Source organism: Myxocyprinus asiaticus, chromosome 23 (genome assembly GCF_019703515.2).
Source record: "Myxocyprinus asiaticus isolate MX2 ecotype Aquarium Trade chromosome 23, UBuf_Myxa_2, whole genome shotgun sequence".
In the NCBI taxonomy this organism is placed as follows: domain Eukaryota; kingdom Metazoa; phylum Chordata; class Actinopteri; order Cypriniformes; family Catostomidae; genus Myxocyprinus; species Myxocyprinus asiaticus.
In genome coordinates this window covers 14,059,421-14,318,274 of record NC_059366.1, presented here as the reverse complement: position 1 = coordinate 14,318,274, position 258,854 = coordinate 14,059,421, and the positions used below count along the sequence as shown (strand labels likewise).

Here is a 258,854-nt window from a genome sequence, read left to right as displayed (position 1 = left end):
CATCGGATCCGGCATACCGATTAAACGAACAATGCATCAGTGCCACTGACTTTTATGTAAGCAGCATTCATATTCATAACATAAGCCTCCATAAAATAGCCATCACATCTACTAAGGCTAAGGCTTTCAAATACAAAACGGCATGTTTTTAGTAAGACATTTCACATGCATTCACAATTTCTCAGGCAAGATGCATTATCATAAGTGCTTTAACGTTACCATTCATTCATGTTTTTAGACGGCCTTCTTTCAGTGGGCTTTTGACACATTTCACTGTCCTATAAAAAAGACCTCATAGAATATTAATAGGTTGTCTGAACTTTTTTACCCTCAAGCTGGAAATGTCCATGGAGACATCAGACAACAAACTTTGTTGCACTGGCAAAAAAATGGAACGAACTTTGTGTCACCCTTGGAAGCAAAACTACCTTTTCACAGGTACTGCTCAATCATGCATGCGCTCAAAGTGAACCATTACCACACTGTCACTCACTGCATGTGGAGCCCTTGTCCTTCTCCTTAAGGAGTGGCGTTCAACATCAATAAAATAATTTCTGGTTTCAGAAAAACACTCTCATTCTAAGACTTTTTGCAAAGCTATGAAAATAACCTTAACCCTGCCTTCTCAAAAATCTAAATCATGTCTGCATGCTACTGGATCTGAGCATCACTGGACTGGATCAATTCTTAATGGGTATGGAAATGTAATGTCAGAAGGGGAGCTCCTCTCCTTTGCATGGAGGAGGGTCATCATGAGTGTCAACAGCTGTTGTGAAATGTAATGTTGTGGACATCAAGGCCTGCCTCTTTGTTAATGTTGAATTAATGATTTTCCCCTCTCACCCCATCAAAAGAAGATGATGGAAATGGCTTCGACCAACCCTGAATAATCAATTATATTAATGCAAGCCTTTGGATATGAAGAGCATTTCTTTAAAAGGATGTAATAATCTGGCCTTGAGCACCACAATCCTTTTGTGTGTATGTTTGTTTGTGTGTATTGCATGAGTTTTCCAATTTCACTCTGTTCCACTCACAAGTTTGGACAGATACCATTAGGGGCTGTTCGCACCAAATGCATTTTTTGCCTCTGTCTGCTCAGTTTTTCAATTGATTTCCTACGTAAACATGTAATAGATGGAGGTTTTTGACCGCTGCGCCATGTCTTGCTGTTTTTTCAGTGCCTTACACAGGAGCACCGTGTTTTTCAGATGCTGTGTCAAGTTAAAGGAATGTTCTCAGTTAACAGCATTTGTGGCTTTATGTTGATTTACAAATAATAATAATAATAATAATTAAAACTCCTCCTTTATTTATTTAAAAAAAAAAAAAAAAAAAAAAAAAAGGAGCAAAAATTACATTTAAAGTAAGGCACTTACAATAGAAGTGAATGGGGCCAGCCCAAAAAAAGTTAAAATGCAAACTATTTCAAAAGTATAGCCACAAGATGTAAACATTATAGATGTTAACATGATTTTTGTGTGATATGATCGCTTATTAACCTTATCCGTGTAAAGTTATACCCATATAACAACTTTGTTGCCACTACAGCGTAACCCTGTTATCTCAGTATTGGATTACTTTACACAGATATGGTTATTTTCACATTTTATCACACCAAAATCATGTCAACACTAATAATGTTTACATCTTGTAGTTATATTTTGAAAAGGTATATTTTAGCCTTCATGGACTAGCCCAAATCACTTCCATTGTAAGTCACTTACTGTGACCACTTTTATTCAAAGGTGCACTTTAAAAACGTTTTACTCCTAAAGAAATTAATTTTGAAACATATGTATAAAATCATGAGCACTCACATGAGATGAAGATTCTAGTCATGTCAGCAACCTTATAAAAGCTGTTTTATTCTACATAGAGAGGATCCCCTCACAGGTCTGCCATGTTAGAATCACATAAGCAGCCAAATACTACTCACTTAATCTCAGTTACCGTCCTGTTATTTGACACTTTCACACATGGATTAAATTAATCATGGCTGACAGTTGACATTTCTACATTTCTACAATAGCATTGATTAACCGAAACCTATTGATTTTGAATGATAGGTGTGGGTGAGAAACAGATCAATATTTAAGTCCTTTTTTTCCAAAAAGGAAAATCTTCACTTTCACTTTCACTTCCACATTCTGGTGTGAAAGTGGCTTTCACTTTCATATTCAGCTCCTTACTCGTTGGGGCTGGTCAAAAGTGGAGTTTCAGAGTAAAAAAGGGACTTAAATATTGATCTGTTTCTCACCTACACCTATAATATCGCTTTAGAAGACATGGATTTAACCACTGGAGTCATATGGATTACATTTATGCTGCCTTAATGAGCATTTTGGACCTTCTGAGTTCTGGTCACCATTCACTTGCACTGTAAGGACCTACAGAGGTCAAAAATTCTTCTAAAAATCTTCAGTTGTGGTCATACACATCTGGGACAGAATGAGAGTGAGTAAATGATGAGAGAATTTTCATTTTTGGGTGAACTTTTCCTTTACTAAAAAAAGGAATGAATTGAAATTATTTCTGTGGCAATCAACATTATGCCACAAAAGCTGTCGATTGAGATGAACTTGAATTTTACCCGTAACATTCCTTTAAAAAGAGCTTCATCTGTTAAACACAAGTCTCAAGACACTTAGCGTTGTTATTATATTCGTGGTCTGAACGGGCCCTTTCAGTGCAACAGTAAACAGTTGCGACCAGTGAAAACTGGCAAATCGTGGAAAAAAAAAAAAGATTAATCCTCAAGTGCGTCAATCAGTTGTGTGTTCGCAAATTCAAATTTCTCTTTGTCCTGTCTTTGCGCAAGGCAAAAACACTGTTCAGAAAAACAGGCACGCTCAGTGTGCATCTCACAAAAGATCTCAAAACGGATAGACTCTATCAAAACTTTGCGGACAAAAATGATTAATCGTATCCTGAACTGTGTGAGTCAAGTGAGCGAATGTGCCATCTGCTGGTCGGAAAGGTGACGCACTATTTTCGTCAAACTCCTCAGTAGGCTGTGACGTAAGGCTACCGATTTCTTTTAAAGAGTCCACACTTTCTCTAAGCCACTCCTTTCTTTTTGGAAGAGACTTTAACAGCCGTCCTCGTTATAGTGACACCATCTCAACATAACACAAAACGTGCAGCGCTGCAAGGATACACAATTATGAATACTATAGGGAGCAATGGGAGCGTGCAACAGTATTTCCTGCGTGCAGTTATGAGGTTTTCTTCAGTGTGCAGAGACTGATGAACGCTATCGAGACGCGATCTTACACAACTATCTTTACAATACACAGTCAGATCAACGGACATCGCTCACACATGCAGGTATTGCAGAGCCTCTGAATGTCTCTAAATGACATCATAAAGTTAAAGTTAGACGTATGGAAACAGTCGGTACAATGTGCTGCATGAACGCTACGCTTAAACCGGACAAAATTGAACAGAACTGAGATTTTTTTGCACGAAGAGCGTGGTATTATACGGATAAAAGACCGATTGCTAATTGCGGTCTACTTAAAGTCCATTTTCTTCAGCTCGCATAATGAACTTATGTAGGTAGGCTAATATAAACATTAGTTTACATTCCAGAAACTGATTTTGATAGTAAAGCTTATGTGCTCGAAACACTGTGTCGCGACATTATCTACGCTTCTGCTTTCTGATTCCCAGTCGGGCATCGCCACATCTGAACCCCAAATAATCGGGCCAGTTCTCAAAGTGATGTGACAGCTGAGATGTCACACTTTCTATCGTTTAACGTGAGTCTGTGTGGCAGAAGATGGATGTGGGTGATGCTGTGAAGAGCACCTGTGCATTGCATTCAACATCAACAGGCTCTACAGCCCGCGGGGAATAGAGTTGAGATGAATGCACCGCTTGTAATGCAGCGATGTGAGTTTCGATGAACAATTAGATATATCTAATTCATCAGTAATTGAGTGTTTTGACATTTCTTCATCGGTTGCCGATTAACTTCCCAGTACACCTTGTTTTATGTCATTCCCCGCACTCAGCCGTTTCGCATCTATTTCCCGATTAACCTCGTCGTGTGGAATAACAGATTGAATTGAAGTGAATTGATTGCGTTTAGCTGGACTGAGGATAGAGGAGAGAAATGTGCGGGTTATTGAAGTGCTGGTGACTCAAGTTCCCTTGAGGCAATTTACTTTCGTGTCCATCACCCCCGTGAAATCTGATGCGTGGAGGTGCGACTGGAAGATTGCTGTCGCTATGTGTGATTATCAACCTTCACACATCGCCAGCGTGAGAAAGTTATGTGTCTTCAAAAAAAGGGGGAACGATTAAATTAATGTATTTTGGTTATTGCCTGTTTAAGTGGTAAAACGATATTCTGCGATGTTTGTATTTTTTTATATTTAGGATTTTTTTTTATTCACTTCATAGGTGTTGATTTAGATGAAAACTAACATATTTAAACTTTTATTATTATTATTAATATTATTATTATTTTATTAAATAAAGGTCACATTAAAACTGACTTGGAAACTTTTGACCATACCCTCATCATTTATTTTTTGGTATATTTTTTAAATAAATTGTATAGTTTTAGCCTTGTCCCAGACTTTCAATACTGAAATATGAAAATCCATTATAAACATGCAAACTATTTCATGTTTAAAACTATGGTGAAACTTTACAATCAGGTTGTATTTATTAACATTAGTTGACTACATTAGACAACATATAGCCTACTAACAATAAACAATACTTTTACAGCACTTCTTAACCTTGATTTATATTAATGTCATCATATGTCAATTTTACCATTAAAGCTGTACACGTTAATATTAGCTAATGCATTTTGAACTAATGTGAACTAACAGTGAGCAATAGTACATTTAGAAATTAACATATCATGATTAATAAATACAGTAAAATTACAAAACAAGTTTCAGTACTGTTCATTGCTAGTTCATGATACTTAATCTTAACTAATATAATCTTATTGTAAAGTGTTACCAAAACAATGATAATCTAAACAAAGGGTGCAACATACAGTACATAAACTGAATACTGAAATTATGACTTCTATCAATCTTTAAAAAATTACGACTATACCAAAGGCGTCAAACACATCAAAAATGTTTCTCCTAATAAAGGTTTTTAAAAAGTTAGTGTATACTTGTTCAGTGGCATCCCTTACTTGAAAAGTGATGTTTGAAGAAAACAAAGAGGTCAAGATAAATATCAATATTTTTTATAGGGTGTAATTTCCAATCAAGCTGTAATTTTGCCAAGTTATGTAAAAAGTGTAAATATATATATATATATATATATATATATATATATATATATATATATATATATATATATATATATATATATATTATTTAACTGTTTATATTTAGGATGCATAAAATGTTAGCTGTGAAATTAGCCATAGTAAGACAAAAGAGTTGGTCATTATATATATATATATATATATATATATATACTGTATATATATAAAAAAAAAAAAAACAATGTTAAAAATTTAATTTCCATCACTGTCATTTCCACTATGAAATTTTGTTAAACCCAGTACAGAATTTGAGATATGGTGGAGATGACAGTGTGGTGGGAATTTTCATCACTTGCAGAAAAGATGACAAAATTTAATAAATCTCATGTGATGCATGTACATACACAGTTGGACATTCTAATTAGACAAATGAAATAAATTAGTGAGGGTGTGAAAAATACAACTTTACTTTCTAGAAGTGCTAAAAGTGCCTTAAGTTCAAGAAACACTCATATTGTTTGCAGTATATACTGCTTGAGAGATTTGATTTTGGATCAGCTGGTTTGTAGTTACTTCAGCCTACCTCTCTGACTGGCATTATGCTGTCCCTGTCCATGGTGCTGAACTCTGTACTTTGGCTGTTTTTCAGATGTGACGGTTCTGCTGTTGGTGCACTAGACTCTACCTGTAATTTGCAGATTGTAATGTGAGCTCAGGTGAAGTCTCATCGTTTTATGCTGGAGGAGAGGAGAGAGATGCTACACTCTGCTGCCATGACAACAGGACTTATCTTTGTCACCTGGCTCTTGTATACCAGCGCACGGGGCAATCCCATTGTGTCTGTGCCAGAGGCTGGCGAAAAAGAGCGTTTGGAGCGTGTTCTGACCCAGGCCAAAGAAGGTGCACTGAGCCCAAGTGCAAAGCAAAGTGTGGAGGAGCTTAGTTATCTTGAACTGGATGTTATCAAAGGGGGCAACAGATCCAGTACTGGTAGGACTCGACCCAACTTGAGCCCCTTGAGACGTGGATCCAAAATGCAAGGAAAGCCCCTAGAAGCCTGGGGCGAGCAAGAACCCCTCAAACAAACCGAAGAGGCTCCCACAGATGAGGTGAACATCTCCCTGGATGCTATTGATGAGTATGCATACCCTGATTACAGGGGAAAAGGCTGCATGGATGAGACAGGGTTTGTGTTTGCCATCGGGGAGAAATTTACCCCAGGATCGTCCACCTGTCCCTGCTTGTGTACAGATGAAGGCCCTTTGTGCGCCCAGCCTGAGTGTCCAAAACTTCACCCCCGCTGCTTGCGTGTCGACACGAGCCAGTGCTGCCCACAGTGCAAAGAGAAGAAAAACTACTGTGAATTTCGAGGAAAGATCTACTCATCTCTTGAAGAGTTTAAGGTTAGAGCATTATTAAATACTGTATTATGCAGATGGAAGTGTTAACTTAATTTATTTGATTCTTTTTGTCTGTTGAATGCCAGAGTGACCTTTATTTTATGGCAGGTTATTTGAAGAAGGGTAATCACTGCGTTTACTCTTTGAATCTCTGTTCAATATTAAGTGTAATTGAATTTCTTTGGTCCAGTGGAGATTTCTGACAAGTTGAAGGAATCTAATATGTGCACATCATGTCTTGATTATGTATTGATTCCAGCAGCCCAAAAATGAGTTTTCAAAATTGCACTTTTATTTATTTTTTAATCTTCTTGAGCTTTTCACCTGGGAAATGCTTACAACAGCACAGTTTTTTCTGTTCTTCCTTTTATGATCTAAAAGTGTTATGAGTTCAATTATTATGTGGAACTAATGGTGACAAGTCTTGCATGCAGAACTATAAGATAGAACTAGACAGCCCTTTTTATGTAAGGCCCTATTATGATGCTCTCTAATTTCTCCTTTGGTAAAAAATGTGTCATCACTTTCAGACTGAGCAGCAGGTGCACAAATTATTCCTTTTGAACTGCGTATCTTGCCCCACAGTGTAAACAGAATGCTACTGGTTATTATTATCCTGATTCGATTTTCATTGGTTCCTCCTCTTCCTGTTTCATCCGAGTCCTTGTCCAAAACACCTGAGCTCTATGTCAGTGATATTTATTTTAGCATAAGTCTACATCAATGCTTTACGCAACAGTTGCTAATGACCGAGGTCTGGATTTATTGGTTCTACTCAACTGCACCTAATGCATATGCAGACTGCAAAAGTAACAATTAAACCTTCGGCAGAACAAAATAAGTCCAATATCATATCTATTTAGTCCCATCAGGCTGGCCGCTTAGGGAAAACTGCAGAAAGAATTCTGACTTGCCTTAGTAGAACTATCAGTTTTAGAACCCACCCCCCACAACAATTGAAGGTGACACATTGTCCTCAGTTTTATTTGTTGAGGTTCGTCTTGGGAGATACGGTGTGCAGAAAGTTCTTTTCACAGAATTGTTAATGGCTGAGAAGTCCTTTGTGTTTTGTGCTTGGAGGCAGAGAAAAAGCTTGCTCATAAGTTCAGTATGTGATTTCTGGGACATTTCTAGAGCAGTGTCACACGAATGCTTCAGAAATCCACTTTGTGACAGAAAGGCTAGGAATTTATCATATGCATACAGTTCAGTTCATGTTCATATAATGCAGCATGTTATAGAAAGTGATAGTTCCTTCAAAAATGAAAACCCTCAAAACCTGTATGTTGTTCCAAACTTGTGTGACTGTATGACTTAAAAAAACACTGTAGAGTTTAGTTCGATACACAACCTAATACAGTACATCAACACCAAAAGATATGGGAAGCATATACTCCTCAGTTCTCCCTTTTAAAAGTTGGTAGGCTTATCTGGTATATGGTTAGATGCATTTAATATGCTTTCGTCCCTGCTGTAAGCAATCCTATCAGAACAGACCTGCAGTCGCGAGTTGAGAACCACTGATATATACTGTAAAGAATTTGGAGAAATGTAGGCAGATTTTGATATTCGTCTGTTATGAACGAGCTCGAACATAAGGCACGACTCAAGCTCAAAGTTCCCCATGGACAGAAATTTGGATAGTAAGGAAGGGAGATGAGGGATACCAGAGGATTTGTCTGAATAGATGAGGTGAACCTTGTTCCTCCTTATGATGCGATTGCCGTGATAACACAAACATGCTCTTCCTCTTCCTTTCATTAGGAATGTTATTCTAGACACATGAGTATTTCTGTAACTGCTGATCTCCTGGGATTTTCACGCACAACAGTCTCTAGAATTTACTCCGAATGGTGCCAGAAACAAAAAACATCCAGTGAGCAGCAGTTCTGTGGATGGAAATGCCTTGTTGATGAGAGAGGTCAACAGAGAATGGCCAGACTGGTTTGAACTGACAAAGTCTACGGTAACTCAGATAAACGCTCTGTACAATTGTGGTGAGAAGAATGTAATCTCAGAATGTTATTCTGAGATGCGGACTGGCGTTGCTTTGGTGGCACGAGGGGGACCTACACAATATTAGGCAGGTGGTTTTAATGTTGTGGCTGATCGGCGTATATAAAGAGTAGTTCAGATTTGTTCACTTATTCATTTGTAAATAACTTTTATGCCAGAAGGTGGTTTTATGTTTTGAGTCATTAAACCATTGACAAAGCACAGAGACCTTCACGACCGAAACAAGTCTAATTATACTTTATTCAAATCAGCGTGTCTACTAAGAGACTTTATCCGTGTTTAAATATCATACACAGTTTCCCCGAAAATGACAACAAAGGCAAAGCATATCATTTTGTGAACTGCTGTACATGACCAACAAGGTATCCAAAAAAGACGACATAGCCTAAAAGTAATAACAGGTTTATACGTCCTGATGTCATTGTAATGTCATTAGTCACTTTTACTATTAATTAATTCAGCCAATTTCTCTCCTTGTAAAATGAGATTACTGAACTAAATGAGCAACATACCACCTCTCCTTGACTTGGTCAAAAGAAGCTGGTTCTTACTCGTTCATGAATTTAATGAGTAAATGGGGCGTATTCCTTCAGTGGGTTAAATCAGTGCTATGCTCTTTTAAAGCTCACACTACAGTGCTATTGGCTCATGCTTTAGTCAGTCTTTACAGGCAAGAGAAGCCACCAAAGTGCCTCGCTCTTCAAACAAATGCAGCATTGTGGCTGCAGCTGTTTAAAACACTTGCATGCTGATTGCAAAGTCACTGATTTTTAAGGGGGCTGAGATTAATTTCAGGGGGGCTGAATGAGGGTGAGTAAATAAAGATAGAATTTTCATTTCTGGGTGAAATATTGCTTTAAAATGACCTGTATGCTTTTTTCATCTTCTGTGGAACACAAAAGAAGAAATTTATGAAGAATCATTACATAGCATAAAAAAGTTATCCATTCTATATATCCATGCAACTCATGCGCTATATTCCAAGTCTTCTGAAGTGCACAAGTTGTTGCTTTCATGGTGCTTTTGCTATTTTTTTCCTTTTGGAGCTCGACAGACGTGGTCGCCATGGACTGGGACTGTTTGTCAAAAGCTGTGTAAAGATTTGACTTCAGTCTCTTTTTTGTGTTCCACTGCAAAAATAACAGCATACTGATTTGTAAGTGAGGGTGAGTAAATAAGGACAGAATTTTCATTTTTGGAAATTATTCCTTTAAAATGGTACATCATCATATAATCTTGGTATTATGGAAGTATCTACAGTGTTTTGAGTGTTTTGTGATGTGTTTGTGGGTTTGTATCTAGGTGTCTCCGTGTGAGAAGTGCCGTTGTGAGCCCAGTGGAGAGGTTCTGTGTTCTGTGTCAGCTTGCCCACAGACAGAGTGTGTTGATCCGGAATACGAGCCTGACCAGTGCTGCCCTGTGTGTAAAAGTGGTAAGTGGTTTGCTTCTTCACTCTCCCTCTCTTTCTCTGTTTCTCTCTATTGTTTCTATCAAACTGCCTTTCACTGAACTGCTGAATCCCTGCTGTTCCCCCTGAAGTTAGAGAGGTAGCTAACAATCAGTTCTGGAAAATGACCTCAGAGACTTCCGTCCACTGCACCCAATTACACCACCATGAAGAAAATTCACAGAATGCATGCACCGTGCAGCAGAATTAGTCTCTTCTTGTATGCATTGCGTGTGCATCCATCTCAATGTTCCATAATGGCCAGTTTACAATCAGTGAGGTAATGCAAACCAGAGGAGATTATATTTGTGTGCAGGCTTTTGCTTAACCTTGTTGCCGAGATACATTATTCAGACTGCAACAGCACTAATGAACCTGCAAAGTTGCTCTGCTTGTTTCCAGGAGGTGAGGTGATTAGCTCAGGCAGGTGTTGCAGTTGCAGGAGGCTTTTATCAGCCCTAGGGCACAGATGATTAAACTTTTACACACAAATGATGTTTTTCTCCATTTGGCTGAAAATAATGAAAAATAAGGTACATAAATGTTCTATCTCATCAAAGCACCCAGCATGCAAAAGAAAGTATTTTCAAAGTGGCTCTTTGTTACACCGTCTGTTTTTACACATGAAAAGTACACTTTTTTGCTCTGATACAAAACCTAATGTGATGCCTACGGAGGCAGTAGGAGGGTGTCCTCCTCTCACCGCATACAGGACATCTTCATTTCAGCCAAAATATGAGACGTCCTGGCTAATACGGGACAGTTGGCAACACTAAACACAATCCAATTATGCCTTTTGATGAGCTGAGTAAAATAAATCTATTTTACCCAATACTTGTGTGTGCTATCTATTTTTATGCTTTTTAAAATATCACACCGTTTGCTTAGCAACATGCTAATTTCAAACTCTGTTTAACAACATAGTCTCATAGAATGAACATTGCTATTTTTGTAAACTGAGTTTTACGTGCAGTGTTCTGCGTTTGTCTGCAGGTTTCTGGTGAAATGATCACTAGAGGCGCTACAATAACTGTGCATTTTTTAAAATGTATTATTCACACAAATAACGACTAAAACAGCTGTTTATGACTTAATAAACACTTATTTTTTGCACTATTTCTCACACACTGCAATGATATTGAAATAATTTTACTATAACGCATCATTTGAAAAACAACATATTTTCCACCCGGTACATGTACACACTTATTCAAGTGAGATCAACTCCTGTGGTAGCTCATCTAATAGAGTATTGCACTTTGGACTCGAAAGGACTGCGGTTCAAGCTCAGCCAAGCACACAAGCTGACACATGACACAAAAGTATCATGGAAGTGACACAAAATGATGTGGTTTCTGCCAAAAATTTTATTGGTTATGTTTAGGTGTTGGTTTAGAGTAAGGATGTTGGTTTTGTTCACTTCTCATTTATCTTTTAGGACACTATCGGTCAGGTAGTGTAAAGTTTTAGGTTAGGGAAGTACGTTTTACTCATTAAAAACTCCATCTAATATTCACCTTAAAAACCTTGTCTGATTATGACAACATTTTACTCACTTTTTGCACCCCCCGCTGGACATTTCACTGGGAAACTGTAGCCAAATGTGTAATAAGGCACGTAGTTTCACACAAATTTAATGACATCAGGCTGCTATTTAAAAAAGTTACTGTGGAGTGGTATTTGTGTGGTTCTTAGAGTCATTGGCTATGTAGAACATTCCAAATCTGTCATTTATGAGGTTCCATGATGGTTAGGATGCTGCCTATATAGTCAGTGTAGGCAGTGAAGCAGCTCACTATATTTAGGAACAGAGCCTTTATCAGCAGGAGTGTTTTGTGAGGAAGAAGAAAAGGAAAGCTGTGACCTCGGGTTAGTGTGTGAGTGTTCTGTGATTAGAACACATTACAATGTCTTGGGAGAAGTTTTCTGAATCAGTGTGGGTTATATAGAGCTGTTTGAGATGCTTTTAGACAGCACGTCCAAGACAGTTGCTTCTTGTGTTCACTTGGATCCTAACGTAATATGGCAATGGCAGCCACGCTGCCTCCTTCAGCAAAACAGAAATAATGACTTGGTAAATGGATCTCTGACATGGCAGCTAAACTCCCCGCGCGCTGTGGGCAATGGGGGAGGGGGTGATTTGGGCCAATTATTATAAAGAGCACACACGTTTTAAATGAATAATCTTGCCATTTTTCAAGATGCTGCCAAGATCCCCTGTTCAGACCTCTCAGTTGGTGTTTAGGTGTGAGATGAAATCCAAGAAACAATAGCGGGCCAGTTTCATCAAGTGCCCTTGCAGCATTAAGACTGAAGTGCTGAATGTAGCATGGAGATTTCAACAAGCTTTACAAATGTTTGTGCACACTCAAGCAGTCAAGCTGTATGGTTTTAAGATGGATCAGAAACATTTATGCTCAACACACAAGATTACAGAGCAGCCGGCTCTGCTGTGCTCGCCAGGTAGTCTGCAATTCGATTTAAACTTCTAATTGGCTGTTTGCGGTTGCTGTGGTTTTGCGCATGTCTCGTGGGGGCGGATCACAGAGAGATGCCAGTGCGATGGGTGGCACCTCTGAGGTTTTCGCTGCAAGTATCTGAGGTACAAAGACTCGAGCACAGATGCAGTGCAAGAAGCAGCCAGATGCTCTGACCTCCTGAGATTTGCACTCTTCAAAAGTAAGACTTCAAAGCTTCATGCAGTGGCACTGCAGGATGGGTGGCGGGTATGTAAAGCTGTGAAAGCCAGTTCTAATTTAGCCTCTGATGCTGATAATAATCAACTGAGCTCAGACAGTCTAACATACAAACTTAGTGTTTAAAAATGTACCATTGAAACTTTCCAGATCCAACAAACTTTTTGTGCAGTTGTGTTCTCTGATAAAACAGAAGGAGAATGATTATTGAATTGCAGTGTTTGGTAAATCACTCAAAAAGTTATTCTCTACAGATTACTAATTACTTCTCTAAAATTGTAATCAGAATAATCTACTCATTAATTCATGTAAAACATAATCACATTTTGAATTACTTTAAAGTTACTTTCTAAAAGCCCTACTAACACTTTCACAGAAAAGTTTTTCCAATCAACAAATTCAAAATAATGTCTGTATTTTTGCCTTGTCCGTTGTAACTCCCATCAGCTGTCAAAGCAACATGATTTCACGAGCATGCATAAGTATTTGTACATAAAGTGTGGTTCTGTCACACAAATTTCGCACCAAAATGTACAGTATTGACATATTAATATTACCGGAAGCATAAACCCTTTTAAATTAGAACAACTTTAGAGATGTACAAATGTTTAAGAATCTTATGATGTTTTTTTTTTTTTTTTTTTGTGTTTTTTTTTTATCCCCTTTTCTCCCCAGTTTGGAATGCCCAGTTCCCACTACTTAGTAGGTCCTCATGGTGGCACGGTTACTCACCTCAATCCGGGTGGCGGAGGACAAGTCTCAGTTGCCTCCGCTTCTGAGAAGATCAGTCTGCGCATCTTATCACGTGGCTCGCTGTGCATGACACCACGGAGACTCACAGCATGTGGAGGCTCATTCTGCTCTCCGCGATCCACGCACAACTTACCGCGTGCCCCATTGAGAGCGAGAACCCCTAATCGCAACTATGAGGAAGTTATGCCATGTGACTCTACCATCCCTAGCATCCAGGCCAATTTGGTTGCTTAAGAGACCTGGCTGGAGTCACTCAGCACACCCTGGATTCGAACTCACGACTCCAGGGGTGGTAGTCAGCATCAATACTCGCTGAGCTACTCAGGCCCCCTCTTATGATATTTGTGAATTTGAATTTCTGTTCTGACGAGCAGTCAGAAGATTTGTAAAAACGCTGTACATACGTAAAAATGCTTATGTGTTAGTTACTGTGAATATACTGACATTATTCATTTCAATAACAAACCAAACACATTGAAATGTACGTTCAGATGTTATTGTAATGAACTTCACAGCAGAAGGGAAGGAGAATACAGGGAAGTGGTTTTTTCCAGGCTCAGGTAAGACTTTTAATCGGCCACTTCAGTGTTTACAACTTAACAAACTCATCAGCTTCACAGGCATGTAGTCACTTAAACACATCAGCTTCACAGGTCCATAGTCACTTAAACACATCAGCTTCACACACACAACAGATTAAATGCAACAGCTTCAGGAACACCGCGGCCTTCCTTGTGCCAGACTCTCTCTCTTCGCTCTGGTGGTGGTGTGGCTGCTTATATGCCGCTCTCCCCATGCTCATTGGAATTAGAAACAGGTGTTAAACAATATCTAGCTCAGGTGCAAGCGCCCTTACCGCTCTCTCCGGACGGACGCTTGACCACGCCCTGCTGCCACATATCCCCACCTCCCGACTCAGGCCGGGGAGACATCCGGCCTGTCTACCACTCCCCCCCCCCATTTCTGGAAAGGAAGTCGACAACAGCCCTCTGCGCTCCCGGTCTGTGGACCACCTTGAACTTAAATGGCTGAAGAGCCAGATACCAACGGGTGATCCACGCGTTGGTATCTTTCATGCGGTGGAGCCTTTGGAATGGGGCGTGATCCGAGCAGAGGGTGAAGGCCCGCCCCAACAGGTAGTACCGAAGAGTGAGGACTGCCCATTTGATGGCAAGACACTCCTTTTCTATGGTGCTGTACATAGTCTCCCTCAGCGAGAGCTTGCGGCTAATGTACAGCACCGGGCGCTCCTCCCCCTCCACCACCTGCAAGAGCATGGCCCCCAGCCCTCTGTCTGAAGCGTCTGTCTGCAAGACAAAAGGGAGAGAGAAATCGGGTGAATGTAAAAGTGGTCCCCCGCAAAGTGCGGCTTTAACCTGCGTGAACGCCTGTTGACACTGCTCCATCCACTGGACCAGATCTGGAGCTCCCTTTTTAGTGAGATCAGTCAGCGGGCTTGTGACATCCGAATAATTAGGCACGAATCTCCTATAATAGCCAGCCAGCCCCAGGAACTGTCTCACCCCCTTTTTGGTCTTAGGCCTCGGGCAGGTCGCAATCTCCGCAGTCTTGTCAATTTGGGGACCACCTGCCTGTGGCCCAAGTGGAACCCCAGATACCGTACCTCCACCCGCCCAATCGCGCACTTTTTGGGGTTTGCTGTGAGTCCCGCTCGTCGCAGCGATCTCAGAACTGCCCTCAGATGCTGCATGTGCCGCTGCCAATCATTACTGTAAATGATGATGTCATCTAAATAAGCAGCGGCGTACACCGAATGCAGTCTGAGGATTCGGTCCATGAGATGCTGAAATGTAGCTGGGGTCCCAAACAAACCGAACGGAAGTGTCACAAATTGGTGTAATCCAAATGGTGTGGAGAAGGCTGTTTTTTCATGGAAAGTTGGTGTCAAGGGGATCTGCCAATAACCCTTTGTCAAATCCAGTGTCAAATAAAATCGAGCAGTGCCCAACCGATCGAGCAACTCATCAACACGAGGCATTGGGAATGCGTCAAATTTAGACACCGCGTTGACTTTTCTATAATCCACACAGAACCGTACAGACCCGTCACTCTTAGGAACTAGAACAACTGGGCTGGACCAATTGCTGTGGGATTCCTCTGTTACCCCCATATCGAGCATTGCATCCAATTCTTCCCTGACAATTTTCTTTTTGTGCTCGGGCAATCGGTAGGGACGGCTACGTACCACCACCCCCGGCTCGGTCTCGATGTGGTGCTGGATGAGGTATATAATGACCTGGTAGAGGGGAAAACACGTCTGCAAACTCCTGTTGCAACTTGGCAACCTCTGCGAGTTTATACGGTGAGAGGTGGTCTCCACAAGTGACCGGGGTGAAATTATTGTGTTTTGTATTCACCTCCGGCCCGAGCTCCGCCCTCTCCAGAACTACCGGAGCCAACGTCACAGGGACCGCCTCCCTCCACAATTTCAGGAGGTTGAGGTGATATATTTGAGGTGCACCCCCTCTATCGTTTCGCTTTACCTCATAATCGAGATCCCCCACTCGTCGTGTGACCTCAAAGGGTACTTGCCACTTGGTGAGTAATTTGGAGTTCGATGTGGGGAGTAATACGAGTACCTTATCTCCCGGTGCAAATTCCTGCAGCCGAGTTCCCCTGTCATACAGTCAGCTCTGTCCTTCTTGAGCTTGGAGCAAATTCTCCTGTGTTAGTTGCCCCAAAGTGTGGAGTTTTGCTCTAAGATCAAGAACGTATTGAATTTCATTTTTACTGGTTGAAGGTCCCTCCTCCCAAGCTTTGCATATGACATCAAGCATGCTGCGCGGGTGCCGCCCATACAGCAGCTCGAATGGGGAAAACCCGGTGGAGGCTTGCGGGCCCTCTCGTACTGCGAATAACAGGGGATCGAGCCATTTGTCCCAATTTCTAGCATCCTCGTGCACGAACTTACGAATCATATTTTAAGGGTTTTATTAAATCGCTCCACCAGGCCATCTGTTTGTGGATGGTAAATGCTGGTGCGGATTGATGTAATGCCAAATCATTCGTAAAGCTTGTGTAGTGTCCGTGACATAAAGGTTGTGCCCTGATCGGTGAGGATTTCTCGCGGAATCCCCATCCGGGAGATTATTTTGAAGAGTGCCTTCGCAACACTACATGCTGAGATGCTGCGTAGAGGCACTGCTTCCGGATATCGTGTTGCATAATCCACTAGGACCAATACAAAGTGATGTCTGTGTGCTGACCGCTCTAATGGCCCAATGAGGTCCATTCCAATTCTCTCGAAGTTGACCTCGATCAGCAGAAGGGGGCACAATGGTGCTTTTGGTGTGGCCAGTGGATTCACCAGCTGACATTTGCAGCATGCCGTACACCACCTGCGGACATCGCTGCCTATGCCCGGCCAATAAAAACAGGCTATTAGGCGGTTCAGTGTTTTTGTTTCCCTTAGATGACCCACCATGGGAACACCATTTCCCAACGGCTCTGCGGTATTAAGAGCTGGGTTGTATCTTCCTTTGTTTGAGCATCCTGCGTCACTCTACACAACCGCTCGTTTATAATTGTGAAATAAGGATATGAAAATGCGACATTCGGCTGGAGTTGTTAACCATCCATCACTCTCACTTGGTCAAAGGCGTGCTTGAGAGTTTGTCTCGCAACTGCTCCAAAGGGATTTCGGGAAATACCCTGAGGATGGGAGGGGCTGCAGCCTCTCCCCCCCCACGTCATCCTGACGTGGAGCTGACGAAGACGGCCCCGGCTCCGCCTCCCCTGCCAGAGCATCGCACATTTCACATCTCATTGCTTTTGTGCAGCGGATGGGTGAGGCAGGAACTAACCGCGGCCTCCACTCTATGTTTGTTCCCCGGAATTTAATCACAAGGGTCACCACAGGGTAGTTGTGAATATCCCCATGCACACACTTCACCCTCACCGTTTTAGCTGTGCCCAAAGCCTCATGTTGAACCAAGCATTGGTGGATAGTAGTTTGTTTGCAACCTGTGTCCACCCATGCTTGGTGAGTACCCCCCTTGACTCTTACCGGCATCCGGTATGCTCCGGCCCGATCAGGGGCAGCCTGCGGAGTGTCAGGGATCTGGACGACCGTTCCCAGCTCCATCACAGGGCATTGATCCCAGAAGTGTCCTGGATCCCTGCAACTCCAGCAGACCGGCCCAGGCGCCATGCCTGCACCTGTGTTGGTGGACACTTCCACCTGAGGGTGAGAGCGGTGGGGCACTGTCGATGCTGTGGGTGATGCAAAACCCAGCGCACGGGTAACTGGCTTTGGTGGCGGGACTCCTCGCCTCTGCGGGGCAGGAATGGGCTCTGGGGAGAGAGCAGAGTGAGAGAGAAGAGGGGAGGGGGAAGAGAACTGGGAAAACATAGGGGAAGGGGAGAGAGAGTGGGAGGGCTTTTCAGCCCTCAGGCTCCAGATCGCATGCCGGTCCTCTGCTTGAGCCCAAAGGATCTCGAAGAACCACCGATCTTGATCTTGCCGGAGCTCAAACAGGGATTGTTGGTGGGACTGGTATAGGCCAGTGAGGGATTTGAGGATCTCTACCAACTGGGAGGACTCCATGGGGCGTACTTCCTCCAATTTCAATTCCTGGGTTTCGGCACCAGTGTAACGAACTTCACAGCAGAAGGGAAGGAGATCACAGGGAAGTGGGTTTTTCCAGGCTCTTTTAATCGGCCACTTCAGTGTTTACAACTTCACAAACTCATCAGCTTCACAGGCACGTAGTCACTTAAACACATCAGCTTCACACACACAACAGATTAAACGCAACAGCTTCAGGAACACCGTGGCCTTCCTTGTGCCAGACTCTCTCTCTCCGCTCTGCTGGTGGCGTGGCTGCTTATATGCCGCTCTCCCCATGCACACTAGAATTAGAAACAGGTGTTAAACATAATCTAGCTCAGGTGAAAACGCTCTTACTGCTTTCTCTCTCTCCTGACGGATGCTTGACCACGCCCCCGCTGCCACAGTTATGTATACATACAGTATATATACAAATTAGGGATTGCACGACTACAGATTTTTAATAGTCGACTAGTTGAACCCATTAGTCGAGTTAAATTTGACTAGAAGTAACTAGTCGTGATGTCTTTATCAAAGTAGCCTACATTTGAGCCACTTCGTTTTTTTGAGTGTAGATGCACCATTTTATAAATGACGTGGTAAATGACTAGTCGACTTTAGGCTATTTTAGTTGTGGTCGACATGTCTGTGCAACCCCTACGAATACTCATGATATCACCCTGGTCATAGAAACACAAACAGATGTATGTACTTTATGTTTTAAGTGTGTTCTGCATAAATAATATTATTTTAGAAATACGTGTATTGGGGGAGCCACATGACGCCATGCGAAGGGCAGACATGTGAGAGACAGCTCTGTGCACTTTGCTAATTTTTTAAATTATTTTCATGATATAATCCGGTGAAATACACCCAGTTACACATTTAATGTTTGAGGTAAACATGGCAAAGAAGTCAAAATCCTTGGGCTCTGGAGACATTAAAAGACACTTACTGGTTCAAAATGAAAGCCCAGACAGGCCTGTGGACCGGGGACTCGATTTGGATGGCACGGCGGGAGAAGGAATCCAGCGTCAACTGTCAAACATGTCGGTGATGTTGACAAAGGTACTTGCGGGCTTAGAGTATCTCGCTGTAATACGTCGATGGATTGCGGCGATGGAAAAAAAATTCTCTAAGCTAGTCACAAGAGTGACAGATGTTGAAAAATGAATCGATTATTTGGAGGCATCAGAGAGGGAATTATCCGCTAATCCGCCACGACCAAAGTTTATTTGGAACGTGTTCTTGAAAAGCTTGAAGATCTTGAGAATAGAAGCCGCAGGAGTAACGTTCGAATTGTTGGAATTCCTGAGCATGAGGAGGGCAGAGATATGGTGAAATTCCTAGACGAGCTTTTCCCGAGTCTGCTCGACATAACAGGCCACAAGCTAGAAATCGAGCGAGCTCACAGAGTCCCAGCTCACAGATCTGCTGAGGGAGGAAGGATTGATTCTGGCCAAATTTTTTAAATCATCCGATAAAGATCTCGTGTTGCACCAGGCGAGGAGCAAAGGAAAGCTTTCTTGGAAGTATTACAATATTTTCTTGTTCCTGGACTTTGCGAACTCGACAAGAGAGAAACGCGATCGGTTTAAGGAATGCAAGAACCTCTTACATCAGCGGAAGATCGCTTTTGCTCTGATGTTTCCAGCCAGACTAAGAATAAACACCAAGGATGGCAGCAAAGTATTTACATGTCCCAATCAGCCAATGTATTTTATTGAAACAATGGGTGAGTAACCATTGGGTGTTTTTTTGTGAGTGGATTGACTCACTGTACATACTCTGGCTTTCGGAGGAAGCTGGGCATCATTTTTGTTTCTTTTTGCGTTGGCTCCGCCAAGTGGTTGGAGTTTGTTTTATTTTGTGGATTAACACTTTTCCTTAAAGAAACTTTTGCATTGACGGAAGATCAATTTTACAATGAAGTTCCCGGGCAGATTGAGAATAGACAATACGGATGACCGCAAAATATCTACATGCCCACACAAAGGATGTCTTTTATAAAGTTGGCGGACTGTGTAAATCATGGGATATACTTTTATGCGGCCTCTGAGTGAATTGACTCTTGACCATCCGAGGAACCGGGATGCGTGTTTCGTTACCTTTTGTGCTGGTCCCGCCTGGCGGTTGGAGCTTGTTTTGTTAAATAACATTACTTCGGGACAGTTATGGATGAATCTGTCAGTTCCTTGTGCTTATGCCTCCTGTTGGCTGGAGTATGATTTGTGGAGTATTTTTGTGGGACACTGGAAGGATTATGTCATCTGCTGCACTCATCAGCTGGCTCACTGAAGATTCGTTTGTCTGACCGAGGAAACTGAACGGCTTTATATTGGCTGGAATTTGTTTTGTGAAGGAACACACCTTCGAGACAGTTCTGTGAATGAGTCTACACGTTCTTTGTGTTTATTATGCCTATTGGCTGGGGTTTGTTTTACAAAATATTTGATGTTATGTAATTTTGCCTTACAAATTTGTGAGGCAAAATTGAGCAATCTGATGGCAAAGTTGTCGCGGGGGCTCTCGTAGGCGTACATGGACTCTTTGAGTTTAAAGGGATTGATGCCAGATGGCACTGTCGTGCGCGGGGTTAATGCGCATGTTTTTCTTTTTTCTGTTTGTTTTGTTCGGGGGGAAGTTCAGGGTTTTATTGTTGCATTAGTGTTAAAATGTGGTCTCCATAATTTTGTCTTTGGCACACAATTTATTTTTTCTATTATATCAAAATGTCAAATGTTAATATGAGTGTACTATCTCTCTCCACGTGGAATGTGAATGGGTTGGGGCACCGCATAAAAAGAAGAAAGGTTATTTCTTTTCTTAAACGTAAGAAATACGATATAGTGTTTCTTCAAGAAACGCATCTTTCTGGGCGTCATTTCTGAGCGTCATTTCAGCAGGAAGCTGAAAAATTTGGGAAGATATGGGGTGGACATGTTTTCTTTAGTGTTGGCTCAAGTAAGAGCAAGGGAGTCATTATATTGGTAAATAAACATTTACAATTCAAATGTCTCAAACAGATTAAAGATAAATTAGGAAGAGTCATTATTGTTTTAGCAGAAATTCAGGGGCAAAGCCTGATTTTGGCAAATATTTACACACCTAACGCTGATGATCAGGGCTTTTTTATAGATCTTGAAGGGATGTTGCAAGCCGCTGGTACCCCTCATGATATAATTTTGGGAGGAGACTTTAATCGTTTGATGGACTCAGTCCTTGATCATAGTAAAGCAAAAGTGTGTAAGCCACCTAGAGCAACATTGACGCTTTACAGGATGTGTAAAAATCTTGGTCTTACAGATATTTGGAGACTTTTGAACTCATCTGGTAGAGACTATAAATGTTTTTCATCAGTCCATAAGATTTATTCTAGAATAGATTGTTTATATATATACAGGTGCATCTCAATAAATTAGAATGTCATGGAAAAGTTCATTTATTTCAGTAATTCAACTCAAATTGTGAAACTCGTGTATTTAATAAAGTTTAAGTCTTTGGTTCTTTTAATTGTGATGATTTTGGCTCACATTTAACAAAAACCCACCAATTCACTATCTCAAAAAATTAGAATATGGTGACATGCCAATCAGCTAATCAACTCAAAACACCTGCAAAGGTTTCCTGAGCCTTCAAAATGGTCTCTCAGTTTGGTTCACTAGGCTACACAATCATGGGGAAGACTGCTGATCTGACAGATCAATAATTGACACCCTTCACAAGGAGGGTAAACCACAAACATTCATTGCCAAAGAAGCTGGCTGTTCACAGAGTGCTGTATCCAAGCATGTTAACACAGTTGAGTGGAAGGAAAAAGTGTGGAAGAAAAAGATGCACAACCAACCGAGAGAACCGCAGCCTTATGAGGATTGTCAAGCAAAATCGATTCAAGAATTTGGGTGAACTTCACAAGGAATGGACTGAGGCTGGGGTGAAGGCATCAAGAGCCACCACACACAGACGTGTCAAGGAATTTGGCTACAGTTGTCGTATTCCTCTTGTTAAGCCACTCCTGAACCACAGACAACGTCAAAGGCGTCTTACCTGGGCTAAGGAGAAGAAGAACTGGACTGCTGCCCAGTGGTCCAAAGTCCTCTTTCAGATGAGAGCAAGTTTTGTATTTCATTTGGAAACCAAGGTTCTAGAGTCTGGAGGAAGGGTGGAGAAGCTCATAGCCCAAGTTGCTTGAAGTCCAGTGTTAAGTTTCCTGTATAAGTCCGTCATTTCATCTGTTGTTGATTGCTCAATTGGAAACATTTTAGTCTCGGATCACGCCCTGGTGAGTTTAGAGGTGTTGCCAAATATAGAGAAAAAGAAATCATATAGTTGGCGCCTTAATGTATCCCTTTAGCAAAATCCTGATTTCCAACAAATGTTAAAGACTGAAATCAGTGTTTATGTGGAGATCAACTGGTCCTCGGTATCCTCTGTGGGCGTGGCTTGGGAGGCACTTAAGGCGGTTCTTAGGGGTCGGATCATACAGTATGCCTCATTCATCAAAATATCCAAAGCATGAGAACTCGTGGAGTTGGAAGGAAATATTAAAAGTGCAGAGGCAGAGCTGAAGCACTGTATGTCATCTGATGGCCTCAGAGAATTGACCCAATTGAAATATAGATATAATACTATTTTGTCACAGAAAGTGGAGTTTTGGTTATTCAGGGCAAGACAGTCATACTTTGAGTCAGGGGACAAAGCAGGGAAGCTTTTGGCTAGATATATAAAGCAGAGAGAGTCTCTTGCTATAATTTCCTCAGTGAAATCTGCTGGTGGTGAAATTTGTACCTCAGCTATTGATATTAATAATGCCTTTAAAGAGTTCTATCTTGATCTTTATAGTTCCACATCTTCGTCTACTGATGAAGATATTAGAAACTTTGTGGAACCATTAGATCTTCCTAAACTGATGACTGAGCAAAAAAACACTCTTGATTCTGAGATAACCTTGGAGGAGCTTGACGAGGTAATAAAGTCCCTACCTACTGGCAAGGCTCCAGGGTCAGATGGTTTTGCTGCAGAATTTTTTAGATCCTATGCTACAGAACTGGCTCCACTTTTGTTAGAAGTTTATACTGAATCATTAAAGAATGGAAAGATTCCTCCAACCATGACACAAGCCCGGATCAGTCTGATTCTTAAAAAGGACAAAAATCCAAGTGAGTGTAAAAGTTACCATCCAATCTCCCTGATCCAACTAGATGTAAAAATTTTGTCAAACATTTTGGCTAACCGATTAAGTAAAGTTATGACATCTCTTATACATATAGATCAGGTGGGGTTTACTCGGGGCCACAGCTCTTCTGATAACATCAGGCGTCTCATCGATATCATGTGGTCAGTAGTGAATGATCAGTCTCCGGTCGCTGCCATCTCACTTGATGCCGAAAAGGCATTTGATATGGTAGAATGGGATTATCTTTTTAAGATTTTGGAAATGTATGGGTTCGGGAGTACATTTATTGGTTGGTACTTTATAGACACCCTGTAGCAGCGGTACAAACAAATGGATTAATTTCAGATTATTTTACTCTGGATAGGGGCACCCGGCAGGGTTGCCCTCTTTCCCCATTATTGTTCTGTCTTGCCCTGGAACCATTAGCAGCCACGATAAGAAAGGTAGATGATTTTCCAGAGGTGGTTGCAGGAGGTTTGGCGCATAAGCTTCTGCTTTACGTAGATGATATTTTATTATTTGTCTCTGAACCTACTAGATCTATGCCTTGCCTCCACAGAATTATTAATTCCTTTTCCAAGTTCCCAGGATACAAAGTCATTTGGTCTAAATCCGAAGCTTTGGCTCTGACAGCGTACTGCCTAGTAACGGCTTTCCAGCCGGGCGCCTTCCAGTGGCCCAAACAGGGCATTAAGTATTTGGGGATTTTATTCCCAGCAAATTTGTCTGATTTAGTTAGTGTTAATTTTTACCCTTTAATAAAAAGGTTTTCGAGTGATGTGGGCAGGTGGGCTTCATTACATTTATCGATGATTGGGAAAGTTAATGTTATTAAAATTAATTGTAGTCCAAAATTTTACTACCTGCTACAATTTCTCCCTGTAGATGTCCCCCTCTCTTATTTCAAGCAATTTGATAGCATAGCAAAGTCCTTCATTTGGAATGGTAAGCGTCCCAGGTTAAATTTCAATAAGTTACATAGGCCGATTGACAAAGGTGGGCTAGGCCTACCCAAGATTTTGTTTTATTACTATGCGTTAAGTCTCAGACATTTGGCTCATTGGTCACTTCCACCTGAGAGAGCCCCTCCCTGGTTTGTTATTGAAAAGGCAGTTCTTGCCCCTATTTCGCCATTACAAAGCATCTCTATCAAACTAATCGGAAAAGTTAAGTTACACCCCGTTATTTCGCATTTACACTCGGTATGGACTAAAGTGTCCAGATTGTTTAAATTGGACACTTATTTAAATGTTGCCTCGAATATATGGCAGAACCCAAGATTGTGTATTGGCAAGTCCCCTTTCTGCTGGCCAGAGTGGATTGTGAGGGGGGTTGCTACACTCAGTGACCTATATGAAAGTGGAGTGTTGAGATCGTTTGAAAACTTGGTCCAACATTTTGGGATCCCCAGACCTCAGTTTTATAGGTATTTACAACTGCGCCACCTGCTTTGTACTATTTTTGGGAATAGCACACACCCCCCATAAGGAGGCAGATGCTTTGGAAGAGGTGATTGCGGCTTTTGGAAAAGGTCATGAGGCATCAATGTATTACTCCCTGTTAATTCAGAGTCTGGGGGATGGAGCCTTAACTTCTCTCAAGAGAGTTTGGGAGAAAGATTTCAACTTGGCATTGGAGGAAGGAGTGTGGGCTAAGATTCTTAAAATGCAAGGGTGCATCTTATACAATTCAAAAAATTGCATAGATTTTATTGGACCCCCTCTAGACTGTATAGGCTTGGTTTAAAGACACACCCACCTGCTGGAGATGCCAGTCGGAGGATGGAGACATGGCCCATGTTTTTTGGTGGTGTGTCGAGATCCAGAAATTCTGGTCGAAGGTTCAGAATTTTGTGTGCGACGTGGTTGGCACTCGGGTTTCGTTTTGCCCCAGACTTTGTGTTCTGGGCGATGGGGCGGTCATCGATGTGGGGGATGGCCATATAGAGAACTGGGTTCTGACCTGTGTAATGATCGCCAGGCAGGTTATTTTGAGGGGTTGGAGGTCAGCTGGTGCGCCCCCATATCCGGAGTGGTGCACGGAGGTGGGGAGGGTGGTGTCATCGGGAAGACGGGGTGGCTTGGATATGTTTATATGGAAATGGGGCAGGTCTTTGGAGTTTTTGGAGGGCTCTCGGGTGGGGTGTGGAGAGAGTAGTGTAATATAGTTAGTATGATTATTATATGTGTGTGTAAGTATGTATGTATGTATGTATGTTTGTATATGTATGTATATACTGTATGTATGTATATGTATATATTTTTTATATATGTATATATGTGTGTCTGTTTGATTTTTATTTCTATATATTTACTTATGTTTGACCACAGGGTTGTTTTTTGAGGGGGCGGGGTTGGGGAGGGGGAGGGGGGGTTGTGGGATTTAAATGTTGATTTTATATATATGTTTTGCATTTCATTGTTATTGTATGATTTAATAAAAAAATTTAATCACAAAAAGAAATACGTGTATTATAAGATGTAATGTAATTGTAGAGTAATAGAAAGTCAGTAACTGTAACCTGATTACAAGAATTAAAAATGTAATCATTTACACTGGTTTATAGTAACTAATTACTCTATAATCATATTTTACCCAACGCTGATGGTACCAGTTAGAGCCTGATTGACTGGTAGCTTCTAAACTAAAGGAAGGTCTTGACCAAAGAGATTATGCTCGTCGACCAGCTTCACCAGCTAAAGTCTGAAGGTGAACAGCATGAATATGATGCTCCAACAGTTAGACCAGCATCAAACCAGCACTAACCAGCATAAACCAGCCTGGAAATTCATGTTGGTTCTAACTGCTGATAATAATCACCAGAACTCCAACAGTCTATCACTCAAACTTTTAGTGTTTAAAGTTTGAACACAAAGTTTCCAGATTTGACCAACTTTCTGTGCGATTGTGTTCTCCGATAAATCAGGAGGAGAATGATTATTTAATTGGTGCCATTAAGAGCCAATTACCATCTGATTAACTGTGCCTTTCTATGAAAGAAAGCCTTAAGACCGGCCCTTTGAGAAAAATGTGGTGTCTATGGGATGAAATGATAATAACTGCAGAGAAAGAAATGGGGGCTGTCGTCTTCATTTTGGTTGGCAGGCTTGACACTGAATGGGGAAGTAGTGTGGAGAATCGATTTCTAAATGGGTTGCAAGCATTTCTGTCATAATCATAATCTTATGCTTGGTTCATGCCCACCCAGCATGGGCTACAAAAGCTTCCCCCTCCTACTATTTTAGCTCAGGTCACAGAAACCACACAATTGAAAGGAAGTAAATGCTTGTAATTTATTTGGTGTATTAGAACGGTTCATCTTTGCGCTGATTCATGCATTTTGCAAATGCAGTAAATGTGGTTTAAAGGGATAGTTCACTACAAAATGAAAATTCTGTCATTATTTACTCACCCTAATGTCGCTTAACCAGTAAATAGTGACTCCAGTCTGTCAGGTTCGATAAAGGACAAAAAACACCATCAAATCATTGTAATATAGAAAAGCACTTAAATCAAATATGCCGGCTACGCCGATAACATCAAAACTCATTTGTTCTCTTCGGGCCTCATGACCTCCATGACTCACGTTGCACGTTTGTCATGAGACGCGATGAGAACCAATGAGTTTTGATGTTATTGGCGTAGCGAGTATACTTGATTTAAGCACTTCACTTTTGAAATATGATTTGATGAGTAAGTAAGGGCTTAAACATTTCGGGAGACTTGGAATATAATGCATGAGTCATATCTATTAGTTTTACTGTGGTTTTATTTACTGAGTTTTTTTTTTTTTCAAATGTGACAGACCAGAGTCACTATTCAGTTACCTTATGGCAAATAAACGCTGTAAAGACTTTTTAAAAATGAATCTATCGTGTTTCATGGAGAAAAAGATAATCATACGGTTTAGAGTGACACGAGGGTGAGTAAATAAATAACAGAATTTTCAGTTCGGGTGAACTATCCCTTTAAGGCCACCAATGCCACTTTGGATACCACAGAGCACATTTCATCCTATTAGCCACAGTTTTATTAATTTTAAATGGGTATTAATGTGTGAAAAACACAAAGGGTTAATAAAGCAGTCATGAGGGCTGATATCTCTATTTGTTGCTCATGAAGAGTGGAGGTAAGGACCTCTTTCTTAGCTGCTGAATGAAGCATTATGTTCCCGTGCAGTGCTCTGCCTGGGTCTGTTGTTGAAAGAGTATGCTGGGAGACACTTGAGGAAGTGCCATGGGGGGAGATGAAAGTGAGCACTATTGCTAATATCCATCCCAGGCAGTTGTTCATGAATATCAAAGAACATCTGCGAGGAGCAGCGATGTTGGGACTCAAAAGGAACGGGAAAAAAACATTTGGATTCAGTCATTGCACTCCTGCGCTCCTTTCACTCACAGAGGGGCTGTCAGTAAATAAGAAACTTGGCATTGAGTGATTTTTTTGAGTGCTTTTTTCTGCTTAAAGATTCAGGGAGAATGCAGCACCAATGTCACACACTCCCAGAGATGCAAGGCTCGATCTCAGTGAAGGATTGATCTAAAAGTGCTTTTAGAGCATTATTAAAACAGCATAGACTAGTCTCTACAGGATGCAATCTGCTGACCACACACAGAGTTGCCCTGTTGAAATGACCAGCATATGTTGTGTTTTGGATGCTGGTGTGCTGGCATCCCTACCTGCCTTTTTAAAAGGATAGTTCAAGCAAAAATTCTGTCATCTCTTTTTGTGTTCTTCAAAAGAAAGAATGTCAGATGGGTTTGGAATGACATGAGAGTGAGTAAATGAAAACATAAATTTTTATTTTTGAGTGAACTATTTCTTTAATTAACCATTAAAGGAAAAGTTCACCCAAAAATAAAAATTCTCTCATCATTTACTCACCCTCATGCCATCCCAGATGTGTATGACTTTCTTTTATCTGCTGAACTCAAATGAAGATTTTTAGAATAATTAATCAGCTCTTTTGGTCCATAAAATGCAAGTGAATGGGTGCCAAAATTTTGAAGCCACAAAAAACACATTAGTCAGCATAAAATTAATCCATATGACTCCAGTGGTTAAATCAATATCTTCAGGAGTGATATGATCACTTTCACTTTCTTCTTCTTGTGTTTTTGGTGATTCACATTCTTCATGCAAATCGCCCCCTACTGGGCAGGGAGAAGAATTTCAAGCAAACAAGGACTTAAATATTGATCTGTTTCTCACCCACACTTATCATATTGCTTTTGAAGAAATGGATTAAAACACTGGAGTCATATGGATTACTTTTATGATGCTTTTATTTGCTTTTTGGAGCAAATTTTGGCACCCATTCACTTGCATTGTATGGACTTACAGAGCTGAAATATTATTCTAAAAATCTTAATTTGTGTTCTGCAGAAAAAAGAAAGTCATATACATCTGGGATGGCATGAGGGTGAGTAAATGATGAGAGAATTTTCTTTTTTGGGTGAACTATTACTTTAAGGGTGGTGGGATCCCAGAGCTCGAGCACTTAACTGGCCACCCCTCCATCATGGAAGCTGACATTCTTTTTAACTTGACATGGCATCTAATGGTGCATCTTATCTCGCTTCCTAGCTCCCTAAGTCGTGAATCAGTATATCTTGAACACAAATTTGGACACTTGCAAGGGTGTTCATCCATTGACCAGTGGGACACTGATGACTCAACCACAATTATGAGTTCCTGCATTTAAATGCAGCTGGTATTAATCAACAGCATTGCTGTATAAATGACACTCTTATGCACTGTCAACTTGTAGATACAAAAACGTACAGTGCTATTATGAAAGATAAATTACATAAATGAACAAATAAAAATACAAAGCAGTCTTTTTTTTTATATTCTAACAGTATTTAAAAGATTGTTGCACATTATGGATGAAAGATAATTCTGAACAAAATTTCTATTAAAGAGAAAGTAAGGCTTTGACTTCATAAATATACACAATTTATTTAGTTTATCATCAGGGTCACTATAAAGCAAAAGATTGCTCGCATGTATTACAGAAAGAAAAAGATGCTTTATAATTCCATGCTGCACTTTCCTTTTTGTTGACCTCCACTCATGTGGGCCATCACCTTGGCAATGTCCAGAAAAACAAGCCCTTTTCTTGAAGAGCTTAGGCAATAAACAGTTTGGGCATGGCTGAAAGCTCCTAAGATTGCAAAGCAGAGTCCACATTGGGTATGGTCTTTGTTTTCAAAAAACGGAGGACAATTGGGGAGAAATATTCATGGGGGCTTAAGAGAGGCCCCATAAATCACTTTCAGGCCTTTGCTCATCTTGAATAGTTCATCCATTTCTCTTTTCCTTTAGAGAAATATGTTAGCTTGGATTTGTTGCTCTGATGGTTTTATCCGTATGTAATGGGGCTTGATTCTCTGTGATACTAGAGGAGAGATGTAGAGGACAGTGATTTTATATGCACAGCACCTCCAGCTCTGTCGACACTCTCCAGAAACATAATTTTCTCAGTCTTTTATACCCAGGGGTTACAAACGCAAAGTAGGAGAACAGGATTTGAAAATCACACTGCACGGATAAGAGTATGTTTTGAACAGATGTCTCAAATGACTGAGAGCAATACCATGCGTTTATGTTAAAGGGATCTTTCACATATGTACAGGAAAGCTCAACAAATACCCCATAAAAAAGATTCCTAGTCCATGCGGACGGCCCTGTGCCTAACTAGATTTGCATTTCATAAAGGAAATACCAGCAAGACAGCAATGGAATAGTGGTAAAGTTGTAGGTAAGTTTATGTTTTAGGCTTTGATTCTGCTGCATCAGTCATGATATTCAGAGCACTTCTTGTTTTCTGTCGGCTGTGTTTGAGAATCGACACATAACACAACACTATTTTTACTGCTTAAAGCAGTGCTGGTCCTAACCTTTTGTGGGCCCTAAGCAAAACCCCTTCTGGCTTTCTAAACAACTATAACATACAGATTATGAGAGAGTTACACCACTTTTCTGACCACAGAATTCACTGGAAAACATGAAATATATTTTATTTCCCTCAAACAGTAAACATACGAGAGTCCATCAATATTTCTGTAAATGTGCACATTTTGGACTAAAAATTCTAATGATTCATAATTCAGCAGTGCTTGAAATAAATAATTTAAATAATTATTATTTAATTATTTTTAATGAATTATTTAAATATAATTTCACTCTACAGTTGACAGTACTACTTTTATTGTTGTGTTTGCATGACAAACACCAGAACTAATGCTTTGACAGCATGGGTGTCCCCTGCCACTTTGGGAGCCCTATGAAACTTGTGTAGTTTGCATATAGAGAGGACCGGCACTGGTACATAAGCAGTTAGATTTGGTGAAATTGATACAAGAAAGGAAGTCCAATCAAAATTCAGGATGCAAATAGATGGAAGAAAGGATACCAATCAAAATTCACATGCAAATATTTGGTAGAGAAATTGTGTTTCTCTTTAGATTTTAAAGATGTGGTCATACTAGACTTTACACTGCATGTACTTCCAATTATATAACATGGGAGAGCTGAAATACAAGCACATGCAAAGAAATTTTGTATTCCACTGGTACCAAAGTTCAAGTTTGGTGTTCAAGTTCATGCTCAAAGCCTAGTGTGACAGAAGACTTAAAGCTAGTATGTCATTTCTGCACCAAAATAGCTTTATTTTAAATTAGCACCAGTACCTGAAGAGAAATTAAATTTATTTCCCCCATGTACAGTACACACACGGTTGAATGACAATAAAAGCTCACTTGGCTTGACTTGATAATAGACTTCATCACTGTTGGTTACATGTATTCAATTCTGAACCAGTGTTAGTCAATGGGAAATTTTAAAACTTTAATCGTTTTTTTACTCGTGGTAGCGTAGTGACTCGCCTCAATCCTGGTGGTGGAGGACGAATCTCAGTTTCCTCCGCGTCTGAGATCGTCAATGCGTGCATCTTATCACGTGGCTTGTTGAGCGCATTACCGCAGAGACATAGCGCGTGTGGAGGCTTCACGCTGTTCTCCGCGACATCCACGCACAACTCACCACACGCCCCACCGAGAGCAAGAACCACATTATAGTGACCACGAGGAGGTTAATCCAACGTGATTCTGCCCTCCCTAGCAACCGGGCCAATTGGTTTGCTTAGGAAGCCTGACTGGAGTCACTCAGCACGCCCTGGATTCAAACTTGCGACTCCAGGTGTGGTAGTCAGCGTCTTTACTCGCTGAGCTACCCAGGCCCCCCTCAAACTTTAATCTTAATGCTGATGTGTGTAATTTTTTCATTTTTAAAATCATTTCTCATATATCAGCTTGATATGAGTCAAATACAAGTAAGCCATTTATAGGTTGATTTCACCTAAAAGTGTAACACCAATCTAAATATTCCTCTGTTTGACTGAGCGGCCCATCCAGCCTGACATGGCAACATTTGCTCAACCAATAGTGTGAGTTTGGGGCGGGAATATCTGTTTGTGCAACCAATGAAAGATGGGGGGAGTCATTATTTTTGCAGTTCTGTTTGGTGATGATTGTGGCACAGAAATTACACGCTTCAGCTTTAAATTTATTTAAAAGTAGAAGGTTTACATATAACAGAAATAGATAGTTTATCTAAGACTGATATTATTTACAAAACAAGTTTGAATGGAGTGGATTGTAAGTGGTTCAAGCTGAACTGATTGCAGAAACTTTTGAAATTTAGGATTTTTTATATAGGGCTCGCTTTTCAAGCACCATTATAATGATTTGTTGGACTTGTTCATTAATGTTTTAGTAAAGTCTATCCGCCAGCACTTTCAGAATAAAATGCACATACACCTCCATCCATCCATCCCATTCCAGCCATCATTCGCACAAAGCAAGTAAATTTAGTGGCATTTATAATGTATATGTCCTAAAGAACTGCATTAGTGGGCTTTCCTTTCACTGATTCTCGGAGCAGTGTGAGCACTGATCCATCCTTTCAGAGAACATCAGCTCTAATGAGCTTTAAAAGTCATGTCATTTTCAGGATCCAAGCTTTCCTTTCCTCCTCCTTTGCTTTTTATCTCAATTACAGCTGTACCATGGGGAATAAAGTTAATCTCAGAATGGACCAAAGTCTTTAATGGTGCTCACTTTTGAATTTAGCCTCTACAGCAGTGCTTTGATACGCGGCAAAGATAAGGGTCTGCTCAGCGTGATTAAACACTCCCCTCCACTGCCAAATATGCAGCAAGTGTACAGCACAACTGCTCCTCTGCCATTTGATTTGTTCCTGTGTATGCTGGAGCTGTTTATCTTCCTCTTCCCTCAGTGCAAAAACTTTTTTTCTTAATCTGTATTTTTGATGTTTTTCAGTAAAAGTATCTACAAATCCTTAAAACAAGACCAATTTACTTGAGAATTAAAATTGCCTAAGGTATTAAGACGTGTTTTCAGAGACGATATCTTTAATTAAGTTTTGTGTTTTAAAACAGAAAGGGATAGTTTGCCCAAAAATGAATATTCTATCATCATTTACTTACCCTCATTTTGATCCAAACACATGCAACTTTCTTTCTTTTGTGTAACACTAAAGGAGATCCTTAGCAAAATGACAGCCTTAGTCACCATTCACTTTCATTGTATGGACAAAAAGATGTCAAACACTCCACCAGACATTATTAAGTCAAACGGGTTTGGAACAACATGAGATTGAGTAAATGATGACAGAATTTATTTATTTATTTATTTTTATTAACCTCTTTACAACACTTTAAAAAACTATTTGGCTAAAGATAATAAGATAAATAAATACATTTAAAATAAGTGTTAATTTCTTATATGCGATTATGCATATGAAGTAAATTTATCTTGTTTTAAGGATGTTTAAAAAAAAATTCAGGAAAACAAGACAAAAACACTGGAATACAAAAATAAGGAATGCAAAAAGTTCATTCTCTCCAGCTTGCTCTATCCCTCTCTTTGTACCAGTGACAACATATAATGCCATAATGTATAAGCATGTTTTGTTGTGTAACAGTTAAAAATACATGGCCGCTGTATAACGCACATAGAGCCATAGGGTGATCTGAGATATAAATGCTCTTGATGAATCAGCTGTGCCAGTTTACTTTCACATCTTGATATTTGGGAGCAGGAATCTGATGTGTTTGCTCTGAAATATTTATAAATATGCTTGGGATGACGTCTTGACAGCACCAGTCAAATATTCAAGATGATTGATGCGCCCGCATGCTTTTTATGTAGTGTTCCATCCTCTATGATTATGTCTTTGTAGAGGCTGAATACAAAGGCACAATTTATCCTTGTTTGGCAAATCAGAAAAAAGTGAATTGGAAGCTGCACCTAGATAGCATTTGTGTAGAATGGCATAAGTTATTTTTAATTAATTATGTTGGCTTGACTTCCATTGAAAATGTCTGACAGCAATTCCTAAGTATCTATCTATCTATCTATCTATCTGTCTGTCTGTCTGTCTGTAAGCTTTTTAAACTATTGTAAACTTTCAAGCAAAGCTTCAAGCCAACATCATTTCTGTCTTTTCATTAGTCTGCTGACTGTTTTAAATTTGTTTGTTTTGTTTTGTTTTTTTTCTTTTGTGTGTAACTAAAGAGGTTGAATTAGTGATAACCAGTATTGGGTGTAGTTGGATTACAAAGTAATTATTTACTGTAAACTAATCACTTTTAGGCACAAAATGTAGTGTAACACATTACATTTTAAATTCTTGTAATCAGATTAGTTACTGACTTTCAATTAAAGTAATTACTTTTAAGTAAGGTTTACAAATATTTCTAAAAATATACATATTGTTTATGTGTAATACAATCAAAATGTGAATACATTTGTTCATATGTACATCTGTTTGCGTTTCTGTGACAGTTGAAAGGTGTGCCACAATGAGCAAGGAGAAAATAATTTGTTGAGCAGAAAAGTATTTTAGAAAGTAATTTAAAAGTAAAGTAATTAGTAATGTAATTACTTTTCAAATGAAGTAATCAGTAAAATAACCTGATTATAATTTTAGAGAAGTAGTTTGTAATTTGTAGTGTAGTTACTTTTTTAAGTAACTTACCCAACACTGGTGACAACCCATTTAGTATTTGTCTTGAGTCATTTTGGACCTGCATGGTCCAGAGCATGATGAAGTAATTGTCAGACTCTTTGTTTGTTTGTTTATAGGCTTGGTTAAGACCAGAGGGGGTCAGAATAGGACTGGGACATGACACAGACTGGATATGAACCCCATAAACATGACAGCTTTTTATATGTCTTGATCATTTGCACTACCCGCTGTACATGCGTCTCTGAAAAGTTGGATGCTTTTTTATAGTGCCTATATTTAGGTCATGTCTGTTTTTATTCATGTGTTAGATCTGGCTTTAATTTCTCTAGCAGGTACTTGAAAGCAAAGGTTTTTTAAACTCAAGTTATTGCATTTTGGGAAATGGCTTACATAAGAGTATTTAAAAATGTATGCAATGTTAGACTTTATAGATTAGTACACTAAAAGTTGGAGTCTGCGCTTGGGGCTTGATACATGTTTATGGTGCACCATAAACTCAGCAATTAACTCCTCTTTGAACTTATGATATGTTCATGTTTTATGAAATGCCTGTCATGGAACTGTGGTCTCCAAAGGCAAAACTGTAGTGGTATCTTTTCAGTTAAAATATGTAACACCATTTTGATGAAGGCAATTCAGTGGTCCAGAATTGTCCTCATCTGTTGAAGACATAAAATCACTTGATGCTTTCTTTTTAAACATATTTCCTATTGAAACAAAGACGTTGGGTGGGACAAATTTTTAATTTCTCCAACCTGGTCTTATGACAAGCAGTAATAATAGTAATAGTACTAATAAATTTGGTAACACTTAACAATATGTTTCCATTTATTAACATTAGTTAATGCATTAGGTATCATGAACAAACAATTAACAATAGATTTTTTACTGCATTTATTAATCTTTGTTAATGTTAGTTAATACAAATACAATTATTTATTGTTAGTTCATGTTAGTTCATAGTGCATTTACTAATGTTAATAAATACAACATTTGATTTTAAAAATTGTATTAGTATATGTTGAAATTAACATTAACTAAGATTAATACATGCTGTAAAAGTATTGTTCATTGTTATATCATGTTAACTAATGTTGAAAGATGGAACCTTATTGTAAAGTTTTACCATACATTTTTCCAAAGCTTAACCCCTAACCTAAACCCTATACCTTACATAATTTTAATAGGACAATAACTTTTGTGTACCATGTTTTTTTTTTTTTTTTTATCAAGACGATTATGATTTGCCATCTTGTATGAGTTTTTAGGAGTTGTCATTCAGCTATGTTGGTTATTTCAAAGCCATGAACCATGATTTGCTACTTTTTATTGCTAATCGGAGACCGGAGGTATTAGGGGGTGGGGAACAAATCTTTCAGTTTCTCCAACCTGGTCTTACATTCGCATTCTAGTGAGCTTTTGATTGTAACCAATTTTATAGTTCAAGATGTGTCATCAATAATTTTGGTCCATTGTCCTTGGGAAAAAAAGACTGCAAATTTTAAATGTATATTATGAAGTTCATCTTATCAATTTTTAAGAGTACACTAGCATATAGAATGTCTCAACGCTATAAAAACATGGACTGAAACCCCACAAAACTCTCTCTCTCTCTCTCTCTCTCTCTCTCTCTCTCTCTCACACACACACACACACACAAATTTATTTCATGGAGTCTTTAAGCAAAGAGCTGCCAAGATGTAGTGCCTACGGACTGCAAGCAAAATGTCCTGCCTCATAGAGTAAGTTGCATGAGGTGAAAAAGCTGACTTAGGATACTAGTATTGTGTTATGATTGACTGCTAACTTGACAACATCATAAAACCTCTATGAGGTCAGTTGACATAATTTCAACTTGATCCATGACAGATACAGCCACTCTAAAAAGAGCTCATCTTCTCAAAGCCAGGGATTGCAGTTCTCTTGGCAGGTCTCAACAAGCCACCAGTCTTTTCTATTAGTCTGATTCAGCCCCTCCTGTCTGTGCACAGGGCCAAACTGCTATGCAGACACGGCGGTGATCCCTGCTGGCCGAGAGGTTAAAATCAACGAATGCACCATCTGCTACTGCACGTATGAGGAGGGCACCTGGCGTATCGAGCGGCAGGCCACCTGCAGTAAAAACGAGTGCCAGCCAAGCTAAGGTGGCGATGGGGGCGTCGCTCCAAGCGCAGCCTTCACCCAGACAGCTGTGGTCCATATCGGCTCAACACGGCAGCTGCGAGACTCACTCGCAGCCAGGACATCAGCGCTGTGTGGAGTTGCACCAGTCACAACCATTTGTGACAGCTCATGACTATATGAACTCAGAGTGTCCAATAGCATGCAGCGGATGGGCCAATTAACCTGGGAACAGGGTCGTGGGCCAGAGTGCAAAATGCAACATTCCTCACATTGTAGTGGAGCCTCTAAGTTTGACATAGCATCATGACAAGTGAAGAGATTCATTAGAGTTACATACGTATATAGTCTTAGAATCAAGAGGCATGGAGTTAAATTCAACTATATTAGTACTTAAAATTTTTATTGAGATTTATAATCCATATATAGGATATTTATTTATGTATGTGGTGGTTCGATGATTATGATTGAATTCAAATATCTGATTTACAGTAAGAAATTGATATTTTTATAGCCACTGTATTTTGATATGCTGTTACGTTTCATACTGGGTCAGACTTGTGTCCACCTTATTAGAATGTATAATGCACCTACAGCTGTCAATGTGTCTGGTGGTAAGTTTTTTTTTTTTTGTCAAAGCCAAGATGACAAGCTGCAGTCAGGAATCGCACACAGCATCTAACACAGAATAGACAACAAAGCAGAATGGATTTGGTGTCTGTTTAATGAAACCTTAAAAAAGGCTGCTTGCAGATGTTTGCATTGATGTAAAGTCTCTATTGTGCTCTTAAATGAGGTCCGTTTTGCTAAGAAGTGTTCATATGTGTATGTGTTTTCATGTTCCAAATAAATCGCACACTGTGCACAGTCGTTTAAACTAGACACTGATGCAAGGTTACTCGAGGATAGTTACCATTTTTAAACACAGAGCCACATTTGACTTTAAATGTCAAGTGAAAGCATGAAGATTTCATGGGGGGGCTGGGTAGCTCAGCAAGTAAAGATGCTGACTACCACACCTGGAGTCACAAGTTCGAATCCAGGGCATGCTGAGTGACTCCAGCAAGGTCCCCTAAGCAACCAATTGGCCCAGTTGCTAGGGTGGGTAGAGTTACATTGGGTTAACCTCCTCGTGGTCGCCATAATGTGGTTCTCATTCTCGGTGGGGCGCATGGTGAGATGCCGCGGAGAATAGCGTGAAGCCTCCACACGTGCTAGTTCTCCACGGTAACACGCTCAACAAGCCATGGGATTGACGGTCTCAGACGTGGAGGCAACTGAGATTCATCCTCCGCCACCCGGATTGAGGTGAGTCACTATGCCACCACAAGGATCTAGAGCGCATTGGGAATTGGGCATTCCAAATTGGGGAGGAAAGGGGAGAGAAAAAAAAAGAAGATTTCATAGAGGAATATTGAACCAGAAGAGGTCTCCAAGTCAAGTGGTAATTCCAATAACTTGTTGGCTTAAATTTAGCTTTGTCAATAAAAACATATTGTACCAATTTGCTTTCAAGCCACGTAAACCCAGGTTTTCTGTTTCTGCAATTAGTGCACTAAATTGCAGTGTAATTTATTTTAAATTAAGATAGCATATGCATTTGACAAAAAGAAGAATGTTAGGTTTAAATAATAAAACAGGACATGCAGTGTCCAAAATGAAGAAAAACCACATAGTTTGTGCTGAACTTCACCAGTGGTTACTCCACTAGGACACCATGTGAACTTGAGGGCAACTGACTTCATCCATCCACTAAAAATCACCTTGACAATCACCTTGTCACCAGTTTGTTAAATGCAATTGCAAAAATGACTCCAAAAAAGTCTAGTATCATTTGTTTAAAGATGCAACTTGGTTTGAATTTTTGCTGTTTAATGCCAGGAAATGTAAACATTTACATTCATAAACATAAGTGTGGCTTAAGTGTCCAAATATATGTTATATACTACAGTATATACAACAACAACCCTACCATTATAGAAACAAAATCAGTGTAGATTATTTATGTATATAAATTGGTACTGATTACAAATTACACAACCAAAATTGTAATCAGTAACTTCATCTTTTAGATGACTGTTTTTAGGTAATCTAATCTTATTACTTTTGGATTACTTTTGGCTAACTATTTGCATGTTTTGATGCAAATCTCATTTTAAGTGTATTAATTTATGTAGTCCATTATTACCCAACAATTAACATGACTGCTGTGATTGTATTTATACAAATTGAAAACACAAATTAATTTGACATGAGAGGTGCAAAGTAAAGTAATGTCAAGCTCAGTAAGCTTACAATTTCACACGACAGGATAATATGGCCTAACACCAAGTGCGACATCAAAGAACCAAGAGCTGAATTTTTCATCAAAGTAACTAGATTCTTCTTGCCATATGTCACTTATGTCACACTCTTAAATACTGTTTGGTTGATGTCAAGAGATCTTCTGGTAAATGAAAGTTACAAAGAGCATAACATAGGTTGGGTAGATTACACAGTACTAGATAGCATTCTGTTGCCACTTCAGTGTGCTGAAGCTCTCAACAAACAGCCAGTCTATCTTCAGGTTTTCCTTTAATAGGCTCATTTGGGCATGGAAACAGCAATTACTGTTTGGGTTTAAAGATGTGGGTTTATGCTGAGAGGTTTATATTTCCTTCATATTTTATCAGCAGTTAATAACGTGTCAAATTCATTAAAAGAGCATAAAATTATACAACATAATCACAAGCATGTGTTTATGAAATGGAATTATCAGTCTCAAAAAGAAATGTTACTGGATTATTCTTTTTTAAAAATCTCATTTTCATTCAAGAGGTCTTTCATACCTTTGTTTATTAGGGAACTGGACCCCTACATGGTCTCTATTATGCATCTCTCCTGCAGCAAAACGTGCCCTGAGGCAAGACTGAGAGATTGTGGAAAAATGAAGCCGAATGCGTGCACATACATGACAGAGAGAGATGATCACCCCCCGGCATCTGTCTCTCTGCTTCAATCTATCTCTTTCTGTATCTCTGATCACCTCCGAGGTCTGTCCCTCTCGGCTGCAGGGCTCAATGGATTTGGAATCATGGATTTCTTCATGTATCCTTTTGTAAGGTTTGCCACCCTGCTGGGTGTACACAATTGCTATTAAAGTGCCTCTTTCTATCACTTACCCCACTCCACCCCTTCTTGCATCAGTCTACACATCCTTCAGATGAGAGTAACTCTCTTTTTATATAACTCAGTCCTGTGTCTTTAGCTATGACTATAAAGGGATTTTTCAATCAAAAGTGACAATTCTGTCACCCTCACATTGTTCCAAACTTGTTTTTCATTCTTCTGTCAAGTTGAGCTGTATCGACAGCATTTATGGCATAATTTATGGATTACCATAAAAATAATTTCGACATGTCCCTGGTTGATTTAAAAGACAAAAATTACAGAAAGGCACACACAATGGAAGTGAATGGGGCCAGTCTATTAATGTTAAAATACACACTTTTTCAGCAGCGTGAAGCATTTACATATTTCCATTGATCATGGAATAAATGTTTTGATTATTGGGGGGTTGGGTTACCTACCCACTATCCCCCCTGGAATCTACGCCCCTGATGCTAACGCTTACCTGTTTAATGTTACGTTTGTGGCTATACAGTCTAAAAACTGTGTGTATTTTAATGTTTATGGACTGGCCCCATTCACTTACATGGTAAGAGCCTTATAACTGTGATTTTGGCTATTTTTCTAATAAAAGAAGGTGAGTTCAAATACATTTTTGTACTGGTAATCCTCACACAATGCTGTCGATTGAGCTTAATTTGTATCGAACACAGAACATTCCTTTAAGATGAAGTTAGCCTCACTCACTAATGGTCACTGAGGCAAACATTCTGCCTAACATCTCCTTTTGTGTTTCACAGAAATAGAAAAAGTCATACAGATTTTGAAAAATTAAGAGGGTGAAATGTCTCTTTTAACATGCTCTTGTCATGGATTCAAAGCTCTGTATTTTCAGCTTTTTTATGTTTTCTCATTATCATTTTTTAAACAAAGGAGTTTTTTTTTGCTTTAATTTGATAATTTTGACTCTGTTTGGTCTTCTGTATAGAGCTCCATTATTAAAACTAACTCTAATGACTACACAGTTGAAGGTAGCTCAGATTAGTTTACCCCTTTGAAATGGAATTCCCAACGTGTCTTAATACCAGCGAGCTCCGTCTGTCTTCAAAGGGGACTTTTAATGAGGGAATCTGTTACACAAACCTCCAACCGATTATCCCGTGCTGCATCTGAAAGTTCCCCTAATATATGATCACCCCCCTGTCATTCAGTTGAAACTGAATGCTTTGCCCTTAACAAGCAATGACATTAATTTCTGGCTTTTAGCCAGATTACTTTATACATGGTTAATACCATTAAATCTGCCTGTAATTCTCCAGTGATCGTTCCCTTTGGACCAGACTGCATTCCAAATGGCTGTAATAATCTAAAGAAAATTCTTAATGATTTTGACACAGAAAACACAAGCCTCTGCAAATGATTAATTAAGTTATTTCATCATTAATTGTGTTTGTGAAAGGTATAAATGAATGAATAACAAGCAGTTGGCTGGGTTCCAGAAACAGCATGTCCACGTTGCTTGTAACCTGATAAAGAGGACATTTCACACTCTGGGATTTTGGCCCTCTACGCACACCACTTCAGTTGGCACAATTAAATGATAGCAATGTCTCAAAATTAAACATAGCACCTAATTTATTTAGCAAGGTGCTTGCTCATTATTATAAACATCCAGTAAGTTCAGTTATTTGAAATACACCCAGGTAGAATAATTTCAACCTCCCAAAAAATGCGCATCTGGGGTGAGTGAAATAAATGGATATACTAAAATGTGTATACTGTACATGTATGGTGAAGCCAACTATACATTATGTAAAAACTAATAGGCATCATAGCACTGCATTAACCCAAATGTCTTATTTAAGACAAAAAGTACAAGAGGCTGTGATATATTGTGAATATCATCACAACTAAAGGCATAAAGGTGCAACATGCAGAGGAGTGCATGATTATGTTCACAAAATAGCATGGTATTGAATTCTTTGTTGCTATTATGAAACAGTTACATAATAGAAAATATCAGGACTCTTTTCATTAAACTATTATTTTAATAAGCAAGTTCATTGTTGCATCCTTGCACTAGAACATATGTAGTCCCCGACATTAATAGCTGGCCTCCATATCGGTGCTTCATTATGCAGTGGTATGTGTACAGCTGCCTTGCTGCCTCATTGCCCAACAGACAGCGTTTTTAGATAAAGCGTTTTTAGAGAAAGGTACATCCTAAGTAAACTGATTTCAGACCAGCTATAATATGTTTTGAATTCCTATATAAGGATTTGTCACAATTATACAGGTTATTATACTGTAACGACAGTACTGGAAATCCTCCACTACAATCGATATTCCTGATTTTAACACACTATCAGATCTTCTGTGGTCCAGTAGCAGCAGCTGTGTGTCTCTGCTTGTCATCAGGCTGCTGTTACCAGCCTGCAGCTAATACGTGCCAGATGGAAACGCTACATTAAGAAGGTGTGAGATGGTCTGAGATGATGCATAACACCCCCAACCCCCCACAAAAAAACACCTCTACCTCCACACCTCCCTCATCATCCTCTACCTCACAGCTCATGTCTGAAGAGATATGACAAGAGAAAACATGTCACTCTGTCAATTAAAAGACGAGCCAGGAAACAGATGAATATTGGCTATCTGTAAGTTGTGCCAACCACCTGTTGCATCTCGCTGTGAGTGTGTTATTGACTGGCTTGAGTGTGTATATGTGCATGTGTGTGTGTGTGTGTGTGTGTGTGTGTGTGTGTGTGTGTGTGTGTGTGTGTGTGTGTTTGTGTGTGTATGGAGGGGATGGGGGTGATTAGGGGGGAAGTCTAATCCTGTTCATCCTCTTTTTCGCTGGAGTTAGTGTGCTCGGGGAGATGCGTCGTCTCCTCTCCTCGCCGCTGTGACCTGAATACAGAGTGTGTCTTGGTTCAGGCTGGAAGAGCTTTGTTTTGATTTGGATGTCTGCATAACTAGATGTCAAGCTGTCTAAACGTGAGGTCATGTCAACATACAGAAGCCTCTCTGTTCTCTTTGCTTCAAGGAATGTTAAATTCCAGGTATTTGAGGATTCCTCTTCATTTGAGGGATTTTCTTGCTAACAGGGAGATTGGAAGGTATCTTATCTGATGCAGCTTACTGAAAATGAAGACATTCTGTTCTCATTGTGTAACTTTATTCTTCTAAGATGATAACAAATTACATCTGATGGATCACCCAAAAATTTTAATCCTGTCATCATTTACTCACTTTCATGGAACACAAAGGTGAATTTTTTAAGACAGTCGCCACACTTTTTCATATAATGAAATTTAATGAGTACTGGGGCTGTCAAACTCAAAAACAACAAAAAGCACCATAAAAGAAAATTGTACAGATGACTTGTGTATTAAATTACATGTTTTCTGAAATTCTGAATACCTTTGTGTGAAGAACAGGCGGCAATTTACAATTCAGTGAAAATCTTGACATCTACCCTAGCTCTCCGTGGCATGTTCAGTAGTTGATGAGAAATTAAGCAATGTCCAACTCATGAACAAATTGTTCTTTTGAATCAGAGCTTTTCAATGAATTGGTTTATCTAGTTCAGAAAACTGTTGACCATGTTGGTTTTACAATTTTGTAAATTTATAGCATTTTCTACAAAAATGAAATAAAAAATGTTTTAATGTCATGCAGTGTAATCATCAAGTTAAAGGTATTTAAATACTTTCCATGCACCTTAAATACATGAATACATTATATTTTTCAAGGTGAAATATATATATATATATATATATATATATATATATATATATATATATATATATATATATACACACACACACACACACACACACTGGCAGCCAAAAGTTTGGAATAATGTACAGATTTTGCTGTTTCGGAAGGAAATTGGTACTTTAATTCACCAAAGTGGCATTCAACTGGTCACAAAGTATAGTCAGAACATTACTGATGTAAAAAACACCACCATCACTATTTGAAAAAGTCATTTTTGATCAAATCTAGACAGGCCCCATTTCCAGCAGCCATCACTCCAACACCTTATCCTTGAGTAATCATGCAATATTGCTAATTTGATGCTAGAAAATCACTTGCCATTATATCAAACACAGCTGAAAGCTATTTGGTTTGTTAAAAAAATCAAATCAAATCACTTTTATTGTCACACGCACAAGTGCAACAGTGGGTGAAAGACTTGGGTGCAGTTCCGAGCAACATAGCAGTCATGACAGTGATGAGACACAGACCAGTTTACAATAAACATCAGATTTACATAACACAATTTACATATCTAATATACACATAATTACACAACACAATAATAATATATAATGTACAGTATACAATACACACAATATAGAATACACATATACATAATATAGAATACACATTATACAATAAAAATAGTATATAAAGTATATATAAACTATACAGTAGGTTGTATTGTACAGTATTGACATTCAGGCTGTCGGTTGATAGTCAGTTGCCAGTGTGTTGTTAAAAGAGAATATAATTTATGACAGTCCAGTGTGAGATAATAAGAGTAATAAAGTGCAGTGCTGATGTATTTTGATCGTGGGAGATCAAGAGTTCAAAAGTCTGATTGCTTGGGGGAAGAAGCTATCATGAAGTCGGCTGGTGCGGGTCCTGATGCTACGATATCGCCTGCCTGATGATAGCAGTGAGAACAGCCCATGGCCCGGGTGGCTGGAGTCACACACCGCCTGGTATATATGTCCTGTAGGGAGGGAAGCTCACCTCCGATGATGTGTCTGGCGGAACATAAACACTGTAAACAAAACAAACAAAAAACTGCAATAAATGAAGCTTCACGACCTCACCTCCTTGCCTGATCCTAGGAAGAGGTAAATATTATGATAATGGTAAACATGTTTGGCTTGCTGTCCAAGGAGAGGGAGGGCTCGAATGAGAGAGAGAAGGCCCGATCTTAGATTCCAAACTCATTAGTCAATCATTGTTTTGAGGAATGAAGGCTATACAATGCTTGAAATTGCCAAAAAAACTGAAGATTTCATACAAAGGTGTACACTACAGTCTTCAAAGACGAAAGACAACTGACTCTAACAAGGACAGAAAGAGATGTGTAAGGCCAGATGTACAACTAAACAAGAGGATAAGTACATCAGAGTCTCTAGTTTGAGAAATAGATGCCTCACATGTCCACAGCTGACAGCTTCATTGAATTCTACCCGCTCAACACCAGTTTCATGTAAAACAGTAAAGAGAAGACTCAGGGGTGCAGGCCTTATGGGAAGAATTGCAAAGAAAAAGCCACTTTTGAAACAGAAAAACAAAAAGAAAAGGTTAGAGTGGGCAAAGAAACACAGACATTGGACAACAGATAATTGGAAAAGAGTGTTATGGATCTTAACCCCATTGAGCTTTTGTGGGATCATCTAGACTGTAAGGTGCGTGAGAAGTGCCCGACAAGACAGCCACATCTATGGCAAGTGCTACAGGAAGTGTGGGGTGAAATGTCACTTGAGTATCTGGACAAACTGACAGCTGGAATGCCAAGGATCTGCAAAGCTGTCATTGCTACACGTGGAGGATTGTTTGATGAGAACTCTTTGAAGTAGTTTAAGAAGTTCTGAATTTTTTTTTCAAATTGTAATTGTAATGTTTCACGTTATTAATGTCCTGACTATACATTATGATAAGTTGAATGCCACTTTGGTGAATAAAAGTACCAATTTCTTTCCATAAGAGCAAAATCTGTACATTATTCCAAACTTTTGGCTGCCAGTGTATATATACAGTATATATAGATGTCATGGCCCCCACAGTGCCCCCCACTGAACATCGTGTCAGTCTGAGATTACATAAAAAGACAAAAGCAATTGAGACAGCCTAAATAGATAGAAGAACTGTGGCAAATTCTCCAAGAAGCTTGGTACATCCTATCTGCCAACAACCAGATTCTCTCAACAACCAGGTGTACCTTGGAGAATTGGTGCTGTTTTAAAGGCAAAGGTGGTCACACTGAATATTGATTTAGCTTTTTTTATGTTTACTGGACTTTGTATGACATTAAGTGATAAATGAAAACTATTTATGTCATTATTTTTGAAGACATCCTCTCTATGCAACATTTTTCACAAGTGCCTAAGACTTTTGCAGAGTACGAATTTAGCATTCCATGAAGCAAAGAGAACAGAGAGGTTTCTGTATGTTGACATGACCTCACTCATGATGCATGAGTGGTGTCCGGAGAATAGCATAGGATTCATAGACAATTGGAAGAGTTTTTGGGGTAGACCTGACCTGCTAAATAGAGACAGACTCCATCCCTCCAGGGAAAGTGCCTCTCTCCTCTCTAATAATTTGGCTCATAGTCTTAATTATGATAGTATTTGACTAACTGGGGCCCAGGTCAGGAAGCAGACAAACTGGTTAATCCGAAGGTCTGCTAGCTGCCTTGAGACATCACACAGGTAACATAAACTACAACAAATAGAGACTGTATCACCTAGATATCACATAGAGACTGTGTCTGTTTCCAGAACTTCCAAACACAAAACTCTCACTAAATCATTTAGAAAAAATGTATTAAGGTCAAACTTGAAAAAAAAAAAAAGAAAATAGAAAACCAATAAAATTGAAGATAAACATTATATAAAGGTAGGGCTACTAAACATTAGATCTCTTTCAAACAAAGCACTAATTGTAAATTAAATGATTACAGATCATAGTTTGGATGCGCTCTGTTTGAATGAAACCTGACTTAAACCGGATGAATATATTAGTTTAAATGAATCTACTCCACCAGGTTATTGTTATAAACATAAGCCTCACCTGAAGGGTCGAGGAGGAGGTGTTGCTACAATTTACAGTGAAGTTTTTAGTGTTACTCAGAGGACAGGATACAAGTTTTGTCTAAGTCTTTTGAACTAATAATGCTTAATGTGACACCATCAAATATAAATAAAAAATATCTGTCCTCTTTTGCCCTTGCTACAGTATATAGATCACCCGGGCCTTACTCTGGTTTCCTTGGTGAATTTGCAAATTTTCTATCAGATCTAGTCGTTACTGTAGATAGTGCTTTAATTGTTGGTGACTTCAACATTCACATAGATAATGAAAATGACACATTGAGATTAGCATTTATTGATATTCTCAACTCTCTTGCAGTCAGACAGAATGTGACAGGACCAACTCATCGCCATAATCATATGCTAGATTTAATTCTGTCATATAGAGTTCATGTTTGATACAATAGAAATTCTACCGCAGAGCGATGACATCTCAGATCATTACCTCGTCTCTTGTTTGCTGCGATCAGCTAATGTCACTCAGTCTACACCACGCTATCATTGACCACTAAAGATAGCTTCTCTAATAATCTTCCAGAATTGTCTCACATACTCAGTAAGCCAAAAAGTCTAGAAGAACTTGATGTAATAACAGAAGATATAAATACAGTTTTCTAGCACTCTTGATAGTGTTGCCCCCTTCGATTAAAGAAAATTAAAGAAAAAAGCCTCACACTGTGGTACAATGATCACACTCATGCTCTCAAGAGAGCAGCTCAGAAAATGGAGCACAAGTGGAAGAATAAAAAATTAGAGGTATTTTGCGGTGCATGGAAGGATAGTGTCTGTAGGTACAGACAGGCACTAAAAGCTGCCAGGTCAGCAGATTTTAGCAAACTCATAGAAAATAACCACAACAATCCTAGGTGTTTATTCAGTACTGTGGCTAAATTGGTTAGGAATAAAGCATCGACTGGACCAGATATTCTGTCGCAGCACAATAGGAATGACTTCATGAATTTCTTTACTGATAAAATTGAAATAATCAGAAATAAAATTAGAACTATGCGATCAACTGTCACAGCACCTCAGAAAAAAGTGTCTCATAATTTTGCCCACGAGCAACTTCAATCCTTTGCTGTCATAGGTCTTGAACAGCTAACAAAACGTATAAAAAATCAAAATCTCAGAACCTCTTCTTAATATTACTAACTCCTCACTATCCTTAGGACATGTCCCAAGAAACTTTAAAATGGCTGTTATCAAACCGCTTATTAAAAAGCCACAGCTTGATCCTAGAGAATTGGCTTATTACAGACCGATTTCAAATCTACCATTTATGTCGAAAATACTAGAAAAGGTAGTGTCTTCCCAACTATATTAATTTCTACAGAGAAATGGAATATATGAAGAATATCAGTCAGGACTTAGGCCCCATCAGAGAACAGAGACTGCACTTATCAGAGTTACAAATGACTTGCTCTTATCAGCTGATCGTGGCTGCATTTCTCTTCTAGTGCTTTTAGATCTTAGTGCTGCCTTCGACACGATAGATCACAACATTCTCAAGAATAGCCTGGAGAATTATGTTGGCATTAGTGGACTTGCATTAGCATGGTTTAGATCCTATTTAACAGACTGCTACCACATTGTATGTGTAAATGAGGAATTGTCAACTCAAACAAAAGTATAGAGTGCCACAGGGATCAGTTTTAGGACCTCTGCTTTTCTCCTTATATATGCTTCCCTTGGGAGACATTATCAGGAAAGATGGAATAAGTTTCCACTGTTATGCCGATGATACCCAACTTTATATTTCTTCTAAACCCAACGAAAATTCACAATTCTTCAAATTAGCAGAGTGTATCAATGAAATCAAAGATTGGATGGCCAGAAATGTCCTTCTACTCAATTCCAACAAAAGAGAGGTACTAATGATTGGACCAAAAATAAGCAGCTAAAATATAATTTGACTCTCAATGGATGTACTGTTACGTCGTCGTCTTTTGCAAAGAACTTAGGTGTTATATTTGATACCAATCTGTCCTTTGAAAATCAAATTTCCAATGTTTGTAGAACAGCATTCTTCCACCTGAGAAATATTGCTAAATAACAACACATGCTCTCTGTTGCTGATGGCAAAAACTAATTTATGCGTTCATGACTTCAAGACTAGATTAATGTAATGCATTACTAGGAGGATGTCCAGTAAGTTCAATAAATAAACTTCAATTAGTTCAAAATGCTGCTGCCAGAGTGCTGACTAGAACCAAGAAATATGATCATATTAGCCCAATTTTATCATCGTTACATTAGCTACCTGTTAAATTTCGTATTAATTTGAAAATTCTGTTAACTACTTAAAAAGCTTTGAATGGTCTAGCTCCACAGAACTTAAGTGACATTCTGACATGCTATAGTCCGTCATGTTCATTACAATTACAAAATTCTGGCTTGCTAATAACTCCAAGAATATCAAAATCCACAAAAGGAGGTAGATCCTTTTCATACTTGTCTCCTAAACTATGGAGTAATCTTCCTAACACTGTTTGGGATGCAGACACACTCACTCAGTTTAAGTCTAGACTAAAGACTCATCTATTCAGCCAGGCATACACCTAATTTATCCATCAACTCACAATTAGGCTGCTTTAGTTAGGTCTGCCAGAACCAGAAACATCCATCATGATCCATAACTCTGCATAAAATGTAAAGGCATCTACATTTTTATTTTTTTTTTCCATGTCTCAACTTTGGGATTCATATCCCGAGGTTACCAGAGCCTGCCAGATCCTTGGTGTCGGACTCCTCTGCTACGTGTCGCTGAGTGATGATGACAAACTACAGCCAGTGCCAGCCAGACATCTTTTGACTTCAGAGGATGAACTGATGCCAACTCCAACTGTAAGACATTGGATACTTCATATGCCACTGCCTGAATCTTGGACCCCACCAAACCTCACCAAAATGACCTGCCGATTGAACTGCGATGCACCTCATTGATCTCTGCCTGCATCACCTTTGTCTATTGATGGATTACACTCTTGAAATTGAATACAAAGACTATCATATAATTGCCAAAAAAAAAGCCTTCATCAGCCAACTAACAAAGGACAATGCATCTATGTGAAATTCTGCAGTTAATCCAGAATGGACTTCAAAGACATTAGTCATTAATTTTAATGTTCATAAAAAATCTTTTATTTTTATTTTTAAAACACTGGACCTTAACTCTTACTTAATTTACAAATTTAAAACCATGACTTGCAGTGCACACAAATAACTAATATTGGCATTATATTCATGTTGTTAAGCCAGAGGAGAACTGGCCCCCACAGTGAGCCTGGTTTCTCCCAAGGTTATTTTTCTACATTAACCAACATCTTATGGAGCATTCGGCTTGCTCACAGGGGTTCTAAATACAATTATTATTTAATTATTTAATTTCTATACACAATTTACAATCATATTTAATCAAACTACACTATGATCACTCTAAGACTTTATAGATATTACAGTTTCATTTTTTATTAATGCATGGTTTACTGTAAAGTTGCTTTGAAACAATGTGTGTTGTGAAAAGCGCTATACAAATAAAAATGACTTGACTTGACTTATACATTTATGCAGCCTGGTCTCATGAAAATTACATGACCCTGGCAACATTTTTGCATATCAAAATTATGTGCTTCATTACATGTTTCGCTGCAGTTTCCTGGTGAAATGTCCAGTGGGGAGCACCAAAAGAGAGTAAAATGGTGTCATAATCAGACGTGGTTTTTAAAGGGATAGTTCACCCAAAAATGAAAATTCTCTCATCATTTACTCACCCTCATGGCATTCCAGATGTGTATGACTTTCCTTCTTCTGCAGAACATAAATGAAGATTTTTAGAAGAATATTTCAGCTCTATATGTCCATACAATGCAAGTGAATGGGTGGCAAATTTTTGAAGCTCCAAAAAGCACATATAGTCATCATAAAAGTAATCCATATGACTCCAGTGGACTAATTAATGTCTTCTGAAGCAAAATGCTAGGAGTGTGAAAGAAAAAGATCAATATTTAATACTTTTTTTTACAAATAATGTTTGCTTCCGGCCAGCTCGTTGACAAGGGTGAAGTTCCAACTGCCTCTCACGTGACTTAAGCGTGAAAGCCTCCTCTGCTTAGATATTCATACGTAGATACCTTATTAGCAGCTGTTCCTATAGACCGCCATACTGTTTCCACACAAAATTTGTTTATGCAGCGGTCTGAGCAAGGAGCTCGGTCTGAGGCATCTCCTCCATTCAAATGGCTCTCCTTGTTGACCGTTGTTGACCGTTCCAAGATGACGCCGCAGTCGATGTATCCAAACCAGCTGAATGAGGCATCTATGGCATGAATATATATGCTCCTCTATTGTAAACAACACTGCGCTTCCCTATTTTTTCATATTTCACACTGTCACGTGAACTTTTTATAGCACTTACGTCACACGAGAGGTAGCGTGTATTCGACCCTCGTGAATGTTTAGTAAAAAAAAGTTGTAAATATCGATCTATTCCTTACACTCACCTAGCGTTTCACTTCAGAAGACAATTAATTAATCCACTGTAGTCATATGGATTCATTTTATTATGGCTAAATATGCTTTTTGGAGCTTCAAAATGTATCACCCATTCACTTGTATTTTATGGACCTACAGAGCTGAAATATTGTTTTAAAAATCTTCATTTGTGTTCTGCAGAAGAAAGAAAATCATACACATCGGGATGGCATGAGGTTGATTAAATGATGAGAGAATTTTCATTTTTGAGTGAACTATCCCTTTAAGCTGAATATTAGAAGGAGGTTTTAAATGAGTAAAACGTACCTCCCTAACCTAAAACTTTAATCAGAACTTATACAATAGTGATCTAAAATCTAATAAGAGGTGAACAAAACACATCCTAACCCTTAACCAAAAACTAAACCTAACTGATAGTTTTGTAAAATGAAATGAGAGGTGAACAAAATTGTTGTTTTTTGAAATTATAGAGTATGTTCTAGTAAAAGTGATTCAATAACATATCATAGCAGTGTGTGAGTAATAGTGCAAAAAAATATGTGTGTATAAAGATATAATCAGCCATTGCAGTCGTGATTTTTATGAAAGTGAATAAAACGCACAGTTGTTCTAGCGCCTTTAGTGTTAATTTTCCCAGGAAACTGCGGAGAAACAGAACGTGGCACGTAAAAGTCAGTTTGCAAAAAAATTGTTATAGTAGCGTTCATCCTATGAGACTAGTTTGAATTTGTCAAATGTCAAAACCAGCTCTAGACAATTTCCAGCCCTCATATAGCCCACAAGTTGTATTGACACTTTTTAAATAGTACTTTTATGGTGCTCTTTTTGTCATTTTGGAGCTTAACATCTCCAGTCCTCATTCACTTTCATGATATGGAAAAGAGTGCCCATGACATTCTTCAAAAAAAAAATTGTGTTCAGTGGACAAAAGAAAATCACATAGGTTTGGAACAACACGAGGTTGAGTAAATATGGCATTATATTTATTTTGGGGTGAAATGTTCATTTTATAAGACCGCAGTTGTTGCTTTAACATGAGCAGACACAAGTAACACCAAGCAGCATTTATGGCCTATCTTGGCCCTTTTTAAACAAGCCTCCATTAAAATGTTGAGATGGCTGACAGCAATTAAGGTGCTAAGAGAAAGGCATTTACTCAAGTGTCTCTTTCTGTTGCAGTCGGGTTTCTCTGGCCCAGGTAATTTCAAAGCAGTCTTAGGTAATAAAAACAGGTTGGCTCTGCAATTGTGTGGCAGTCTAATAATGGAATATCGTAAGTCACAGGGTACAGGCTCATTTTTACAAAGCAACTGGGAAAGTCCATTACCCTTGTGATGCCTACGTTATGGTGCCTTTTATTTCTTAATTGAAACTCTTGGCTGTATTATAGCATGGACAGAAATACAGAGACAGGGGCTATAAAAGAGAGGAGAGACAGCAGACAGCCAAATCCAGAAGCCCTCTCTTCTTTGCCACCTTCGGCAATGAGGGGTCTAAAAATATCTACAAGCTTCTATGAGCATGATCTTTCTACCACCAACCCCACTCAGTTCAAAGCTTCACAGCAAAGGAAAACTAACAACCATTGGCTTTCAAACCAATAGATGCAGTGTAACAATGTTTTGAATATTATCTTTTAGCACAGTTATTAGTGAGCAAACTTATAGAAAATAATATGTAATGACCAGGTTGCACAGATAGAGCAACTATCAATTTCCAACTGCAATCTCTGCTGAGAAAAGCAGGATGCTTGTTAGAGAACCAAAAGAACTACACAAACCAATAAAAAGATTGTGGTTTAAGATGCACCTTGTTAGAGTCACTGAAATTGAATTGGTTGCAGCTCCACAGAGCAAGTAGTATATGACCTGCTTTATGTATTCCAAGCACACACGATAAACATATAAACAAATGTATATAAATACATTTTATTTTCATTGATATCATTTGATATTTATTTCTATGTTATATGTTTTCCTCATTTTATTTTTTGACCAATTTTTATTTGTGCTTGCTATGCATTTTTAAATACTTGAATTTCCCTCTTCCGGCATTTATATGTGTGTGTGTGTGTGTGTGTGTGTGTGGTTTGTGGGCGTGTTTGGGTGGTTTATGAGGACTTTTTTTTAGGTTACAAACTGGTAATTACAAGGGTATTATGCTATAAATGTGGTTTATGAGGACATTTCTAGTGTCCCCACAATTCAAATCGCTTAAAAAACATACTAAACGATGTTTTATTGAAAATGTAAAAATGCAGAAAGTTTTCTGTGAAGGTTAGGTTTAGGTGTAGGGGTAGGGTTAGGGGATAGAATCTATAGTTTGTACAGTATAAAAATCATTATGTCTATGGAGCGTCCTCATAATGACAGCTGCACCAACATGTGTGTGTGTGTGTGTGTGTGTGTGTGTGTGTGTGTGTGTTTTCAACAGGGGGTCTACAAACACAATTATTGTTTAATATTAGTCTAATTGTTGTGAAAAAATGAAAATACTGTAAAACAAAATGTTCTCAAAACTCCCAAGGTGTCAAATACTGTCACTTTTGCAAGAACCCTGCGCGTCAATATGTAGTCAATAAAAGCAGCTTCTTTTTTCCCTGTTTCTATTCTATACAGGTTTGACTTAAAAAACCATTGCCCCTCGCGTATCTTGTGACGGACTGTGACAAGCTTAAGTTCAGATGTATCTTTTGAATGAGCTTCTTATATGTCAATGCCTTCATGGAGGAGGAAGATTTTCTGCGATTAAAGCAACCTGGTCTCATAGAATCATATTACTACAATTACATTTTGCAAATGAGAAATGTGCCTCATCATAAGGATTGAAGCAGTTTTCTTGTAAAAATAAACACTACAGGTGCTACAACAATGACTTTTATTCACTTTCACCCAAATCACGAGTAAAACGGCAGATTATCAGTCCATAAACATTTATTTTTCGCTCTGTTCCTCACACAATGCAAACTTATGACATCGAAACACATTTACTATAACGCATGTTTTGAAAGACGATACATTTTAATGCTTGCATTACATAAACTTCTAGATTTATGGGCTTATTTCAACATGATGTTGCGTGGTAGCATTGGACTTTGAACGCAGATAACAGGAAACGACTTGGTTACTTCAGCTATCGTTTTTTTCCTCTCACATATGCTTTTATGACACTTTTGGTTAGGTTTAGGCATAGGGTTTAGGGTAGGGACATCAGTTTTGTTCTCCTCAAATTAGCGTTTATGACACAATCTGTTAGGTTTAAGGTTTAGGTTAGGAGGGTTGGTTTTGTTCATTTAAAACTCCATAGAGAACTAACCTTAAAAAACTGATCTGTTTGGTGAGAAACATTTAACTCGCTTCTAGCACCCCTCAGTGAACATTTCACTTTAAAACAGCAGCGTTTCATGTTAGGAACTACGTTTTTTGTTTTTTTTTCAGAGTGAATATTTGCACTCCAGTGTAAATAGCATCTGCCACACAGTTCAGCTATTTTCACCCCAATAGTCTGGTGAAACCACAGGAATATATGACAAACTAAACTAAAACTAAAATATCGATATGATAGTGTAATGTTACTATACTAATACAGCATATTAATACATATAATAAAACACATTACTGTTAAACACACAATAATATCTGAAGATTGATAGTGATGCCTCCATTATGTGACTGCCCAGGGCTTCTCAAAAAGAGGGTGCATTTTTGCTTCTGTACATTGAAGTATATAACTCTGTATATCAATAATGATTAGGGTCTCTTCTCTGTCACCCTCTAAACCAGGGGTGTCAAACTCGGTTCCTGGAGGGCCACAGTCCAACCCTAATTAAACACACCTGAAGCAGCTAATCAAGGTCTTCAGGAATGCTTGAAGATTACAAGGAGGCATTTTGGAGCAGGACTGGAACTAAACTCTGCAGGGATGCGGCCCTCCAGGAACTGAGTTTGACACCCCTGCGTCTAAACCAAGGGGCCCTTGGCCTTAAAAAGGTTAAAGACTCCTGGTATTATTACATATTCAATTTTTAATCTGGATTTGAATGGTGAAACATCAGGTTTAAATTCCATCATGACTGTTTTGTGCTGACTAATTCACAAATCAGATTAATGTCTATAATGTGCTCGCCTCAAGGTGGGAACATCACTTTGGCAGTAATCTGATGAGAGACCCCTCAGCTTCCTGACAGGCTGTACAAAACATAAAAACATGAGCATACATATATATATATACAGTACATATCTTTACCTGTGAGCCCTTTTACGACAGCTGAGAAGCCTGTTGGGTGAGCTCCTTTCAAATTGTTGCTACAGATTATGTGTGTGTGACAAGCCCAAAGATTCTGTCTCATAATGTCAATTGGCTTTGACTGATTTTTATCTGAGCGGTCTACTCACAACACAGCACTGATTTCTAATGAGAGAGCAAAGGAAAGACACTGATTACAAACATCTCTATATTGAGGGAAATGATGACTCACAGATATCTGTCCACTCGCTCTGTCCCTACTGAAAAATATATAGCGGCAGATTTGTTTCTTCATTGGGCTAATTGAGTGTGACAGGCGCGGAGCAAGGCGGAGGGAGGGTGATAAAGCAGTACAAAGAAGCTGCCAAAGGCCACACTGGCAGGACAAGCTCACCCCAGGTGCTCATGGGGGTTTCATAAGATGACTAGTGTTTGGATGAGCAGTGATGCTGAGGCCAGCGGGGCATGGGTAAGGCAGAAGACCAGAGAGAAAGAAAGGTCAAAGATCACCCAGACTTACAAGCCTTAGCGAGGCCACCGTTAGAGGCCATAACCCATGGCAATGTGACATAAACATAACTAAACATTTGTTGTCAGTAACTGAGCACATGGATGCATTTGGAGCAGCATACAGATGGCTTTTGTCCAGTGCAGTACATAAGATGAGCTGTGTGGCAATGCCATGGGCTAATATGATAGTTCTGTGCTTTAGCGCATCTAAATTGCGTGTCTTGTTGATAAATAATGATGTGGCATTTCATTTGATGCAGTTTACAGTGATAACATACCCAATACTGCTTACAATACTTAACCCATTAATGTTCACAAGGACACACATACCCTGGAGTCTTGATTGTTTACATTTGTTCACCCAAATTTGAATGGTGAATAGTAAATATCAGCTAATTCCTACTTAAAATGCAGTCTTTAGGTTTCAAAAGACTGAAAATATAGCCCAGAAGTCATATGGACTAATTTTTGGAGACTGACAGTTGTTATCTTCACAAAATATTGTTGAATGTGAAAAATCTGCATGCAGATTCTTCAAAAATTCTGCTTTTGTGTTCCACAAAACGTATGTGTTGGCCAAACTATTCCATTAGAAATCTGATCATTTCAGCACCATCATGGGGATTGCAAGACATAAAACTCACAGATAGACAGACAGACAGACAGACAGACAGACAGATAGATGATAGATAGATAGATAGATAGATAGATAGATAGATAGACAGACAGACAGACAGACAGACAGACAGACAGAGAGAGGGACGGACGGACGGATGGATGATGGATGGATGGATGGATGGATGGATGGATGAAAGACAGACAGACAGATAGACAGATAGATAGATAGATAGATAGACAGACAGACAGGCAGACAGACAGAGAGAGGGACGGACAGACGGACAGACGGACGGATGGATGATGGATGGATGGATGGATGGATGGACGGATGGATGGATGGACGAAAAGAGAGACAGACAGATAGACAGATAGATAGATAGATAGATAGATAGATAGATAGATAGATAGATAGATAGATAGATAGACAGACAGACAGACAGAGAGAGGGACGGACGGACGGACGGATAGATGATGGATGGATGGATGGACGGATGGATGGATGGACGAAAAAACAGACAGACAGATAGATAGATAGATAGATAGATAGATAGATAGATATATGGATGATGGATGGATGGATGGATGGACGAAAAGACAGACAGACAGACAGACAGACAGACAGACGACAGACAGACAGACTGACAGACAGATAGATAGATAGATAGATAGATAGATAGATAGATAGATAGATAGATAGATACATAGATCCCTTGTCATCTATTAAAATTTACAGTTGCACTTCTTTTTTAGATGAATGAGGCTTACCCAAATTAGTCACTGTGGTGCATGGCTGGACACCATGGGATGGGTGTGCTTCTGTTTAAATAATGGCAGGTCCTGCATAGAGAAGGAGGGAGCCGACAAGCTGACTAATAACCAGATTTAAGCCACATGGCACTCTCTCTGTCTTTCTCTCTCCCTCACTCTCTCTGAAGAAAATTATGTCTTGGACTAAAAATACCCATTTCCCTGCCAAAAATACTTTCATCTCAGAGCACCAAAAATGTTCTAATTCATTAAGCATTCCCCCCACTGAATGAACCTCCAGCAAAAGAGAGAGCGAAAGAACAAATAAATTACAGATCGAGAATTATTCATATACTGTAATTATTTCCACTAGGAAAAGGAATAGCCTAGCTGACATTACTACAAAGCATGTCACATATTCTCAGCATATTTCTGAACGCAGAGGGAGCGGCTTGTATTGCACATTCCTGCTGAACTCTTTGTTTTACCCGGGGCTCCTCTCTAACGGATCATCCAACAGCAGTTCACCCAGTTGCCCATGGAGCCTTTTACCAATGGTGTTGCAAAAATGTCATCACACTGTTTTTGTCAGGTTTAATATGGCTAATTAGTGCAAATGCAGACCCTGAAAGACAAATAACACAAATCAAAGGCTATATTTTAGATGGAGTTCTTTCAAGAGCAAAACATTTTATAGAATTTGTGCCATCCTCTGCTGCATTTTAAGGCCTAGAGGTATGCATTAATTCTTAATTGTTTACAGAGGAATTTGTTTACATCTCTACAAACACCACTGCAGTTGTTTGTGCGTCTTCAAACACAGGCGGTGCTTTACTGAGAGAAAGTGTGATGGAATGCAAATTAAAGCATAAATAACATAAATGACTGTTAAATAACTGTCAAATGCCCTCGATTAATTCAATTAACCCTTAAAAACTTTTGGTCCGTGTTAGATTTTAATGAGCATCTTTCCTTATTTTTTAAGGGAAAGAAATCTCTCCAGAGGATAACACATCTTTTATATATTCTTTTTTCATCAAAGCTTTTCCATACATGTATTTTTAAATAAACATACACACCAAATACACAAATTTAACAAACATTCAACCTTCTATCGCCAACTTTTTGTCGGTTCCTTAGTGGTTCTTCTAAACATTACTAATTGTGGGCCAATACAAGTCCTGATACTGCTATTCTGTTCAAATACCACAAGGCTTTTTGAAGAGATGTATCGGAAAACCTGCACTCACACATAAGTAAGATTCAACCTTAGAGATACAACCTACTGTACGGTCTGTTTTCTGCAGTAAAAAAAAAAAGTCTGAGCTACATTATCCAACTGACATCTAATCTGGAAACAAAGCAAGTGTTATAAAAGGCTATGAATTATTAAAGGAAAAGTCTGAATTTGAACCCCCACAGAACTGCTGTGTTACTGTTTTCTTTTATTATTTGTTTTTCTTCTCTCTCTCTCTCTTGAACTGGAACTGTGATATTTTTCGACATAGTTATCTGGGAGGGTGCGGGTGTTATACATGCAGAGCAACATTGTCAAATAACTCTAATTGCACCATTTTAACCCAACTTGTTCAGCCCGTATAGATCTTTCTGAATGTTTATTGGGTATTTATGTTAACTAAGGCCCAGGTTTAACATTAGCAATCAGCGTTTATCACCATCATCAGTACCACATTGCGCTTCCCAGATATACAAGGGCATTCTCATCAAAAAACAAATACACACAGCCACTTTAATGACAGAGCTGTTTTTCCAAATTGATATTAAGAAGAATATTGAATTGGACCATTTTTATCAAGCCAAGCATCTACTAATCTTTGGCCACTCAGGCAGACTGTATGAAAAATATTTTGCTTCAGTGAGCATAGAGGAAAAACCCCTCTTGTAGTCTGCTGAACAATACCATGAACTCAAGATTATGCCAGAAATATTTTTTTGGCATACAGATTGCTGTCCAAAACTTACTTTTAAAAACATTCATTGGTAAACTTAAATAGTATTTTTTAGCTGCATACATACATTATAATAAGTCATGGTTTTCAACAAGGAATTATTTTTAAATCATGAGAAATTCATTTTTAATCATGTATGGTCTGAGCTTTTAGTTATTAATCACAGCCATGAAGTTCATAATGAAGGCCGTCTTCTCACAGCATTGGTTAAATATATGCAAGGAAGTCAAGACCAATCACAATTCAGTATGCAAATAGATGTTTAAAAAACAATTGCAGTTCCATGACATCATCAAGGTCAGTTACAATTTGAATGCTGGACATTGTATCAATGTAAGTCAATGAGAGATTTTAAACTTTAATCTTAATTGATCAAAAAGTCTAATGTGTGCTAAAAATAAAAATAGATAGCACACCTAATGCTGAAGTTTGATTGGAGTTTATGTTGAGCAGTTAGGGCTGAGTCAATCACAGACATTTTATAGGTAACACTTTACAATAAGGTTCAATTTGTAAACATTATTTAACAGCATTATTTGTCATGAACTTATTAAGCATGTATTAATCTTAGGTCATTTAAATTTTAATATATACTATACATTTTTAAAATCAAAATGTGTATATGTTAACATTAGTAAATGCACGATGAACAAACTAATAATGAACTATTGCATATTTTTTAACTAACATTAACCGAGATTAATAAACTCTGTAAAAATATATTGTTAATCGTTTGTTCATGATACCTAATGCATTAACTAATGTTAACAAATGGAACCTTATTGTTAAGTGTTACCATTTAATACTTATATCAATACCGATAAACAGTACAATTCTGCAAATATTTGTGTCATGACGACCTGAAAAGGTTGAACTGGGCAAAAATGCAATTTGATTTTAACTTAAGGTATTGTTTGTTATTTATTTGAGCTGTTGTGCATGTGTTGTCTTGTTTATCTCTTCGTATGGGGATTAAAATTTCCTGAATAAATCTAAAGTATAAATCTGAAAACCTACATTGTGGGGGGAACTTATTATTAAATAATGTCTTAATTTATTTGTTAAAATGCCACAAGGTGTCTGCAAGTGATAGGGTTAGAGTAAGTAATTATATTTATCTTAATTTAAGAGCAGGAGAAGTCAATGGGAGGTCCCCACCATTATTCAAAACACGACATTTGTGTGTGTGTGTGTGTGTGTGTGTGTGTGTGTGTATGTTTGTGTGTATGTTTGTCTGTGTGTGTGTGTGTGTGTGTGCGTGTATGTGTGTGTTTTTGTTTTTGTGTGTGTGTGTGTGTGTGTGTGTGAGTGAGTGTGTGTGTGTGTGTGTGTGTGTGTGTGTGTGTGTACAAGTGCAGGAGACAAGTGTGTGAGACAGCATTAACCCATTCCCTATATTATCAGATCTAGAGCTCCACCTAGTGACTACAGCCTATTCTTGCTTTTAGTTTCATACATTTCTGCATACCTGCAATCAAATCATTAGACCTACTATTCAAATCATTAATAATAATTCCATTAAACTGTTTCACATTTTTCTGTTCAAAATAGATGGCAAAACAGAAGTGCTTGTTATTCAATTGAACAATGAGTTTTTTGAGTCCCTGTGTGTGTCAGTTTACAGAGATACATGACAGTAATTTGACCCCCTGCTGACTGCAGTGACAGAGGAGGCAATCTAAAGACAAACTAATGGCACTGTCTCCTGGCAACAGCTGACCCTGATGTTGACACCTGTGGCTTCCATCTGCATAATTCCTTACCCGACCTTAGCAAGAAGAGAGATGCAACATCAATGAAAATATATTTCTATTCGTTGATTAATTTTTTGTTATTAATTAAAATAAATAATGGAGGGGGAATCTGGTCCTGCGGTGTACTGTGTAAGACTTCTCAGGACGCCCTGTGTGGATTCAGATGGTGTGAGCAGGTGGCTGTGCAGACGCATGAATTTGCCCTGTGAGAGAGGTCCAGAGGGGAGGTATGACTTTGACAGCATGGTCAGGAAAGACAGACGGGCATTCGCCAAGTTAAATCCACAAGCCCAGTGGCCTGATGTAAACGCTCCTCTGGTGCCGCTGCGTGACGATGTGCCACTAATAGATCCGTGCTCTGGTCAACTGAGTGCAGGGGCACAGGTGCATCTGGAGGCAAAGAGCAGAACCCCATTCATCGACAGAGTTTACACTCCGTCCGATCTGTGGGTTCCGGTTGGAGCGAGAGACAGGCCTCAGACTCCTCCAGTCAGACCTTCAGCTGTGCAGTATGACACATCTGAGCACAAAAAGTGGAATTCTAGAATGAAATCAGAGACAGCATTGAGGGCAAACCTTGGAGGTAAAAATTGCAACTTTTTGTAACTACAGCGATAGAGTACATAATAATTAAGCAATATGACACATTGTTGTTCCAGAGGTAATCACAGCCGTGCAGATGAACGGAACAATTGTGAGTGTGATATTGCTTTAATACAACAGTTCAACAAACTGTTCAGTAAACTGGGGTCTGGGGACCCCCAGGGTGCCGCAGATCATTTCAGAGAAATATAAACTGTGAAAAATGTATAGGTAAACAGCATTTAACAAAAGCTAACATTACTGTTTCATTCTAAGGACTGCAAATAAAATATTCCATTTAATATATATATATATATACATTTTAAATATTTAGTTTTTACTTTAGTACAATAATGATATAAAAGTATAACTATTACATTTAGCAAACAACATGCTGTCTTTATAGTATCATTCTTGCTATTTTTCTAATACACTCAAAGAAAAAAAAACTTTCAGAATGGTTAGGTTTACAGAATCCTCCCTTGTTCATATTACTCAAAAATGCATGTAACCAAGTGAACTTAATTTAACTGACTTGTTTAATAGAAGAAAAAAAATCCTTTCTTTAATCCATTTGTCTTTGGACAAATTGGATAACATAACTTGTATTTATTTATTTATTTATTTATTTTTTAATCTGAAACTGTGCAGGTGATTTCTAGTTCCCAATATGCTTTGTATGGGACTCGATAGGGAGAGTAAATGTTCAAATTAAGTGATATTTTGTGTGTTTTTGTGCAAGATGAAGATAAAGGGGGATAATTGTTAATGTTTAATGTTTTGTTATGTTCAGATTTAGAAGAGTTTCTGTTATTTTGGAGTTTTAGGGGTACCAGTATAATAAAGAGTAGAGCTTGAGCTTAGGACGAGAACAGGTACATGTCATACATAATATTTATTGCTCTTTTCTTTGAGCGGTTATTGTGCTAAACATACAGCATTGTCACAAAGCTGCACTCTATAGTGCTTGACACCAGCATGTGTTTAGCATGCTAACATTCACTGTCACTAACTAGTACTGCTAAAAGAAAAATAAAAAAATAATAACAATCATTTGAGTTACTTTAATATGTCTAATTTTGTTAGGTTTACCCAATTTAATTAGGTTCCTTCTACACAAAGTATTTGAGTTAAGATTACATATTAATTTTCAGTTAATAAAACTCATTTAAAACATGTGTAAACACTGTCCACTATTGAATCAAGTTTAGTCAAAGAGTTAATTTTTTGAGTGTACAGTATAAATCGGTCTTTATACATGAAAATGTGCTTCTTGGCATCAAAACGTTACAAAAAAAAAAAAAAAACAGCAACAAACAAACAAACAAACAAACAAACAATCAAATAATCAAATAATATTAATAACTTAGGTTTCAGACAAGAATTGGCCTGTTAGTTAGTGCATTTCTTTGTTCCAAAATAAACCAAAGCATCAAGCACAGTTCTGCTCTCTTTTCACGTCTGCTACTCTGTTTTGAACAAGTGATGAATTAATCGAAGTAACGATTAATAAATTAATCAGTGTTTTTCAAAGAATTTTTAAATTAATGAATCGTCCATGTTCATTTTTCAGTGGTGATCAACTGTTTTTTAACGAATCAGTTCATAACATAAAAGACACTCATCTCCAGAAATGGTTAATGAGAAATATTAGCACTCTAGCACTCTTGGAACATCTCTTGTCCAATCAAATTACAGGACCAGAAAAAACTAATAGTTAAATAAGTATTTACTAATTCCATCTGCTTTGTGCCATCAGGTTGGACAAGTGTGCAGAGTCTTAAACCCCACTCTCAGGACAGCAGTGAAAACGTGGTCAGTTAGCATTTAAAGTAATAGTTCACCCCAAAATGGAAATCCTCTCATTATTTACTCACCCTCATGCCATCCCAGATGTATATGGCTTTCTTTCTTCTGCAGAACACAAATGAAGATTTTTAGAAGAATATTTCAGCTCTGTAGGTTCATACTATGCAAATGAATGGGTGCCAAAAATGTTAAGCTCCAGAATCCACATAAAGGCAGCATAAAAGTAATCCATAAGACTCCAGTGGTTAAATCCACGTGTTCAGATATGATATGATAGGTGTGGGTGAGAAAAAGACCAATATTTAAGTCATTTTTGGTCATAAATTCTCCTCCTTGCCCAGTTTGGGGTGATATGCACAAATATGTGAACCGCAAAAAACAGAAGAATGAGAAAGTGAAGGTGAAGGAAAAAGGACTTAAAATATTGATCTGTTTCTCACTCACACCTATCATATCGCTTCAGAAGACATGGATTTAACCACCAAAGTCGTCTGGAGTTCTTTTATGTTGCCCTCATGTGGATTTTGGAGATTCAAAATGTTGGCACCCATTTACTTGCATTGTATGGACCTACAGAGCTGAGACATTCTTCTAAAAATCTTAATTTGTGTTCTGCTTCAGAAAGAAAGTCATGCATATCTGGGATGGCATGAGGGTAAATGATGAGAGAATCTTCATTTCTTAGGTGAACTAACCCTTTAACATTAACAGACATGCTCAGTTATCTATTATGTGCCTTAAATTTTAACTTGTGTTTTAGATATCCTAGTTTTGTCATTCTCTTTTTTAGCAGAGTATGCAGATGTTTAATCTTATCTTCTTTCCCGTACGTCTTTGTCACAGGATCCAAGACCTTCAGTTCTCTCTGATACTATACAGAAGGCAGCTCAACGATACATCTACACTTCTACAGCACAACGGTTTGATTTGTTGTTCTAAACACTCTCTTTAACAGCATAACCACTACAATGTATTTCCCATGGCTCACTCAACTTCCTAATTTCTCACTTTTCAAATGCTTTCTGTACCATTTGTTTGTATTGGTCCAGTGATTATAAGTTAAATGAATGTTTTTCATTATAAAATGGGGCCATGTCTGATACATACTGATTATTTTCATTTCTTTTATTATTTTTTTTATTATAATTACACAGCTCTCTGGAACACTTGATTCTGATTGGTCATTCACTTCATTCTTTGGTCAGATCTTTCTATATAATGACAGCTAAGCCAGTTTCCTAGATAGCTGTGCTAGCTTCATATCTCTAGCATCACTCCATGGTCTTCTCATCAAATCAATATTTAATGTCCATTGTTATGGCTGACTATACATTAGCCTATCCTTTACTTACTGTATGTGACTGTGGGGAGATGCTGTGTACAGAAGTTATGAGGATGTGGACTGGGACTCAAAGTTACCCCCTCGCCACAAACCACCCACAACTTCTCTGGAGAAAATGGCTGACCCTGTGAGTCAGCGTTTCATGCTGAAGAGACACCACAGCAGGCCTGAGCTATGGCAGGTCAGTCTATTGTATTCAGTGTGCATAGTTTCTTATTAAAACCGGTGAGTTTCTGCTTTCACCACAACATTTTGAGAGAGATTTCCATGCTTTCAGGCCATTGGATCCCACTGGAACAAACATCAATTGCGTGCCACATTTAACGCAAGGAAACCCATAAGCTTGTAAGTGATTTGAATAATGTTTCAATGATTTTAGACCTAGTTACTAAATTTATAGGTACAGCATTTTGAACAGATACAATATTATAGTTCTACTTTTAATAAGGCAATGCTGAACCTTTTCTACATCTCTGTATATAAATTGTTTTTTCTGACTGTTATATTTTTAACTACCAGCACCAGCCCTTGCCCAAAATCAGGCCATATCCCTTTATACTGGTAAGCAAATGCAGAGATCTGTATTACTGAAATGACCCTGCCTCAGTACATCTTTAAGTTATAAATTCCTCAAACAAAATAAATTACTATAATTGCTGTGTTTTATATTGTTGGTTACCTTTTAATGAGTCACAGTCATTGTCTAATACATGTATTAAGGCTTTGAATGATATTTGTGGTCTTGTTATACTGCACAGTGGCACGGTGGGCTCTGAGAATATGGATAGTGTAGACAACCCTAATGAAGACTTCATTCCTCTGACTGTCTTGCGGACTACAGTGCCTCACCACACCCCTACAAGCTAGTATGTATCTGCTCTGAGTATCTGCATATACCAAATAAACTTTGTTTAACCAGGATTTATAAATCAGTTGTTTTGTTTTCTCTAGCCGAACTACTATACCTGGCTACACTGGAAAGGCCCAGTTTGATAGACCACAGACCTCAGCTGTTCGTTTGCCTTCTTTGCCACATACACCACAGACAGCAGGGTAAGTCATTTCAGCATTTCAGCTGACCTCTGTTTCACACTGGTGTATTAGTGTTGAAATAAAATGCTTTGAAGTTGCATCTAGCATCTAAATATACATTTGTAAATACTTATAGACACTTAAAATTTTCTTACTACTTTTCAAGTAATAGTATATGTAGTGTGGTGTCGTAGTACAAAAATCTGACTATAACAGGTCCATTTATATACTTTTAAAATCAATCTATATAAAATCAGTAGTGTCTAAAACCTTTAAAGACAGGGTCTTATTTCACCACAAAGTCAACAGAAATAACTAAGAAATTATTTTTAATACCAATAAATATTTTAGTTTTTTGTTTTTTGTTTTTTTTTGTTCTATAACTTTTATATTATGTTATTTAAACCGTAAAGTACTGTAATTACTGTTTACATAATTTGTACACTTATTTTATTTGTTGTACTGTTTATGCTGATATACATTTTAAAAATGGTTGGAGAACAGTCATTTATTTATTAGGGTTTGCCTAATTTTTGTGAAAATAATGTCACAATGCAAAATAAATAAATATTAACATAATGGCTCTAAACATATTCTTTATGCAAAATATAATTTCCGGAATGTATTTTCATGAGATTAACCAAATAATAATAATAATAATAATAATAATAATAATGTTAATGTATTAATTTTGTTATGTAAATAATGTATTAATTTATTAATAAACTAATGAACATTCCACCACACTGTAGGACGGCTTGTCTCAGCAGGTGGCAGCATTGCTATATATTACACCTTTTCTCAATCGTTTTGGCTCAATTCTCGAATGAGAATTCTTTTTTTCATAACAGTAAGTTCAAATGTCTGAACTATTAGATTCTTGTTCACATCAGATTTGAATTTCTTATTTATTTAAACAAACTACACGTGCTTTGCCTCTTGTGCAAAAGAGTAAGTACAATTGTCTACAATTTGCACAAAAAATAAATGCACATGGCTTGCTGATCAAAACTAATGAGTTGATTCTCAGTGAAACTGTCATACTCTTCATAAGTTCTAAACATTCTTTCATCGTGTGAGCCATCACATGCAAAATGATCCATTTAGTTATCAAAATCTGTCAGACATACATGTATATTCCATAAATATCTATGACATGGAGTGTTTGTGATGTCTGCTAAATCTCTGGCCAGACCAACAAGAGCAACAGGATGTCCACCAAGAAGATGGGAACTTGTAGTGTTATGTACTGTGAAGCGGTACAATTTATTATTTTTTACAGAACTACCACAGGTTTTTTCATTGTTGCGTTTATTTATTTATTTATTTATTTATTTTTTTTTTTGCATGGATGTCATTTTGTGGCAATTTTCTGTTCACTATATATGACTTTACATGTAAGAAATATGTAAAAATGGACATGCAAATGTGAATTTCCTGTTTACATGTAACATATTGATACATAAATAAATTTACTGTTTACATACAAATGTGCATATCCTATTTCTGTGTACTACAGTATTGTACAGTATTGACTTTTCCCAGTAAACTTTTACCTACTGTTGAAATCAGTATCTAAAAAGCTCAGTGTGATACACAATAGCATTCAACTAGACAAAACTGACATTCTTACATAGGTCAGTGTCAACAAAAAAGTTGAACAAAAATTACATTTGTATATAACAAACATTTCCAGGGTTGACTGCCATGGTGAAAAACATCTAAACATTTTGACCAGTATGGCTCACACGATGAAAATCTTTTTTTTTTTTTTGGTGGCATTGGCCAGTTTACTGACACAATAACTAGGTTTTGAAGCATGAATTAAATGTTTTGGGTGAGTTACTACATTTTGCCAACATGCAATAGAGTTGTGATGTCCAATAAAACAGTTGTAACAACTGCACTTACAGTTTAGAGAATGTTAAGACTGTTTCAAAAAATGAGCCAAAGTGATTGAGAAAAACTGTAAGAATTTCCTCTCCATCATTCACCTAAAATGTACTAAAATTAAGTTTGTTGTTAAATCTTCTATATTAGCTTATTTGAGCACAAAATAATATATATTTAAAACAAATTATATTCCTCAAATTGGATAACGATTATGAATTAATGAACTTATGGTGAATGAATAGCATTGTAAGTGGGGTAATTAATCAAGCATTGTCTGTCATTGCATAGATATGTGTCAGCTTTTAATTCTATAGTCATAAGCATGCTCTGTAACAGTAAGCTCATAGGATCACTCTGAAGAGGCGTTTCCCATAAGCATTGCAAACCTTTATCTTCAGATCTTTTCTTTCTCTATTTCTGCCTTAGTATCTGCACTGTCAAGCTTTCTTTTTTTTTTTTTTCGAACTCCTGCATGTCCCCCTTCTGTTTGAGGCTGAGCTCTGCATCTGCCCTAGATTTACTACTCTTCAGCGCTCTGCAACGTGATTATGGCTGGAGGTGTTTGAACATAAAGCGTCATACACACATGATGACAGAGCACAGACATAAAGCATTAGAGCATCACTTAGAGGACTTAAACAGGACATGACATGTAAGGCTGAACAAAGTTTTACAAATGCACGCAGGACGAAGAAACCCATTAAAGATCAAAAGTGGAAGATTTTAATTCTCCATCGATGTTGAAAAAGCAGCAAAACTCATGGTAGAATCATCAAAACTTGTTCTTTTCTGTGGGTTTCTGAAGAGTCAAATCAGACAGACACTAACGGGAACTAAGTCAACCCTACAGCACTCTTCCACCCTCTAGTCTGCAACGGCAAACATCCTCGGCTTTCAGAATGAGTAGGAATGAGAAGTCTGCAGCTCGAGCAAAGAGGAAGAAAGAGGAGGAGGTGTTTGAGAGAAGCACTGGAGGAAAACCAAACTCCTCACCCAGGGACCGGGTGGTTTTTTTGAAAACCTGTTTCCTAGCTGGGCCCCAGAAGAGCTGGTTTACCGTCTTTTTGGAGCAGACCTCTCCAGATGGCCCTATCCAAAGTTGAGCTGTTCTTGATGCCGGTGGTATTCGTGGTTTTTACTCAACCCAAATCCATTTTGTTTCCTTTGCCGATAAAACAGGCCTCCCATCTCTTTTCCTTACGGCAGAAAGTCAGCACCTTAACAACTTCCCCTAACTCTCCCCTCCTCCTTATTTGGTGCTAACTCTTATGTCTCCAAACTGTTTTCATACCCTTGAAGCATTGACAACACTTAATCACTTGAGGCTGTCTGAAAAAAAAAAAAAAGTTCAAATACTGCATAGCTGTTCAGGTTGTAGTCCAAAAACCTGGAAGGGAATTAGCATTTTTTAACCCATGGATTCCCCTAGGATTTTCCTATGGGTTTTTATAATGGTAATTTTGGATTTATGAGTAAAATAAGGTATGTGGTGAACATTATTTAAAGATACCTGGTTGTTTTATTCTACAACATAAATTACACACAGTCATAGCTCAAACATGAATTTTGAATTCATTTTTATTTTTTAGTTTTTTTTTAGTTTTTTTATTTTGCTAACAAATTGGTACAGTAAATAAGGACCACAATGGTTTTCTGTTTGGTCAGACATGTCTGCTCACATGCTTGTGGTAGTTGTAGTCCTTATTTAGCAACTTGTTGACAGCATTTTTTTTTTTTTTTTTTTAATACAACGGCTTCAAAATTCACATATGAGCTACAACTGTGTGTAATTTATTGTATGTTGTAGAACAAAACGTCCAAGTATTTTCAAGTAATGTTTACCACATACCTTATTTTACTCATAAATTGAAAACCCCCATTATGAAAACCCATAGGAAATTCCTGAGGAAACCCATGGTGAATTGCCTGCAATTCTTCTCTGGGAATACTGGCAATAATATTGAAATTTTTTACACTGCATTTTTAGTAATTCTACAGTGATTTAATCAAATGATAATTTTTTGTTCATGTCCTTCTTAACAATAACAAAAGAGCATATTCTGAATAAGGCATTTATATGACCCCAAATTCTGATTACCGTAATACAGACATATGCCAGCTGTCTTTTTCATAATTCTAGAAAACTTTAAGCCTAAAATCTCAAAAATGAATCTGAATATGGTAAAATTCTAATTACTACTGGAAAAATGTTGTGCATGAAAGTGCAGTACATTTAGTTTTTTTTGAACAAGTTGTCATTGTTTGAAGCAAGTGAATAGCTTCTTGAAGACTCCTTGCTTTTCAAATAACTGGTCAATATCAGTCATTATCTTTACTTTGATCCTTCCCAGTTTCATTAAGTGTTCCATTTCTAGGAGCAGCCGTGGTGCCTGGAGCTCACCAACTTATGGACACAAGGCACCTCTGTCAAGAATGGTCACCACTGTCCCACCGGGAAACCCCTTCCTTCATCTTAAAGGCCCAATACTTTCCATGAAATGACTGCAGAAGCACTGCAAGTATAGATTTCCTTAATAGAAGAATAAATGGTGAAAAGTGTGGGGAATGAAAAGCTCCTTTTTCATGAAATCCAATCTGTGTTTGTGAATAGATCTATAATGATGCTTTGTCAATGACTGATTCTGTGAGTTCTGAATAATGAGATGCTTTATTAGCATAATTTCCCTTGATTTAGATGAGTGGTTCTGAAAATGTGGAGGTTATGCTTTTGTCTTAAACATTCTGCAGGGGTGTGGGTGTATGTGGGCTTTTGCATTTGAGTATATGTGTGTCCATGCGGATAAATGAGTGAATCTTTTTCTCACCAATCCTTTTATTTCTATGGGACATCCAAATAGTACTGACAAAATGTACAAATTGCTTGTGGGAAAAAACTACCTTGTGGTTATGCAGCAATGGGTGTGCAAACTTAAAACTCTGCTGTTTCTCCACCAAAAAAAAAAAAAAAAAAAGATAAAGAATTTCTTACAATTGCTCTAGTTTTGCACCCCAAGAACTGTGGTTTGGAGAATAAAAGAAAGAATACCAGTGCAGCTTCACATACTGGTTTCCTGTTTTCCCCTTTGTTGTCTTTGTGTTTCTGTTGAAAACAGTCCGCTCTGGATTCAGCTCAGTTGAATCCACCAGTTGTAAACACCTAGTAATAATCAACATGTATTAAAAATTGCTGTACTGTTATCCACATAGCTCAACCTCACATCAAACACAGGTTTTGGTGGGTACAGAAATAGTGGAAATAAAAAAATATTCTATCTAATGCTTTGCAATGATTAACAGTTTGTTAAAAACCATATATTCTTTATATAAAAGTACCTGATAAAGTCACAGACACTTTCCACAATTATGTTAAACTTATGATTTTCTTTCATTCTTTTTTTTTTTTTTAAAGAGTTAGAGGCACAAATCCTTGAAATATTTCTTGTGTGCGTTAGAATTATTATAAATGTTAGATAAAGTATTATCTAACATAAAATTAACCTAGCATGGAAAGTTTTAAAGAAGTGTTTAACAATAACTACAAACCAAACTTTTGTCCCAAACTAGCTAGCTCATACTAAACGATAGCTGAATTAAACTGCTGTTAGATATGTTTTAAATTTTGGAAGCAAGGTAAAATCTTGGGTGTAAATCATATATAAATCTTGGTTGTAATATCAAAAAACTCTTGTAAAATATATAATAATATAAATAATAATAATAATAATAATAATAATTAATTGTATTTGTATAGCACCTTTCATACATAAAATGCAGCTCAAAGTGCCTCACATTTGGAAGTATATAAACATAGAATTCAATATTAGTAGTATATAGTAAATAGTATATAGTAAATATAACAGCTCATATTAACATAATATTTAGCTTGAACTCTTGAGGTTAACAATTTCGGAAGGTTAAGAAACTCTTTTCACTGACCATTTACTTCAAAAAAATACTTCATTTGACAGTTTTAGGCTCAATTTTATAACCAGATCACGGAAAGTGCTCGTAGTTTACAAACAGCAGGCTAGATTTTGTCTGGGCAGTGGGATAATATTCTATTTTTTCAGTTAGTTTGACAGCTGAGCCATGGAGGGAATAAGCCCTCTCTGTGGTCTTTCCAGAGATGGAGATGTGGTTAACTGATAACTAACGTTCCTCTTGGGGCCATGGCTGTTTTGCAATGAAAGGGATCCAGACCTTTCTTTTGTCTCAGAATTTAAAGTGCTTTGTCCAATGTGACCTGGCTTCAGCCAATCACAATGAGCCCATGTAAGACAAAGTGAAGGCCTTTCTGATACTATGAGACAGACTGAACTTTATGTATCAGAGATTTTCCTAATGATCAAATATCTATTGATTTAAAGATTTACTTCTGTATGCATGCAAATATAATTTCTGTGAATTTATCAAGGTGTTCCTCAGGGACCGGTGCTTGGACCCCTCCTCTTCTCGATCTACACTACATCACTCGATCTTTAAGGCATATGGCTTTTTCTACCACTGCCACACAGATGATACGCAGCTCTACCTGTCGTTCCAGCCTGACGACCTCACCATCTCAGCTCGTATCTCTGCCTACTTCTCGAATATCTCGGCCTGGATGAAGGAACGTCACCCAGCCAACATGTCTGTTGACCATAACCTCTCTATTCATCTTAGTTCAACTACGCTAACACAAACAAGGACAGCCCGGAACCTGGGAGTGGTGATGGATAACTAGCTTAACTTCTCTGCCAACATCTCATCAACTGCCCGGTTTTGCAGGTTTGCACTTTACATCATCAGGAAAATCAGACCTTTCCCATCTGAATATGCTGCGCAGCTCCTGGTTCAAGCTCTGATCATTTCAAAACTGGACTGCTGTAATGCCCTGTTGGCCGGCCAGCCAGCTAGCACAATTAAGCCACTGCAGATGGTCCAGAACACAGTAGCATGTCTGGTCTTCAATTGGCCAAAGAGGGCTCATGTCACCACACTCTTGATTTCACTCAACCGACTACCTGTAGCTGCCCTCATCAAATTCAAGGCTTTGACTCTGGCCTTCAGGACAGCCAATGAAACAGCACCCTCTTACTTCAGTTCACTCTTCCAGGTCTATGTCCCAACTCACTCTCTGCGGTCAATGAACGAGCGGCGCCTAGTGGTCCCATTGCAAAGAGGCACAAAGTCTATTTCACGATTATTCACTTTCTCTGCTGCTCTGTGGCGGAATGATCTTTCAGCCTCCACACAATCTGCTGGTGGCAATTTCTCAGGGCCAGCAAAGCCTTCTCTGCTGGCGTAACATGCCTAAAAATTTAATATTTTTTCATCCTTTCATTCTCATTTACCTTTTTTCATATGTATTTTCAATTGCTTTCCACTCCTACTTCATCTACAAAGGAATAGCACAAAACAAAAAGTTTATCCAATCAGAATTTATTCCTCGATGCTTACAAGCGAAGTGTGATAACTGTTTCACAAATCGCATGCCCGAAGCCATGCTCCTTAGCCGAAGCAGCACTTGAGTCTGAGCTCCACCCCGTCAGGCCTTCAGAATTTCCACAGAATGCATCAACAGTGCAGTGAATAGACATCTAAAGTCAGATTGTCAGATTTATCAGCCAATCAAATTGATTTATTTGTTCTTGTGGGTGTGATCTTTAGAATATGTCCCAGTCCAGGCCTTCTAGCTGGGTTTGAGTGACGCAATCACGCTTTAAGTTATATATGTAATTTGAAAGTGAAGAGCTCGAGATCTTGCCGACGAATCGGCTGTCAACACTGATGGTATTGCCGTTGAGAAAGAGATCCTTATTAATTTAAAAACCTGAGATGTTCTGCATAATCGTGCGACTGATTAATTAAATAGGAAAGGAGGACTGATTTTCACTTCAAGCAAATTGGCAAGTGCTTTTTGCATTGTTATAGCTTCTGGAGTTTTCTAAGTGTAAATTAGGCTGCTTGAGCATTCAGTGTCGGATCAAGTTTTAAAAAGTAACTGTGTACCCTGACAAAAAAAATTTATTGCAAGCAACATTTAAATAGCAACTATTATTAGAGAGCTTTTTCTTGGTATTAGACCTCCTTGGTTTTGGCTTTCGTGCATGGATGTGTTTTTAAAATGTCAGTTGGTATTATAAGTTGACTGCCACATAGTGTATGATGAGCATACGGTGTCTTATTCATTGTGAAACTGTGTTTTCTTAATGGCATGAAGGCCTAGACTTAAAATTCACGGGCCACGGCTGCAATCTGCTGATACCATCTCAGCATTAAAGAACCATATGAAAACACATCTGTTCTGCGAGAACTTAACCAATCCACACAAAATGCACGTACTATTTAACAATTTTTAAAAAATCCTTGTCTATTTCTTTCTTCTGCGCAAGCATCTACACTACTTTAGCCACTTTGAGAACTTGGCAGTGCAATACTGCAGATATTGTCTGCTTTGAATGACAAATTGCTTGTTTTGTTCCTCATTTTAAGTTGCTCTTAATTAAAGCATCTGCTAAATGACTACTGTAAATGTAAATGTGAAGTATGCATTGACAAGATTTCAACCAGGGATGATTCGTGGATTACAGCCTTACACTGTGTTCTAGCTAGATGCGATAACAAGCAATTTGTCTGTCCACACTGAATGTATCACAGCCAATTAGAACATATTTGATGTTTAATATGTAGTTACAGAGTGTAATTTTAGACAGAAATACATTCTAAACGTTCTTTAAAATGTGGTTTGACGAACGATAGATCTGATAAAATGACCACTGTGGTCACAGCTGGTTAGGATTTGCATGGAAGAGATTGCTTTATCACATCACTTTCACATGTTAGGGGTGGGCTCAGCCTCAACCTAATTTGGCGATATATTGGTGTAGAGTTACATCTCTTGCTATCAGATCCTCAAAAGTCACCTGATGTATTTAAGTGGCAGGGTCACAATTGGTTGCATTTTATTTTGTGATTTCACCGGAATGGAGAGCAGGCTCTGAATGAGGAATAGAGAAATTGAATAGGTACAGTATCTGAAGGCCATGTGTGGAGGCAGCACTACAGGAGAGTGGAATTCTAGGGCCCTGTTTCATCTGGTATTAAAGTGTGTTTTGGGCAATCCGTTTGAAACAGGACACCGCTAAAGACGGGCATAAACTCAGCGGTTAAGGCTCTGGGTTACTGATCAGAAGGTCAGGGGTTCAAGCCCCAGTACTGCCAAAATGCCACTGTTGCATAGGCCTATATTTATATGCACAAGAAGTTCATGAAACTTATTCAGTATACCTGATATCAACATGCAGAGATACAGATGTAAGGCACAGATGTCTATGTCGCCTTTGCCAGGGTCTGCCACTGACTAGAGGGAAGGATAATTCTTAAAGTCAACATGAAACATTGTGTTGCCGATGAACAACCCATTTTATTCTAAATGAAAAAAGATACTGAATGAGAATTTTTTTTTTTTAGGGTGGGACATTGGATTGATTGGAATGTGAAAAGTGGGCATTACATAGGGCCACATCTAGTGTATGCAATATTAACGCTGACGCCTCCTGAAAATTTTGCCATCCAGCTGGGAGTCCCCCTTGAATGCTTCACCATCCGAAACATTGCATATGCGACAGACACTGTTTTTGGGTCACTGCATACCAGAATGGAACCAGGTGGTTAGAGGAAAGGGGCTGAAAAGTTAGAGGGATTCGTGACTTTATCCAAAAAGGACAGTCATTTCAGAAGCTATGTTTCGGAAGCTAAAATATTTTGATCAAGGGGACACATAAATACTGATTTTTAGGGGGTCTAAAATGCCCTACAGTATGACCTAAACATACAGTATTTATCCTCTGTCCAGTCTAGATATTAGAGTGCTCACTCTAGAAACGACAGCATCTCTCATCTTTTGCCTAGCTCCATTCAAATAACTTCCCCAAACGATAGATGTGTGATGATTTCTTAAATAAACTTTTCTTCACTCCACTCAGTTCCTTAAGATTAGTCTTTGTCTTGTCTATATCATATCATTGGCTCAATTTTCAAGATGGGGTCACAAACATAATGACTGATTCACTGACAATCCTTTAGGGTCTTCACCATACTCGCTCGGCCGAGAGATTAATTTCCCTTTCGTCGCTTAGTTTTTTTCCCGTCATTTCCACATAAAAAGGCTAAATGTTAAGCATGCCTGACTCCCCCCAGTGACACATCCATTCCTGCAGATAATTACCATAAGGAAATTGATGCTTTAGTGTGCAGAGGGGAATTTAATTTACTCTGACGTCCCCCTGCATAATGCATTCCCAAAGAAAGTGAGATTTTTTTTTCAGCCCTAGATTAAGTATATTAATACACCAGACTATTAGTGTGATTACCAATCTTGAACATCTCCGACTCTGATTTAGGGTACTTAAATCAATTATGGATTACACGGATGTCTCAGTTCGCTCGCTCATTGTTTTACATTGCAAGATACTGGATAACTTCAGACAATACATTTAAAAGCCCCTGTTTTTCTCTGTGGTGAGACTCGAGTCATGATTGATAAACATCAGTGTGATAATTCTGTTTATCCTTCCATCTAAAAAGAAATCCAAATTCTGCACAGACTGTCAAATTCTAAATAACAGCAGACTTTCTTTCTTCTTAGGAACACAAACGTAGATATTTTAAATTATATGTGATGTCTGTTTGTCCATACAGTGCAAGCCAATGGGGTCCAACACTTTCAAGCTCCAAAAAGGGCATAAAGGCATCATAAAGGTAATCCATACGAATCCATATGGTTTAATCCATGTCTTCTGAAGCAACACAATTGGTTTTTGGTGAGAAGCCAAAATTTTACTCCTTTTTCACTACAAATCTTGCCATCTGCAGTCTCCTTAGCTAGAGTTTAAAGTGAAATTTAATTTAAATTTAATTTAAAGTGAAAAAGGATTTTTTTTTTTGTCTGTTTCTCACCCAAAACAATCATATCCCTTTAGAAGACATAGATTAAACCACTCGAGTCATATGGATTAATCTTTATGCTGCCTTTAGGTCCTATTTGGAGCTTGAAATATTGGACCCCACTGACTTGCCTTGTATTGATATATTCATATCATTTCTCCAAAATATCTTTGTTTGTGTTTCGCAGAAGAAAGAAAGTCATACGAGTTTAAGATGGCATAAGGGTTTGTAAATGATTAGAGAATTATAATTTTTGGGTGAACTGTTCTCTCGGATATTGTACTGCTGTTAATTAGTAAGTTTGGGGCATGTTTTTCCATCTTCCTTTCAAATTGTACTTGTACTGCAGAGCATTTTAACAACAAATATTTTATTCTGGAAATCCATTTCAATCCAGTCCATTAGAATCTATTTGTACTTAAATACCAAACTTCTACATTTTGACACAAGTTGTTTTTCCTAATCATGAAATTAAATTATTGTTTAAATTATTATAGGGCAGAGCACAATAGTTGTATAGTCAATCAGAACTTGCTTTTTTTGTACATTACATTCAGTATTCTAAGTACTGTATCTACACCCTAACTCTAACCTTTTTTCTAAGCAGTATTATTAAAATTTAGGATTCAAAAATTTAGAGGGAAGAATTCATTTCTCTTAAACTTGTTTCATATCATGACACCTTCATGTACTGTACAGTGGCTCCAAGTATATTAAAATGTATCTTTTTTTTTTTTTTTTTTTTTTTTATGGTTTCATTGGATTGGATTAGACAACAAAATATCTAACCAAAATTCTGGATCTTTTCTCAAAACTAACTTTTTTTTAACAATTATATTTAACTAATTGTTCCTATGGTCATTTTTAATCGATGAATGAAGTTCCTGTCAAATTCACACTGGTGCCCATCATAAAGGACCTAGTTCAGCGCATTAACCATGGATATGTTCCACTAAGTTTGACAACCATAAATTGTCTTAATTTTATTTCTACTGCTTTTTCTTTTAAAATCGAATTTATTTATGTTAAATGTATTGCCTGAAAAATGTGCCTCTGCTATCTTTCTTTTATACCACTTAATAGGATATTTTGTTGCAATAATATGTAATGTAATTTATTTTAAATTTGGCTAAAATATCCAAACACTTTTGGGGCTATTGATAATAAACAGTGGGGTTAAAAAGTCTGAAAACAAGTGCAAATTTTTTATTGCAAATAATCTGCAGAACAATTTGAGTGAAAATTGACATGAATTTCAGAATGTCTCATTTGGTACAGTATGTCCAAATGTTATTGACAGCATGCACTCAACCTGCCATGGACTCCACTAGTTTGTGCAAAACCTGATGATCTATGTTATCCCTACATGATTTTAAAAAGTTTCAAAAAGCATCTTGTGATGTTACTGAATGCTTGGCTATGTCTGCCTGTTGTACAAAGGAGTTAATATGGCTCATGCCAAAACACCATATGCTTACTTTACATTTTATTACTTAAAAATAGCAGAATTATGCAGAATTTTTAATATATCTTCTCCATTTTACTTCATAACTTGCATGCTTCCAAATTCCAAAACATTAAACGGTAAATAAAAACAAAAAATTCTTCTGTAGTCTCATTCTTTTGGACCCAATTTGTACTGTATATATCCAATAGATATGATTTGGACAATTTGTGTTATACTGATCCTGGTAACATTTAGGTCCAAATGTAAATGAATAGCCAGTCACTGGTAACTATAAACTCTGAGGCTAATAAGTCTTTCTCTACTCAGCTGGTAATGACAGGAGCTAGAACACAGTTTGTTGAGTCACGCTACACCATAAGCATTCCCTCAGTTTAGTCTATAGAGATTAGACTGTCCCACTGTAAAGTCAACCAATTTATGCTACATTTATAATAATATCAGAAGAAGGCAACATTTAAACCTGTCCAGAGAGTCACGACCTTACACAAACCACATGTTGTCCTGAAGAAAACAAGCCACATCATCCAACGTTCCCGTTTCACCCCACACCCAACTGCCTGAAAAAGTCCTCCTGGAGAGGGGAGATAAGGGTGGCCCCCTTCTGTACATGACTCAGCACCAGCAGCTCCTGAGATATGGCTACCTGGAAGGGTCAAACATTTGGATCACTGGGAGGAAAAAAGACTCTCATTTATTACACCAGTACCCCAAGAGGCATTGTACCGAAAATATCATTTAGAATATACTACCAAAGCATGGGAAGGAAATGACCCTATTTGTTTAAAACAAAACTGCTTTCTAACTCATTATTTATTGACTGTTTCTAACAATATTAATGTAAAAAAGAAATGATATCTATTTGGATGAATGGTATTGTTAGTGCATCCATTCTGATTCTGAAGATATATTTTCATAAAGTAATATTGGAAATATTGAATAGTTCAGATTGCGTGGACAGAAAGCTTGAAAATGTTAATTACTGATTAAAAAATATAGGCAAAAATGACTTCATTATCCAAGCATTTTAAAGATGGCTAAACTCACTGCGCCAACAGGTACAATGACTGACTTTGTTCAGGCACAAGCAAGTCATTACAAATATGTGCTACATTCCCTTGCTTTAGTTGGCTACACAATCTCATTCGTGTGCTGCTGTGGAACATAAAGTATCCTTCATGTAAAGCTACAACCTAGAAACTGACAGGATGTACAACTTTCATCTAAAGCAACATCCGAGCCATGAGGTGTGTATTCAAAAAACCTAATTGAAATCCAAGCAGATAACATATCAATCATGTGCCACTCATGACCAGTACACTGTCAAGTGCTAATAAACACTTCCACATAAACACAGAACATTTAGCATGAATTGTGTGCATATGGTTGCATAAACTTTAAATGGCAGAGGCACCCCCTAAGGGCAATTAATTAGCCAAATTAATTTCCATTTCTCATTTAAATAGGTGGAATTTCACTTCTTATTTAAGAAAGGTACTCTATTCTTTGAACAGGTGAAAAAAGGTGACAGGAGATCAGGCACTGAACAAGAGACCCTCTTGTCCCTCTGACAGAAATAAATAAATAAGACATGATCGGTCCACTCTCCTTGCCCGCTTCATCCCATCTCATGCATGGCTGCCAGTGATGGTCTACTGGGTGTCAGCTTTTATTGGCACGATACAAAGCGAAGTGCCAAGGTCTGCTGCCTCGATTCCCCGAGCAGATTCGGCCTCTGGAATAAAAGCTTGCAAAATGCCTCGTACGAGCACAGAGACAGAGCAATGCTGGGCTGGAAGGAGGAAGTGCAGTGGAGAGGGGAGGGACCGCGCGCAGAGTTCCATAGTGCAGCCGCGGCGCTCAGAACTTCTGCACATGGAGCGGCGGGGGACAGCTGGAAGAGCTTCATACTGCAAACTCAAGGAATAGCAGGTAAAGTAACGCTCACGGCGCTTTCCAAGTGACAGATATTATACTTGTGTTATTAAAAAGTTGTCAAAAGTTAAGAATTTTCCTCCGTGAGAGCGAGAAGAACTGGCGTAATGGAAATTTTTGTCCTGAACTCTGCAGCAGGTGCACGAGCGCCGCTTCAATCCTCTCAGGCGCGCGGTCGCTTCAGTGTCGAAAGGCGCGTTAGTTTCGCGCGTAAACTTAATGAATTAGTTTTACATTTACGCAAGGATTTTATTAATTATTATTTTTAAGTTTAAATATACCTGGTAGGGTTTTCTTTCTCGGTTCATCCTCTTTTCCCCCTTGTTTTCCACATGGGAAAAGTTTCCCGATGTCCCAAACTTGAAAATGGAACTGAGTGGAATTGTTTCCAATCATATCACTAATAATATGTTTTATACACGTAACATCTTTCTACATTAAAATGTTGTGAAGTTTCTGCGTGAATAAAATGTTATCACTTACTTTCACAATTCTCGTTACACACCTGTTGCTCACCATTAAAATTCCTCACTATCTTTAACGATGTGGAATTTTGAGCACAAATTTTGCCCAATTTTTCTGAAAACGTTTATTTTTTAATAACGCATGCAATTAATCGGTATGCCGGAATGCCTGTCAAAAAATAAAAATAAAAAAAATAAATAAATAAATAAAAATAAAAAAAAAAATGGAATCGAAGAAGTTACTTTTGTTCATCAGGTTAGCCTGTTTATGCATGTTTCAGAAATATTTTTGAGAAGTTTTTCATAAGATAATTTTAGGGAAAGACCATTTTTCTCAAATAATGCATGCACGAGTCGAGCTTCTCTTTTGTGTCCTTGTTTGGTTTCATTTACACTCGTTTATGTGCTCACGGTAGAAGTCATATGGGGAAACACAAGAGAAGTTGTGTCAAAATACACCGCGGGTGAGATTCTTGAAAATAGTTAGCACATTTGTTTGAAAAAAATAAAATAAAATAAAATAAATACATTGATCGCAACGACGCCCTACGCACAAAACCTTCTAACTGAGAAACGAAAAAAAAAAAAAAAGAAAGAAAGAAAGAAAAAAAATGGAAAGGTTGCTGAGTTTGTTTTAGGAGGGGACGAAAATATAATTATCAAAGTTGTATTCGTTAAGTTTTTTTGTTAACAATAACCGCTATGTGTATTTCATTACAGTTTTTAACTTATAGTCACGGGGATTTTTTTTTTTTCAAGAACTTTGATAAACCCTTTAAAAATGTCGAAATGTCGTAGGCTGTAATTGTTTCACAGTGTACGTTTGTAGGTTTTGTGACGTCTCCTGCGCATACAGTCTGAAACAATTACCTTCCATCTCTGTTTCATCCATAATATAACAACATCTATTGTGCTTCGTTTCAGGCGCTTTTTATGACGTGTTAAACATATTTTACACTTTAATGTGCCACATTAAAATGTGCACATAGGGAAAGAGAGAGATGAAATTATTAAGTTAATAAAATGACTTCACTCAATGCCAGTGCAGTGAAGTGTGACCAATGTAAATGAAGTGAGCTTCTTTTATTTCTGTGAAAGCCCCAGAAAGCAGTTCCTGCACATCATCTTTGACAGATAGCAATCACTCTATCCTACACCCTCAAATGTGATGAAATCCTCACTGATGCAAGACAGGCCAGTCAATGGATGTCATATTTAACAAGAGTTACAGAGAAAGCTAAACAGTGTACAGAAGTTCAGCTTTCCTAATTAGAAAGCATTATTTTCACAGTGTTTAAACTGTGAAAAATATTGTCCAGTTTTGTTCATTTATTTCTTATCCATTCATACTCCTAATGGTCAAAGAGTGCCATATTATAGTGTCTGAAAATGTGTGTTTATGTGTACATTAGGATCATAAATAACATAGCATAAGCTTAGTTTTTAATAAGGGAGGAATGATTTGAGGGAGGTCACTTTTGGATAATATTTATAAAAAGAAAAAAGCATTTCCTACGTTGAATATCATAGACAGCAGGGGGAAAAGGGAACTGAAATTGTTTGCAATAAGCAGTAAAAATGCTCACTCACTAATTAGTATAACCTGGGTGGACCAAAATTTATAAAACATTTTGCAGGTGTCCACAAGGAAATCTGTTACATTTGTCCCATGTTAGAAGATTTACACCACCGGTCAAAAGTTTTAAAATACTCATTCTTTATAATAATTATTTTTCTTCACATTTTAGAATAATAGTAAAGTCATCAAAACTATGGAATAACATAAATGGAACTATGGGAATTATGTTGTGACTAAACAAAATCCAAAATAAATCAAAACTGTGTTATATTTTAGCATCTTCAAAGCAGTCACCCTTTGCCTAGAATTTGCAGACATGTACTCTTGACATTTTCTCAACCAACTTCTTGAGGTATCACCCTGGGATGCTTTTTAAACAGTATTGAAGGAGTTCCCATCTATGTTGGGCACTTAGTGGCTGCTTTTCTTTATTATTTGGTCCAAGTCATCCATTTCAAAAACTTTTTTTTTATTATTAAATTTTAGATTTATAATGAAATAAATTAATATGGTGGCACAATTATATTTTTGTCTGCAAAACTAATTTCAAACATTTAAGCATACACCTTCAGATCAAAAGATTTTTAAGATCATGAGAAACATTTCAGGCAAGTGTTTCAAAACTTTTGACCGGTAGTGTAGTTTAGAAGATTAAAATCTAACTGACCAAATAAACAATTAAAGCATTAATTATGAAATTGTTATTGTTTATTCATGATATTATTTAATCAGTAAAGCTGAGGGTAGCTAAGACAAAATTGTGAATGTTGCATCAACAGTATGTGTTTATCTCAAATAGTAAATTGGATAAATCAGTACTGTTGAAAAGCTACTGGGTTATTTTTTCTGACGTTTCTAATCTTTTTAGAATACTGCTGTTTTAATGCAAAAGTAAGAATTCCACCGAAATGCAATCTTAACAGAAGATATTTTCTTCACTCATCTGATTTACATGTAATTCATGCAAACATCCTTGAGTCAAATGATGAAACTGCAGTTGTTGCAAGTACAGCTTTAGTTAAGTCATACTCACCTTTGAATGGCTCTGAACCCATCTATGGCATTTTGTCTGTTTAACGGCTCTGCAGGGTCGAGTCTCCACCCATCTCTTAAACTCTTTTTTTTTTCACACTTAGATCTGTTTTCCTACCCTTTACACTCCGTTTCTTTTCACACACATATATAAACAAACGCGCAGACACACTACGGGTGTTTTAAAACCCACAGAGCTCTTCCTGTCGCTAAGATAACATGCTTGACTGTGCTAATCTCCTGTATTGACTGTGACCAATGTCCTCTCATCCAGGATTAGGTTTGACGAGAAAAGCAAAAACTGCAGAAAAAAGGAGCTAACTGAATGTACGAAAAGACATAACAATAAAAACAGTAAGAAATACATTTTCAGCAGGATTAAGTATTATAGAGTCATAAAGTGCAGGTAACTGGTATGATAACAGTTTTGAGAGCTATTTACATAAGGGAGTAATGTAGTGTGTATTGCCATTGACACATCAGGATTAGCATAACATTTCATTCAAATCAGGATTTATCTAGAGAAAGAGTACTAAAGTAAACTAAACCATGCTTTAATTTGGCCTCTCTTTTTAGACAGAGCCCTCAAGTGTTTGTATCTCAGGGTGGGGGAATAACATTTTCTTTAGCTAAACAGTCATATATTATAAAGTTATTATGAGCAGTAAAGAAGCTCCTTCATATTCATCAGTAAGCAGTATTTTGACTTTTTCTTCCCCCTCTTTGACTACAACACTATTTCCTCTCTGACATCTGCCCAGAAAAGGGGGCGCAGGGGAATACCGTACCACCACCCACCCAACACACGCATACACTCTACTTCTGAACGCCACAGAGTGTGTTCTCATGTCTCAGTTATGAAAAAAGGATAGATACAAAATGGTTAGTTTGTGGTATGGGGTGCGCAAGCAAACAAGAGTGAATGAAAAGTGTGTCAGATTTTAATTGCATCTCACCCTAACCCAAAGCGAACCAGACTCTAACCTCAACCATAACGTCTCTTAAAAGAGTATCAAAACATGTATGCATTTGCTATATATGATAAAAATACAGGGATGTTAGAAAGAATTCACCGCCTTGATTTCATTTTCAGGTTTTATTATTGTTACCTCCAAAAATATTTAAAATTTAAAGATGCATTTTCTCTCTTTTTTCACAATTACACAGTAAATTAAAACAAAATATAACTTTTAGGCTGAACATTAATGGAAAATGGGATATTTCTCTTACAAAAGCATTCACAATCGAGTCACATATTTAAATTATGGACCTTTGCACATTTTCTTCAGTGCAAATGCTCTAACTCAGGAACATACACATCTAATGTACTTTAGATAATTAGTGGACAGCAATTACCAAGATCTGTCACAGATTTTCAGTTATATTTAAATGGGGACTCTGGCTTTCAGAATACTAAAAGAAGCAGGTTCTCATCAAGAATTTGCTCGCATTTGACTCCATATTTTGCCCTTGATGGCAGCAAGCTTGTGCTAGTCAAAAGCAAAGCAAGAGCAGTGGCAATGAACTGGCAAGGAAGCCAGTTGCATTTCTTCTAGTCACTCTGTCAAAAAGGCCAAATCTGTGAAGTTTTGAAAATAAATTGTGCCATTTCAAAATGTCAAATGCCGTAATCACCATAGACATTGAGGGGGACATGTCCCCCGCAATATTCATAATAGTGGTCTACTGATATGGGTTTTTTCCATGGTTGATTATTAAATGATTACATTTGGTACCCCCCCCCCCCCCAATCCTGAATATGTGGTTACATCCTTGGTTTCAGCCAACAGCTCCTCCTTGGTTTTCTCAACATTGGAAGTGTTCTGGTCTGTATGAAATGTCACAATGTCAGTGATATTGCTAGAGTGACATTGTGCAATCAAGAATTTGTTCTAAAAGTGTGTGAAAATCCCATTTAAATTTGCATTAAATTTACTTTTCAGTGTGCAGTCATCAAGGAATTGTAGTTAGCAGCTAGTTTTCTTATTTTGCGGTAGACATTAGGCACATTAGGTACATTAGGTAGTTATTATCCAGCTATTTATTAAAGAAAATGAAGGGAAATTAATGAAGAGGAACAGAAAACATTATGTTTAATAAGAAGTTGTGTCAGTAAGACTGTGTTTTAATCACAAAAGATGCACAGAATAAGTAGAATAAAGTCAGTGCAGTCACCTGAACAAGAAAATTAAGTGTTGCGCCATCAGACATACTGTATATATTTACAGAAAAATGTGGTGTCTTTCGATGTTATATATCTTAACGCCAAAAATATGGATTTACATCGGTGGCGAATTCTCAGGGCCAGCAAAGCCTTCTCTGCTGGCCTAACATGCCAAATAAATAAATATAAATATAAATATAAATATTTATCATTCTCAATCACCTTTTTGTCTATGTATTTTTAATCGCTTTCCACTCTTAATAAATCTACAAACAAACAGAGAAAAACAAACATTTTTATCCCGTCAGAATTTATTCCTTGATGCTTACAAGCAAAGTGTGATAACTGTTTCACAAATCGCATGCCCAAAGCAGCGCGTGAGTCTGAGCTCCACCCCCTCAGGCCTTCAGAATTTCCACAGAATCCCTCAACAGTGCAAATGAATGAGCAACTAAAGTCAGATTGTCAGATTCATCAGCCAATCAGATTGATTTATTTGTTCTTGGTGGGTGTGATCTTTAGGATATGTCCCGGTCAAGGCCTTCTAGCTGACCTTGAGTGATGCAATCACGCTTTAAGTGACGTAATTTGAATGCGAAAAGTGCAAGATCTTGCTGACAAGTCGAGAAAGAGATCCTTATGGATTTACAAACCTGAGATGTTCTGCATGACTGTGTGATTGCTTAATTTATTAATCATGAAAGGAGGACTGATTTTCACTTCAAGCAAATTGGTAAGTGCTTTTTGTATTGTTATAGCAACATCAGGAGTTTTCTAAGTGTAAAGTAGGCTGCTCGGATCAAGTTTTAAAAAGTAGTGATGCGTTCCATTCAACTCGGAAAGTCGGATTTTACAACTTCCTAGTAGGAAAAGTGTAATGGATGCATCACAACTTGTAGGCTCGTGCAGAAGTCCTCAACTCAGATTTCGCTGAGATGCAGGGGCATGATGTCACACAAACATGTCCACACTCAGGGAGATATACAAAGTAAGTGATAAACATTCACTTTATTAAGTATTATCGATAAATGAGTTCGTTTCCACATTACATGATATTAAAGCTTGTTTAACAAATGCCTTCAGGAACAGGTGTATAAAACATTATAATCTCTTTTGATAATCGTACACCTGAAGCACAAATGCTAGCACTGCAGCATTGTTTATGAGTTGGGTTGCTAGGAGACATCTCTAATGAGAGTCAAACACCTGCTAAGCGAACGGGAGCATTGCAGTTTTGTTTCCTTAAACATCATCTTCCGAATATCGGGGAATGGAATGCGTTTATGGTTGGAGACATCAAGTAGGAATATCCCACATCCAACTTGAATGGAACGCAGCATAACCGTGTACCCTGACGAAACAAAATTTATTGCAAGCAACATTTAAATCTCAAATATTATTAGATAGATTTTTCCATGTATTATAGACCTCCTTGGTAGATTCATATGAAAAATTATGATTTTTGAATGTCTGTGCGGGAGACGTTCATGTCACAAAACAGTCATGCTGCAGTTAAAATTAGGCTTGCTTGAGCATTAAGTTTCAAGTTCTGGCTTTCGTGCGTGGATGTGTTTTTATTAGTTAGCTGCGACATAATGTATGATGCCCAAAGGCATAGAGTGTCTTATTCATTGTGAAACTGTGTTTTCTTAATGGCATGAATCACACTGAAGGCCTATACTTTAAATGCACGGCCCGCCACTGATTTACATACATGCTCAATAGAAGCTTAAATTTAAATAAAAACATATACATGCATTGATTCACATAGGTAAAAGACATTAATTAGAGTGTTCATCTCTTTAGCTAAATTAAATAGTAATTATGCATTGCTTATCACACACAACCTGCAATCCTTTACAAAAATCACGTGCACCAAATACCTTTAACCCTCTTCATTTCACACACACTCACAGACACACGCATAGTCGCAATCCACCAGGGTTTTGGGTGTGCGAACTGGTCGGAAGTCTTCCGAGAAGTGTATTCCCCAGGAAGACATGGGACATTGCGACAGACGGTGGGCCGCTGGTTTCCCACTATTTGTTCCAAATGTGTGGAGCCATCTGTCATTAAAACAGGAAGGCCTAGGTTTCCCTTCTCCCAGGAGCTCTCTTCAGCTTGCTTGGCTATTTTCAGGTACTTCACTTCTCCCTGTGTGGCTGGTAAGGCTGGGCGTGGGGCCCTAGCGGGAGAGTCTTGAAGTGGCAGCGGCGACGCCGTGGCTGTTGTGCCCATCTGCTGTGGGCCCAAGTGACCCCTACATTATTAATGGGGCCATGAACGCTGGTGACTTCTCAGATATGCAGGCCTCGCCTAAGGAAGTGCTCACCACTAAACTGACTCCTTCTGAGAGAGAAAAAAAAAACTCATTCTGGCTCCCCACACTGGCCCTCAGCATCACACTTCTTCTTTTTTCCATTTCTTCTCATTATATTCTTTCACTCGCTTTCTCAATTAGTTATTTTTTTTTGCTAAGCTTTTACTTATTTCCTTATATATTCATTTCCCATCTCAGATAAACTTGCTTTCTTTCTCTTTCACTTACTTCATTTACAGGAATACTTCAACCAAAATTTTAATTCTGTCATCATTTCAAGCCGTTCCAAACCCAATTGATCTTCTTTGTTCTGGGTATTGTTGACACTGCTCCTTTCCATTCCAACCTCAAAAAAAAATATTTTATCCTATTTTTAAGATTTACGAATTTCAAAACAAAATTCCATCAAATTGAACTGCGTAATCTTTAAAAAAAATTAAATTAATTAAACTTAAATTTATAAATTTTTATTAATTGAATTTTGTTAAAGATTACGGCATTCAATTTGATGGAATTTTGTTATGAAATTGAAATGTGTAAGTCTTAAAAATAGGATAAATTAATTTTTTGAGTGTGTGTAGTGACCAGTGACTGTCAAGCTTCAAAAATGACTAAAAAGGCCCTAAACATAGTCCATAGGACTTGTGCGCTACTTTTGAAGCCATCTGATAGCTCTGTATGCGGAAAAGTCCACAATTTAAGTTGTTATTTGCTGAAAATTACTTATTTCTTACTTATGCATTTTCAAACTTGGCACCTCAAGATGCATCATGCCAGGTGTAACCATCTATGATGGCAAATGCCATTGGTTCTTGTGTTTCTTATGACTGATCACAACGCACCAAGTTTGAACACATGCAAAACATCAAATGTTCTTTATGGGACATTTGCTGTCCTTTTTTGTCCTTTTCTGAGCTTGACAACCACTGGTAACTATAAGCCTATGTTTTGAGGAAAAGAGTGGTGTGAACATTCTTCAGAACATCTATTTTTGTGTTCCACACATGAAGGAAAGTCATGCAGGTTTGGAACAATATAAGAGTGAGTAAATGATGGCAAAATTTCCATTCTTGGGTGGAATATTTTTAAATTGCACCTTCTGTGTCTTTCTATCACCTACTGTTTCTCTCTCTGTGTGTGTGTGTGTGTGTGTGTGTGTGTGTGTGTGTGTCTGCCTGCCTCTGTTTGTGTATCCATGTGTGAGTGTTAAAGAGAGCTAGAGGGACAGAAAGATGCAGAAAGAGTTGGGCTGCTGGGCTCACCCATGCATGCTCAGTAAATTAGAGTGAACATGAGCGCCAATCAGCTGGCTATGCCAAACACCCGCATCCTCCATGACCCAGGGCCATCTAATTTTATGCTTAATTTTGCTGCAGTCAGTTTGCATTTTTGGATGATTATGAGGTGGAAAATTAACAATAAATAACAAATGTGGTCCGAAAGCCTGCTACTTTCGAATCTCCCCCACCCCAGCCCCGGTCCTGTATAGTCCACCAGACAGTCTCAAAAATATTCTCTCAGTTCACCCTGTCTGTCAGACTGGTAATGAAAATGTCTGTAGTTCTTTGTAATATAATGTGGAAGACAGTGGTGAGTGCGGCTGGAATGGGCTGTTCTTGCCAGGGTGATGGAGATACACAAAGAGAGGGCATTCTCCTTTAATCACCAACCACTTCTCCCCGATAGTGTTATATTTGAGCCGGCAAGTGCCCATGATAGTCTTTCTCTCTTTTGCTCCTGTTAGAATACCTGCACAGGATGGAGACTGAGGAGGCCCAGGAAATGTCCCAGATAGCAGGTAAGAACTGCCTCTCACACACTTAAAGCCACAGTGAGGTATGGACGGTCAAAACTGAAGCAAAGACAACCGTCTTTTGACTGTCATCAGAAAGACATTAATGCAAGCACTTTCCCTGGAAAAATAGAAAATGGAACAAGGAACACACTCTGTATGCATTTAGCATTTGGGCCAGCATTTGTGCTCTGTCTGCAATTTCATATCTAAATAAAGTTATGAAACTTACACAAGAGATATGATAGTGCGCTAGAGCTACATTTATTGCATTGAGGACAATTATATACAGTATGTAAGGGACAGTGTTGGGTAAATTACAAAAAAATTGCAATCCACTACAGATTACTGATTACTTCTCTAAAATTGTAATCAGATTACATTTCTGATTACTTAATGGAAAAAGTAGTCATTTCTAATTGTTTTGCTTTTAAGTTACTTTCTAAAACAATTTGCACAGAATGTGCAAATAAAATGTCCATTTCATATTTACACGTTGTCCCTTCAGCTGTCACATAAACACAAACAGAGGTACATATGAACGTCATATTTTTTAATGTATTCTACATAAATCATATTGTGATATAACAACATTTAACCTACGTAATGTACAAAAAAGTGATTAACTAAATTAAATGTGAGTAATCTGATTGCAGTATTTTAAATTGTAACGTTTTACAATACTTTTTGACTAAAATATTTTTTAGAATACAGTAACTAATCACTTTGAAATCAGATGACACTCAACACTGGTAAGGAATAAAGTGCATATTTTCACAATATTTTACAATATTTACCAGTTGACTGTATATTATCCTTAAATAAATAAATTAAAAATGGACATGAAATATTGATTTGAGTTATTAATTATTTTATGTGAGAAAAGCAAGAGAAAGTGAACACAAAGTGACATGAAACCAGCACAGTTTAGGAGATAAAAGTCAGTGGTCAAATATACAGTTTAGTGGCCATTATATAACAATATTTGGCTGCAGAATGCAGCTATTGATCAATCAGTATCAAGAATTCCAAAGTGCCATGTAATAATCTGTGTTTGGAATACGGAAGTAAACTATAGCAGGGTAAATTTTTGTGGTGAATAGGAGACCACAGTTAATATTATTTTTGCGTCACCATTTGCTCCAACAGCAGAAGAAAAACCCACTATCACATTTCCATAACTTTCCAAAAGAGGGTAAAGAAAGAGAGCAGTCAGAAGAGAGAAAGATGCCAAATTTACTGTCACTGTGTCAGGAGCTGTATTTGAAAGCCCATCACAGCAGATTTGACTGTTTTTTATTTGAATAAAGCCAGAATCGTACACAAAGAATAATGTGACAAATTTAAACTTGAAAGATTGCTAGATTTATGCTGCTAAATAAGGTGCAAATGTGACATTACAGTTTGTGAAAAGGGTCCATTAGTGCTATTGAGTGTCCATGCTGGGTAAGTACACAACCTGAAGATCTAAGCACAGGGTGTTACTCTACTTTTCTTACATTTAATTCAACTGTGGTAAATGCAAAAGGGATGTAAAGGAAGTTACTTGGTCTGGGTAGTGGGTCTGAATCTGTACTGGTAACTTCTCTACTTTCTGCTCAGGAAGGGACAGCCCTAATGTCAACGAGGGGGGAGAGGACCTAGATGAGGCCATGCCTGTCCCTGAAGACCTGTCAGCCAGCACAGGCCTCCAGCACAACAACCGCACTGACAAACCACTGGGTGAGTCAGACCAACCTAAGCCCAAGCTGGGACGCTACCACAGAACTACCTCATTCACACAGTTACATACATGCAATGTTCAGTCGGATATAGCTTCCAGTGTAGCCCACTCTTAAACTCAACCTGACACAGAAAACTTTAAAATGCACACTTCTTTTCTTCCGTAGAGTATTGCGTACATCGGCTCTTGTCCTCCACTGGAAAATTACAGAGTGAGTGCACTGGAATGGTCACTCACACTTTGTGAATTAAGTGTTTAATTGAGCTCATCACCTTTTGTGATGAGCTTGTGCCTCTTTACTATGGCCACACATAGAACAAAGGTGAAAATCCAAAATCAAAATCTTACGAACTTCAAGTGTAACTCATCAAACTGATGGTTCATGCCTACGGATTCCTGAAAACCATGGGACATGTAACAGCAGATGGCTAATTTAATCCTCTAAATTAATGTTTACTGACTGAATGAGCCTACACATTCAGTAACATGCGCATTTGTGCCAGGAATAGCTGTTTAACCCACTTAATAGGATTTTTTTCCCCTCCATTTTTTTAGATACACTTATTTAGTTTTTGTACAATGATTCTCATGAAATTTGCTATTGCAGTACTGCTAATTTTGTTTTTTTGCTTTTCGTCATTTGTAAGTCCCTTTGGGAAAAAGCAATCTAAACTGAAAATTAAGAATTACCCTGTTACCCAACAACTAAACATAACTGGAATGTAAGGATATCAGACTATTTCCTATCTGTCCTGAAAGAATACATAACCACCCCCCGCCCGAATCTTGAAAATATCACGTTTGCTCGATAAGTAGTAAAAGAAGGCTTAATTAATTATTTATTAATAAGTATAGTGTTAGCAGTGTGAACATAAAGTGGGTTAACCAAAAATGGGCAGGAAAGAATTTGGCTAACCAGAATTAACAGATGGCCTCTTTAAAATCTTAATGTATTTTAGTTTGGAATTTTCACCTACTGAAGTTCCAGATTAACTTGGACTTAATGTGTGACCTGCTCACTTTGATGCTACTGAAAGTAAGAAAGAGACTGAGAGAGAGAGAGAGAGAGAGAGAGAGAGAGAGAGAGAGAGAGAGAGAGAGAGAGAAAAAGATGTTAGAGGAAACTGAAATAGGATGTGCAAGAGTTTCCTAAGAAGAACTTGCCAGAACTCTGTTTCAACACTCACTCAGGGAGATAAAATGTTCAGGAGCAACACCAGACAGGCACAGTATTGCAACAAATACAAGCAGACACACAACACACGACCCTGCACCTGCACTCTATACCATGCTTTCACTTCAACTGCCAACATATTCACACACATTCACACACCCACACCACATTCAAATTCAGCTCCAAAAGCCATGCTTTACTCTCGTAAAAATATTGTGATGATGATCAGAATAGCACTTTCATATCTCCCTTATGTGTGATACTTCTATGAATAACCAAGTGATCTAAAATGTCTTTAGAATGTGCTTGAATCTTACACACTTCTGTACACCATGAATCGTGTCCAGACCAGAATACTAAAGCAAATAACATGACACAAAAACGCAATCTACAATTAGCAATCTGAATTTCATTGTCTCATAAAAATAGCAAATGAAAGAACAACCTTGCAAGGTGATAAAGTAGATGAAGTGATAGATCATAGATGGGAGGCTCAGAATGCAGGCGAAGGCAAAACATGGCCACAGCGTGTTCTTCCGCTGAACTGGAGTTAAAAACAGCAAAACCCTTCGTTAGTCATGAGTTTGAACAGTCAGGGTGACATTGTCAATACTGATATGAGTATTAAAATGACATGTAACTAACCATGAGTCACTCAGCACTTTAAAGACATTTTTTTTTTACACTGAGTACATTCTTGCTCATATTTGGGGATTTAGAGACATTTGAGACTTTAAAGTAATTTTTTTGGACTACTCAAGAGAAACAGGAAACTAAACTTCAAATGCAGACTAAACTCTTGCATTAGCAGAGGTTTGTGTGAATGTGTATGTGTGTGGGGGAATTTACTTAGCTATAGTTCAACCTGTTCGGGGACAAAATCCGTCCTCAGAAGTTAGTTAATATGGCAAGAACACCCTTTGATGACATTTGGGGATGACCTCATTTGGAAAAATTATTCATAAATAAATGAAATGCATTTTATAAAAAAAAAATTAATTCTAAAAATGCAAAGGTTTCTTTTAGGGGTTGGATTGTGGCTTGTGTTAGAGATACTCTATAGTCATTGCTATAAGCTTTATATAAAAACAATGGTTAATGTAATTGCCTTCATCTAGGTAGGTAAGTAAACATGCATGTAAGCGTGTCTGCATGTTGTCCCTGGAGATATCATCAGTCAGTATGTGAGAGGATGTGAGTGTTATATCTCCACAGTGCATCATTGCTTCTCTGATTAAGCCTGAAGTGTATCAAGGGAGTTATCTGTGCAGACTTTGCAGAGCTGCAGTACGCTGTGCGATCAGACATGTGGCTGTATGGTGTGAGAAGGTGTAGAACAGCAGGAATACAAAACATATAGAGTTGGTTCACTCTGTCTCCTTACTTATCTTCTACGTTAAAAGAATGACACACTTAGTGCAAATAACCTCTGCCATTTTTTATTTGTCCTAACAATATGCTGATTTGTCCTTAGTATTTTTAATTGGCCCTAACTATATACTAAAATAAAATACTACAACAATCAATACTATACTATCATTTGTCAATCGTTTTGACCAGTTAATTAAAAAGAACAAATGTATAATTCATAGGAGTCATTCAGTGAATCAGACTACTGGTAACACTGTTCGTACATTGTTGCATGCAATTGGCAAGGACATCGCAATAATGTAATCTAGTTATTGTCTTTGTATTATTTTACGGCGCACAGTCTTTCTCTTTCATCACATTCAATTCAGACTGCTACTGAAATTGCTAAAATACAATTTCTTTTGCTGTGGCACTGTAGATTCAGTAGTGGTACTGGACTGCTGCTGAATAGCACTGCAGGAAACAGTGCAAGAGTATTTTAGTGTGATGTTCCATCCACATCAGAGGAAGAATGCAGAAGTTCATGAGCCGTTAATGGAACCAAGAGTCATGAAAATCATTCGGTTCCACTAGTTTTTAAAAAGGTCAAACCTATGTCGATTCCCAGCCCTGCTTATTGGTTTGGCTATAAAATATTTATTAGCATTGCATTGTATATCACACTCTCCAGTGTGGTGAAGGAAGGTTTTCATGGTAAAGGGGTCGGTACTACTGTGTGATTCCTCTTTTTATATGTATGAGGGTGATAGCTGGGCCTTAAACCTGTCGCTATATCAGAGGCAAACATTTCACTAGCAAGTTCCTAAAAATGTGAGCTAAAGCAGGGTTCTCTTTATCGAGTGTAACCAGTGGTGTAGTAGTGTCTGAAGAGGTGGGCATACTATGAATTTCTAAGTAGGAATTTTTCTACTCTTGCCAGTGCCATCAGTTGTGCTCCCCCAACTCCGTGCGTGTTTAGAGAGAATCTCTCTCTACAAACACACACACAAAAAAACTATTTATACTAGACTTACTGACTTCCCTTATAACCACTGTGCCCTTCAGAAGCATCATGCCAAGTGGATTTTAAATGCAACTTCCAATACAATGAAAATGCATGATGATCATTGGCAGTCAAGTTCACCTGGAATTTATTTAAATATACATATGACCCAGCACTGCCACTGGTGTCCTCTCAAAAAATGGGTGCATGACAGCCATGATGCTCTTTAACACAGGTTTTAGCAAGAAGTGTTCCTGCTAGTAAGTTACTTTGGATGTTAAAGAGTCTTCTAGATAACAGTAAAAATGTTGTGTGATGTTTCAGGGAGATCATGTACCGAGGTCTGCCTGTTATGTCGTTCTGTTCTATGTAGAGCTCTTTTGTTTGTCCTTGTCTGTGGCTTTTGACACTCGCTTCCCAAAATGGGTAAATTAGGATGTGTGACAATCGTTATACAAAGTAAAAGCTCCTCTTCCCATCCCCAGTTTAGTCACAACTTCCCCAAATGTTCCATGAGAGACCATATCATGACAACAAGCATAGTTCCCTCTGCAAAACTCAGGTCACATCTCACTGGTTAAATGATCGTATCATATAAGCAGAAAGGATGTCAGTGGATCTTTGTGTGTGTGAGAGAAAGAGACACATCCTTTTATGGGTGTGGAAGGGAGATTGCATTTCTGTATTGACTTAATGCTTTACACAATGTAGTTCTATTAACTGCTGCAATTCACTCAGACATTGAGACTGAAGTTCATATGAACCTTCTTTGAAGTCAGCGTGAAAGACTTTTCACGATCCATTCAGTTCTCGATTGATAAAATGTCCCAATCTACATTTTATCCTCGTTAAAAGCCCTGTTTCACCCGGAAATGCGTCAGATAGCAGAAACTTTGTCCAAAATTTACATTGCAATCTAAGAGAATCCAACATGAGCACACAGGTTCTGGTACCATGGAAACCAGGCAGGAAGTAATCGCGTTCACATAAGCAATGGTGTGTGTAATTCAGAGTCCCATTTTCACTCTAAAATTACAGTTTTACTCCACTGATGGTTAGGTTTAGGGTGAAGGTTGGGGTTTGGGTTAGGGCATATGGTTAATGTATTATGCATTCCTGTTACTGAAGATACAACTCGCTTTTGGCACCACCTGTGGATACTTCACCTCATCAAAACTTCCAGATTCGTCCACTGGGGGCAGTGGTTTGAATTTCGATAAGCACAGACCGATTTCAACAGCAGAACTTTCGACTTCATGTTGCCGAATTCAGCCTGGTTAATCTGATCTATCAAGTGAAATAGGATAATAAATAAGAAGAACTGTAAGGTGGGGCTTCATTTTATCTATTGGGAATTGATTGGATCATTAAAAGTAGGCACTGCACACAAGAGATTTGTGACATCAAATGAAACAGAAAGTCGTTTTAGAAGCAGAGCAAGTTATTACATTTTAATGAAAGAACTTTTTTTTCTTGGGAAAAATGTGCACAAATGAAAAGTACACCATGAGACCAGAGAAGGTGCATTCCAGTAAGAAAGTAACTATAGAGTCAATTTTGACTTAATGTTGACTTTATGTTCTAGATCAGGAAACATAGGTATTGTTGTAGCTCTTTCTCACTTGCTGTAAAAAACAAGAGCATAATTCCAACGTTATTTTGGAAAAACAGTATCACGCATGTGAATATAGAGTAACCTGAGCACAGACAGTATTTCTGACTATAGATACTTTCCAAAGTAATCATGTGCTTCAGTTGCTGATCCCTGTAGTCTGAATGCTGAAAATGAAAAAAGTTTCACTTGTCGTGCTGAACAATTCCCTGTCTGTACTTCCCTTTCTGTCACTTCTCCATAACTCTTGTCCTTTTTTTTTCTTTTCGGTTGGGCCGGCTCGGGTGCTGAAGCTTCCCCTTTTCCCTCAGATTCCCATTTCATTATGTCTACTTCTTCCTCTTGACTGTATACCAGTTTTATTACAGTTAACGAAAACTAAAACTAACTAAAATAATTTTTGTTAACTAAAATAAAAATAAAAACTGAAATTATTGGAAAAAACTGACACTAAAATACTTTTTCATAACTCCTTAAACTAATTAAAATAAAATAAAAATGATCTAGAATTTATTTTAGTTTTTGATATAATATGGTGAATATGGGCAAAGTGAGACAATTTTGGAAATTGTTCTTTTCTTGACACTTTGAATTATGATCCAAACGACACATAACCTAACATTATACCTTTGAAGAAAGCTTAGGATGTCTTCTACCTTAGTCAAAAGCAAAAATTAAGAAACATTCAATACTGGTAAGTAGAACCTTTGACGATCCTCTTTTGACCAAATCCCAGATGTGTTTAAGCAGCAGGGCCTACTGGTAAAGTGGGACAGAGGAAAAATTATTCTCTAGAAAATATTAATATTTGAAATAAATTTTTATATTTTCTTCTACACTTTCACATCATAACATTAAGTTAACTTTTTCTTGTTTATAAGCTTAAATAGATTTACCTCAGATTTCTGTCATTTTCTTTACCATTGCTTTTGACACCAGTGGTCATGAAATGAGTTCTGCCACACATCCCAAAGTATATTCATCAATTTTAAACCTCAAAAAGATAAAGGGATAGTTCACCCAAAGATGAACATTTTCTCATCATTTACTCACCCTCATGGCATCCCAGATGTGTATGACTTCCTTTCTTCTGTAGAACACAAACAAAGATTTTTAGAAGAATATTTCAGCTCTGTAGGTCCATACAATGCAAGTTAATGGGGTCTGAAACTTTGAAGCTATAAAAAGCACATGAAGGCAGCATAAGAGTCATCCATAAGACTCCAGTGTTTAAATCCATGTCTTCTGAAGTGATCTAATTTGTTTTGGGTGAGAACAGAACAAAATGTAACACCTTTTTCACTGTACATCTTGCAATTGCAGCCCACAGGAACAATAATGATTTCAAGCTCAATTACACTTACTGGTACAGTTTGCAGAGTGCTAGATGGCGCTTGGAAATATAATTGAGCTTGAAATCATGATTGCCAAGGAGACTGCTGATGTCAAGGTTTAGAGTAAAAAGGGACTTAAATATTGATCTGTTTCTCTATCATATCGCTTCAGAAGACATGGATTTAACCACTGGAGTCGTATGCATAACTTTTATGCTGCCTTTATGTGCTTTTTGGAGCTTCAAATTTTTGGCCCCTATTGACTTGCATTGTATGGACCAACAGAGTTGAAATATTCTTCTAAAAATCTTCATTTGTGTTCAGCAGAAGAAAGAAAGTCATACACATCTGGGATGGCATTAGGTTGAGTAAATGATTAGAGAACTTTAATTTTTTGGGGTGAGCTATCCCTTTAATTGTATATTCCCCAAAGATTAGTTTAGTAATGATTTGTAATCATTTAATGAAATACATATGGATACAATGTGGATCAAACTTAAATGTCTTTTGTCACTTTGCCCACATTCGCCCTATATTACAAATTTTGCAACATTTACAGTCCACATTAAACATGAAAATACCACTAGACAGACGTAACACAAGACTGCCCAGAGAAACGTAATGATGTTAGACTTTAAATTACAACAGTAAATGCTCAGGTTTGGCAGCCATAAAAAATATTAAAACTAAAATAAAAACTAACTAAACTGAAACTGAGAAACACTGAGAAAACGAAAACTAAACGAAAACTAACAGACAAACTGTGAAAACTAATGAAAACTAAACTAAATTGTAATGACAAATTGAATATAAAATAGAAGTAAAAACTAAATAAAAAATCCCAAACTATAATAACACTGCTCTGTAAAAACAGAGGCCAGGCACCACAGCTTGCTAACCACAGGGCCTTTACACTGACTTCTAACTGAGTTTAATTGTGCTGAAGGTGTAGCTGAAAAATGATCTTTCCAAAGAATAATCTGAATGAATCTTTAATGGACATTTACAGAGTTATCTCTATTTAATTTGCATGTTCTTTTTCTATGCTTGTGTGTGTGTGTGTGTGTGTGTGTGTGTGTGTGTGTGTGTGTGTGTGTGTGTGTGTGTGTGTGTGTGTGTCTGTGTGTGTGTGTGTGTGTGTGTGTGGGCAGGTTTAAGTGGTTTACGAGGACATTTTATTTTAGGTTACAAACTGGTAATTACAAGGGTATTATTCTATAAATGTGGTTTATGAGGACATTTCTAGTATCCCCATAATTTAAATCACTTACAAAACATACTAAATGATGTTTTATTGAAAATGTAAAAATGCAGAAAGTTTTCTGTGAGGGTTAGGTTTAGGGGTTAGGGGATAGAATCTATAGTTTGTACAGTATTTAAATCATTATGTCTATGGAGAGTCCTCATAAGAATAGCCGCACTAACATGTATGTGTATGTGTGTTTGTGTGTGTGTGTGTGTGTGTGTGTGTGTGTGTGTGTGTGTGTGTGTGTGTGTTTACCACGGTTTGTTGTGCTGGTTTACACCGCTGAGAGTCCTCAGTTTCACAGTGCTTCCTGTGTCTCTGTTTCCTGTTTATCAGTCATCTGTTGCAGAGAATTGTGATGGTGAATGAGATGGTGCTTGGAGTTTAGATTTCCTTTTTGTGAGCAGTCAGCATAGAAGAAGAAGACTGGATTATTTGATTGTTCATAAAGTGGAATAATAATCAAGTAGTGTTGATGTGCAACTCACATATTTGCAAGGCATCAATGTATTGATATTCCTCTAACATTAGGGATTTAGAAAAATATACATTAAAGGAATAGTTCACCCATAAATATTCATTCTCTCATCATTAAAATCATACCTTTATGCCATCTCAAACTCATATGCCTTTTTTTCTTCTGCGGAACACAAAAAAAGATATTTGGATAGGCATATGATGTGAATATATCCATACAATACAAGTCAATGGGTTTTCAATAGTTTGAAGCTCCAAAAAGGACATAAAGGTAATCCATAACTTCAGAAGAGATACAATTGATTTTGGTTGAGAACAGACCAAACTGTAATATTTTTTTCACAACAAAATTGACATCTGCAGTCTTCTTGGATCAATCATGATTTGAAGCTTGATTACACTTCCTCACGCTTACACTTTGGTCTGTTTCTCACCCAAAACCTATCGTATTGCTTCAGAAGACATGGATTAAACCATTTGAGTCATATGTATTACCTTTTACATTGTATGGATATAAACACATCATACCCATTAATATATATATATATATATATATATATATATATATATATATATATATATACAGGTGCATCTCAATAAATTAGAATGTCGTGGAAAAATTCATTTATTTCAGTAATTCAACTCAAATTGTGAAACTCGTGTATTAAATAAATTCAGTGCACACAGACTGAAGTAGTTTAAGTCTTTGGTTCTTTTAATTGTGATGATTTTGGCTCACATTTAACAAAAACCCACCAATTCACTATCTCAAAAAGTTAGAATATAGTGACATGCCAATCAGCTAATCAACTCAAAACACCGAAAATGGATTTTCCAGAACTGTGTTTCTCTGTAATGCAATAAAAATTTATGTTTTGCCTTTTACTAGCAAAATGGTAACTAAAGGTTGAGAGAAAGAAAATAGAAAGTAGTTGCTCTGCAGGTGCACTGTCGAACATCAAAAGTATTAAGATATCATGTTATGGCAGTGTTAGTTACAGAGTCAGACAAAATAACCACCCAGCCTAGCACTTTACTTAACGGGCCCACTACCCTCTTTTCCAGCCTGCAATATTAAAGTTGAGGCTCGGAGTGACGAGGAGAACGGGCTTTCCTGTGAGATGAATGGAGAGGAGGAGGAATGTGCAGCCGAGGACTTGCGCGTACTCGATGGCTCGGGGGCCAAAGTGAACGGCTCCCACGCAGGCCCCGACAGCAAGCCGGCCGCCTACCCCACAGCCGGGGGCATCCGCCTCCCCAACGGGAAGCTGAAGTGCGATATCTGTGGGATAGTTTGCATTGGGCCCAATGTGCTGATGGTGCACAAGCGAAGTCACACTGGTAAGCACAACTGCCTCCTTATACTCTCACCCACGGCTATAGTAAAGCTTCAGCTCACTGGGTGCAGGGCTGGGTAGGTTGATCCGCATATAGAGAGACACAGAGGTTAGAGAGAGAGACACAAAGAGCAGGGTAGAGATGCTAGATGTGTCTTTAAGACATAACCAGACCATCATCAGAAGCCAGAGCAGAGCAAACAAACAATGGAATAGTTTTGTATGGCATGTCTTGTATGTATTGGAATGTTAAAACTGCAAATTGATGTAAATGATCAGTCTGAGCATGTTGGGTTGATGGAAACTACAGTTATAATGGTGGCACAATACTTGTTGTTTGTTATGTGGTTTTTGAACATTAGAGCATGTTGCAGAAGTATTGTTGACAATTTAATGGTAATGTCTGCTGTCTTAAAGGAATATTGCGGGTTTAATAAAAGTTAAGTGCAATCGACAGCAATTGTGGCATAATGTTGATTACAACAAAATTTCTAAAATCTATTCATTTATTAAAATCTAAAATCTGGGTTAGTGAGGCACTTACAATGGAAGTGAATGGGGTCAAATTTGTAAATGTTAAAATACTCTTTGTTTCAAAAGTATAAACACAAGACATAAACAATATGTGTGTGTTAACATGATTTTAATGTGATGAAATCACTTACTAACCTTTTCTGTGTAAAATACTTACTAACACTTACTAACCTTTTCTGTGTTGGCGTCATCGTGATGTTACGACGTAAATCCAAAAATGACCATAAAAACAACTATTTAAACAACTTTATAGCTCAAATAAAACACAAAGTTCTTTTTTTATAAGTAAGTGCTTTTATAAAATTATAAGCTTCACATTTCTGTGCCTCACTGTGACCTTGATTTTTGCTTTGTTTATATAAGAAAAGGAGGGATAAATCAAAAATATTTTTTGTGGTAATCAACATAATGCCACAAATGCTGTCGATTGAGCTTAAGCTCTATTGAGCCCAGAATATTCCTTTAAGATGGATATAGGAAAGAGAACTAAAAGAAGTTTAAAGAAGACATAACCTTTTTACATATACATAAAAAACATTTTTCTTTTTTTATGACAGTCCAAATCAAGCAAAAAGACATTTCAAAACAGTCCAAAAGCAACAACCAACCAAGAAAAAGTCTCTCTCAAATCAAAGGGCAATTATTTCAGTATTAGTTATTTTCTCCTTCTCTCAAATTGATATTCCACTATAATGAACTCAAACCAGTGGGTGAGAACATTTTTCAAAAAGGCACTTAACTTTAGCACTTGACAAACTAATGAAACTCAAAATGGAAGAAAGGAACAGCAGGCTAATGTAAATTCAGAAAAGAACGTATAATAAAAGATATAATGAAGTGCTTCCTATTTAAATAAAAACATTTGCAGGAGGTATCGTGCTCCTGAAATGCCTTTTTAATGAGTTTCTTTTTCCGTCTTTTTGCTGCTTCACTGGTGACTCTTATTTTATAGGGCTTTTGAAGAGAGTGCCGTATTAATAGCGTTCTCGGAGAATGCCACAACATTCGGAGGAGCTGGATATTGGTTTATTCCAGGGGCGCTGATCAGGAAGACTGGCTCTCAAACACAAAGTGTTTCCTTCACTTTATTTAAATGAGCTCTGCATTTGCATTGTGATGGGCCGATTTTACTTTAGAGCTGAAGAGGAGGAAAAAATGAGATTTTCAGATCAAATTGACCCAGGCAGTGGTGCATTACGAAACTGGCAGGCAGAGTCTGAAAGCCTCTTGTTCGATCAGGGCACGAGTCGGCGCGCGGAGCCAGGCAGCACACGCAAAGCGGAGAGCACCGCTCACATGCAAGATGCCGCAGGCGTGTTTGATTGAGCTTTGGCATGAAGTGGTGCGTTGTTGAGGATGTAACAGTGCTGTGGAGCTGTGTAGGACAGTGACCCTGCATTCACAGTGTAATAGCACTACAGAAGAGGATGGTTTGCTTGCACAGGGCCGATATAGTGTCTTAGACACTCACCATTTACATGCCTAGGCTATTTGTCGTTGGCATCCTACGTTCAAATTAAATACAGTTTGATAGACCAAAAGGTGTTTATATAACTTTTATAGATTTGAAAGTACAACAATCAGTCACTCTCCCCTTACATTTCTTTATGAATATATTTAATTCCTTTAGAATGGACCTTTAGAAGCAATTTTAATCACACTAATTATATCACACTAATTTCGCTACGTTTACGGCTCTCATCCACACTGGAACGGCACTGAAAACGGAAACTTTTAAAAACACTCTCCATAAACGTATACTTTGGAAAACTGATGTTATGAAACTGAAAACAATTTTCAAACTTAAAACAGATAGTGTGGTCACTTGAAAACGCATAAATTTTGCTACGTTTACTTCTCATTTACACATTCGAATGCCGATTTCCTCCACGAAAACGGAGACTTACAAAAAACGCTCTGCATAACCGCATAATTTGGAGAACGATAACAATACGAAACATCAGACTGAGAAACTTAAATGGATTAGAGTGGACGTGGACAAAATTATTTTCATTTGAAAACGCATTAATTTCGCTACATATACGCCTCTCATCCACTATAGAATGGCGTTTTCCTCCACCATAAACAAAGACTTTCAAAAACGAGTTTAGAAAAAAAAAAAACACTTTTGAGTTTTCAAACTTAAACTGATTAGTGTGGATGCTGCCTAATACAATTCCATTTGAAAACACAATTTCCCTACATTTACGCCTCTCATCCACACTAGAATGGCATGGAGTTTTGAAACGCTCCCCATGACCCATACTTTGGAAAAATGATGATGTTCGGAAACTATAAATGGAGTTTACAAATTTAGGCTATGTCTAGTTTGGAAGGCTGCGTGCTAGTTAGGACACGTCCTTTGAAGGCTGCAGTATACCGAGCGTCCTCCTTTAAACAAATCTCGTTTAAACGAGATGGCCTTCATAGGACAAATGGAAACGGAAGGTAACATGGTTGCTATAACAGCACACCACTCTTTAACAAGTGCGAGCGCTTTGAGTGAGAAGGGAATAAAGTCCCTCTGGAAGGGAATGTATGAGGTACATTTTAGGAGAGTTGTAATGATGTAAAGAGAAAAGAAAATAGATTTTACAGGTGAACTTTTAGTCTAATACTTTATTTTAATTATATATTAATATAATTATACATATTATATACTCTGCACCCATCTACTGAGGTACTTCAACTTGGGAATTAACATTCCTTGCGTTTGAACATCATATTTATGGGCAAATTGGCGTAATTTTTTTTAGACTTTTCCATTGAAGCAAAGAATTGTGGGTTGTGAGTGCCCACGAAGGATACACCTCATGCATCCTTCGAATTTCCATGAAAGAAGGTCGCATTCGAAGGCTGCATTCGACGTGTCCTACTCGCTTTTCTAAAATGAGCCTCGATGACATATGCGGCCGGCAAATGCGACCTCCGGAGGATGCAGTCTTCCAAACGAGACACAGCCTTAAGTGGATTAGTGTGGGTGTGGCCTGAAATATAGCAAGTTGACACAGGTGCCCAGCAGAGTAACCACAGGTGTAGTTCATCACATTAAATATTGATTAAGTACTATTTTATTATTATTTTTTTTCCATTTAACTATTTTTATAATTTTATTTTATAATTTAAAGCCTTAAAAACTTCTTTTAAAATGTTTTGCTTGAAAGTGTGATAACTTGTATATAAAATACCACTTTGTTATCAAATGCAAAGCCACTCATATATTTTAAGTGTCCAACTACTTTTTTTGGGCCATTGTATTGCACGTAAAGTCCCTGAAAAAGAAGAATGTACTGAAAGACTAAAGCAGTAAAAAAAAAAAATGCAGTTCTTTAGTCATCACACTTCATGTGCAGAATGCACTTCCTGTAGTACTTCTACAGACAAGAAAAAGAAAAAAATCCTGTGCTAATTAAAGGTGCAACATAAGTTATGTATTGTCTTTCTTGCAGGAGAGAGGCCATTTCAGTGTAACCAGTGCGGTGCCTCCTTCACTCAGAAAGGCAACCTGCTTCGACACATCAAACTCCACTCTGGCGAGAAACCCTTCAAATGTCACCTGTGTAACTATGCTTGCCGCCGTAGAGATGCCCTTACTGGTCACCTGCGCACTCACTCAGGTAACTTATGCTCTTGTCACCTGATATGATAGCTGGGATTATTTAGACGGCATGTAAAGTGTCTATCTGCCTTAGTTTCACATTTCAAACCTGCACAGTTATTTGTAATTTCTTGTCATTTCATATCGCTGAATCAACATAGATCATATGAGCCACAATACATGTATGACTTTATATTCCAGTGGAAACAACAATGGCTAAATTTGATCGCGTGATTGAGCAGATGTTGTTTATATTTTGAACTGACAGTCGGAAAACCCCATAAGTGCGCATACTGTGGGCGCAGTTACAAGCAACGGAGTTCGCTGGAGGAACACAAGGAAAGATGTCACAACTACCTGCAGTGCATGGGCCTTCAGAACAGCATTTATACAGGTCTGTGAACACCAGAATACTCTCTAGCCTTCCCACTCATTCCACTGACCTTTTTGAAGTTACCATAGCAAATATTAAGAATATAGATGAAAGGGGGCCTGGGTAGCTCAGTGAGTTGACGTTGACTACCACCCCTAGAGTCGCGAGTTCGAATCCAGGGTGTGCTGAGTGACTCCAGCCAGGTCTCCTAAGCAACCAAATTGGCCCAGTTGCTAGGGAGGGTAGAGTCACATGGGGTAACCTCCTCGTGGTCGTGATTAGGTGTTCTCACTCTCAATTGGGTACATGGTAAGTTGTGCGTGGTTCGCGGAGGGTAGCATGAGCCTCCACATGCTGTGAGTCTCCTCAGTGTCATGCACAGCGAGCCACGTGATAAGATGTGCAGATTGGCAGTCTCCGAAGCGGAGGCAACTGAGAATTGTCCTCCGCCACCTGGATTGAGGTAACAGCACCACCACGAGGACCTACTAAGTAGTGGGAATTGGGCATTCCAAACTGGGAGAAAAAGGGGATAAAAAAATAAATAATAATAATAAAATAAAAAAAGAATATAGATGAAATGTGGCTGACACATGACCTGTTGTTTGCATTTTATGGCTCAGATGTCATTTAAGAAAGTGTCTGGGTTATGCTTTCTTTTAATTTACTCAGAAAAAAGTACAATCCAAAATTACTGCAAATTTAAGGTCAACAGTTGAAGTACAACTACCGTCATTCCATTCCTTCCTGGTGTCCCTGCCCAAATATTGCCATTCATATTTTCAGAGCCATAATTGAACAATTGAGCACAAACAAACTAGTTCAAGGCAGAGATTAGAATATGACATATCTTAATAAAACGATTGAAAGCACATTATTATCTACAATGTTGTGATTGTACAAAATTCTTCACAATACTAAAGATTTTTTCAGAGGATGGGCTCAGGTTAGATATGAGTATTTGAATCTTATGTATGGTTTCTTTGTCTTTCCATAGTGAAGGAAGAGAACAGCCAGAATATGCAGAGGGAAGACATGTCTGCATCTGAGAGGGCCTTGGTGCTAGACAGGATAGCTAACAATGTAGCTAAGCGTAAGAGCTCTATGCCACAGAGGTTTGTGGGTAAGAGTTGAAGTTTGCTTTTCTTTGTATACATAGCAGAAGTTATTAGAGCAATGATACTTTGCAAATCAGATCAACTTGAAATAATTATCATAGCATTTATTTTATATCACTGAAGAAAGTTGGAAATAAGAAAAGAAATTACAGAACAGTGCAATGATTGGGAGCCCCCACATTTCCTTCCATTTGATGAGTTCACATAAATAAAAGAATAATGAATTTGTTTGTTGCTAATTGTTTTAAGATGTCTTTCAACTACATATATACACCGATCAGCCACAACATTAAAACCACCTGCCTAATATTGTGTAGTCCCCCTCGTGCCGCCAAAACAGCGCTAACCCGCATCTCAGAACAGCATTATGAGATTATATTCTTCTCAACACAATTGTACAGAGCGGTTATCTGAGTTACCGTAGACTTTGTCAGTTCAAACCAGTCTGACCATTCTCTGTTGACCTCTCTCATCAACAAGACATTTCCGTCCACATAACTGCCTATCACTGGATGTTTTTTTGTTTTTTGCACCATTCGGAGTAAATTCTAGAGACTGTTGTGCAGACTGTCATGTGGCAGCAGTGCAGTGCATAAAATCATGCAGAGCTTCAGTTAATGTTCACATCAACCATCAGAATGTGATCTCAGTGATTTAGACTGTGGCATGATTGTTGGTGCCAGATGGGCTGGTTTGAGTATTTCGTAACTGCTGATCTCCTGGGATTTTCACACATAACAGTCTCTAGAATTTACTCAGAATGGTCCCAAAAACAACAAACATCCAGTGAGGGGCAGTTCTGCGGATGAAAATACCTTGTTGATGAGAGAGGTCAACAGAGAATGGCCAGACTGGTTCAAACTGACAAAGTCTACAGTAACTCAGATAACCGCTCTGTACAATTGTGGTGAGAATAATATAATCTCAGAATGCTATTCTGAGATGCGGGTTGGCGCTGTTTTGGCGGCACGAGGGGGGCCTACACAATATTAGGCAGGTGGTTTTAATGTTGTGGCTGATCGGTGTATATACTGCATTGCATTTTAAAGAAATATTCCAGGTTCAATACAAGTTAAGCTCAATCAACAGTATTTGTGGCAAAATATTGATTACCACAAAAATTTATTTTGAATCGTCCCTCCTTTACTTTAAATAAATAAATAAATAAATAATCAAGGTTACAGTGAGGTACAGTACTTACAATGGAAGTGAATGGGGCCAATTTTTGGAGGGTGTAAAGGCAGAAATGTGAAGCTTATAATTTTATAAAAGCACACATTAATTCTTCTGTTAAAACTCATGTATTATTTGAGCTGTAAAGTTGTTTAAATCACTGTTTTTACAGTCATTTAAGGATTTGTTGACATTACATGTTATACGACAAAGTTGTAAAATTGGCTATAACTTTACACAGAAATATGTTAGTAAGTGATTTTAATGTTAGCAAGTGATTTTATAACACTAAAATCATGTTAACACATATATTGTTTATATCTTGTGGTTATACTTTTGAAACAGTATTTTAACGTTCAAAAATTGGCCCCTATTGGCTCCTGGTGTAAGTGCCTCACTGTAACCCAGATTGTTTTTATTTATTTTCTTTTTTTTTAAAGAACAGGAGGGGCAGGTCAAAATAAATTTTTGTGGTAATCAACATTATGCCACAAATGTTGTCGATTGAGCTTAACTTGTACTGAACCCAGAATATTCCTTTAATCTTTTGTAGCAATCAACAAGCCCGAAATCCTTCAGAACTCTGCAGAATTGGAATGCCCATGATTTATAAATCACGTGTTCATTTATTAAAAGATTTGGAAAATTTTATAATCCTCAGTTAAACACATTTTTACCATATTTAAATCCATTATGCAGATTTCTGCCCCAAATCATAAAGTTCACTTTCAAGTTCTATGTGGGCCTCGCAACAGGTCATGAAACACTATTTTCTAAATAAATAATGTGATTTGTTATTATATAAATCACAGTAATAAGTCCATTTGATATTTCTATGCTCATCTCTTCATTTTGGTGTTTACTTAAAGGAATAGTTCACCAAAAAGTGAAAATTCTGTGATAATATACTTCTTTAATGTTGTTCCGAACCAGAATGACATTCTTTCATATAAAAAACACAAAAGGAGATATTTTAAGGAATATCACAGTCTTCACAACACAATGGCATTGGATATTGTCTCACTTTAAAGTTCAAAAAGGATGCATAGTTGTCGTAAAAGTAGTCCATGCGACTCGTGCATCAAATTCCAAGTCTTCCTGAGACAAATGATAGGTTTTGGTGAGAAACTCTTGAAAATCTTGAAGCCACGTCCACGAGTGCGATGAGAAATGCTTGATTTCAGTGACATAACTGTACTTGTGTGAGTTCTTGTGTAAACATGCATTACACTGAGAAAGAGCTTTTTATTCATTTTTTTGAGGACTACTTTTATGAAACTTTTGGATCCTTTTTTAAGCTTATAAGTGAGGCACTATCAACTGCCACTGTATTGAAAAGACAGCCCACGATATTCATTAAAACATCTCCTTTTGTGTTCCGCACAAGAAAGAAAGTAACATGGGTTTGGAACAACATGAGAGTGCATTTTAATTTTTGATTAAACTATTCCGATTATGATTACAAGATGATATAGACATGAACCTTTTTTATGAGTTTACCAGTAAGGTTGAATCAAATATTATATCATAAGAAAGAAGAAAAGTCTGTTGCTTCAATGAAATTAATAAATAAAACCCTCATTGCTTGCACAGTGATAAAAAGGTAGATGACAGAACTTGACTTCCTATTTACATTTACAAAGTAAATTTAGCTATCAAATCAGTTAAACATTTGCTCTTTTTTCTCTTTTTCACAGGAGACAATCGTTTGTCAGAGCTCTCATTTGAGGGTGGCTCGGGCGAGCTAATGCAGCCTCATGTGATTGATCAGGCCATCAACAGTGCTATTAGTTACCTGGGAGCAGAGTCATTGCGGCCTCTGGTTCAGACCTCCCCTGGCTCCTCTGACATGGTGGTCAGCCCTACCTACAATCTCCACAAGACGCAATCAGCCGATGGCAATTGCGTGTCAGCTAAAGACAGTGCTGCAGAGCATCTTCTTCTGCTCTCCAAGTCCAAATCAGTCTCAGTGGAGAAGGATGGCTCCCCAAGCCACAGTGGCCAGGACTCCACTGACACAGAAAGCAACAACGAGGAGCGGGTGGCCGGAGGAGGCGGTGCAGCTGCAGGTGGTCTCATCTACCTGACCAATCATATGGCCCCAGGTATGCGTAACGGAGGCCTGCCTGTGGTGAAAGAGGAGCAGCAGCGGCATTATGAGGCCTTACGGGCAGCAGGTATCGATCTGAGCATTGCAGCATCGGAGGGGTTTAAGGTGCTGAGCGGAGAAGAAGAGGTGAGGGCGTACCGCTGCATTCATTGCAGGGTTTTGTTCCTGGACCACGTCATGTACACCATCCACATGGGTTGCCATGGCTTCCGAGACCCCTTCGAGTGCAACTTGTGTGGTTACCGCAGCCAGGACCGTTACGAGTTCTCCTCGCATATCACGCGTGGAGAGCATCGCTTCTGAGTTAACACACAGAGACATTCAACATACACAACACTTATACATGACTACATGTGTACACACATATTGAGTAAACAATTCATCTTGTCACACTTTAAAATTTGTAATTTTTTTAGACACTCTCCAAACACTGAACAGATGTTTGGAAATATTTTTTTTTTTTATTATTTTAGGTTTCATGTGACATTGATTGATTGATTGATTTGGACATATGTACATACAGTATATATTTCACTGTCTTGTCTATTTTTTATACTGTGGTGTGTTACCTGTGAGTTTGTAAACCAAAATAAGAATTGAATTGAAAAAAGAAATGATGCATATACAAGATTCTAAACATGCTTTTAGCTGCCCTGAAGTTACAAAGACAAAATAGTAAAAACAGTAAAGCTAATAAAAACACAATGTATAAAATTATTATATTGTGTTACATTTATAAAATATTATTTGCAGTAGTAGTGAAATAATCTGATCCATTTCGGTTTTTCTCAATTACCTGTGTTCACGCTGTTATAAAAACCTAATATTATTTTTGTCACCAACTTAATTTTTAATATAAATATTTTTAAATGATCTAAGCAGTCTAAACAATTTAATGTAATTTGTTTTTATTTATTACAGTGAAGGTATATCGTGAGTTTTCCATTTTGTGTATACATGACTCCCTACATGACTGAAATGCTCTTATGTTATCTATGATACTGAACCACAACATCTTGTACCTGTGTGTATTATAAATGAGATGTTTTTATTTCACATTTGTATTTTATTTAACAGTACATAGTTTGACAGTATTTTACATCTTTACATCAACATCCTAAAATGTGTATGCCTGCAAAAATAAAATAAAATATGTTTTACATTCGTTCAACCAAATTTTTTAAGGGTAATCTTGTTTAACATTTAAATCAAATTGCTTATGTCGATTGCTTGATGAGTCTGTACCATTTGTTAGTTGCAATCCAACTAATGAATTATGAATGAAGTTTAAATGCACACACCATAAACGCATGTCACAATTATTAGTGCATATCTAGTCCTTACATTATTGTAATGTGAGAGTTTTGAGATCAAATAAAAGGCCATTTGAAAATAATAATAAAAAAGCCTCTAAATGGCCAAGTGTGATAATTAAACAGCAGAAGGATGCCATTTAATCAAATAATATACAGTCACATGTGCTGCGAGCCACAGTATAAGAGGCGAATCTCCGCCTTCACACATACACAACGCAACACACAATGCTAATGCTTGATGTTCATGCAGTGTGTCCAACAGTAGCCACAGACCAGTGTCTTTAGTGAATAAACGGCTATGAACTCTTTCTCCATTACAGCTTGGAGATTACAGCTCTCCAGTTGCGGGAAGCTTGATATAACCAACTCTTAAAAACAGGACGAACTTCAAAGATCTTTCAAAATAAAAGTCCTGCTCAAATGAGAGCTCTATTCAACTGATTGCGTGAATTTGAAGACATTACGACAGAAAAATATTACTACTGTATAAAAGTGTAATATTCAAAGCAGTCGCAATAATACTCATAGTAACAATAATATAATATGAAATGGTCATATTATTAGCATTATTATCTGTAAGCAATATCACAAAAGCAAGTGTACTGAATATCAGCATGTTGCGATTTAGCCATGGCAGCCTCAAGTAATCAGATTTTTTTAATTTAATGTTGTCATTAATACTATAAAGCTCTGTTGTGCATCTTTTTTTTTTTTTAACCAAAAATTATATATATATATATATATTTATATATATATAATATTATATTTTCATTTGATTAAAGCTTTACAGTATGTACTGTATTTGATTAAACACAATTTGATCATAACATTAAATTAAAACATTTAACATGGAATCCAGAAAAAATAAAACAGAAAAGGCATAATTTGTATCTATAAGACTTTATGCAGTTCTTTTTGTCAATAATTTTCTGTGTAATTTCATAAAAAATCTGAGTTTGTTTTTATTTGTTGCCTAGGTATCGAGTTAGTATTGATACCGCGGTACCAGGACTGGTATCGTACCGAAGCCAAAATCTTGTTATCGGAGCAACCCTAGTCTGTGCGAGCCAACTTTTTTGTTTATAAGTAAATGACAATTAGCCTAAGATGTACATTATTTCACCTCTAAGACAAATTGCTTTCAAAATGACACAATTGAAGCTGAAAATTTTAGAGAAAATTCATAGACATTAAAGATAAACTCATTCTAATGTATAGGGTTGAAACAGCATTTATAGCACTGTGGCTTTAGCAAATGCCATTAATAATGACACATAGTGTGGGAAAAAATATTTCACAGGCCACAGTTTCTAATTCAAGTGTTCATCAGTTGACAGTGTTTCTTGTTTACAAAAAATGTGTAAAGTATTCATATAATGGACATGGCCAAAGAGAGATGGAGTGAACTGAAGGAGAGCAGATCTGTCTAGAGAGCAAGAGAGAGCATAACCCAAGAGCTCATCAGCTCCTCACAACACACACATCCAGATGGCTGCTGTGTTATTGGGTGAAAACGGGAAGCAGCTGTGGCCAATGCAGAGCCCCCCACGCTTCACTGGGACTTAACCGTGGAGAAAGTGAATTTGCATGAGAGGGATAATCTGTCCAGAACCCCCCCCCCCCCCAGCCTCAATCCAAAATCTCACTTCACTTTTACACTTTACACTTACTTGGCCAATATTTGGCCATTTTATGATTATCAGCAGCATAGAGGTCGATAAACCGTGGCCCAATAACAGAAGTGTTACTATACCCTTTCAGTTTCAAAATTTACCAACAGATTTGTCAATGGACAATTGCTCAATTTTTGTTTTAATATTGTGTAAATACTGTGTAAAAGAAATACTCATTGAATTTTAGCAACTTTGTGTACATCTTATTTTATAATTAAATTGTATAGCAATGGCATCAAATCAGCCATCGGCAATTACAAAACCTTAAGTGATTGATCACTACTGTGAAGTATTGAAAGGTGGATTTATAAAAACTTTGTTCATCATACAAAATGATCATATACCTTGGAATATGACACATAGACTATACTTAATAAAGCACCCTAAAGTGTCTTAAGTATTAGAGTGAGTCACTAGTCACTTTCACACATAAAACCTGTTTAAATTTACTCAAATTGCCAGACTGCCTTTTTTTGTAAATTTACCACATCTGCTGCTCACACATGCAACCGCTTTTCCTCTTTTTTCCATCTTGCTACCATTCACACAACAGCACCAACATTTTGTTAGAGCGATAGTTCACCAAAAATGAAAATCCTCTTATCATTTACTTAAATCTAAATCTCCACTTTCACTTTTACATCTGAAAGTCACATGTGGTGCTTGTTTAGTTTCACTTTCACATCTGAAAATGAAAGTTAAAGTGGAGATTGGACTTAAATATTGTTCTGTTTCTCACCCACACCTATTATATCACTTCTGAATATATGGATTTAAACACTGGAGTCTTATGGATTACTTTTATGTTTCCTTCATATGATTTTTGTTAACACAAAGGTCTGATCACCATTCACTTGCACTGAATGGACCTACAGATCTGAGATATTATTCTAAAAATCTGTTTGTGTTCTGCTGAAGAAAGAAAGTCATACACATATGGGATGGCATGAGAAAATTATAAGAGAATTTTCATTTTCATTTTCATCTTTAAACTCTTTGATGTCATTTAATGGAGAGGCTTTAGGTATTGTGCATCCCTAGTTCCCAAAAGAGGATATTTATCATAAGTAAAAGATCACTTACCGTTCCTATAGTATATAGACAAATGTAGTCTGCCCAATTTGAAATCTCTTTTGACTCCAGGTCTAAAACGGTGCAGAGTCATAGTCATCTTCTTCAGAACTTTGTGATTGGCCCAAAGCAGACATCTTACTTTAGAATGTCTTGATTTTTTACATGCTCAACCGTATTGTTTTTTGTTTGTTTGTTTGTTTAATGAATGATGACAGAATTTTCATTTTTAGTTGAACAATCACTTTAAGGTGAATATTAGTTGTACATATAGTGACGAGAATGTGTTGCCTAGCTCCAGAGGAATTCTGTGTGCCTGTCCTCTTAGTCCAGCTGTGGGCTACCCCTGCTGTTCTGACAGCCATCCACATCTCCTCAGGGATGGACTCACTCCTTGCACTGCTGGCTAATTTTACAAAGTTTCAACACTCTGGCCAACCACAGAACCTTAAAATATTCATTAACCCGCTTGACAAAAAGATGAAAAATAAATAACACCCTTTTTCATGGGCTTCCAGTTTTTCTAAGATTGTTTCATGAAAATTACATGACTGATTCATTTCATGTGAGCACAATCTATAATCGGTGCCTCTGCTGGAGATGAAGACAACCCGAGAGTCAGAGTTTAGAATCGAATCAGACTTTTAAATCCCACTCATCTTCTGAGGTGTCTTAACAGTTCAGGCTTACTTCTTGTAAGAAATGTTTTTAGTTGCAAGGAAGAACCAAACAAATCAATCAGCCATCTCTCTTTCAATTTTCTAGACTTCAGTCATCAGGTTTCATGTAATACAGCCCTTTCACTTTAACACATACAGTATCATAGTTTGCAAATGGAAATTTAATGCTAATGCAGGGGCATAAAATACCAAAACAACAGACAGAATTTTCAGAAAAGATCCCACTAAATGAAGTGACAGAATTCAAAACCAACTGAAAATTCAACTAAAAATCCATACTGAGAGGAAAGTTTTTGCTTAGTTTTAGAAGTTTCTCTTTCATATTGTAGCAAGACTTTGAGAGACTTTATGGAATTATCAGTTATGCTCATTTAGGCTTAAATATCAACTTTGTCTCAGATGTTTCTCCTAGAATTCCTTTGGGAGAAATAGAAACAAGTGAGACAATTGTCAACCTACAAGAGCACAAGGCAATAAAATGTGGATGGAATAGCTAAGATCATTAAGAAAATTTGATGAGAAATGATTGAGTTCATATTGTCATCTCTGATTTTTGATTGCAGACTGTATCTTTGCAACTCTGAGCACAGTTTGAGACATTGTTGAGATATGTTTTGAAACTCTATAGGAGTCTAGAGGAGGTCTTTTTCTCAGGATTAAAATCTGAGAAGCGGGAGACTTAAATAGCATATTTGATTGTCTATTTAATCAATTTAGGAGAAAGAGATATTAAAAAATCTTTGTGGATTTTCTTTCTTAAGGATATTATGGAAGGCAGGATTAACCACAGTCCTTTTAAACAAACAGAATGTCCTCAGAATGATCATTCAACATGTCATCAATTTGAGCTTTAGAAAAATGATTGATATTTTGTAACCAGACCAAAACCATTCATCTTCAAATTCATTCATTCTTTGCTTTGTGATTTGGCCAGGGTGAGTTCCCTCACCACTGGACCAGCAACTTTTATTCCTCATGCCATCTGCGGCCACACAATTAAAGCTCCACAATGCTCCTCTCCATCCATCACCAGTAAGTGCATCAAACCACACTTGTATATTTGTTATCTGCTTATTTTCTATAATACATACATTTTTGGTGAGGTTCATGGCTGGTGTTAAGGTCAAATACTCTCTCTAAAACCTGGAAGTACTAAGGTTTATGAAATGTCAATAAAGTGCAGCAGTCTGGTTCTGAAAGAAAAAATCCCATTCATTTTTTTCATAGGGGAACTGATTTTTAAAGATAACTTATAAACCTTTAAAGACAGACCTCATTACCTCCGAGGTGGTTAATCAATGATATATGCTTCTGCTGAAGCCACTTATCTGCTTTAAATCAACTTTGTGTAAAAAAAAACTACACTATCCATAATGCTAAGGTACAAAATCCACCAATCAGGAAATCGCGGCACACAAACTGCAGCAAAAGAGCTCAGCAGGTCTCCCTACACTATTAAACTAATATATTTGTACATATGTGAATATTTTGCAATATACTTTAAATATATTGAGTCTATATTTATATTATTTTTATTATTTATTTAAAGAGCATTGTCAATAGATTTACATTTTTTATTACACCTTCGCAATGCCTCATGACATGTAGGCCTAGTTCATTCCCTAATGAAAGACATTAAGTACTTTTTGCCTGATTTACAAATACTTTTTTTGCTTCAAATCAAAGTTTGTAATGTTGTGATTCACCCAGGAGCTGGTTGTTTTGGTCCACGGCTTAGAATTCTTTTAAGAAGGGTTTTATGAGAACCCAATGGAAAAAATAAATGGGAAAAAATACTTCCGGAACCAAGACAGCTGAAAAAGTGGGCGGACACTATTGCATTTTATTCTGCTGGTCAATTCTCTCCATCTAAATTCATGTTTTGGTTTAGAAAAATTACGCTCTATCATAAATCAGACAGTTAAACTGCATTTATTTGTTCTGACATAAAAAGGTAAAAAATCACTGCAAACAAACTCCAAATCGATGTAGTTCTCTACAGGCAATTTGTACAATGTGTAACTGACAAAACTAAACCAACAGACTTGTCGCTAGGGGATTAAGTATTTCAAGTCCATATTTTTAAAACCCCCATCCATGGTACAAAGCCATTCTCTTGCTTTACCATCGTGGTCCGAGACCACATTGGCTTAGCGACAGGAAGAGCACTGCAAGAGTTGATCTGTGGGTAACTCTTATCATAAGACCAGAATGCCTGCAGTGTTGCCCAACTTCCCCTCCAAATCCATTCCCCAAGATAACATAATGGAAGAGTTGGCCCTAAGGTGTTCAATGCTCTTTCTCTACAGGACTGAGGGCAGGTTAACATGGATAACCGTTGAATTCATTCTGTGAACACAGAGGGTAGGGCTGCCTGAACATTGTACTAGCTGACAGTTCCCCTTTGGATAAAGTGTGTTCAGAAGGAAATAACAGCCTCAAGACCCCATGTTCCCTTTTAGTGCTAACTTGGCACATTTCCTCTGTATTAGAGGGAAAACAGTTGCAGCTCCACTTAGGTGATGCAACTGTTTTCAGGAACATACAACTGCGGTATGCTAATTTTGAGGCAATGAATACAGTAACAAGTAACTATATTTTACAAGATGATGAGAGCTGGGTTGAGTCATCATATCCACCCTGTGTGTATTAATATATCTTTATTTATATGAAGTACATTACTGCAGTCATATTAAGGACATATAATTTTAGTAAGTCAGTTTCAAGAACATCTTCATAACAAAAATGATCCATTTTTTTCCAAGGATTGCATTTTCATACAACCCCAACACAACATTTTAGTAATACTACTGTAAAATTAAACGGTCAATCAGTATAAAAAAAACACTGCCGTGTTCAACGACCACAGCCAAAAGTCTTGTTCCACTCTTCATATAGCTCGAGATCTTTAGAGGAGACACTGGGCCGCACTGTTTTAAGAGCCTCCTGGAAGTCGCTGTAGAGTATGGGCCTAACCTGATCTGCTGTGATGGTAGCAATGTCACTAAGACAAATGCTTCGTATGGGGCCTAGTGCTGCTTCACGACACAGCTGTGTCATATCCGCACCCGAAAACCCTTCTGTACCTAGCACTACCTTCTCCATCTCATCTGCTTCAAGCTGGCTTTTCTCGCGGGACATGAGATTAGTCACTATCTGATGCCGAGCCTCTGCCTCTGGGAGAGGGATGTAAAGTCGCTTGGCCAGGCGACGGCGGGCTGCTTCATCAATCTCCTGCGGCCGGTTGGTGGCTCCAACCACAAGGATGCGATCTTCTGCTGAGGTGGCGGCTCCATCCAACTGAACGAGAAACTCTGTTTTGATCCGACGGGATGAGTCGTGCTCTCCGTCTGTGCGCTGGGAAAGAAGGGAATCAATCTCATCTATGAAGATGACCGCAGGCTGGTGACAACGTGCAATGGCAAAGAGCGCACGTACCATCTTCTCGCCCTCTCCAACCCACTTTGAAGTAAGAGACGAGGCGCTGATGCTGAAGAAAGTGGCTCCGGACTGGCAGGCAATGCACTTACCTATGAGGGTTTTCCCAGTGCCTGGTGGACCAAAGAGAAGGATGCCCTTAGGTGGACCTCTAAGGCCAGTGAAGATATCAGGCCTCAACATGGGCCACACTACAATCTCTTTGATCGTGGCTTTGGCAAACTCCAGGCCAGCAATATCATCCCAAGCCACAGGGGGGCCATGGTCCATGATCTCACTCATGATCAGCTCTATGATCTTGGGCTCAAAGTTCTTTAGTCGCTCGTCAACAGACTGCGCATCTTCCGGTGGGTTGTCCTTGGAGTTACTTTCCTCCTCTTGTTTTGGCATGGGAGAGACAAATTTGGAGAAGGCCCCACGTGACCGATTTGCCCCAAGGCATTTTTTGGTGATTGTAGCAACGTTAGCTGCTGAGGCTCGCTGGCCCTGATGGGAATGCTTTTTTTGCTGGTCAACAATAAACTGCTCCCGTGCAGTTCTAAAGTTAGTGCTGACACCTTCCTCTCCTCTCCGTCCTCCACCTCGCGGTTCCTGCTCCCCATGTGATGGGAATGAGCTTCTGTTGCTTTCAGTTCCTGAGCTGTAGAAGTTCTTCCTCTTGGAGGGGTTTGTGGAGGAAAAGAACACAGGCTGATTATGCACATTAGGCCCACTTGTGTAACCCACACTAGAACTAGCATTGCCTGTGGAATTTAAATTGTTGTGGCCAAAGATGGGTGTAGATCCTGTTGGAACTCTTGGAGCATTTTGTGCCAGGGGAGGACACAGAGGGGCTCCTTCACATCCTCTGGCCCACTCCACAGTACTGCTAAGTGGGTTACCGACCCCCCTTCCCATCTCAGCTCTGGGTGGAGGCACTGCAAGCCCGTGAGACAGAGGCTCTCGTTTTAAGCCAGAGGAAGGACCAGAGAAAGCACTGTCTTTCTCCCCACCCCCACTGACCTCACCACCAACAGTGATGTTAACATCTGCTGGATCCACTGGGACTGCACCAGTCTTCATCATCCTTTGCACGTACGGCAGATCGAACACATTCTCGATCGTTATGGATGACTCCCATTTGTCGCTGTGGTTCTTTTGATTGCGGGCCAGATGCAGGGCGCTCTCCGCGTAGTTGTTGAGCCCTCTGCGTGGGTCGTCCGAGTCCAAGACTGCAGCGTAGCTCTCGGAGTAGGTCCTGAACAGGCTGGCAGCTCCGGCCGGAGAGAGCTCAGCACTCGCCCATGCATACTGAATGGAGAGGACGTGTGCCCGATAAGCATCGGCCGTCTGTTCAGGTGTACAGGAGCCAGACGAAATGTCAAAGGACCTCCTCTGCCACTCGTCCAGGTGTGGGCTGCTCATGCCTGGCCTGTTCCAGCCTGCATAAGAAGCGGGCACAAGATCAATTAATAATGTATAGAAGTAAAAAAGTACCACACGACAAAAGCATGGACAGTCCTGGCAAAAAATACAGACAAAAAGTCGTTTATGAGATCTAAATTACGTCTACAGAAAGTTAGCATTTATTTCAAGAATTATTATTTGTTACAATAATACAGTAATAAAAAATGCTTCCCATTAAAAAAAAAATAACAAAATACAAATGTATGAGTTTTTTATTTTTTTATTTTATCATGTCTATAATTAAACTATTGCCCCTATATGAGGCAAAAAAAAATAAAAATAAATAAAAAAACCATCTGCTGCAGCCATTGGCCAATAACAGAAAGTAGGCCTAATATACCAGCCAGTTTGGACATTCAGAACTGAATTTGCATTTCTCATAATTTTAAAAACCTTTTGATCAAAGGTTAATGCTTGAAATATATTTCCAAAGCAATTATAGTCTAAATTGTGCTTATGTTTTTTTATTATTATTATTTTACAATATATATTTCTTTAATATAATAATATTATAACATACTATTATATAATTTTTTTGATCACTGCATGATTCCCATACTTACATTTTTGTTAATTCATAGTTTTAATGAATTTAATATTATTTTACAGTGGAAAATAGTAGATAATAATAAACTATGAGTATGTTTGTCCAAAAGTTTGAATTGACCATTACTGTACCAATGGTAACCTATACAAAACGTTAGATAACTGTAAACGTAACTAAGCTCGATTAATTCTGATCTCGCTCTTTTTTATTTTTTAACCACATTCACACAAGTTCTTCTTGACTTTATCTGCTGAACGCACCAATAAACGAAAGCCCCGTTTCACATGAACAGTTATCAGTGTGCTAACTAATGATTTCACAATTAATGTCACAAGGGATAACAAGATCTCAGTAAACAACGACGCACTGTCAGAATAGTAACAGTATGGCTTTGTTGAAATGTATAACGTGAGCTGTCAGCAGGAACACAAATCAAGCTTCAAACACACTTCTGTGTGTATTTTATTTTGGGCAAGCAAAATAGTGACCTACCTCTGTATTAAACGTGTATCAGCACGTTTCTTGTGTAAATGCTGTAATGTTTATAAAACACAACACAACCACAAGTTTGACTGAACTTCCCGCCTCCCGAATGAAGCTTCCGCACGAGCAGCTTCCTGCCGCTCACAGCTCGATGACGTGATCGCGAGCGCCATCGCCTGCTGAGACGGGAAAACACAGAAAATCAAGATTTATTTGCATTGATTAACACATTTTTTTAAACTACATTTGAAAATATACAAATTAAACATGTCCCTTATATTTGCACAAATGAAAGTAAAGTAAAATAGCCCCTTTATACAACATTTATTTATGTTTTAATGTGGTCAACAACATCATTGGTTGTTAATTCCCAGGCCCGTTTGTCAAAGGGCTTTTGAGGTGTTTAAAATTTTTTAAATCCACAGGCATAATGGCACTTACTATTTAATGAAAAAAATAAAAACCTTTGTCTCTTTCTTCTGCTCTAGCTTCTGTACTATAGCTACTCTGGGAACTTGGCAGTGCGATTTTGCAGATATTGTTGACTTTTGCCTAAAAATTGCTTGTTATGTTGCTCATTTGGATAAAAGTGTTGCCCTCTTTGTTTTAAGATTAATGTGAAGGGGAAAAAATTAAAGTCCCTCTGATAATGACTAGCAATATCATTTAAGAAGCTAGATAAGAAATACATGTAAAGGGGGAAAAGACAAAAGAGCAAAGATATATATATATATATATATATATATATATATATATGATACATGAAAAATAAATATGTTTAATAAAAATAGCAACTTCTCAGTCAGAAAGAAAACAAGGTTATAATATTTTTTAAATGGATATTCTTACCAATCTAATGCACACATAATTGGTGAAGGTCATGTAAAAAAAAAAAAAAAACAATTTTTTTGTTTAATTGAACAATTTGTCATGTACAAACAACATGGCAACAATAATACATCTTTATATTATAACAGTAAGATATATATATATATATATATATATATATATATATATATATATATATATATATATATATATACAAACACACACACACACACACACACACACATATATATATATATATATATGTGTGTGTGTGTGTGTGTGTGTGTGTGTGTTTGTGTATATATATATATATATATATATATATATATATATATATATATATATATATATATATATATATATATACTCAGCAAAAAAAGAAATGTCCCTTTTTCAGGACACTGTATTTTAAAGATAATTTTGTAAAGATCCAAATAACTACAGATCTTTATTGCAAAGGGTTTAAACAATGTTTTCCGTGCTTGTTCAATTAACTATAAACAATTAATGAACATGCACCTGTGGAACGGTCGTTAAGACACTAACAGCTTACAGAGGATAGGCAATTAAGGTCAAAGTTATAAAAACTTAGGTCACTAACAAGACCTTTCTACTAACTCTGAAAAACACCAAAATAATCTGCGTGAACATGCCTTAGGCATGCTGCATGGAGGCATGAGGACTGCAGATGTGGCCAGGGCAATAAATTACAATGTCCGTACTGTGAGACGCCTAAGACAGCGCTACAGGGAGACAGGAAGGACAGCTGATCATCCTCGCAGTGGCAGACCGTGTGTAACAACACCTGCACAGTGTGGGAATATACATTTAAGAATAAGTTTAAGAATACGTTTTTTATTATATGTGTATCAGACTTGGTAGATTAGAGAAGCAACAGCGTCAGCTGTATTACACTGTTAAACAGAGTTGCTAAGTGGAGGTCTCTGCCAGATCCTGTTCACCTTTTGTGAGTCAAACAAGAATGGCTTACTGAAGCTATCACCTTTGGTATGTGTTTGCTCTTGGTGCCTCCGTCCTAGTCACTGAATTGATGACCATCGTTCATGATTTAATCATTGTCTGAGTCAAAAGTAAATATAATGGCTTAGGTGTGGACCTTCTTTTATCTCTATGATAATGAAGTAGTCTGAGTGATATAGTTATGCTGGTTGGATTAAGGACTGGTGAAACTCCAGGGTCTGGGAAGGATTCCTACAACTGCTTACTTCCTTTGCATACTTTGTTAACGGTCATCAACTGAGTACTTTGTCTTCACTTCAAATCAAATCAAATCACATTTATTGTCACACAGCCATATACACAAGTTCAATGGTGTGTGAAATTCCTAGGTGCAGTTCCAATCAATATAGCAGTCGTGACAGTGATGAGACATATACCAATTTACAATAAACATCAGATTTACAACACAATTTAAAGTCTAATATACACATAATTACACACAACACAATATACAAATAATAACATACACTGTACAGTATACAATACACACAATATAGATACACATTATTCAATAAAAATAAAAAAGTATATATAGTAGTATATATAGAATGTACAGTAGATTGTATTGTACTGTATTGACATTCAGGCTGTCGGTTGATAGTAAGTTGTTAAGAGAGAATATATATAATAATAATATAATTTATGACAGTCCGGTGTGAGATATAAGACTAAGAGTAATAAAGTGCAGTGCTGATATAGTTTTGATCGTGGGAGATCAAGAGTTCAAAAGTCTGATTGCTTGGGGGAAGAGGCTATCATGGAGTCGGCTGGTGCGGGTCCTGATGCTACGATATCGCCTGCCTGATGGTAGCAGTGAGAACAGCCCATGGCTCGGGTGGCTGGAGTCTCTGATGATCCTCCGAGCTTTTTTCACACACCGCCTTGTATATATTTCTTGGAGGGAGGGAAGCTCACCTCCGATGGTGTGTCTGGCAGTTCGCACCACCCTTTGCAGTGCTTTGCGGTTGTGGGCTGTGCTATTGCCGTACCAGGCGGAGATGCAGCCAGTCAGGATGCTCTCTACAGTGCAGGTGTAGGTTGAAAATGTCTGTAAAAACACCAGCCAGCTGATTTGCGCACGCTCTGATGACACGGCCCGGAATGCCTTCTGGACCCACGGCTTTGCGGATATTCACCCGTTGGAAGGATCGGGTTACATCCACTACAGAGACGGAGAGTGAACTAACCTTTGTAGCTTCAGCTCTCTCTCCGCGAGGGCGTTGTGATTTCCCTCAAAACGAGCATAAAAAGTATTTAGCTCATCCAGGAGAGAGGCAGCGGTGTTCATGGCGGAGTTTTTATTCCCTTTAAAGTCCGTGATGATGTTAATTCCCTGCCACATGCTTCTAGAGTTGGTGGTGTTAAACTGTCCTTCAATCTTGTTCCTGTACTGGCGTTTTGCTGTTCTGATTTTTCGGAGGGCATAACTGGCTTGTTTATGCTCCTCCGCATTCCCAGAATTGAAAGCGGAGGTCCGCACATTAAGTGCCGCGTGAACATCGCTATTTATCCATGGTTTCTGGTTCGGGTAGATCCATATTGTTCTGATCGGAACTACGTCCTCCATGCAATTTTTGATGAAACACATTACGCTATCAGCGTAAACCTCAATGTCGTCATCAGAGGCGGACCGGAACATCTCCCAGTCCGTGTGATCAAAACAGTCCTGTAGCGTACAGTCTGATCGATCCAGTGCTGGTCGGACCATTCTGAGGGTGGATGCTTCCTGTTTCAGTTTCTGCCTGTAAGCGGGCAGAAGCAGAATGGAAGAGTGGTCCGATTTGCCAAATGGTGGGCGGGGGAGGGATTTGTAGCCATCCCGGAAGGGAGAGTAGCAATGGTCCAAAACCCGGTCCCCTCGTGTGTTGAAACTAATGTGCTGGTGGTATTTTGGTGCGACTGATTTGAAACAGGCTTTATTAAAGTCCCCGGTCACAATAAACGTGGCCTCAGGGTGCGTGGTTTCCTGCTCACTTATACTCCCATACAGTTCCTTGATTGCCCGGTCTGTGTCGGTTTGTGGGGGAATGTACACAGCAGTGATAATGACCGCTGTGAATTCCCTCGGTAGCCAGAATGGTCGACACAGAAGCATGAGAAATTCCAGACCAGGAGAGCAGAAAGACTTGATAGAATGTACGTTCCTCTGATCAAACCAGGATTTGTTGATCATAAAACATACACCACCACCTCTGCTTTTACCTGAGAGGTCTTTCACTCTGTCCGCTCAGTGCACGGAGAACCCCGTGGGTTCAATGGCTGAATCTGGAATCTCCGCAGACATCCAAGTTTCTATTAGGCAGATAATGCAGCAGTCCCTCGTCTCTCGTTGGAAAGAGATCCACGCTTTCAGCTCGCAGAGCTTGTTATCCAGAGACTGAACATTTGCCAGAAGAATACTGGGTAGCGGGGGTCGATTTGCACGGCATCTTACTCTGATGAGAACGCTGGCTCTGCTTCCCCTTTTCCTCCTGCGTTTCCGCATCTGGACTGCCCAGACAAAGGGCTCCGCTTGCGTGTTTGTAAACAGTGGGTCGGCATTGAGGAATTTTAAGTCCGGTTTATGGTGTGAAATTGCTGAACCAATGTCCAAAAGTGTTTGTCTGTTGTAGACAATAAGGCAGACAACATCCAAGACAAAAAACATAAGAATTGTGAACAAAACAAACAAAACACTGCCATGTTGTGTCGGAGCTCGCAACGCAGCAGCCATACTCGGCGCCATCTTGAGTCCTTGAGTCTTGAAGGACTGCCCACCAAAATATCTATAAAACTACTATGTAAGTCTCACTTAGTTAGATTTGATGACTTCAGCGCAAGACAGCAACTTCTGACCTGTAGACTGATGCTCCTGATGTTCTACAATAAAGAATCCTTCTGAAGCTTTACCCGAGTCTCCTGGTCTTCGCTTCTGAGTTTCTAATAACAGGATCAGTACATCCGAATATCACACCTGTGGGATAGGTACAGGACGGCAACAACAACTGCCCGTGTTACACCAGGAATGCACAATCCCTCCATCAGTGCTCAGACTGTCCACAATAGGCTGAGAGAGGCTGGACTGAGGGCTTGTAGGCCTGTTGTAAGGCAGGTCCTTACCAGACATCACCGGCAACAATGTCGCCTATGGGCACAAACCCACCTTCGCTGGACCAGACAGGACTGGCAAAAAGTGCTCTTCACTGACGAGTCATGGTTTTGTCTCACCAGGGGTGATGGTCGGACTCATGTTTATCGTCGAAGGAATGAGCGGTACACCGAGGCCTGTACTCTGGAGCGGGATCGATTTGGAGGTGAAGGGTCCGTCATGGTCTGGGGCGGAGTGTCACAGCATCATCGGACTGAGCTTGTTATCATTGCAGGCAATCTCAACCCTGTGCGTTACAGGGAAGACATCCTCCTCCCTCATATGGTACCCTTTCTGCAGGCTCCTCCTGACATGACCCTCCAGCGTGACAATGCCACCAGCCATACTGCTCGTTCTGTGCGTGATTACCTGCAAGACAGGAATGTCAGTGTTCTGCTATGTCCAGCGAAGAGCCTGGATCTCAATTCCATTGAGCACGTCTGGGACCTGTTGGATTGGAGGGTGAGGGCTAGGGCCATTCCCCCCAGAAATGTCCGGGAACTTGCAAGTGCCTTGGTGGAAGAGTGGGTTAACATCTCACAGCAAGAACTGGCAAATCTGTTCCATGAGGAGGAGATGCACTGCAGTACTTAAAGGTGCAATATGTAACATTTTTCATGTAATACTCGCCTTTTTTTTGCCAATGTGCGAATGGCTTGTAATGCAACATAAATGAGCCCTTCCCGGACTTCCTAGGTTGCCTATTAAAGCCTGTAGACTGATTTTCATGCGAAGGGAGCGGGTCGCTTTTGCTGGGAAAATCCAAAGGATGTGACGTTTATGTGCGCTCCCGAGAGCCTTGACAACAGACAGTCTGCAACACTAGGTAACACTATCTTAGAGATAGAATCCAGCAAACGGCCAGCTCCCAGCACAACACCGACTCCTACACAAACTCAGAGTAAGCCAAACAAAAAAAAAACATTTACTGAATTCCATCTGGATAAGCGGAAACGTGATCGTGGTTGAGCGAAAACTAGAGTGAACATTGGCAGGACATTTGATTACTGGAGGGAACTTCGTTCGGTTTTGGGGATCAGAACTGACCCTGAATTGACGTTCTTCTTATTGGACAGGTAAGCTTACATAACTGCAAAGCATGTGAAATATAGTGCCATAAGGATTGATCTGTGTAATTTTAGCTAACTTGATCTTGCCTGCTAACGCTGATGAATTGCAAGCTACCTTGCTTCGTAACTTTCAAATAATATATACGGTCTTCTCTTTTTAGTAAAAGTCAGGTATGCTGATTCACAGTAACTGACAATGTTAATCTGTAATTATTCAGCAAGGTAAACTACAATAACACATGAAATGAATGCTAGACAATGTTCAAGATAATGCAAAATCTCCATTCATTAGTGTAACGTAACTTGGTTATACAGAAAATATATACATTCTATTATTATAAAACAATAGCGCATCGATATATCAAAATGACAGCTGTGATGGAATCACATCAATAATGAATTGTGTCAACATATTTACAGGTGCATCTCAATAAATTAGAATGTCATGGAAAAGTTCAGTACAGTTGTCGTATTCCTCTTGTTAAGCCACTCCTGAACCACAGACAACGTCAGAGGCGTCTTACCTGGGCTAAGGAGAAGAAGAACTGGACTGTTGCCCAGTGGTCCAAAGTCCTCTTTTCAGATGAGAGCAAGTTTTGTATTTCATTTGGAAACCAAGGTCCTAGAGTCTGGAGGAAGGGTGGAGAAGTTCATAGCCCAAGTTGCTTGAAGTCCAGTGTTAAGTTTCCACAGTCTGTGATGATTTGGGGGTGCAATGTCATCTGCTGGTGTTGGTCCATTGTGATTTTTGAAAACCAAAGTCACTGCACTCGTTTACCAAGAAATTTTGGAGCACTTCATGCTTCCTTCTGCTGACCAGCTTTTTAAAGATGCTGATTTCATTTTCCAGCAGGATTTGGCACCTGCCCACACTGCCAAAAGCACCAAAAGTTGGTTAAATGACCATGGTGTTGGTGTGCTTGACTGGCCAGCAAACTCACCAGACCTGAACCCCATAGAGAATCTATGGGGTATTGTCAAGAGGAAAATGAGAAACAAGAGACCAAAAAATGCAGATGAGCTGAAGGCCACTGTCAAAGAAACCTGGGCTTCCATACCACCTCAGCAGTGCCACAAACTGATCACCTCCATGCCACGCCGAATTGAGGCAGTAATTAAAGCAAAAGGAGCCCCTACCAAGTATTGAGCACATGTACAGTAAATGAACATACTTTCCAGAAAGCCAACAATTCACTAAAAATGTTTTTTTTTATTGGTCTTATGATGTATTCTAATTTGTTGAGATAGTGAATTGGTGGGTTTTTGTTAAATGTGAGCCAAAATCATCACAATTAAAAGAACCAAAGACTTAAACTACTTCAGTCTGTGTGCATTGAATTTATTTAATACACGAGTTTCACAATTTGTGTTGAATTACTGAAATAAATGAACTTTTCCACAACATTCTAATTTATTGAGATGCACCTGTATAATGTACAGTCTATTTTATAAACCACTACTGTCATCATCCACCAGATTTAGCTAACAGCTATTGATAAAGCTGGTTAGCTAGCTAACGCTGACATAGGCTGTCGTATAAATGCAGTCAGTGTATCATGCAAAGAAATGTGATTAATTTAAACAACAGTCTCGCATAGTCACACCTATATCCACACTTTGTTTTAGCCCTGTTCTAGCACTGGAGAGTCAAATATAATATACAGTCTCAAGTTTGTATTAAAACAATCATAACTGTGTCATTTTAATTATGCTACCTCATCTGTCATCATGATGCAGGTGAATCACATCCAGTCTTGCGTCCCTATGGAGAGTGTGCATGAGCGCGATCACGAGCAACAGGCTGCAGTTCACTTAACAGCCACAGGTGTCATTAAAAATAAGGGTTCCTGAATCTTACATACTGGGGAAATATTATGCAAAATTCACTTTTACATGGTGTTTGAACATAAATGTGAGTCGGCAGTGTGTGTACACAACCACCCTACAATGTTAAAAGTCCACCCACTCCTCTTTCTTATATTTCTATTAATCAAACACAGTGTCTCAAAATGACTGGTTTTCGTATCCGCTCTAAAGTGACGTCACTTTAGAGCAGGTCATGCCCACGACTGGTGACGGACTCCACCCTATTATCATAGATCCTCCCGAGTGATCGACACACAGTTCGCCATTTGTTTCCATGCTGGAGCAGCTACAGTGAGAAGAATAATGTCTCAGCTTCATAAGCGTCATAAGTGTTCTGTTGTTGGCTGTAAAAGTGAACATAAGAGTCTTCATGTACTCCCGGCATCAGAGCCACTGAAGACAAAGTGGACAAGTTTTGTTTTTGAAGAAAATGTGCCCCAAAACATACCAAAATGTGTGTATGTTTGTGCAAATCATTTTACACCGGACTGCTTAGTGAATGAGGGTCAATATAAAGCAGGATTTTCAAAAGATTTGACTCTCAAGCATGGATCAGTACCAACTGTTCGTGTTCCAGCTTTATATCCTGAAGATGAAAGTATCGCACTTTATATTTTGTGAATGTTTGCATATCGCCTTGTCTGCGTTGCTGTGGCGTGAAATGCAGATAGATGGCAGTAAGTGATTTTCTACATAAGAAGCACGATCACAAACTCAAAATGCCTATGTTTTGCATCGTTTACGGTTGCTCATACATACATGGCTGAACTCCGGTATTTATGGTGTCAGTCATATTGGTTCTGATTTGTTGTTGCTATAGTATCCGAAGCACGAGCTGTAAAGGCACAGCCCTCTTCCGGAAAGGGGGCGGGGAGCAGCAGCTCATTTGCATTTAAAGAGACACACACGAAAACAGCGTGTTTTTGATTCCACCCAAAAAGAGGCGTTTACAACATGGTATAATAAATGATCCGTGGGGTATTTTGAGCTGAAACTTCAGACACATTCTGGGGACACCTGAGACTTATATTACATCTTGTAAAAAGGGGCATAATAGGTCTCCTTTAAAATCTTTTCGAAGCCATGCTTGTAGTTCCTCCGCTCGCTGAAATGTACCATTGAACTACAATCCCCATCAGTCTGTGTTGCGCGTATGACGCATGCGCTCTAGTCATGACAGCGTGTTGGGATAAAGAGACTCCAACTGGGGGTTTGCCCAGTGCACAGAAAGCGGCGAATTAAATGCATAGCTATAGACGGCCTCTATTCTTGGACTCTGTACTTCGCTGGCGTATTACTGTAGTGTATTTTGCCATCTGATCTATCAAAGTCAATCACGGGACAGGGGAAGCTAGCTGAGACTGTTAGCTGCGAGTATCCTTTCGGGTGTCTCCACAGGAGCGGGCTCAAGGAGTCACACCCTAATATTTAGTATCTTCACATCAGCCGCACGAATGCTGCTGTTACAAATGTTCAGCGCTGCTTTGCCCTCTGGATTATTGCTGGACTCTTTCTAATCGCTGGCTGTCCTGTCAATAACTCGCTTATTAATGCTGAACTGCTAAAAGGCATCAGAAAAGTCATGTATGTCCAGTTACAGTGTACTTTGTGGGGAGACAGTTAACGTTAGCCAGCTAGCTAGTGTGTGATCCATTAGCACTCCTCTCTGTGGGTTTGGCCGAAGACTGTGACTGAGGAATATGAGCTCACCAATGTACACGTTTGTTTTGAGAGATGACAACAGTAGTGTGTATGCAGAGGTGGCCAAGATCCTCATCTCCACTGGAAAATGGAAACGACTGAAGAAAGACAATCCTCGATTTAATTTAATGCTGGGGGAGAGAAACCGGCTGCCTTTTGGACGGCTGGGTAAATTACTTCCAGAAAATTCTCTCATCATTTACATGCCATCCCAGATGTGTATGACTTTCTGTCTTAGAACACAAACGAAGATTTTAGGTGAATATTTTAGCTCTGTAGGTCCATACAACTCCAGTGGTTAAATCCATGTCTTCAGAAGTGATATGATAGATGTGGATGAGAAACAGAACAATATTTACGTAATTTTTTTACTATAAATCTCCACTTTCAAACAGCTCTCCAAGGAGTTCTTCTTTTGTTTCTGATGATTCACATTCTTCATGCATACCGCCACCTACTGGGCAGGTTGGAGAATATATAGTTAAAATTTTCTGTTTCTTACCCACACCTATCATATCACTTCAGAAGACATGGATTAAATCACTGGAGTTGTATGGATAGTTTGCTGTATGGACCTACAGGGCTAAAATATTCACCTAAAATCTTCGTTTGTGTACTGCAGCAGAAAGAAAGTCACACATCTGGGGTGGGATGAGGGTGAGTAAATGATGAGAATTTTCATTTTTGGTTGAACTATCCCTTTGAACATTCATTAAGACTCCCAGTGCAATGGTGATATACACCCAGTGACCACTTTATTAGGTACATCTGTACACCTACTTGTTCATGCTATGATCTAATCAGCCAATCGTGTGGCTGCAGTGCATAAAATCATGCAGATACAGGTTAAGAGCTTCAGTTAAACTTCACATTAAAAATCAGAATGGGGAAAAATGTGATCTCAGTGATTTGGACTGTGGCATGATTGTTGGTGCCAGACGGGTTGGTTTGAGTATTTCTGTAACTGCTGATCTCCTGGGATTTTCATGCACAACAGTCTCTAGAGTTTACTCAGAATGGTGCCAAAAACAAAAAACATCCAGTGAGCGGCAGTTCTGCGGACGGAAACACCTTGTTGATGAGAGAGGTCAACGGAGAATGGTCAGACTGGTTCGAGCTGACAGAAAGGCTACGGTTACTCAGATAACCGCTCTGTACAATTGTGTTGAGAAGAATATAATCTCAGAATGCACAATGTCGAACCTTGAGGCGGATGGGCTACAACAGCAGAAGACCATGTTAGGTTCCAATTCTGCATGATTTTATTCACTGCTGCCACACGATTGGCTGATTAGATAAATGCGTGAATAAGTAGGAGTACAGGTGTTCCTAACGAAGTGGTCAGTGAGTATGTGTGCAAGTTTCAGCAATTTGTTACATTGCATTTTACTCACAACATCCAGATTTTAGGCTTAAATTGATAAACTTATACAAAGTCAGAAGTTTGACAAATAACTTTTTTCAACCTTCAGATTTTAGGTTAAAGTTCATTCACTACCAGTCAAAAGTTTAGACACACCTGACCTGACTGAATGTATGTTTCTTGTGATCTTAAAAACCTTTTTATCTATAGGCTTGTGCTTAAATGTTTCAAAATTAATTTTGTTGACAACTATAAATTGTGCATGCACAATTAGAGACCTACAATTTTAGTTAATATTATTTTTAGTGCATGTGTTGGACAAGATAGTGAAGGACAAGCATCCAACACTTTCCCTGCATAAATGGGATCTCCAATAATGTTTTAAAAGCATCCCCAGGTGGCTCTTCATTAATTTGGTTGAGTAAATAAACAGAGTGTGCAAAAAGTCACCTTTTATATTTTAGAAGCTTTTAACTTGGTTAACATTTTTGATCACTACATCATTTGCATTGTAATAAATAGTCCTGTGGTTGGAAAATTAACTTTTAAAAGTACAATAAGTCCATGTAAGCTCTTCATTTCTGAGCGGTTATAAAAACTACCTGTATAATAATTATTCATGAATCAGAAAAAAGGTTTACAATAGATGCGTTATAACATGCAGGACAATGCTTAATGGAATACTTCACCCCCAAAAAGAAAATTCTCTAACCCTAACTCATCATTAACTCACCTTCATGACATCCCAGATGTGTATGACCTTCTTCTGCTGAACACAAATGAAGATTTTTAGAAGAATATTTCAGCTCTGTAAGTCCATACAATGCAAGTGAATGGTGACCAGAACTTTGAAGCTCCAAAAGCACATAAAGGCAGCGCAAAAGTAACCCATACGACTCCAGTGGTTTAATCCATGTCTTCTGAAGCAATATAATAGGTGTGGGTGAGAAACAGATCAATATATAAGTCCTTTTTTTACTATAAATTTCCACCCTTGACCAGCCTCGACCAGTAGGTGGCGATATGCACGAAGAATTCGAATTTCCAAACAACAAAAGAAGAAGAATGTGGAAGTGAAAGTGGAGCTTTATAGTAAAAAGAACTTATATATTAAACTGTTTCTCACCCACATCTATCATATCACTTGTAAAGACATGGATTTAACCACTGGAGTCTTATGAGTTACTTTTATGCTGCTTTCATCTTGGACCTAATGTGTTCAGCTGAAGAAAGAAAGTCATACACATCTGGGATGGCATGAGGGTGAGTAAATGATGAGAGAATTTTCATTTTTGGGTGAACTATCCCTTTAACCTATTGCATCATCTACTCAACATGATCTCCTCTACAGGTCATGAACCAGGACTGATGCAGCTGGTGAATTATTACAGAGGAGCTGATAAACTGTGTCGCAAAGCATCACTGGTCAAGTAAGCTTCTTACTAAAACATACCAGTTCAGCGAAGCTCCATTAGATGGCATCCCTCCACTGTAACCATAATTCATTGTAACGAGAGTAATGCTCAGAGCTTATAAATGGAAAACTTTTATTTTGTATGTTTTCCTCCTATTGCCATATGGCTTCTGATTTATTCACAAACTCAGCAGTTTCTTCTTTTATTGTGAATGAAGAATCAATATCCTTGGTAAATGTTGACTGTTGCTGTGTTGATTTGTTTCAACAGTTACCCTGATTGATGTTTACTGGTTTTCACCATGCTCTTGTTTGATGTTTAGGATCGTCAAGACCAGTCCAGAGTTAAAGGACTCTTGTAACTGGTTCCCTGAGTCTTACATCATTTACCCAACTAACCTTAACACTCCAGTAGCCCCAGCCACCAATGGCATCAGCCACATGAAGAGCAACCCTAAGACAGATGAGCGAGAGGTCTTCTTAGCCTCAAATAACTCCCGAAAGGAAAGCGGAGAAGGAACGGTGTGGATCGCGAAATCGTCAGCAGGTGCAAAAGGTATGAATCTCTATTGGCTTAGAATGAAAGAATGAGAGAGAGGTGTAAGAAGTGTAATTTTAGCACATGTCATGATATACAGTAATTGATGAATCTCACGAAACCTGTAAGGAATGTGTATAGGACATATTTTACCCTGAAATCAAAATAAATAAATAAAAAATTATAATTTGCTTAAAGAAGATGAAGTCTATTGTTATAAAAAAGAAATATAATTGTATATGATATTATAATTTTTATATATATATATATGTGTGTATATGTGTTGTAATGTATTTCTACATCATGGTATTCTTTGTTGTACTGTCTTTAATTTATGCTGATATGCTGATTTAAATGAAAAAGATAATAATTTTATTACAGTTTTTGTCATTAATGTCCAGGTGCATTACAGTAATGAGAATATAAAGGGTAAATGTGCTTAATTGTCATAAGAATAATGTCACATTGCCGAAATCTTTGACAAAATATAATTTGATATTTTTTCTTTTGTTTTGGGGTGAAATGTGGCCTGGGCATGTTTTTGTGAGATATTTCCTAGTAGTATGATAATGTCCCTCTCTGTGATTAGGTGCGGGTATACTGATATCTCATGATGCAAATGAATTGCTTGAGTTCATTGATAATCAAGGCCAAGTGCATGTCATTCAGAAGTATCTGGAAAAACCACTGCTGTTAGAGCCAGGACATCGCAAATTTGATATAAGGTAAGATGAGCTGTAGTCAATTATAATTATTTGTGCTTCAAGTAATGGAAAAGCGCACAATTGCAGTATCCGAAATTTAATGAAATCAAAGTACTTTTAAAGTGAATAGATATGCTTACTGTCTGTCTTGTTTGTAGGAGTTGGGTGCTTGTAGACCATCAGTACAATATCTACCTGTACCGTGAGGGCGTGTTACGGACGTCCTCTGAGCCCTACAACAGCTCAGATCTGCAGGATATGACCAGTCACCTCACCAATCACTGCATCCAGAAAGAGCATTCGCAGAACTACGGCCGCTATGAGGAGGGCAATGAGATGTTCTTTGATGAGTTCAGACACTACCTATTGAGCACACACAATGTTGCCATGGAAACATCCATTTTACCTCAAATCAAGCATATTATCAGGTACTCCTTTATTAAAAATGCTTTGGTAGTGTATGAGAAAACACAACATCACGGGTCAATGTTTTTTTTTTTTACTATTATCTGCATTTTAATAACACAATTAAAATGTGGGTATAAATGTGAAGTCATCAGAACTATTAAGTAACACAAATGGAGGTATGGGAATTATGTAGTGACCAAAAATGTTAAATAAATAATCTTATTTAAGGTTCTTTAAAGTAGCCACCCTTTGCCTAGATTACAGCTCTGCACACTCTGGGCAAAATTTATACTGGTCTACAAAGTTAATTTCAAGCATTTAAGCATAAGCCTTCAAAATGTTTCAAAATGATCAAAAAGTTGTTAAAGGGGTCATGACATGCCTTTTTTATTATTATTAGGGCCCGATCTTCTAGGCGTTTATTTTTTTCCCAAATGAATCACATTTTTGAAGGCCTAAACATACTAAAAAACTCATGAAACTTTGCTCACGCATCAGAAGTGATGAAAATTTACATCTGATATGGGTTACAGAATTAGGTGTGGCAAAATGGCTCGATACCTACACGAATGAAAATCGGTACACATGTGTAACATGCCAATACCTACAAAAAAAGTCTCTTGGACCCATGCTCTAAACTCAACAGGAAGCATTTTGATTTTTCTCTTCAATGTTTGCTCAGTTTTTGCCATTTCCAGGCCTCGTACATTAACAAACTCCTCAGTGATTTCATCAGATCTACTTCATATTTGGTTATTCTAATCTAAAGGCTTTGGCGATGTTAAATTACGAAGCTTTTTATTATATTAGCTTAAGTATTCTCACAAATCTGGGTCTGACAAATTTCGATGTTTCGCCATGAAACAGGAAGTTGTTATAACTCATACATACAATGTCCAATCTGCCCCAAACATCACATGTTTGATAATAGTCCCGGCCTAAATACATCTACGTGCCAATATTCAGTTATAGTCATAGTGCCACCTACTGACAACAGCCAATTCCAGGTCTTGTACTTTAACAAACTCCTCCCAGAGATTTAATCAGATCAATATTATATTTAGTCAGTCTTAATCTAAAGGCCTTGGTGATGTTAAATTGCAAAGCTTTTGAGTTTTCGTTGAAGGGCGTGTCTGTGGCGGCCTGACAATTTTCAAAATGAAATGAGTCACATTTTTGAGGCCTAAACATGCTCAAACTCATGAAACTTTGCACACATCTCAAAAGTGGAGAAAATTGACATCTGATACTGGTTTTTGAATGAATTGTGGCAAAATGGCTCGATAGCGCCACCTAAAAAATTTCAACGAAGCAGCCATAATGCCACGTTTCACCTACACGTAAGAAAATCGGTAGGCATATGTAACATGTCAACACATACAAAAAAGTCTCTTAGAACCATATCCTAAACCCAACCGGAAGTCAGCCATTGTGATTTTTCTCTTCAATTTTTGCTCAGTTTTTGCCATTTCCAGGTCTCATACTTTAACGATCTCCTCCTAGAGATTAAATCAGATCAACATCATATTCGGTCAGTCTAATCTAAAGGCCTTGGCGATGCTAAATTGCAAAGCTTTTGAGTTTTCTTTGAACTGCGTGTCTGCGGCGGCCTGACCAAGTTCGATGTTTCGCCATGAAACAGGAAGTTGTTGTAACTCAAACATACAATGTCCAATCTGCCCCAAAATTCACATTTTTGATAACAGTCCCGGCCTGAATACACCTACATGCCAGTATTCAGTTATAGTCATAGCGCCACCTACTGGCAACAGGAAATGACATGTTTTACACTGTGATACACTCTTAACAACATTTAAGTGCTAAAAAATGCAGGAAAAAATTGGAGTGACATTCCCCTGGCACAGCAGCCCCAACGTGCACCAGGGTGCAAGGGCCCGTTCATTGCTGCTTGCAGCTTTAATTTTAATATGTTCCTTGAGGTTCCCTTATAATATAAGTATTTTTTTGTTTAAAAAACAAGTGATATATTTGTAAAACATGATAATTTTTCACCCTTATTCTGACTCTCTGTCAGAAACGGTGCTGCTTCTCCTTTAAGACTTGACAGTAAATGCCCACTGTTATGATTGGCTCTCTGCTCTTGACTGACCTGCTCTCTCCTTGCCATCTCTCTGCTCACCACTACTGGATGGAGCTATGGTAGTGATAAGGTAAAGTAGTCGTTGATGTGTTGTTGTGGAGGCGGTCAGATGCCAAGTTCTACCACAGTGTGACATCACAATGAGGAAGTAGAGAACGAGTCATTTTGGCAGCTTGGTTTCAACAAATGCTCTTTTTGCATTGAAGAGGAAGTTTTGAGTTCTGAAACTTACAGGATGTTTTTAAAGTGCAATTAACACTTATGTCAAAATATCAAAGAAAAGTGTGATTCCTTATGTCATGACCCCTTTAAGATAATTGGAGACATACTGTAACTTCAATTCTGTGTCCAAATTTTGTCTGGAAGCGTATCTGACTGCATGTTATCGGTGCCTGCAAATGAGTTTTATTCAAAGTACACAACTTAGAAACTGATGGCAGAGAGCCAGACATCTAATTGATCCAATGTGTTTTCAATAATAATTGATTGATTGATATTTCAAAAGGAAATGAATTGATTTTGCATTTGAAATTTTCACACAGATCAGGAAAGGCCCTTTAGGTCAAAGATCAATTAAACATTGATATGCAAGACTGAGCTTATTGAGCCATTACTAAGAGTTACTGCAGCCTGTGGTGTTCCTGTCTCTTCTCCCAACAGGAGCTGTCTCACATGTATTGAACCGGCCATCAGCACTAAACACCTGTCCTACCAAAGCTTCCAGCTCTTCGGCTTCGACTTCATGGTGGACGAGAGCTTTAAAGTCTGGCTGATTGAGATCAATGGAGCACCTGCCTGTGCACAGTCAGTTCTGACTTCTCATTTGTTGAGTCTAGAATGTTTTGATATAGGCGGCTTGTTGTCCCTCTTCTGTCTTCCCTCTCCTTTTTCTGTTTACCGGGTTCAAAGGCAGAAATGGGAAGCTTATCATTTTATAAAAACATTACATTAATTCATCTGTTAAAACTCATGTTTTATTTTAGCTGTATAGTTGTTTAAATTGTCATTTTAGGGTTTGTTGACATGACATCAGCGTTGTAAAATTGGCTATAATTTATACAGAAAAGTTTTGTAAGTGATTTAATCACACTAAAATCATGTTTACATGCATATTGTGTACATCTTGGCTATACTTTTGAAACTTTGAGCGTTTAAACGTTCAAAAATTGGCCCCCATTCACTTTCATTATAAGTGCCACATCTCAACCCAGATTTGTGCTTTTTTTTTTCTTTGAAAGAAAAGGACAGGCAAGTCAAAATAAATTTTAGTGGTAGTCAATATTATGCCACAAATGCTGTCAATTGAGCTTAACTTGTATTGAACCCAGAATATTCCTTTAATGCAAGGAGTATTCCATATGTACAGTATGTGGCCACATGCCTAAAAAAACTCCCATCACAGATGAACTTCTGATTGTCAATTTAACACTTAGGTAAAGTTGTTAGAAGACATTAATGTTGCAACAGATGTTTTCTCTAAAGTAGATTTGTATGTCTTTTATTTGAATCATGCACATCATTTACATTAGTCGCTTTTTACACATACAGCCTTTTCCAGAATATTAACTGCAATTTACAGTTTCGAGGTAATATGTGAACACGACCCGTTTGAAAATACTGGTAAATTTTGCACTGGCTATTTCCCTGAAAGAGAAGTTGTAACATTACCTGAAAAGTTCAGTTTTGATGCTATGTGTGAACAGAGTCGTAAGATTACCGGTTTGAGCACGTACGAGGTCAGGACACGCTGACTTAAGACGAAGATGATTCAGACAATCTGAAGTATAAAAAAATGTCATCAAATTGGACAGACAGTGAAATTATTCCATTTAAAAAGGACAGAAGCCAATGTATTTGTGAAAAGTAGATGTGGTACATTTACCAGTAAAGGTAATGCAACAATTGTACTGCAATTTACCAGTTTGCATGTGTAAAATGGGCTACTAAGTAAAGGTCAGAATATCATTCTTACAATTCAATTTAAACCATGTAATGTTGCAGTCCCTCATAAAATTACTTAATTAACTGGTATTTTATTAACTTGCCAAAGCGTATTTTTACTCTCATTTGGCACCTGTGGAATAATTTTGGTCCATGATTGCAACAGTTGACTTTTTTTTTTATTTTTGTTTATGTAAACTATTTACAGTTATAATATTTAAAGTGCTTCTCTCCTCTAGGAAACTCTATCCTGAACTATGTCAAGGCATCATTGATGTGGCTATCTCCACCATGTTCTCTCTGAGTGCAGATGCTCTCTCTGCCTCGCCTCCATTCTCAATTTCTCCATCTCTCTCCTTCAACTCCTGCTCCTCACCCAAAATCAGAGCACCCCATCACTTTGGCCCATTCATCAAACTATAAACCGCTGTTGCCATGGAACCCCTCCCCAATGTCCTGCCCAAAAACATCATCAGCCAGTGTTTTCCACTTGGAGGCTTAAGGGTCTACACTTGATCTTGGGGCTGACCAAATGGGGAATTCATCTCTTAATGAAGTGGACGGTAGGGATGTAACACCTTATCTGCTTCCATCTGTCGTCTATAAAGCAAATGAGGACGATCTGACTTTCCAGTGTAAAGATACTTGCAAAGCACTACCCAGAAATGGGTGATTAGTTTCAAAAGCCAGGCATGTACACTTACTGTGCAAATTGCCTCTTTTGTAATTGAGGCTACAGTTGATCGAGGCTTCAACATTCAAAAACGTGTGATGTGATCGGTAAAACATGGATTGCAAGCATTCAATTTACATTTGAATGAGATTTTCCACCAAAGAAGTGTGTTTAGCTCCCTTGTAAGCTCCAGATCTCTGTCATGTCAACAAGACTCCTCAGGACTTTCCCTGGCACCTTGATGCAAAGGACGATGGATTTTAATTAAACCCCTGAGACTTTAGTGCCTTACATATTAACAGACATATGCCCTTGACACAAACTCCCAAGAAGTGAAGCTAGCCTTTTGTAAGTCTGGTTGCATCCCATCAACTGTATCAAATTCTTAGGTACTTTGTGTTTGCATACTTTTGGATCTAGTGTGTACTAAATGGTTTTAATGCCACAAATGAATCTGAATCAGATTCAGAAATTTATAATTTGCAGTGCGCATGGTTGTGACATCTACATGCTGGCATTTGATAGAAGTAGTAGAAGATTAATCTGTTTCCATTCATACTGTCACTATATTGTCACTATATTGGGGGGTAAATTTAGAGGTTTAAGCAGTATTATAATACTCTTTCCTCTTGTACCTTGTCTGGAGGAAAGAACAATGCATTGTATGTGTATGCATTAGTTTAGTTTGTTGTATTTGTTACTGTTGACCATACCAATCTGAATACATCAGACGTCATTGGTGCAATTTTGAGTTAGCAAAAGCCTAAAAGTATTTGTTATTCAAAAAAGGATTTAATCATGTGCAATACATTTCATTTCTAAATACTCATTATTGTCATGTCTTGAAACGAAGTACACAAGATAAACTTAACTGGAGTAGTAGATAATATGAATAATGTTGACCATCAGAACAGTGGAAAGCTAAACACTTTTCATGATGGAGTTATTTAATGCAATCCTTAACTTTTATTCTCATTATATTATATTCATTATAGGAAATTGCTGAACTTGCCCACAGGGGGAGCGAGAACCCAGAAAATCTCATTGTTGCAGAATACTTTTGATGACTTTAATCAAGTTTGTACATTATACAATACAATACTCAGAGAGCCAAAAACATCACAAACACGGCAGTAATTGAAGTGCAGCCAACACAGTGGGCAGCCTGAGAAGGGGAAGTTACACGAGTCCAGTGCGAATTTTAGGATATACATACAAACATAAAAACAATGACCACATAGTAGAAGAGAGAACACAGAAACAGACAGTAGAAATGCAACATCATAAATCAGAACATGAAAATAAATATTTCAGGGTTACATCATGCAGGTCACAACAGTCCCTGCTGTTATTGTCCTTAATTTTAGAATTATATTTTTGTTCATACTGTATATTGCCTTTTGGTAAGTTAAATTAAGTCATATCTTGCACTTTAGAGAAAAACTGCACTACAATTATGCATATGAATTGTGTGTTAAAACTCTGACTTCAGGGAGTGAATGCCATGTCAGTAACCCTGTTTAACAAAAAGAACAACAATGGTGATCAAATGTAATACAAACTGATCAACAGTTAAAATGATTCTTTAAACAATCAGAAAATGAAACTCAAACATGTGCAGGGCACATTTAGTCCCACAAGCATATGTGTAGCAAAGCTCAAATTAGTGGCATAAAACAACTTGATATTGCATGTACAAAACATGTAAATGATATCTTTAATAATTAAGAGTACATATACTGAAACACTCCAGCTTTTGTCAGTAAAACATTGCGTGCGCAATCAATTCCAGCCAACACAGAGCAGCTATCCTATTGCATGATGCAGCCTAATGCAGAGTACTAACATGCGAAACACACTTATATGTGCAAAGTGAATCAATTACTGTGTCAAAAAGTTACAGATGTTTTTACACAAAGTTATCACGAAAGCTGAAATATGAAGCAATAAACAAAATAGAAAGCTACTTCAAGAAGATTTGTTGAGCATAAGGGTAGCATGTATCAGTGCATTATATTAGCATAAGTCCTACAAGAAATCATACACTAATACATAATGGGCTGCTGATACATAACTTTGACCAATTTTTTAAATCAATATCTAGTTTGTAACATCTTGACCAATATTTGACCTTACAGAGTTCAGATTGCTCTGTTGTCGCACACACTCAAAATACACAAACCCACTTCCACATAATAAGAAAAAACCTGCCTGGGGCAATCACAAGGCACACTTGCTTTCAAACAGGCACTTAAGTTAAACATCTGGGGACAGAATTACATTTGTAATATTCCAGTGCATTTTTTATTTTTATTAATTTTTTTTATCTAGAGTAGCAATACTTATAACTCCATGTAAAATAATATTCTGTTGCTTTACCTCACCAATGATCAAGGTGACAGAAAGATAAAATTCCTGCAGTCAGCTTGTAATAATAAAAATAAAAATTCTCTCATCATTTACTCACCCTCATGCCATCCCAGATGTGCATGACTTACTTTCTTCTGCAGAACACAAACAAAGATTTTTAGAAGAACATTTCAGCTCTGTAGGTAAATGTAAATATATATCTCCACTTTTGACCAGCCCCAACCAGTAGGTGGTGATATTCATGATGAATGTGAATCGCCCAAAAAACAAAAATAAAAGAAGAATATGTGTATAAAAAAAAAAAGACTTAAATATGGACCTGTTTCCCACCCACACCTATCATTTCACTTCACAAGATATGGATTTAACCAACTGAAGTCGTGTGGATTGCTTTTATGCTGCCTTTATGTGCTTTTTGGAGCTTCAAAAGTTCTGGCCACCATTCACTTGCATTGTGAGAACCTACATATTAAAGTCATATTACGCATATTACACTGACGGCGAGTAAATGATGGGAGAATTTCTGGGTGAACTATCCCTTTAAGCATGCAGACCTCATTAGCAAATATTCTGATTTGAAAAGATCTAAAGAGCTGGTTTGAGAGGTGAAACCAGTCCATCCAAACATTTAAGGATACTTCTTCAACTAAGGGCACTTTGATGTCCCAAGGGTTAAGTTTTATTAAAACTGATTTTTCTTTTTGTTATATGAAGGTCACGTTATAACGGTCTGGGAAATTTTGTGAGATGTTTGAAGAAAGTATGTGAGATGTGTAAAGAGAACAAAAAATCAAGGTAAATATCATTTTTGAGCATATTTAGATTGCATGTCATTTCCAATCAAATTGTAATTTTGTTTAAAATATGTAATGTTTAAAATGCATTTTTCAGCACAGAATGTTATTAAAAAATAAATACATTTAATTTGAGATGTGGTGAAAATTACATTTGTTGTTTCAAGGGGGGGAAAAAGTCAAAAATGACATTTTTCCTGGGATACATGTATACCCAAGGTTGAACATTGTTAGTGGACAAATTAAATAAACTAGTGAAAGTGTGAAAAGTATATTTAAGTTTATTTTTGAAAAATCCATTGGACAAAAGTGCCCTAAAGTCTTGAAGAAAACCCCCTAAAATCAACTGAAAGCATCTTTCCATCTATCCAAACCACAGATCAAACAAATATTACTGATAGAACTGAGGTAAACAATTCAATATCGTTTTGTAACAGGCAAAGAATTGACAAGTGTAACATCCTATGAGATCATTCAAAGTGCAGTGTTACTTTGCATACCAAATCTGTTCATTCAGTCCTGAGAAAGTTTTCATCCACACTCTTAACATATAGTTTTTCAGAAAAATATAGCACTCCTTGGCAACGTAAAACATTCAAAACCATTTTCCTTTACTACGAGGGAGGACAATTTCCTCGACTTCTTGTTTCATAGACAAAATAAAAACATAAGGCCAACCCCCTCCCACTTTTTAAAAGCAAAAAGTAAAAGAAAATGTGCATCATTGAACCACCACCCTATGTAAATGCAAACCTTTATAAAGACTGTCCAGTTTGTTCTGTATTAAGGGAATTTGTTTGATTGATTCAGTCAGTGATAGTACTTTACAGAAGTGTTGTGGTCCTTTGGTGTAACTCAAGGTATGAACAACATTTAGGTTGTCAGTGACAGAAAATGAACACTAATCAAAGAAATTAAAAAGCAGCAAAATGCAATTAGAGTGTTTAGCCTCAACCTGAGCCTGAATAATGTTCATGATGGCTGAACATGATACTTTCTCAAATTTGCTGTGCACTTTGGTTCTGGTTGAGGATAGTTTGACAGTCGTTACATGAGTTGTCTTTTCTACAGCTAGAGTTGTAACAGCTTCCCACAAATTAAATACGTGTACGAAGACTTGACAGCAAAAGTAACCTCCAGAGAAGGTATTCCAGGACAGCACGACTCACTAATTCTGAGTCCTCTTAGTACCTCTCTGCATCATGACGTCCTAAAGAAGACCTTCAATGCGCCAGGTCAGTTTGACTGGAACTCAAGTCCCGCCCTTTCCTTAGACAATTATTTCGTTCCTGTTGGGAATAAAGAGAAAGAAATAGACAATAAATGGACCTCGAGAGATCCTGAAGGAAAAGGATGGAGTACTCAGTGTACGGTCACCTTCCAGATTATGCAAAACCTTCTTGTGCATCTCATTTTGTATTGGAGCAAAAATGACGGACGATTTGGCAAAAGAACTGTTATAACTGTTGCCCAACATTTTGCAGTCTAGCTAAAAAGGATATTTATCATCTTGAGCCAAGATCCTCTAACTAAAGAAATATCATCATAATTGAAGACAGCTAATCAGTTTCAGTCATAAGAGAACTTTGCTAGGTATAAAAAGTAATAAATATCCTTTGTGAGCCTGTAGAATGTACAGTGACAGGCAAAGCATATAAAGACCCCATGAAAAGGCTGAAAAGTGCAGTTTTATTTCCTGTGTAGACGTATTTCCTATTGATATACAAAGTTGGAGCGGAACATGTTGAAGAGCACGTCCCCTCCCTCCCTTTTTTTTAAATTTTTTTTTTAACGTCACATGGTTTGCTACTTGTTACTGCTAGTCAGAGGCAGGTGGTATTAGGACAAGGGACATTCTCATACCAGAACATTTTATTGGACAAACAATTGGACACACCAATGAGTGCAAGTTGAGTCATCAATATTTTTGGCCCTTTTTTGGGAAGAGAATGACTTTTAAATGCGTATATCTGATTAAAATTTGTTTTGTCAACTTTTAGGATTACATTAGCATTTAGATGGTAACAGACATGGACTAAAAGTCACAAAACTCTAATTTTGATTTCATGAGGTCTTTAACCCTTGAACGCACCCGGTGCTTAAGTACCTTAGCGTTCCCATATACACTATATTGCCAAAAGTATTCGCTCATCTGCCTTTAGACGCATATGAACTTCAGTGACATCCCATTCTTAATCCATAGGGTTTAATATGACATCGGCCCACCCTTTGCAGCTATAACAGCTTCAACTCTTGTGGGAAGGATTTCCACAAGGTTTAGGAGTGTGTTTATGGGAATTTTTGACCATTCTTCCAGAAGCGCATTTGTGAGGTCAGACACTGATGTTGGACGAGAAGGCCTGGCTCGCAGTCTTCACTCTAATTCATCCCAAAGGTGCTCTGTCGGGTTGAGGTCAGGACTCTGTGCAGGCCAGTCAAGTTCTTCCACTCCAAACTCGCTCATCCATGTCTTTATGGACCTTGCTTTGTGCACTGGTGCGCAGTCATGTTGGAACAGGAAGGGGCCATCCCCAAAGTGTTCCCACAAAGTTGGGAGCATGGAATTGTCCAAAATCTCTTGGTATGCTGAAGCATTCAGAGTTCCTTTCACTGGAACTAAGGGGCCAAGCCCAGCTCCTGAAAAACAACCCCACACCATAATCCCCCCTCCACCAAACTTCACAGTTGGCACAATGCAGTCAGACAAGTACCGTTCTCCTGGCAACCGCCAAACCCAGACTCGTCCATCAGATTGCCAGATGGAGAAGCGTGATTCGTCACTCCAGAGAACGCGTCTCCACTGCTCTAGAGTCCAGTGGCGGCGTGCTTTACACCACTGCATCCGACGCTTTGCATTGCACTTGGTGATGTATGGCTTGGATGCAGCTGCTCGGCCATGGAAACCCATTCCATGAAGCTCTCTACGCACTGTTCTTGAGCTAATCTGAAGGCCACATGAACTTTGGAGGTCTGTAGCGATTGACTCTGCAGAAAGTTGGCGACCTCTGCGCACTATGCGCCTCAGCATCCGCTGACCCCGCTCTGTCATTTTACGTGGCCGTCACGAGTTGCTGTCATTCCCAATCGCTTCTATAATACTACTGACAGTTGACTGTGGAATATTTAGTAGCGAGAACATTTCACGACTGGTCTTGTTGCACAGGTGGCATCCTATCACAGTACCACGCTGGAATTCACTGAGTTCCTGAGAGTGGCCCATTCTTTCTCAAATGTTTGTAGAAGCAGTCTGCATGCCTAGGTGCTTCATTTTATACACCTGTGGCCATGGAAGTGATTGGAACACCTGAATTTAATTATTTGGATGGGTGAGTGAATACTTTTGGCACTACAGTGTATGTAATAGTTTCACTTTTTTGTACTTCCCTAAATCATTTTTTTATGATTATGATTACATATCTATATAAGTTTACAATCACATCATATATATTTCTTTGTTTATTTCAAGACAAATGAGTACTGCATTCACACAAATGACTGATATATCACGTTGATTTTCTGTGCGATAATGGTGAATTACCTGTATTACATATGTGTGGACACATACATATTATACATGCCATTTCTTACTCAAAGTGACGCTGATGTTTCAGTGATTGACTTGATTTACATTTGACTTTGCTATTTGACAAAGAAACAATATGGAAGTAAACTATAGCAAGCATAACACATGAACAGTATGATCTGTCTGTTGCCATTTGGGTGCACTACTGAAATTATGTAAGTTGTGCATCTATTTTGACTCAAAATGTGCCTGAGAAAATATGTGTGTAGCTGAGGTGTATACTGTGTCATGTGTAGCACAAAATGTGTTTGACAGCCAGGTGCATCTCATGAAATACCAGTTTGAAAGTTATTAATCCTGTTCTTGATTTGTCCTGATTTGTTGCATCATCTCTTTTATAAATGAAAAACATCAAAATATATCAGAATCTATTTTATATTCTAATTGTTTTGAAAATGCTTTGAAAATTGTACACTATTTGGGCATTTTGTAGATGAAAAAACAAGAAACCTTATAAATGTCCTCTCTTTATCAGCTCATGTAAAACACTACTGTTGGGGTGCCTGTATAATTCCCTATAAGATTACAAAAATGCTGAACAATGTACATTATTAGCTTAAGTCATTTTTAACCATAGATCCTCAGTAGTTACTGGGGATTTTATCAAACACAATGTGACACGTGTTAGTCTGTGACTATCTCACGCATACAATTCATGAAATTGTGTGTTATTGGTAATGATGGAGCTGTGAGTATGCTGATAATAGATAACCAGATAGATGAGCTAGAAAAACACAATGTATACTCACCAGGAAAATAATTAGAGCAGGCGGTATTGAGAGAGACAGAAAGAAAGAAAAAATATACGAGATGGAAACAGACAGCAAGAATAGATCGAGTGCGAGACTGTGGAAAGAGTTGCCAGAAGAGAGAGAGTGAGAGAGCGAGCAGAGGAGACTGTTGTCTTACTTTGAGCTCCCCCATGTGTTTATCCGGCTCGTTGAGAACTCCGAGAGAGCTCGCCCTCTTCATGCTGTATTCGAGAGAGCCACATGCATGCACGTCAGTTAGATCAAAGGGCAGGGGTGAGGGGTCACGTGGGGGCAGTCAGAGGTAAGGTGGGGTATGTGGGATGGGAATGTGTGGGTTAAATCATGTTAAATCAGTGGTTCTCAACTGGTTTTGCTTAAGGACCCAGAATTTACATTGGACACCAAGTTGCAACCCAGCATAGTACCAAAATTGTCCATCATACAAAGTAAACTAAAATGTCATGAAAATCAAGCATTGAAATTTAGTAGATTTACTATAAACTGCATAGTCTATATGCAGAATTCCAACCATAGCTGAATAGGAAAATTCACAATTTATAAGTGCATAATAAACAGCAGAAGTGCAATTTACCAACCAGTAAATGCATAGTAAATATCATGGATCAAAACATCATGGAGTTTGATTGGATGCATGGATTTTGATGTCAATAACACAATATATGGGAATTGGGAAGCATTTTCTACTGCAAAAGATTCTAAGCCTTTTTATTTTTCTACCCTAACTATGGTTAGTTGCATTTCATTTGCATTTAGCATAGTTTTTTTTTTCTTGCTGTCTGAGAGCCGATCAGAACAGACCTGCGTTACCAGTTGAAAACCACTGTGTTAATGGAACTTTCACCCAAGCTGATGATATCTTACAATGTGGACTGACATTATAAAAACACATAGTGAAAAACATACAATGACATTCTTTGGGTCTCATGTTAGTCCTGGTCAACTCAGTTTTTTGACACTTGTCTCCTCACATACTGTACCACTTCATATTCTCATAATCACATTCTCGATGTAAAATCACATTCTGAATAGATAAACACTGTTGCTGAGCTCTCTCATCCAATGGTGCTGCCAACCCTCTGATGCAAAAACTGATCAGGTTAATTCAATACTGAAAAAGGCGATTTTCATAACAGATGTAAAAGATCACAACAGACATCAAACAGGAGCTGCAATGGGAAGGGATTTTAAAAACAATGAAAAAGATAGCTCACCCAAAAATGAAAATTCTCTCATCATTTACTCACCCTCATGATATCCCATATGTGTATGACTGACTGACTTTTCTCAGAACACAAATTAAAATTTTTAGAAGAATATTATATACAAGTTTCTCACCAACACCTATCATATCGCTCCTAAAGATATAGATTTAACTACTGGAGTCATATGGATTAGTATTATGATGACTTATGTGATTTTTGGAGCTTCAAAATTTTGGCACACATTCACTTGCATTTTATGGACCTACAGAGCCGAAATATTCTTCTAAAAATCTTCATTTGTGTTCTTCAGATAAAAGAAAGTCATACACATCTGGGATGGCATGAGGTTGAGTAAATGAACTATTGAACTATTCCTTTAAGTCAACATGAAAACAAAGTTGACCACGTCCACACTAATACATTTTCAGTTGAAAACGCATTGATTTTTGCAAAGAATGTTTATGTCTCTCATCCACACTGCAACAGTGTTTTCGTCCACTGAAAACAGAGAATGTTAAAATGCTCTCTAGCACTACATACTGTACTTTGGAAAACAATGACATTAGGACATGGAAAACTGAGTTTTGAACAGAACACGTACTAATGTGGATGTTGCCTTAATACACATTGCTGGTCTTGCCCCCCCCCAATTTTGTCTAAATATTTAGGTGACATCTCATATCACTTTTACTTTTTCAACCCCTCCCATCCAATCATCTGGCTCCATTCTGGTAAGTAATGCGCACTTTTCATAACATGTGTTGTGAAAGGCATTTCATGTTGACTAAGGAAAAACACAACACAAAGAAAGTTGATAAAAAAAGGTAATAGAGGAAGAGGGGAGAGAAGAAAAAATAAAATGGGATTACATAATGAGTGAGACCACATGACAGAAAATGAAGGAAACAGGCATGCAGCAGACTGCAAATTTGCATGGAAATGTTTATTCAATTAAACAAATGTACAACACAGCACAGAGCAATAAATAACCTCAAATAAAACATCCAAGCAGACAAAAAGGCATCAAGAAAAGTCACCGAGCAAAAAGGCATAAAAGCTGAAAAGTAATATAAAAACACAGGGAATAAATAAAAAACAGGGACATTGTAAATTTTGGATTTTACAGGGACAGAATAAAAGTTAGTCACATCTGGTGAATCAGATGTTACAGCCTATTTGAGAAACCCCAGTAACAGGCACAAATCAGTTGTCCTCAACACACATCGCATCACACTGTCACCCATTGCGTTACATGTACGTGTGTAATTCAGGGTTAGGTAGGTTTGTACATGTGCAAAAAGTACAGTCATGTTAATCATGCAAGCAAATTCCTTCATTCACTTAAAAGTGGGTAGTAAGAGAAAGAGAATGTGAAAGAGACTTTGCATATACGGGCAGTTTTGACATTAGACTTTCCTTCAATATAACGGCACCATAGTGTGCAAAATCCCATCTGCATGTAATAAACCACCTGCCCTCCCTTGATTTAAGGCGATAATTCAATGAAACTTGTTTCAACCTACTTGCAGTCCATTTTAAAAGCTCTGTTTATGAGGGCAAAAGAGCAGAAAGGGCTCCAGTGTTGAGAACAATTTAGATCCTCTACGGAGTTAAGTCGCACTTCCCTTCAAAGGAAAAGTTCACCTTAATGTGAAATTTCTGCCATCATGTACTCGCTCCTATGTCATTTTAAAGCTGTTATTGTTTCTGTGAAACACAAAAGGAGAATTTTTAAAGAATCTTTTTGGCGTTGATGACTTATCAAATCTGTTGCAACGCATCGAAGCGCCATTATTTAAATCTGAATGCTATCAAAAATGAGATTTGAGTTTTGGCATAGGGGAATATTATCAAATTGTCTGTTTGTCAAATAAAGCTATCGTATGTCTTTAGAAAACTTGGAATATAGCATGAGTTGTATGGACTATTATGATATCTGTATGGTGCTTTTTTTTCTCCCCAATTTGGAATGCCCAGTTCCCAATGCTCTCTAAGTCCTCGTGGTGGCGTAGTGACTCGCCTCAACCTGGGTGGCCGAGGATGAATCTCAGTTGCCTCCGCGTCTAAGGCTGTCAATCCAGGCATCTTGTCACGTGGCTTGTTAGGCGTGTTACCGCGGAGACATAGCACGTGTGGAGGCTTCATGCTATTTTCCGCGGCAGCCATGCACAACTCACCACGCGCCTCACCGAGAGCGAACCACATTATAGCGACCACGAGGAGGTTACCCCATGAGACTCTACCCTCCCTAGCAACTGGGCAATTTGGCTGCTTAGGAGACTTGGCTGGAGTCACTCAGCATGCCCTGGATTCAAACTCGTGACTCCAGGGGTGGTAGTCAGCATCAATACTCGCTGAGATACCCAGGCCCCTTGTATGGTGCTTTTCTTGACACTTTGGACAGCTCCAGTCATCTTTCATTTTCATTATATGAAAAAGAGCTAGTACATTCTTCAACATTTGAACTTCAGTGTTCCACTGAAGAAGTCATAAGGATTTGGAAAGTCATGAGGGTGAGTAGAGATGACATAATTTTTATTTTTTTTTTGGTGGACTGTTTCTTTAATTTAGCCCGGCCTCTCCATATTTACAGTCTTCAGGCTACTGACCCTTTAAAGCATTCTTAGGACATCTAATGACAGCATTCCAGACAGTAATCATTTTACACTGATTGTAATTCTGTCCGTTTGGGATTCTAATCCAGGAGTGCTCAATCTTAACTCCAGAGTTAAAATGCAACTTTAATCAAATAATTGTAACTGTCCTTTCAAAGTGATGAAGAACACCTTCTAAACATCCCCATTTCCTTCCCTCCAGTTTTCAAATCATAGTCTTTATTGATTCTCCAGTGTATATTGTCTCAAGAAAACAAAGCTTCAGTGGTGTTTGGGGTTTGGCAATGGTCACAGTGGCATACTCGCCTACCAATTGTTGAGTCCATAGTAGGAAGGGTCGGGATGCTGGAAGAGGGAGGAGATTGTCTGAGAATAGGAAGGGAATTGGTAATAGTTACCCAGGATTTTTGGGTTCATTTTCTCGTAAGCCACCTCCTTTGAGCTTGCGAACCAGTTTTTCACTGCTGCGTCGGATCGAGGCCCGTAGTTTACTAAAGGAACCGCTGCGCTTCAGTGAGCCAGAGCCGTCCTGTGAATAGAAAGGCTTTTGCTTTAACCACACATACTCATTTTCATACCGCAAACTAGTGAAGAGGAGGATCATCATCATTTGTTCAATGCTCATCCTTCAACACACACAGGCACAAATGATAACCTACTTTAATTTGGACATGTGGTCCTTGGTCGTTTTAGATAAATGGTCATTTATAGAGGTAGTAAAGCATTATATCAGCCAGAACGACTAGTCCGCCGATATTTGGTCTTTGTGAGATTAATGCAGGTGACAATAATGTGATATTCAACAATTTTGTTAATGTCTAATCATTAAATTGCATTTGCCACCCTGCTCTTTAGATATTGGTAAAATGCATTAAAATCAATTCAATTACCCATAAATTCAATTACAAAGCCTAACACAATTTAAGCTAAAACTAAATTTAACTAAACCAATTAAAACATACATTTCTAAAACTATTAATCTCTCTTAAGATTGGTTTACACAAGGTCCTGGTGAAATTATATTACGTTCTTTTCTACTTTATAGACGTAAACAAAAAATAACAAAACTAGAAAAATGTCATGCATCTTCATCCACACTTTTATGAAATTCGTAACAAATTTCAGTGTAGAATGCACATTAGATTGAATCTGAATTGTATTTAAAAAAAACTGAGTTTAATTTTAATAGTAAAAATTCTGACATTTATTTCTCATCTGTACTAAAGTGCTCTTTCCCACAATTTCCCATTATTGATTTCAGCTCATCATAATGAAAAAGTTTGTGTTTTTGTGCTAATATCAAGGTTACCACACCTTTTATGACATGAATTTCCATGCTGTTCGTGATTTTTATTATGATTATTATTATTATTATTATTTTACAAATAGCCATTACAATATTGTATTTTATTTTAGAGCTTAGCATAACTACAACAATTTTAACTGCAGAAATTCCTATTGCTATTCCATGCCCAATAAGATTATATTCATTTCTTTTCCAGGCCTGAAACATTTTTATGTTAAAATTCCCTGATATTTCCTGGTTTTCCATGACCATGGGAACTCTGCAATACCATCTAAGTACCGATACATTTTGTCGTCTTGCTTTTTTCCATGCTTTACCATGCTCTGCTGCAGTCTCTTCTGCTGTGACCCCTCGCCTCTGACCACTGAGCCCGTCTATTTATCCAGAGGCTCCGAAAAGCGAGGAGGGGTGGGGGTTTATGGAGGTGGAATGGGAAGGAGAGACTTCAAGAAGATGCAACATTGACCCAATAAATCAATATCACCACCTCCATCAAAGCGACAAGCAGTTTCAACAGTTAGCCACAACACATTCAGCTCACACACATACACACAGATCTGCAATACAAGCCCTGAACATTTCAACACACACATATGCATTTCAAATATAGATGAAGAGAAAGAGGACACAGGCAGGGGCTGTGGTGAGCAAAGTCAGTTTTAATAGAAGATATTAAAGACACAAGATGCAGTAACACACCAGAGAACAAGTTAGTAAGAGAAAGAAAAGAAGAGCATCAGATAGACATGCTTCTATTCATCCCATGTCTTCCCTATCTTTCTTCTCATCTGTCCATCTCCACTAATATGAAATGGTTTAATAAAGTGTGATTTGGTCTATATAGAAGCTGAACGACACAATCATGCCACATGAATGCACTGTACAGGAAGTGACTAAGATAGCAGTACATGACAAACTTTCAGACATTGCAGATCATTGTTCAAATGGATTCATTGAGTGAAGACCTCAGTCACTGAGGGGAGAACTCAACGAGGGCAACCAATGAGAACCAAAAGACACAGAACTGTACAGAGGGTCAAAGGCCCTGCTCAAATGGCTTAAAGGAATAGTTCACCCAAAAATGATCATCCACCCTTATGCCTTCTCAAACCCGTATGACTTTCTTTCTTCTACGGAACAAAATTTAAGATATTTTCATAGATGTATGATGTGTTCATGTCCATACAATGCAAGTTGCAGGAAGAGGACTAATATTTTGGTCTGATTCTCACTCCAAACCGATCGTATCGCTTCAGAAGATATGGATTAAACCAGTCGATTTGAACATATTACCGTAATGCCTGTATGTCCTTTTGATACTTGAAAGTTTTGGACCTCATTGACTTACAATGTATGGAAATAAACACATCATACATCAATGAAAATATCTTTGTTTGTGTTCTGCAGAAGAAAGTCATACGAGTTTGAGACGCCATAACGTTGAGTAAATGATGAGAGAATTATCTTTTTTGGGTGAACCATTCCTTTAATGAAGAATGCATGGTACATGTACACCACAGACCTTGGTCAGAGAAGACACCATATTTAATTTGATGCAAATGAAAACAAGGGTGTGAGGACTGGAAATAGAGTCCATTAGAAATATTGTACCATCTTGAGGTCCTATGTTTTCCTAAACCTTTTGGTCCAAATTTTGTGGAAAATTGTGAAAAAATTATTTTCCTCTGCTAAATGAACTGACACCAAGGTACACAACAGCCGTAAAAAGAGTAGATCTGTTCAAAAACCTAAGACTAAGGTATACATTGTTTTTCCACGTGCTGTCACATCTTGTGCGCTGTCGGCTGCACGTGATCAGTCTGCACATAGACATAGTGGCACGCTGAAAACTAAAGTATACTTAAGCCTCTAGTGATCTGTTTAGCATCTACTGCCTACATAGGATGCTGCCTAAGAATTTCATCATTAAAGGGCAGCATAATCATGCTGCCTTAAGAACAGCCTTCATGTCGGGAGCTCATCTATGATGCCTCAAAATAATGCCTATAGGCAGCACACTAGGAACGGAGCCAGTGAATGGACTGTACTTCTACTCCTCACAACCATGCCTTCATTTGCGTCAAATTAATATGGCATCAACTCTGGTGTTAACTGAAGGGATATATAGAGAATAGACCTTTTGTTAAAGCGACTATGTAGTTGAGACAATAGACAATAATGTTGAAACGGCAAATCCAGCCATACTGTTAGTTAGAGAGGGCAAGGAAAAGCAATTAAATGAAGGATAGTCTCGCTTGAGCAGGAAAACAGATATTGTTTACTAAGAGAGAGAGCTTTACACAGAAGGCAACTTGAGATAGAATTTTACAGGTGGTTAATAAGAGACAGAGACATAGTGGCAGCTTACTTCCCAGATTATCAGACAGACATATATAGAGACTGACCGACAGGAAAAAATCCTTCTAATGACATATTACAGTGACAGTTATTACAGAGTGTTTACAGGATAGAAGAGAGATTTAGTTCAGCAATTTTTTAGCCCACTTATGCCCAGAGAAGGAGGAGGAGAAGGAAAGGAGTCGTTCGGAGAGAGGAGACGAAAAACAGCAAAGCTGGAGAGGGGGTAGGATGGGCATCCATCATGCAGAAGGTAAGTTCTACAACCACAACAAGGCATCTGGAGTTACACCTGCCAACCACACGAGAGAGAGAGAGAGAGAGAGAGAGAGAGAGAGAGAGAGAGAGAGAGAGATGCAAGAGGAAGCAGAGTAAGTACACAAGGAAGAGAGAGAGAGAGAGAGGTTATAGAGAAAGAGGAACAGAGACAAAAATGTTACATTAGTAGGGAGATTGAAATTGAAAGTGTAGAGTAGATGATGAAAGAGACAGAAAAAGCAAGAGACAAAGATAAAAGAAAACACAAAAGATGAGATTGCTGGGGTAATGTAGTAAGGGCCAAAACATACTCTACTGTACGCAAGTATGTGATAGCAAACACTTCTAGCAACATAAGCTGAATTTCACATAGCTGCTGCACTCTGAAATGTGCCAGAACACAATTTATAACACAATGCATTTGTCGCTGCAAGGGCCAATATATAAGCGTAAACCATTTTCAAGTACCAATGGGTCGGGGTTTGACTGGTTAGTTTTGGCAGTTAGCCCCTGCTGGTAGATGCTGGATAACTGTCTCCAGGTACTACAGACTAGGGATGTACAAAGTACTTTGGTACGAAGCCGATATCAAAATGAAAAAGATGTAACAAGCCAGCCTTTCTGCAGCAGCGACTGTTAGATTGACAGGCGGTGCTATGAGCGTGTTTATGTGGGCATATGCTCTGTAAAAAGCACTCTCATGTTGCGCTCATGCGGATATGTGTAAATGCAGTTGCCACTGTCCATTATGTTGTTGTTGTTTTGTTTTTTTTTATCTCCTTTTCTCCCAATTTGTAATGCCCATTCCCACTACTTAATAGGTCCTCGTGGTGGCGCGGTTACTCACCTCAATCTGGGTGGCGGAGGACGAGTCTCAGTTGCCTCCACTTCTGAGACGTCAATCTGTGCATCTTATCATGTGGCTCATTGTGCATGACACCACGGAGACTCCCAGCATGTGTAGGCTCATGCTACTCTCCGTGATCCACGCACAACTTACCACGCACTCCACTGAGATCGAGAACCACTAATTGCGAACACGAGGAGGTTACCCCATGTGACTCTACCCTCTCTAGCAACCGGGCCAATTTGGTTGCTTAGGAGACCTGGCTGGAGTCACTCAGCACGCCCTGGATTTGAACTCACGCCTCCAGGGGTGGCAGTCAGCATCAATACTCGCTGAGCTACCCAGGCCCTGTCCATTATGTTGTTAACATTAATCAAAGAACAATTTTGACAAGAAAAAAAGAGAAAACCAGACATTGCTCTTGCCAGGAGTCAATGGTGGTACAATTCTTTTACAGTCGATATACAGTAAACCCAGATAATTGGTATACTTACACTGTATCTGTTTGAAACTAATACAGAATCGTAGTATATATTCTAAAATATTTTTAAATATAAATGTTCTCCTTGCAGACGAAAAATTAGCAAAAAGTCCCATAGACTTCTATTAATAGGTCCCGAACATATCTAGAGATCAGGATGTCATAGAGACCTTGGGATGATCTCTTTTGACTTTTTGACAGTAACCATCAGGCAACCATTTAGTAATGCCCTAACAACCACCTGCAATGCCCTAGTAACCACTCAAAACATCCTGACATTGCATAAATACAGTATAAACAAGTATCATACTAATTAATTTTCTTTTTTTTTTTTTTTTACACTAACCAAATAAAAATTTTCACGGTTTTTAACTCTTACGGGTCAAAAAATACCCAAAACATAACAGGAGGGTTCTGAATGTTTTAATTCTTACTACTGTTTTTATTTGTTCTATTGCTTGTAATTTGTTTCTTTTTTCTTATATTACTGACTGTTGTCATGAATATTTGCTAGAGACCTTGAAACAATGTTTACTGAGTTAAGACATTAGGATAGTATTACTTTTTGCGGTGGTATCTAAATTGTTTGTATCAACTACTGAAATTTTGGCATTGTGAAAACCCTGTTCTAGACCACCATGTCTGTCGAGGCAAAAGAGTTTGAAGAGAATCTTGCCAAGTTGTTTGAAAGATGACTGTTAGTTAATACGGTTTAATGGCACAGACAACTGAAGGTCAACACGTTGCTTTTTCAGGTACTGACGTTTGTCATCTATCTTTACAGTTATTATGCATGTACAACGGGGCTGTGCTCTTGCAATGTCAAACATTTGTGTCTGCATGCATTTGTGTAATTGTGTAGAGTATTTTTCAGGTGTAAGTAAGGGAATGCATGAAAGAATTTCAAAGTTAGCATCCTAATATATTCCTCAAAAGAAGGATGCTGAGGATGTAGGATGTAGTGCAGGAACCAAACAAACTGAAAAACAGAACACTCTGTGATTTAACACATCAGCAAGAGGCAAAAAACAGTTCCATTCAATGGAATCATGTGCTTGTTTTGAATAAAATGGTCTCATTTAGAGTCCAAAGCTGCAGGCTGTTTTTCATGACTCCAACCCAATCAACCCTGAGCCCGGTCTAAAAACAGCACACTATCAACCTTATAGTCCCATTTATATGTGCAAGCTGATAAATTATGGGCCCCAGATTTGTTTGGTAGCAGGATTTAAAGAGATGAGAACAGCAGCATGAAAAAGGGCTGACAAGCATGAAGGTAGAGAGCAAAAGGAAACAAGAGCGAGACACAGAAATGAAAGGACTTTTAAATGTATAGTTTGCCCAAAAATTAACATTTTGTTATTTACTAACTCTTGTGACTTTATTTTGTGGAAGAAAAAAAATATATACACTGGTGGCCAAAAGTTTGGAATAATGTACAGATTTTGCTCTTATGGAAAGAAATGTGTACATTTATTCATTTAAGTGGCATTCAACTGATCACAATGTATAGTCAGGACATTAATAATGTTTACAATTTGAAAAAAATGTTCAGAACTTCTTAAACTACTTCAAAGATTTCTCATCAAAAAATCCTCCATGTGCAGCAATGACAGCTTTGCAGATCCTTGGCATTCTAGCTGTCAGTTTGTCCAGATACTCAGGAGACATTTCACCCCACACTTCCTGTAGCACTTGCCATAGATGTGGCTGTCTTGTCGGGCACTTCTCACGCACCTTACAGTCTAGATGATCCCACAAAAGCTCAATGGGGTTAAGATCCATAACACTCTTTTCCAAATATCTGTTGTCCAATGTCTGTGTTTCTTTCCCCACTCTAACCTTTTCTTTTTGTTTTTCTGTTTCAGAAGTGGCTTTTTCTTTGCAATTCTTCCCATAAGGCCTGCACCCCTGAGTCTTCTCTTTACTGTTGTACATGAAACTGGTGTTGAGCGGGTAGAATTCAATGAAGCTGTCAGCGGAGGACATGTGAGGCGTCTATTTCTCAAACTAGAGACTCTGATGTACTTATCCTCTTGTTTAGTTGTACATCTGGCCTTCCACATCTCTTTCTGTCCTTGTTAAAGCCAGTTGTCCTTTGTCTTTGAAGACTGTAGTGTACACCTTTGTATTAATTCTTCAGTTTTTTGGCAATTTCAAGCATTGTATAGCCTTCATTCCTCAAAACAATGATTGACTGATGAGTTTCTAGAGAAAGCTGTTTCTTTTTTTGTCATTTTTGACCTAATATTGACATTAAGACATGCCAGACTATTGCATACTGTGGCAACTCAAAAACAAACACAAAGACAATGTTAAGCTTCATTTAACGAACCAAATAGCTTTCAGCTGTGTTTGATATAATTGCAAGTGACTTTCTAGTACCAAATTAGCAATTTAGCATGATTACTCAAGGATGAGGTGTTGGAGTGATGGCTGCTGGAAATGGGGCCTGTCTAGATTTGATCAAAAATTACTTTTTTCAAATAGTGATGGTGCTGTTTTTTACATCAGTAATGTCCTGACTATACTTTAGATCAGTTGAATGCCACTTTGGTGAATTAAATACCAATTTCCTTCCGTAACAGCAAAATCTATACATTATTTCAAACTTTTGGCCACCAGTGTATATTCTGAAGAATCTTCACGTAGGTCTTTTCCTTACAACTACAGTTCATAGTGACCATGACTTTAAAGGTATAATTCACCCAAAAATGAAACTTCTCCCATATTCACTTGCATTGACCAACAGAGCTGAAATATTCTTCTAAAAATCTTTGTTTGTGTTCTACAGAAGAAAGGAAGTCATACACATCTGGGATGGCATGAGGGTGAGTAAATGATGAGAGAATTTTCATTTTTGGGTGAACTTTTCCTTTAAGCTCCAAAAATGACCAAAAAAACCCCCTTAAAAGCACTATGAAAATAGACCATATGACTCTAGCACTGTATATTCCAAGTCTTCTGAAGCCATTCAATAGACTTGTGAGAGGAACAAACTGAAATTACAGTGGACTGTTTACTACAATCTGATTTTGAGAACGAATTGTTCAGTCATTTGAAACAAATGGCTCAAAAGAAGGATTCAGACTCCTCAAAAATAACAGCATTCGGGTTTAGACATGAGGGTGAGAAAATAATCACAGAATGTCAATTTTTGGTGAAAACTTCCTTTTAAGGAAACTTGAGTTAAACTGTGTGCACACACTCACAACCAGGATTAGAACACACATTTGAAGAGACAGATCAGAAAATCACACCGAAGTACAGACCACATAGCCCACGCCAACGTGTGTGTGTGTGTGACCCCAACGTGTACATACATGTGAGAGACAATCATGTACACTGATTGTATACTGTTATATTGTGTGTGTGTTTGTGAGAGCCTGTAATGAGCATGTAAGAAAAACATTCATGCTTGTACATGTTTGAGAAAGAGAAGTATTTAGTATCTAACAGTATAGGAGTACTCAGTCAGATGTGTGCGTGAGAGATAGCGACAGAAAACAAGAGAGAGATAGAGGAGGGGAAAATCAGGCGTATGAGGTCATAGCCAAACCAGCTCAATGAATCTGATGGGTGGCAGGCTCTCGTTGAGGGGGATGCTGATTGGTTGTCTTGGTGCTGAGGTTACTGTTGCTACGGCAGCATAAAAGTTGTGACTCAGAATTGCAGAGAGACTACAGCAGAGGTGTGATGGTCAAAATAGCAACTACATGTGCCTTAAAGAGGAGAATGATGTCATGAATTGTTTACTAGAAAGAGAAGGTTAATTCTATTAATTCTATTTTAGATTCACTATGATTTCTTTAACTGCATCTTTAATAAAACTTATGGAATTTCTTTTTTATAATATTCACCATATCTAGCACATGGAAATTCTACTAACAAGAGGATTGAGGTAATTTAAAAGAAATCACAATGCTATTTTTCACTGTAACTGCATGTACCCTTTGAGTGAGTACTATATCAGTAATATAGCCCACTTGACTGCTGCTGCTTGGCATCTTTTTCCACAGATCATTTTTAAAAACACAGGTTGCCATTACATCAATAATGAAAGGTTGTTCACTCTTAGTAATTTTTATGTCAGGTTCTTCACATTCTCATATAAATAGAGTAAAAGCTAAATCAATTTACTTGTACAAATTCAATGAGCAGATGGGTTCAAAAGTCTGAGTCCACACTGAAAACCTGGAATTCAAACTTATTTAAACACTGGTTTAATTTAATAAAAAAATTGGAAAATGTAAAAATATAATATAATATAATATAATATTATATATATATATAATTTTGTATTCAAATTCTCACTCAAATTGTTATGATTATAATACAATTTGTAATGAAAAAACTGTATGAATTTAGAAAAATGCTAAACAGAAGCATTTTCACTAAGGGTGTAACGGTATGACATTTTCACGGTATGATAACCACCACAAAAATTACCACGGTATTACGGTATTGAGGTGCATTGATGATATTATTAGCAGTTTAATATTTGGTTATGAAAAATGTCTGATAAATATATTTCAGTTATAACCAATTCTTGAACTTTATTTTGGATTTCTTCAACATTAATCCTTAAACTTTTGATCTTGAACATCAGGACACTCTTAATCTGACAAGGTAAAAAAAAGTGAGAAAAAGAAATTCACAAACATGTAAAACAAGAAAAACTTTAAAAATGACTTTTAAAATATATATATATTTTTGCAACATGTTGTCAGATGATTGTAACGAAAAAATATTTTGTTATTGTTATTTTATAATTTATGAAATTTAATTGTACATTTTTTTAATTATTAGTGCTTAGGTTAACACTTCAGATATGCATTTGTATGCATTCTGTAATTTGTTGCATTTGTGATTTAGTTTAATTCTAAACAATACCTGCTGAAAAAAATATTATTCATTTGCAGTTTATTTATTAGCATTTTGTCCAATACTGTCAATTTCCTGCATGCATATTGTCAATGTCAATTTCCTGAACACCAAAAGCCATGCACTTTGTAAACCCTATTTAGTACTAGGTTTTATAAATAAAACATATTATTAATAGTATCAAACACATCGTTGGCCTACTGTTGCGCTGCACTCAAGCAAATGAACAAACAGTTTGCACATTGTAATGTTGAACGAGTGCTTAAAACTGTTTGCTGCATTTGTGAATGTGACAATGTCACTACAGTCATTACAAATCACGTAAAACTACACTGAATCTGGTATTTTTATGAAACAGGGGCTATAATTTATTATCCTGTATACTGTATTTCTACTTACATCATCTCCGCAAATTCCGTGGGATGGTGCTCACAGAGATGGTGCTTAAGGTTTGAAGTGTTTACCATCTGAATCAATCCTTTTTTGCGACAAACTTTACAGATTGGGTAACCATCAATGCCACTTTGGCGGCGGAAATAAAGGTTCAGGCTCTGACATGCCTTTATGATGCGCTCGTAATGCACTCATGCTGTGCTCCGCTTGTGCAGCACTTCTGATGTGCTCTTGACATGCTGCACTCGCGACACCTGTATGTCACCTATAAAATTGAGTGACAGTCAAATGTAACATGAGGAAGGCGCAATTAAAAGATTTATTTTATCTCGCCAAGTTTATATGATGCTATAAATGTCGCCGATTCTGTCTTAATTAAAAAAAATAAAATAAAAAAAAATTTCTTAATTAAAAAAATCTGTCTTTATATTCATGCTATACTTTCAACGGTATGATAACCGTCCATTTTAAAACCGAGATATATTGTGAAACCGTTACATCCTTAATTTTCACAAATGGACTGACTTTTGGAACCCATTGTATATGCAACTTGATCCAATATATTGATACACTTGAATATGTAATGTGTGTGTATTACTAAATGTAAAGAATATGTGTAGTAGTACCACTTCATCAGTGAATGGGGCATCTTTAGTGTTAATTCAGGGTTGAAAGTGTTAACAGGATTTCAAGTCAGGTTACTATAAAGCACTACAGGCAAATAGATCAGACACTCAATCAGCATGAAGACTATGATTGCAACATAATGGAGTCAGCATGTATAAAGAGCAACTCTAATCCAACACTGTTTGACTCCCAGCAATACAGCCAACTGCCCTCTTGAGGGTCTTCCACATGCTGTTCTTTTGGATGCGAGTGAAGCAGTGCTGAACTGACTGGGGTTTCTTTTATACTTTTGATGCTAAATACCATACAAGCCATTGTTATGATCAATAGTCCTCTAATCACAAGAGAATGTAATTAGCTGTATCTGATTTCTGGTTTGATCTGCTTCCAGTGATTTGTGCTCCTGTTCAGTTTAAAATTAAAAAGAGAGTATTTTGATCAATGCACTGGCACAGAGTCCCAAGCTTTATGTAATCCAATTCTTGATGTGAGGAGGTGTGGATATATTATACTATAAATGAATGCCTGCCAGGACTGAGATTGAACACCCATGGGGAACAGTAGTGTGTATGTTTGTTTGTGTGGGCCTGGGCAGTGTGTGCTGTACTCACCCCGTTCCACTCCACGCTCATACTCACTTCCTCTCCACCATCAGGGCCGCTTTCATACTTGACTGTGTCAGAGGTGAGGCTCTCACGGCTCCGCTGCTTCTCTCGTACTTCAGCGTCTCCTAGCACCTCAGCCACACGCTGTTTGTGTGCTGTGTCCAGACCCTGGAGAACATAAACAAAATCATCTAAATAAGGGGTTCCCAACCATTTTTTCTGTGCTTTTTAAAGGGATTGTTCACCCAAACATGAAAATGCTCTCATCATTTACTCACCCTCATGCCATCCCAGATGTGTATGACTTTCTTTCTTCTGCAAAACACAAATGAAGATTTTTAAAAGAATATTTCAGCTCTGTTGGTCTGTGAATGGTGACCAGAACTCTGAAGGCCCAAAAGGCAGTATAAAAGTAATCCATAAGAGTCCAGTGGTTAAAGCCACATCTTCTGAAGCAATGTGATAGTTGTGGGTGAGAAACAGATCAATATTTAAGTCCTTTTTTAACTGTAAATATACACTTTCACTTCCACATGCTGGTGTTGAAGTGACTTTCACTTGCACATTCAGCCACCTACTTGTTGGGGGTGGCCAAAGGTGAAGACTGATAGTACAAAATGACTTAAATATTGATCTACTTCTCACCCACACCAATCATATTGCTTTTGAAGACATGGATTTAAGCACTGAAGTCAAATGGATTACTTTATCCTCCTTTACGTAATTTTTGGACCTTCTGAGTTCTGGTCACCATTCACTTGCACTGAATGGACCAACAGAGCTGAGATATTCTTCAAAAAAATCTTTGTTTGTGTTCTGCTGAAGAAAGAAATTCATACACAACTGGGATGGCATGAGGGAGAGTAAATGATGAGAGACTTTTCATTTATGTGTGAACTATCCCTTTAAGTACCCCACTGAGGCGGAGGGGACCATTATAAGTGCATAGCACTTACATTCTGGTCTGTTCCTCACACAAAGCTATTATATGGCTTTAGAAGGCTTGGAATATAGTGCAGACTACTTTTATGATACTTTTATGGTGCATTTTGTTCTTCATGGAGCTTGGCAGTATACATCACTATCCAAAACATCCTTTTGTGTTTCATGTAAGAGAGGAAATAATACAGGGTTTGAGCAATATGAAAGTAAGTAAATGATGACAACATTTTAAATTTTGGGGGAATTATACCTTTAAGGACCAACTTTTGTACTAGAGGTCTGCACGGGACTGTTTTTTTTCATCCTGCTCCGCAAGTTTCTATTCCACTGACGAACGCTCCCGCTCAGTTATGATGACCATCTGACTTGCCTGAGGTTGGTTTCTTTTTTTCTAATTTTATCTCCTTTTCTCCCCAATTTGGCACGCCCAATTCCCACTGCTTACTAGGTCCTCGTGGTGGTGCGGTTACTCACCTCAATCCAGGTGGTGGAGGACAAGTCTCAGTTGCCTCCGCTTCTGAGACCGTCAATCCGCACATCTTAACACGTGGCTCATTGTGCATGACACAGCAGAGACTCACAGCATGTGGAGGCTCATGCTACTCTCCACGATCCACGCACAACTTACCATGTGCCCCACTGAGAGCGAGAACCACTAATCGCTACCATGAGGAGGATACCCCATGTGACTCTACCCTCCCTAGCAACCGGGCCAATTTGGCTGCTCAGGAGACCTGGCTGGAGTCACTCAGCACACCCTGGATTCGAACTTGCGACTCCAGGGGTGGTAGACAGCGTCAATACTCACTGAGCTACCCAGGCCCCCCCGAGGTTGGTTTCTTAACACTAAATTGACCATTTTCCAGTCCGAGTTTCACATCCGTTGATGTCACAGTTTGTCCATGCTTTGCTCTGCCATTCTCCTAAAGCCCCATTGACTACCTGTATAGTCTGCTCTAAATACTGGATAATTTGATGCACATGCTATATGCACATTTCATATTTTATGTTTATTATCATGAAAAAATGTTTTTAATAAAGATATTGTTTATTTATTTATTTATTTGCATGAATTAATTAAGTAATAAAAAAAGATATCCACTTTGGATTTTTCAGGGTATTCTCTGACCACCCGCTCCTGTCCACATTTAATGAAAGTACCGTCCTCTCCCACCTACAACTCAGAAATTAAATCCAGCACCGCAAGAAATCAAATCAGGTCCTGCGGGTCCTGCAGGAGTTCCGTGGGAATGCAGACCTCTATTTTTTACATTAGCTTAGAGTTTAATTGTACACTTTTTAAAGGTGCGCTCAGTAAATTTTCACTCACTAAAATTGTTTTTATTCTTAGACAAATGAGTAGTACTTTTTAGTCATATTAGTAAAAAAAAACAAAAGCTGTTTTATTTTACATGGAGTGGGTCGCCTCATGGAAGCCACCATGTTGAGATCACATGACCAGCCAAATACTAGTTGCTTTATTTCAAGAACTCCCTTATTATTTGAATCTTCTGCTCAAGGAATAAATGAATAATGATGGACTATGAATGGCGCATTTCTAGAATAGCATTGCTGTGGCATAATGCTACATCCCTGCCACTAGATGTCAGTACAAGTCCAAGATGGCAGTCAGCATAAAATAAACACTAAAACTACACAGTGCACCTTTAAAAGCTACACTTGTTTATTTCATAAAATTTTGCATTTGCATTTAAATAGAATGACCAGATTTAGAATGGCTGATTAGATAATTGCATGGATGATTGTTGGTGCCAGATGGGCTGGTTTGGGTATTTCTGTAACTGCTGATCTCCTGGGATTTTCACACACAACAGTCTCTAGAATTTACTCTGAATGGTGCCAAAAACAAAAAACATCCAGCAAGCGACAGTTCTGTGGATGGAAACACCTTGTTGATGAGAGAGGTCAACAGAGAATGGCCAGACTGGTTCGAACTGACAAAGTCTACGGTAACTCAGATAACTGCTCTGTACAATTGTGGTGAGAAGAATATCATCTAAGAATGCTATTCTGAGATGCGGGTTGGCACGAGGGGGTTTTAATGTTGTGGCTGATCAGTGTATATATATATATATATATGTGTTAAAATTTGTAGCTGAATGCAATATGATATAGTGTGTAATATAGTTTGTGAAAGTGTATATTTTATTTTATTATATCTAGTTTTATAAAGAAAAAAATTCCACGATTTTAACCACATTTTACCTTTTTTTTTTTAAATGTACAAATTCCATGTAGCCTATTCTTTCCATATGATGTCATATTGCATGTGTAATAATATGACTGGTCAGTGCTTGAATTTTCTTGTTAGCTACACGTTTTAACATAGTATTTGCAACATTGGAACCTAAATTTTAAAATACAATTCCCACATTTCAACATTTAAGTGCTTGTGCTTTGTAAAGGAATACAGTGTGTCTGTCTGAGCTATCTGAATGTGACCTGTAATCTCTGATTCACCTCTGTGGCCATGGGAAAGTTAACATTTATAGTGACAGCAAAACACTTCAATTAGATATTCACATGTAGTGCGAATATCCATTCACATATGGATTGGCTTCTTTCAGCTTGTTGAACACGCATTTTCATTTGGCCATTTCTAACTTGCGCTGGCTGATGACAGAGCAAGAGTGACCACCAAGATTGTAATGTCGTTTTCATGGTAACCAGATCAATTGTAAGCGGATTGCTGTAACTAATTACACTTCAAAATGGTGTAGAATAGTGCCAAAGTGTGCGGTTTGGGACGCACCTTAGAATTAAAGTATCGTCAAATCAACGTGCAATGCAACAAAATAGCTTACCTTCCCTGAAAACTATATAAGGACATCAGGGATATTTAAGTTCAAAGAAAAAAAAAATATCTGTGAAAAAGATGAAACTGGGAAATAAGAAAATTCTTCTGAGAATTGTTGGGACACCGGGATCTCGTAAAACTGGGACTGTCCAGGGTAAACCGGGACATCTGATCATCCTAATTTAAATAACAATCTCACAAACCCCCAACATTTCCATCATGAAACACTTAGGCGGGACCCCCCTGTTGGGAATCACTGATCTAAATAATTATGCAAACAAATTAGCTTTCAAAATCTGATATGAATATTACAGAAAGTTTTACAAAGTAACACTTGGCTGAATGCCTTTATAAAGACCAACTGAATCCTTGATGTCAACTTTCCATTTAAATTTACATTTGTGCATTTGGCAAACGCTTTTATCCAGAGTGACTTACAGTGCTTTCAAGGTATACATTTATTTTTTATCAATATGTTTGGCTAGGTGCCATGCTCTACCAGTTGAGCTACAGGAACCCTTATGGTTAACCAGTTTATAACAGGGCATCAACCTCCAGACCACACACACCTGTTTTCTGGAGCGCAGAGCAGCTTCCTCTAGAGTCTCTGCAGCCTCATGCTTGCCCTGTCGCCTGTAGAGAGCTCCAAGATTCTTCAGTGTGGTTGTGACAGTGGGGCTACAGAGTTTAAAGGTCAGACAGGAAAACACTTCATTATAAGGCAGCAGCAATTTAGTTTCTTCATGCGAGCTGAAAGATCGTGGAGTCTTTGGTCTATGTGTTTTTGATGAGGGAATCTCTCACCTGTCTACTTTACAGGCCTTGTACCAGCCACCATACTCTCCAAATGGAGAGCCATCCTTCTGCTTGCCCTGAAATACAGCAAACAATTCTCAACATACTCAAGATCTCTTAAAAACATCGAAAGTACCAGATGAGAAATGCTGAACTTCCTAATGTCACTTGGGATTGGGGTTGTCCAATGTATCGGAACTTCAGAACCAATATCATACTAAATAAAAATAAAAAAATGATACCAGATGTTCGACAAAATCTGTTGTACCGACTAAGTACAGACTCAGTTTTGTCCCTCAGTGCTGTCTGACTATCATCAAGAAAAAGAGAAAAATTAAAAGCAATGAGAGGTTTTGTCTTTGTTTAAATGCATACAATAGTTAACTATACTTGAGGGCTACATGCCATTGTTTTAATTTGTTCAAATGTATTTGAATAATTAACTTTTTTAATAAAGGAGTGTACTCAATTGCATATTAGTTTTTGCTATGGTATCCAAATTAGTATCAAGAATCACGAAATTCCACAGGAATGGGCATCGACAACTATTTTGGTACAGTAACAGCCTTAGTTGGAATGGCATCAGTTTCTCCATTTTCTAAGTATCTTTTACACATCTGTCTGACTTTTAAATGTGTCATTGCCAGGGGAGAGTATAAACATAACTGATGCTCTTGTCCTGTGACCCTTGACCTTTGCTCACCTTGCTCTGTTCTTCTCTCTCCTCTGCATGCATCCAGATGGGTTTATTCTCATCTGCAGGGGCAAACAGAGGAAATGAAAAACGCACTCCAGCCCAAACACGTAAAGTGTTGAACTATAAAATTAAATATCATGAATGATGTTTTTCAGCCCTACGTTTACCAGTGAGTTCACTGTTATAAACAGGAGACCTTTCAGCTTACAACTGAGCTCTGTTAAAGTGTCACAATTTATCACTGTCTCTTCCTGCCAATGTGTGTGTGTAAGAGAGAGAGAGAGACTATATATAAGAGAAGGAAAAAGGATACCAGTGTCAGAGCCACAAAAAGGAGTTTGTAAGTGCGAAAATAATGATATATCACTGTGATATTTATCAGCAAAATAATTGCAAATTTATGTTAAATATTCAATATTGTAACCAAGCCCTGCTAAGCATGTTAAGCTTTATTTAGCTTTCTGGGTAAATTCCAGTGAATTAAGCTATGCTGCAGCTGACTGTATAGACCCTGCTTAAAAGAATAAGAAAAGGTACATTTAACAGTCTATTGAGAACAAGAAGATATTCTGTCAGCATTTTGTTAACACTTAAAATAAATCGTACTGGTCAGGAAAAACAGCACACATACCATCTACAGAGCCAAACTCTCTCTCGTGGGCTCTGGTGAGGATCTCTTTATATAGAGTCTCCGCCTGCTTAAACTTCCCCTGCTTCAGATAACATGATGCCTGACAAAAAGAGAGGGAGAGAGAAATGGGACATAATTGACCGAAGCAAAATCGGTCTGAGCAGGAGTATTTACTGTAAAAGCTGCATGATACATAACTGATGTGCATAATCTGCTGAGACAGCAGGAATCGTGTGATTAATAACATCACACGCACCACATATGAATGCATTGCACTGGTTCATTTGAATTGGAAATGGACCAGAGAGAAGCTCATTTCAAAATGAACCCATAACACAGTGGTACCTGTGGTTTTCTAATAGAATTTTTGATTGACAGATTAATCTATGTTCTACGACAGTTTGTACTTAAGGTTTTCTTTTCTTCTTAAAGGACCAAAAACATGTAAATTCTGTCACTATTCACTCTCATGTTGTTCCAAACTTGTATGTTGTGAAACACAAAATGCAAAATGTCCCTGATCCCCATTTACTTTCATTGTATGGAAAAAAGTAGCTTGGACATTCTGTTTAACACCTTCGCTCGTGTTCCATGGTAAACAAAAAGTCATACTGGCTTGGAATGACATGAGGATGAGTAAATACTGACATAATTTAAATTTTTGGGTGATTGTGCATACAAAATTCTCAGAAATTTATAAATCTCTATGTTTACAAATCAGTTTGTTTGCTTGATAAATGAATGGGGACATGAGTGTTTGTACCAGGTTGTTTTTGGTCTTGGCCACGTTGGGGTCGTCGGGGCCCAGTTTGGTCTGGTAGATCTCCAGGGCTCTCTGATAGTAGTATTCCACCTCGTCATACTTGCCTTGATTCTGACACAGCAAAGCCAGATTATTCAGCTGCTTTGCAACATCAGGGTGGTCCTTTCCCAGTACCTGATAAACAAACAAAAACAAACATTATTTAGCTGCTTAAGACATCAGTCATATAACAATGACTGTAGCAGTCTACACCCACCCAAACACATACCTACTCACACAAACACATATGGATTACTTTTATGCTGCCTTTATGTGCTTTTTGGAGATTCAAAGTTCTGGCCACCATTCACTTGCATTGTGAGGATCTACAGAGCTGAATTATTCTTCTAAAAATCGTCATTTATGGTCTGCTGAAGAAAGAAAGTCATACACATCTGGGATGAAATTAGGGTGAGTATATGATGATTTTCATTTTTTGGGTACGAGCGCTTATTTTTTATTTTATTTTTTCTAATTTTATCCCCTTTTCTCCCCAAATGGCATGCCCAATTCCCACTACTTGCTAGGTCCTCATGGTGGTGCGGTTACTCACCTCAATCAGGGTGGCGGAGGACAAGTGTCAGTTGCCTCCGCTTCTGAGACCGTCAATCCGCACATCTTATCACGTGGCTCGTTGTGCATGACACCACGGAGACTCACAGCCTGTGGAGGCTCATGCTATTCTCTGTGATCCACGCACAACTCGCCCCACTGAGAGCGAGAACCACTAATCGCGACCACGAGGAGGTTACCCCATGTGACTCTACCCTCCCTAGCAACCGGGCCAATTTGTTTGCTTAGGAGACCTGGCTGGAGTCACTCAGCACACCCTGGATTCGAACTCACGACTCCAGGGGTGGTAGTCAGCGTCAGTACTCGCTGAGATACCCAGGCCCCCACTTTTAGAGTGCTTATTGATCAATTCCAGTGGGCATCTCTATTTGTCTCTCCCTCTCTGTGGGTGTCCATGCTTTTACTGAGAGCGATCGACTGTTCACAGTTAGGGGCTCTATGACCGTCTGCTTCCAAGGCCTCTGATCCATAGTTTGAAGTTTTAAAGAAACTATTTCACTATCACTATTTTCCATCCCATTCATTCAGATCTATTCTTCACAGTCTTCCATTCCTTCAGCTTCATATGGAACCTGCTCTGCAGGACTAAACACGTGAAACATTAGCAGTAGAGTCTAAGACGCGAGTTTGGATTCAGCAGATTGTTTAAGCTCTTTCCTTCAGCCCTGCAGCACTGAGTAAGACTCTCAAGACTTTCAGTAAGAGCTTTATCATATAGAGGCTTTAGAAAAACTAAAACTGTGACACGGCTGGATCGAGAGGGAATAGAATGTCTAAAAGTGAACTATTCTCATCTGTACTGAGGGGCTGCAGCTGCTGCCGGTAGCAATTATTTTGCAAATTGCAATGTGCTGTTTTTGATAAGGGGAAAAGAGGGGAAAAAAGATGGACAGAGAACTATGGAAGAACATAACTAAAATAAAACTCCAAGCAACTATGAGCGGTGTAAATATTAAGCCCTAAATAGTAAACTGAAATAGCAACTCCTTTTCAGAAAAGATGAGCGCTCTGTATTCAGCATATTCAAGACAAAAATATAAATGCGCTATCCAGGTAGATGTGTCAATTTTGCTGAAGTGAGAATTTAGAGGTATTATATACGAGGAAGAATGTTGATAATTTTTTCATTTTCTGAAGAAACTGTGGTGGTTGTCAGGCAGCAATTTCTAGGTGGTTGCTAGGGTGATAAAGCCTTAAGGGAATATTCCAGGTTCACTACAACTTCAGTCCAAAGTATACTTCGGTCAGATAAGTGATGCAAATCTCATCATAAGCAAAGTGCTCGAGCACTCAATGAGCACAGCCCGATTTTTTTTAACCGTGTGCCTTTGAACGCGCAGAATGCACATGCGCCTAGAATTATTTGCATAAATTAGTGGATCCACACAGTGGCAATTCTCACATTTGAGCCATTGGTGGAAGATGTTATCGCCAGTTAATAACAAGAGACGAAGGTAAAACAACAACAGTGGATGTGCACGTCAACAGTTCCTGTGTGAGGAGGTCAGGAGATACCTGCATTTGTATAACTAGAGTCTGAAGGAATATAAAGACATCTTTATGGGTCTAAACACCTGAAGAAAAATAGTAACGCGTATGCACCAACCGCCTGCGTATGCGTGCACAGTCATTATGGAGTATACTTTGACAGCTTCGTGTTCGACTGTACACAGACGCTGAGCGTTTGCGTCAAAATCAAAGTATACTTCGGGGTTTAAGCTCAATTAATAGCATTTGTGGCATAATGTTGATTACCACAAAAATTTATTTCGATCTCTCCTTCCTTTTCTTTAAAAAGTGGTTACAGTGAGACACTTACAATGGAAGTGAATGGGGCCAATCAGTAAAAGTTAAAATACACACGGTTTCAAAAGTATAGCCAGAAGATATAAACACTTGCGTGTTTATATGATTTTAGTGTGATAAAATCGCTTTATAACCAAAGATATAAACAAATGCGTGTTAATATGATTTAAGCGTGACAAAATCACTTACTAACCTTTTCTGTGTAAAATTAAATCCAATTGTATAACTTCGTTGCTATGACAATGTAACACCGTAAACACTAAAACCCTAAAACAACTGTAAAAATGGTGATTTATACAACTTCAAATACACAAATTCAAACAGAAGAATTAATTTAAGTGGTTTTATAAAATTATAAGCTGCACCTTTCTGCTTTTAAACCCTCCAAAAACTGTCCCATTCACTTTTATTGTAAGTGCCTCACTGAAACCTCAATTTTTGCTTTTTTTGAAAGAAAGAGGCACAAATTGAAATAAATGTCTGTGGTAATCAGCGCTATGCCACAAATGCTGTCGATTCAGATTAACTTGTATTGAACCACGAATATTCCTTTAAGCCCTGTTCATACATGCAGCGACTTCTAGCGACAAAGCAACATGATCTCATTAGGTGCGTCCCAAAGCGCACACGTCTGCACTATTCTACACCATTCTGTAGTGTAAGTAGTGCGAGTAGTATGTTTACACTTTAAGTACCCAGATGATGCACTTTTTCAACCGTCAAAACAGAGTGTGGAATGTTGGACACTCCATGCACTCAGCGCACACGGCTTGCCGTACATAGCGGAAGGGGCGGAGTTACCTGGCTGCGCTGCTGGTCTGACAAAACAGTTGAAAATAATGAAGAATCCAGCAACTTCAGTGGATACAGCACCTTACAAATGTGAGTTGAATGCTTTACAATCACCCCACGCTTTGTGAATATGTATATTATTTCAGATATAAGTGTTGAACTGGGGGGCAACATATCACATGTGCTTGAAAAGTCGGTGAACGCTTCTGTTCTGTCAGACTGTAATGTTATTACAATGTTATACCCATGATGCATCAGGATGAAATCTGACTCACCTTCTCTCTGATCTCCAGTGCTCTTTTACAAAGAGGCTCTGCTTCCTTGTACTTCCCTCGCTTGCCGTAAAGAACGGCCAGGTTGTTCAGTGTAGCAGCCACCTAAAGGGAGACAGGAAATAAATAGATACATTTCATTCAAGCATGCAGCTACAAATGTCTCATTACAATCAAAAGAACAAACCAGTGAACAATCACTCATTCATATGCAGTCAGCAAAATACAATTCATTCTTACAGAAACTGATTACTTACTGGAAATCGGATCAATTATTTCCCCTGTGTGGGCCAACTAATACACATTCACACATTTAAATAACACACCCTTGTGTTGTGTTCTCATCAAACTTTGATTGAGAGATCTCAGTGCATCTGAGCTACATGTGTAAGTGACAGATGGTAAGACTAAGAAAAAGTATGAAATGATCTAAAACTTTGAATTTTGTTCATTTAGTGGAACCATCATTTTAACCAAACTGACAGTTATGCTAAATAGATTTTTTGTTTTTAATGTAAAGGCTATATGAACAGGAGGAATTCATTTTTATGTACCAATATAACACTACTTAGTTACACACAGCAATATTAACCTACATATATTTTCCTAGCATTTTAATATATGCAAAATACCAAATGGGGACCTCCCGAGAAATTTTTTGAAAGATGACACAAACGAATAGTTGAATCAGTTTGTAATCGATTCATTGAAATGAACAGTTTGAACTAATTCACAGAAATGAAACAAACCTTGTTTTAACAAGACAGTTTGAAGTTTAAATTAAAGACGCTTTTAAAACATCTGTCAATACTCTTAATACTCGAAAGTCATGAAACAAGGAAAGGTTGTAAAATGAGTTTAATGACCTAAAGGCCAAACAAAAGCACATTAAAACCATCACACTATCCACAATGTTGCTTTATTTTACTTTATATATCCACAGCAAAACCAAAACAAATATACTGTATCGCCAAGCCCTAGGCAACAGCTACATACAAAGATAAAGAATGAACCAGAAGACAAAAAAAAAAAAAGGTATGTTGATCTATAAGTGGCGTTAAAATATCTAACCTCTGCAGAGAATTGAGGGATGTTGGTCCTGATGAGAGGGCAAGACATAAACTTCACATGACAAACACAATAAACTACTCAAGTCTATACGGCTTATGTCAAATTACACACTATATACACAATATACTTATTTGGCAGCCAGACATATTGATGAGGTTGTGACTGGCTCTTCTTACCGCAGGGTGATCTCTGCCCAGTGTCTTCTCTCTGATGGCCAGCGCATCGTTAAGGAGGTTTGCTGCCTCTTTGTATTTATTCTGGTCCCTGAAGAGAAGAAAACACATTCACATCAATATATTGGTAATGTTATCAAACAAAGGGCTGTTGCTAAGGTCTTTCTCATTAAATCTGATTCCATGGAAACAGGGTGATGGCACAATAACCCAATGTCCTAACAGCTTGCACACAGGATAATACTTATCTTACTGTTTAACACAGCAATTGGTTTACTAGTTGAAACCATTCCGCATTTTAAAATACCTTAAGAGTGCACAACATTTTTTTTTCCTCTTAAAATGTTTTAACAAATGCACTTTTGATACAAAATTATTTAAAGGATGTACTCCCATGAGATTTAATACTTTATTTAAAAATACATTAAAATTTAATTCACACAAAACAATTACTTGATTACACCTCTACTATGATGTTTTTTATTACTATTATTTATTCTGAGTTCAAAGTTATTTTGGTATTTCTTCTAGGGCTTAAAGTAAAAAGAAATGTATAATTAGTGTAACCATTTGTAGACAGTGAAAAATAAATAAATAAAAGTCTCAATAAAAGCAGACATTCTTGAAAAAAGAAATGTTGGCATAAGTAGTTTGGCATAACCATTTATTGTCATTTCTAAAATAAGCAGTGAAACAATTTTGCTTTAAAATATTACTAATATTTGAAAAACCTTTGTCCACCAAATCAAAGTCAGGTCATGTAACCAACATGCAGCTAGCCATTTTGTTGCCATTTATTCCATTAATTGGAATAAAATTACTTGATTTTGTTCACATATCGTATCTGACAACACAAAAAAATTGCACCATTTTCTTTGTTACACTTGTTGTGTTCCCGGTCAAAAATGACCGGTCATTGGAAATGAATGGATTAGACTACAAAACACAGAAATATTAAGTGTTCAGGAGCATCCAAATCCTTTAGATGTGCACATATGTGGATGGGTGTTTGCATACGCAAAGTCCTTGGACATTTGCACACACAAACACTCACTCACTCACTCACTCTCTCACACATTTTTCTGTTCCATGTACACTCTGAGGAATATTTCAAGATCTACTTATTATATTATGTTGTGTTTGGGCTCATTTGAATCGGGATAGTCTGCTGTAAGTTATGACATGTCATTGTCTATGTTATATATATGTTTCAGGAAATAATAAGGAAAAACGTGACAAAAAGACACCCCTGTTTATTATATTTGTGTGTGTATCATACACAAATACTCACTGCAGTTTGGCCTTAGAGTAAAACAAATTTGCTCATTCTACAAATTGAGAACTTTCCAATGATATATAATACATGGCTATCTCATCTTTTTTATGGTTTTACCAACTCTGAATATAATTGTGATAATTTTGCAAATGATTAGAACGAAATAGTTCTAATTTGTCAGCAAATTAAAAAGCATTATATAAGACCTGGGGATCATCTATATGCATTGTAAAGTCCAGATTCTACGCTTTAAAATTACACCTATTTTGTTTCGATCAAGCAAGTAGTTATGGATTTATTTATTTTTAATTGATTTGTAATTATTTATTTTCTCGCAGAAAGTGTCCCTTACTTGCCCGGTATAAGCTCAGATCAATTGATCCTTCTATCATTAAAATATATTTTAAAAAGGAGTACGAAACCTGCCATAACTAAAAAAAAAAAAAAAAAGAAGTTGATAAAAAGATCTAATGCAATATCTTGCGATAATATATGCAATATGAGAGATTAATATCTTAGTGGGCCGGTCATTTTTGACCGGGAACACAAAAAACACAGCGCAAGGGTTAAAAAATATTTTTACATTGAAAAATATGTTTGAACGCTTTTTTAATTTAATAATAAGTTGTGTACACTCACAGGAAAGTATTACAATACCTTTTACTTGATGGTTCCATATTTTTAAAGTCATTAAATACATGTTTTGGTAGAAAATGCTAAAGAAAATTTCTGAAACCAACATGGACATAAAGATTAAATCTCTATGAACTTGACACACTTTTTAAACAAACATTTTTAAAAGAGTTCTCATTTTTATCACCTCACACAACCTTATTTGTCAATGACCCAAATATGCTTGAGAATAGTGTATTTTGTCAATGGCATTGGCAACTGAAAACTTCTTGATGCTGCATGCCAAATGATGTCAGTATAAAGTCTAAAGTATAGCTTAAATAAAGTATAATGACCAGGGCTGTATCAGTCACAAAGATAAACACAAATTACCAAGTGCATCTTCATATGTTGATGTGTATTACTTAGCAGAGGTCCTGTATAACTGCTAGAGCTATATATATCTAATTATATCTATGATATCTAGAGCATATCAAGTACAGTATATATATGCAATACTGTCCATTTTATATGAAAATTCATCTTTTTCTGCACCTTTCTACCTCTGTATTGTACTGTGGAGTAAATTCAAATAAGGGCACAGCAAACAAATTCGTATTTCAGAGCCAAACCCAGCTGTAATGCTGACCTGTAAACGAGGGCGAGAATGTTGAGCATGGTAGCTACATCAGGATGGTCGTGTCCAGAGGTTTTCTCCAGATCCTCCAGAGCCTGTTTGCAGAGAGGCACGGCCACCTCATACCTGCCCTGTGAGGCGTACTGGATCACCAGGTTGTGGAGGGTCCTGAGACGAGCAGGGATCTCGTACCCACCCTGCTGCGCTGCTGCTGCTGCACTGCTGTGAGAAGGCTGAACTGTGAGGGAGAGAAGAGAGATACGGTTTCTTTAGACAACATTTTTTTAAAACAATTTAAAATACAGTCAGAATGGCAAAATCCTCTCCGAAAAGTCTATTAATTCATCTAATTTAAAGCACCATCGCTACAGCCATCAAAACAGCTTGTGTACATATTTACAGCGTTCAACAATAAATCTTAAGAGAATCAGTGTCAGACTTCAAATTACAGTACTTGCTGTGAGCAATGTTCATGTTATTATTCATATGTGTGGAGAGATTAAAGGACAGTATTTTTCTGGAGTCTGTTGATTATTTTTTATGGTGTATGACTCGCTTATTGGTGTCTAAAATGTATAGTGTTGCACATCCCTAACCACAAAGCACATACATTTTTCACTCCTTATTGATGTCGTATATTGGCACAAAATCTAAGAGCACGTCTTCTCTGACTAGACACTTGTCAGCTCCAGTTTCCGACTTCAAATAAGAACCTTAAAATGGTAATCTCAAATAACCCAAGAGATTAATGCCATCGTTCTGAGAGCAGATTAATGCCTGACTTTTTGAAAGCCCTGCTGGAGATCATTTACTGTAGGGATGCATCAGTGACAGTGAAACAGCAGTATGGCATTCATGCTTCAAGAGGGCTTATCTAAGCATGCCGGGGACTCAGCAGTATCAGCTCGTGACATATGATGCTGAAAACCACCGTGCATTGCCACAACATGACCCATGCTGCCCTTTGATGCTTCACAGCAGTGAATGAAGCAATTATGCAGCAGGAGAGCAGATAAAGTAGAGGGCAGGAAAAAAATTAAAGACGGGAAACTCTGTCTAGCAGAACATAAAGGAAGGAACTGACACTCTTTTCTCTTCCCCCATCATCCCTTTTATGTCTTCTCTTATTTCCACTATTTTCCTTTTGTGAAAAATACACTTTTGGTGCAACCAAATGATTCGCTGAAAGTTTAGCAGAGCCTAAATTTAATATTTTTATGCCATTAAGCAAATTATTTTTCAAAATCATAGATATTTTTTTATTTTCATTTCTTGGTCACTTACTACCAGGACCCGGCTCATCCTGCTCATCTGGGAAAAGATCGTCCAGTGTCTCCCTACTGGAATCAGAGTCCTTATCATCCTGGTAAAAGTGAGAGGGAACGAGGTTGAGAGAAGCACAGAGTGAGACGAATCAAAGAAAGGTATATAGAGATAAATGAGCTACTGTATAGTAAATGTAATTAGGAAAGATCACGCAAAGGTAAAACTTTGGAGCAGGTCTTACAGATGGGCTCAGGTCCTGGTCATATTTCTTGAGCTGGTTCATGAACTCCAGATGTTTCTTCTCTTCCTCCAGCTGGGCCACGCTCTGCTCACTCTTCTGCAGCCGTTGCTGGGTTCCTGCCAGCTCGTCCCTCAGCCACTGGTTCTCCTGACACAATCTGCGCACCTGGAGGACAGAAAACCAAGCAGCTTTAACACTGGCGCTTTTGATGCAGACCTGAGTACCAAGGAACTGCACCCAAGTCTGCTTGAAAACAGGGGTACAGTTCACAATTGGTACGAAGGCAATTCTGTCTAATTTGTGAAAGTGAACCGCAACAACAAACCGGATTTGAAGCAACATGAGGGTGGGTAAATAACGACAGAATTTTCATCAGTGAATTCCGTTATAACTATAAGGAGTTTTTCTAGTATTGGAACAATTCAAGCTTAAAATACCACCTTCGTGTTTTACGAGTCACAGTCAGCAGGGGGCAGTCAGTGCAACTCGAGACATTTTCAAAGTTTAAACTGCATTTAACTAAAAACGCAGCGTTTATGCCACAAGACATATAAAACCAATGAAACACATCGTGGAACCACCAAACTTGGCAGGATTGTCCCAAATCCCCCCACTACTCAGGCACACAAACACACACACATCTGACCCTAGGTGGTGCTATAATAAACATTTTTACATTTTGGATCATATCTCTGCAACCGTAAGGGCTAGAAACACATTTTTGTTTGAGTCAAGCCCTAAAAAATGTATATCTCCGATTTCATTTCCGTCTATAATTTTTCTCAACCATTTTGAATTTTTGGAAAAATGTCCTTTTTCCAACTCCACCTAGACCATTAGTCCGATTGGCATGAAATTTGGTATACATCATCAACATACCCCCCTAACAAAAAGTTATCAAAATAATTTTGATACGTGAAATCATTCCGAAGACATTAACGATAAAACTCCTTTGGTTTAACTCGTTTTGAATAATTGATCAATATCTACTCAACGCAAATTTCAAACGTAACCAAACTCTGTATACATAGTCAACAGGACGTTTAGAAGATGTCAGCAAAGTTTTGTACAATTCCGCCCCCTAAGGGTCATATCTTTGCAGCCGTTTGAGCGACAAAGTTCAAATTAAATATGCATCTTCTTTGGTTTAAATGCTAACATATTCTTAAAAAATCGATTGGACAAATTAACAAAAATTACCGCCAATCAAATTTCAGCACCTTATAACTCGTATTGGGAAATGCCAAGGGTTATGGAAATTACTATACACAAACAGGGTGTCAACTCGAAGCATATCAATTTTCGTGACAGTCGGTTACACGTGGCGCTATAATTAGCTAATTCGTAAGAAGATATGGGGTGGACATGTTTTTTTTAGTGCTGGCTCAAGTAAGAGCAAGGGAGTCATTATATTGGTTAATAAACATCTACAATTCAAATTTCTCAAACAGATTAAAGATAAATTATTATTGTTTTAGCTGAAATTCAAGGGCAAAGGTTGATTTTGGCTAATATTTACGCACCTAATGCTGATGATCAGGGCTTTTTTTATAGATCTTGAAGGGATGCTGCAAACCACTGGCACCCCTCATGATATAATATTGGTAGGAGACTTTAATCTTTTGATGGACTCAGTCCTTGGTCACAGTGAAGCAAAAGTGTGCAAGCCCCCTAGAGCAACATTGATGCTTCACAGGATGTGTAAAAATCTTGGTCTTACGGATATTTGGAGACTTTTGAACCCATCTGGTAGGGACTATACATTTTTTTCATCAATCCATAAGATTTATTCTAGAATAGATTTTTTTTTATATCCAAATCCCTAATTTCATCTGTTGTTGATTGTTCAATTGGAAATATCTTAGTCTCAGATCATGCCCTGGTGAGTTAAGAGGTGATGCCATATACAGAGAAAAATAAATCATATAGTTGGCACTTTAATGTGTCCCTTTTGCAAAATCCTGATTTCCAACAAATGTTAAAGGCCGAAATCAATGTTTACATGGAGACCAACTGGTCCTCAGTATCCTCTGTGGGCGTGGCTTGGGAGGCACTTAAGGCAGTTCTCAGGGGTCGGATCATACAGTATGCCTCATTCATCAAAAAATCCAAAGCACGAGAACTTGTGGAGTTGGAAGAGAATATTAAAAGTGTAGAGGCAGAGCTGAAGCGCCGTATGTCATCTGATGGCCTCAGAGAATTGACCCGATTGAAATATAGATATAATACTATTCTGTCACAGAAAGTGGAGTTTTGGTTATTCAGGGCAAGACAGTCATATTTTGAGTCGGGTGACAAAGCAGGGAAGCTTTTGGCTAGATATATAAAGCAGAGAGAGTCTCTTTCTATCATTCCCTCAGTGAAATCTGCTGGTGGTGAAATTTTTACCTCAGCCATTGATATTAATAATGCTTTTAAAGAGTTCTATCTTGATCTTTATAGTTCCATGTCTTCGTCTACTGATCAAGATATTAGAAACTTTGTGGAACCATTAGATCTTCCTAAACTAAAGACTGAGCAAAAAAACTCTTATGATTCTGAGATAACCTTGGAGGAGCTTGACGAGGTAACTAAGTCCCTACCTACTGGCAAGGCTCCGGGGACAGATGGTTTTGCCGCAGAATATTTTAGATCCTATGCTACAGAACTGGCTCCACTTTTGTTAGAAGTTTATAATGAATCATTAAAGAATGGAAACCTTCCTCCAACCATGACACAAGCCCGGATCAGTCTGATTCTTAAAAAGGACAAAGATCCAAGTGAGTGTAAAAGTTACCGTCCAATCTCCCTGATCCAACTAGATGTAAAAATATTGTCAAAAATTCTGGCTAACCGATTAAGTAAGGTTATGACATCTCTTATACATATAGATCAGGTGGGGTTTATTCGGGACCGTAGCTCTTCTGATAACATCAGCCGTCTCATCAATATCATGTGGTCAGTAGTGAATGATCAGTCTCCGGTCACTGCCATCTCACTTGACACCGAAAAGGCGTTTGATATGGTAGAATGGGATTATAATTTTTTATTTTTTTTTTTAATTTGGAATGCCCAGTTCCCAATGTGTTTTTAAGTCCTCGTGGTCACGTACTGATATGAATCCCAGTTGCCTCCACGTCCGAGACTGTCAACCCGCGCATCTTATCACGTGGCTTGTTCAGCGCGTTGCCACGGAGACATAGCGCATGTGGAGGCTTCACGCCATCCACCGCAGCATCCACGCTCAACTCACCACGCGCCCCACTGAGAACGAACCACATTATAGCGATCACGAGGAGGTTACCCCATGTGACTCTACCCTCCCTAGCAACCGGGCCAATTTGGTTGCTTAGGAGACCTGGCTGGAGTCACTCAGCACGCCCTGGGATTTGAACTAGCGAGCTAGCGAACCGATTAAGTAATCGGTATTTTACCACTGAGCTACCCAGGCCCCTGGGATTATCTTTTTAAGATTTTGGAAATGTATGGGTTCGGGAGTACATTTATTGGTTGGATTAAGTTACTTTACGGACACCCTGTAGCAGCGGTACAAAAAAATGGATTCATTTCAGATTATTTTACTCTGGATAGGGGCACTCGGCAGGGTTGCCCTCTTTCCCCATTATTGTTCTGTCTTGCCCTGGAACCATTAGCAGCCGCGATAAGAAAGGAGGATGATTTTCCAGGGGTGGCGCATAAGCTTCTGCTTTACGCAGATGATATTTTATTATTTGTCTCTGAATCTACAAGATCTATGCCTTGCCTCCACAGAATTATTAATTCCTTTTCCAAGTTCTCAGGATACAAGTCAATTGGTCTAAATCCGAAGCTTTGGCTCTGACAGCCTACTGTCCAGTAATGGCTTTCCAGCCGGGCGCCTTCCAGTGGCCCAAACTTGGGGATTTTATTCCCAGCAAATTTATCTGATTTAGTTTTAGTTAATAAAAAGGTTTTCGAGTGATGTGGGCAGGTGGGCTTCATTACATTTATCAATGATTGGGAAGGTATGTTATTAAAATTAATTGTATTCCAAAATGTAACTACCTGCTTCAGTCTCTCCCTGTAGATGTCCCCCTCTCCTATTTCAAGCAATTTGACAGCATAGCGAATCCTTCATTTGGAATGGTAAACGTCCCAGATTGCATTTTAATAAATTACACAGGCCCCAAGATTTTGTTTTATTATTATGCGTTTGGCCTCAGGCACTTCCACCTGAAAGAGCCCCTCCCTGGTTTTCTATTGAACAGGAAATCCTTGCCCCTATTTTGCCACTGTAACCGGAGAAGTTAAATCACACCCCATTATTTCACATTCGCACGTGATTTGGACAACAGTGGCCAGAGTATTTAATTTGGACATTTATTTAAATGTTGCCTCAAGCATATGGCTGAACCCCAAATTATGTATCAACAAGTCCCCTTTCTGCTGGTCAGAGTGGATTGTGAGGGGGGTTACTACACTCGGCGACCTGTATGAGAGTGGAGTGTTGAAATCTTTTGAGAATTTGTTTCATCATTTTGGGATTCCCAGATCTCAGTTCTATAAGTATTTACAGCTGTGCCACATGCTCTGTACTGTTTTTGGGAGTAGCACACACCCCTAAAGCGACAGGTGCTTTGGGAGAGGTGATTGCTGCTTTTGGAAAAGGTCATGAGGCATCAGTGTATTACTCCCTGCTAATTCAGAGTCTGGGGGATGGAGCCTTGACTTCTCTCAAGAGAGTATGGGAAAAAGATTTGAATTTGGTATTGGAGGATGGAGTGTGGACTAAGATTCTGAAAAATGTCAAGTCTGTATCTAGAGATGCAAGGGTTCGCCTTATGCAATTTAAGATTTTACATAGATTTTATTGGACCCCCTCTAGATTATATAGGCTTGGTCTTAAAGACACACCCACCTGCTGGCGATGCCAATCAGAAGTTGGAGACACTACCCATGTCTTTTGGGGATGTGTTAAGATCCAGGAATTTTGGTTGAGGGTTCGGAGTTATTTGTGTGATGTTTTGAACATTCAGGTTTTGCTTTGTCCCAGACTCTGTAATTTGGGTGATGGGGCGGTCATGAATTTAGGGGATAATCACATTAAAAATTGGGTTCTGACAAGTCTCATGATCGGCAGGCAAGTAATTTTAAGGGGTTGGAAGTCAAGTGGAGCACCCTCATTTTCAGAGTGGTGTGTTGAAATGGGGAGGGTAGCTGCATTTGAGGAAGCGGTTAGTAGAAGGCTGGGGTTTAGGGACTTATTTGTTAAAAAAAATGGGGCAAATATTTAGTTTTTTTGGGGGACTCTCGGGGAGGGGATATGGAGAGTGTAGTTTACTTAAATCATGTATGCTTATTATTATTATTTTATTTATATATATATATATATATATATATATATTTTTTTTTTTTTTTTTTTTTTTTTTTGGATTGTGTGTGTGTTATATGGGACCACAGAATGGTGTTCGTTAGGGGTCAGGGTGGGATTGCATTAGTGGGGTTAAAATGTAAAATGTTGATTCTTTATATATGTGTTGAGTTTTCCACTGTCATGTGCATATGAATCAAGAAAAATGTTAATTACAAAAAAGAAAATCATATTTGTGCTACTGTGATTAAGGCAGTTAGGGTTAGGGTTTGAGTTAGGGTTAAGGTTAAGGTTCCACAGGATCAAATCAGTTTATTTGTGTCATTTTTCAAAATGTGCTTGTTCCCCGATAATTGCCGCTTGTGGCTATATTTATATTTATATATATTTTTTTTTAAGGGAAATTATTGATTATATGCGATTAATTGTGATTCATTCGATTAACTAATCGGCATCTCATTAAATTAATTAGATGTTCAAAAAATATATTATTAACAGGCCTAAATAAAATGTGAAAAGAGACTTAGAAAATAGGGGGGTGGGGGTAACTGCAACTGAACCTGCAACTGTCCAAGCAACTGAAGTGAGTGTGTGTGTGTTTGTGCTCCAATGAACCCAAGAGCATGGTTTAATTTTTGATGTGGTGCAGTGTGTGTGTGCATGTACCTGTGCACGAAGCTTCTGTTTCTCTGCCTCCACTGCGCTCAGGTGTCCTGAGAGAGCCATCATCACCTGTGCCATCGATAACACATAGAAAGGAGTAGCCAAGGTGTCAGCACTGATAGAAACAATTTTATTCAAAAATATTCCCACTTTCCCTTCCAAATCCAATACGTAATCATGTACGGATTTCCCACACTGCACCTGTGCTTCGCTAAGGCCCAGCTCTAGCATCTCCAGTGAGCGTTGGATCATGGTTGTCTTCTCCTCCACAGCACGACCCTCCTGACTCTGTTTGAGGCAGCGCAAGGTCCCCATCAGCCCGTCCAGGATGGCCTGATGTTCGGCACGGAGCGCTTCCAGTCCCTGCATGACCTCCCGTGTCCGACTGAGCAGCTCATCCTGTGACAGCTTCTCGCCGGGGTCCCCCTGGCCCTCCGTCTCCTTCACACACACCATGCTCGACATGTCCTCACGCATCCTAAACACACACAATGCAACCATGGAAACAGAAGTCTATGAAATGTTTCTATTAATATGTGTGACAGTGATTGTAACATATGGTAAAAATAAGGCAGATGCTATTTGCACCCTGGTGCAAATAATGGTATATGCAATTTACACACCAGTGCAAATAGTGGCAGATATTATTTGCATCCCAACCCTGGTGCAAATAATGGTAGATACTAATTGCACCCTGGTGCACATAGTGTAAGATGCTATTTGCACCCATATTTAAATACAGTGCATTCAGAAAGTATTCAGACCATTTTTTCACATTTTGTTATGTTGCAGCCTTAAGCTAAAATGCTTTAAATTATTAATTTTTCCACATCACTACACTCCATACCCCATAATGACAAAGTAAAAACCAGATTTTTCATAACTTTTCAAATTTATTAAAAACAAAAAACTGGGGGCCTGGGTAGCTCAGCGAGTATTGACGCTGACTACAACCCCTGGAGTCACGAGTTTGAATCCAGGGTGTGCTGAATGACTCCAGCCAGGTCTCCTAAGCAACCAAATTGGCCCGGATGCTAGGGAGGGTAGAGTCACATGGGGTAACCTCCTCGTGGTCGCGATTAGTGGTTCTCGCTCTCAATGGGGTATGTGGTAATTTGTGTGTGGATCACGCAGAATAGCATGTGCCTCCACATGCCGTGTCTCCGCGGTGTAACGCACAACGAGCCACGTGATAAGATGCGCAGACTGACAGTCTCAGAAGTGGAGGCAACTGAGACTTGTCCTCTGCCACCAGATTGAGATGAATAACCGCACCACCACGAGGACCTACTAAGTAGTGGGAATTGGGCATTCCAAATAGGGAGAAAAGGGGATAAAAATAAAAAAAATAAAAAAACTGAAATATCACACTGATATAAGTCTTCAGACCCTTAACTCAGTAGTTAACTGATGCACCTTTGGTAGCGATTACAGCCTCAAGTCTTATTGCGTATGATGTGACAAGCTTTGCACACCTGGATTTGGGGATTTTCTGCCATTCTTCTCTGCAGATCCTCTCAAGCTCTGTCAGGTTGGATGGGGACCATCGGTGAACAGCCATTTTCAGGTCTCTCCAGAGATGTTCGATTGGGTTCAAGTCCAGGCTCTGGTTGGGCCACTCAAGGACATTCACAGAGTTGTCCCTAAGCCACTCTTGTGTTGTCTTGGCTGTGTGCTTAGGGTCATTGTTCTGTTGGAAGGTGAACCTACGACCCAGTCTGAGGTTCTGAGCGCTCTGGACCAGGTTTTCATTAAGCATATCTCTGTATTTTGCTGCATTCTGCGTTCAGTCCCCCAGTCCCTGCTGCTGAACAACACCCCCACAGCATGATGGGTCCACCACCAACATGCTTCATCGTTGGGATGGTATTGCGCAGGTGATGAGCATTGCCTGGTTTCCTCCAGACATGACGCTTGGAACTGAGGCCAAACAGTTCAATCTTTGTTTCATCAGACCAGCGAATCTTGTTTTTCACAGTCTGAAGAGTCCTTTAGGTGCATTGTTGCAAATTTCAAGCAGGCTTTCATGTGTCTTGCACTGATAGCCCATAAAGCCCCAATCGGTGGAGTGTTGCAGTGATGGTTGTCCTTCTGAAAGTTTCTCCTATCTCCAAACATGATCTCTGGAGCTCAACCAGAGTGACCATCAGGTTCTTAGTCACTTCTCTTACCAAGGCCCTTCTCCCCGGATTGCTCAGTTTGGCCAGGCGACCAGCTCTAGGAAGAGTCCTGGTTGTTCCACACTTCTTCCATTTAAGAATTAAGGAGTTCACTGTGCTCTTGGGAACCTTCAATTCAGCCGAAACACAATCCTGTCTCTGAGCTCTGCAGGCAGTTCCTTTGACCTTATGGCTTGGTTTTTGGTCTGATATGCATTTCCAGCTGCGAGATCTTTTATAGACAGGTGTGTGCCTTTCCAAATCATGTCCAATCAATTGAATTAGTCACAGGTGGACTCCAATCAAAGTGTAGTAACATCTCAAAGATGATCCAGAGAAATGGGATGCACCTGAGCTAAATTTCAAGTGTCATAATAAAGGCTCTGAATACTTATGTCAATGTGATAGTCACGTTTTTTCTTTTTAATTAATTTGAAAAACCTAATTTTTGCTTTGTCATTATGGAGTATGGAGTGTAGATTGATGTGAAAGAAATAATAACTGAAAGCATTTTAACTTAAGGCTGCAACATAACAAAATGTGAAAAAAATGAAGGGGTCTGAATACTTTCTGAATGCACTGTACTAACATACAGTATGGGTATTATTGCAGTGTTTATTGTGTTTATTTACAGTCCCACAGACACACTACATTAATCTCTACTCCTAAACCTAACCTTACCTCAGAAAAAAATAACCTTGGTTTTACAGTAACCATGGTTTCACGCGGGAACGAGTGTGATCGACAGACTCTGGTTCAAACCCTTCTCTGCACTCCTCGAAATTCACAGTGACCAAATCACTGTGATAAAATAAACATTTATTAAAAATTGTATCTATTATTTTTAGTAGTATTAAAGGAAATAGTAAGAGTGGAAACACGAAATCGGATGGGAAAAAGAGTGGGACAAAAACGCGGATTTGAACCGTGGTTGCTAGGACAACAGTACACATTCACACACCGCCTTTACGCCCCATGCCACTGCAGAGACATCTATTTGTTAGTTTGTCATATATTTCTGTGGTTCCACCAGACTATTGGGGTGCAAACAGCTCTGCTGTGTGGCAGATGATATTTACACCGGGGTGCAAATAGACACTCCGTAAAAGTAATAAATGTATAAAACAGATAGTTTCATTCTTCTAATTTGATTGGACAAGTAGCATTCAAAAAGTGCTAATATTTAGTATAACAGGAATGGGACCCTTCACTGTTTGCATCCGCCCATTGCTCGGCGACATGCAACTATTGATTCTGCTATGGCTTTGTTTGGAAGTCTTTTAGTTAGCAGAGAAAAATAGAGAAATTAACTGCCCATTTTGTATCTTGAATGTAAGTTCCTTGATATTTACTTGTTTATAGAACTGTTTTAGAAAGGCAATATCACATTCAAAATAATGGGACTAGTGCCTACAGCCAAATCACAGCCATGCTTGACATCCAGTACAACAGCACGCTTGGGATCTCGTGGGATATTGCTTCACTAAAGTTTTGAAAATTGACTACCATACAGATGCAAAAACAAATAAAAGTGTGTTTATACAAAGTTTGGTTAAAAAAAAGAGAGTGACAACAACACTCTATAACCAAAGTGACTCCCTTAAATTATCAGATTGAGAATAAGCATTAAATCCTTAAAGATGCAATACAAAGTCTATGTCACTATGGTTACATGCATTAAACAAGGCTACTGCGAGTTAGAGAAGAGGATTTACTTCAGTTCCATGAACACAGACATCATTTAATCTGCTCCAAGGACAATTTGAGAGTCACATATGTTCATAAACACGGTTGTCAATCCCAAACACTGACTGTGTGAATGGTGGCCCTGAAGGCAATGAAATGAGAGTACTTTTCTCTTCCTTGTTCTTGTGCCTTGGAACCCTGAATAAATAAGTCAAGTTACACTAAATGTGAGAATAAAAAAAAAAAAAAGAACAATTTTCCACCATCGCTGGGTGAAAGAATGAATTCCCAACCAACTCCCATAAAACACCATGGGAACTGGACCTAACATGCACTGTTGATGTTTCATGGTGAACTAGACCATACATCTCTAGAGTAATTTTTTTTGCTTTTCATTCAGATATCCTCACGTAGCTTTCAAACACATATGTAACAGGATTAGGAGTAAAAGAACCTATAACATGGCTTGTATGAAGTTAACCTGCTTAGCCCACTTGCAAAGCTGTAAACAAAGACCATTTCACTCAACAGCAGCTGGGTTGGACATTAGTAAGAGTATTAGCTCTGATCATGGCCAAATGAAACAGAGTTGAGACAGAATACTTGAATAACTAGATTTGTAAATAATCTAAATGCTGCTTGACAGTGCAAAATTTGCTGCCATGATGCTTTGGTTTTTTTTCTAATCCCTAACCCCAAATGAGTAAAGTCCCATTAAAGCAAGTCAGTTAGCTCCATGGCCATCTTGACAATGTACTCGGCTAACTATTTTCTAAAAAGGGCAATTGCCACTGGTAGGAGCTTTAGCAAGCACCACTAACACTTACAACTCTACAGATAAAACTTGAAGACAAAAAGAAAGTGCACTCTATGGTGCAACTGATAATGCAATGTATATCCAGGAATTTGAGAAGCTACTCACTCTTTTCAGTCTAATCCAGGTTGGCCAAGATAAAACAAAGAAGCTGTCTTTGTTGTTCCCAAGACACAACTCACCTGGTAAGGCAGATCTTGGTTTCTAAGACAGAGGGTGAGGCACGCTTGGTGTAAGCCCACTGGGAGTTACAAACACCCAAAGAGTAAGAAGAAAATACTCCTTCAATGCAATATATCCATCTTAAAGCGAAGATGAAGGAAAAACCCATTCATTTTGAAAGAACATGTCTTCTCAACTATATATATATATTTTTTTCTTTATTAGAGGTCTTGCTCTAGTGAAAATAATTTTACAATCTTCTCCCTGCAATACTGATGTAAAGGAGAGGTGGGACTACATGCTGGTCCCGTGCACTGGGCTTGTATTGTATTCCTGAGGCAGGGGAAATGGGAAGTGAAGACGGCAGAGATTCATGTGACCCGTAAAGCATCTAGTTGCCTGGCACGTGACAGCCACCAGGCAGGAAGCACTAACATGCTGAGAATGAAAACACTGTTGAATCTGCTGCACAAATGGACTGTTCAAAATAAACAAATCACAGAGTTCTCAGGTCAAGCCAGGGTGATTTAAAATAAACTATATTGGCACTACTACTAATTTCCAACCCAGGGACCCTAATTTAAAAATACTAAATTTTTCATAACTTTTATTAACAACATTAACAAACAAGATCACAATATGCTAAACTTAATTTGTAAATTAACTCAAACATTACCTTCTTTGACATGTTATGGATTCATCATGCCACTATATAAAATTTTGATTTATTTTATTAATATTATTTATTAATAATTATACCACAGGCCTGTTGAATGCTTGATTCTTATTGGTTGACAGATGTTCTAAGGTGTGCAATTATTTTTCAGTAAGCGCACGGCTATGAAGTAGTTCCAGGTCTTGATCGCTTAACGTTTCCATATCACTTCGTCAAATTATTTCAAACAGCCGTACAGGCTACCACAGCAAAATAACCAATTAAAACAAAGACTAAGCTAAGTACATCTGATAAGGATGACAAAAAAATTCTATAATATCATAATTTTATTTCAATTTCGGTTGAAAAGCCCCCTGCAAGCGAATACGAACGCGTTTGACGCATGCCCACTACAACTTCTTTGTGATACTCTTTTAATACACTCAATAGCAGGCGCATGCGCCAGCGACACGCACAGATGAGGAACGCGTGCGCGGGTCAAGAAGACCGCGCAACACCTAGGTTAAGCCGTTCGGCTGTGCTGATGATGCAATTTGTGTCACACATACTGTGCGTGGAGTGATCCGCAACACGGACACCCAAAGTATACTCTGGAGTTCAGAATGTTCAGGTAACCCCTCTGTACAATTCTAGTGAGCAGAATAGCATCTCAGAATGCACAACATGTCGAACTTTGAGGCAAATGGGCTACAATAGTAGAAGACCACGTCGGGCACTTTATTAGGACCATAATGTTCCTAATAAAGTGCTCAGTGAGTGTACGTTTAAGTCCATATTTGTATTTGAAATCTGATTGAAAAAAAAAATCAGATTTTTTCAAATGCATGTCAGTCACATCAGATTTCAAGTAGTGTTTTGTTATCTTTTCGGTTGTGACATGTACCGGTATGTTCTATCATACACCGATCAGCCACAACATAAAAACCATCTGCCTAATATTGTGTAGGTCCCCCTTGTGCCGCCAAAACAGCACCAACCCGCATCTCAGAATAGCATTCTGAGATGCTATTCTTCTCCCCACAATTGTACAGAGTGGTTATCTGAGTTACCGTAGACTTTGTCAGTTCAAACCAGTCTGGCCATTCTCTGTTGACCTCTCTCATCAACAAGGCATTTCCGTCCACAGAACTGCCGCTCACTGGATGTTTTTTGTTTTTGGCACCATTCTCTATACACTCTAGAGACTGTTGTGCATGAAAATCCCAGCAGATCAGCAGTTACAGAAATACTTGAACCAGCCCTTCTGGCACAAATAATCATGCCAGACCCATATCTGATTGATTTTATGCAGTTGCCTCCGCGTCCGAGATCGTCAACCCGTGCATCTTATCACGTGGCTTGTTAAGCACGTTGCCACGGAGACATAGCGTGTGTGGAGGCTTCACGCCATCCACCGCGGCAACCACGCTCAACTCACCACGCGCCCCACCAAGAATGAACCACATTATAACGACCACGAGGAGGTTACCCCATGTGACTCTACCCTCCCTAGCAACCAGGCCAATTAGGAGACCTGGCTGGAGTCACTCAGCACGCCCTGGGAATCAAACTAGCGAGCTAGCGAACTCCAGGGGTGGTAGCCAGCGTATTTTACCACTGAGCTACCCAGGCCCCCAGATGGGCTGGTTTGAGTATTTCTGTAATTGCTGATCTCCTGGGATTTTCACACACAACAGTTAATAGAATTTACTCAGAATGGTGCGAAAAACAAAAAACATCCAGTGAGGGGCAGTTCTGTGGATGGAAATGCCTTGTTGATGAGAGAGGTCAACAGAGAATGGCCAGACTGGTTCAAACTGACAAAGTCTACAGTAACTCAGATAACCGCTCTGTACAATTGTGGTGAGAAGAATATCATCTCAGAATGCTATTCTGATCTATGGGATGGCACTGTTTTGGCGGCACGAGGGGGACCTACACAATATTAGGCAGATGGTTTTAATGTTATGGCTGATCAGTGTATACAGCTGTGTCTGAATTCACTTTTCTTAATATTACCCATTTAATAGTTGGAACTGTGGCATTTGCCATGTAGTGATTAGGAAATAGTGATTTAAAAAAAAATGAGTGAGTTGTTGTAGAAGAATGTCTCTTTCCATTGTGCTGACGCTTATGTCATTACTGTAGCAACCTGTTGATATTCCAGATATACTGACTGACAGACTGATGTCTGAACAAAATGGATCCGATTTCATCACTTGCAAAGTAACAGTGTGGACAGAAAGTCCTAAAGATCGGAATTCACAAAGCCTAAATGTATGAGATCATATAAGGACAGGCAATGCATGACTCCAGGCTGTATGATTAAGTTTCCATGGAAGATAAAACAAAATAAAACAAATGACTCTAAAACACTTGAGGCCTTTGATATGATCGGTACATCGGCCGAACCCCAGTTATGAGTCAATAACAAATGATAATGATCAATCTTTTCTTACTCAATGTGGATAGAGTAAGAGAGAAAGAGATGCAGTGATAAAAGAGGAAGTTGTGCTTTTACAAGCAGAGATTGAGCAGGTTGGTAAGAGGCTCATTACTCAGAGCTTTTAATCTGATAGCACTACTATAGCATGACTCACGACCCTGTCCATCCGGAAATACTCTCCTGTAAGCTCAGCAGGAAAGGGGTTGAACTCCTAAAGCCGTTAACCATAACAACATCCAAACTGTGGAGTCATAGGAAGTGATATTGCTGATATTTCAGAAAGGCAAAACAGAAGGGAAAAAATGGGGCAGAGATTAAAAGAAAGCTTCATTGAAGGTGAAGCATATAGCCTAACTGTAAGAAAAGAAACCCTATCTTTTTAACTCTACTACACTTCTCAGACTGGTGTCTGTGTCCTCAGCTCTTTGTTTCGTGATGGGGCTGAGTGAGTCTGCCATGAGAAATCGCTGTGTTGTTGTGCTTCATTTAAGAGAACTCTGCAACAGGGCTCTAATTGCTCTGACACTCTGCTTCAGAGATACCATCATCACCGGTTTCTCAAACATTGTGTGTAAATGTTACAGTATTCTGTCTTTCTCAAACGTTGCCTTCTTCCTCTGTAATTCTGGTGAAGCAACTTGAGGGATATATTTTTTTATGTAACAGCTGTGCATGAATAAAGAGGAAGAGAAACGAGTAGTCTTCACAGAAACAATGAATCAAGACACTCATGTTGTGATATTAGTCTTTAATGGCCAGGACAGCACAAACTGGATAATCATGTGTACTGCATCCAAAACAGACCTACACTGCAAAAAATGTCTGTAATTTGAACAGAAAAAGACTGTAAAAATGCTACAGGAAAAAAAAAAAAAAAAAAAAAAAAAACTTAATTGATTAACGAGTATTAACTGTAAAATAAACAGTAAAAGTTTATATATTTTAAAAGACACAGTGGTTTTTACAATAAAATGTTGAAAAAATTAAATTTTTTAGAAGCAAAAAGTATGATTTTCCTGTATAATTAATGGTAAAAATGTACATTGTTTAACAAGAGAATACATGTACTTTTTACAGTAAATTATTGTTAAAATTACAGTAAAAAACAATAATCCAGCATTCCCACAATTCCCTGCATGATCCATCATATTTCATTATTTTACGTGAATAGTTATGTTTCTTCTTATTTTTAATATCAGTTATGTACATTGGGGTGTTCTGCTTTATATTTAATGTAGTTTAGTTAATGTTTACTGCCTTATTTTAATTTCACATGTTACCCTGATGGCGTTAAGTGTTTGTGTGAGTAGGGCTGCAAAAATCTGGGAATTTTCAAAGCTGGAAACTTTCCATGGGAATTAATGGGTATAAACTGGAAATTTGCAAAATTGCAAGTTAGCCAATAACAGGGAACTGAAATGTAGTTGAAAAAAAAACAAACATCTTGCAGCAAAATCTTGGTTAAAACAACCAGATTTAATGCAAATTCAGTTGAATTTCTACCCTGCGCATTCCTCAATCACATGCACACAGCACACTACTTACTGTAGGCTACTTACTACAGCAGGACTACTGAAGACACACTACTGCATTTGAGCCCAAGGACTACATCCAGTCAAGTAAGTTTTGATGATATTACTAGGGTTAATATATTTGATCTATGGTATTGAAGTTTAACTAGCAAATACTAAATCAAAATGTGTTTATACAGTAGCTAGCTAGCCAGTAAATCAGATATGCTAAATGTAAGCTAGATAACACCATTTCATTGACAATTTAAGAAGCTAGCTATCATGGTGCTAGCTACCTCAACTGTGATACTGTTTCTTCTGCTAGCCAGTTTTCTGTTATCATCCAAGAACGTAGGTTAAAGGCTGTGTACATTTGCAAATACTGTGCAAAGACCTATGTTAAGAATGCCTCAAAGATGCAGCAGCATATAGCCAATATTTCCAAAATTCCCCAGCTTAACTTCCCATGGAAAGTTTCCAGAAATTTACCGGACATTTTCCGCCCCTTTGCAACCCTATGTGTGAGTGACACTGAGCACTGTCTCTACATGTTTATTGGTCATTGCTGCTGGAAGGGCCTCTATTGATGAACTTCATGTCATCATGTGCCCTTCTATAATTTTTACGGTGATTAACAATACATTATAAAGTGAAAAGCAGATTTTTACAGTTTCCGTTAATATCAAGTTTGACATTTTTTACTGTAAACTTAATTTTTTTTTTTTTTTTTACAGTGCCAGCGTGGTCATGTAAATTACAACAGATTTACACTGTAAAATGTACAGGTTGTTCTGTAAAGATGTTTACAGTTTCACTGTATTTTTTACATTACTATTCTGGCAACCACAACTGCCAGTTTTTATTTTTTTTTTTTTACAGTGTACAATATGATATAATTATGATATATCTTGAGGTACTGTCCTAGAGTACAACCGCTGTGCCATGGTGCCGACTGGTGAGAGAAAGTTTATTCAGTTTATCCAGTCTGATCTTATGAAAATTACCTGAGAGTGGCAACATTTTTGCGAAACAAAAAATCGTGCTTCATTACACGTTTTGCTGCAGTTTCCCAGTGAAATGTCCAGCAGGGGGCACCAAAAGCGAGTGAAATGGTGTCGTAATCAGACGAGGTATCATCTCATATCACTTCAACGACACTTTCGTCTCACGTGTCAGCTTGAGTGCTTGGCTGGGCTCGAGCCTCTCTTCAAAGTTAAAAGCTACCGCACACAAAGTGTGTAAATGTAGGTGGGTTTGAGTGTTATAATGTATCGTATTTCAAATGATTCATTAGAGTAAAAGTGTTTTAATATCATAACATAGCAGTGTGTGAGTAATAGAACGAAAAATAAGTGTTTATAAAGTCATAATCAGCCGTTATACTCATGATTTGTGTGAAAGTGACTAAAATGCAGTTGTTGTAGTCTTAAATTCACCAGAAAACTGCAGCGAAGCATAGAACACAGCACGCAAACATTTTGTAGTAACGTTCATTGTGTGAGACAAGGTTGGAATAATTGGCTGATATTTGACCATTTTAAGATTATCAGCATTGGCTCATAACTGTGTTTGCATGGCTGATTAACAGAAGTGTTTATTCTTCTTCTTTTAGTTTCAAAATCTAAAATCAGCCTTGTCAGTGGACAATAAACAATTTAAAGTTTTTGTAGTATACAGGATATTGAGTAAAATAAATGTTCATTGTATTTCAGCAATTTTGTGTCATTTATTGTCATAAAATGTTGTTTTTAATTTTTAGCACCATTATATTGGCATACAGTCAACCTGCAAAGGACAGGAATCGTAATGTTTCCAGTTTTGATTCCAATAACAAGTCTTACTTTTGAGAGAAAAATATTTGGAAATAAATGAATTTTTTGGCATATGCCGTCCTCAGCAGTCTGTTGCCAAATGATGAGATAATTTTAGATTTCAACAGAGCAGATACAGCATAACAAATGTAAAAAAAATTCTCGCAAATGACATGTTTACACAAGACTTTATAACTATTTTTAAAAGCATAAATGCAACCCTATAATTGGTCTTACTTTTACTATCGATTTAATAAAAAAAATTCTAAACAAACAAAAAATGTGGCAACATATTTCATTCGTTCATTTATTTATTTTTAATAAAATTTCACTGCTTAAAAAACTCTAATGTGTAATGTGTAGGTCTATCTTCACTAAAAATGACCAGTTCATAAGACTCATTCATTCAGGAACTGATTCGTTCAGGAACTTGCGGTCGAGCTTTGTGTTTCGCAGTGTAGATTCAAAAGAACCATAAAGAGTCAATCATTCAGGAATCTGACTAAACTGGTTGTGCTGTGTGTTTTTCATGCTAAAGATTCAAAAGAATCAGCTCATAAGAGTAATTCATTCGGCAATCGGACTACACTTGTAGCAATGTATGTTGTGCCCTGCAGATTCAAAAGAACTACTTTGGAGTCATACATTCAGGAATCGTACTACACAGGTCGAGTAGTGCGTTTCACGCTGCAGTAGCGGGGCAGCAGTGCCACTGAACAGCACAGCAAGAAACACTAAGTATTTTAGTTTGGTGTTCTGTCTGCATCAGCAGAAAAATGCATGTTCAAGAACTGTTAGCAGAATTGAAAGTCATGAAAATCACATGGTTACGATTATTTTATTTTTAAAGAACCAGTTTCAAATAAGAACCGGTTCATGGTTCCCAACCCTACACCCTGCTCTCTAGACAACAGCACATTTTAAGGGGACCTACATACCCCATATAACAAGACTTCACATTTGCAGCACACAAAATTTACATGACACAGTTTAATCCAAAGTAATGTGTTCAGAATATTCAGTAAATTTGACAGAGGAAAAGCATAGGCTTATTAAAATATGTTTGCTGCAGTGCGCGTGTTTGCGTGGCTATAAATTGTGCTTGTGTTCCTCTGTGGGGCCAAATTTATAACTGTCCCATTGATTCCCCAGAGGAGAACCAGCCACCTTCTCATTGAGAGGCCACTGCAGTGGAGCCCGAGCTTGCAGCTGGCCACACATTCAAACACTCGCTGCTCAAAGACTGCATCTCCTACACCAAAAACAAATGCTTTCACTGAGCAAAGACGAACGGTATGTCAACTGAGCAGAGCAAGCCATCTGCATCCTAATTCAAAAAACTGACAAGATCCACAAGTATACCAAGCAAGTACAGTATACCAATATTCTGAGATGTAATGTAGCCAGAACAGATACCCATGATAATCTTCAGTGAATCTCCTAAACATCAGACATGCCTGCAATTATTGCAATACATGCAATATTCATGATACTGATGCTTTGTAAGGTAAATATCTGGGTGACAGGACAACATATAAAGACTAGTGTTGAGAGAGCAAATACCATATGGATTAACAACAATTAAAACTAATTCTTCACAACACAAAATTGGGTTAGGTTGATACTCATTACTCAACTGGTCTGACGAGCTCCAATATATGACCAGCAAAGCCAGTTCAATAATATATTTATTAGAGAAATAGGGAGCCTAGAATGGAGAACTGTAACTAGACTGTAATACTGTAATGTAAAACTGTAATACAGCTCACTGACCCAGTGGATTCAACACCAATCTACCACTAATTTAATAGCAAACTAACAATGATTGACCTGGTGAAAAAGCACATAAAGGCAGCATAAAAGTAATCCATATGACTCCAGTGGTTAAATCCATGACTTCAGAAAAGATATGATATGTGTGGGTGAGAAACAGATCAATATTTAAGTCCTTTTTTATACTATAAATCTCCACTTTGTTTCACTTCCAAATTCTTCTTCTTGTGTTTTTGACAATTCACATTCTTCATGCATATCGCCACCTACTAGGAAGGGAGGATAAGTTATAGTTAAAAAAAAAAAAAGGACTTAAATATTGATCTGTTTCTCACCCACACCAATCATATCACTTTTGAAGACGACATGGATTAAACCACTGGAGTCGTTTGGATTACTTTTATGGTGCCTTTATCTACTTTTTGAAGCTTCAAAGTTCTGGTCACCATTTTCTTGCATTGTATGGACCTACAGAGCTGAAATGTTCTTCTAAAAATCTTTGTGTTTGCAGAAGAAAGAAAGTCATACACGTCTGGGATGGCATGAGGGTGAGTAAATGATGAGAGAATTTTCATTTTTGAGTGAACTATCCCATTAATTGTTTTTTTTTTCCCCAAAAAAATTTTTTTTTTTTTTACTCTTGACTTCTCTTAGAACTTTCATACACCGATCAGCCACAACATTAAAACCACCTGCCTAATATTGTGTAGGTCCCCCTCGTGCCGCCAAAACAGTGCCAACAGCGCCATTCTGAGATGCTATTCTTCTCCGCACAATTGTACAGAGCGGTTATCTGAGTTACCCTAGACTTTGTCAGTTCAAACCAGTCTGGCCATTCTTTGTTGACCTCTCTCAACAACAAGACATTTCCGTCCACAGAACTGCCCCTCACTGGATGTTTTTTGTTTTTGGCACCATTCAGAGTAAATTCTAGATAATTTTTTCTATTGTGTGTGAAAATCCCTGGAGATCAGCTGTTATAGAAATACTCAAATCAGCCCGTCTTACACCAACAATCATCCATGTGATTATCTAATCAGCCAATCGTGTGGCAGCAGTACAGTGCATAAAATCATGCATATACGGGTCAGGAGCTTCAGTTAATGTTCACATCAACCATCAGAATGGGGAAAAAAATGTGATCTCAGTGATTTGGACCATGGCATGATTGTTGATGCCAGATGGGCTGGTTTGAGTATTTCTGTAACTGCTGATCTTCTGGGATTTTCACACACAACAGTCTCTAGAGTTTACTCAGAATGGTCCCAAAAACAACAAACATCCAGTGAGCGGCAGCTCTGTGGACGGAAATGTCTTGTTGATGAGAGAGGTCAACAGAGAACTGGCAAAGTCTACGGTAACTCAGATAACCGCTCTGTACAACTGTGGTGAAAAGAACATAATCTCATAATGCTGTTCTGAGATGCGAGTTGGTGCTGTTTTGCTGGCACAAGGGGGACCTACACAATATTAGGCAGGTGGTTTTAATGTTGTGGCTGATCTGTGTATACATATGAAAGTATATCAAGTCAGTACAGTTTTTGGTTATTATGCTATGTCTTTTCTAACTGATCAGACTTGCTGTTTATCTGCAACAGATGATCAGATATCCCACTGAAAATGTCTAACTGTAATTTATCCTAAAGCTCTTAAACGACACTGACTGGTGTTATGGATGATTTAGGACTATGGACAGCTCACAGGTGGACTAACACTGATCTAATACCTCTTTACAGTATACAAATCTTCTGAATGATTTAGAGCAGATTCATGGATAGCTGATGCAGTGACTAACAATGAATTATAACAGATTTTTTAAGCAGGTCTGTATGGTGGACAGCTCTCTGGTACAGTGACTATGTAGTGATCTGCTGCATGTCATGGCCTGGCTGAGCTTCTGACTGCTCTCACTCCCTCTGTCTGACTTAATACCATATCACGCCCTTGATTCTCAACATCGAACCTCTGAGCATCCATCAGCCCCATTTACCAGATCTAATAGAGAGAGATAGCTATGTTTGTCTCGTTTCAAATCGATGTAAACAATGTAATTGACAGGTACACCGACACTCCCAGTGAGCTAAGCGTGTTAGTTAGCTCGTTAGCATGATGAACAAGTCTTACCGTTCTGCGGAACATCCAGGTCACCCACTACCGAAACAGGGTTCGTTTCTCCGGTCCCACCAGGTCAAATACAAAGCCAATATAATGTTCCGCGGCCTTATAGCGAGAATTTGGTGCTGGAATCGGGCAGCCGGACCGGTTGTGTGATTATGCGTCCTCTCTCTCTGGTCTTCCGGAGCGCGACGAGAGAAGTTCCTGCCAATGACAGTCCGATTCGTCCAGCAGGAGCGCAAATCACAGACTAATGCAGAAACGACAGACGAATAATCATATACACATAATGCAGGACGATAGAGTTTGCGAAAACACTCGGCACTCCGCGCAAACGCATCGGTCTGGGACTGTAGTGCGTGGAAATGGCGTTGTGTCTTCCTGCAGTTTCACTCCTCCTTATGATGTCATCCGAGGATTTAAGAAGAGAGATGTTCTGTTTTACACTGTTGTTTGGAAAGAATTATCAGATTATTTCTTTGACCTCTGTCATGTCGTTAATATTAGCTGCAAAGATGCTGGTCGTTTTGGTTCATTTTGCTTTGCACAATATGATTTTATATGGTATTTTTTTATGCATTTTTGTCAAATAAAATGTGTAAAAAATTAATGGAAATGAATGTGTGTCTGTATAATATATATATATATATATATATATATATATATATACACACACACACACATACACAAACACACACTGGCGGCCAAAAGTTTGAAATAATGTATAGATTTTGCTGTTACGGAAGGAAATTGGTGCTTTAATTCACCAAAGTGGCATTCAACTGATCAAAAAGTATAGTCAGGACATTACTGATATAAAAAACAGCACCATCACTATTTGAATAAAGTCATTTTTGATCAAATCAAGACAGGCCCCATTTCCAGCAGCCATCACAACAACACCTTATATTTGGTACTAGAAAGTCACTTGCCATTATATCAAACACAGCTGAAAGCTATCTGGTTTGTTAAATGAAGCTTAACATTGTCTTTGTGTTTGTTTTTGAATTGCCACAGTATGCAACAGACTGGCATGTCTTAAGGTCAATATTAGGACAAAAATGGCAAAAATGAAACAGCTTTCTCTAGAAACTCATCAGTCAATCATTGTTTTGAGGAATGAAGGCTTTACAATGCTTGAAATTGCCAGAAAACTGAAGATGTCATACAAAGGTGTACACTACAGTCTTCAAAGACAAAGGACAACTGGCTCTAACAAGGACAGAAAGAGATGTGGAAGGCCAGATGTACAGGTGCATCTCAATAAATTAGAATGTCGTGGAAAAGTTCATTTATTTCAGTAATTCAACTCAAATTGTGAAACTCGTGTATTAAATAAATTCAATGCACACAGACTGAAGTAGTTTAAGTCTTTGGTTCTTTTAATTGTGATGATTTTGGCTCACATTTAACAAAAACCCACCAATTCACTATCTCAAAAAATTAGAATATGGTGACATGCCAATCAGCTAATCAACTCAAAACACCTGCAAAGGTTTCCTGAGCCTTCAAAATGGTCTCTCAGTTTGGTTCACTAGGCTACACAATCATGGGGAAGACTGCTGATCTTACAGTTGTCCAGAAGACAATCATTGACACCCTTCACAAGGAGGGTAAGCCACAAACATTCATTGCCAAAGAAGCTGGCTGTTCACAGAGTGCTGTATCCAAGCATGTTAACAGAAAGTTGAGTGGAAGGAAAAAGTGTGGAAGAAAAAGATGCACGACCAACCAAGAGAACCGCAGCCTTATGATTGTCAAGCAAAATCGAATCAAGAGTTTGGGTGAACTTCACAAGGAATGGACTGAGGCTGGGGTCAAGGCATCAAGAGCCACCACACACAGACACTACAGTTGTCGTATTCCTCTTGTTAAGCCACTCCTGAACCACAGACAACGTCAGAGGCGTCTTACCTGGGCTAAGGAGAAGAACTGGACTGTTGCCCAGTGTTCCAAAGTCCTCTTTTCAGATGAGAGCAAGTTTTGTATTTCATTTGGAAACCAAGGTCCTAGAGTCTGGAAGAAGGGTGGAGAAGCTCATAGCCCAAGTTGCTTGAAGTCCAGTGTTAAGTTTCCACAGTCTGTGATGATTTGAGGTGCAATGTCATCTGCTGGTGTTGGTCCATTGTGTTTTTTGAAAACCAAAGTCACTGCACCCGTTTAACAAGAAATTTTGGAGCACTTCATGCTTCCTTCTGCTGACCAGCTTTTTAAAGATGCTGATTTCATTTTCCAGCAGGATTTGGCACCTGCCCACACTGCCAAAAGCATCAAAAGTTGGTTAAATGACCATGGTGTTGGTGTGCTTGACTGGCCAGCAAACTCACCAGACCTGAACCCCATAGAGAATCTATGGGGTATTGTCAAGAGGAAAATGAGAAACAAGAGACCAAAAAATGCAGATGAGCTGAAGGCCACTGTCAAAGAAACCTGGGCTTCCATACCACCTCAGCAGTGCCACAAACTGATCACCTCCATGCCACGCCGAATTGAGGCAGTAATTAAAGCAAAAGGAGCCCCTACCAAGTATTGAGTACATATACAGTAAATGAACATACTTTCCAGAAGGCCAACAATTCACTAAAAATGTTTTTTTTATTGTTCTTATGATGTATTCTAATTTTTTGAGATAGTGAATTGGTGGGTTTTTGTTAAATGTGAGCCAAAATCATCACAATTAAAAGAACCAAAGACTTAAACTACTTCAGTCTGTGTGCATTGAATTTATTTAATACACGAGTTTCATAATTTGAGTTGAATTACTGAAATAAATTAACTTTTCCACGACATTCTAATTTATTGAGATGCACCTGTACAACTAAACAAGAAGATAAGTACATCAGAGTTTCTAGTTTGAGAAATAGACGCCTCACATGTCCTCCGCTGACAGCTTCATTGAATTCTACCCGCTCAACACCAGTTTCATGTACAACAGTAAACAGAAGACTCAGGGGTGCAGGCCTTATGGGAAGAATTGCAAAGAAAAAGCCACTTTTGAAACAGAAAAACAAAAAGAAAAGGTTAGAGTGGGGAAAGAAACACGGACATTGGACAACAGATATTTGGAAAAGAGTGTTATGGATCTTAACCCCATTGAGCTTTTGTGGGATCATCTAGACTGTAAGGTGCTTGAGAAGTGCCCGACAAGACAGCCATATCTATGGCAAGTGCTACAGGAAGCGTGGGGTGAAATGTCACCTGAGTATCTGGACAAACTGACAGCTAGAATGCCAAGGATCTGCAAAGCTGTCATTGCTGCATGTGGAGGATTTTTTGATGAGAACTCTTTGAAGTAGTTTAAGTTGTTATGAAATATATAATAGTAATTTATCACGTTATTAATGTCCTGACTATACATTGTGATCAGTTGAGTGCCACTTTGGTGAATAAAAGTACCAATTTCTTTACATAAGAGCAAAATCTGTACATTATTCCAAACTTTTAGCTTCCAGTGTGTGTGTGTGTGTGTGTGTGTGTGTATATATATATATATATATATATATATATATATATACACACACACACACACACACACACACACACACACATATACATATATACACACACACAGTTGAAGTCAGAAGTTTACATACTCTTAGGTTGAAGTCATTAAAACTCATTTTTTAACCACCCCACAGATTTAATATTAGCAAACTATAGTTTTGGCAAGTCGTTTAGGACATCTACTTTGTGCATGACACGAGTAATTTTTCCAATTGTTTACAGACAGATTGTTTCACTTTTAATTGACTATATCACAATTCCAGTGGGTCAGAAGTTTACATACACCAAGTTAACTGTGCTTTTAAGCAGCTTGGAAAATTCCAGAAAATGATCTCAAACCTTTAGGTAATTAGCCAATTAGCTTCTGATGGGCTAACTGGAGTTTTTTAAGGCCTACCTTCAAACTCAGTGCCTCTTTGCTTGACATCATGGGAAAATCAAAAGAAATCAGCCAATACCTCAGAAAAAAAATTGTGGACCTCCACAAGTCTGTTTCATCCATGGGAGCAATTTCCAAATGCCTGAAGGTACCACGTTCATCTGTACAAACAATAGTACACAAGTATAAACACCATGGGACCATGCAGCCATCATGCCGTCAGGAAGGAGATTAATTCTGTCTCCTAGAGATTAAAGTAGTTTGGTGCAAAAAGTGCAAATCAGTCCCAGAACGACAGCAAAGCACCTTCTGAAGATGCTGGAGGAATCAGGTAGACAAGTATCTATAACAACAGTAAAACGAGTCCTATATCGACATAACCTGAAAGACTGCTCAGCAAGGAGGAAGCCACTGCTCCAAAACTGCCATTAAAAATGCCAGACTACAGTTTACAAGTGCACATGAGGACAAAGATCTTACTCTTTGGAGAAATTTCCTCTGGTCTGATGAAACAAAAATTGAACTGTTCGGCCATAATGACCATCATTATATTTGGAGGAAAAAGGGTGAGGTTTGCAAGCCAAAGAACACTATCCAAACCGTGAATCATGGGGGTGGCAGCATCATGTTGTGGGGTTGCTTTGCTGCAGGAGGGACTGGTGCACTTCACAGAATAGATGACATCATGAGGAAGGAAAATTATTTGGATTTATTGAAGCAACATCTCAAGACATCAGCCAGGAAGTTAAAGCTCGGTCGCATATGAGTCTTCCAAATGGACAATGACCACAAGCATACCTCCAAAGTTGTGGCAAAATGGCTTAAGGACAACAAAGTCAAGGTATTGGAGTGGCCATCACAAAACCCTGACCTCAATCCGATAGAAAATTTGTGGGCAGAACTGAAAAAGCATGTGTGAGCAAGGAGGCCAACAAACCTGACTCAGTTACACCAGTTGTCTGGGGGAATGGGCCAGAATTCCAGCAACTTATTGTGAGAAGCTTGTGGAAGGATACCCAAACCGTTTGACCCAAGTTAAACAGTTTAAAGGCAATGCTACCAAATACTAACAAAGTGTATGTAAACTTCTGACCCACTGAGAATGTGATGAAAGTAATAAAATCTGAAATAAATCATTCTCTCTACTATTATTCTGACATTTCACATTCTTAAAACAAAGTAGTGATCCTAACTGACCAAAGACAGGGAATGATTTCTACGATTAAATATCAGGAATTTTAAAAGTTTAAATGCATTTGGCTAAGGTGTTTGTAAACTTCTGACTCCAACTGTGTATGTATACAGTGTAAATATTTAAAAAGACGACGAGATCTATTATATTTTATACAGCACTAGAGAGTTTGGTATTATAAAACATTAAAAAAGTGCTGTATATTGTATTTGAATTTATTATATTATATCTTATAAAATATTCAATATTGTTTCTTAAAGGAATGTTCTGGGTTCAAAACAATTAAGGATCAATTAACAGCATTTGTGGCATAATGTTTATTACCACAAAAAAAAAAAAAAATCAAAACTTGTGGTTATATTAAGGCACTTTTTGTTCAATGGAAGTGAATGGGGCAGTCCATAATCGTCTTTACACACTGTTTAAAAGTATAGGCACCATATATAAACATTGTGTTAACATGATTTTAGGGTGATAATATCAGGGATTTATCAGCTTTATGGGGATTTAGTAGCGTTATGTCGTCGTCATGACGACTAAGTTATAATGTTGAATATACAGTATACTGTGATTTGTAAGCAATTTTTTTCACACTAAAATGATGTTAACACATGTAATGTTTAGGTCTTATGGCCATAATTTTGAAACAGTATATTTTAATGTTTATTGGCTGGTCCCATTCACCTCTTTTGTAACTGCATTAGTGTAACCATGATTTTTGCTTTTCGTTGTTTTTAAATAAACAAGATAAGTCAAAATTATTATCTGTGGTAATCAACATTTTAAATACAGATGCTGTCGATTTTACTTAACTTGTAATGAACCCGAAACAGTCTTTTAAACTGGTCGCCTTATATTTTATAAGTACTTCAATCTGGATGTTTTGGTTTGAATGTTCTATATACTTAAATTTACAATACATTCCTGTATTATATTTACTATTTGACAGCGATTCATACAAAGTAATATGCATTATACCTACACACAAGAAAATAGTTTAGTACTTGATAAAATTTTATATTTTCTTTTGCTTGTTTCCCCCCCCCCCAAAAACATTTTTGCTTTTACTATACAATGCATCAGGATTTTTTAAAAGTAAAAAAAAAAAAAAAAAAGTCTCTTACAGGGGTGAAGGTCACGTTATAATAGGATTGCCAAAGAGGTGCCTGTAGCTTTCTATACATGTCTTACAAGGCTGCTAACCCCCACAAGAGAGCATCTTTCCTCTCCACATGTGTATCATCATGAGTTTAATTCTCATGTCCACAACTCAGAATAACAATGGCTATTCTACTCAATTTAAACTGGAAAATATATTCTGATTAAATGTATAACCCTCTAATATCTACATCCTAACAAGGTACAGGTCAGACTGTGCTTCACTATACTGATCTCATAACAATTACCGGTTTTAATGCAATGTTCCCACCTTCTGTGTTTCATGTCAACATACAACAGAGAAAGCAGTGATTGATTTACACAGTCTTTATTTGAGTTTTCATGTAGGTTTGCCTTTCTCTCGTCCAGTTCCCCTCCCTTGTCCAGTCAGCGTCCCCCATGTGTTGTGTAGAGCAACTTTAGCCATTAGAAGTGTAATGGTGAAATTACGTTTATACCATTCCCTGAAAGAAAAAGAATAAATAAAAAAAAAAAAAAAAAAAGTTGATACAACAGGCTTCCTGGCTTTTAAGCAAATATGTGTAACACTGATGTCTTAAAGCATATTCACAGCTGTATTATTTAAACAAAAACTTAAAACCACAAACATGTATATTTCAATCTCACCTGTTATAACTGGCATGCCTTTTCATGTTTTCATCTAAGAAGTGTTTGTAGAAGACTGCCATTTCCTCACTACTTAAAGTCCTTTTCCTTCCTGAAAGAGTCATAAATGAACCGCATTAAATGAGCATATCAGTTAATGTGAAAAATTAAATACAGGTAGTGTCCACATTAAGATAGCTCACCTTGATCATCTCTCTCTGACAATCCTTTCGCCTTCAGTTGTGACTGTACGTATTCTTCTCTTTCCTGAGAGAAAAATTAAAATAAATGGGTCTATATGAGAAAATTTTGATCAGGGAAAAAAAAAACAAAAAAAACTACTACAACAACCTTGTTTTATACATGATCAAGGAATATAGTGCAAGAGGCTAAAACCTTTCTAAAACACAATCCTGCCCCCTAATGGTGATGATGAAGCTGATGCAAGGTCTCACTACTATGTCCCCTCCACAAACATGTTAAATGCATTTCTTGCTGTAATCTGAGTGGTTGCACGCACCATACATCTGTGGTTCACACCTTACTAAATGTGAGGTTCTGATTGGTCCAGAACTTATGGTTCCAGTCTTCAGTCTCCTGTCTCAGATGCCTCAACTTCCTCTCCAGTGGCGTCTCATTCTCTGGGATGTGATATATGATTGGCCTCAGGTTTGAGAGTCTGTCTGGTGGGCCAATCCAGTCATATTTTGATGACGCTGCTGGACTTAATCCAGACTGCAACTTAAACAGACACTACAGATAAGACTGCATTGCACATTAAAACAAGGCAGTCTAAAGGTAATAATCTGGTTACAACGAAGACTTAAAGCACTTTCTTTTACAACAAAAAAAATAATTACTGCCGATTCAGACTCTCACACTGCCTGTGAAATTAATGAACTGAATAAATTGAAGGAATGGTTTACCCAAAAATTAAACTGAATTTTGATCCATTTCTCACCCACACCAATTATATTGCTTTTGAAGATATGGATTTAAACACTGGAGTCTTATGGATTACTTCTATTTCTTTTTATGTGATGTTTGGAACTACAAAAGGTCTGGTCACCATTAAGTTGCATTGTATGGGTCTACGGAGCTGAAATTCTTCTAAACATCCTCTGCAGAAGAAAGTCAGTCATACACATCTGGGATGGCATGAGGGTGAATAAATGAGAGAATTCCATTTTTGGGTGAACTATCCCTTTAAGATCATTGCAATACAATTTTAGCTTCAGGTAAAAAGATTCAAAATATGGACAGTCTTCTATATTAACACGTTCAGGCAACAGGATGTATAATACTGTTTGACGTATAGAAATGCAGTGCATTCAGAAAGTATTCAGACCTTCATTTTTTTTTTTATCCCCCCTCATATTTTATGTTGCAGCCTTATGCTAAAGTGCTTTACATTTTATTTATTTTTTCCCCACATCAACCTACACGCCATACCCCATACTGACAAAGCAAAAACCAGATTTTTGATAGTTTTTTCCCTTTAATAAATTATTCAGACCCTTAACTCAGTTCTTATTTGAAGCACCTTTGGTAGCGATTACAGCCTCAAGTCTTTTTGGGTATGATGTTACAAGCTTTGCACATCTGGATTTGGGGATTTTCTGCCATTGTTCTCTGCAGATCCTCTCAAGCACTGTCAGGTTGGATGGGGACCGTCGGTGGACAGCCATTTTCAGGTCTCTCCAGAGATGTTCGATTGGGTTCAAGTCCGGGCTCTGGTTGGGCCACTCAAGAACATTCACAGAGTTGTCCCTAAGCCACTCTTGCACCCTGGCTGTGTGCTTAGGGTCATTGTCCTGTTGGAAGGTGAACCTTCGGCCCAGTCTGAGGTCCTAAGCACTCTGGACCAGGTTTTCATTAAGGATATCTCTGTATTTTGCTGCATTCAGCTTTCCTTCAACCCTGACCAGTCCCTCAGTCCCTGCCGCTGAAAAACACCCCACACAGCATGATGATACCTCCACCATGCTTCACCGTTGGGATGGTATTGCACAGGTGATGAGCTGTGCCTGGTTTCCTCCAGAGAAGACGCTTGGAATTGAGGTCAAACAGTTCAATCTTCGCTTCATCAGAGCAGAGAATCTCGTTTCTCACCATCTGAGAGTACTTTAGGAGCTTTCATATGTCTTGCACTGAGGAGAGTCTTCCGTCTGGCCACTCTGCCATAAAGCCCAGATCGGTGGAGTGTTGCAGTGATGGTTGTCCTTCTGCAAGTTTCTCCCATCTCCACACATGATCTCTGGAGCTCAACCAGAGTGACCATCAGGTTCTTAGTCACCTCTCTTAAGACCTTTCTCCCCCAGCTGCTCAGCATGGCCAGGTAACCAGCTCTAGGAAGAATCCAGGTTGTTCCAAGCTCCTTCCATTTAAGAGATACTGTATGGAGGCCACTGTGCTCTTGGGAACCTTCAATGCAGCCAAAAAAATTTGCAGCCTTCCCCAGATCTGTGCCTCAACACAATCCTGTCGCTGAGCTCTGCAGGCAGTTCCATTGACCTCATGGCTTTGTTTTTGCTCTGATATGCATTTTCAGTTGTGAGACCTTATATATACAGGTGTGTGCCTTTCCAAATCATGCCCAATCAATTGAATTTGTCACAGGTGGACTCCAATCAAAGTTTAGAAACATCTCAAAGATGATCCATAGAAATGGGATGCACCTGAGCTAAATTTCAAGTGTCATAGCAAAGGGTCTGAATACTTATGTCAATGTGATATTTCTGGGTTGTTGTTTTTTTTAGCAGTTATCAAAAATCTGTTTTTATTTTTCATTATGGGGTATGGAGTGTAGATTGATATGAAACAAATAATAATGTAAAGCATTTCAGTATAAGGCTGCAACATAACAAAATGTGAAAAAAAATGAAGGGGTCTGAATACTTTATGAATGCACTGAATTTGAAATTCTTTGCCTTTGCAAAAGGTCAATTTTAAAATAAATTATGCTAAAATTTTCTATAATGTCATTTAAAAAAATAAATAAATAAATAAAAAGACAACAATTAAGTGTGAGAACCAGGTACAGTTCTAGTCTGCTTTGAGTGAAGTCTAGTTTTGTCTTGATATTGTGTTTCAAAATGTATTGCTGAACATAATTTGTTGATACAATGTTGCTACGTACTAGTGTTAACTGTGTCGATTAGATGTTACACTGTTGATGATGATGATGATTTGATATAAATGCAGTAAACAACAAACCTGTGCTCGTGTGTCATGTTGTGGTGGTTGGCTTGTGTTTTGTCGATGACCTCGACAAGAGCTTCTTAACAGCAAGGGAGTATATATGTAACACGGACACAAGGACCTAAAAAATAAACAACCTACTGTTTTTACGTTCATCTTCAATTATAATAAATCATCGACCTAGGTATTAAAAAAAAAAAATGCGATTCATTGCATTACACCGTGAAGCGTGTATCTTCTTCCTTGGATTTATTGGCGGTTGACAAACCAACTGAGGTGCATTTCCGCCACCTGAAGCGTGTATCTATCGTTACATTTTTCAACATCGTGAGTAACGGTAAAGGTTTTCAAAGTAAAAGTCACTCACACAGATGATCTTTTAGTAAAAAATAAATAAATAAATAAATAAAACATTATATATATATATATATATATATATATATATATATATATATATATATATATATATATATATATATATAAGGAAACTTTTTTCTGTAAAATAACTAAAACTGTTATATGATGTTCTTTAAGGAGTATTTTTTTCTTAAATGTTTTATTTGCAAAATTAAAATGTAATATTTTGAAACTAGCAATCTACTTCCGTTTTTAATCAAACTGGACAACTAAACTATTCCACGCGTTTCCAAACAACATCTTATTATGGCAATTTGAAATAATAATAATAATAATACATATATACATACAAAAATATATAAATAAAATGTATGAAAAATATAAAACCTTATATCTGACGCTTTAAATCTTTCACGAAGGATTAGTTACATTTTGTATCTGTGATTTCTGAAGTGGATCAGTTTATTGTTAATATCTACATTTATGTGAACTATTTACTTTGAATATTTAAATTTTCATTCACATCAGACAGAATGCCGTGTTAATGTATGTTGTTCCAAGTCACGTTTTTATCTTCCTCTTCTTTATTTTAATGAATTCAAACTCCTCGTAACCCCAACATGCGTCCTCGTTTGGCCAGCAGGTTCATGTCATGCGACATGCATCACCGGTGGTTGTGAGTGATAAGGAATATTGCCTTGTGTTTCAACTGTAAACACTGGCGCACCAATGGCTGCCCGCTGGTTATGCAGGTAGGATGGACAGTCCGTTAAAACCTGTTTAATGAGAAATGTCTGTACATGATTATATCTTTGTTTATATAACACCACCTTGCACTAGTGTGATCTCTTAAAGAGATTCGCTACTGCTATCAGCACTGTCTTTGTGTGCTAATAGCGGCCAGCTATACAAGCGGATTATTTCCAGCGATTTGTGTCGTTTTAAACTCAACTACTACGTTTACAGCAGATTCGTTGACGTTATTGTGCATAAAAGATGAAACCACTTTGTGTTGTAGAAGGGAACTCACATTTTGACTTCTCCGTTTTAATGTTTTCATCAAAAATTAAAAGGGAGGTGGGTCAGTCCTTTCCGTGTTATTTAAATAAGACGCACATCTGGTTGCGTGCGAGATTGTTTTATTTGTTGATCGCGTGAAAACGGTCAAGTTAAAGGTTTGACAGTAACAGAGCCCCCTCCCGGTGTGAGGAATGGTCTCCCCAATATATGAACGCTTAAAGGAGGGAGGGGAGGGGCAGGAATGCAGTCCACACCGATGTGATGCTGCTCCTTCTGCTCTCTGACAGCGGCACTGCAACTCTACGATCCAGAAATTACTGGAGTGTTACCACGCGCGGATTATTTCAGGAGCGGAGCTGATGGAAACGGAGCTCGCGAGACATGTGCGCGAACGTTTTCAGCGCGTTGAAAAGGTGAGAAACATCCTGCGCACCTCAGAAGGTGGTGAGACATGGTTGGGTCGCGTCGGATAGGGTTGGCAGGTGTTCAGAAGCAATAAAAATGGCCTTCGGTGGTGGTTTCAGTCATGCAAATGCAGGGATGGCGTGAAATTGTTTTGGTGAGGTATGCACAGTTTATGTTTATGTGTTATAATTTAGCATTATAAATTGTATTCTTCACATTCTATGTTCTTTACAGATATAAGGCACTATTCCTGATGGCACAGTTGGTGATAATGAGACGTGCATTGCATACAGCTGCCATGAACAGGAGATAATTGTAGTTTATCCCGCCAGTAACATCAGCATCAAAGCTGCTGTGGATAGTTCCAGAATCTGAGCTCCCTCCCCATAATGTTGATGATGAAGTTTTAAAGGAATAGTCCACCCAGAAAGAAAAGTCTGTCATTTTATTCTCACCCTCATGTCATTCCGAAACCTTATGCTATTATTCTTTCTGTGGAACACATAGGTGACATTTTGAAGAATATTTGTGCAGCTCTTTTCCTACAATTTCTGTTCTTAGTGACCACGTCTGTCAAGTTCTTAAAAGGACTAAACACCATGAAAGTAGTCCATATGACTTATGACATATTCTAGGTCTAAAGTCACATGGTGGATTTGTGTGAGGAGCAGACCAAAATATAAGTCTTAATTCATTGAAAATCGTTCTCTCCGCTGCAGCTCTCAAGTCTTGTTCTCCATCCAACACATTCAAACTGGCTTGCACTCATTCAATTACGACACAAAAACCAATGGTGTTTGGTGTCAACAAATTTGTTTAAATGAACACGGATGCAAATAAAATTTCAGAGATACAGTGAACAGGAAGAATGCGACAGCAAATAGCAACTTAAAGGCATAGACCTAGTTCACCCAAAAATAAAAATTCTCTCATCATTTACTCACCCTAGTGCCATCAGATGTGCATTACTTTCTTCTGCTGAACACTAACAAGGATGTTTTGAAGAATGTTTGTAGGTTGGTCCTCACAATGCAAGTGAATGGTGACCAAAACTTTGAAGCTCCAAAAAGCACATAAATGCAGCATAACAGTAATCCATAAAACTCCAGTGATTTAATCCTTGTCTTCAGAAGTTATATGATAGGTGTTGGTGAGAAACAGATCAATATTTAAGTCCTCTGTTACTATAAGTTCTCCTCCCTCCCCAGTAGGTGGCGATATGGATTACTTTTCTGCTGCATTTTTACTTTTTGGAGTTCCAAAGTTTTGGTCGCCATTCACTTACAAAGCTGGGATATTCTTCTATAAATCTTTGTTTGTGTTCTGCAGAAGACAGAAAGTCATACACATGTGGGATGGCATGAGGGTGAATAAATGATGAGAGAATTTTCATTTTTAGGTGAACTATCCCTTTCATTCAGTACACACAAATATTGCAAGGGGCCGTTTTTACCGTGTAGGTCCTTCTACTAAATAAAAAACTAGACACCGCGCCACGAATAGAGCAGAAAGCAAGTGTCTTGAAACTTGTTTTTAAGAGTTCTTTTTAACTTGACGACGTCTAAAAAAAACAAAAGCAAGACACTGAAAAAACAGTGAGACACGGCGCAAAGGTCAAAGATGTCCAAAATGTGCATGTTTACATAGGAAAATGCGTGAATGGACACAAAAACTTGGGTGTGAATGCCCCCTAAGGCTTGAAAAGACTGAAAATATAGCGCTGACATCATATGGACTACCTTTGTGGCGCTTTTATGGTGTAATTTTTTTTTTTTTCATGGTCATTAATGAACTGTCATTGTATGGAAGAACTGTGTGAAGATTCTTCAAAAAGGGTGTTTACCATGAAATAACAGCTGCTAATGGGTTTAGAATGACATGAGGGTGAGTAAATATGACAGAATGTAAATTTTTTGCTGAACTATCCAAACCTAAAAAAGTGTTTGTTGATCTTTGACCATGATGTGGGAGAATTCCATGAACTGTGAAAGAAACAGTGATGCATTTAGCAGTACCCACTGATAAGCTTTGGCATGGATGGCATTTTGTCTGCTTCGCCCCACCCAAATGTCATAATCCAAAGCTTTTGTGCTGAGCCTATGTTTGCTTGCTACCCTATAATCAGAGGTCTTTCTGTGCCCAAATTACTGCATCGCTGAGAAAAAGGAGGGGGGGATGTGCAGGAAGCTGGAAAGAAGGTGGAACATCTGGACAGATGATAGTACTGACTCATCCTTAGCTGATCCTGCCCTCCTCCCTCTCCTATAATCACAGCATGATGTCAAATGAATGTTGTACTATTGCGCAGTTGTGGGAAGCAGAAATTCAACAAGCTAGATAAACTATTCATAAGTTCTCTTAAACATGTCTGTGTGTGGCTCACTCTCAGCACCATGTTCAAGGAATATCTTTAAGGTTAAACATGATGTAGCAATATCTTAGACTTTTTTTAGATCAAAACAGATGATGCATTTTGCTGAGGGACTCTTGGTGTGTAGTGAATATTTAAGGTGATGACAGTATGCTTATAGGGTTCCCACAATCATGAAAAACCTGGAAATATTAAAGGGATAGTTCACCCAAAAATGAAAATTCTCTCATCATTTACTCACCCTCATGCCATCCCAGATGTGTATGACTTTCTTTCTTCAGCTGAACACAAACAAAGATTTTTAGAAGAATATTTCAGCTCTGTTGGTCCATACAATGCAAGTGGATGGTGACTAGAACTTTGAAGCTTCAAAAAGCGCATAAAGGCAGCACAAAAGGAATCCATAAGATTCCAGTGGTTTAATTAATGTCTTCTGCAGTGATATGATGAAACAGGTGTGTGAGAGAAACAGGTCAATATTGAAAACTTTTTTAAATATTAATCTTCACTTCCGGACAGATCTCCTCAATCCACAAGAGGGTCGAGTTCACATGGTCTTTCGCTTCAAGTTTGAGTCTTGGTATGTTCATGCAAGAAATGACACATGCGCAAAGCAATACGAATGCACAGTGTTGTTTATAACAGAGGAAGAGGAACACATTTGGATCTGTTTCTTAAAAAAAAAAAAAAAAATGAAAACGGTGTGAACGTGCTTATCCTGGATGCCTCAACCTACAGAAAGAAGTGAACCCTCTGTGGACACGCATAGGAGATCTGTCTGGAAGCAAAGAGAAATTTGATGAGAAAATTTTCATTTTTTGGTGAACTGTTCCTAAAAGGCTTTTTAGATTTGTGTTTCCCAGTCTTGGAAAAGTCAAAGTAAATAAAATCTCTAAAGTAAATGAAAAGTTGAAGCTGTTCAAATATTTAATTGGCTGTTATACTAATTTTATTGACACTGCCATTAATATTCTTCCTCATGAAGGTCTGGCTGTTCATTCTAAAGGATCAACTATCAAAGCATAAATGTTATCCTTTTTTAAAAAATTAGGGCATATATGAAATTTTCACTAAAAATCAATCTGTTGAGGTGGGACTACTTTTCTTTGTGGATGAACCTATGGCTGTGCATCGTATTATATTCATGCGCTTGTGTCATGTAAAGTTGACAGGTCAAAATTATGTTCTGTGGTAAATGACAGCATCTGTGACAATCTTAAAGGATTACTCTGGGTTCAATTCAAGTTAAGCTCAATCGATGGCATTTGTGGCATCATGTTGATTACCACAAAAATTTATTTCGACTCGTCCCGCTTTTTCTTTAAAAAAAGCAAAAATAGAGGTTACAGAGAGGCACTTAAGTGAATGGGGACCATTTTTGGAGGGTTTAAACAGTCATGTTAAAACTCATGTATTATTTGAGATGTAAAGTTGTTTAAATTGTCATTTTTACAGTCATTTAGGGTTTTAGGGTTTGTTGACATTACATCGTCATTGGCTGTAAGTTTACACAAAAAAGGTTAGTTAGCGACTCAATCACACTAAAATCATGTTTACACGCATATCCTTTATGTCTTGTGGCGTTACTTTAGAAATGGTGTTTTTTTTTTTTCACCCAATTTGGAATGCCCAAATCCCAGTGCGCTTTTTAAGTCCTCGTGGTTGCATAGTGATTCGCCTCAATCCAGGTGGCAGAGGATGAATCCCAGTTGCCTCCGCGTCTGAGACCATCAGCCCTCGCATCTTATCACGTGGCTTGTTGAGCGCGTTGCCACGGAGACATAGCGTGTGTGGAGGCTTCACGCCATCCACCACAGCATCCACGCTCAACTCACCACACGCCCCACCGAGAACAAACCACATTATAGCGACCACGAGGAGGTTACCCCATGTGACTCTACCCTCCCTAGCAACCGGGCCAATTTGGTTGCTTAGGAGACCTGGCTGGAGTCACTCAGCATGCCCTGGGATTCGAACTAGCGAACTCCAGGGGTGGTAGCCAGCGTACTTTACCACTGAGCTACTCAGGCCCACAAAACTGTGTGTGTTTTAACGTAAAAAAAAGTTGAAAAAAATAAATAATTGGCCCCCATTCACTTTCCTCAAGTGAGTGTTAAGTGCCTCACTCGAACCAAGATTTGTGTTTTTTATTTATTTGTATTTTTTTTTAAAGAAAAGCAAGTACGAGTCAAAATACATTTTTGTGGTAATCAACATTATGCCACAAATGCTGTCCATTGAGCTTAACTTGTATTGAACCTGGAATATTTCTTTAAGTTGTTTTTAACCCTGATCATTCAAGATACTGGAATATTAAGCTAAAGAACTCTTATTTTTGAAATAAGGATCTCATATGCTGCACTTGACTTAAAATCTTAGCCATCAGTTGCTTTCCCTGACACTATGTTGAGAAATGCTTTCCATCAAGCGAGTGTGCAAATGGACACTGTCCCTTTAAGGACCATGAATATGACCTATCTGTGACATCACAGACATTTCCCTGGGGAATAACAGCAGCAGCAACAGTTGGCTGCCAGAAAAACATTTTCTAAGGACTTTAAATCTGCAGAGGTAAGGTAGAGGTGAATGGGCTGTGTTCAGTGAAGTGAGTCTGCTTGTAAGGACACTTTATTTCCCACTGGACATCCCCTCTGCAGCTGGGCTTGTAAGTCCTGTTGGTCTGATAACTTTGACTTACAGTATATATCATCTGCTAGTCAGATTGTGCCACTTTTTATGGCGATGTGTAGGACTACTTTAACAATGTTATTGTTAATGGTTAATTTAATGTGTGAAAATGTTTGTTCTCAAACAGCAGCCTTGCGTCATGACATCACTAGCTAGGAAGTAAGTTGTTTTTGGGATGCAGTTAAAATCAGTCAGGCATTAGCACGTCAGTGCTGCAATGGCTTTGCTAACAAATTACTTTAAATGAGCCTTCTGAATTTCAGTAACATCAGGAATGAATTGTCATTGACATACTTGAAAGATTGTTGTTAATTTCTACTTCTTTTATTAAGGGCTTGTCCCCCTGAGTTTGTTTGTCAGTCGTGAGAGTTTTCGATCCTGTGGTGGCACTCTGTGTGTCATGTTTGGTTATTGGTCTTTTTGTGATGGGTGTAGTTGGAAACCTTTGGCGTAGTCAGTCTTAGTCATTGCAACTGTGTAACACAAACAGTATAGCCTTTACTCACTTGCATCCAGTACAAATCCTCTTTCCTGCATTCCTCACAGATTCAACTGTTTTTAGATCTTGCCACATTCAGCAAACATACATAGTGCTGACTAGTGTCACATCACTTCTGTTGCTATCTCATGTAAGTTGGCTTTGCAAAGCCAATATAGTGTTATTCTACGAACTTGGGTTAAGGGTTTTTTCAAAGCTCCTTTCTGACTCTGAACTTTCATGCTGCAGTATATCCACCAAACTTTTTCACTCTTTCTGTCAGCCTGTTTGGGAAACCCTTTGATGGTGGAAAGAGGACAATGGATCATGGCAGTCAGCAGCCACAGACCCAGCAGATGCCAGGAGCTTTCCCAGGACCCTTTCCAGGGCCCTTCCCAGGATATGGAGGGCCACAGGGACCTTACCCTGGCCAGCACCCTGCCTTGATACGGCTGGATGAAGTGCAGAAGGAGATTGCCAGTCTGGGTCCCCAGGTGTGCTCTTTCAGTGGCCTACAGAATGACAGAGAATACAAACGACTGGAGCGAGAACTAACCAGACTACTACTGGAGGTCGATAAGGTCAGGAAACTCTGTTAGAGCTGCCATAAAGGGCATATGCATTCAAATAAAATTTTTAGGGTTGAAATGTTGCAGATTAATGTCTATTTGTGTGATTTCACAGTCATGCTTAGGGCTGGGTATCGTTAGCCACCTCACAACATGATACATATTGCAATACATATGTCACGATTTGCTATATCGTGAAACATCACAAAGCTTTCAATTCCTGTTCATTAAGTATTAATCGTAGATTAAGTATTACTGCGGGCGTATGTAATTAGTGGTCGACCGATATATCGCAGAGGCCGATAAGTCGGCCGATATTCTGAATATTTTTTTAATTATCGCATCGGACTATACATTTTCCTGTTTGGCCGATTTGTTTCTTGAGGGCGCTGAAAATCGGCTGCTTGCATGTGACGCAACCGAGACATGTAAATGTTTTGTTGTTACATGCCATTGTGTTGCTACAATATTAGACCAGTTTGCAACACAGTGTCATTTAAACGGTCCGCATATCAGAGCATCGGCAGACACGTTTGAGCTCATAATGTTAAAGTGCTCGCCTGTTTCATTCTCCCTCTCTCTTCTCAACAGCTGAACTTGCAACTTTTAACTGTCTTGTCTAATGATAAAAAGGCAAATATCAATAAAACTAATGTCATATATACCGTCTGCTAATATGCACATATCTTGTATAAACAGATGTAATAAACCAACCTCACACAACTTCAGCCAATCTAGCATCCTGTGGAGCACTCATAAATCTTCCTCTGAAGCATGTATTCTATCAGCCTCTCCTCAGCAGTTCCCTGTCACCTTTAACTGTCTTGTTTAATGATAAAAAAGGCAAATATCAATAAAACTAATATCATATATACCGTCTGCAAATATGCGCATTTCTCGTTTAAATGGATGTAATAAACCAACCTCACAACTTGAGCAGATCCAGCATCCTGTGAAACGCACATTTATTTACCTCTAAAGCATGTATACTATCAGCCTCTCCTTAGCAGTTCCCTGTAACTTTTCTAATGGCAAAAGGCAAATATCAATAAAACTTCTATTATATACCATCTGCAAATATGCAGATATCTTATTTAAACAGATGTGATTCACGAACCTCATGAAAATCCAGCATTTTCTTTCTGTCAAGCGCTCATCTAATATCTTCCTCTGATGCACGTATTCTATCAACCAGAATCAAAACACAAATCATGACGGTCAATCCGTGACAATCCAAGCAGGCGATCCAGGCCGTTTAAAGGGGTCATGACATGAGGAATCAAATTTTCCTTGATATTTATATATAAGAGGCCATTCTACTGTAGAAAATACTGTAAATTCCAGAACTCAAAACTTAATTCCCAGTGCAATAAAAGCATTTTATTGAAACCAAGCTGCCAAAACGGCCATTCTCTACTTCTGCGACAACCCTACGTCACTTGGAGTACTCCTTAATTCAAGATGGCCTCTACAGCAACAACATCAACGTCTGTTTTAAAATCATCACACCCATGGCCTGATGCTCTGATGCTCACTTGGCTCGTAAACAGAGACAGAGAGAAGGACAAAAGGCATACCGTCTGTGACCTAACTACTCCTGAACACGAAAGGGGACCCATCTGGACTTTTTTTAATTATTTTTGTATACAAACATGTACTACACAGATGTCTTTTTTTTTTTTTTATTGTAATTAACATTTTCTATTAAATCTTACAATAATAAAGAAAAGCAAAAACATATATACAAGGAACATTTACCCCCCAAAACAATATATATATATATATATATATATATATATATATATATATATATATATATATATATACTGTATATAATAATAATACTCAACCAAAACTACACTACTCTCTCCACGCCCCACCCTGAGAGCCCTCCAAAATCTCCAAATAATTGCCCCATTTCTCGACAAACAAATCTAAGTTACCCCGTCTTCCCAATGACACCTCTTCAAAAGCCACCACCCTCCCCATCTCCGTGCACCACTCCGGAAATGGGAGCGAACCAGCTGACCTCCAACCCCTCAAAAATAATCTGCCTGGCGATCATCACACAAATCAGAACCCAATTCTCTATGTGACTATTCCCCACATCGATGTCCGCCCCATCATCCAAAACACAAATCTGGGGCAAAACGAAACCCGAGTGCCCACCATGTCACACATAAAATTCTGAAACTTCAACCAGAATTTCTGGATCTCAGTACACCACCAAAAAATATAGGCCATGTCTCCATCTTATGATTGGCATCGCCAGCAGGTGGGAGTGTCTTTAAGACCAAGCCTATGTAAAACTTCGCTATGCTATCAAATTGCTTGAAATTAGAGAGGGGGACATCTACAGGGAGAGACTGTAGCAGGTAGTTAAATTTTGGAATACAATTCATTTTAATAACATTAACCTTCCCAATCATCGATAAATGTAATGAAGCCCACCTGCCCACATCGCTCAAAAACCTTTTTATTAAGGGGTCAAAATGAACTCTAACTAAATCAGACAAATTTTCTGGGAATAAAATGGCCAAATACTTAATGCCCTGTTTGGGCCACTGGAAGGCGCCCGGCTAAAAAGCCGTTACTGGGCAGTACGCTGTCAGTGCCAAAGCTTCGGATTAGACCAGTTAATACACAGACATCTTTGACTGTTGTCATCTCTCTGGCATGCTTTTAAAAGACGTGGTGTCAAGTTTCAGCTCTGAAGAGAAGATGCGTTTCATCAGCTGCTGTGGCTCCTGTTGTTTTGTTGCTTAAACTGCTTAACAAACTGTTCTTTCGCCTATCAGCGCTATATTTAATTGTTGGTGTATATAAACACGCACTAGATGGACGTCTTTGACCGTTTTTATTTGTTTCCAGTGATTTGCACCTCAGTGCAGAATGATAAACTGGATTTGTGCGTCTTGTGAAGGATAAAATGAGTCTTTGCCAAGGAATTGTCACTGAAGGATATGGGACAGTTAAAAACACTATTGGACTTGATCAAAAACGTAAGTAAACCGTTCCATTAATATTTCAAATGTCATGATTGTTTATGATGCTGACACGCTGTGCACACCGGGCGCATCCGTTGACACGATGCAACGGCTCGAGGCTGTCTACACCGTGCGCGTCGACACAAACTTTCTGAAACGTTTTTTTTGTGTTGTTGGCAGTAGGAGCGCCAGTGCAAAATAGAACTGAACACCTGTTTGCTGTTGGAGTGACATGCTGAAATGGATACTTCCTTGGTAGACCGCATCATTGACTCATTTATTCTCTTCCAATAATGGCTAAATTTGAGGGGCTGCACGCTGTTAGCCAATCATATCATAGGGCGTTTACATTGAAATTTAAAGGAGGAGCTGAGGCAAAAATGAGCTTTTCAGATAGATGGTCAGAGACAGGTTGGAAAATTATCATATATTACAAAATTATGACTGTTTTGGTGAAAAAAACTTTACTAACATTATCAGTGGACCTCAGGAAAGATAATGAAACGGTAAAAAAGAGCATTTTATGACCCCTTTAAACTGTCAGGAGATTGCTGCTTGCGCTGATCCGCACGAGCACGTGATGCAACTTCAAAGTAAAAGCACTTCACATGTGCTATGATTAAATGTCTAATTCACTATGCACTGTATGTGCAATTGGTTTGATTAGGTATTTTTTGAGAAAATGCGATTGTTATGCACACATGCCATACATGGTTGCTGGACTAGTGTGTGTACTGTTATTTCCTTCTTCCTAATATATTATTAACAATTTATTAATGTGCAAATAAATTACTAAAATTTGATGACTAAACAAAAATCAGAAAAAACTGCTATCTACCATTTAAAATACAATATTTTTTTAGATTCTTTTTTACAAATTTTTGTGTGAAATTGGGTAAATATTGTGCTAAATAATAGTTTATTTTTTTTAGCAATTTTATGTTTGTTATTTACTATATTAAATTGTGTGATATATCGGCATTGTATCGGTCTATAGGCCACCCTGCTCTCTGGATATCGGCATCGGCCATTAAAAAACCCATATCAGTCGATCACTATCTGTAATGTTTACTTTCGATTCGCACTGGATAAGGGATGTCTGCAGAGATCCCAGAGATGGATGTGTAAACTACTTTTACACAGTGCCACCACACGTAACTAACCTATCAGAAAATGTATTGCTGTGCTGATTAATTATCAAGAAATATTAAACATGACCATATGTTGTAGCCTATCTGGGATTATTAGAAGAAATTTATTGGAATACCTGGAATACCCACCTTAATACAACACAACTGGTGACATTAGCGAGCCTGTCCTATATTACAATCTTGAATTAAAAATATGGACAATCTGTTCACATTATGTATTTTTTATGACCCTCCCGAAAATATGTTCCGAAATGAGAGGCTGCAGTGTCAGAACAACACTTAAAAACACAACTTCTCCTCTTCACTCTGTTCAAATAACAATATTACATGCTTGTGTACTATTCAAAAGAAAACATGCTGGTTTGTTTATCTTTTACATGGGTAAATATACACTTAATTGCATGTAATGCTTGAGGTAATACATGCATCTATCCATACGCAACAGTCAGCATCATCATCTTTGTGAAGTTATCATCGTCTTTTTTTTTTTTGGTATCTTATTACATGACCAACATCTTCAGACACACAGAGAACTTGAGAAACAACGATAATTAAAGCCAAGGGCTCACAGTCAGTTCAGATTCACAAAATTGGAACCTTAAACTGGGATTATTTTACTGCCCGCTTTATAGAAGGTAAAAAAATGCTGAAATGTTTATACCGGCGTAGCAACACGGCGATTAAAAAATGGCTGATGATCACATTTGTTATTTGTTAGCTAATGTTAGCCCTGCAGCAAAATATTTGACAGCTTATCCTAATGCCTCCTGTTAATTGTTTAATGTAATTTATGGTTAATTTTGATTAAATTAAATTGTTAAAATAATTATTTTCTTTGGTTTTAGTCTACAGTTTAAGAATTTGAGACTGCTTTTGATATGAATTACACCATCGTCTGAATTTCTACATTAGAGGTGCAGTATGTAACAATTTTCATGTAATATTCGCCTTTTTTTTGGCCAATGTGTGAACGGCTTGTAACACAACTTAAAAAATGAGCCCTTACCGGACTTCCTAGGTTGCCTGTTAAAGCCCATAGACTGATTTTCATGCGAAGGGAGCAGGTCGCTTTTGCCGGGAAAATCCAAAGGACGTGACGTTTATGCACGCTCCTGAGAGCCTTGCCTCAGTAATAGCTTCTCTTCTGCTATTCAACAGCGACAACAGACAGTCTGCAACACTAGATAACGTTATCTTAGAGATGGAATCCAGCAAACATCCAGCTCCAAACACAACACCGACTCCTACACAAACTCAGAGTAAGCCAAAAAAAAAAAAAAAACATTTACTGAATCCTGTCTGGCTAAGCGAGAATGTGATCGTGCTCGAGTGAAAACTAGAGTGAACATCGGCAGGACATTTAATTATTGGAGGGACCTTCGTTCGGTTTTGGGGATCAGAACTGACCCTGAATTGGCATTCTTCTTATTGGACAGGTAAGCTTACACAACTGCAAAGCATGTGAAATATAGTGCCATAAGGATTGATCTGTGTAATTTTAACTAACTTGATCTTGCCTGCTAACGCTGACGAATTGCAAACTACCTTTCTTCGTAACTTTCAAATATTTCAACGATCTTCTCTTTATACTAAAAGTCGGGTATACAGGATAAATTTAAGCAAATACGCTGGTTTCTTGATGGTAGTACAACATATGACATACAAAGCATACAACAGTGCAACATAACAGTGCAGTGCAACAGTAAACTGTCTGGTATAGTTCGGTAGTATGTAGCTGTATGTGTGTATCAGTATGCTATGTTATCTGATAAGTAGTTTTAGTTTAATCTCAAGGTTTGTAGTAAAACAATCATAACTGTGTAATTTTAATTATGCTACTTCATCTGTCAGCATGATGCCGGTGAATCACGTTCAGTCTATTTGTACGTTACATCATTGTTTTGGCTGAGGCTCGCTCGCTCGCATCCCTATGGAGTGTGTCTACGAGCACAAGCAGCAGGTAGCTGGCTGCAGTTAATAACAAGGGTTTCTGAATCTTACATAATGCACATTTAACATTTCAATGATGACATTCATATTGACATGTCCCCCCCATCTGATTTCAACAAATCGCACCCTGGATATATCGTTATCTGATTGTATTGACACAGCCCTACTGATGCTAAAACAACCCCTTTTCAGAAATGTTGTTCAGATATATTTAGACATTACACGTCTGATTCAACAAATGTTTGTCAATGTGATGGAGTTCTGTGTTTACATGGGACATTTTATTGTGTGGCTGTGTGCGACTGAACAGGCATGCTGTTAGTTTGATGGACATATCTAATTGTGTTATGAATTATGTTATTTCCAAAGATTCAGTTCAATTGAAGGTAAAAAAAAAAAAAAAAACAACAGAGAAAGGTTATTCAAGCAATTAGCTGTAAGAGGCCATGCATTGCACTTATTTTACCAAAGTTAAGGGGTGTCCTTAGGAACAACGAGAAGTGGAGGTAACATAAAATCACTGAAATGCACAGCCTTGTGTGGCTGATTGCTTTCATAAAAAAGGTGGCAACAGCAATACGATAAAAGACACCAAGGGTCAATAAATTGTTACATTTTTGTATTGATAATAATCAGAATACACAATCTTCCTACAAGTTAAATAATAATAGTTTGCCTAACTGTAGCCTATTTACGGGTTCCTAGCAGCATAACAACTTTAAACAAAAGTCAACTAATGTGCTGTCACAGTTGTGTGTAATATTGCTTTTTAAACGTATCTCATTCAATAAAAATTTCCATTCGAAACTTTTCATGTTAAAATACCACAGTATGTTTTCATCTTTTGATAAAGTCTGTACCTATTTAATGCAAAAGTGTGATTCTTTTTTGAGTTTGGGGTGGGACTATCTGTTTGTTTGATCAATGGCAGTTGGAGGGAGTTTATTTTGCAACTCCGTTTGGTGGCGCTAGTGCCGCAGAAATTACATTTCAGATTTAATTTGTGTGCATGTTGTTTTACATGAAATAACTTGAATAGTAAAGCATTGAAATGCCATGAGAATATTAGGTCGCATTAACGTAATACTACCTGGTAAGATAATACGTTTTGTTTCCTGACCCAGGTGGAGACAGAGGGCCGGCCGGAGCTCCAGCAGCCTCGGAAGCGTGCAGCAGGAGAGGTGGAGGGTCTGCTTCGGTACTTGGAAGGCAACGCTACGCATCCATCACGGCTGGCCATTGAGGAGCTGACCCAGGAGGCACAGAGGTTGCTTAACGAGGGAGTTGTGTTGCCCTTCCGGCAGGGCCAGGCTCTAGATGCGTTTGAGATCAGTGAGGAGCTGGTAGAGGCTGTGCAGGGTGTGGCCATGCGGCTGGCTCAGGTGAAGACAGGTGGGAGCATACCGCTCAGGAAGGCCCGTTACAAGGCACTGACGCGGGTCTGTGCTGTACAAGAATTACTAGAGAGTCGTGTACGCACTCATACTCTGGCACTGCCACTGTCCGATGACACACATGAGGCCGTGCAGCGTATTAATCAAGTCATGGCGCAGGTGAGTGATATTGCAGAAGAAATATTAATCTTTAAAGGGGTAATATGAGGAATCAAGTTTTCCATGATCTTTTGAGATGAAAGTATTATTCTATGAAAACATACTGGAACATTCATAGCTCACAACTGAAGTTTAATTTAAATAAGGTCGTTGATCATTTCACTCTGATCAGAACAGAATATGCAGTGAATTTCAGCATTAATTTTACATGTGAATGGGACATTTCTTTAAGACTATATCATTCTAAGGGTCAGAGAAAGTAATTGTTAAAACTAATTTATGACCGTGTTTGGCATTTAAATGAGTGAATCTCATGTAGGTGAGTAGTGCCCGGTGCCAGGAAGTGGCTCTGCTGATGGGTCTCAGTGGACGTGACAGCTGTGCCCACCTGGCACGAATCCTTACAGAGCTCCTGGTGGAACTGGATGCCCTGGATGTGTCTAGTAATGCTGCTGTCAGGAATTACAGAAAACAAGTGGTGGAGGAGATCAATGGCCTTCTGAAACATCTAGACCTGGAGGGAGAGGGAGAGGACACACGGAGGTAACACTAAATACACACATGAACCCAAACTAAAACATATTACCCCATTGAAAGTATGTTTTGTAATGGTTAGAACCAGTCAACAAAGTAATTCTTATGTTAAGCTTTATGCTAATTTTTAAAAGAATAGTTCATCCAAAAATTTAAATTATGTCTTTATTTACTCATCCCCATGTATTTTCAAACCCATGTTCTGTTATTTCTTTCTGTGGAATGCAAAATAATTTTTTCATGCAGCTCTTCCATGCAACAGTTCATAGTGACCACATCTGTTAAACTCCAAAAAGGACAAATCATTCCTCACAAATGATGGCTTTGTAGATGTGTGAGAAACAGATCAGCTCAGTGATGTCATACAATGGCAGTTTATGGAGACCACCTCTTCAAGCTTTAAGAAGGGCACAAAAGTATAATTCAGAAGTCTAATAAATTATTGTATGCGTCTCATGCCTTGTTCTGAAGGCATATGATCAGGTTTGGTGAGAAACAAACTGAAATCAGTTGTATTATTAGTGAAAATGCTTACCGATCGATGCTGTCCTGTGCACGTTCATGAGACTGCACGAGAGCAACAGTGATTATAACAACAGAACATAACACAGCTGCACACAAACCAGAGTACAGAACTTACTAAACATGTCTGAAGAGTTTAAAGTTGATGAGGAGATACATTTCTGTGCCCAGCCTTATTTGTTTGAACTGGAGTGATCGGAAATTAAACAGAGCTGATGCAGCCAGACAGAAAGTACAGGAGACCGCAGTGTTTTGGAGGTTTTGGATATTTCACTGAAAGTGAAATATCCAAAACAGAAGAACAGATGGAAGAACAGGTGAGAAAGGCTGAGGGCACCGGTATGTGTCTTCTTTATTCTGAACCGATGTGTATTTGTGACAGACCTATGAGTGAAGAGAGTGAAACAGAACAAAACAGTCTGCAGGTGTGACACCCTCGGCCAAAATCAAGTTGTTTTTAGTCGAATAGTGAGATGCTGGCTTCAATAAACTGTTATAAGAAAGATTTTGGACTGGTGCCAGTTCATAGCGGATGGGGCTTCACAACGCGACCCTGCAAATAGAAACCAAGCGATCGACAGAATGTACCATCGCTTGTCACTAGGACAAAAACTCTGATTAATATGGAAAAGGTACCTTTTATCGGATGTCATTTGGCATCCGGTTAGGACACCTCTTCCTCTCTCTGTTTATTTCCAAGTACTCTGGTTCAAACTAATAAGGCTGGGCATAGAAATGCATGTCCTTTTCGACTTTAAACTCTTCAGACATGTTTTGTAAGTCTGTTTTGGGGTTTTTGTGCAGCTGTGTTGTGTTTTATGTTGTTAATATTGCTGTAGGTCCAGTTGAAGCGAAACAAAGCAGTTTCTCGCTTGAAAGTCTTCAAAAAATCTCCTTTTGTGTTCCATGGAAAAAATAACAACATAAAGATTTGGAGCAAAAGAAAGGTGACTAAACGAACATAATTTAGTTTTGAGTGAACTATTCCTTTATGACCTCTATTAAAAGGGAGGTAGCTGTTCAATTTTACAGTGTTAGTAATGGTATATAGGGATACCATTTTTTTCTCTCCCAATCCGATTCCGGTATCTGAGCTCTGTGTATCTACCGACACTGATCACAATCCGATATCAGTGTTGTATTTTCCTTAATCAGTTTAGAGCATTTATACTTCAATGTGTGGAAGTGATTTGAAATACTCTTTTGCATGTAAAGAAGCAAACCTCTAACTACACATCATCTTACTTCTTTATAAAATGTATATTAAAAAACTATTAAATAAAATTGTGTAGTCTTTTTAGAAAAACTTCATTGTTATCTACTCTACTGGATAATGCAGAAAAATTAACAGTAATTCCAGTAAAAGTCTTCAGTAGAAAAAAAGCCAGTTCTCTTTACAAATTTTTCTTTTAGCTTGTATCTGGACTTGTAAATGGTTTCAGATCTCTTTTTTTTTTTCTCTCTCTTCACTTTACTTGTAATAGGATATCAGTCCTCTTTTTCAATCACACAGTTATTTTTTGGAACCCAGTCAACTTAATTATTATTATTATTATTATTTACTAAATATTAGAATTTGATTGTACAAAAATAATATAATTCATTCTTTCTTAACTTTAAAACCCTCTGGCTTTTATTTTGGCTGTCAAAACACTCCAGGAAGACTTTTGAGTTTGAAGGCTAGTTCATAGTATTTTAATTGACTTTTCTTTCAAAATCTGGTGAAATGCTCCTCCTATTTATTAAACACGGTCTTTTGCGATTCACAAAACTATCGTATGTACAGTATTCATGAGATTTTGAATAAAATGCACAAGTCATGTGGACTACTTTTATAGTGCTTTTATGGTTCTTTGATGTCATTTTTTGAGCTGGATGTTAATGACCATTACTAACACACGGTATCGGATTTGGATCGGGCTCGTTGGACCCAGGTAACGGACTGGCCTGTGTATTTCCGGTAAAATCTCAGGGTGATAACAAACTTCCGGTATCATATTCAGCCAGTGCGAAAGTGTCGAGAGTTGTAGCAAACCACTCTTCTTTCTAAAATAAAACGATTGATCACAACAAATGTGATTTTATTTAGTAAAATTATAAAAATGATCTCTCTAATGAGCTCCAAAAGTGTAAATGCATTTGATTTTAAGCTTGCAGAACAGCCGAGCACTGCTGTCCCGTTGTGTAAGGCTTCCTCTGTGTGCAAAGTATTTACATCCAGCGATTGTACAGTGATTTACAAGTAAGAAATACATCAACACATGTGATTAATGTCAAAGAGAGCACAAACAATCACCAGAAGATGATGTTAGGGACAGTCCGTTGCTCATCTGAGGTTTTAGCGCCGTCCGCAAGGTGACAAAACATCACTGAGAACACTACACACAGTACTGATTTTTTGTTTTGTTTTGTAAATTATGACATTTTCAGTCAAAGCATGAGATTACACATGAGTAAAGCACCATATTCTTCTGAGAGAGAGAAAAATGTTTTACAGCTGGGATTAATTAAATTGTTTTTATTCATATAATCTGTAATATCTGTACCACAATATTCATACATAACAATAATGATACAATAACACAACTGGTAACAATTGACAATAAGGTTCCATTTGTTAACATTAGTCAGCAACATTAGTTAACCTGAACTAACAATGAACAATACTTTTACAGCATTTATTAATCTTAGTTCATGTTAATTTGAGCATGTAGCCTACTAATAGATTTTAAAAATATTTGCTAACATTAACAAAGATTAATTAATGCTGTAAAAAGTATGTTGCTAAGTGTTTGTTCATGATACCTAATGCATTAACTAATGTTAACAAATGGAACCTTATTGTAAAGTGTTACCACACAATTTAATCTGTATTTATTGTTACAAATTATTGTGTCATTGTTAACTGTCCCTTTTTTGCTAATTTTGAAAATAAAAGGGAAAAAAGGAGAATAAGCATTCGTCCATCATTAGTGCTCTCTTCTGTTCGACAGACCTCTGCACACGCACATTACAAATCTCTCAGAAACGGGATGAGATTTTTATTAATGTAAATTATACTGAAAGTGAAAATTATATTATACTGCATAAAAAGAATACAATAAACTAATATTGACCACTGTTAGACAAATTGTATGGTTAGAGTCACTATGTTAAGAAATATATGATCATTCACTCTTGCATTTGCTGTGAAGCTGGAGGATCATCAATTGTCCTATTATATTAATGTATAATATCACAGGGATATACTTTATCTAGCAAAATTAGTTAAAATAATTGCATGAGTAATACATTCGGAAACAGGGACCTTGCTGAGCCAGTGCTGGTCTATAGCTTGGGAATATTCTCCATCATTGTGATCAGTATAATTTAAAATACACATTGTGAAACCCTTTCATCTTTTTACTGGTTGGAGCAACAGCTCCGTGTCTCAATGTGAAATGGACATTGTCCACTGTCATCCTGTCATGTGAAAGTAATTTTTCCCTGAGTCATCTTGACCATGTAGAAATAAATAGTTTCCGGCACTGCGCTGGATGTAAGTGCGCGCCCCCTGTAGCAAAACACAGAAGTGACCATGGGTTGAGTCCATTGTATGTGGATTTAAGTTCTTTTACTTTTTTCTTATATTTCCCCCATCTATGTGTAAACTCAATTTATTATACCTCCAGGTATGATCTTGCGCAGAATGACTCAATTCGTGAAATCGAGGCAATTAGGGGGCGTGTCTCAGTGCTGCGGGAGGAGGTCCTTCGGCATGGTGGTGCGGGACAGGGGACAGAGCTACAAGGTCTACTCACTCACCTGGATCAAGTGGATACGGGCCGTAACCCCTGCATTAGGGAGGCACGCCGCAGGGCTGTATTGGAAGTTCAGGCGCTCATCACCTACCTAGAACTGCGGGAAGCCCTCGGACGTCGTAACCCGGGACCAGATGAGCCCCCGTCGCATGCTGCCGTGTGGCATGTTTTAGCCAGCCTGTGTGACCTGCATGGTCAGGTGTTGGGCTTTGACGGAAAGAGAGCTGACAAGAGTTACATGTTACTGGAAGAGCTACTGACCAAACAACTTCTGGCTCTTGATGCTGTGGACCCTCAGGGCGACCAGGGGACAAAAGTTGCCCGGAAGCAAGCTGTTAAACACGCCCAGAATATCCTTAGTTACCTGGATATGAAGACAGATGAGTGGGAGTACTGAGAGACAGAAATTACTGCAGTATTGGAGAGATATTCCTGAATAAAGAGCAGCAAGAAAGCATTTTTTTTGCTTTGAGTATGACCTATCATTTCACGATATAGCAGAGCCAGGGATGTAGGCCATGGGCAAAATTTTTATTCATTTATATATAGAAGACGTAGTGTTTTGCTGTGGGCAGCAAGTATGTTACCCGTGATGCACTGCGGCTGCTGCTTTTTTTTTTTTGTCTTTTGCAGGTATCTGAAAACAGCCTTTCTTCTGGCAGAAGGAAACCCAGTTTCTACTGCACACAAAGCATTGTTTTCATGACAATATTAATTCCATGATCTTTTCAGTTGAATCTGCTATTGATTGGTGTGGTGTGGTGCTAAACCCTGTTTTGCTGCCATACTTTTCTTCCTGCTGTACCACATGCCTGTGTGGTGGACATTGTTGTGAATTTCAGTCTTTTTTTTGCAGCGTGGACACATCAGCTCTTCATTCATGTCCAGTTAGAGCCATTAAGGAGCACATTTGCTTCTGTTATGGACACAGCAGATTCAACAGACCATTTGCCGGTAATCACCCATAATGGAAAAGAAGGTCCAAGCTTAGTGTTTATAGGTTTCATTTCTTCTCTTAACTGCACTTTCAGAGCCTGGGCTCCTCCTGGTACAGTTATGAGACAAATGTAAACAACAGCTGACCCTAGTTGTGGGAACAACAATATTTTCACAGTTCCTGCATATATATATATATATATATATATATTATAATATAATTTTTCCAGTTGACATTAAAATAAACATTGAATTCAACTTAAAGGATGTCTTTTTCACATGAGAGAAAAGAAATAGTAGATAGAAAAACTGATTGTTTAAATATATAGCTGGAAAAATCAATCAAATTACTAACCCTATTCTCCAGTTTTGTCAGATTTATAGTGGAGGGGGCCAAAACTGTAGTGAGGCATTAAGACGTTTTCTCTCAGTAACGATATAGAGGACAAAAACAGAAACTAGTTCACACGATTTTTTGTCTTTTCCATTGGTTTTTGCTCTTAGGCAAAGAGTGTCTCTGAAAGCCACCAGGGAATAGCAGAGAGTGAATGTGTGTGTCTGTGGTTGTTGGAGGGAAAAAAAAGAGATGTGTGCTAGTTTGGTGGTGAGAGTGATCAAAGTGGACAGGGGCATTCTAGGACATTTTCACTGGAGTGGTATAGAAAGACAGCAAGCTATCAAACAAGCACTCAAAACTCGGGCTACGTTCACAGTTGAATGTGAACCAAATCTGATTTTATCCCTGACATGTGACACAGATCTGTGTTTTGGATGACTGTAAGAACAGCAATAGTCACACTGAATCTGACATTTTCAATTGTGATTGGGCCACTTTCATATGGGGAAATAAATTGGATGTGTATCTTTATTTGCAATATGACTTCACCATGATCAGTCAGGTCATAATTCAGGCCTTTTTCCCCCAAGTGTTCATAAATATAACTCAACCTTCATCATATTTGTACGTTTGATTTATGCTTGAATCATAAATAAAAAATGTATGAATTGCACTATATGCAGTATTACACAGAAAGGTATGAAAATATACAATAGTTATTGAATGATGTGGCACATGCTTTTAACTGTAACAGTTAGTGGTCAACAAATATGGGGTGTATGGTTGTTGCTAGAATTCGGAACTGATACTTTTCTTATTTGGTCAAGCTGGCATGCTTATGGCCAATACTGGTAATCTGAAAATGCTCAAAATACCGGCCAGTATTTATTAGTCTCACTAGTAACAATAAAAAGTGACAATACAAATTAAAATTTTCAAGGAATCAAGCAGTTACAGTAAGACACAATGGAAGGAAATGGGGCCAGTCCATAAATGCTCAAATACACACTGTTTTAAAAGTATAGCCATAATTTGTAAATATTATGTGTCAACATGATTTTAGTGTGATAAAACCGCTTACCAACCTTATCAGTTAAAGTTATATCCAATATTGCAACTTTGTAGTCATGACAACGTAATGCCAGTGAACACTGTAATCTGGAAAATGATGTAACGCAGGTCAATTCCTGTAAAACACTAAAATCATGTTAAGATGTATAATTATTGCATTTGTGGCTATACTTTTGAAACAATGTGTATTTTAAATTTAATTCACTGGCCCCATTCACTTCCATTGTAAATGCTTTGTTTTTTTTTTGTTTTTTTTTAATCAAATGGAGGAGTCGTCGATATTTTTTTCTGGTGGTATCAACATTATGCCACAGGTGCTGTCAACTGAGCTTAACTCACATTGAACCTGGAACATTTAGATTTAAAAATTTTCGTTTTAGATTTAAGAATGAAAGTACAAAGTTCTTTTAAAGGGATAGTTCACCCAAAAATGAAAAGTCTCTCATCATTTACTCACCCTCATGCCATCCCAGATGTGTATGACTTTCTTTCTTCTGCAGAACACAAATTATGATTTTTAGAAGAATATTACAGTTCTGTAGCTCCATACAATGAATGGGTGCCAAAATGTTGACACTCCAGAAATCACATTAAGACATCATAAAAGTAATCCATCAGATTCCAGTGTTTTAATCCATATTTTTAGAAGTGATATGATAGGTGTGGGTGAGAAACAGATAAAAATGTAAGCCCTTTTATACTTGAAATTATTTTCCCTGCCCAGTAGGGGGTGATATGCATGAAGAATGTGAATCACCAAAAACACAAGAAGAAGAATGTGAAAGTGATCTGTTTCTCACCCACACCTATTATATAACTTCTGAAGATACAGATTTAACCACTGGAGTCTTATGGATCACTTTTATGCTGACTTATGTGATTTTTGGAGCTTCAGAATTTTGGCCCCCATTCACTTGCATTGTATGAACCCACAGAGCTGAAATATTCTCCTAAAAATCTTCATTTGGGTTCAGCAGATGAAAGAAACTCATACACATCTGGGATGGCATGAGGGAGTGTAAAGAGTAAATGATGAGAGAATTTTCATTTTGGGTGAACTATCCCTTTAATTTTATATCATAACAAAACATATCATCAAATTACATGATATTATGAAATTTGTTGAAGTTATGATGCCAGGGTAGGTTGTTTTATGCATGCAGGCCAGTTTAGGGGTGTCACCTATTCAGACCAGTGTCCATGGGTTCCACATTTATGTGGAGAACTTCACAAAACATCTGATTTGAGCAGAAAATCAGAATTAGGTACTCTAGCTTGTGGTGTGAACATAGCCTCTGCCTTTCCTCGTCTCTCTTTCTGCACTCCCCCACACTGCTCTCCTTGAAAAGTCTGTTAAAACCCACAGAGACTGTTCTCTGGACAAGCTTGCTTGGTTAAAAACCGCAGGAGTATCCTGTTCCTCTGTTTAAAAATGTATCACAGAGTCCATGTTCTGACAGGTGATTGCTAAACACCACTGCCAACAATATCAACAGTGACCACAAAGTATTGGACACTTTAGCCATACTTAAAAATGTGTAAATGTGTCTGCACTGTACAACAAAATATCAAAGCAACTGGCATTTATCTTAAAGATTTAAGCAGTTAAAAAAGAAGTTTAACAATAGAAATATTGTTCAAAATTAAGACAAAATTATTGAGATACTTTCTCATTGTCAAACATAAGTGAAACGTGTCCATAGTAAATAGCAAGAGAACAAGATTGGCTAACAGATAACAGTATGTCAAATAACCTGTCAGCTTGGACCATACAGTATGCGAGCCAATTGGCTAACAGATTACCTAGTCTTTTTGACTTGCACCACGTAGAGTTTATGACTGAACTTAAGGTGTTTTCAAATCTGGCTCTTTTGGAGCATTTGTTTCGGAACATGGTGCATTTTCTCCCTTAGTTCGGTTTGTTTGTGCATATATGAACATGACAACAGCACTCGCATCCACACCAAAACAATCGGTCCGAGACCACCTGGACGAAATAGTCTCGGTCTGATTTCGAGTGAATTCTGGAGCAGTTGCAATCTGACCCAACAGACCAAATCCATATTATAACTATAAACATACCTGATGGATCTGTGGGGAGGAAATCTGTAGGTCAGCACGTCAGTGTAATTCAGAATCAAAACATGGATATAGATTTTTTTTGGCAACTATATTATATATAATAATTGCACTTTTTAAGAAGGTGGTGTTTAATAATTAATTTTAGTATGATCGTTTCTTCTGTTAGATAGCAGCAGAATAGACACCGGTAGAATGGCATTAGCAACTTTTTGACAGATAAAAAACAAGAAAGAAGACAATTTCGGAGGCATGAAATAAATCTAGCACATCAGTTCATTGGAACCATCTTTACGTAGCTTCACTCTCTCAGCTGTGTTCATGTGTGTGCGAGAGAGAGAGCTCCATGACTATGAGAACAGGTACTTTTCAATGCAGAAATAAAAGAAAAGTAACTAATGACGGATAAAAATGTCCATGAGGGAAATTTTACAACTCATATACCGAGTGTCGGACAATGTTTATTTGTAGCGCAAATCATTCTGTACCTTGCAGTGGTATTTTGCATAACCGTGACAAACAATACTCAAAAATGTTTATGGTTGAAACGTTTTTACAGGTATATCATATGAACCTGTATATTGATGTATGTTGTAAAATCTCATAATAGGGCACAAACATTTTGACCAATGAGGGTTTGCTCACATTTTATTAACACCATTGTGAAATCAAACCAAACCAAGAAAATGCAACATTGTAACAATTTTAGTCCCTGTTTTGGAACAAATCAAACAAGCTACAGGTCTGAAAACGCCCTCAGAATCCTTTATGGGAGTGACAATTGCATTTTATGTGTGAAATTCAAGTGACAACCGCATGTGGGTGATTCTCATGGAACCTGTCAAGAAAAGATCATGGTTATATATATCCCCAAATAATAAATAAAAACATTTAACAAAATTATATTTTGGATACAGAAAATAAAGCCTTTATTTTAGGACCATTAAGATTTTTTGTATTGTGACATTTTTTATCGGACACATTTTCTCATTACCGTAATGCGTCCAGACATTTTACTTCTACTATCCCCATTGTTTTCATCGTTGATTTTCATTAGTAAATCAGTATTACAGTAAAAAAAAAAAAAAAAAGGACCATGTTTTTTATTATTTATTTTTTATTATTGTTATTCAAAACAGTGAAAATGAAATGCAGTTCCAAGGTAGTACTACTATGATGACTAAATATTTCACAATTTATATGTTGCGGTAATGAAGATATTATAATAACCATCTTTCTTCGCATTGCGGTAATGAGAATTGGAGGGGTAAAATGTGCGTAACTGTCACGAAAATAATAGTACAATGTAAAAAAATCTAGAATGGCCCTATACAAAGGCTTCATTTTCTATAGGCAAAATACAAATTTTTTGGGGGGGGGGGGGAAGTAAAATAGGACCAGGTTGTTTTCATGACAGTAGAATCAGCTATTAAGATTAAATACACCTTGCACATTATAACAAAATTTAAAATCACAGCCGCAAGACACCAAAACTTGGCTATGCTTAATATGTCAACCATCGCAATTTCCGGAGTGACTCCTTTATTCCGTACACAGTCTGAACGATAACTAATGGGATTCACTCCCGTATTTAATTGCAGTTGTCATATTGCCGTGTGTACATGTCCATAGTATTGCCTTATTTAATTTGTAATTTGATAGGGGCATTATGGAAGTAGACATGGCTCAATCCAAATTCTCTAGAATAAATTAAAATACATTTTCACATTTGACATATAGTGTAAATTGACTTTATTGTATTCTACTCTCCAGATTACAATAGCTGCCAGATCTTTTATCTCTCAACAGATCTATATTTTCTGTGAGATGTGGTGTATCCGATATATGAGTCATACTGATCTTGGTGAAGCAATCTCCATGATTACAACTGCAAATCTAATCAATTCCAATTGTTGGATGATAGCAATTTATACTTAGTAGGTCAAACAAGTCATCTAGAACTATGACTTTTTTTCTTTCTTTCTTTTTTTTATACAGAAAATGAGTATTTTATTGATTGTATGACAGAATATGAGAAACTTTTGTTAATCTTGTTATAGATACTGTATGTTGTCTTTGAGTATGTTCACAACTTCACATTTTATATTGCTCTAGAGTCTAGTCTTGCCTGTATGCAACTAGGAAGCATTGCACCTTTTTCTTCTTTTTTATATTTTGCATATGCCAATTAAAGTCTCTGTTAGTAGTGATATGTCTGATGTTTAAAGGCTGTCACAATTGCAATTCGTCAGGTGTAGAGAACACTGGTCCATGCAATGTCATTCATTTGCTAGAGTCGTGAGAAAATTAGAGGAATTTTAGCCTTCCTCCCCTTGCTAAACTCAAGTTTATCAAACAAATACAAACACAAAGCCCATCATACAACACCTGCAAGATTTAGAATGTAATAACAGATGTCCACCTTTTTTAAATACCAAAGTTGATACTGTTCTGTTTTTAACTTCCATTAGCTTTATAAACATTGCAACTCAGTAACTACAAAGGGATAGTTCACCCAAAATGAAGATTCTGTTATCACCCTCATGTTGTTCCAAACCAGTATGACTTTTTGAAGAATGTTGACACTGCTCTTTTTTTCTCTCTCCATACAATAAAATAGAATGTTGACAGAACATTCTGCCTAACATCTCTTTCTGTATTCCATAGAAGCAAGACAGGGTTTGGAACAACATGGGGGTGAGTAAATGATGACAGAATATCCATTTTTGGGTGAATTATCCCTTTATAGCTCTCAGTTCTACCTGAAAGCTTTTGGTTTTCCTTATCTGACAATATGTCTGAAAGAATGTGTTTTTGAAGTGACCTGTGAGGTTGTCTAAATGTGTCACGCTATTTATAAAATGTTCTTGCATTGAACTGATTTAGTCTCTGTTCATTGTGCCAGGCTTACTATTTGTGTATATTGTCAGGATTATGCTTGTTTGAAAAAGCACATTAAGTTTAAACTGTTGTGTGAATGCTTTGGTCAGTGAGGTTGTTTGATATTTACATGTGTACATTGCTAAATAAAAGATGTTGATCTGAAAATAACTTATGTTTGTGCCAAGGTATTAATTATGGCCTGAGATCTTTCAACCTGTTTCCATGGCAACCCCTTACTGTGCGTGCAAAATAGGTGTTATGGTAAATGAATTGTGTTTGCCTGAAACACAGAGAGCAGAGCATAGGATATCAAGTTGTTCATTTTTGTTCAAGTATCGTCGTATTGTGTAAATTAACCTTTAATTGTCATTTAAACCTGTATGTGTCACTTTGTGTGTCTGTAACAAGGCCAAACATTCAAGGGTATGTAAACTTTTGATCAGGGTCATTTGGGTGATTTCTGTTACCTTTATGATTTAAAAAGGAGCCAAACAACTATGTGATAATAAATGGCTTCATATGATCACTATCCTTAAATAAAAGACAGTTTTTTTGCATGATCAGTCATGTTTTCAAAATCAATGCCAAAATGTAAAAATTTCTGCCAGGGTATGCAAACTTTTGAGCACAACTGTACAATGGCGGCCAAAAGTTTGGAATAATGTATAGATTTTGCTGTTTCGGAAGGAAATTAGTAATTTAATTAACCAAAGTGGCATTCAACTGATCTAAAGTATAGTCAGGACATTACTGATGTAAAAAACAGCACCATCACTATTTGAAAAAGTCATTTTTGATCAAATCTAGACAGGCCCCATTTCCAGCAGCCATCACTCCAACACCTCATCCTTGAGTAATCATGCTAAATTGCTAATTTGGTACTAGAAAATCACTTGCAATTATATCAAACACAGCTGAAAGCTATTTGGTTTGTTTAATGAAGCTTAACATTGTCTTTGTGTTTGTTTTTGAGTTGCCACAGTATGCAATAAACTGGCATGTCTTAAGGTCAATATTAGGACAAAAATGGCAAAAAAAGAAACAGCTTTCTCTAGAAACTCAATCATTGTTTTGAGGAATGAAGGATATACAATGCTTGAAATTGCCAAAAAACTGAAGATTTCATACAAAGGTGTACACTACAGTCTTCAAAGACAAAGGACAACTGGCTCTAACAAGGACAGAAAGAGATGTGGAAGGCCAGATGTACAACTAAACAAGAGGATAAGTACATCAGAGTTTCTAGTTTGAGAAATAGACACCTCACATGTCCTCAGCTGACAGCTTCATTGAATTCTACCCGCTCAACACCAGTTTCATGTACAACAGTAAAGAGAAGACTCAGGGGTGCAGGCCTTATGGGAAGAATTGCAAAGAAAAAGCCACTTTTGAAACAGAAAAACAAAAAGAAAAGGTGAGAGTGGGGAAAGAAACATACATTGGACAACAGATAATTGGAAAAGAGTGTTATGGATCTTAACCCCATTGAGCTTTTGTGGGATCATCTAGACTGTAAGGTGCGTGAGAAGTGCCCGACAAGACAGTCACATCTATGGCAAGTGCTACAGGAAGCGTGGGGTGAAATGTCACCTGAGTATCTGGACAAACTGACAGCTAGAATGCCAAGGATCTGCAAAGCTGTCATTGCTGCACGTGGAGGATTTTTTGATGAGAACTCTTTGAAGTAGTTTAAGAAGTTCTGAATTTTTTTTCAAATTGTAATAGTAAATTATCACGTTATTAATGTCCTGACTATACATTATAAGTTGAATGCCACTTTGGTGAATAAAAATACCAAATTCTTTCCATTAGAGCAAAATCTGTTCATTATTCCAAACTTTTGGCCGCCAGTGTATGTGTGTATATATATATATATACACACAGTATATATAAGTTAAAACACAAATCATTAAGAGTCTGCACTATTTCTAGGCCACTAAGCAAATTTAACAGGTGAGAAACAATCGTATATATTTTTTTTATAACTGTAAGTCAACAATTCCACTTACACATTCTTCTTCTTTTGTTTTTTGGCAATTCACATTCTTCATGCATATTGCCACCTACTGTTCGGGCTGGTCAAAGGTGGAGATTTATTTTAAAATAGGACTTAAATATTGATCTGTTTCTGAAGATGTGGATTTAACCATTGGAGTCATATGGTTTAATTTTATGCTGTCTTTATGTGCTTTTTGGAGCTTTAAAATTCTGGTCACCATTCACTTGCATTGTATGGACCTACAGAACTGATATATTCTTCTAAAAATCTTAATTTGTGTTCAGCTGAAGAAATAAAGTCATACACATCTGGGATGAGGGTGAGTAAATGAGAGAATTTTCATTTTTGGGTGAACTATCCCTTTAATGTAAAAAGGGGGCATATTAAATTGAGGAATATTTCATTATTATTTTTATTTAAATATTCAGTCAAATTGTTGATAATGTAATTTATAATGAAAAAGTTTGTATTTAATAAAAAAAGAATGCAAAATAGAAGCATTATCACTAGCGGTCTCAGACTTTTGGACTGAAATGCAATGTTTAGTACCACTTTATAAAATACATAAGCACATATTAGCTTATCTCATATCAATACTACTATGATTACAACCTGATTGAAGATAATAGATGCATACAGAACAAAGACGGAAAATAAATCTAGTTTGCTATAACAATGACCAGCAGATGGCATCACATGACTAACGTACTGGACAAGAATCGTAATTCTGTCTCACAGCACACTGTCCATCCGTCAGAGACTGTTGTTAAATGCTAAATGGTTAAACAGTTTGCTTAGTTTACCTCTTTGAATGAAAGGTAATGGCTTAAGGTACAAAAACAACAACAGAGGGGCTCCAAATATTCTGTACAAGTGGATAAGAGGAGATTTAAAAATAAGATTAGACAGTAAGTGCCTAACACCTTTGTGATGGACAGTACAGTAAATGAACTGTGTTTGTACATCACATTGTATGTACACTGTCCCTCTGTCTCTGTGTCTATTGATCCCTTTTTTCCCAATGGCACATCAGTTGACTCTCTTGCACAGGTTATTGATGATATTTACCTGCGTTCCATGGATATGATAGACATTACTTAAACTCTGGCATCACGTGTGTTCACTGGCCCAGTTTAACCCCAGGATGGTAATGTGTGCTCTCACCCCCACTGAGTTACGTCTGTGCTAAGGCACTGTTCTTTTCTGCATTTTACCTCTAATCCATCTGATCTGAATATACATGCTCACACGTGATGGCTATTCTAAACATGTTATGTAAGTTGATGCTCATTTGCTTGCCCTGATTCATTTTCATGCTTGAATTTTTACTGCTGTCTCTTACAAAGCTCATTGCGGTAACTGATGTGGAGTTGTATAACCATTTAAATTTCAAATGTCCCTAATCCCTAAAAAGGATTCACAAAGTTGGATCCTGTTTTATGGTTTATGTCCGGCGAGCTTCAAACATGTCTACAAGAGTATGATTCATATTTCACATTCTTTTGGTATAACGCATTGCATGATTCATAAAGTTGGGACCAGTTGGAATCAAAGTATGCAGTAATGGAGAGTGTTTTCTAAATGCTTCATTTCCGGTGGAGGAAAATGCTGTGCTGCTGTGGACGAGAGGCGTAAACAGCATGAACAGGCTTTTTCACATCCACACATATTAGTGTGGATGTGGCCAGGGCCGTAGCTAGTGGGGTGAAAGGTGGTAACGATTCTAGGGGCCCAAAGGTCCAGGGGGCCCCACAACAAATTCTAAATTGTATGTTTTAATAGGAAAGGGACCCAGAGCAATATACAGTCAGGGGGCCCAGATTACCTTGCTACGGCCCTGGACGTGGCCTAAGAGGCACAAGCTGTACTGAGCAAGCCAGACTTAGTGTATAGCGCATTGCCTGATTTAAAATGATGATGATTTCAGAAACTATGAAGAAACCACATTATATTAGGTATCTATACCTACTATGTACTTCACCTAATATAAAGTGAGACCACAATTAATACATGAAAGTATCTGCTAAACTAAGACTTAATCCAATTTAGGTAAAGCTGAATTACTACTGAACCATACCACATTTTGGATTCACTCCTTGGCTGTAATTGGGATTTGTCAGACATCTCTCTCAGGATGTGAACTAAATTCTACAGAAGACAGCTGCAAAAGTCTCTCTGTATAGCCACAAGATGTGTCAGCCCTAAAATGTATGCCAAAAATTTCAGAGCTGCAACTTTTCTTCCTAAGTTATTTTGTGTCACAATAATTGAGAAGAAATTGAAGGAAGTGTTGTGGTCCAATTAAACATATTTATTTGCATGTACTTAAGACACACCTCTGTGTTATGTCATCTCAGTCAGCCATTATGGGATGATCTGGCCAGCTGCCACAACAAAAGCTGGATATTATCCACTAGGTTTTGGATGTATTCACTCCCATTCAACACATGGCCTGCAGCAATTTTTTAACAAAGAAAACCCCACAATAAAACCATTGATGGAAAGTTGTAGGCATGTATCATGTACACAATTAGTTAAGTTTCTTTATGTAGAACTACAAATTATGTGTTATGGGCTGTCACCAAACAGCTTAATAATATGCTCATGAATTTGTGGCCTCCCAGTTTCTGTTTCTCAGACATTAGCAAATGTATGTCCATGCTGCAGGGTTTATATTACTTCCATTATTGTCCATATGAGGGCAGTCTGCCTCTTTGCACTTATTCAGTGGGCAACAGTTAAATAATGAAGAACACATCTTAAAATGAAAGCAGTACCATTTCCAGTTTGTGATGTTTGTGTGTGTGATGAATGATGAGGTCGTGCTGAACAATAAATGCAGAGTGGAATGTGGCACACCCTCATGTTCATTAAGCTCATAGAAAACATGATTAAAATAAACATGAAGACCAGCAGCCTGTACAGAAGTCTCCACAACAAAGCGAATGGGTGGAGAGTGATTCAGGGCAAATACACTCTACGATATGTAGTTTGTCCCACATTACTGCTGTTTACTGTATAGTCATCAGGTCAAAAGCTGCAAACAGATCACTGCTTCTGTAAACCCAGTTAGCCACTCTATATCAGCTCTTCCCTCAGGCTATTAAAATGTTCTACCATTTTCTACTTGTCTAAAAGCTTGCTTGGGTAAATAATCCAATGTTCAGTCTCAGATGTCCAGAACAAAAATGCAGTTCATCAGAAAAAGCCTGATAAGTAAATCAACAAAATATGTTCTTGACTATCAATGATTAAAAATTCTATATCACTGCAAATTTGAGGATGCTTTTCAACAACACATAGATTAAGATTCTAGTCCACTCAGAGGCTGAGATATTTAAACAAAACAGTGGGAAGGTGAGTGGGATCACAAAATAGAAGGACTGCGTTTGAACGAGCACATGTGTAATGCTGTGTTCCAGACAAAGTTGGAGGTGGGAATATCTGAGTTGAAATTTCCCATTTTCAAACTCAGTGCGTTCCAGTCAATTACATGTCACGGTCACATAAACACATGCCATATGCATAAACACATGCACAGTTTTCCAGATGCTGGCTAGCTGGCTATCTAGTAGCTATTTCATGAGCAAAATAGATATAAACTTAGGCATTGATTGATACACAAACAATTATTCTTAACATCCTCTTGTACATTTATTGTATATTGCATATACAGACATTTTGTGCAGTAAAAGTTTTTTTTATGCTTCACAAAACCCAGATCCCATTTATGCTCAGAGGTCACGCCATCTTGGAAATGATGTCAAATTACGCTACTCACTGAAGTTGGGGTTCATCGATCTACCCCGAGTTCACAAGTCGGATTCCAGTCATTATTTTCAAGTGAGAGGTGGGAAAATCCTGAGTTCCGAGTTGTCTGAAACTCAGCATAAGTGCTCAGCTGTGTTAGAGTGTCACCGGCATTTCAGATATATAGATGTATATTGTGATTGATATACACTAATAATAATTAGTACAAGGAACAATAATTATCCCTTGTACTTGCTGCCATCTAGTGGAATGAGCTAAATCTTTTTGCAGGGACATAGAGCAAACAGAGCCTGAATCACAGGCTTTTAAAGAAATGTACAATTTATAAGAATCATAAGATTATAAACATATACAATATTAAATTTGAATAATTTTTTTTTATTTTTTAAATGAGACCATTATTTTGCAGTTAGTCCAATGTATGTGTGTAAGGTGAGCTTTTAAATTAATTTAAGTGCCAGCAAATATATGCAGCAGAGAGTGTAATGAAATCAATTTGCTTGGGCAACAGAGGATACACCAGGGTATACTTAAGGTAGGGTATACTTTGAAAAATGTCTGTTTCAGTATTAGAAAATATTTAACATTCTTGACTTTAACAACTTTCCCCTCATTACTGCCAAGGAAAAAAGATACCGTTCATTTAACACACTTTATGGAACATGATGTCACAATGGAACCTGCTATTAAACAGCCAATTATAGGCTTTTTATGGGCAAAATACAAAGAGTGACAGTTCTGAATCACAAAACAATTAATGTAGCAGTAAAAATATTGTAATGATTAAATTGTATATAATTTGATAACTTGCCCAGACCTGTAATTTATGAAAACTATTCTTGTCTTGAGAACACAGTTCAACATTTTAAATTAAAATATATCTGCATTATAGCTGACTCTTCTCGTAGTCCGCCAGTGTACTGTTATTCTTGTGTTCACTTGTTCACCCAACAACTATTACAAACATTTGATGATATGGATTTTTTTTTTCTTCTTCTTTTTGAATGATACAATTCACACAAAAAACAGATATTGATATTGACCTTGTAAAATCCTCTCCATGTGCCAACTAGGCCTGGAGATATTTACTGATATACAGACTAAAAAAAAGAAAGAAAGAAAGAAAGAAAGAAAGAAACTGTATTGGATCACCACTAATGATTTTTAGATTGTACAGACAAATTAAAATATTGTATTCAATCCTCCCACAAATATGAGGGAGGCAAGTCTACACAGACAGGGAGAGAAGTCAAAGCACAAAGTCAGTTATTCCATATAGCTGTAGTAGACAGAAGAGAATGTGTTCTGAAATGACTAACAGTGGTAGATAGAGTAGATAACAAACTAACCCATGACTCAGTGTGTAATGGCCCATGATTCAAAATATAGAACTATGGCCACTTCCCTATTCATGTCTGTGGACACTGTGACATTCATTCCAAGATTCCAAGTGACCTTGAGCTTCGGAATTTAAGCTGCTATATTAATAAAAATATATTATAATTAACACAAATACAATAATTAATAGATCTCACAGCACACTTATTCCCACTAGAGGGAAGTGGACAACTTCTAAAAGGGATGACGGCATTGCAGGAACTTTGCACTAGGTCCTATAAAATTCAATTGATCCAGGCTGGTGCACAAAGGCTGATTGCGCTTATCTTTTTCAAATAGTCCCGTGACACACCTGAGAGGCAGAGCAAGTACACATGAACAGCTAATAGTGTCTTCCTACCTGCAGAAACTAGCAATCTTAATAATTATAAACCACCGTTTTAACAAACTGTTGTGTTTAATGATTAAATGATGCAAAAAGCTCAAACTTCAGGCAGGCATGTTGGAGCTGTGGTGCGAGGAAGTGGGAGAAGAAGATTTGAATCTGGTCTGCACTGTCTCAGCCCCTCTTTTACACAATAACACAATGCTCATATCTCTAAATGTGCGCCATGTTTATTGCAGTCATGTATTACAATCTAGTAACTTGAAGAAAACATCAGCTATGTTTGGAATGGAATACTTGGAAAAAGATATGGTTATTTTGCATTTTAATTCAAATTTGTATAAAATTGTGGCACTCCAATCTACTACTAAGTTTTGTTGTAGCTTTACTGCACATCTTAGCATATTAAGTAGGCCATTCTTGTATTTCACGTATATAGAAAAATGTGCATGGGTTTGTTTCTGTTGACCAAAGTATTGAGTGTGCAATAAAATGAAACTGGAACAGCAGGTTTTTCTGCTCTCATGTACTTTGGCCATGATGTCTACGTGCCCTCCTGCACACACATCATAAGATATAGGCCTATAATTTTGACCTAGTAAAAATGCCCTTTTTTCTCTCTTTTTTTCTTCTTTTTTTTTTTTTTTTGCCTTTTATGATGGACCAGGATATCTCATTTACTAGTTTTTATATGCAAGTCAGTTGGACACTGTGGCTCTGTTCAAAGCTCCTACTATTTCCCCCCAATATTTGTGTGTACTGTGTATTTTTATGTTTATAGTGTGCTAAGTCATTGCTAACACCAAACTCTATTGAAAGAGCATTACTTGTATGATGCACAGAGTTGCTCCCAAAGAAGAGCTCTGTGTTTTTTGACACCTCAGAATTAACAGCTCAGATGTACTTTTTACTATGAGATCATACCTAAATAATCAAATGACCGAAGGTCAAATTGGTTATGTCACAATGCTAATTGGCTCACACTTAAATGTCTTATCTTGTTTACTCAAGTTTATGCACTGAATGACAATGAATACAGGTAGAGTGAAAGTACACTCAAGATATGTTACTTGACAGAAGATCAGAGACAAACAATCTAGTCATTCTACAGTCTGAAATGAATTACTTGCTCATCAGCGTATGTTGATTCATTTGACGAATGGACAACTTTAAACAAAACATATACATATACATATACACATACAGTATATACAGTAAGTACATATAATTCATAGACAGGCAGTGGTGGTTCTAGCTTGTATGGCCCTGTGTGAACCCTCCACCAACAAAATTTGTCCGCCCCCGGCAAGATGCTGCCCTGGATGGCATCCCATATCGCCCATGCCTAAATCCACCACTGGACCCAAGACTTCATAACAATCTCCTCTTTCTCTTACTGGGAACTTAAACTGTTCTGCTTCCTTTAACATCAATGAAATTGGGAAACCCACACTGACCTACTGTGCATACAGGAGCATTAGTCTCACATAGTAATTTTTCTAAATCTCGGAGTAAAGTTTGGTCCGCATTGCATCTTATTCTGGCCAAGAACAGGACAGGAAGAGACAGGCTGACTGACATGTAAAGTGACCAACCACAGTTTGCTTTGTTTTTTATGTTCCATTTAGAAGTGGGTTTATCTCAAATGCAATGCATCACAATAATAAACTGGTATGGAAAAAAATATCTCCATAGCAGTTGCAAACCAAAACATAGCGGAAAATGTATGTAGACTTTCTGAATTTCTTCTGCCTAAATATTAAGTACTGATTATTTCACAGACATAATTAATAGAACTATACCCTAGCACTGACCTTTAGTTGACACAATGAATACTGTCATCCTCCCTTTCTGAGCAGTAAGTGAAATACAAGGGATTACAGACATTGAAAGATTTCTCAATTATCTCTAAAGCAGAATAAGGAGGAATACAAACAAATTGTGGTCTATTATCAGACTCCCCACATCCAACTCAACTGTTATTGTGAACTACAAGGGCTCGGCTTATTAGAAGCCAGGGACACTTAATAGAAAAGCAGCTTCACTTCTGCTGATGAATGTCTGTGCTGGGTAGCAGGGCAGGCAGCACTCCAACTCTGGATTTAATGTGACATTCTCAGGGCAGATAACAAAAGGCCGGACTTCCCTCCCAACTCAAAGCAAAACCAAGTTGGGAACCATTGTTTTTTTGCAAATATATTCTGTGTGTCAAGTTAATGTCCACGTGACTTCTATACCCTATAATACCTCTGCCAGAGGATGCTAACTCACCTAAGGCACTTATACAGTTATACTATCACCAGTGCTCAATTACAGTGATTATGGCAATATGGCTGAACATGCTGTTCTGTACATCAGAAGCTCTCCGTACATATTCTTAAAAGAAACATTCACCCAAAACTGAATATTCTGTCATTATTTACTCACCCTCATGCTGTTCCGAACCCGTAAGCCATTCTTTCTTCAGTGGAACACAAAAGGAGAAATTTTAACGGTTGTTCCATTTGCTGCTTTCAATACAATAGCAGCTGACTCAGTTTAACACTTTAAAAAGCACTCAAAAGTGTCAACAGACGCTGCAATCTTTTTGTGCCTGCGCATATCCAAACTTGGTGCCTCAACAAGTGTTGGCTTGGATATTTGCTAAACATCTCCTCTTGTGATTTAGGAAGCAGTTCATGAAGTAACTTTACCTTGTGTGATTATATATTTATTCCCTCAAGGCTTGCCGTAGAATGCGCATGTCCATATGCAGCTTTCAAGTGAGCAAAGAAGTTACTTACAATAAAAACAATAAAAACTGTTGTCCCTCCGCTTTCTGATTTCAGTAGTCATTTAGTGTAGGAGAAAAAGTGGGAAAAGTGCTTGGTGAAAGAATCACTATGGATTACAATCAGCATTTGTGATGATATGCAGCGGAGTGCAATGAAAACGACCACTGGAGTTGTATAGATTACATTTATGCTGCCTTTAAGTCATTTTTGGACCTTCTGAGTTCTGGTCACCATTCACATGCATTGTATGAACCTACAAAGCTGAGATATTCTTCTAGAAATCTTAATTTGTGTTCTGCAGAAGAAAGTCTTACACATCTGGGATGGCATGAGATTGAGTAAATGATGAGAGAATTTTAATTTTTAGGTGAACGGATCCTTTAACGATTCAGTTTATTATCATGATCATGCCAAATAGAATGTGGAATAGAATAGAAAAATGCTATATTCAGTTTCTATACTCAAATATGGTTATTTTGTTGTTGTTTATAAAAGTTAACAATAATAGTTCAAAGCTGCAGACATGTTTTTGCACTCCACTTAATAAATGTTATGATCCTATTTCCCTATTGTGATCTGTGCTGATGATAATATAAGTTTAACTCAAGGTTTTGAGTAAGACTCACAGACATTTACTCACAAGTGCATCTCTTATTAATAACCTCAGTCATGGAAAAAATATCATTGTGCTTCCCTCTACAGACCAACATGGTCTCTGTGAGCACACTGTTACCAAGACAGACAGACAGACACACACACACACTCACATGTTGGTTTAGCTATCCTTATGAGGACCCTCCATAGACATAATGATTTTTACACTGTACAAACTATATATTCTATCCCCTAACCCTATCCCTACCCCTAAACCTAACCCTCACAAAAAACATTCTACTTTTTTACATTTTCAATAAATCATCATTTAATATGCCATTTCCCTTATGAGGATCGCTGGCTGGTCCTCACAATGTAGGTGATCTCAGGTTTTACTGTCCTTGTGGGGACATTTGGTCCCCACAAGGATAGTAAAACCTGTACACACACACACACACACACACACACACACACACACACACACACACACACACACACACACACAAAACTTGGTTATCTAAATAAAGAGATACCATAGACTTCTGTTAATGTTATACTGTATAAAGATAATAATTACACTACTGTATATTATTTATGAATCAGTTCTCCAATTGAAGATGTCCCCAAAGGGACATTCTGTCACATTTATCTAACTTCGGGAGACAATTTGTCCCCCAAGTATAGTCAAGAAATTATCATCTGTTCCCATAACTATACAGACACAGAAGTTTCTCTCAGTTCATTAGAAATTGCTCTAATTGTGGGACAGTTTAAAATAACGAGCCCACTGATTCTTTCAGTTAAGATGTAGTGCAAACTGGTTACTTAAGTGTCAGTGTGGCAAGGCAGTCCTAACTGCTAATCCAAGTTCGTGTAAGCGCTTTAACAACCCAAAGTATCACCAGCACAAGCCTTCTTTGTGCCAGAGTTGTTTTGCTTGGCTTAAGCTGATCACTGCTGCTTTTTTCTCCTCCCCGCTGCTGGATTAAGGGGAGTTAAATCTAACATCTGAGAGTAAAGACAGAGAGAGATGTCTATATGTGAGAGAGAAAACTGTACAGAGTGTCTGAGTATTTATAGCTTACAAGTACCTAATGCTTTGTGCATCAAGAATAGATGCCGGTCACTGTTTTTAAAAGCACAGGCATTAACAGTAAGTAATGGAGCGGGTTCCATTTGCTCCACAGATGGACACTCTCCAATGCTCCTCCTCCTAATTACTCATTATTGACTTGCTTGACATTTTTCCATCCTTTAGAAGGAAAGGCAAAGTTACATTTATTATGCATCTATATTAGTGCACACATACAGTATCTTACTGTTAACACAGATGGGATATCGCCTCATAAAGCCCTGCTGTTTTTATCCTATTAGATTTGGTAATATATCTCTTAAATTCCTAGTAACATTCCTAAAGGAATACACAGAATTGTAAATTGAATTTCTATCCTAATTTTTAACCCATAAATGAGACAAAAGGGATCAGATAAGGCCATGTCTACACAAAGTTTCACGGACGTCATCATTTTACAAAGTATGCAGTTTTGGAGCGGTTTTTAAAGTCTCAGTTTTCGTAGGAGGAAAACGCCATTTCAGTGTGGATGAGAGGCGTAAGCATAGCGAAATTTATGTTTTTCAAACCAAAACGTAATAAAGTGATAGTTCAACCAAAAATGAACTCCCCTCAGGCCATCCCAGATGTGTATGACTTTCTTTCTTCTGCAGAACACAAACAAAGATTTTTTTGAAGAAAATCAAAGCTCTGTAGGTCCTCACAATGCAAAGTCAATGGTGGCAAGATCTTTGAAGCTCCAAAAAGCATTTAAATACAGCATATATGTAATCCATACACTCCAGGGGTTAAATCCATGTCTTAAGAAGCAATATGACAGGTGTGGGTGAGAAACAATATTCAAGTCCTTTAATATTTAACAATCAATATTTAAGTCCTTTTTTGACTCAAATCTCCACTTTCACATTCTTCTTTCGTTTTTTGGCGATTCACATTCTTCGTGCATATCGCCACCTACTGGTCGGGCTGGTCAAAGCTGGAGATTTATAGTCAAAAAGGGACTTAAATATTGATCGGTTTCTCACCAACACCTATCATATCGCTTCAGAAGAGATGGATTTAACCACTGGAGACGTATGGATTACTTTTATGCTGCCTTTATATCCTTTTTGGAGCTTCAAAGTTCTGGCCACCATTCACTTGCATTGTATGGACCAACAGAGCTGAGATATTCTTCTAAGAATCATCATTTGTGTTCTGCAGAAGACAAGGCATGGGATGAGGGTGAGAAAATTATGAGAGCATTTAAATTTTGGGGTGACTTATCCTTTTAATGTGGAATTGGCCTAAGAATCAGATAAGAATTAAAGAAGATCCAATTGGACAACTAAAATTCTGAATAAATAAAAAAAAAGGAATTTCAGTCTATCAATCAGGATCTTATTTACATTTTAATGGGTTCTTATGTGATTCCATTAGGATCCTTTAGGATTGGTTCCAAGTTAAGCTAAAAAATAAATAAAAGGGGGTCACGTGACGCCATGCAAGGAGCAGACGTGTGAGCGACGAGCTCTGCGCACTTTGCTGAATTTTTGATTATTTTATAATTTTATTATTTTCATATTATAATCTGGTGAAATTTGATACACCCAGTTACACATTTGCCCTTTGTTGCAAAACATGGCAAAGAAGTCAAAATCCTCAGGCTCTGGAGACATTATAAGACACTTACGTGTTCAGGATGAAAGCCCCGACAGACCTACAGACCGGGGACTCGATTTGGATGGTGCGGCGGGAGAGGTGATCCAGCGTCAGTTGTCCAACATGTCGGTGATGTTGACGCAGATTCTTGCTGACTTGGAGGATCTTGCTGTAATACGTTGATCGATTAGGGCGATGGAAACAAAATTCTCCAAGTTAGGTACAAGAGTGTCAGATGTTGAGAAACGAATCGATTTTTTGGAATCTTCGGAGAGGGAATTAACCGCTAATCCACCCGCAACTAAAGTTGATCTGGAACATCTCCTTGAAAAGCTTGAAGATCTTGAGAATAGAAACAGCAGGAATAACGTTCGAATTGTTGGAATTCCTGAGCATGAGGAGGGCAGAGATATGGTGAAATTCCTTGACGAGTTTTTCCCGAGTCTGCTCGACATAACAGGCCACAAGCTGGAAATCGAGCGAGCTCACAGAGTCCCAGCTCACAGATTTGCTGAGGGAGACAGGCCTAGATCGATTCTGGCCAGATTTCTGAGATCATCCGATAAAGATCTTGTGTTGCGCCAGGCGAGGAGCAAAGGAAAGCTTTCTTGGAAGAACAATAATATTTTCTTGTTCCCGGACTTTGTGAGATTGACAAGAGAGAAACGCGATCGGTTCAAGGAATGTAAGAAACTCTTACATCAGAAAAAGGTCTCGTTCGCTTTGATGTTTCTAGCCAAACTGAGAATAGATACGAAGGACATCGCAAAGTATTTACATGTCCCAATCAGGCAATGTCTTTTATTGAATCAGTGGGTGAGTAAACCATTGGATGTTTCTCATGTGAGTGGGTCCGACTTGCTGTACATACTCTTGAGGAAGCTGGGCGACATTTTGGGTTTTTTGCGTTGGCTCCGCCGAGCGGCTGGAGCTTGTTTTGTGAACAACACTTTCCTTAAAGAAACTTTTGCATTGATGAAAGATTACTTTTGCATTGAAGTTCCCGGACAGATTGAGAGTGGACACTACGGATGACCGCAAAATATCTGCTTTTATAAAGCTGACGGATTATGTAAGTCATGGTATATACTTTTTTGCGGCCTCCGAGTGAATTGACTCGATCATCTGGGGAACCGGGATGCCGGTTTTGTTTCTTTTTGTATTGGTTCCGCCTAGCGGCTGGAGCTTGTTCTGTTGAATAACACTCCTTTGGAACAGTTGTGCATTAATCTGTTTGTTCTTCGTGCTTATTCCTTCCGCTGGCTGGAGGTTGTTTTGTTGAGTATTTTTTTTATGAGACATTAGAATGATTACGTCATCTGCTGAACTCTTAACAGCTGGCTCACGGAACATTCATTTGTCTGAGGAATCTGAGCGGTTTTATATCAGCTGAAATTTGTTTTGTGGAAGATCACACTTTGAGACAGTTCTGTGAATGAATCTACACATCCTTTGTGTTCATTCTTCCTATTGATTGGGTTTATTTTACAAAGTATTTTCTGTTATGTAATTTTGCCTCACAAATTTGTGAGGCAAAATTGAGCAATCTGATGGCAAAGTTGTCGTGGGGGCTCGTGGGCGTTCATGGACCTTTTGAGTTTAGAGGGATTGTCGCCGGTTGGCGCTTCCGTGAGCGGGGTTAATGCGCACGTTTTTCTATTTTCTGTTTGTTTAGTTCGGGGGTTGATTGTTTCACTAATGGGGAATGTGGTCTGTATAATTTTGTTTTTCACACACAATTTATTTTTTCTATTATATCAAAATGTCAAATGTTAATATGAGTGTACTATCTCTCCACATGGAATGTGAATGGGTTGGGGCACCCCATAAAAAGAAGGAAGGTTATTACTTTTCTTAAACGTAAGAAATATGATATAGTGTTTCTTCAAGAAACACATCCCTCCCCGCAGGAAGCTGAAAAATTTGGGAAGATATGGGGTGGTAAGAGCAAAGGAGTCATTATATTGATTAATAAACATCTACAATTCAAATGTCTCAAACAGATTAAAGATAAATTAGGGAGAGTAATTATTGTGTTAGTTGAAATTCAAGGGCAAAGGTTGATTTTGGCTAATATTTACGCACCTAACGCTGATGATCAGGGCTTTTTTATAGATCTTGAAGGGATGTTGCAAGCCGCTGGTACCCCTCATGATATAATATTGGGAGGAGACTTTAATCTTTTGATGGACTCAGTCCTTGATCATAGTGAAGCAAAAGTGTGTAAACCCCCTAGAGCAACATTGATGCTTCACAGGATATGTAAAAATCTTGGTCTTACAGATATTTGGAAACTTTTGAACCCATCTGGTAGGGACTATAAATTTTTTCATCAGTCCATAAGATTTATTCTAGAATAGATTTATTTTTATATCCAAATCCCTAATTTCATCTGTTGTTGATTGTTCAATTGGAAATATCTTAGTCTCAGATCATGCTCTGGTGAGTTTAGAGGTGATGCCACATATAGAGAAAAATAAATCATATAGTTGGCGCCTTAACGTGTCCCTATTGCAAAATCCTGATTTCCAACAAATGTTAAAGACTGAAATCAGTGTTTATATGGAGACCAACTGGTCCTCAGGATCCTCTGTGGGCGTGGCTTGGGAGACACTTAAGCTGGTTCTTAGGGGTCGGATCATACAGTATGCCTCATTCATTAAAAAATCCAAAGCACAAGAACTTGTGGAGTTGGAAGGAAATATTAAAAGTGCCGAGGCAGAGCTGAAGCGCCATATGTCATCTGATGGCCTCAGAGAATTGACCCGATTGAAATATAGATATAATACTATTTTGTCACGGAAAGTGGAGTTTTGGTTATTCAGGGCAAGACAGTCATACTTTGAGTCGGGGGACAAAGCAGGAAAACTTTTGGCTAGATATATAAAGCAGAGAGAGTCTTTTTCTACCATTCCCTAAGTGAAATCTGCTGGTGGTGAATATTTACCTCAGCCATTGATATTAATAATGCTTTTAAAGAATTCTATCTTGATCTCTATGGTTCCACATCTTCATCCACTGATGAGGATATTAGAAACTTTGTGGAACCATTAGAACTTCCTAACTGATGACTGTGCAAACATTTTTTCTTGATTCTGAGATAACCTTGGAGGAGCTTGTTGAGGTAATTAAAGCCTTGCCTACAAGCCTGACGGCTTTTCCTCTGAGTTTTTCAAATCTTATGCTACAGAACTGGCTCCACTTTTGTTAGAAGTTTATACTGAATCATTAAAGAATGGAAAGCTTCCGCCAACCATGACACAAGCCCGGATCAGTCTGATTCTAAAAAAGGACAAAGATCCAAATGAGTATAAAAGTTACCGCCCAATTTCCCTGATCCAGTTAGATGTAAAAATGTTGTCCAAAATTTGGGCTAATCAATTAAGTAAAGTTATGACATCATTTATACATATAGATCAGGTGGGGTTTATTCGGGGTCGCAGCTCTTCTGATAACATCAGGTGTCTCATCAATATCATGTGGTCAGTAGCGAATGATCAATCTCCGGTTGCTGCCATCTCTCTTGATGCCGAAAAGGCGTATGATATGGTAGAATGGGATTATCTTTTTAAGATTTTGGAACGGTATGGGTTCGGGAATACATTTATTGGTTGGATTAAGTTACTTTATAGACACCCTGTAGCAGCGGTGCAAACAAATGGGTTAATTTCAGATTATTTTACTCTGGATAGAGGCACCCGGCAGGGTTGCCCTCTTTCCCCATTATTGTTCTGTCTTGCCCTGGAACCATTAGCAGCCGCAATAAGAAAGGATGATTTTCCAGGGGTGACGGCGGGAGGTGTGGCGCATAAGCTTCTGCTTTACGCAGATGATATTTTATTATTCGTCTCTGACCCTACTAGATCTATGCCTTGCCTCCACAGAATTATTAATTCCTTTTCTAAGTTTTCAGGATACAAAGTCAATTGGTCTAAATTCGAAGCTTTGGCTTTGACAGCGTACTGTCCATTAACGGCCTTCCAGCCGGGCGCCTTCCAGTGGCCCAAACAGGGAATTAAGTATTTGGGAATTTTATTCCCAGCAAATTTGTCTGATTTAGTCAGAGTTAATTTTGATCCCTTAATAAAAAGGTTTTCGAGTGATGTGGGCAGGTGGGCTTCATTACACTTATCGATGATTGGGAAGGTTAATGTTATTAAAATGAATTGCATTCCAAAATTTAACTACCTGCTACAATCTTTCCCTGTAGATGTCCCCCTCTCTTATTTCAAGCAATTTGATAGCATAGCGAAGTCCTTCATTTGGAATGGTAAACGTCCCAGGTTTAATTTCAGTAAGTTACATATGCCGACTGACAAAGGTGGCTTAGGCCTACCCAAGATTTTATTTATTATTATGCATTCAGTCTTAGACATTTGGTTCATTGGTCGCTTCCACCTGAGAGAGCTCCTCCCTGGTTTTGTATTGAAAAGGAAGTTCTTGCCCCTATCTCGCCACTGCAAAGCCTTTCGATTAAACTAGCCGGAGAGGTTAAGTCGCACCCCGTTGTTTTGCATTTGCACTCGATATGGACAAAAGTGTCCAGAGTGTTTAATTCTGATATTTATTTAAATGTAGCCTCGAGCATATGGCAGAACCCTAAACTATGCATTAATAAGTCCCCTTTCTGTTGGTCAGATTGGATTGTGAGGGGGGTTAATACACTTGGTGACCTGTATGAGGGCAGAGTATTGAGATCTTTTGAAAATTTAATTCAACATTTTGGGATTCCCAGATCTCAATTTTATAAGTATTTACAGCTGCGCCACCTGCTCTGCTCTGTTTTTGGGAGTAGCGTACACCCCCCTAGAGCGGTAGATACTCCGGAAGTGGTGATTGCTGCTTTTGGGAAGGGTCATGAGGCATCAGTGTATTACTCCTTGTTAATTCAGAGTCTGGGGGACAGAGCTTTAAATTCTCTCAAAAGATTATGGGAGAAAGATTTAAACTTGGTACTAGAGGAGGGAGTGTGGGCAAGGATTCTAAAAAACATAAAGTCTGCATCTAGAGATGCAAGGGTTCGCCTTATGCAATTTAAGATTTTACATAGATTTTATTGGACCCCCTCTAGATTATATAGGCTTGGTCTTAAGGATACACCCATCTGCTGGCGATGCCATACTGAAGATGGAGACACCATCCATGTTTTTTGGGGGTGCCGTAAGATCCAAGAATTTTGGCTGAAGGTGCAAAGTTTTGTGTGTGATGTGTTGGGCACTCGGGTCTCATTCTGCCACAGACTCTGTATTTTGGGAGATAGGGAGGTCATGGATTTGGTAGATAAGTACATGAAGGACTGGGTTTTGACCAGTGTGATGATTGGTAGGCAGGTTATTTTGAGGAGTTGGAAGTCGGATGGAGCACCCTCGTTCCCGGAGTGGTGCGCGGAGATGGGGAGGGTGGCTGCCTTGATTATTGTATGTTATTTTATGTTGTTGTTTTAGTTTTCTGTGTGTGTGTCTATATTCTATTGACCACAGGGGTGTTCGTGGGGGGGTCAGGGTGGGTTGAGAGTTTGGTAGGGGGAGGGGATATAGTGGGGGATTAATGTTTAAAGTTTTTGATTCATTATATAGATGTTGTTGTATTTTTTGTGTTAATTTATGAATCAATAAAAAGGTTAATAACAAAAAAACAAAAAAATTCTAAAATAATTCTGTATATTAATTTTGGATTGTTTGACTACGCATTGCAGTTTTCCTTATTGCTTCTCACTGGCTATGTTTACATGCACTAATTTTCGTCATTCCGAATAAATTCAGTTCGATTGCAGACTCCAAAAGTACTGTTTATATGTCCCCTAAACTTTGCAGTCCAATACAAATATTTGTTTACATGTGCATTACATGTATTCCGATCAAAACTTCTGCACATCAGTCTTTGACAGTGTTAGGTGTAACGCGATAAAAGTAATGTGCGTTACGTAATCAGATTACTTTTCCGAGTAACAAGTAATGTAATATTTTTTATATTAGACCATAATATCTGAATTACTTTTTAAGAAAAGTAACGCATTGCTTTTGTACACCTCTGCTGTCCCTGTATTGCGAGAAATCAGGAGTAAAGGTGTGTAAACTTTACACACCTTTAGACGTACTAGACGTACAGTGATTGGCATTGTATTTCTATAGAGTGTGAGGCCAGACTATTTAGCATTTAGAGACAAGTCACTTCTATTTAAATGAATGGGAGAAATTGGAACGCCCAACTAAGAAGTTCTAGCACCCAACAGTCAATGGATGTAGAAAGGAAGTCCCGCCTTGCAGGTAAAAGAGCCAATCACCTTTTAGGGTACGTTTACACGACAATGATGTACTAAAAACTGAAAAGTTTTTCCTTCGCGCTTTTGAAAGGTTTCACGTACAGACTAGTGATGGGACGTTCATGAACGATTCGTTCATTTTAAGTGAATCTTTAATGTGACTCAGAAGAACGAGTAGTCTCAGAGAGTGATTCGTTCATTTTGTATTGGCCGCGTATGTGTATTGCGCAACCTCCGTTCATTTGTTACGTAAAAACCGCATAGGTGCTGTACAGGAAACAGAAATGATTTGTTCACCTTTTAACTCTTTTGGTCCAAGTCGTTCGTTCTTTTGTTAGGTGACAGCCGTATACGCTATGCTTTGCACACACAGGAAACAGAAATGATTAGTTCATCTCTCGAGTCTTCTGGTCCGAGTCGTTCGTTCATTTGTCACGGGACAGCCGTATATGCTATGCAAGATTCAATCCAGAGGTGAACTAATCATTCTGTTTCTCATAATTTGTCCTTGGCTGCATTATACATTTTTCCTTATTGGGACTATAATCAAAGTTTGCGTAAGTAGACGTGTTGGGGGGGATTTGGCTATTGAAAATGTAACATTTTAATTTAATTCTGCTCCAATGAACGAAATGAACTAAATGACTTGAAAAAAGATTCATTCGGTTTGCTGAACGAGACTCAAAGATTCAAGTCAGTAAAATGATCCGATCTTTCCATCACTAGAACAGACGACAACGTTATCCAAACGATTCCCGTTCACACGGATCCGCGAAAACGACAAAAAGCGCTGTGTAAAAATGCATGCCAGGCCAGTAGTTGGCGATGTCACTTTGTAACAGAAACACTACGTGCATGCGCACATAAAAATTCTGCCACAGAGCGGTGAATACAAACAATGAAGATGGCGAAAACGTCGAGCAATTTTGTCAGGACGGACGATGAGGTTGCTTTATTACTACAATTACTTTGCTGGAGAAATCTTGAGCAGCACAAACACAGTCCTGTAGTCCGCCATTGTAGTTTTCAATGTCTCACATGTTGTTTTGAAGTACTCACGCACATGCCTATAGCCTGAACACGTAATACGCGTGCGCATGACGTCATCATTTTCACAAATTCGTGTTTTTGTATGTTTACACGGAGACGATAACGGCATCGTTTTCAAAAACGTGCACTTTGAAACCCGATTTCAAAAGTTTGCGTTTTCAGGCCCCAAAATGAACAGCCAAAACGCATAAAAAGTTTTCCATTTTTAGTTGAAAACATTGTCGTGTAAATGGCCCCTTAGATACGGACATCGCCTGTCAATCAACTCGCTAACGCGTATGCGCATTTCGTGTTTTTAGCGTCAACATTCGCTTGAGTGAAACACGATTGATTCATTGATTCACACACACTGCATTAAAAAAATAAAAAGGCAGAGGGATTATAAGACTAGTGTTCCACTGGCCACGACATGATACACAGGGTGAAATACTGGCTCAATTCACTGACTTATGCAGCCGAACTGCTCCATGATACAGCTCCCCATAACAGGGAGAATGGGATGAGAAAAGCTGACTCTGGCTCAGTGGCTCCGAGGAACGTTCTACATGGTTTGTGTACGCAGAGAAAATGTCTTTTATGTTTCTAAAAATATTCTAATTTTTTGTTTTATAATAAACAAGTAGTTTGATTCAAGAAACAAACAGTTTTTTATGAAATTTTGGTAGCATTAAAAACAATTCCATTCAAGTTGTATCAACATGCACCTCTGAAGTTGTGGCATCTGTACGCACCGTGGATCAACTCAAAACAAGCGTGCACTGAGATGACTTAAGTGAAAAATATTCATTTATTCATCAGACTTATTCCTTGAACATGTTAGGCTGGCATTCCCCACTGAATTTTATCCTGACTTTTGAAATACATCTTAAGTTGACTCTGACATTGTCAATGGGCACAGCACATGATGATATGATGCAGATGATATGATGCAAGTGTTGGACTTTGCTGCTTTAGGTAAGACAGTGGTTATTCTTCATTATTCATATTGGCTGCCATGTTGATGTAAAAACAAATCATGCATATTCATGTTATTGATTCTTTATTATAAATATGACTTGAAGGCCTACTTTCTAAATATCTGTTTACTATGTTGTTTTGACATGAGTGTTATACAGTAGCTAGCATGACCTGTAATGATCTCTAATGTATGGAATGTATGGCTTATTTGTATGGAATGCATAGCATAGCAGAGGAGAAAGTGGCTGTGAGAAAAAAGTAAAGCAAAAGTAACGCAAAAGTAACACCTTACTTTCCATAAAAAAGAACTTTTTAATTTAGTACTTTTTTTAAGGAGTAACGCAATATTCCAACGAGTTACTTTTAAAATTAACATTACCCAACACTGGTCGTTGCATTCTGAAGAAGCGGAGAAAGTCTGAGAAAGTGAGAATGGCACCAAAGCTGTAATTGGCATTTTTCTTCTCCTTATGTAACTCACTCTACTCGGCAAACAAAGAATTAGAAGCAGCATCTAATACCCTGTCTGACTTTACCATGTATTTGCCTTATGCCCATTCCTCCTCCAGTCTAACCGCAGGCATCTCTGGATGAGAGTACGAAGTAAATACAGGTGGGTGAGAGTTGTCCTTAAAGGAGTTTACAGATGTGGAATGGAAACAAAATAATAGGGACTTTAAGCAACAGCTGCAGATGGGACGCTACACAAAAATCATTAAGCAATAATGATGGTGGAACGGAGCATTTAATCATTAAAGAAAAAGGGTTGGCTATTTAAAACAGCAAGAGAAGGGATGCTTGCAGTGTTAAATAACTGTCAGAAGAAGAGTTTTATGCTTGTACGATATAAATAGCCTATGTCTAAAGCCTAGAAATTATTATTAATAGTCTACCGATATTTTTGAGGTTTTTTTAATTCAAAGCCAATAACTGTGTAATTTACCATAAGTTTTGAGGAGGATGTTTAGGCTATTTACTGTGT

General features: G+C 38.1%; 8 protein-coding genes across 23 annotated transcripts; 5 read left to right on the top strand and 3 right to left on the bottom strand.

Annotated features, from left to right (window-relative positions):
- The first annotated feature begins 3,134 nt into the window (after positions 1-3,134).
- vwc2 (von Willebrand factor C domain containing 2) lies at positions 3,135-37,280 on the top strand. Its single transcript, XM_051651339.1, has 4 exons — positions 3,135-3,330; positions 5,898-6,651; positions 9,967-10,096; positions 36,353-37,280. Exons 2-4 carry the CDS (start codon positions 5,983-5,985, stop codon positions 36,502-36,504), a joined length of 951 nt encoding a protein of 316 aa, XP_051507299.1. The 5' UTR covers positions 3,135-3,330; positions 5,898-5,982; the 3' UTR covers positions 36,505-37,280.
- A 21,898-nt stretch (positions 37,281-59,178) lies between these two features.
- On the top strand, positions 59,179-70,047 carry LOC127413856 (spermatogenesis-associated protein 48). Its single transcript, XM_051651349.1, has 9 exons — positions 59,179-61,350; positions 63,109-63,164; positions 64,002-64,078; positions 64,543-64,681; positions 64,778-64,845; positions 65,020-65,061; positions 65,259-65,366; positions 65,452-65,553; positions 69,801-70,047. The coding sequence occupies exons 1-9, from the start codon at positions 60,864-60,866 to the stop codon at positions 69,925-69,927; spliced, it is 1,206 nt and encodes a 401-aa protein (XP_051507309.1). The 5' UTR covers positions 59,179-60,863; the 3' UTR covers positions 69,928-70,047.
- A 9,390-nt stretch (positions 70,048-79,437) lies between these two features.
- On the top strand, positions 79,438-110,426 carry LOC127413840 (DNA-binding protein Ikaros-like). 4 transcript variants are annotated; one of them, XM_051651314.1, is made up of 8 exons: positions 79,557-79,750; positions 89,057-89,110; positions 90,707-90,826; positions 100,089-100,364; positions 104,344-104,511; positions 104,761-104,886; positions 105,863-105,988; positions 108,854-110,426. In XM_051651314.1, exons 1-8 carry the CDS (start codon positions 79,603-79,605, stop codon positions 109,567-109,569), a joined length of 1,734 nt encoding a protein of 577 aa, XP_051507274.1. In that variant the 5' UTR covers positions 79,557-79,602; the 3' UTR covers positions 109,570-110,426. The 4 variants fall into 4 exon arrangements, with proteins under 4 accessions (XP_051507277.1, XP_051507275.1, XP_051507274.1 ...); XM_051651315.1 differs by lacking the exon at positions 105,863-105,988 and having other exon boundaries at positions 79,549-79,750; XM_051651316.1 differs by lacking the exon at positions 100,089-100,364 and having other exon boundaries at positions 79,578-79,750.
- A 5,533-nt stretch (positions 110,427-115,959) lies between these two features.
- On the bottom strand, positions 115,960-120,084 carry fignl1 (fidgetin-like 1). The gene is made up of 2 exons (XM_051651307.1): positions 119,930-120,084; positions 115,960-118,865 (listed from the first exon to the last, which is right to left on the bottom strand). The coding sequence occupies exon 2, from the start codon at positions 118,846-118,848 to the stop codon at positions 116,863-116,865; it is 1,986 nt and encodes a 661-aa protein (XP_051507267.1). The 5' UTR covers positions 118,849-118,865; positions 119,930-120,084; the 3' UTR covers positions 115,960-116,862.
- Positions 120,085-129,017: 8,933 nt separating this feature from the next.
- LOC127413848 (tubulin--tyrosine ligase-like) lies at positions 129,018-141,661 on the top strand. Its single transcript, XM_051651336.1, has 7 exons — positions 129,018-129,700; positions 132,247-132,325; positions 132,633-132,865; positions 133,437-133,572; positions 133,710-133,979; positions 136,721-136,864; positions 138,241-141,661. Exons 1-7 carry the CDS (start codon positions 129,532-129,534, stop codon positions 138,422-138,424), a joined length of 1,215 nt encoding a protein of 404 aa, XP_051507296.1. The 5' UTR covers positions 129,018-129,531; the 3' UTR covers positions 138,425-141,661.
- On the bottom strand, positions 139,719-198,686 carry klc1a (kinesin light chain 1a). Of its 5 annotated transcripts, none has more exons than XM_051651308.1 (17): positions 198,308-198,686; positions 183,368-183,644; positions 183,170-183,235; positions 177,175-177,339; positions 176,952-177,030; positions 175,680-175,905; positions 173,146-173,233; positions 171,902-172,003; positions 168,417-168,590; positions 167,654-167,753; positions 167,029-167,081; positions 166,335-166,402; positions 166,100-166,208; positions 161,777-161,938; positions 150,410-150,540; positions 146,331-146,394; positions 139,719-143,127 (listed from the first exon to the last, which is right to left on the bottom strand). In XM_051651308.1, exons 2-17 carry the CDS (start codon positions 183,641-183,643, stop codon positions 143,062-143,064), a joined length of 1,929 nt encoding a protein of 642 aa, XP_051507268.1. In that variant the 5' UTR covers position 183,644; positions 198,308-198,686; the 3' UTR covers positions 139,719-143,061. The 5 variants fall into 5 exon arrangements, with proteins under 5 accessions (XP_051507268.1, XP_051507269.1, XP_051507271.1 ...); XM_051651309.1 differs by having other exon boundaries at positions 161,804-161,938; XM_051651311.1 differs by lacking the exon at positions 146,331-146,394.
- A 6,157-nt stretch (positions 198,687-204,843) lies between these two features.
- LOC127413855 (cytochrome c oxidase assembly factor 8-like) lies at positions 204,844-209,744 on the bottom strand. Of its 3 annotated transcripts, XM_051651348.1 has the most exons (6): positions 209,726-209,744; positions 208,354-208,459; positions 205,678-205,878; positions 205,341-205,404; positions 205,159-205,249; positions 204,844-204,995 (listed from the first exon to the last, which is right to left on the bottom strand). In XM_051651348.1, coding segments are annotated over exons 1-6 (588 nt in total). In that variant the 5' UTR covers positions 209,728-209,744; the 3' UTR covers positions 204,844-204,871. The 3 variants fall into 3 exon arrangements, with proteins under 3 accessions (XP_051507308.1, XP_051507306.1, XP_051507307.1); XM_051651346.1 differs by lacking the exon at positions 209,726-209,744 and having other exon boundaries at positions 208,354-208,653; XM_051651347.1 differs by lacking the exon at positions 209,726-209,744 and having other exon boundaries at positions 205,678-205,872; positions 208,354-208,653.
- Positions 209,348-231,532, top strand: LOC127413844 (BAG family molecular chaperone regulator 5-like). 7 transcript variants are annotated; one of them, XM_051651327.1, is made up of 5 exons: positions 209,348-209,447; positions 215,941-216,238; positions 223,439-223,867; positions 224,187-224,410; positions 228,595-231,532. In XM_051651327.1, exons 1-5 carry the CDS (start codon positions 209,425-209,427, stop codon positions 229,118-229,120), a joined length of 1,500 nt encoding a protein of 499 aa, XP_051507287.1. In that variant the 5' UTR covers positions 209,348-209,424; the 3' UTR covers positions 229,121-231,532. The 7 variants fall into 7 exon arrangements, with proteins under 7 accessions (XP_051507287.1, XP_051507286.1, XP_051507285.1 ...); XM_051651326.1 differs by lacking the exon at positions 209,348-209,447 and adding an exon at positions 209,886-210,128; XM_051651325.1 differs by lacking the exon at positions 209,348-209,447 and adding an exon at positions 210,155-210,279.
- Positions 231,533-258,854: the final 27,322 nt, after the last annotated feature.

Coding starts and splice junctions, on each gene's coding strand:
- vwc2 (XM_051651339.1), top strand. CDS start 5,983: ATGCTGGAGGAGAGGAGAGAGATGCTACACTCTGCTGCCATGACAACA. Junction 6,652..9,966: donor CATCTCTTGAAGAGTTTAAG/GTTAGAGCATTA, acceptor GTTTGTATCTAG/GTGTCTCCGTGTGAGAAGTG. Junction 10,097..36,352: donor CTGCCCTGTGTGTAAAAGTG/GTAAGTGGTTTG, acceptor GTCTGTGCACAG/GGCCAAACTGCTATGCAGAC.
- LOC127413856 (XM_051651349.1), top strand. CDS start 60,864: ATGGAGGGGGAATCTGGTCCTGCGGTGTACTGTGTAAGACTTCTCAGG. Junction 61,351..63,108: donor ATTGAGGGCAAACCTTGGAG/GTAAAAATTGCA, acceptor TTGTGCCATCAG/GTTGGACAAGTGTGCAGAGT. Junction 63,165..64,001: donor AGGACAGCAGTGAAAACGTG/GTCAGTTAGCAT, acceptor TCTTTGTCACAG/GATCCAAGACCTTCAGTTCT.
- LOC127413840 (XM_051651314.1), top strand. CDS start 79,603: ATGCTGGGCTGGAAGGAGGAAGTGCAGTGGAGAGGGGAGGGACCGCGC. Junction 100,365..104,343: donor GCACAAGCGAAGTCACACTG/GTAAGCACAACT, acceptor TCTTTCTTGCAG/GAGAGAGGCCATTTCAGTGT. Junction 104,887..105,862: donor TCAGAACAGCATTTATACAG/GTCTGTGAACAC, acceptor GTCTTTCCATAG/TGAAGGAAGAGAACAGCCAG.
- fignl1 (XM_051651307.1), bottom strand. CDS start 118,848: ATGAGCAGCCCACACCTGGACGAGTGGCAGAGGAGGTCCTTTGACATT.
- LOC127413848 (XM_051651336.1), top strand. CDS start 129,532: ATGAGCTCACCAATGTACACGTTTGTTTTGAGAGATGACAACAGTAGT. Junction 132,326..132,632: donor CGCAAAGCATCACTGGTCAA/GTAAGCTTCTTA, acceptor TTTGATGTTTAG/GATCGTCAAGACCAGTCCAG. Junction 133,573..133,709: donor CATCGCAAATTTGATATAAG/GTAAGATGAGCT, acceptor TCTTGTTTGTAG/GAGTTGGGTGCTTGTAGACC.
- klc1a (XM_051651308.1), bottom strand. CDS start 183,643: ATGCGTGAGGACATGTCGAGCATGGTGTGTGTGAAGGAGACGGAGGGC. Junction 167,754..168,416: donor CCAAGACCAAAAACAACCTG/GTACAAACACTC, acceptor TCTTTTTGTCAG/GCATCATGTTATCTGAAGCA. Junction 166,403..167,028: donor AGAGAGAAGAACAGAGCAAG/GTGAGCAAAGGT, acceptor GCTGTATTTCAG/GGCAAGCAGAAGGATGGCTC.
- LOC127413855 (XM_051651346.1), bottom strand. CDS start 208,494: ATGAACGTAAAAACAGTAGGTTGTTTATTTTTTAGGTCCTTGTGTCCG. Junction 205,879..208,353: donor AACATGACACACGAGCACAG/GTTTGTTGTTTA, acceptor TGTCTGTTTAAG/TTGCAGTCTGGATTAAGTCC. Junction 205,250..205,340: donor GTCAGAGAGAGATGATCAAG/GTGAGCTATCTT, acceptor TGACTCTTTCAG/GAAGGAAAAGGACTTTAAGT.
- LOC127413844 (XM_051651324.1), top strand. CDS start 215,289: ATGTTTGTTCTCAAACAGCAGCCTTGCGTCATGACATCACTAGCTAGG. Junction 215,339..215,940: donor ATGACATCACTAGCTAGGAA/GTAAGTTGTTTT, acceptor TCTTTCTGTCAG/CCTGTTTGGGAAACCCTTTG. Junction 223,868..224,186: donor TTAATCAAGTCATGGCGCAG/GTGAGTGATATT, acceptor AATCTCATGTAG/GTGAGTAGTGCCCGGTGCCA.